A 264,939-nucleotide genomic window follows, 5' to 3' on the forward strand; every position below is an offset into this window, starting at 1 on the left:
CAAGGCAGAACCATGCACCCCTTTCCTCCAAACATCAAAAATTCCCAGGAAAAACCCACCTACTCCTGAGGTTTCCAAACAGAACTCTGACAGTGATACATTTTTGATCACAACCAACCAGTTTCCAACCAGTGTCAAAATTGAAACCCCCAGTGCACCAGCTGTCATACCTATAAAAAAGTATATCAAAAACAAGGCCTTTCTTAATGAGAACACATTTAAGAAATTGGAGTCAAGTAAAACAGCCAAAAGTTTACAATTGGCCAAAGAGCAGACAAAGAGCCCCTCTAAAACAATTGACCTCATTAATAAAATTAAGTCCCCAGACACAATTAAAGTGGAAGAAGATTCAAATGATTCCAGTAGTGACGATGGCATTGAGGAGGCCATTCAACGATACCAGTTGGAGCAAAAAGAGCAGCAGAACAGAAGGGAAACATTCAAGGAGGAGGAGTCTGACTCTACAAGTGACGATGGGATTGAAGAAGCTATTCGTAGCTACCAGCTTGAGCAGCTCAAAGAAAAGAGCGTCTTCAAACCGTTCTTACCCAAGCAAAAACCTATAAGTAAGTCAATAATACAGGCTGTTGGAAGTACAAGCATGGAAAACATGAAAAAACACAAACTGAGAAAGAAAAAGAACAGAGCAGAGAGAGAGGAGAAATCTGCTCTACCCCCATCTGTTTTCATTCCCAAGAACACAGTGGCTGAGAGCCAGAGAGGTAAAGGCAATGGATTACTTTCACTGAAAGTTGAAAGTTTTAAGGAGCAACCTACACCTACCCCTCCAAAGGCCAATACAACTGCAGAGCTTATGTGTGCTGAGGCAATACTGGACATCTCAAAAACTGTTATGCCCGTGGACTTCCATCATAGTGTCAGCCTGAGCAGCTGTGCCCGCAGTGAATCTTCCTTGCAATCTTCAGCTGCTGACAACTGCCCAGATGATGAGAGTGATGACAGTTCTATTGACAGTGAAGATGGGATTGAGCAAGAAATCAGGAAATTTCTTGAGCAGAAGGCGCAAATGCACAACAAGCCACCCAACTCTGCTGTTACTCAAGAGCCAAAAAGTATAAATGAACCAGAGAAGATGAAAACGAAACCAGTTGTAACACAAAAGAAGCCCCCAAGATTGTCCTTAACACAGAGAAGAAAACACAAAGAGGAAAACTGTAGTCTTTCCAACGTGTCAGGGATAGAAAATGTAAAAGATACAGCCCATAAACCTTTACATGAGCATAGACAAGAATCAAGTCCAGTAGCATTTTCCCAGAGAACCCAAACACAGCCAATAGCTGGATTACACAATACAGATCGAAGTGGAGACAAAAGCAGTTCTCTTGATAGTGATGAGGACCTAGACACAGCTATTAAAGACCTGCTCAAGACAAAAAAGAAGTCAAAGAAAAAGACAAGAGACTTAAAGCGGAAATCAAGCAAGTGCCTCAAGGAGGAAAAAACACTGTTAGCAAATGCTTTACAGTCCAAAAAGTTGAAACCTGATCCTATTTCCATGCACAGTGCTTTGAAAAAGGTTCAAAAGAATAAAGTTGACATGAGAGACAAGTCTACGTTGAGTAAAAAGACAATTTTGCCTCATAAACAAACTAACAAGAGTAAAGAGCATGATATGCTTGAGGATGAAACAGAGACATTCAAAGGAACTGAGGGTCAAGACACCACATTGCTGTACAATACTCAGACTGCTCTTTACATAAAGGAAGACAGCAGTTCAGTAGACAGCGATGACAGCATTGAGCAAGAGATCAGAAGGTTTCTAGCTGAAAAGGCCAAAGTTTCCACTGCAGAAAAAAATAAAGATGGAGAGGTGTCAAGTAATGGTACTGTCATGGTTGGTACCCTGATTAAAGAGGAAGACATTAAACAGGAAAATCAGCTGGCTGAAATTCCAAGACAAAGTATCATGTCCCTTTCTGGACGATCTCCTCTAAGTAATCCCGAAAGTAAACCACCTCAAGAGAGACCACAACTTCAAACGCCACTGAGTCTGCTGCCAGACAACTCTACTTTCTATTCTGTCAGTGCACAATCATGTCTGTCCTCAGTCCAGTCCTGCAGCCCCAGTGTTTTGGAGCCAGCAGATGGGGCTGGGGTTGCTAGATCTGAGCAAAGAAGACCTTCAACCGGGAAAGGTAATATCCAGGATGTCACTCCACAGATGGAGAGAGTTCGGCCAGTTTTGAGTACCAGCATTGCTCATTCTCGCTCTGAGTCAATCAAGTGGCGCCAGAGCCTTGGACTCCCCACTAGTGACACAAGAACACTTAATCGAACTCCATTCCTTATCACCTCGTCTAAAATCAGTGAGACTGCATCAGAAACTTCATCATATCAAGGTCGGGGCATAGACCCCAAATCACAGACTCCAGTCACTGTTTGGTCCTCTGCAAGGACCAGCAGAGCACCTTTCGCCTGTTCAACAGAGAAAAGTGTAAATATGTGTCGACCACCTGTTTTGAATCTTTTGTCTGCTGCCAGGCAGCTCCCAGGAATGTCATTTGCACAGAGCCTTGCGCCTGTTCACTGTTTGCAGTGCCCCATAGAAGGAGAAACAAAGAGCATGGTGCACATGTCTAAAGACAAGAGTGTGTTTGTCGAACTTGAATCTGATAGGACCAACCATGTCCAGGTCAGAAGCAGAGAAAGGAGCGAGGGAAAGGACAGAGCAGACCTGCTAAGTGAGATAAAAAGAAAGGACGAGAGCATGAAGATAGATGATAAAGAAGTACATCCAGAAAGAACAGAGGAAGAATTTATAGACGAGGCAGATAGTGAGTCAGACAACAGGAGAAATCCAGAGAAGAAGCAGGGCTTTTCCACATTGTAAGTATTTCTTTGGCAACTATGTCGCATAGCATCATAATCCAATTTCATTACTTGATTGTGACCTGCTAATAAATATAATGTAGGTTATGATCAAGTTCATTTATAGGCTTGAAGGGAATGTTTGTCAATAAGAAAAACAAAACCGGCATTTTTTAAAAATGTGTTTGTACATTTATATGGCTATGTAACATCATCATGAAACTTTTTTGTGCTCTGAAGTTAATTCATATCACTGAAACTTTGAAAAGCAATACAGTGACATTTTGGCTCAGGAGGCAGACCGGCATGAGTTGTACCATATATTTTATGTAATAAATAGGCGACCAAAAGAATTTACCTCTCAATATGATAAAATAAAGATTAAGTCAAAATGCTTGGAAATTAGGGTGTATCTTTTTTTAATATACGAGTGGGACAAAAAAAATGAACAAAGTTAATCAGAAAAGTACATGCTGTTATTACATAATCTTACGCAATTTACCTGAGGAGGGAGAGTTTTTTTATGTGCAAAAGTTAAACAGTCTTTATTGCTGATGTTACTGTAATGTTTCCAACATTTCATTCATTAGGGGTATTTTTTAATCATCAGTTAATTTTTCAAGCAAAAAAACCCACATTTGTTGGTTTCAGCTTCTCAAATATCAGTATATTCTGAATTTCTTTTTCATATAGCAAATTAAATATTTTGGGGTTTGGGACTGTTGTGTCATCCAAAGCAAGACATTAAGAGTATAAGAAATTGTGATGGGCATTTTTTCCACTTTTTTTTTTAAACATTTCAAACAATCTGTTAATGAAGAAAATTATTGGTAGATAACCAACATGAAAATAACTCTTTGATTATATTTATCAAAATAACTCAAATTATTGTGGCAAATTAGACAAATTAGAACCAGACCAAAACGCATATTAATTCTCATTTTGAATTGGTTATTTTATCACCCAGAACTTATCTCATATGGATGTGGGAAAATTCTGATCAATTTTATTAATTGGAACTCTGAACAGGCTGGGTTCCTTAAATACTTGTATGCCCTTACAACGTATGAAGCATAATACAGTAAAACTTTTACTTAAGCTATCTAATTTCTCCTATGACAACCATTCACTTTACTCCACACTGTTTAGATGTGGTTGCTTGTGGGGTCAGCTCATACTTGACTCTTTCCCCCTCAAATAGTACCTTCCATTCAGCTTGGAAATGTGTCTCCACTTGATGCCTTACATGAGAACATTTTTTCATCTCGTGCTCCTGGAGCTCTAAATCAGTCCCCTCCTTTTGGTGCTTTTAATGACGATGATGATAATCTCACCTCACCTACATATGCAAGATAACCTTTTTAACTTTTGCACATAAATAGAAAATAAGGCAGGGTACGTTTCTAAAACAGGTTATACACATATGTACCTTTTTTTTTTTTTAAGAGTAATATCAGAATGACAGTGAGTGCCGGAAAACCAAGCAGGGGTGTATTCTTGTATCCTTTCTTAACTACCACAGAGATATTAGAATAATACATTTCCCAACATTATTTCCTTTTCAGACTCCCTTTTCAGAGCCCTTAATTCACTGTGTGGTTTAAATTCATATATGCTTTCATTTGTCAATGAAAGCTGCTACAGCAGTCTTGGACTTATTACCTCTATGACTGAAGTGATGTTCCAGATTCCACAGAAGCCACACATCTACTCGACTCTGTCTCTCTGTCTTACTAGCCTCGATATTTAGTGTGTTCATTTATTTCTGTCATGTAAAAGTTTTCTTGAATTTCCTATGTGAAAAAAGGCTATTTATTTTTGTTTATCAAAAAGGAAAAAAAGTTACTGAACATGCTGTGCATTGCCAGGTTTTGTAAATATTTTGTAAGAGGTGTTTTTTTTCTTTTACTCTTTCAGATAAAAAAAAAACCTTTTGCTGTGTCTTTAAAGTGCATCTGTGTAATAAAGAGTGGAATCCAAGCAGTAATGAGTCTTGTTCATTAGTGATATTTGTTTTATTTGATATTGTAACACTCCTTGTGACTATTGAAAACCCACCATCTTTTAATTGAAGAGCCACACTCACTGGCTTAAAGACTGACCATGAAATAAATGACTGGGTAGGGGTCTGATGCATGTCCTGCTCTGCTTTGCCCAGGTCTTTGTCCAGTGCCATTGACCCTGGCATCACCTTCAGACCTTGTATAGCTCTTAACACAGAGGAGAGAAGCAGGACGTTCAGCAGGAGCTACCTCACTGAAAAATACAAGAAGGTACAATTATGTAGAAACATAGGTTTTTTTAATAGAGTTTGCTCCACTTCACAATTTATATCCCTTTAAACCATTCAGCAACATGTTACCTACACTCACTCGCCCAGCATTTGCAAAAAAAATCAATATTGTTTGTTTACGTTGACTGTCAAATCCAGAGAGTTTAAAATAATGTATGTGTTACACAATGCTTGCAGGCAACAGCTGCTCTGGGTAGTGTTCTCGTGCAGAATAGGACTGTGCAACATGTCAAAAGAAAGCTACAGTTCATTTCGGTGAGCAGGTATGTGATTGGATCGAAATAGCTTTATCTCCAAAATTGATCACAGTGAAATAAGACTGTTTTTATCTTTATGTTTTTCAGGAGAAATGAAGCACTCACCCAGCAAGGCATAACTAAATAATATGTAATTCTGCATATGAAACATTCATGGAGATGATTTGATTTTGATATTACAATATGATGGCGGTTGAATAATTATTTTGAATTTTGTAAAGGTTTTGTTTATGTGAGGTTTGATGTTGCAGGCTTATGGCAACCTTATTTAATGGCAGACAGTGTTTGTTCACATTGACAGGGGCATTTCTTCATCTTTTTAAGCCCCCAGCTTTGAACCGTAAAGTACACCCTAAATTCCAGGCCTGAGTTTTCTGCCATTTTTCTTTAATATATTGTCTTTTTTCATGTTGCTCTTGAATAATCAGAGCTCAGAGAAGTTTCAGGCTTAGTTAGTTGCAATTCTCTAAAACTCATATTTGCATACCCTGTACCAGAGAAATAGAGTTAACCTTTTTTTTTGTCATAATACAGCTGTTATTGTAAGAAGAATATTTGTTCTGTAGCAGGAGTTATTTCCTCACATTAATATTGGTAATGTCGTTAGTGTTGTATTTTTAAATAAAGTTATTGTATCAAAAAAAATCATGGGTATTGTGGCCTATTGCAGAAAAATCCCAAGACACAACTTACTACACGGCATCCCATGAACTATAAGCGGAATATGGGCTGTGGATAATGCACCAACATTTCTCTGGGCTCTATAAATAATTATTAGTTGGATAAACCTGTGAAGCATCTAAAAAGATATATCTTGACGAGGGCTCGGTATCGGCACTTGATACCTTTAAGGTATTGACCCAAATAAATCAATACCAAATAGTATTGAAACGTCTCATGGCAAATGATACCTGCAATCAGTCCTGTGCACCCAGAGTTAGGAAATATGACTTTTTGTTTGGACTTACTCACAGCCAATCAACACAAGCTTTTTTTCAATTTAATGTGACGTGATTGGCACAATGTCACAGCAGCTAAAACCCATCTGTGGTGGCATCTAATGCAATTACATACTTCTATTCAGATGATGGGTATCGAATTAATTGGTATCGGCATCATTTTAAGGGTACTTGGATTGGTACTGGTATTGTAATTTTTTAAACAATACCTAGCCCTAATCTTGACTTTGTTTTATTCATTATGCGATCACTCTATACCATGAGAAACACGTTTTCCCAACTGTTGTTTCTAACAGTATAGGGTGATTGCCATTTCAATTAAAGAAATCCTTTGGAGTAAACAGTGTTGTATAAAATCAACATAATTATAGTGTTGACTATTTAAATGACTGACTTAGCAATCAAATATGACCCTCCTCACCCTTCTCCAAGACACAACTGATGGCAAAAATATAAAAAACATCTGTAACACAACACTAGGTGGCGGTAAAACTCGGCATGGTTGCTATTAAAGCGAAGAAGAAGTAAGAACACGCATGCGCACGTTGCTGACCTTCCCTGTCGTAATAAAGCAAGCATGGCAGCACGGACACTGACGAGAGGTATCTTCTTCATATATGTATTTTTTAATTACCCAACACAGTGAATACTTTGTGTTTCATATCACAATTGTTTGAAATAATGCTGGTATTGTTTTTGCAGTCTCGCTTGTTATTCTAAACGAGAACAAGTTGCAATTTAGCTTACAGTTAGCGTTAGCCAGCTGGATAAAAGTTGATATTTGTGTCTCATTTTAAGGATTATGGGGGCTACGGCAATCCAGGGCAGCTGTTATGGGGTTTCCCTGTGGTGGACAAACTTATACCACTGCAGCGTCCATCAAAGTACCCCAAATCCAGACTGACGACGTTTCAGGTGAGCTAATAGATGTAGCAGGGTTGCATATGATACATAACCTCTGTACTGTTCTGCAGACTTTGAGCAATATTTTGTCTGTAAATATAAATACATTTGCTCAAATACTGTATATAAGTGAGTTACATTTGATGTTACTCTATACTTCCACTACACAACATTTCAGAGGGAAATATTGTACTTTCTGCCTCACTAACTTACATTTATTTGACAGCTGTAGTTACATTTCAGATGCAGATTTGGCACAATGGATAATATAACAAGCTGTTAAAATACAACACATTGTTAAAGGTGAAAGCAGTGGTTTCAAATCTTTTTGGATTCTGCCATCTTACAAAAAAGAGTAGTTGGGGACACATTTCAGATGTCTGAGTTGTTAACGGCTCCACCAAATGGTGATTTTTTTCCCTCACATAGTTGCATTTCAATAAAGGTTCAAATGGTCCAGTATTTCACAAAAATCAAAGATTACGGAAATAGTCCAAACAGATGTGTGTATCAGAACTTCTTTCTCTCCCATTAATTATCTCACAAAACCTCAGCTTCACATGGTGACCCTTTGGAGGGTCCTGACTACTATGTTGGCAACTGATGCATCAGTATTAATAGTCTAATCATGTCATATATAGTAATATATCAGTCAGATGGACCAAACCACTACTTTCACTGCAATAATGTAAGCACATTAAGCTGATAATACTTGCATACTTTTACTTAAGTAGGATTTTTTTATTTTTTTTGCATTGCTGTATTGGTACTTTTAAGTGAAGGATATTTCTTCCACCACTGTCCTTCATACAGAAAAAGTGTTGGGCCTCCCACTGCAGAAGCCAGACTTTTTCCGTGTGTCTGAGCTCTTCTCGTTGAAAGACCTATTTGACGCCAGAGTGCATCTTGGTCATAAAAAAGGCTGCAGGCACAGGTTGGTATCACTTTTATCCATAGCTTTATAAAAATGTTTTTTACTAACTAATGTTGTTGCTCAAATGGTGTGTCATAGGGATTAGCAGTCAGTAGAGACATGGGGGTGGGAATTGTTTATGTAGTCTAGAGCTGCAATGACTACTCAATTACTCAGTGAGTCTATCGCCCCCCCTCCAACCCCCCAACACCTTCCAGGACGGACAGACATGTAATAGATATTGTGTGTACAGAATAGACCAACAAAGCCAAATTACAGAAATACAGCATGGAGAAACAGGTTGACAAAATGATATTGGATTTATAATATATATGAAGAATGTGATCAGGAGAACATTAAGCAACTTCCAGGTGCCATGATAAACAGAATGGGACCTGAGCCACACAACCTCCATCATCTTGGAGATTTGGGAAGAGGACAGACTGCACATACACACAGTGGAAACTCATATCACACCATTTACATACACAGAGGAAGAGGACACAGGAAACTACACATGTAGGGGAGACAGAGGTTCAGTGTCCTATTGCGTTGTCACAATTTAGGGTCTAAATCCCATTTTAAGGTATGACTTTTTTTTTAACCAGACTGTAATTTGCTTTTTATTAGGCTTATGGAGCCGTACCTCTATGGCTGCCGTTTGGACCATGATATAATCGATCTCGACCAGACAGTGGAGCACCTTCAGCTAGCCCTTAACTTCACCGCCCATGTAGCGTACCGTGGCGGCGTCATACTGTTCATCAGCCGCCGGCGTCAATTCTGCCACTTGGTGGAGACAACCGCTAAGGACTGTGGAGAGTACGCCCACACACGGTACTGGCAGGGTGGCTTGCTTACCAACGCTCACACCCAGTATGGTCCAGGAGTTCGTTTACCAGACGCCATCATCTTCCTCTCAACTCTCAACAATGTGTTCCAGCAGCACGTGGCGATCAGAGATGCGGCCAAGATGAACATTCCCACGGTGGGGGTGGTGGACTCAAACTGCAACCCCAGCCTGGTGACGTACCCCGTGCCTGGGAATGATGACACTCCGGTCACCATGGAGCTGTACTGTCGCTTATTCAAGATGACTATTAACCGAGCCAAGGACAAAAGAAGACAGATGGAGCTACTGCACGGCCTGTCGGCACCCTCCTCACCAAGCTCATGACATTACATATTCTTAAATTAAAGACTTTAAATAACGCAGTTAAGAGTCCAGACTGTCTGCTGCTTCCCTTCATCTTGCATCTGTACTTGGAAAAGATGGGTTTTTTTCAGGGCCGCAGTGCTGGCTTGTGTCATGGATGAAGTTGTGTGTATGTCACCTATAAATGAATCTCGTTTCTGTGATATATATGCTATTGTCTTTCTCATTTAATATATTTCTTACAGTGTACCTTTTTAAAGTTGCTTTGCAGCTGTGTCCACATTGTTACTGCTGTGCAACACTGATACAAGAATGACTGTTTACATGGACCGCCATGTTCTGATATTTAACAATCTCATTTAGACAGGACTTTGTGTTACTGTTGAATTCATGTTAACACTCCTAGGATGTAGAATGTAACCTGGATAATAACTAAAATGCCTTACATGACAGCAGATCGTCATGTTTTGCACTAAATTTCAAACCCAGATCTAATATTCCTGTCAGGTTGCCATTGTGGTGTAACGCTGAGATTATGTTTGTACCATTTTTGCAAAAAAATTTACAAGCAGACAGGTTATTGTTATTCTCATAGGATTCATATTTCTACAATGCACTCTTAATTAAACAGTGTTTACACATGGAATTTATTCCCACAGGTAAGAATACGAACACCTTTCCTAAAGGTCTTAAAGATAAAAAAGCTGTGTTGATATATTTTAGAAAATCACTGACGGTTTGAATTCTGTAAAAGGTAATATTCCGGTCTCATTTTTTTCACAGGTTCGGTGGTTGTCCAATCTAACATGTTTGGTTCAGCTCTGATCTTTCTCAAAGGCAGCATAAAATATTAAATATAAAGGCAATGAATATACATGATGGAATCCTATTTACTGAAAAAGTCTGAGATTGAGCAATGTACATTATAAAATTTTATTAAGTCTTCTATAAGTCTTCTATAACTTCTCTCACCTGTTGTGTAATGAAAAATTGACACATTTTTTTTTAATGATGCCACCACTGATATATGTTTCACTCATTTATGAAAACAGAAGGTAATGACATACAGTATAACACAGGAGTGTCAAATTAATTTTAATTCAAGGACCACATAAAACCCAATTTGATTTCAATTGGGCCAGAAAAAATATTGCATAATTACCTTATACCAAATAATATAACTTTAACATAATAAACCATCTATTTACCAAACAGATGAACAGCCTGAGATGTCTTAAGAAAAAAATGAGTACAATTTCAACAATATTAGGACTCAGACTTTTATAGATTATTTTGCACAAAAGCTGCTGATTGTCAACATTTTTGCACAATTTTCTAAATATTAAACCCTTACATACTGTTCAGGGTCAAATTTGACCCATTTTTACATCCAAGAGCAGTAAAAATATTTTTTCTTTTAGCCTGAAATTTGATGGCTTCCCTTAATGTGACCCAGAATATAAAAAAGGGAAACATATTTGACCCATATTCATCCAAAATTTCAAGAATGTTCATTCTTCACATTTAATATTTAATGTTGAAATAGTTCTCATGTTTTATGTAACATTGGACCAGAATATAGTGTTTTATAGTTTTTTAAATCATAAAAACTAAATAATAAACTCTGCTTTCTGAAAGCTTCATCAAGGATAAATTATGTTTATCTGTGACTGATGAGATCTTTATGAATGATTTGTGGTTCAGAAATTTAGTATAGAGACTTATTATCTGAGGAAATACTGTTATAGATCAGAATATGAACTGTATGTGAGGGTTTAATAAAAGACGCTTATTACTCCACTATACCCTTTGCAAATTAATTAAGTTTGATCGCTCTCAGCTTCCGTACTTGTAAAGTCTCGACCTTGTCTGACCGTCACACTCGGAGAAAGCGACAAAGGTGAGATAAGTGGGAGTGTAGAAACGATAAGTGACTTTTCCACCGTTGCATTTTAGTCACACAGGGTCACATGTAACCCATTAAAACACCAGCTTTGTATATTTAAAGATTAAAACGTGCTCACACTGAAAAACTGTACTTGACCGAGCAGATTTCCGCTTTTCTGTGTAAATAATGTTTGCAAAAATTATGATTTCAGATTACCGTAATACTCCTACGAAGTGTTGTTTCTTTTTTATTAGTAGTTTCCAGTTTTTGTGCAATTTGCCTTCCACTTAGTAACTGAAGCAACTGGCTTGTTGACTGTTTTAGGCTTTTAACTCATGGATACTAAATGCTGATGGCTCAATTGACTATGATCTTTGGTCTGTAAAATTGTCATAATGGTCATGTTTTGTATTAAAATACTTGTCTCCCCTCCCTGTTTTCTAATGTATAGCTCCCTGTTTTACACAGTGAAAAGGTACACGACTGCCCCCTTCAGGCCAGTTGATGTCAGTGCCTGAACAACACTGCAGTCTAGAAAATGGTAACTGGATTATTGGGAAACCTTTTTCACTAACTGGACACATTGTGGGGAAATGAAATGTGTGTGTGTGTGTGTGTGTGTGCCCCTTGAGACTCAACTCTGACTCACGTGTCTTTGTTGCGCAATGAGTGGGCATAAAGAAACTGGCTCTCGATAACTCAATTTCCACTGTTCAGTGGGCTTTGGGCATGGAACCGAGTCAGATACTTTCACTTCATCACAGCACTGTTAATTTAAAGTCAGTGTTAATGTTGATTTTATTTTATTTTATACATTGATTCTGTTCAGCTTGTGTCATAAGGTGGCTGGCAGTAACAGGTATATATCATCATTTGCATTAAATTCCTACAACAGTGGGGATTTGGAGCAACTTTCATATTGAAATATTATTATTATTTTATTTTTACATATTTAAATGTATTTAAATATTTATATTATAAAGATCAACTGTTGAAGGGAATGTATTGTGCTTTTTTATCTTCTGTTTTTTTGTTATTTATACTGTTATGATGATGGATGTCTGTTTCAAATATGGCCAAGTTAGTTTATTTTGCACAAACCAAAAATTACATTTAAAAAAACTACTAAAAACAAATAATATACAGTGCAGGGAGAGACAGAAAACCCAAAAGGGCTTATTTGAAGCCTCCACCTAGACAATATTAAAATGTCAGTGATACAGAAAATGAAACTACAAAAAAATCAACCATCTAATACTGATTTGTCTTCACAGATGTACTATGGTGCTCAAAATGTCCAAACATCATCCCGCCTAAGTATTTGAGGACAACATTTGAAGGAGTCTACAGATATGTACAATACACCTCAGAAGCCACGGTTATAAGTGAGCATTTTTCAACATGATACAAATGCTTCAAGACACGCCTAAAATCACTCTGGTATGTATGGAGAGAGCAGTTTTGTGCAATGTTACTTATATTTTATGTTATTTTCATATTTTGTTTATTGTATTAAATAAAAGGTCAAATATAATCACTTTAAGTCAGTAAAAGAGTTTAAAAAGTGTGACTGTGCAGTTATAGGCCAAACAATACTTTCATCCAAGTCCTTCCTCTGCTGAATGGTTTAATGGGACGACTGCTCATTAAGGTCTCACCACTGTGGGCTGTTGTTGTATTAATACACCTGTATTATAATAAAGTTGCATGAAAAATTATCTCTCACGTCTCTCCCCAATGTTGAAATCACAATCCCAAATCACTGTCAAGCATCACCTAAAACATTTTAACGAATAAACATTTCTTAATGATCTTTATCATAGCAATATTCATATTACATCTGAAATACCAGATGTTGAGCTGGCATTCCTCTAAATTGTCAGCAAACATGCATCCTTTAAAAAGCTCTACGAATTATCAGATTTGTTTATTGAAAGAAATAAAGCATGGTCGCTTGTTAGACGCTCTGGGAATCATTCTCATTGGACTAACAGATGTACAGCCATGGTAAGGAAAGCCAAATCAGAATATTTTCTGGACTTATTTTCAAGCTCATATTCAAATGTAGAAATTTTCTGGAAGGCCGTAAATTCAAGAAAAAAAAAAAAAAAGTCCCATTAATACACTGAACACAGATTTATTTTGTCCTGTTGTTGAATGTCACTGATAACTTTTAACATGAAACTGGATGAGGAAACTGTGTCAGGAGAACAGTTAGGAATATGGCTCATTGATTAAGTTGTACTTCATTCTTGGTTTGAGACTTGCTGAGATTCTGCTGCTGAGCACAGTGGATGATATTATGATAAGCATGCTTACACTGAGAAGGATTTTAAAATGCATGGGTCTATATACAGAGGGTCTTAAACATTTGTATAATTGTATATTATTGTATCTATTTTTTTCTGTCTTTGTAATTGTGTCAATGTCATCGTAAATGAGGGTCACCCTCAATGATTACTTTTTCTAAATAAAGGCTTACCAAATAAAGGTTTACCAATATGCTCAGTCATGTTTTGTTAACCATGAGTTACCTCTTTATTGATGGACTTCCTTGGAATAATCTTGATCTGTTTGATAATCACGCCAGCTCATCCAAACGTATTTAATACACACACAAACATTATCGCTCAATGAAAAACAAGTTTTTCTCAAGAAATATACTTAAGTAGTTATTACTTACTGGCACAGTACCTTGGAAAACAAATGCAGTTTGCTTGGAAAGGTCAAAGCATAGCTTTACCAGTATGACCTCCTGCCAAGGAGTAGGTGGCTGCTGACAGTGTACAACATACCATTAACAGAAGTGGAGGGAATGGAGAGGAAGATAAATAAACATCTCTGCAAGTGCCTGGGAGTCTCCCAGCCTCACGTCAATCAGCTTGTAGCTTACATAAGATCGGGACAGCTACAGCTCCCCCTGTTCTTGCTGGTGAAGGAGTTTAAAGTAGCCAAGTGCAGATTCACCATGGCTTTATCTGAAATCACTCACTCATTCACTAGTCTCTGGTCACTATATAGGGATCCCAACATAGAGAAGTATAGGGAGCTCAATGGAGCAGAATGGAAAAAAACCACACCTTCGGACACTACTCATGTCATTGCTTATAGTATAATATAATATATATATGTATATATGTGTATATGCACACATATATCCTTAACCAGCTGCACTTCTGCACCATCATCTGTGTATCTTTCTAGCTTTCTTTGGGAGAAAAATTTGGTGTTCATGACGACAAATAACACCCTGGAACAATTTTTGCCCACTTGCAGTTTCACCCACCAATGCATTAGGGGAAGAAAACTCCTCATTCTGTTATTTATATCTCCATACAAAGCAGCATGTTGTTCTGGATTATCCATTGTCCTGCATGAAGTCTTCCTCATTGCCTGATGGGTAATATCGGTCACCCCCATCCCATCTCTGAGAAGAAGGTAGATGATATCACTGAGTTCTTTTGTTAACAGCAAAGAATTCCCGCTCGTCATTGTTCGTAACTTTGTAAAACAGTTTTTTGGTGTCATCTGAGAGCACAGACTCAACAGTAGACATAAGGGAGTGTATTTTGCACCTACTTTCAAATTTGGTTTTGGAGTGATATTTGGCCATAAGGTGTGCCAATATCCGATGAATTAACGTTTCGGCAAACATCCTTCAATTTGTTTTTTGCCCTTTTTTCCCCCTTGAGTCTCATTTTGTAAATTCTTTGCTTCTTCGATAAGCCGACAAGCTATGTTTTCGCCTGCAACCTCAATGTCAAGAGAGGATTCAGATTCCACGAAGCTCATCTCTGATTATGTCCTTAACAAGTTTACTTGTGTAGGTCATGAGGTCATATGAGACAGTCTCTGGATTGTCTTCTGAGTATGGGTCATCTATGTCCTCTGTAACTGCATTATCCTTCTCCATATTCAGTAGCGTTACTACACTGGGTGTCCGATTCGATCTTGGCTTATGGTTGTGGAATGCACCTACTTTAATTCTTAGTCGTGAAATCATTCAGCATTCCACGAGCATGATCAACCATGGGGTTCAGTCTGCAGGGTGGAGTGACACGCTGGCTTGCAGCAGACTCCACAGTAAGAGCACAAGTAGGGAGGACTGAGTTTACACTCTCTTTGTTCTCTTTTATCATAATTTGTGTCAAGATGTCTGTGCTTTTGGAGTCGACACCTTCTGGAACTTCCAGAGCCTGACCAAAACTCTGATGGAGAGTTTTGGCCACGTTCTGGAAAAGCTCCTCCTCAGAGACTTACAAGAGAATACAAGTCAGCTGGAAATGCTAAAGTCTTTCAGTTGCTTAAAAACAACAACACACAAACATACCAAGGCTGATAAATATGTCAGTTGGCATTCCATCACCATTAAAAAAAAAGCCTACTCTTTTATCTGCAACAAATAACTAATTTCAAAATATTTGTCTATCTATCTATCTGGATGCATCTTGGATTTCAAACGAAGGCAAAGATTGAAAGTACATGTTTCCAGAAAAATTTAAATGTCAGTAAATTTGATTAATTTGATTCAGCAGATTTTCTGTGAGAACATTTGATTGGCTTTCATTTAATCTTTCACAAGTAGTCAGATTACACTTTTAAATGAAATAATATAGCTATGATAATCTTATGAAATACATATGATTTTTTTTTTTACCAGGCCAATAACGTAATAACCAACCAATAACATAATAACTTATTACATTATTGGCAAATAGCTATTATGTCTTGTTCAGCACTTTTATTACATTATTGGCTTATTACATTAAAAAACTGGCAATTATTACGTTATCGGTCGTTATTAGGTTATTGGCTGCTACACAGCGTGAACTGTCCCAGATTATAAAATCCTCAAATTCTGACATGCTCTGGCACAAGTAGTGCTGGAGAGTAACTATGTTATGTAAAGGTAAAGGACCTTTAAGAGTTTGCTCAGGAGGATTTTTCCTCCTCATTTTTTAAATATTTAACATGTCACTGAATACATATATTGCTGTTTTAATGCTTTAAAATCAAATTTAAAAAAAAAATGTTTTAAATAAATTATAATGTGTGCTTATTTGGAGCACACATGGGTTTAAATGATGTCACAGTACCAATTAAGCCTATGCCAGGCTTTTGACTTTAGAAAATTAGAAAAGTAATCAAATGTTATAGTTACAATACTTATTACATTTTAAATAGGGTAATCTTTAACCTATTACATTTCCAAAGTAACCTTCCCAACCCTGGGCACAAGAAAGACTAATATATGTGCCATTTTCCCTTTGAGTACAATATCTAAAAAAAATATCATCTGATTTAACAAGGAAACATCTTGGGGATTTCATAATGATATTAGTTGTTGTTATAATGTATTGCAATGGTGAACAAGTTGGAATTGCAAAAAAGTGTCCCACATTCCCTCTAATCCACCTATGTAATGTAGGCAGGGTGACTGACTGTTTCCCCTCAGTGAGGACAGGAAACGCAGGCAAGATATTTTTGTCGGAGGTACAAAAACATGGCCCAGCTGAGATCGTGCATCTTTCCCTTTAAAGAAGCGCAGTGATGAGTCGCTGGGAAACAGAGGCTGTATGGTCATCAGGGGGACTCACTGGCTATTTATGTGTCACATTTATGATTTATGTCGAGAAGGACACTGCTTCTTACATTCATCGGATTTGCTTGTAATCGACGCTGGGCGATGAAGAGGAGCTCCAGTGATTTTCTGGCCTATTTGGAGCAGAAATCTGAAGAGCGCACTGATATTTTTCTCAGATGATTTTTTGATCCAAAAAAAAAATGGATTATGAAACCAATTTGTAGAAGTCATTCACGCGTTGTCAGCCCTGTGCGCTGAGGAAAGATATCATGGCATATGCTGCGCGTAATGATTAAGTTTGGGTTATTATTTACGACGCATGGCGTAGGTTGCAGTGAGGATGTGATCAGACAGGAATCCCTGCTTTCTCGATCTGCTGCCTCCCAACAGAGTCGCTCATGATGCCCAGGGCTTTGCGGAGACTGGTCCATTTGGTGCTGTTCTGCCCTCTGTCCAAAGCCTTGCAGGTAGGAAGGAGCAGCTGCAGCTGCTTTTAATGCTATAAAACACGATTTACCTGCATGGATGTCAAACTACTAGGGCAAAATCTATCGTCGATTGTTTCCTAGTTCAGTGAACATTAATCATAAGATGTCAAATCTTAAAAAAACATGATCTATCTTGGGTTTCTCTTAAGGTCAGCTGTTCATTCATTCATTCATTCAGTCATTCATTCAGTCATTCATTGTTGTATGGAAGGCCTCAGTGGTGGAAAGTAAGTGCATTTTACTCAAGTACAGTTTAACTTGCATTTTATTTGTATGTTTCCATTTAATTATATTCTACTCCACTACATTTATGTACAGCAACTTCAGTTACATTACATAAAATGTGAACACATTTTTTTTAATTTTTTGTTGCATTGTTATAGATGATTATATTAAACTAGATCCCTACAAATGTATTGGTCAGTTGATACTACCGGTTGATATTGACCTATCACAGATATAGGCTACTGGTATTGGAGTAGCCTATATGTTGTGGATATGGGCGGTATTTTTTATATATTATATGTTTAAGTCATATAGGCAGCATTTTATGTGTATTTGATCCTATTTCTTAATCCAAGTACATGGCTATATAGCTATTAAACTCCCATTGATGTTTACTGTTTCAGTGCACTGATGTCATTTTATACAATTAAGTTTAATGTCAAACTGTAAAATATCCTGCCTCCATTATTCATCTTTATCACAAGTGTTATAACCACATTTTTGGGATCACTGCAAACACGTGTGCTTATATTCTATACATATGAGATTATAAGCTGATTGTTGATATCAGAATTTATTTTACTCTCTAATATTAGTATCAACATTGTCCCCAAAAATATCTGTTGGGCCCTATATACAGTAGTTAGAACTGCAACTATGCTACTGGTATGCTGCTAGTATTTTTTTTAAAACTTTAAATACATTTTGTGGCTAATACCTCTGTACTGTTACTTACTGGGTTTTCTTCTGTCCCCCTTCCAAAGAGTCGTCTGCCAGCCATCAAGGTGAAGTACCTTCTCCTGGCATGGCTGGGCATCCTCATTGCCAGCTGGGTCATCTACATGCAGTATGCCTCCTACTCTGAGCTCTGCCGGGGGCATGTCTGCCATATGGTCATTGTAAGTATTGTCTCTCAGATTCATGAAAATCAGTGTCATAACTTGTAGCCATGTCAGGTAGAGCTGCAACGATTAGTTGAGTAAACCAAAGATCTAAGAATTGAAGAGGGGCATTTTTCTCTACTTTATGACATTTTACAGACAAATCAATCAATAGAGAAAATGATCAACAGATTAACTCAATAATAAATTTTAAAAAATAAGGATAATCCTGGAAGTTGAGGTGTCAAAAATTAAGGTTACTTCATGTCATCATGTCATCGTTCAGCTGCTCAACTAAACCTGTATTTCAGTGTGGTTATGCTTTGCCCAGCCCCATTGATTAAATATATTATGTTACTGAATTAAATGTTCACTTAGCGGTGTCTAACCGCAGTGTAAGATCCATATAACAAATGCATCACAGGGCAAATCCATTACAGAGTAAGACACAAACAGGGCAACTATAAATACACACAATCAAATCAATACAACATTGTTTACTGAACTGGAAAATACACTATGTGTTTATAATTTGGTGGTTTTATACAATCTTGAACAGTGTTCGGGGCAGATATCAAACGGGCTAAATAGGACACGAAAATAATTTTCCAGCTGCTGCAGTAAATTGCAGGTTTCAAAACAAATAGAAATGTGGCAGGACAAATGGACAGGAGGACTTTTTTGAGGAAGATGAGGGACAGTTTGGGGACTGCTTGTGTTGGCCTCCCATTTCAAACAAGGTCTTTGACGCTGGGCAAAGATACAGCCTATAGCTTAAGTAGTCTCCTGCTGTGTCCAGCTGTTTCCAGAGGTTTCAGCTGTTGAGAACAGAACAGGCATTGACATTTAGTGAAACTCAGAGGAACACAATGGTGATTAACAGGAAAACTAATTAAGACATGATGAAAGATCAATGACAGAAACTCAATATAGTTAATAATGAGATCCACACAGTGATGTGTATGATTGAATAGGCATGAGGTACAGTTAGTGAACATTTGTGTTTGCCATAGTTTTTCATCTTGTTAAAGGTATAGTTTTTTTCATTTTTGCTGAGACTTACATATAAAGGTTTATATCACTCTAATACCTGTCTGGTGAAAATGAAAGCTACATCCAGCAGCTGGTATACACAAGAAGGCAGAAACAGCTAGCTTTGCTCTGCCCCAGGCAATTTATTATAGTGCAAACTACAATGATTGACCTATATCAGCACAAACAGTGCCAGAGTGCACTTTTTGTCTCATGTGTTACTGAGTTTTCATACTCAGTCTATGTGAGTGCGAAGGCTGACACGTCACGTTATTTTTACTTAACCTGCTGTTCCATTAGTGTGCACTTATGCAAACCTGTAATGACTGTGGCACAGTAAATTAAATCACATCAGATTACAATATATAATAACAATGTGTTTATAGGCATAAATGTATGCGCTGGAACTTTTGTGTATTCTGAGATCAAAATAGCCTTACTAAGTAAAAGTCTGAGACCAGTTTCCCATTCAAGTGAATGGTAAAGACATTAGATATTTTGGGATGTTGTGTGGCATCTGGCTGTGGTAAGAGGATGTACACTTAAGTAAATGTGACCCTTTGCATGTGTGGAATTACTTGTAGTTACTTTTGATTGTAAACCATCCTGTATATGTGCCTTTTAGAGGGGGGGCAATATGAGATTTGGGGAGCAGGTTGGTCTGTCAGGTGATAGCAGGGGCATCTAGTGGATAGGCAAAGAATAAGATGAAATGTTAGAAATCAATGGCACACATGAACAGAGGAAGTGGAGGCAAAAGTAAGGTTAGAGTATAAAATGTCTCATGTCAGTAAACGATGTCTGCACAGGTGTGTACAACATCTGTAAACAATCTGTATTGTTTACAGATGTTGGAGGGTGAGGTAAAACAAAAGTCTTGAAATATTTGATGTGTGTATGTTGTCATTACCTTTGCAAGAGGATGGAACACTTGAGAGATCCCCCCCCTTTGTTTCCTGTTGTTCATTTTGTGTATTTCCTGTTTCCTTTTTGCAGTGTGATCACTACAGAAGAGGTATAATATCAGGCTCATCTTGCAAGGCATTGTGTGATCAGAGAACTCTAACCCTGCAGCGCTGCATGTCCACCTCCTCTACACATCAGGTATCATAAACAGACACAGCACACACAATTCTGGCTAAAGAAAATACAACATCAGCCCCAAGTTGCATATATTTTAATGCCTTTTTACATCTCACAAAGAGTTCACATACTAACCAGGAACACAAGCAGTTTGCACATTTAAAATGTTGTATTCAAATAACTTAATTAAGTGTGGCACAGGTTTTATTAATGCTAGTTTTTTAAATAAATGCTTTTAAAACATTAGCACATAACTCTCAAACTGTTACATATTCAATGTGGGATCATCCTCCACACACACATACTTAACTAATGTCAAATATAATGTTAATAACACAATATTTTCACTTCATAAGGGACATTTAGCATTATTTTTCCAGAGGAAAATAAAACTTGTTGATCACCAGAAATGTCTGGTCTAAATTTGGTATCGCAAAGAATACGTTTACTGCAAAAGTATTTTTATTTCATGTGAAAGGGATTGTGCTCATTGAATAACAGCTAATTGTAAACCAGTGTGTAAAATAAAGCTGTACAATTGTGGCAGCTGTAGTAAATCATAAATGCCTGTAATAACAAACCAGCCCTGAACCTGTAACCTTGTATAAAAAACCCACATACAAGCATGCAGACGTATTGCATTTCTTACTGTTCTCACACCTTGCCCCTTTCAGGTGTACAGTGGATTGTGGAAGGAGAGACCTGTTGTGATTAAGTGCAATATTGAGGATCAAATGAAGACTGATGGGACTCCGGACTCTGTGCTGCGACAGGAGATGAGCTTGTTTGACAAACCCACACGTGGAACCTCTATGGATGAATTTAAAGAGATGTTGCACAGTTTCCTAAAAGTATTGTTTTCTAAGTTAATTACAATATATCATAATAAAATATATCGTATGGAACAACTATTCGGGACCCCATTGAACTCCAGATCAACTTTTGTGTCAAAATCAATTAAATCAATCAACAATTCAGTTGATTAATTGCTTAACACGTACAGATGTGGTAATATGTATGATTATGTGTAAAAAAGTATGTGAATCAATCTGTATAATTCATCTTGGATATATTTGTTTATAACACAATTACCACACAATAACCAAATTATGTCTACCCCCTTCCTGCAGGCTAACCTTGGTGAGCAGCCATCCTTGAACACTTTGGTGGACAGGATCATTACCCTGGCTGACGTCAACCAGGATGGTAAAGTGTCTCTGGCAGAGGCCAAGTCTATATGGGCTCTTCTCCAGATCAACGAGTTCCTCCTGATGGTGGCGCTGCAGGAGAAGGAGCACACCCCTAAACTGCTAGGTTTCTGTGGAGACCTGTATGTGACAGAACGTGTGGGCCACAACTCCCTCTACAGGCTAGAGGTGCCTCATTACCTGGAGGCTCTGGTCCCAGAGGCCTTGAGCTCCAGCCTGAACCACTGGCTTGCACCAGCATGGCCCCGCAGGGCTCGTATCACCATCGGCCTGTTGGAGTTTGTGGAGGAAGTCTTCCACGGCTCCTATGGGAGTTTCCTAATATGCGATGCCAGTCCTCGCCATGTGGGCTACAATGCAAAGTACGACTGCAAGATGGCCAATCTGCGCAGTGTGGCATCTGAGGCAGTTGTGCGGGGATATTTGAGGGGGCGCCGCTGTGAGACTAACGCAGACTGTACTTATGGCCACGACTGTACGGCCACCTGTGATCGACTAGTGAAGCAGTGTAATACTGAGGTCGTACAGCCCAATCTTGCCAAGGTGTGCATGCTGCTGCAGGATTTTCTGCTTTTTGGAGCACCTTCAGATCTCCGTGTCGATCTGGAAAAGCAGCTACGCACATGTGTGACACTCAGCGGTCTGGCAAGTCAGATGGAGGTTCACCACTCACTAGTCCTTAACAACCTGAAGACACTACTGTGGAAGAAAATTTCCAACACCCAGTACTCTTGAAAGCAGGTCGTCATTATTTGACCTGTATTTCTACATAATGAGTTAATTGTTACATGAAAATATGAACAGTTATTGCTGATAAAAAGGTTGGTGGTGTAAATGTATTTTCACTCTACATTGACTGTGAATAACAGGAAACTGTGAATTAATAAGTATACAACATGAAACAACAAATGAAGAAAACTTGTTCCCTAATCATGCTTTTGTTTTCCGATGCTTTATTTTGAGAAGCATATTCACCTATTTAGACATATTATTCTCAGGACATTGACTATAACTTTGTTTGTAAAATTCTGTAAGTAAATTGTTTGTTTTTAAAATAAAAAAAACCAACGCTGGATAATTTAGAGATTGATACACCTTTTCTCTGTCCTCGGTAGAGACAGAATGTCAAATTGTGATGAGGTGTGACAGTTTTTCTACAACTGTAAATAATGGTAGACCACTGTTGTTACCTGTGTATAGGTGGATCTCCATTTGAGGCAGAGTAAAGGATAATCAGACATGATTAAACTTGACTTCTAATCTATAAATAAAGTTGGTTCAAAAAACATTTTTCTTCATAGCCTGGTTCTGGTGTTTGAAATACAAGCAGGGGTAATACTACACAGGCTCATGCTTTATATTATTTTAACTTATGTATACTTTATTTACTCAGGGAGTCATATTGAGATTGAGATCGCAAGCTCATTTGCAAGTTAGACCTGAGTACAGAGTGATAATGGTAATAACAGCAATTTAAAATAGCAGAGAGTTGAATATACGTTCATATAGACAACAACATGACACATTTTAAATGAGTGAATACTATAATTTTGTTGTGTATGTATAAAAAGTAAAAGAATATTTTGTAAAAGTCTAAAATAGAATTGGCATAGGTACAAAAGAGATAGAAAATATAAAGTATTTTATGTGCATAAGATACACTACCTTCTCAGACGGTGTAAGCTCCACAAGAGCTTTTTTTAAAATTGTTTTTCCAGGATAATACTAACTAATACTAACACCTGCATGATTAAACCGTGAGCGTTGTGTCTAGCAAAACATTTACGATACTTTTCAAATACTGTCACATATGTCTGATACCAGAATGGTGGAGGAGCAGTAAGCTATAGCCAAGTCCTGGTTTCTTCTAATAGCGATCATGACCAAAAACATTTAGGCCAAGGGTTCCAAATACCAAACTATTCCTTTAGTAAGGAGAGAAATTTCTGTAAATTTATACAATCGGACATTTTAATGAATTAACCAGCCAACCAGCTTGAAACTTGTTTGAGTGGATTCTGTTAAAAGTTAAGAAAAAAAACCCCAAAACACCAGAGGCATCTGTATGTATCTATTGTGGGAAATTATTAAATATGTTAAATGCTATAAAATATAAACTGAGCATGCTATTTTTACTGTTTTTTCCCCTAGGATTTAATCACATTTATGGACAAAATATTGAGTTATAACACATTATAAATACAGTATACATAAACCTCTCTAGTTTTTGAACATAAAATGAAGAATTTTGAACAGTTGTCCACATTTTGTTCTCGTGGATATGGAATATAACAAAAACAACAACACGCAAATTCTTGTCTCGTTTCCGGCTTCCTGATCTGGACCATGGCTCAGCATTATCCTGAAGGAGTTAAGTGGACAAACACACAGATTACGTCATCCCCAGCTATGCTTTACTAAATGTTCCCAGTTTTGACTACCAGCTCTACTTTCCAGAAACCAGTAAGTCTGTCTGCAGCATGCTGACGCGCTGACACGTGATTTTTAGATACTGAAAACATGTTCACACACAACTATCCCATGTAAGCAAGCACCTGATTCAATAAAAGACATTTACATTTAACATTTAAAATAACATGTTATCCGAGCCTGCCACTGGCCTAGCTGAGGAGTTTCTTATTATGGGATCATACTGGGTGCAGCTCTTTGCCACCTGCTGATGCTGGGAATCCAAATTAAGCTGCACAGTGATGTTACACAACCTGGCATATTGAGGTTTAAGGTCACTGCACCACACCTGCATATGGCTGTATGTCATAACATGGAAAGTACAGTATGTGCTAAATGAGTGAATGTATAGGACTTGTCAGCATGTTATTGCCTATAAATATTCAGTATTCGCAATAAAGTTTTCACTGAGCACATATATAGCAAACCTGACTACAAGAATACCACTGTAGTGATCTGTTGAGTAAAATAAACTGAAGACAATCTGCAAAATAATGGAGGCACAATGTGTGAATCCAACATGATGGTGTCAAGAATTTCATTATTTCTAAGCTTGAAAAAAACACTGTAAAATGGCACTCATCAGTGTATATAAATGTTGATCCATTATCACAATTTAGTACTCCATAAAATGTTTAATTTTCTCTTGGAAGAAGAGGATCTAGATGTTTTTAGATAACCACTTTTTGCTGAGTTAGGATTGATATAATACAACATCTGTTTCCAGCTGTTCTGCAGGATTAATGTCAGATTAAGAGATATGTGCATACTTGAATGTGTGTGCTTATGTTGAACCTCTGACTTCAGATTTTTCATTTTTGATGAGTATCAACTTGAGCAATGCAGTTTTTAGTTTTTAGTTTGTATTTGGATTATCATCAATCTATACCTGTAATTCTGCACATCAATTCAGCATTTTTTTTTTTTACTTTTGAAAATAGCCTACACTTGTTTTCTTTTGCTTTTTCACCGTTTTACAACTCTATAGTCTGTCTTTCTGGACTTTCTCTTTCAATAAACACTTTTCTAAAAACTGTATTAAAAGTATCATTCATTATTGTTATTAAGCTTTATTCATTCAGGAAATCTCATTGATATCAATATCTCGTTTACAATAGACACCTGATTACAGATTACATACACATAGGATCATAATAAGATGGTTCATTTGCATCACAATCACAAAACAATCAAAAGACACTGCTTAAAACACTCATTAACATGATGAAGAATATCAGCTAGTAAAACTTTAACCCTTAAACAGGCAATTTGCAGGAGATACAGACTCTTTAACACCCTGTTAGGAGCATGATTGGTTCATTTGATGTGTCTTGAATTAGTAGTACTAGACTGGTAGAATTGAAGCTTGTGGTAGGCCTATAATTTGATGGAAATGATAAAACTCAGACGCAAGAATGTATCACTTATCTTTATCAAATAAAGCATTCAATTGTTTATCATTATGACCAACTTTTATACCTTAATAGTGACTCATAAAAATCCAAAATATATAAAATATTTCAAAAATGTATTTATGGAAATGTTTTTCTTAGGTGCACATGAGATAACTAGGATTTTAATTTTTCACATCTCATTTTCCACTCCTGCCTCTTTAAGAGGTAAAGTCCCTAAAAGGAGCATCATTGACTTCAAGCTGTGCTGCAGTTCATTCCAGCAGTAAATAGACTTACTAATGTTCTGGTTGTTTATATATAATCCTATAGATGTAAATACAAGGAGCACTATATATATCATTTTTGTAAGGTACATTATGGTCTTTGTTTGAGGACTTTTATTGTTCCCTATAGTTGGGGGATGCAGCCACTGAAACATGGCATCCCCTTTTATTGCCTTCAGGAACTGTCGGAAATAATAATTTCTCTTAGCTGGGCACCTAATGGTAAGGTACATATTACAAGTAAGCAGCATTTCATTGGTACCAGACCTCTTAAAACGCTAGATAAATACACACAGAAAAACTGCACTCGGATTTATCTGTTATTGTGGTTATTTTTTTAGTTGTTGACCTAATTTTTGATTTTACTTCACACACAGACATACACACAAAAACATGCACACTGGCGTATGAAAATCAAACACTTGTTGCCATTTGCAAAGCGATATACATAGATATTTATTTAACAGTTATCAAACAATAAATCGAAAAAAAAGACATGTTGTGAAGTGAGGATGTTTTTAAGAGGAGCCTTGAAGGCAGCATCACAGTTCAAAGCAGACGGAGGCTGGACAGTCGGCGGTCCTGCCTTCTGCTCAGCAGCATAGAGACGACAAAAACACACACATACACACACATATACACACAGCACAGCAACTAGACGACCATGGGATAAAAACCACACCAGCTATAAAAGTAGATAACGGTACTTGTAAGGTAAAGTCTGTCATGAGTCAAAGCCAATTTCTCTTTAAGCGTAATGTTAGCTTTAAACGCTAAATGAAGTTTGACAGGCTAATGTCAGGGGTTTTGGTGGCTAATGGCGTTAGCTAGCGTTAACATTAAGTTAGATGTCAACCGGTCATAGCTAATCACGTTGAAAGACTGTGAGAGCCACCACATCTCTGCTTCCTGTACTGTTAAATAAATGGCTTGTACTATTTAATTAGCCATTTGAGCTAGCAATGCGTGCTGTATTATATCAGAATAACATTAGCTCGCCGGCGTCGGATTACTGCACCCTGTGGTATAACTGTGCCCTGCCCTGCCTCGTCAATTATAGCATTTCGCATAATGAGTGATCATTATGTCAAAGTCAAGGATCAACTCGAGCAAATGAAATCGTTGGGCGAGGATGCGGAGAAGCAGGGTGTGGATGCTGCTGAGGAGGTGCAGGAGGTGCAGGTGTCTTCTCTCCCCCCTGCTTCTGACCCTCAGAGCATCATCATAGCAGGCAGAGATGCATCCAACACCTCCATCACCTGTAAGCAAAGGGGTAAAAGTCGCAGTAAGCCTGGAAGAGATGCCAAACACACCTCAGACTTGTCATCTGCTCACATTGGGAAGAATTTGAACAGGATGGGGAATGAGAAGACACTTCATATCAGAGGTACTGGGAAGATACTGCTGGGTAAGCCTGCAGAGAGCAATGGGAACTATGTGACAATCCATCCATCCAAAAATATCCAAGAGACACGTCGTGAGGAGGGATTCAAGCATGCAAAGAAGAGGAGACCTGTGACGGTGGACACCTCCAAAGCCAAAACCTCGCTGGAGGCTCTGAAGTTGAGCATCAAGCAGCTGCAGTGGAAAGAGGTGTGCTAAGTTACATGTTTGTCTTTGGGGGAAATGCTTATGCTTTGGGTCATGGTGATGGATGTGCATGGATGTACAATTATGTTTTTTCTCCCTCTAGCTCTAAAAAAACAACCACCTTCCTTGATTTAGTTGTCCATTTTTAGGTTAAAGTTTTTTAAAAGATGACTCTAGTCATGTAGGGGTTCAGTTTGATCAAACACATGCACAAGACCTGCTGGGATTCATTGAGGCCTTAAATAATAGACATCATCCTTCTTGTAACACTGGAGAGTCTATTTCTGATTGACATGATTTTTTGGCTCTCTTTGTCCTCTTGATCTTGAGTCAGGGGTTTTTGATGAGCTGGATTTGGGTCATGCATAAGCAAGGCAGGACTACAAATAACAATTATATTCAGTAGCCTATAGATCAATCTGCACATTATTTTAGTCTTTGAGTTTGTCTATTAAATGTCTGAAAGTTGTGAAAAATGTCGGTTGTAACTTCTTGGAGATCACGGTGGTGTCTTCAAATTGTCTCGTTTTGTCAGATCAACAAACCAAAATCAAAAGATATTCAGTTTATTAACATATATAACAAAGAAAAGCATCAAATATTCACATGTGAGAGGCTGAAACCAGCAAGTTTAGGTATTTTTAATTTAAAGATATACTAAAATGATTCATTCACTTAAACATAGTTGCAGATTAATTTTTTGTCGATCAACTTATTTTTGTATCTCTAGAAACCAGATAATTTCACACAGGATTTGCTCTGGTTTCTTTTTGTTCATTTTTTCACCCAAATCCAATCCAAAGAGATTCAGTTTACTATCACATAAGACAAACCAGCATGAAATCCTTACATTCAAGAAGCATGAACCAGCAAATATTTGGTATTTTTGCATGAAAAATGATTATTCGATTATCAAAATAGTTGCCAATACATTTGGATGGAGTAATTGATTTTACAAACTGTTGCAGCTCTAAAGCAAAAGTCTGCCTGTAGTGTCTCTATACTTAGGAGTGTGTGTGGTTTTAAGTAGGTTTTTCACACTTGATCTAAAAGAATATCTTCTAATTTATGACAAATGTGCAGCCTGACTTATGACATTTATGAAATTTAAATGTTTTTAAATTAATCTTTATCTAATTTATAGAAACAACTCATACAACAACTTTTTTTTTACTTGGAAAGCTGCAGAACCATATATTCAGCTTTGTTTACATGTATATAACAATCTTCTTGTCTTAAACTGAACAGGAACGTTTTAATTAAACTCTTTGAAAGTGGACAGAAGTCTTGATCTGATGGTAAGGTATAAGGCCGGGAACTCTCCAAAAAACCTGTGAGATTGTTTCTATTTCTCATAAAGATTTTGTTGATTAATATAAATTTTTGTTAACCTTCATTGAACATGATGTCTGTCATAGTGTATGGACGTGCCATCAGTGCTGTCTTAACTGTAAAATAACCTAAATGCATTAATGGGGTTTGCTTTCTTGTCAGTACTGCTATGTAATTTAGGCGGTTTAATACATGCCAATTTTGACAGCAAGTCAAAAAGTGTCTTCATCTGTATTCACGTCAGTATGGACATAAATGTGAAAAATATAAAAATTTTAAAGGAATTTTGTTCATTCAGGTTTTAAACTTGAGCATGATCTTGTATGTTTTTCCATGACTGCAGATTTAGACTATTTATCATTTCCTGGTACTTATTTATTTCCAGTATCTCTATCAAAGTTTGCATTGAAGAAGAAGTTAATAGATACTTTAACTTGAAAATAATAATTTCTATGCCCCCTGGTCTGTAAAAGAGATGACTTCTGAGTAAAGTAGTGCTCAATGAAAGGAAATGTCTTTAAAATATTTACGAGAGGGCTAATTGATCCAGTTCTTCTTTCTCTGAGCCACAAACGCCATCTGGCCTGTCACAAAAGCCGTTTGAAAGTCAGATTCAATAATACCTGCTATCAGCCATTATTAACACGCTCTTCATTATGCATGAGAAGTAAAGAAGGGTTAATGCAATGAGACAGGTGAAGTAAAGACTCTACTTATTACCGGTGACCGCGTGGTGACACTTAAGCCCGGCCGGTCCTGCTATCGGGCAGGCCTATACCTTACCGTGCTTCTTTTGTCCTCGTGATGCCCTCCCCCCCTTCAACAAAGTGAAGGGCTCTATAGATCCTCTATCATTTTGAAAGCACCTGTCAGCATCTTGTGATGGGTTGAAACTCCAGTAGCCTCGCTGTTATTGTTTGTAAGTTATGAAATCCCTTAACCCTCACATACTGTTCATAGTCTGACCCGTCAAAGAATTTCCTCACAGAATTAGTGTCAATAACAAACGTCTGAACCCACAAATCATTCATAAACACCTCATCAGTCACAGATAAATGTGAGATTAATCCTTAATTAAGCTTTCACAGAGCAGAAAGAGTTCATTTTTTAGTTTTTATGAGAAAAAACTATATAAAATACACTTTAATGGTCCAATGCTACATAAAACAGGAGAACCTATTTCAACAGATGATATTAAATGTGAAGAATGAACATTTTAGACATTTTGAATTACTATGTGTTGAATATATTTCCTTCTTTGTAGGTTAAGTTCATCAAATTTCAGGTTAAAAGAAAAAAAAATAGTTTTTACTGATCTCAGATGTAAAAATGGCTGACACTGAACAGTACGTAAGTGTTAAACGATTCGTCACGCACACACACACAGCAGTTAAGGAGGTTTATAACAGAGAGGACACTGGATACAATTTTGGAAAGGTTATGAGGGCATCTCAGAAAATGTTATATTTTATTCTTTTTATTTAATGACAGTTTACATCCAAATGACTTTATCTTTTATATCTGCTGTCATTTCTGGCCTGAGAGAGTGTTGTCATCTGACTTTCAGCATATGGCATTCTTGTTAAACAGTGGGAAAAGATTAGCCTTAAGCTCCTTTAATCCAATAGACTCTAAGTCCTCTTTTAGGCAGAGAGAATGGCAGGCCAGAGGGTTGGAGTTACAACTTCACAAAAAATGAGACTAATAAGCGTGCATTTAATCACAAGCTTTGTATTTTTATTATGATCGTACAAATTAAGCTGACACTTCCTTAAAACATGTTGTGGAAATAATGATCTAAATGTCTGAAAGGGGAAATGCTATTCACCACAGTAGCTAAGATAGTAATAAGCTATGTGTAGTCATTCACAAAGTGGCTCGGAAAATATGACCAAGTGCACAATAAAGGTTTGAGTATGGTCCTATTTCTGCTTCTCTCCATGCATAAAGGAGATGACTATTTTTGGCCCTGATCCTTAGAAACGATTCAAATTAATTTGACCTCCTTATGCGATTAGACAGCTACACGCTGGAAAACTCTGAGTGTGTATTTATAGCAACTCTTGGCTGTCAAGCAGGGTTTCCCCGTTTCACATGCTCAGTCATTAATAAAGTGCAGTTCTGCCATCTATCTATCTCATAGACGGGCGGTGAGGTGGGTCGTATCAGAGTAAGATTTAGGAGAGGTAACGAAATCCTGCTGACCTTCTTATGTAACGTTACTTGGAGTTGACCCTCACATACTGTTCATTTTCTGACTCATAATTAGCCTCTACACCAATTCACATTCATAAATTCCCCATCAATCATTAATACATGTATGTCTTTTTTCCATAAGATTAATTATTTACAATCACTACAGGAGAACATTTTAAAGAGTATGAATAATACAGCAACATGTTTTAATGCTGATTTTTTGATTTTTCTTAGAAACACAGGTCAAATTTTACATTTGGATATAAAAAAAATTGTATTGGCTGCACAAAAAAGAAAATTTTTATTTCCATTGGTGTATAATATGGGCCTCATTAGGGAAAAGTCTGACTAAAATAAATATGTATAGGGTGTTTTTACAGCTCTCAAATGTTAAAAAAGGGGTAATTGGACTATGAGTACAGTCTTTGAGACAGTATGTAAGGGTTAAGGAGGTGTAATAGAAATTTACACGCCTCACCGGACAAGTTCAAAGTCTAAAAGAAACAAAAATAAAAAGTCTTCACATCATGTGCCACTCATTACTCGACTATATACTTAAATAAATACATTCATAATACCTATTGCTTTATTTTCCCCAAGATACGTCCAACTCAGAAGGGGAGCGTATAGGTTGTGCATGTGTGGGGTCGAGAGAAAGAGCATGTGAGTGCATGTGAGAGCATGTGAGGCTGGCGACTGCAGCAGAGTTTAAAGTTAGCAATGAACACAGCGGTGCAGTGTGTGTACAGTTCAGGCTATTTGTTAGTGAATAAATACTACAACTCCTCAATCTCGTGTCTTGCTTGCCACCTGCTGATTAAAGTGAAGGGGGTTAGCTCTGAGGTTAGTGACAATGGGTGAGCCTAACCAGACAAGGCTCACTTAAGGTGGACTGTCCTTTTTAAGATGAACCAGCTATTCTCATTTTAGTGATGATCTCAGGCTGCTCCTGAACAGAGAACGGAGAAATGTCTAGCTGCTGAGTCTCTCCTGAGTTTTGCTCAGCACCCCAACACTGCATTTATTCCACCATTCATTGTAACTGTAAGTGAGTCGAGCCCATCAAAACCTGCCAGCCAATAAATACTGTAGATGCACATGCTTTGACCAGTAAATAATAATCACCTATACATTAGACATTAGAAATCTCACACAAATATTATCATGTTTATATTTCATGTTGAACCTTGATCAATGTAAATGTGAATGACTAACAATAATATAATATAAAATAGCAAAGTCAGCTAAACTACTTTTGAATCAGACGCTGATACAACCTCCTCTACTGAAACACTGCATGATGCACGTACACTTTATATCTAAACTAACACCAGGACGCACACTTATTTCTATAACTGTGGAGAACTGATGTTGAACATCATTAAAGTCCCAGTGAAACAAAGTTTTAGTGTCTGTTCTGTGTCATTTTTAACCAGTCAAGTGACTTTTGTGCCTGAACAAGTGGCTCAAAAAGTTAATGCCGAGCCTTGGTAACTCAAACTCAAATAGAAATGTGTCTTTAAAATTCAATTTTGTAACAATAAGGACTGCAGTAAATTATTCTTTATTTCTTATTAATTAACTGATTGGTTTTTTGGTCCATAAAATGTCAGAAAATTGTGAAAAATGTTGATCACTGTTTCCCTAAACCCAAGGTGCAACCTTAAATGTCTTTTTTTTTTATCTCAACCAACAGTCAACCCAAAGATTTCAGTTTACTATCATAGAAAATAAATTATTCACATTCAAGAAGCTGGAATGAGACAATTTAGACATTTTAAGGATGTAGTGTAACCCCACAGACTATAAGATCAATATAGAGCCAAACATATATATAAACAAAATGTATAGTGAATACTGCAGTGTTGTCATGCGATTTTATTGCCTGTTTTGAATGCTTGATTACAGTACACTTCCCTAATGTCACAGTGTTAATAATGTCACAGGGTCAATCGTGCTTGTTGGCAGTTGCTGTATCACAACCACTGAGGTTACACCACATTCACACACATGTGAGCCACACACATGTGCACCCGCAAGCTGAAAACGTCTCCCGTACTGTATTTAAACAAGACCTAAATTATGACCCTGATTAATGCCAATCCGGTTTGTTAAAAAGCTGAATGGAAATTTGACTGGAACATGGCATAAATGGTACAGAGTGCTTCAATTCATGAAAATCTGAGCAGAAGTGCATAGAGGAAATATAAAAGCCGTCTTTGTAGCTCCTCGTGTATCAGTCAGATGTCCTAACGCTGCCGGGATTCATTTCTTGTTTCAAGAACTTGTTTAAGAAAGGATGTTTGTCTCTTCTTTGATATGAGATGGGAAATATGGATGAATGTTCAAACATTAAAATTGGATTTTATACCCAAACTTGTATGGAGTGCATACTTGATTATCTGTCAATCAAATGAGCTTAATATTCTGTCATTTTTAAGTGAATTTTAACTGAACATTTAAACATATTTTGTGCACAGTAAGTGTTTGTTTGTGAGTGTGAGTGAGGGCAGAAGTGAAAGTGTAGAGGACAAAGCTGTGCCTTGTGCCAGTAGGATTTGCTGGCTCTCTAAATCCTTTTATAGTATCACACGACCTCTCCTCTTCCCCATCTCATCACTATACAACAAGCACTACCGACCATCTTTACGAGAGATTATCCCTGCACTCTGGGATCAACGAAGGACAAACACCTTACTAATGCTTTGTGTCATGCAAACAGATTAAGCCTTTATTCTATTTACAGACGCAAAAAATAAGTACGAGTTTCTAAATATTGTTGTTTTAATCTAAGTGTAATTGTTTTAATCCTTCTTATCATTGTTTTTTATCACTCACACATCTGTCCCTTTTCTGCAGTTTCCTCTGGGAAGACGAGCAGCCTGCGATATCTACTGGCACGGTGTTTCCTTCCATGACAATGAAAATATTGTCTCAGGGCAAGTGAACAAGTTCCCAGGTATTTCATTACCTCCTGACTCCTTCCTCTCCTACAACCCTCTTTTGAAGTGTGGTACACTAACGCTTGTTGAACTCTTAAAGTGGAGTAACAGCTTTATTTCTACTAGCTGTGCTTCAAGTATACTCAATAGTCTATAACAACAGGAAGGATTTAATAAAGTTTGCGGTTTGTAGAATTTAGTGACATCTAGGGGATGAGACTAGGCAGAAGTCTGCAGAGTTGCTCCCAATCTTTAAGAACAGAGTTAAGTCCCAGCTCTTTCATGAACACCTCTGCACTTTATGGACTGGAAAAAAACACCAAAAAACCCTACTATGCACTCTTTGCATTGCTTCTATGCACTCCCTGTTTGCACCTACTTCCTATCCAACTCAAATGTAGCTTTATAGCACTTATTCGAGTTGTTTTTTCTCTTCTTAATTAAAAAAAAAAAAAAAAAAGATTTATTTTTTGGCATTTTTAGCTTTTATTTCTTAAGTGGGTGGCATAGAGGCCGATAGGAAACAGAGAAAGAGAGGGGAATTACCTGCAGCATAAGTCCCTTGCCTTAACCACTCAGCTACCAAGGCGCTCCGAGTTATTCCCTCTTGACTAGATCCCTGCTTGTATTATATCAACTCTCAGATGTATGTCGCTTGGGATAGAAGCGTCTGCTAAATTACAGTGTAGATTATAAATTGGAAATGGAATATAATAGTCATGAGTGTTTTTGCTGTATAATCACCTGAAAATAAGAGTTATTGGGTTTTTGTTACCTTAGAATGAGCCTTTTATATTAGGGGACATAGGGAGCAGGCCCTCTTCCATGGAGCCCAGCTTATAGGTTCTAGGCCTCATTGATCCTCATTGCTCCACTGCTAACCTTGTCGCACCATAGTATTAATCATTGCTTTCGAGATTCTAGAGATTATTGTATCAGTAAGACATGTTCACCCAAATCTACATCACTCAGCTCTCCTGACTTTCATCATCTCCTGAGACTGTGCTTTGTGCGTTGCAGGAATGATTGAAATGCTGAGGAAGATCAACCTGAGTCGTGCAATGCGGACTGTGCAGGAACTGTTCCCAGAAGAGTACGACTTCTATCCCCGTTCCTGGATCCTACCTGAGGAGCACCAGCAGTTTCTCACACAGGTATAATGTACGCACTAGACACCTGTTTGCTCTGGAGCTGTTGTAATAGTTGTATAAACATAATTATATTAAAAGAATAATAGGATTATAGTGATTATTGCACTCCTGTAGATCTGTGCAATACTAGATACTCTGTCTTTTCTAAGCAGCCATTTAACTGTATCATAAAATACTGCTGTGGATTATAAGAATAAAAAGATGAAAGTGTATACAGCAATGCATAAAGAGAGATTTTTAAAAATTCAGATTTTTATTTAAGAATTTATCTTTACTTATTACATGGTAAACTTAGGTCAGAAATGTCTTTTGAAAGGGAGACCTGGTAGTATAAAAAGTTGCAGAAAAAAATGCAAAACTCAGGCAAAAAAATATAAAAAAGACAAATAACAATACTAAGCTCAGAGCAAGAGCAGTAATTTAGCTTATTATTTATAGAAAATATCAAAGTCCTCAGTAAAATTCCTTTTGTGGAGTACTGTAGGGGAAAACGTCTTATTTCTGTCCTTATATTAAGGACACACAGCAGATATTTCTTGATATAAATGAAAAAAGAATAAGACTTTTAAAAATACCAATGACCGAGTCGACATATGGACAGAAATGGCTGGTTTCTTTTTGCCATCTTCCCTCCAGTCTAATCTCAATTTGTGTTGTGGAGTGTGACCTGCTTTGATTGTTGTTTCATGTACTTGTTTCATTGCTCACTTTCCTCAAGGGCAAAAGACATATTTATTTTTGACCTGTCATTAGGCAATTCTTAAAGGATATGGTTGGCGATTTTCTATATTTTTCTTGTGCAGAGCCAAACCAACAAAGAACTCATGCTATTTTAAAGTGGTGTGAGTGTGTATCCAAAGCCTGATTTACTCATTCTTCTCTGCCATAGACCTCCATTGGTTTCCAAAACCTATTAAAGAAAACTATTAAAAACACATCAATAAGCCACAAAGCCAACATTGGCCATGAAGAGTTTGGTCACGTTACTTAGAGAAACAGCTCCAAAGACTAATAATAGTGATCCCTTTTTCAGTCTCCGAAAAGTAGTTCCTTGCTACATATTACAACCTCTTGATTTACTATGATTACCATGATTTACTATGTACAAAGTAGTACAAATTCATAATTTTGTTGCCAGCCATATTCTAACAAATGAATGAATACAGTAGGATTATCTGTGAAAGGAAATAAAGGCTTGAATGAGTGAGGTCACATACATGACCCATAGAGTGACTATGAACACTTTCACTATTAGATTAGATCTTTATCCGGTTTCCAGACTAAAACATCAGATATTCAAATAAAAGAGATGAGTAAGCATAGAGGAAGGAAGAGGGATGAAAAGAAAAAAAGGACGAATGAGCGTCCCACAGCTGCTCTTTCTCGCTCGTTGACTGCAATAAACAAGCGTGACAGCCATTCACCAACAAAAAAAAGATCACGCTTTAATTAGTTCACACTGAAAGCATCCAGATTTATGTTCATCATGTTCATTAAATTAGAAAGAAAGTTAATGAGACAAGGAAATAACATTTTTAAAGTCAAATGCTTTGTCATCAAATCTTTTCTGTGCCATTTTGCTAGATGAAGTGACTGACTTTAACTTTAGGTCGAATATGCCACCTTCAAATTTTATAATCTTTGTAATCTTGAATCACGGACTGATTGACTTTGGCAGGTGGCAGATTAATTTCAGTTGCTGTTGACGGTAATGATATCATTGAGGGGTTTTCAGTTTTCAGTGATGCATTATCTCAATTGATGAAGTAATTGCAAGAGCAGATGGTCAATAGTTCTGATTCAAGGAGATTATGAATCGCTCTAGTTTTTGTCCACCAGGGGGCACCAGAACACCACTATTGTAATTTGGTTTACAGCAAAGTTGCTTCCCACTAGACAGAGCTATTTAAGTCCAAGGCTTTCCTTCCTTGTACAAATATTACATCTATTTGTTTAACAATCTATCTGATAAAGAAATATGAAAGATTTAACTTTGACTTTGCATGTTGGTTTAATGATTCTTTAACATGTATGGATAACTTAAGCGTGTAGGTGGAGATCAAGTCCAAATGAATGTATGCAGAATGAGATGATTATGAGAAATCCAAGGTATCTAAAGCCTTGATAACTTCTGTCTGGTTTAAATGAATGTATTAAAGTTGGAAGTTTAATTAATTAAAACAGCAAGGAACTCTTTGAGGATAAGTAAATAAAGTTGCCAAAGTTTCTTCTATATAATGCTGGCTTCAGATGTTTGTCATGTTCTCGTGTCGTGTTATAGCTGGACATTTCTTATTAGCCTTAGAAGCAGGTAACTAACATACGTAACTAACAAATTTGCAAGTTTGGAAGATAAAAAGTAGCTTAAAGGTGCCCCCTGGAGTTTTCCTGTAAATGATCAAAGTGTCTGTTGACTTTCAAGTATTACTCATCAAAACTCATTGTGTGTATCCTTGAAGCCTAACAAACTTGTTGAATAAATGTATTTATGTCCTCATAAAGCTGCATTTTGAAAGCTGCATTATTTACTTATAGGAATATTTTTCTTTTGCTGCCTTTTTCTGGTGCTTTACTTGTCACTTGTAAATTAGTGGAAAAGACGGGGGACCGACTCTGGAAAACAACACTCCATAGTGCTGTTAGTGGTCAAAAACTGTATAGGGTGCTTCTAACTTGAACATAAAATTAAATCTCTCCTGTAACCGCATTATAATATTGTCACATTTGAAATTCTGAGCATGTGCAGTTTAGTATTTTGAAAAAACATTGAAAGCTAGATTCTTATGATTTTGTGGAACGCTTCACAAACTATTATCATATTACCATTAGCTATTGTGACCGTACTGTATGTATTAAGCATCTGTAAGCTTTCATCACTCAACCTTTGGGCTCTTGGCTTTAAAGTTTGCCACACTGAATGTAAATAAATTGATTTAGATATCTTTCTTCCCCACCTCTGCTGTAGATTCGCATGGTGAAGGAGAACGACGCTACAGTGAATTTCACCTTCATTGTCAAACCAGATGGAGGCTCTCAGGGGGACGGCATCTACCTCATCCGTGACCCTACTGAACTAAAACTCATGGCGGGCTCACAGGCCAAACAGGCTGTAGTCCAGGAGTACATCCATAAGCCGCTGCTCATTGACAAGCTCAAGTTTGACATCCGCCTCTACGTGCTGATAAAGTCCATGGAGCCATTGGAGATCTACATTGCCAAGGAAGGCCTGACACGTTTTTGCACCGAACCCTACCAGGTAGCCACGAGAACAGCAGGATCACTTTGAAGTTGTTAAAGTTTTTGAAACTTTAATATTACTGAGTTTTTTTTTGTGTATATAACCAAAAGTATTTGTCTATCAACTTATGACTTTTTCTACCACCAAAAAGCAAAAAAAAGAAAAGACAAACACAGACTAAATAAAAAAAGGTCAGCCATGGTTTCAAATGTCAGCTTTTGTCTTTCAGTCCATAAACATTTTCCACTGAGTTATAAATCATCCATTTCTTCTATTTTATTTACGAAAAATATTATTTTCACTCCAAACTGATAATAATAATTCCTAACCATTGTTCTATAGTAGAAAATTCAGTCTTATACCAGTTTCTTGTTATAGGCTTCTAGCTTGTAACCATGATATCTTGGTTACATACTTACCACTATCAGCGACACTATCGTGTATATTTCAAAGGTACATAACTTTGCATTCCTTAGTTATTACATATCCCAGAAAGTCTTTAATTTTAACATGGACATTTTCCCAAAATCAGTGTGTGTGGTTTCCCTCTCTATTCCCACATATCCACGTGAACATGATTGACTACATGATGATGCTCTGAACATTTACGGCACACAGAATTCAAGTAATCTTTTAACCTTGATCATTAAAATCACTCCTGCTCTGATTGTGTAGGAGCCAAGCCAGAAGAACCTGAGCCACGTCTTCATGCACCTTACAAACTACTCCCTCAACGTCCACAGCAGCAACTTTGTCCACTCAGACAGCCAGAGCACAGGCAGCAAGCGCACTCTCTCCAGCGTGCTGTACAGGCTTGCCGCTAAAGGTGTCGACATCAAGAAAGTGTGGTCTGACATCATTGCTCTTGTCATCAAGACCGTCATCGCCGTGGTGCCTGAACTTAAAGTCTACTATCAGGCTGATATACCTCCTGGGAAACCTGGACCTACATGCTTCCAGGTGGATAGCCAGTAATTTACACTTTGTTGAAAGTAGAATGTATATGTATTTATCCTTTATATAAAATATATCTAATTAATGATGTGTTTGTGACTCAGATCTTAGGTTTTGACATCCTGCTGATGAAGAACTTGAAGCCAGTATTACTAGAGGTCAACTCTAACCCCAGTATGAGAATAGAACATGAACAGGAGGTAAGAGTAAATCTCATCTGTATGATAATAGTATTGTCTTAATTATTATTCACTTTGTTATAATTAATGTTTGTGTGTTTGTTATCCAGGTGACACCAGGAGTTTTTGAATATGTTCCCAGTCCAGTAGATGAAGAGGTCAAAGTGGGTGTGATCAGAGACACTCTGCGCCTTATGGACCCTGGTCACAAGAAGCCGTCAATGTAAATACACACTCTTGCACACAATTAGTTTTTACACCCTCCACTCTTTGTCTGCTGCTCTTAAGAGTCCACTTTTAAGGACATGATATTTTACTCTGCCTGTCCCTCCTCAGAGCCCGGCTCTGCACCACTCAACAGCTCCCTGTAAGCCTGTTAAATGGAAAAATTATACTCAGCTGAGCCGTGGTGAAAATTCACACATTACTGTACAAGTCTGGTGGCTCAATATCTCCGGCTGACTGGCCCAGTGTGCCGCCTGGCAATAAATCTCCCACCATTCGGGTTTTTTTTTTTTTCCCTTTCTCAATCTGTTTTTCTTCTATGACAAGAGGATTTACTGTTTCTATTTTACCACCATCTCCATTTCTTGCCTCCTTCTCCCTCTTTCTTCCCCCCCCCCCTTTTTTTGCCTCGCTCCCACATTATCTTCATATATCAGGTATTGGATTTGCTTTCTTCAGCAGTTGTGAGGGATACATTCTCGGGGATAATACCCACTTAACTATTATATTCACAACCAGAAATATATTGATCTAATCCCACTATAATATGTTCAATCCTTGTTCCTTCTGCATTGCTACTGTACATTTTCACCCAGCTGGAATCAGCAGATCCGTATTCTGTACTTGTCTATGGATGAATCACACTGCAGTATAACATTATACACATTTAGGGTTATGTTCGTAACCACATACTATAAGGGACCCCTAATCTAATGTCCCCTATTCTATTTATGTTGACTGAGATCTAAGTAAGGGATTACTTATAACCTTCATATCCGTATCTTCACATTTCATACAAGAGGGTGGCCAAAAATTCTCTTAACTGTTGAAAAACTGTCATAAATCTTTCAGTAGTACCTTTCAAATCCCCTTCAAAGTATTCTCATTGAAATGCAACACACTTCAGCACTTCCTTCATTCCAGGAAACGTTTCCATTAGTCATCTTTTGTCGCCATGTCCAGAAATCTTCTCCCTTTTAGTCCCAATTTTAAGTTTCAACAAGCTGTAAACGAGCTGCCAAACTGATAACAATACCCTGCTCCCATGCTATTGGTGGCTTGCAGGAATGTTTGGCTCCCCCTGGATAACCTTATAATTAAAATATTTAATCAATTACTCAGTAAGTTGATTGACAGAAAATTCAGTTCCAATGATTTTTGATGTCATCTTGGGCTTAAGGAAATTTTGATTGGCATTTTTCACAATTCTTTGGTAGAAATTCCTCTTTTACTATAAAAAGTCATATATTAATATATAATTGAAATAATTGCTGCAGCCCTGCAGAATTTACAACACAAATGGCGTTTAGATCAGATTTTACAGTATACAATAATCTTTCAACTAACTTGTGCTGTAAATTATGTTGCATTTCACTGTGTGTACCTCTTTCCATGTTGTTCACTGCTTTATTGTAGCCACAAACTGATAATTAATCTCAAAATGTTAAGCCTCCTCAAGCCGTTTAAGTAGTAGCAGAAATATCTCTATGGAAAATCTCAAGTATTTACAATCTGCAGTCATGTGGTGAAAAGAAGCTTAAGTGCAGGCTGGTGCAACATACATGATAAAGGGAACAAGTGCATTGATCTTTAATAAGATCTAAGTAATTGTCTCAGAAAAAATGTCACAGTTCATAGTGAGCTTGAAAAGAAGCAGTGACACCGACAAGGACGGGTTTATAATGTGAAAGACTGAGTGCTTCAAAAGAGTGAAAATTATAATGTTTTCCTGAGCGTTTATATTTATAGACGACAATAATACCAACAAATAGTGCTGAGTGACAATAATGACATAAAATAACAGGTACCAGTTGTCTGTCAGGTAATCGGGTACAGCTGCGTGGGATATTTGGTCAGAGATCTGGGACGCTGATTGTAAAATAGCATTTCAGGTTTGGCTGGTGACTATATGATTTCAGGATATGATGGTGATTATCATCCTGGGGACGTCTGACAGGATGCCAGTAGAAAAAATGTCCAAATTTCAGTGAATGGTAATTTTTATATATACGCACATGGTATATATATATATATAAAAAAAAAAACAGATACACTTGGGCTGGTGAAAAGGATCAGTATTTTAGGACAGATTTTAGCACAGAAAAAATGAGAACTGATTACCACACTGAGTGAGGAAAGAAACAGCAACAACTTAAGTAGGAGTGAACAGGTGCACACACTCAGGTAAACAAGTGGAAACAGAAAGCCAGGTTTCATTCTGATCAATTAATGAGGAACTGTGAAGGGCACTGCATAGGATGGAGTGAAAAAAATAGGAGTGAATGAGTCAGACAAATAGAAAATGATTTCCTCAGTACACTGATGATTGACAGTGTTGCAGTTCAACATAGTTCTAAAAATTTTCACACACCAAACTCAAAGATTTATTAGTATTGGTGTCACGTTGTGATTGCAGGGAAGTGTGTACTGTCAGCTTTGCAGATAGCAACTGAGTCATGTTGTTGAAGGGGTAGTCATGCTAATTATGTCCCAACTAGCTAGTGCTAATGTTTATTAAATTAGCCATTAGATTGGATATGCTCCGAAAAATGTAATCATCACCGCGGCCAACAACACGGGCACAAAATAAGAAGTAATTTATCATTCAGTTCCACAGTTTGGTCTTTGTGTGTACGCACGGGCGCCGAAGTCAGACACACATTGCACATACATGTTTTGTCTGCTGGAGAACACACTTGTTTAATTATTTTAAATGTAACTTTTACTGAAACTGAAGCTAAAGAAAATCATCCAATATTCACCTAACTGCATGACAAGATATGATATGATGATGACATGATGTGGCTGGCATATTCCTATATTTTTCTTACTGTGAACAAATCTCATGTGCAGGGCTAAAACCAACAATGAATTTATCTAGTTCCAAGTACTGTATGTGTATACATCTTATTCTTCTGTGTTAGACCTCTGTTGTTGTCTTATGTCCTTGTTTAATACTATTAAAAACACCTCAATGAGCCACATATGCTTGCACTGGATGACGTGTTCCTTCGCCACAAATATTTCAGTCATTTTAGTTTGTTTAGAAATGGCTTCAAAGACCAATAATAGCAATCACATTTTCAGTCTCCAGAGAGCAGTTCCTTGTAAGGCAGACACCGTTCTGTTTATAAAGCTTTGCTAGCTTGTTGTGCTACTTATCACAACCTCATGACTTTGTGTTGAAGCTCCTAGAAATGGCTCCAAAGACTAATAAAAGTGATCACATTTTCAGTCTCCAGAAAGCAGTTCCTTGTAAGGCAGACATTGTTCTGTTTACAGACCTTTGCTAGCTTGTTGTGCTACGTATGTATGTAACCTCATGACTTTGTACTGAAGCTAAAGGAATTTACAATGTAGCAAATGTACCATGACAATAATCTTTGTAGGGAATGCAACAGTGTGGCTCACTGATGTGGTTTTAAATGTTTTTTTGGACAGTAGTGGAGGTCTATGGCACATGGAATAAGATATATCAAGTTTTGGATACACACACACAGTACTTAAGTAAGTAGGATCAATTAATTGTTGGTTTGGCTCTGCACATGGGGTTTTTTGACAATAAGAAAAACAATTGGAAAATCAGCAGCCTCAAAAAATTATTGAAGCTAACATGGTTGATGCTAGCTTTATGGAAATATATGATTGCTCATTGAAACTTTATAATATGACTACATAGTCTTTTTAAATGGTATTTTAAGAGCTTTAATACCACACTGTCACAGAATAAAATCTCAAGGACCTCCAGCTTTTTAATGTGAAGAAAAGACTTAAACTGCCATTCTCATGAACACAGAATAAGATTTGATCTAGTTCACAGTTGTATTTCAACAGGTAAGGAATGATTTCTTTTCTTTTTTTTTTTGTTCTGCAAACTTGTAGAATCATTACCAAGCTGTCATTCGAAGCACAAACATTGACACAGCATCGTTACAGGGGAGGTTAGGTGATTTGTTTACTGGACAGATGGTCTACCTGTACAGTAAGTAAATATACCTGCGCTGTTGTTTGCCGACAGCTGCACTGCAGTGGGATGGATGAGATTCAGTCATTCAGAACGCGGATTTTTTAGACTTAAAATTCACCGCCTGCATGAATTTCACTTGTCAAGATGAAGTGAAAGAGAGGTGAGAACTGACCAGGCAAACAATACCAAGGTACAGCTGAGTAAAAAAAAAACAGTGAGGCCATTTAAGGGAGACAGAGTGAGAGCTTAAAGTAAGAGAGATAAGTAAATACAAAATGGCTGAACAAAGAGGGTAAAAAAAAAAAGAAATAAAAGTGGCAATTTGGTGAATACGGGGGAAGAGATAGATGGGGAATTACGTGGAGAATGGTGTGATGATATCAGTGACTCTCAGACATGTACTTCTCTCACCCAGCTCATTAATCCTGTGTATTGTGTCTCAGAGGGTGATTTATGAGATGGTATGAGAGGTGCAAACGTGGATGGGAACAAAAAGGTGATATTCATAGGCACACATACCTTAAAATAGGTGAGAGGCATGATTACAAAAGCATCATCTGTATGAAAGAGAACAGTAGTGCTGAGGTAGATTTGGTGCAACCCCAATGTAACAAAATGTCTTCAAAGTGCAATATTTTTAAAGTTCGGACCTTTTTTTAAATTTCCTTGCTGTGGAAATAGTTGAATAAATACATTTTTAGCCCAAATTTGAGTTCTCTGATGATACAGGTGTTTGGATAGAAATTAGCCCTTGATATCATAATGATTAGTAATATTAACACGTTTTAAGTCTTTAAGGCATAAAACATAAGCTTATTATTAGTTGTGGGAGACTATTTTTCTTGTGGGTGTGTTTTAGTATGACCTGTGCTTAGGCAATCAATTTCAGATGTATGTAACGGAGATAAATGCAAAGACACGATGATTTCTTTTCATTGACTTTTGACAGTGTGCAGACGCTTTGAAGATTTATTCAACGGGAGGCCATAAAGTACATTCACGCAGGTTAATGACAGCCGAATTAGGCCAAGCCCTCCCTATGCACACTCAACTAACATTTGGCACAAGGCCTCTGTTTCTCTTTTTAATAACCTGCCATCCTTCACCTTTTACCCTCTCGCCTCGCCTTCATCATTCTTCAGTTGTCCGTCGGCTGAGAGTGTTTGTAGACATTTCCTTCGCTGTCCGTCTGGCTGTCAGCCTGTGTTGGAGATGTGTCCGTTTTTAGCCGAGCCCTTCCTGTCTAAATAGATGTGGGTGGTGTCCTTCTGGCTTGCTGTGGGATGATTGATCCTATTAAACATTCAGCAGCGCTCGCTCAGTGCCATTCACACTGCTTACTAATTCATGGAGAAAGAAAGTGGCTCATAAAAGCAGCACTGTATCCCCTTGATTTGAATATAACTGTGTGTTGATTCTCTTTGTCGCATGTGTGTCTTCATGCACAGATGTGTTGACAGCTATTCTAGCTAATTAGACCTCTGCTCAGCTTGAAGATGTAAGGTGCTATAATGGGAATTATGTAAGGTCACAGGAGTCGACGTACTAGTCTTATAAAGGTGTAATTTGTACTGCTGCAACAGATACAACAAAGCTACCAGGAGAGCAGGAGAGCAACAGAGATGTACACACACACACACACACACACACACACACACACACACACACACACACACACACACACACACACACACACACACACACACACACACACACACACGCGTTTTATAGGTTTCTACCCAAAGAGGATCTGATCAGGTCTGATCAGGCAACATCATCTAAATAACATTGCATTGGTTTACCGTGGATGTATTATTAATCATACTGGATGCTCTGTTCCAGTCATTCCAGTGAAAGATGCTTACCATATACCAAAAAAGATATTTAAGCTCCCCCATCACTAGGCCCAAAAGTATAGTTTTCTTTGGCTCCCTGAGTGCACATGAATGCCATTAAAATAAATGGCCGATTTGAGACTTCCTAAAGGTACCCTGTTGAGTTTTTGGACCACTAGTAGTGCTGTGAAGCTACACGTATTCCTGCCAATAGTTTAACACTGTTTCACTGACAGAGGTAAAGCGGAAATACACCATCAAAATGCAGGGAAAAAGACTGCCAGCTAGTAAATATAGATATAAACAATGCAGGTTTCCAAATGTCAAAAAAAATGGGGCTTTGTAGATATTTTATGAGGAAAGAGACACTGCATTTTGGTGGGAAAGAAATATATATAAGTTTGTTCAAAGGCAAACCTCAGGACACCTCTATTTTTTATTGGACCAAAGGGATCAATTACACAAAGTCATCTCATAGTACTTGTGTAATGGGAAAAAATACAATATGTTAAACTTTCTCCAATACTTTCTTACATACACTTATACTTGGGTGATGTTTTAGGATGTGGTGTAACTACTTTGCAGAGATGACAGGCCATTCACACCTGTCTGTTGGAAGGACAGTGACAGACTCTGCGTGTGTGCCAAGATAGGAAAAGAGGACTCCAGCTGACCCGTCCGTTGAGAGAACAATAGTGAACTGTGAGTGTAGAGATAACTGAAGAGGAGGTCAGCTGTATCTATCAGCTGAGGGAATAATAATGGACTGCTCAGAGCGTAACTTTGAACTTTACCTGAGACAGCTCTTCTGTATCTGTTGCTGGTATTTTACCTGCTTGCAAGTGTATTAAACCAAGAAAGACATTCTCTGGTTTGTGAGTGTTTACTACAGAAACTGTCACCACAATTTGTGACACTCAGAAAGACTTGTTGTGTGTAGCCTGCCTGTGCATAGAAGTCCTACATCATTGTGCCTGTGGACCACTGTTGTGCCGCAGTAGAGTGATGGGCCGAATCCAAGGTTGATGGACTTCTTATGGCCAATTTAAACCTGCAGTGCAGAACTTTTGTCTCTTTTTGGACAGCCTGGTTGACAGTGGCAAACCGATCATTGCTGGTTGACATGAAATGCATCACTTTCGGTGCAGGGATGTCATACTAGACAGCAGTGTACTGAAAGTATCTGGTGGAGTAATCAGCATTGTGCAGTTTTGAGGGCTTCAATTCAACAGATATTCATTCATATGTAAAAGTCCTGCACTTCACCTTTAGTAACTATTATTTTTGTTTTCATATTTCTGCATCCATCTGCATTTAAAGTATCAAACATAACGCAGATATAGAGCCTCAAAAAGCAGTTGTACACGTTCAGTAGCTGCAATGGAACTGGCAACATGAGTCTTTGTGTAAGCACGGTCTTTATTTCAGTACTGTCCTTCACTGAATAAAACTGCAGAGATCCACTGTGGCTTTTCAAGAGCCATCATCTTGGTGTACAGTGTTTTATGAGTAACACTTCTTCAGCCATCCCAAGTCTTACTTCCTTTCCGGGATTTGTTTCACTGTATTATGCATCAAAAAATTGTCGAGACGTGTCAGCTTTTTCTTTATAAGAATGAAACACTGCTTTCTAAATTTTGTGTGAAGAAGTGCCGAACCCTCTTCCAACTGATGCAGGTAAATGTTGTGCATGTCAGTACACTCAGTGAAAAAAGGCTGCAGGGAGAAGGCTGTGAGATGCGGGAATGAAAAGAGAGCTGGGGCCCCGCATTCATCCTTCATACAACATTATTCTTCCCGTTTACACAGTCAAGCCAGGCTGTAAGTGCAGACTCAAGTGAAAATCTCGGTGCATTTATCTACCTCGGGTGGTTGGTTGTAACTCAGCTGACAAAAGCTCTCTGGGTTGGCCTTATGGTCCCGTGTTTCGGTCCTGCAGAGCCTAAAGGCCATTACTCAGTGCTGCAGCTGGACAGCAAGAAAAGCAGTAAATATACAGCTTTGCTTTTATAGTTGTCCCTCTGTGGAGAGACTCCAAAGCTGCTAGTTAAATGCTTGGTCAGCTTGTTAATAAAGTGAAAAGAATGGTCTGTTCTATTAAAATACAGTGCCATAGATTTATAAATCTCTTTTCTGTTCCGTTATTCTATGACAAAAGTTCCCAACCAAAGGCCGGTGGGTTTGAACACGGGGAGGAGATTCCCATGGAGGCGGAGTCCCAAGACAGGAGCCCGGATGACGGAGGAACTCTTCCCTCTCTGTGTCTAAAGCAGGTCTACCCCAAGTACACCAAGCAGTTTAACTACCTGCGGCTGGTGGAGCGAATCGCAGCTCTGTTCATACGCTTCCTTGGCGTCAAGGGCAACATGCGTCTGGGTCCAACTGCCTTCCGAACTTTCATCAGGTATGAATAGTTTCAGGTAAAAAATGAAAACCCCCAAAACCCCCAACTGAGATGTATAAGAACGTTTATACGTTTCTTTACTGTGTGTAGGACCTGCAAGCTGAGCAACAGTAATTTCACCATGGCTTCAGTGGACATCCTCTACATAGACATCACACGGCGTTGGTCAGGAGCGATGCCCGACTCTAAGGAAGCAGGTAACACACACACACACACACAGACACACACACACACACACACACACACACACACACACACACACACACACACACACACACACACACACACAGACACAGATGCCAAAACAAAATCAACCCAGAGAAACAACATGTAGAGGACGGAGAGCCTCGGTATCCTTGAGACTTGGAGCAAATAATGTGCTTGGAGATAATTGCTTGTCATTCTTTGTCAGATTTCTTCTGACACTGTGCTCCCATAATTGAAATGAGCTGAGATCACAATGTGACAGCGAAGACTCTCCCGACATGAATTATTCAGACATTGCACCTTGCAGGGAGTGTTTGCGAGGCAGAGCGGATGGATGGAGATCACATGGACCAAGATGGAAGGGCCTGCACAGAATTTAAAATGAGCTCATATGTATTCAGGGAGACCAGAGTCAGGGTCTCTATATGCGCACTGGAGGATTTGTAGGGAATCAGGAGGATTCATAACGCTCGCAAAAACTAAACAATTATGAAGTGTTTTTTCTTTTTCTTTTTTTAATCAGTTTTGTTTGGGATATGCGGGTACATTTTAAAAAGGACACATGAAGGAATTTATGTAAATTTTCTCCTTCACTCCTCCTGTGATCTGTAATATATATATATATATTTAAATTCCAAAGCAAATGACCTACCAGCTTTCACTATATTGGTCTTGTGTGAATCAGCATTTTATTAATTTGGTGCTTTTATTCCACTCCATGAATTCCTTGATCCCCCTGCTTCCTCTCATATTATAGAGAATAATAAAGGCTGCAGTAGAAAATATTAAGGAGACCTATGGGTAAATATCAGCTCAGTTCATGCTTTTGTTATCTGCCACCCACATGTGAAATTAGTATCGCAGCTTTTATTTCAAAACCTTTTCACTTTTCTTGAAGGTTTGTTATAATGAGATACGGTAATTTAGTGAAATAAAGTTATATAACATATTACAAGATAAAGTTGTATGTTATTATTACAAGAACGGTTTTTGTATTTAAAACTGAATAATTTAGTATTTAGTAATAATGAGAAAAGTCTCATTATAACAGAATCTAACTAACAAGATCTAATTAACAAGAAAACTGAACAAATGTTTTTTGTCTTGGTGGGAGAAATATAACGTTTTATATAATATTGATAAAATAAAATAATTACATCTTTAACCCTTTAATCCAGGCAGTTAAATGTTTAATGAGTCCAGGCTGACTTTCTGGAGAAAACTGTTCTTTTGGAGGTGAAAACATGCAAAGATTCATATATAGCAGCATATTCGTTCATCTAAATTAAGTGTGTATGTGTATGTTGTTGTTTTATTTCATTTAATTTTGGCACAAGGATCTCCAGTAACGTAATTTTGATCCTCTATATGTATTGTTTATATATATGTGGAATGAAAATAAACAATCTTTAACTTGAACTAATTATACAGAGCTTCAAATTTCAATCCACAGCATCCCAAATATGTTTTCAAGGGCTAATGATGTTACATTTCTATTTCAGAACAATTTGTGAAGATTTAAACCAGTATTAGGTTTCCTGTCTGTTGATCATTTTTTTAATTAGTTTAAATTAAAGAGGATAGTCACATCAGGGTGCATTTTCATGTGCACAGTAATGTCATTATTGTAAATCAAAAAGTCAATCTGCATTCTTCCATAACTGAGAATTCTGCTGACAGAAAGAAAAACAAATCTGTATACAGTCACAGTTTTTTGTTTTGTTGTTTTCCTTAATTTGGTGAAGTCTGTGCCTCATCCAGCAAGTTAAAAACACTTCTGCCAGGTGGTCTTAGAAGATGTAAAAGCGAGTAAAACAATTACAATCGAGGGTGTGTATGCCTCCATGCGAGCGACAGCCATGTTAGGAGGTATTTTTGCTTTCGAGTTGCCTGTCCATCCATCCCATTCTCGATATCCCAGGAACACCTGGAGGGAATTTCATTAAATCAGGCGCAAACGTCCATTTGGACTCAAGGTTGAACTGCTTAGAATTTGTTGATCAAAGGTTCAAGTTCACTGTGAACTCACAAAGCACATTTTTGGCCATAATTTAAGAATTTGTACGCTAATTAAGTTTCACACAATACCTTAAAGTATAAAATGAAGAAACATATTACATCCAAAGGGTCAATGGTCATCTTCACTGACATCATAATGTTTGAATAAACTCTTTTGGCCATTATTCAATGCAATAACTGAGGAACAGAAGGAGAGATTGTGACAATATTTCACATTTGGTCAGATACTCACCTTGAAACTGTGGTGATTGTAAAGATCTTCTGTGCTGCCGGGTTAAAGATGTTTGTGAAACATCCACATTCAAGAATTTTGTAGCTTCTTTACAGCAATGTCCATATCTGAAGCTGTGTCTGCTGTCATGGCTGCAACTTTGTTTTCTATCAGAATCTTTAATGGCCAAGAATGTGAACACAAAACCAGGAAAATACACTTTTTATTAAATTCCTTCCAAGTCAAAAACTGCTACTTGACTGGTTGGCGGAGGCGTTCGACAGCGAGGTGGTATTTTTTCCATCTGTCTCCCTCGGCAGCAGTGCACCTCTAGCATTTGCTAATTCTGCCACTGATTAACATAAAATCTAAAATAGATCTGTCTTTTACTTTGAAACTGTGATGGCCACCAGCAGCAGTATGAAAATCCTTGGAACAGGTAGAGGTGTCACTGACTGTTGACTCTTAGTTACACTTAGGAATAAAAAAAAAAGGTTTCAATCTGTTGAGAATAATTTATTCATTTGAAATAACACTGGCATTTGATTTCCTGTTTACCTTTCCTTCTCTGTATTTCCCTTGCTGTTTTTTCAGGTATGGGACTACAAGCATTTGTGGAGTCCTTTTTCTACCTGGCAGGTCGCAGGTTCAAATCCCTGCCGCTGAGGGGCCAGGTGGCGTCGCTGCTGGAGCTGTGCGAGGCTCAGCTCGACTCCCAGTCGGGCGCGGAAGACCGACGCTCCGTGAGCTGCAGCAGGGCGATGCCACGATGCACCAAGACTCAGACGCTCGGCCTCACCAACCCTCAGCTCTGCTCCCCGGCTCCCTTGCGAAGGGCGGCCAGCCAGGACTACCGGCTGCATCAAAGACTCAAGCCGCGCACTCTCAGGGCCAACGTGGAGAACTGACGAGAGAGGGCTACAACTAGTCGTCCAACTCCGAAAAACACTACCTTCAGTCTCTTCCTGTGGAGCAGTAAAATTATGTGTCCATCTCTCCTCCAGCTCCAACAAGGATTGTAATGGGAGCTAAGAGAAGGACTAGCTTGACCCCTGCTGGCTGAATTACAGGAGGACTATTATCACCCTGATTGCAGTGGGGGTGGTGGAGTGGTAATATAGAGAAGAATATAAGAAGGTTGGTGCATTTCTCCCTCCTCCTCTTCCTGGTGTGACCATATATGGCTCGTGTGGTCCAGTCAGGAAGAAGATTTGGCTGCTTTTTAATATACTTAATGATTCTACAGGGCAGCTATTCGCTCCCCTTCACCTTTTTGTCTGGCAACAAATACACTAAAACCAACTTTCTTTTCAGGGATAACATTAAATGCTCTGGCTTCACATTCAATGCATTTTACACACATCACACATAAATGGGTGTAAGGGAGTGTCCTTAGTATGTGTATTATATCCTCGACTTTGCACAACAACTTTGCACATTAATGGATGTGAGTGTGAGCGAGCATTTGCGTGGACATTATTGTGTATGTTTGAGTGTGTGTATGTACTCTACTGTATATATACATATATATATATATATATATATTTTGTGGTTAGCTTAATGGTGAAAGCCTATACAGTCCGTGGCTCAGCTGTGTGTCCCAGCTCAGCGAGTCCATTAGGGACGAGTTAAGTGAAAAAGTATTCAAAGGGAATATTCAAAGGAGAAAAAAAAAAAGGCCACACCGCCATTTATCCTCAGTTCTGCAGCTATTCCAGTCAGGCAGCCTCAAACCTCCTGAAGTAAGAGAAACATATTTTTTAGGATAATTACCTTGCAGCCACAAAACTGCCATGAGGGATTCATTATTTCCAAAGTAATTTCATGGCACAGAATTTCACAATTTAGACCGGTCCATTTTTTTTTTTTCTAAAATGATAATTATAAAATCTTATCCGTTGTGTGACGTGATTTGACAGTTACACATAAAATGACAGCTACTGGTGTATTCTGTTATTTCAGCTCATTTACACTACAGTCACCCACTGAGCAGAAATGTATGAATTGTACGTTTTCTCTCCATTTAGTTTTATACCGAGATTATTAAATGAACTTGTGACATGCAGACCAAGAATCAGACGTGATGTGTTACATTTATTTACTTACACTGAAACCTACTGAACACCTGCAACGTGGGCAGCTGTTTTAACACATACAGGGAAGTAAAAAAAAAAAGTAAAAGATCTCTGCTATGCATACCGTAGGAGAAATGTATTTACTGCAGTATTATCTTAAACATGGAAGTAGATTTATAAGATTGTTCACAGTGATTGATTATATGAATAAAATGTATTGATAGCACTGCAAAAAAATAAAATAAAATTCATTGTTGACGTGGCTGCTTTTTTTTGTTTGTTAACCTTTTATTTTACTGGAACTTCAATTATCCACAAATTTAAGTGAGTAATTTGCAGATATTGAATTGTTAATTTTTAGGACATTTTACAGAGTGGTACAAATGATAAGAACATAAACAAAAGTATTATGTTGGTTCAGCTGGAAAGTGCAGATTAATTTTAAATGGGTTCGTATGTAGTTAATTTCCCAAAAAAATCTTAATAAATTAGAAAATACTTCAGGGTGTAATTTTGTGTGTCAAACTACATATTATATCAGGTTAATTTTATAATGAGTACATTTCCTGTATGCTTCCAAATTACATAACCTTTAACCTAAGTTACACAGAAGCTGCTTTTAGGAAATGATTGAAAAAACCTGCGAATATATTAAACACACAAAACTACACAGTGAACACTAAGTACTTTCTGTCAGTTAATGACCTGTCAAGAGTGGGTACCTAACAACTGAACACTTTTTTTGTTCTTTTCTGATAACTTTTATAAAATTGCACTACTCTCTCTGTAAAATGCCCTCAGAATTAACTGTCATCATCACTGTCACACATCTGGAAATTACTCTATAGCCAAGAAAAATGGAATAACATTGAGGGACCTGGAAAATGTCTGTCTTCAACCAGGCTGATAGACGAGCCAGAAATGTCATTTTTTCTCTTTTCTTTTCTTTTTTTTAAAAACATGTTTTAAGACCTTCGAAATGCTTCGCAGCTCAACCATCTGCCAATGTTTTCTCGACCTTCTGTTGCAGACACTCGGTGCCAGTCTAAGCCGTTTCTCGAGTGTTTTTAGTTTTCATAGTTTTGTTTTAGTTGCCCAGTGGTGAGCCACACTGCTGCACCGGGTTTCATGCTCCTTCATCATCACAATGGACATGGGCACTGTGGTTTATTTTGATTCAACCCCAACATACCACCAGCCTGCTTCTGGAAATACTCACAAAAGCACCGAATCCACAGTTGAAAATAGTCCCTCTGCAAAGTCACTATTTACTCCTGTTTGACTACAGTTTGCTGAAACCTACAGTGCCAATCTGTTTCTGTAACTTTATATTTGTGGCCCATTTTTAAAGCTGTCCTTGTCAGTATTTTTATATAGCAGTAAGTGGAGACCAAACGGGAGCTAAAAGAAGAGAACTGGAAGAACTGGTAAGAACTCATAAAAATTTAGACAGAAAGGTAATCAGAATCTACTTCGATAACTTTTTTTTTTTTTAATCTAAGCAAAAACTAAACATTTTCTGGCTCCAGCTTCTGCTGCTTTTCTGTTTCATGTCATGTAAACTGACTCTTGTTGGTGTTTATTGTCTTCAAGAAGATGTCCACTCGGGCTCTAAATGAGTGAAAAAGATTTGTGTTTTTCACTATATTCTGACTTTGTGGACAGAACAATTGGTCTATCAATTAAGAAAATAATTAGATTGATTGACAATTTAAAATAATCACCTCACTGACACTGAAAAGGAGAAATACCTTCATCAGCTGTACAAATTGACACCTCCAAATTAATGCTAATGTTTGTAGAACCTGACAATGTAATAATATCCCGATAATGTAATAACTCCCAATGATGTAATAAAAAACCCTCATAACTCAATAAAAAATGTAATAAAACCTGATAATGTAATAAAGCGCATTTCCCAATAATGTAACAATCTCTGTACCAATGTTGTAATACATTGTTATATTAACAGGAGGTTATTACATTATTGGGTTAACCTTATTTTTGCAGAGCCTAATATTGTAATAATTTCCCAATATTGTAATAACATTATTACATTTTTGATTGAGTCATGACATTATTGGGAAATTATTACATTATCAGGTTCTACAATGCTGGAAGTGTAAAAAAAGCAAATGTAAGAACTGTATTGTCTCCAGCTTGTTGCACCGCCCCAAGTGGCCAAAAAGAGTATTAAGCGATTGACAAAAATTTGTTGACAATAAGATAAAGATGTAATTAATTCCTTAAATATAAACCTAATTCTGCTATAACCAGAAACAGATTAGTTAATATACTTACCATCTAGTCCACACGCTGCTTTCACTTACATTCCTCACCCGCTTTAGGTGTATTTTTTGCAACATCACATCCCATTAGAGCTAGTTTTCCTTGGTTTTAACAATATTTACTTTCATTTAAAATATATATTCAAAGCACTCAACCCTGATTTGGCTTTTCCATTTGGAGACATTTTTGAAGTGGAATATAAGTGTATGCTTCTTGGCTGTTGCACTGCTCTTGGCAGGAGACCGTCTTTCCATCAACAAGTGCCTTAATATGTGACTATGTTTCCTCGGCTTTGATACCTTTGAGCCGTGCGGGGGAACATTGGAGACGGGTACTGTTGGACTAGAAGCTTGTTTTATTAGTTTGATGTCCTAAATGCATTTCTGTGCCTCAGGGAGCTCGTTCTATTCGGCCAAGTAAATACGAAAGCCTCACAGGGAGCAATTAACAGCAGGAGCTTCCTTTAAAATACACATGATGAGATCTGCTGTTAATGAGGTCCACTTTCCCCTTATGATCACATAGAATAATTATTTTTTAAGAGTTTCACACTGAATCTCCTGCTTTTGAGCCATACTTGAAAGCATTGTGATGTCCGATGTTGCACCTACAACTGTTTGAGAGACATTTTGTGACAAAATCCTCTGTGTTTCTGTTGTAAAGGCTATTTCAGGCTTTCTCATACGCACTGCAGGGAATAACAGTCAGGCGGTATGTAGGTCAGGATTGCTGAGAAGTAGGCACCAGTCTTTCACATCCCTCCATCATCCCCTCCTTTGGACCCCGAGTCTGAGCATATGTTCACTCGAGCTGCTTGTAATCTATCTAGGCCTGCTTGAGTTTGTAATGAATGCAATTCAGCTCGCATGCACTCGAATTCAGCTTCATCTACATTTCATAATAACAAATCATCACAAAGAACAATACGGGAAAGGCTATGAGAGACACACACAACTGACCAAAGGTGTAAAATAGCTAAATAAAACTTTAATAGGTCTAGTTGCAAATGTACATAAATTGCACAGCCACAGTTTGTCAACACAAATTCCTCTGTACATTATTGTTTTGTCACTGTCGTCAAAGGAAGCAGAATCCAGCAAATACTTTATACTTTCAACATACTTACAAAAGTATTTTCTACAAGATAATAGAAAACATACAACATCTTTTACTTTATTTATAGCTTTATATTTTTGATTGAACTTTCTGACAGACTGACTTAAACTGTGTGTGAACAGTGAGCTCATGGTTTCCTGACTCCGTAAACTCAATAATATCAGATTAGAAATGGGAGCATGGATGAGCTACAAAAAACAAACAAACAAAAAAACCCAAACTGATAGTTGAGTAGTGAAATTTGAAACCAATTTGTGTAGATGTACTTAAGCGATATACATGACAACTTTTCATCAGTTATTATTGTACATTACAGTTTAAAGTGAGACTATGTAACTTTTGCGGCACTAGCGACTAATGCTAAATGCTAAATTATAGTCATGCAGATTAGCATTTAGCTCGACTGTTGTTTGGCATTTAGCTGAGAATTGAGCTGAAATGCTAAGCTATTATGACCATAGCAAGTGGAGAAAAGTCATAAAGTCAATGTTTTGAATCAATAGCAAACCTACAATTAGTTAACCTTGGCTACCAAAAGCTACTCTTTGTAATAGACCAAGTACGGCTATAGCAATCAAACCTTTGACTGTCTGAACTGCATCAGTATTGTGGCTTATACAGCACAATCTTTCTAAAATTTGCTAACATTAGCCACAAAACGCTAGCGGCCATAACATAATCACTGTGTGAGAATTGAGCAACAGCGTTTTATTGCTTAAGAATTAATTATTTAATCATAAGAAGCAAAACTTGTTTTTTTCTTATGTTAAAAGTTACACAGTCTTGATTTAAACTGCAGTTGAGCAATATTGTTTTGGCACTGGATGCCTGGTAAGATATGATGAGAAGAAAATATCTTCAGTTTGAGGCTATTCTTTTCTATTCAAACAAACAAAATAAAAAAAATAAAAAGCTAAATAGTTGTGTTTACGCTGATATAGGGGTTTGTGAATGAGCTAATCATACCCACATCCCTGTCTTCGGGTTTTAACTTTTTGCAACATTTTTAAACACCTGAAACAGGTGTTGTGCTAAAAAAAAAAAAAAAAAAATCTAATTATAAACACCAACCACTGAACATAAAAGTGCTTCAAGCTAGACTGATGAGAAATACAGGATTGTGCTTGCATATCTCATCTAGACTGGACTCTGCTTGGCCTGAAACCAAGGAGGCATCCTCCACTACTGCCCAAGAGTCAAACTTCTACTTACCAAGTCAGCTTTTTTTTTGGCTAGTGATATTACACTCTAAATACAATAATAATAAAAAAACAATAGCTTTACCAAGGGAGAACACTGAAAGGTTAATTTAATTGTATAGTTCTACCCAGTGAGGACAGGTGACCAACTGAGCTATTTTGTATTTACAATATCCATAATGATACAGCAGAGTTTGAGCACAAGATACATTTACAAAAAGCTCTTGTTAACATTAGGTAAAAATAGTGTGAGCATTTTATTTACACTTTCCCAGGCTGTCCAGCCTCTTGATACACTCAGTTATCATATATTTACTTGTATACGTCTGGAGCAAGCCATTCATCATCATCATCATCATCATCATTATCATTATCTTCGCCACCTTCCAATTGGCAACAAAAGAAAAAAACAAATAGTGATACCAATGCTACCATTGGCTCTAGAGCAAGGATGAAGCATGCAGAGCCTCACACTATAGTCTGTTACAGGTAAGAAAAATGAATACAAAAATATACAAAATACAGATGCTGAGATGGAGCTATGGGATCTGACAGCGATGACAGGAACGATTTGAAGGACCTCTTTAAGACCAACTGTGAGTTAGCATCTTCACATTCAGAAGAAACCGCAGGAGGGGCGGAGTAAGAAAAAAGACACAAAGAGGGGAGATGAGAAGAGAAATGATGCCACTAGGAATAACAGAGTCACAGTTTGGATGCAGCATACTTCATTACCACTGACAAACAAAGCAGTTAAAAGAGAAAATGATGCAACTAAGGAGGCCATTAGTACAATGGCTCACCAGTCCAGTGTATACTATGAGCGAGTGCGTCCAAACACATCTCTCAATAGCTCTTGTGCTACTAGAGCAAGAAGACCACCACACACACACACACACACACACACAGGTACACAACACATGAGCCAACCAAAATCTAAATCTGTGTTTAATTCATCTGCGTCGTCTGTCTTTCAGAGCAGTGATTAGCACCAGGTGAAGAACTGATCACTTGATCACGAGTTGTGCAAGCTACGCCGGAGTCATTTGAGCTACTGTACAGACATTTCTCTTACACGTACGGTATGTAAAGGGTTAAGCATCATGGAGTTTTTGACGGATGGCTGAGGCGATGGTGCTGATCACTGCTCGCTGTGGTCTCTTCATCCAGGGCTCTAAAGCAAGCTACACACTACAGTCTTTCATCGTCAGAGAAAATAAAAACTAGATCTCACTCCTAAATAAAGGGCTGCTTTTATATTTGAGATTATCAAATATAGGTATATGTGTGTATATTCTATAGAAGAAGAAAAGAAATGCATACATCTATATTAAATTTCATTAATATAGTATCACATATAATTCATTTACTTTAGTTTTCATAATACATTTAACTGTGTACAATTTATTTCTGTATCCTTTACAAATCCACAGTATAAGTTGTGCCTTTTTTTTTTGCAGAAATAGGGGAGCTCCGGGATAAAGTCGAGGTGTGTTCCTTACTTAAGGCGTTTCATGTACCAATAGCTTTTCACAAAGTGCACTACGTAGGGATGGAGGGGTAAGCAGAGGGGTTTTGGGAGGTAAGCGGGACGCTCAGGAACACACCTGAGGAGTGAAGAGGGAAATAGAGAAGATTGTTTTGGACTAAAAATATCTTTTTTTTTTTAGCTCCTATTTGGTTCTTTATAAACAATGACTTTAAAATAAAGCACTAGAAATTAATCCTCTCCAGACAACTAAAGTGATAATCCTTAATGTGTGTTATTGTTTTTAAGTGGGTCCACTTGGTTGTCAAGAGGAAGAAGAATAAAGAGAGAGAGAGAGAGAGAGAGAGAGAGAAAGAGAGAGACGAGGAGAGGAGGGTTGCTAGGGCGACCGTCATCTAGCGGTCGTCACTGTGTGTGGTTATATAGTGGTTCGTCCCAGGCATAGGCAGGGTCTTGAATTGTCCCAGCGACTGCATACATCCACTGGCAAAGTGTTTGACTGATGGACAGCTTTGAGTTTCATATGTACAAGCTCTGCACCGCCTCCTCTGGCCGTCGCCCTCGTGATGAAGGCCGTCTGGTGATCTTGTTCTCTTGGTGATCCGTCCATCAACGCCAGATCCCACCTCTTTTGGCTGGCTAACCCCCTCAGAGCGAGGTCCTGACTCCCACACTGTGTCCAAAAATGTCTTCCAAAAGAACTGTCCGCTTTTAAAAACACACGTTCACACACGCACACACACACACACACTCACACTCACACTCATCTTTGCGGTCTTTCAAACTGGCATGCATCCATGCATGCATGTAGACGTCCTCTTGTTTATTAACTATACACACGCAGGCACACAACACTCACTCGGAGCAGATGCCAGTCTGTCTAGCAGTTGCTGCTGTTTCTAAACTCTCCGTTCTCAGTAATCTGCAGTTTGGTGGGGTTGGTGGGGGAGATGCCGTTCCGGGTCTGCATGCTGTAGCGCTCCTTCAGCTGGGCCAGTGCGCTCATCAGGCGGGCATTGGCTGCATCCAACGATGCTATGCGCTTCTCCTGCACACACACACACACACACACACACACACACACACACACACACACACACACACACACACACACACACACACACACACACACACACACACACATATATAAATAAAGTTAGAGAGACAGTCTCAGCAAAAAAAGACAATGATCTCTCCTTACTTAGGTGGAGGTTATGTGGTAGCTGTGGTCTCATGTCACAGATAGCTCATTTCAACTCATTTTCATTTAAAAGATATATGCCAATGATCATTAGCTTTGACACTCTCAAATTGCTTGTTTCATTCCCCAAAATGTCACAGAAAAGTTAAAAGTAAACTTCACGCTGCTCATCTTCAAGTCCTGCTGTCAGGAATCAACAGGGGAAAAAACAGTGTCAGTAGTAACAAAAGAGGAATTGAGAAAAATGGAAAATTTTACTTCAGCTGTCAATGTTGTACTGCCAGAGAAATATAAAAGAAAAGGTTTGACAAAAAGGTTTTTTTTTCTTTTTAAACATTTTGCTAAAGTAAAGTCCATGAATAAAACAGGAGGTGACCAAAACAATGTAAAAAAAAAGAGAAAAAGAAAAAGAAAATTTTAGGTAAAACTGGTGAATTCTTTCAAATCACTTGTGTGTGCCGGTGAAGAACGGATCTGTTTGAACGAGTGATTCTTGCATAAAGCCCATTGTATCAATTGTATAATGGTTGCTGGGCTGAATCACATGAGCAAGCTTTCCTCCCCGTCTTTGTAATGAGCTTTTCATTTTCATTCTCTGTCTGTTTACTGTGGCAGACAACTTACTGCCTAACTGTGCTGTGTTTGTTTGCAGATGCAAAGTCTCATTACTTGAAGCGTGAAGGAGATTAATCACCTATGCGTATTTGTGTCTGGGTTTGTGTAAATGTCATGTTGTATTTTTCTTTCCCATTCTGTTCTAAAACCACTAACAATTAATCTCCACAGATGCACATATGTGCCTCACTGTGTGTGTCTGTGTGTGTTTGCATATATATAAGGTACACTTTTTTCATCTTATACAAGAAATGGTATCCAGAGTCTACTGTGACGAACACGCACAGCATCATTTAATCCTTTATGGAAACAGTTCCACCCACACAATCACTCTCTGGTTAGTTTAACATTATATTCCCAACAATCAATATTGAGAATTCCAGAAACACTTTCCTTGTTTTCTAAGAAGGATTTTAAAGACAGTTTTATATGAATAGGATCCACCATGGATTATAGAGGAGCTACATATTGACAAAAAAGATGAAATAAGAAATGTATAAATCTATGTTTTATAAAGGGGAGGGTGGGTTGAGATGTTCTGCTCAGCCATTCAAGCTTGTCAATGCCAGCGCTGAGACGGCTATGAATTAAACATCTCTTTGTATTTCAGTGACCCTTTGTCTCCTCAAGCAGAAAACAGAAGTGACAGCACATACAAATGTGAAAAACACAGACAGAAAGTAGCGACAAGATTATATGCAACCTGCACAGTTGGCGCGAGGATTTTCCTGTCAGTCAACATACTGTGAGAAAGCAAACTGACCTGTGCGTCGATGATCTTCTGTTTAGAGTCAACCACTGCCTGCATGTCTGAATGATCCTTCTTTAGCTCCTCTTCCACCGACATTAACCTGCAAATGTAAACCAGAGAATGCAGTGTGACAGGAGATAAAGAGAGTCTTAGTAACAGAACAGATGCACAGGGCCGCATGTCAACAAAACAGCTTCTTCCTCTACCTACCTGCTGATGATGCCCTTCATCTGGAGGTCTTTGTCATCCTGCTGTCTGCGCAGGCGCTCCTCAGACTCCTCCAGCCTGGCCTGGTACTCCATCAACACCTTCTGGGCTTGTTCGTCCTGACCCTTCAGGCGTGCCTCGTACTCCTCCAGCTTCTGCACCGACGCCCGCAGCTTCTCCTGCAGCAAGGCGATCTCCTGCTGGTACTGAACAAAAGAAGCGGAGAAGATGAGTAGATTATCACCATCGCTTCTGTCATTATCATAATGACGATCATCATCGTCATCATCATCATCAACCCTATCAGCAGGGTCCGCTTCTTCATCACATAGCGGACAAGAACAAAAAAGGAATATCTGAGTCAGACCTGAGATTATGTCCCGTTGTTCCTGAGACTGAGTACAATTTCTTTTTAGAATTGAGAGACGGCCACTCAGGAAATCACACGGTTCATTTTAAAGCCACTCTCATAATAGCACTTTTATACTGAACCTGCATTACAAAACTTTCCTCACTATTTATTTTTGTTGTCTTTTAAACACATTACATTTCTCATTTCAATCAGGCAATGCTTCTACTGATATTGATTAGCTTTCACCATTACTAAAAAATCTTTCAACCTTAAATAAGTCTAAAAAAACTGCATGAAATTCAGCTGTTTAACCCTCTTAAACAAAGGCTTTCTGACCTTTTGAGAGGTAGACAGAGATAGATACAAGGGAAGGGGAGGTTATATCGAACAAAACAAAAGAGGGTGAAAAGGGTGGATGCAACCTGTTAAGTAGGAGTGTAGCTTTTGAAATAAGCCCTGAAAATCTCTTCCTGTAGTTTCTTTCAGGGAAAGAGTGAACGATCGTAGGAATCAAATCCCTTCTGGATAGAAAAAAACACACATTCCCTATAAACAATGAGGGATACTGTGGTCAGTCAGCGTGTCACTTGGGGGGGGTCAGAGAGAGTGACACCACAGACAGGACGACCTGACGGTGATCGAGGAAAAAGTGATTAAACTTCAGGTTTAATTCGACCAATTTACCTGATTTAGTTAAACTCTTGTCTTTTTCAGACCTGGAGTCAATTGTGGATTTAAAGGAAACATGTTACATCTCATCAGGCTTCATTCTTACTTTGCACTGTTTTCTAATACTGTTTATTCACTTGATCCTGTAACAGAACAAGTTGGCAATAAGTTGAATTTGTCTTTTTGCTGAAAAAAAGAGAAAGAAACAAGACTAAACTAAAAATTGTGGCAGCACACTATGACGAAAAGTAATAATTATACATGAGAAAAATTCAGGTTTTAATGAGAGTCTTGTTATACTTGTATACCACACACACACACACACACACACACACACACACACACACACACACACACACACACACACACACACACACACACACACACACACACACACACACACACACACAAAACGAAAACCTGACAAGATCAATTTGATGCCTGAACATAAGAGATTTATTTAGCCTCATTGACTATATAATTTAATAATGATTGGCTGTATGGTTCAATTAAGTCTCATTTCATGCTTGTGATGAGATACATTGACGTTACCATTCGTCTCTCCATCCTTTGTCTATGTATAACCAATGAGTATTGGACATGACACCAGTCTATCACAGGGCTCACACCATTGACTGTATATAATTATGGACGTCATGACAGCACCCAAAAAGTGAAGCCAAAACATCTGGATCGTCCCCTGGTGGCTGGCTGCTGTATATGTCATAAGTTCCGCCCCCTCCATGTAAACAGATGGGACATGAGGAAAATTAAAAAATCAAATTACACTTTGAATAAATTTGTTTCTGTCATTTTAGGCAGGTCTTATCATGCAAGCCAGTTCTTTTAAGATTAAGATTAAGTTTGCTTCATACTGAAGCATAAAAAGGTAATTAAATTGAAAGAGGTTGAGTATGTGCTCAGGACTGCTGATAGACAGAGGATGAGATAATGGTCTTTGGTATTTATGAGAGGCCGTGAACTGAACACGCATTTAAGCACACCATCTTTTTTTAATGTCATCTGGCCTTGTGCTTATTGCTGGCACTGTCAGGAGGAGCAGCGGAAAGGTAAGAGATGTCTGTACTTGTCAGGTAACAATTGCATCACTTCACGGGCTGGTAGAGGCTCATTTTCAGTAACAGATCTAACCTGACATCACACAATAACGGCCCACACTTATAATACACAAAAAGATGTCTCGATTGATAATGTTATGTAACTGATCAAGGCCAGAGTGTCTTTTTAGGCACTGGCTCTTTTTCTCATTTTGACAACAAACAAACTTATCAGTTTACAACAAGTTAAGTTTCTCATTTTAAAGATAAGTTAGAGATTTGTTTGTTTTGTGTAATAACATGAAACATTTAAAGATAAAGTGATGTGTTGTTACAATAAATATAATACATTGTTAGGTCATTTTAATAGTAAAAACAAGAAAATGTGTCATGTAAGAGGAAAAGGATGTTTGTTTAAAGGTATTTTTAACATTTTAAAAGCAAATTTTTTTGTGCCAAGTTTACCTCCAAACTCTGGATCATTATTTGGCAGTAAATGATGGAGAACAACGTAAAAGACAAACTCTCAGAGCACCCTGAATGATCAGATTCAATTACACAGTGTGAGGATGCAGCTTAGATCATTTATCTTTCCTTGTCACCTTCACTTATTTTCCCGCATCACTCTCATGCCTTCCACTGGGACATTTTTCCCATCACCCCTCTCTTTCCCAGGAGGAAGTGACCTCAAATAGATTTATCTTATCCGCTCCTCTACCCTTTCTCCGTCTCTAATATCCCCCCGCTCTTGTCACTACATCCCCTGAGAATGAATGACATCTACTGTATCTATAACAGTCTTTGTCCTGCCCCTTAGTCCCTGCAGCGTCCTCCCTCAAACACACAACACCGCGACCCTGCTCGGTAACCCCTGATGTCATTCCTTACTTTCTTTTCTTTTACCTGCAGCCTTCTTTTCTATCTCTAACATCTGATCTCAACTCAAACTGTAGAAGCTGTGAAACCTTTCTCTCCTCATTGTTTGAGAGAAAAACTGAATAAATCAGATTTTGTTGAAAAAGCTTTTGCTGAGATATAAAATGAGGTATCTGTATACATTAGATAATAAACAGTATGCCATTTTACTGGTTGTTTAATATATGTATTTGAAATCCAAGCAAATAAATAAGGGTAAGGGTTAGTATATAATAACGAACACATCTACAGTAAATGTTGTATAATAAAGAACAGGACAGTGCAAAAGGGAATTAATTATAAAGGTCATCTGCACAGATGCAGCTCTGTCCCTACAGTATTACATTTGATCATAAAGAGGATTTTTATTTCAAACAATCCCACATTTTATCAAGAGACAGCACCATCCATCCTCTGCATCGTGGATAATTATGCACAGATATCAAATATTCACAGACAAAAAATATCATACTGCTCCAACTGCTCTGTTGGGCTCCGACAGATCTTTCCACACCAAAACTACATTTATTTTTAAATAAAGTTGACAAGTGATTTGTGATAACTTAGTTTCCTACTTAGGGAAGTTTCACACATGCTCATAAATGTTGCTATTAGAAAATAATAAGTTCATTTTTTATGTTACTTTGTTTATCTATTGACTATTTGACAAGCTTGACAGTGTTTATATTTCTTGACTGGCACCATCAATCACTGATTTAATTATCAGCTGTTTGGGCTACCAGCTGACTAGTGATGTTCAGTCACATTCATGCAGGTGAAAAGCGCAGCCATTATAACCTGAAACTTCTCACAACCTCCATCTTATGTGTTACGTTTTTGTTGGTTAAATAAAGATTTAATATTTATATATGTGCTTTTTTTGGGGGGTGTAAATTCTTCAAGAATTCTCGCTGCTGCTCTGATTGTTTGCAAGAGCCTTCTCTGCAAAATCTTACCGTATAACAATTTTCTATAAATGTTCACTTGCTTGAAGTTAGTTGCTCTGATTGAAATGTTGAGTGTCTAACTATAGTTCTTGTGTTCATCTGCGTTAACAATTTCTTGAATGTACATCTTATATCCTAAAGTTTTGCCTGAGCAATCCTAATATAAGGAATAACATGATTTCAAAATCACAAAATATATTTAGTATATGCAAATTTATTTGAAACTTTTGCATTATAGGCATTGTAAACAAACTATACACCATTAGCTGTAGCATGAGTCTACGCTGCTGTGGAAGATTTACTGTTTTCCAATCCCTTTCTTGTTGCTGCTCTGGTATTATAAGGTGGCTGTGGCTTCTTTGTTAGACTGAAGTTATTGCCTTCTTTGGTTGCTCTCCCTGCCTGGGCTGCTGGCTTCCATAAAGTCTGAGCTATGTTAGGATGACAGGTTTGTATTCATTATGGATGGAGGAAAAAAAAGAAAAAGAAAAAGGGGGAGCATATGGCAGCCAATCAAAGCATAGAAGCGAAACTGAGGGGTGAACGCTTGTAAAGGTTGCTGAGAAGAGAAGCGAGCAGGAACGTAGACAGAGAAAGCATTGAAAAAGCCTCTTTCTGTCTCTATTTCTCACAGAAATGCAAGCGCACACAAGCTCAAACATGTCTGTGTGAATGTACTGCATGTGCATACACACACATACACGTTCACACACCTGCTTTTGGATATTAAATTCATTCCAAAGATGGTATGAAAGAGGGAGTAAAGTTGTGAGTGTATGTGGCGTTCCTGAGGTGGAGGGTTTTCTGTTTTTAAAATAAAACATTATAGAAGTGCAACATTTTTGACTTGTTTTTTCCCCCCACAAAACACACAATTTTGTCCTGGCTACTGGCTCATGCTGATGCTCTCTCCTGTGATATTAAGCCTCACAATTATTTTGTAACTGCTTTCTGCCAATATTGCTTCCACTATGGCTTCCCTGAAGTTGACAGCTACACACAAAGCCCACTGTGAGTTGTGAATCATAATCGATAAACAGCTTGAATGTCACTGGAAAAAGCCAATTTCACAAAAATGGGAGATTGATGTACTCTAGGGTCACATGCAGTGTCGGACTGATGTACAATATATCCTATTTACTTAATGCTGTAAATGCTCATATTATGGCTTTAAGTGACAATTTGGGTGTGTCTAACAAACCTCAGGCTCAGAGGAAAGGCAGGGGTGAGGTGGGGATAGATACAGCAGATAATTAAGTTTAGAAGGGGTGTTTCAAGGGAGGTACATGAGGGAACTAATGAGAGGAAAAAGGAGAGGAAGGACAGTTAAGTGGGCAAAAGGGCTGAAGGTTGAGGTGGTTTGTGAAAAAGGAGGGTTGGTAGAGGTCAAAGGTTGGATGAGGAGGCAGGTTACCTTCTCCACCTGAGTCAGATCCTCTCTGTTTCTCAGTGACTCTGGCTCCATCCCCTCATGGTCTAAATACTGCACATTCATATTCAATAGCCAGGCGGCTGTGCGGTCCAGCGCACTGGGGTTCACTGGGGAGGGGGCCTAGTAAAACCAACACAACACAACCACACACACACACGCACGCACACGCACACACACACAAACACACACGTACATGAGCTGAGTGCAAGTGACGGGGAGAGGGGAGGGGGGGAGGGAGGAGGGAGGTTGTAATCACAGCACAGAAACAACAGAAATAAGCTTGAAATGCACTAACTCATCTGGATTGAAAGCAGGTGGAATGGATACGCACTGCTGTCTGCAAGCTCACGCATACGCTGCAGCACACACTTCCAAGCTCTGATTTAATCATGTGTGAGTGTGTGTAACACCTACAGGCACATGTGCAGCGTCATACATACAGGGAAGGTATATACTGTAAGCCTGGAGGCAGATGCTGGCGGGTAAGGTGTGTGTGTGTGTGTGTGTGTGTGTGTGTGTATTTATATTTGATGGACAGATAAGTAGAGAGGGTGGCTGTGGGCTGTTATATGTACTACATGAGAGGAAACGTAGGATGTGTTTTTAGTCATTTGCATTAAAGACTTTTAAAAAGGTTGAAATATTCGAATCAGAGAATCTGAAAACAGAAAAAAAACTGAATAAAAAAAGAGACTTTAATAGACTGTAGGTGTCAGTACCTTCATTAGCGTCAATTCATTGATGACCTGTTAGAAAAAAGTTCATTTTAATCCTGACAGATTGATTTAAGATATAAATTCACATTAACTCACAGTCAAGATCCTGACTTCTTTTAATAAATGATTTTTATCTTGGTCTATGTCACCTGTAACATTACATTATACTGAGAGGGAGTCTAGAATTAATAGATAATTGATTAGTCATATCAGTGATTTATTCAAGCAAAAAACACCTAACATCATTTGGTTCCAGCCTTCCAAAAAAAAGGATTTTCTGCTTTTCTCTGTTTTAAATAATAAGAAAATGAAAATCTTTGAGTTTTGGAGTTTTTGAGTTTATTGCTCGAACAAAACAAGATATAAGAAGATGTTATTTTGAGCCATTACTTTTTGACATTTTGCAGATAAATGATTAATAACTAGTTGCAACTATAGTAGAATTTTAACTTCACTGCTACTCTTACCTTCACGATCTGACCTGACATCACTAATTTTCAGATTGTCTCAAAAAACAAACAAAACAAATATTTTAAAGATACTATAATCACATGAAAAATCTCACTCATCGAATGCACATTTATTCTCAGTGGTTAAAGCAGCAAAGCTAAAGTTACCTAAATGTATAAACTAAATTAATGATCGGTGCTTTTCATGAGCCAGTTAATCTAATGGAAATCCTGTAAACTACTCTATAGGGAGAAGAGCAAGGCGTCATGGTTATTATGCAGATGCCCTCTCCTTCATCCAGTCACCAAGGGCAACCAGTGTTTTTAATTAGAGCCTATAGTTGTGACCTGCCAATAAGGGACAGACTCAACAGTGAAGGCACGGAAAATAATGCTTATTTTAAATAGAAACGTCCCCACTGTGTCCACCCACACTGACACACACGATGCATCTATACACTAAGTCAAAGATATACATGATTGTATCCACTCAGTTTGTTTTCTGTTGCCTTGTATGCATGTGTGATCACGTACTGTATATCACTAGTTAATATGATGCTAATTGTGCCTCCGCCACCCTCATTTCATTCTCAGCCCATTAAACTTGACCAGTAAAACAGTGGTGAAGTGATGAGCTGCCTGTATGCAAATTACTGTTATTACACGCACAGTAACTGTAGTTCATTAGGGCACAATGTGCAGTGTCTGCAGAGTCCACCCACACAGCCCTTCTCAACATGCTATGAGAAAAATGGGCGTTTTTTTGTAATTGCAACTTTTTCTATCACTGTAATTTCAGGTGATTACATGCACTGAGACAGCTAAAGTATAGCTGCCTGTCTTGACTAATGTTCTGATCAGTATCGTCCTCAGTTGTTGTAAGTTAAACATGTGTATGCTGCTGTCACGTACCTGTTTGTGCTGAGCCCTCTGCTTGGTCTCAGGACTGTCACCTTTGGAGGAGGAGGACTGCTGTCGTAACCGAGCCCCGCTGCCCGGCCAGTCGGGTGATGATGTCATCATGCTGCCGGAGGAGGGCCGAGGGTAGGGTCCGCTGTTGAGCAAATTTGGAGGCGTGCGGCCCCGGGTGATGCTCTGAGGAGGGGGTTGGTCTATCCTCCGCTGGGGGCCGGCGCTGTTCTGTCTGGGGACGGTGGGCTGGTGCTGCGCTTCTGTGAGGGACAGCTGTCGGCGGTTGAACTCGCCCGAGCGCCTGGTGTACTCGTCCCCGCTGCTCCCGCCACCGACGCCGACGACACCTCCTCCACCGTGGTTCAAGAAGGCGGGTCTCCCTCCTGCTGGTCCGTCCTCGTTGTTGCTATGGGAACTGACAGAACTGTGGCACTCGGAGCCCGAGTCGGTCATTCCACGAGGGGACACGGGCAGGCAAGCGGCCATCTGGTACACTGGGTTCTGGAAGGACAGGGGGGCTAGTAACTGGGCGGGTCGACCTGGGGTGCTCTCTGTACCTGGGGTGGTGGGGGTCTGGCCTGGCCTCCTCAAGGTGGGACCTCCAGGAATGTTGCCTTGTGGGATTCTGGCTGACCAGCCGCCCCCAGAGCCTGGGCCTTCACACAAAACATCTGAGGTGCTGGGACCTGCGCCACTCTCCAGACTGCGGGGGTCCTGGAGGTCCACCATGGACAGACTCTTGCTGCCATTGGCCATGCCCAGGTCAGGCTCGTTGGTCTCAGAGTAGCTTGAGCTACGTGCTGGGGAAGGCTGGATCCCTGAGCTCCTTGTCACAAAAAATATGTCCTTATTTTCTGGGGTGGGGGAGGGTAACCGGGTGAAGTCAACCAATCTAAAAGGGAAAAAAAAATAAAAAAAAATTAATAAATCTGGTGTGAATTTTAACCTCTCAGATAATCACTGAACACTATATTTTTAATTTGCATTTTGAGCATTGAATGCACAACATATTCAGATATAATTTTATTTTTCAATTATTTATACTCAACTATTTTCATTATAGATAAAAAATGTTTCTTATAACACTGAACAGATAAGCGACATGTCAGAAAACATCAGTAAAAATGAGTAAAAACATATTAAACAATACATTAATGAGACTAACAAATCCACATTCTGATATTGTAAAATACTGTATCACTGGAAATTTGTGATGTTTTGCTTCTGTGCTCGTTGGCTTTGCCCCCACGCCCCCATCCCATCACCTTCCCCTTCTTCTTCCTTCCCTTCTTCCAGCAGATGGAAGCTTTATTGCCAGAAGACGATTACCTTGACAGACGTGATTTATCTTCCAATAATCTCTATCATTCACATCACGCTCATCTCCTCCCTCTTTCTGTGTCCTTCTTCCTCTGTTCCATTACCCTTCCCTCCTAACTTCTTTCTCCCATTCATTCTGCTCAATCCCCCCCCCCCCCACCTTTTTTTTTCCTTCCACAACCTTGGCACTGTCTCCTTTTCTTTCTCCTACTTTTCATGTCACCGGTCAGTGGATGAGAAGCAATTAGGTGAGAAGGCTGAGCTCATTCGAATGCATTTTAAAGTTTCACAGCATGCTGATGAGGATACACCCCACGCACGTCAATATATAAGCAAACAGTTATGGTGATAAAGATGGTAGGCTCTGACATTAGGTCATAAAGGGACATTTTGCTTCATTACTTCTATTGATCGTGGTCCTCTCGTGAGCATAATGATATCAGCTGTCTGGCTCTCTGGCTTCCTATTTCTCCAGTTGTCTCCTCTTCCAGTTATGTACAGTATACTTTCACCTTGTCTGTTTTTTTCTGGATGGTGTATTTACTGGTGAGGCACAGTTATATCAATCTTTTAGTATCACCTTGCCATTGTACAACAAAGGAACCGGGACTGAGAGGACGGGAGATAAGCGAGATAATATGCCTTCTGAGTGTGTATTCATCCACAGGTGAGAGGTTTCCCCTGGCTGATGTAAACAAACAGGAGCGACACTCTCACTGTGTCATGGCCTCACATGACAAGCGTTCTAACACTCAAGCAGAGATGGCAGTGTGAGAGCTGACTGGTGTCTAGTGTCATTGTTAGCTTCATCATTGCCGCACAGGAGCACAAATGATGCATTCAATCCCAGCCTATATCACTCAAAACCTTTGTATTATTGCTCGTTGCCTTTGCATTTCAGACAGGTGATCTCACTGAGACTAAGGTTAGCAGAGCAGTGATGAGCAGTGACAAAGAAGATCTAATAAACACTCACTGCAGCATTAAACAACTTACACCGACTCTGAGGTGAAGAAAATTACTCTGTTTGACCTCAAAAACCCTGTGCCCGCTCAGCCTGTCTTTCTCTGGAGTTAACAGTGCAGCAGTGAGGCTCCTCTCTGCTGCTGGAGTCATGATGTTAATAATAACACAGTGGAGCACTTCACCTCCCCCTCAGTTTGTTATTTTCATACAAGCATGAGACTGTAAAATGCTTTCAAATTAATTAATTAATTAATTAAGGCAGTTAACTTTTTAAACTAAAAAAAGGTTGTGGACCATTTCAGTAGACTAAGGACATCAGTGAATGGTTTGGCGCACAGTATACTGGAGCATGAGGCTGAAAATAGGGAGTCCTTTTTCTATTCATTCAGCTGAAAATTTCTATTCAATCAACCGAATCGATTCTGAATCAAACCTGCACCCATACTATCGGGATAGTATCGAATTGGGAGATCAGCATATTGTCCCAGGCCTAAAATAATCAATATTGTCATTCGTCACAACCTTATTTTTCATCTTTTTATTTCATCTTGGAATGAAAATGTAATCCCTATGGACACTTTCACCTGTCAAATCATGATTTTCTTCACTTAAGCGCACAACACTCTAAAGGTGCATGTACAAACTGTGTACGCTGCACCACACACCAGCCTTTGCTACCTTTTGTCAAAAAAAAAATTCCAGAGAAAACCCTGAATCAGTGTACAAAATATACTTTGACAACTGGGGAGTCTTGTGTAGTTTTTTGTTACCTGAAATTGCTCATTAAATCAATTCCAGACCTGTAGTTAAACATGCCAAGAACCGGCTGCTGGCATACACAGTAAAGGCAAAAACTTGGAGCACCGGGGGGAAAAAGTAAATGATGAAAAATACTGGACATAAACACAGGTATGTCAACAGATTGTAGAGGCAAAGTTGCCGTGATTTAATGGTAAATGAGCTGTTCCAAAAGATTCAAGGTTTATCTCACTTGGAGAACAGTGGCCAAGTAGCAAGTCTTTAAACTTGATTTGTAATTTGTTTGTGTGGTGATGTAAGCACTGTTCAAGGACTTTTTATGTTATATTTTGCACATGGACTTCATATATATATATTTGATTTATTGGAGGAACACAACAGGAGGTTTAAAAAGGTATTCATTATCTTATATTTATAGTTTGCACAGCTATAACTGGCAGCTCTGATATCCATGCCAGCAGCTCTAGCACCAATATGCATTAGCTGTCTGTTTAATGTGAGGTGACATTTATTGTGCTCCTCAGTTTAACGTTCCAGCATGTGTTTCAACTGTATAACATAGATAGAAAAATGGAAAATAATTAGCTTCATCTTTGGCAATCCGAGAAAAATGTATTTTAAGTGGGTCAGAGACACCATATTTCACACACGGCTTCTAATTCTCTTTTATACTCATGACTGAAAAATAAGATACAGCATTCACTTGGTTTCTGTGTACAGTACTAGATGAGATATTTACTATTTCTTACCCTGAAAGATCATTGTCGATGACCATCTTCTGCAGGCCGCTTGAGATGCTGCAACTTGCCTCAGCAGGAGGCGAGCCCATGTGCTCTGAGGACTGTCCGGGTGTCATCTGGACACAGGACGGGTTAGACAGAGCTGTGTTCACCTCCCGCAGGATCCTGGGCAGAGGTCCCAGCTTAGAGGCGGCACTCTGTGGAGAGAGACAACGAGAACAATTAAGTGGACAAGAAGCGTGCATGTTTTGGCACTGGTTGTACCCAAATATATTAGAGAAACACCCCAAATCGGATTTTTAAAAGCTATTAACACCACAGATAAGGTACATTTATTTTCCATATCTAGGGAGTTTTTCTATCTAGGGAGTGAGGCGTCATTTTGGAGTGACATCATTTTTTAAGTAGCGGGTTAGACAGAGCTGTGTTCCCCTCCCACAGGATCTTACACCCGCCTGTAAATCACTACCTTGCCTGACTCAAAGATCTTCTCTATGTTCCTTTTAAACTCTGAAGTCATTGCCTATTGGAGGGCAGCTATCCAATGCATCAGTACTGTTTTCTCTTTCAGTGGCAGTTTATGAAAATGGACTGTCTTGTCCTTGGTTTTAATCCGGTAAAATTCATTTGAACATCCAGGAGCAATATAGTACTGGCCACCTTTTTGTCTTCTTCTGTCCTGTGGCTCCCCAGTCTCTATCTTTCACTGTCTCTAATGCTGCATCAGGCAGTCCAACCAACACTGGCCATAAAATATATAGGTTTCTGTCTCTTTTCTTTTATATGTTTGTTATATACAGTAATTGTTGTTTAGAGTGGAATTTATCTCAGTAGATTATGCTAACTTGACACTGACTGCTTCACATCCACTTTAACTTTTATCCCAAATTAAAATATAAGTTGTTTGTTTGAATGTGTTTGCATATTACAAATGATTTTCTCTATGCCATAGATTATCTCTTATTCAGACAACACAGTGAATAATGAAACAGGCCAGCCACTCTGACTGACTGGAGTATTAACCTGAATCACTGTGATTTCTGAATTATTAAAAAGACAAGGTTTCAGTAAGCTGGATGCTCTACCGTTGACAAAAAAAAAAAAGAACATGGATCTACCCTTCATCTAATTATTACCAGCTTGCCATCTGCTACCAATGCTAATGTAAATGTCCTTGTAAAATCCATTAATATGCCTCACCCAGCCTTTAAGGCTTCACAGTGGTCTCCCCTTGTGCACTGTTTATGTAATGCAATAATAAATTATTGATTGATGTACCGTAAACATCCTAATATAGTCTGAGCATGATTCAAATCCTGAAGCTTCTGATAATATACTTAAGGTCTTTGGGCTTTTGGGAACCAGCTGGATCTATAGAGTATCTATCCATCTATATCTTTATCTGTATTTGTTGATGGAAGCAAAGATATACAGCTCTCACTATAATTAGTCTCAAATATGCTGGCTTTGCTATCGTCATTCTTGCTGCAAGTCTCAGTGCAATGTTACTGTTCTTATGTGATACTACATCCTCTTGAAATATTTCATCATATTCATTACCCAACATAAAAAAAACCCATTGTTACTAACAGAAATGTCTGTACCTGGTCCATCTGAGACACCACCTCAGAGAGGAGGGAGTGCAAGGTGGAGAGTTCCCTGCCGAGGTCGATATACCCCTCAAAGCCTGCCGTGTTGGAGATTGTCTCTGGGTTTGAGATTTCGAGCAAGAAGCGCTGCATATTGGTCCACTCGTGTTCCAGGAACTGGTTCATGAAGGACATGTACTCTTCCTTGTTACCAAATCTGAAAACGAACAAGGGCAGAGAAGGGAAACAAGGACAAAGATAGACGGGGAAATTAGATTTTGGAAAGGTTTGGCTAAAACTGATTAAAATTGATTCAAACACGACTAAAAAAAGACCCAAAACACACTTACTTAGTGAAGTTGGCCAGATTTTGGGTGACTTTAGCGATGAGCGTGAGCGTACGTGCCGTGCGGTCATCGGGGTATTCCTGCATCAGATTGAAAAGTGACGGGGACATGATGGCCGGACAGAGAAACCGCAGGAACAAGGACGCACTGATCAAACGCTCGCTGATGTCCGGTCGACCCCGGTTGCTGCATTCCTGCCGCCATGACGCAAACACCTCTTTCAGTTCTCGTGGGAAAACACTAGAGAATCAAAGACAGGACAGAGATTGTTTCTTAAACACAGGACCAAAAAATGATTTATACCTCACCAGCACATGAATGGGATTTTAACTGTAAGTGTATATAAACGGGTCATGTAAGTTTATGTGTCAACTTGTTTTCCCTGTTCCTTTTTTATCAAAGTTTGTGAGTGTTTGGCATATTTCCTGTTCCCACTGATGTATTCTCATAATTTGAAGAATTTAACATTTTGGAGCTCTGTTGCTTGTCTTGAGTTGCTTTACGATACTTCAGAAGAAAAGTCTGTTTTCAGGAGACGATGCATAACATAAAACATCTTGATGCTGTATATTCTTCCTTCACATTTGTATCATACTCCATGCAATCAAGCTAAATAGACATAATTTATAGTGAAGTCTGGTACAGTATGTGCCATTGGTCACCTGCCTTTAAGAGTAAAGCTAAAATGTTTATGACTCCATACATATTGTGTGCAGGTTTCTCCAGAAAAAGCTCAAAATTGTATTCCAGTAGAGACTTACCAAATCCTTGTTAATTCAGCAACAAACTTGTACTCATGTCTAGTTTTATGTCTATTTTATTGTTGTACTTTTATTATCTTCTTTTTACCCTGTGCTTTATTGTATTTACTGTATGGCTACCTTTTCACTTTACTATTTTAATCTCTTCATATGTTCACAAAAGCCCCTCTAGCGACAGGTGTTGCAAATTAGCATCTGTTATAAACACTGTGATACTTGCATTGGACATCTGTTTCAGCCCGTCTATGTATATTATATCTGTCCCTATTAAATAAATCATCAGCTGTGAAAAAAAAAAAAAAAAAGCTATTCACCAGTATGAATTGATGATTTTGCAGAAGGCCAGCTCGCAGCACATCTTCAGGTTACTCTGGTGCTCTTGTAAGTCACCTGACGAACATCTGGACGGATCCACCTCACAGTTCTCATCTGACTCATACAAAGCCTTGATGAACTCACCTGTAAAAAGTAAGAAAGAAGTTAAGGAACACATGGGTTTTATTAAGGGATGTAGAGGACAGTTTTCTAGAGTATCTGTGAGACAGATACAGCAGGAAAAAAGAAGTAAGTTTGACCTATGACAATAAACATAACCGCCGAAAAATCCAGAGCATCCTCGTAAGTGCAAATGTCACACTCAGGAAAATGGTTGAAAAAATAACAATGTCTTTTTTTTTTTGGATTGGTTTTGTTAGATTGAGAAAAAACAGACCATTACTGCTGTCATTCCAGTGAGTGAACAGCCTGTAAAGGGTGAGCATCTTGAGTTTGGCAGCGGTCTAAGATTGTCATTCCACTCTAATCAAAATGAGAGATATGGGGGATAGGATAGTGAGTGTGTGCCTTCTGTCTCTGGTGGTCTCAAGAGAGGCTTGGCTTGTCCTTGTGTTGCCCCAGTCGCAGTTTCAATGATTTTAATAGTTTAGCAAGACACCGAACACAGAGAAACTCCACAAGTGCGGTGCTGCATAATTTACCAGCCCTCAATATATTTCTGAATCAACCCTGAGAGAGACGAGCAAGGAAACAGGCAGAAAAACATCACATGAACGTGTCTCTGTCTACAAAGACAGCCGAGACGAGAGACGCACACCGAACGGCATACACACACGTCGAGCATTAATATAAGCAGCGTACAGAGAAAGAAGTGATGGCTGCCAGGAAGGATGTGTGCCGTCTGTAGATTAAACTACCGCTGAGTACATTTCTAAATCAGGCAAGGGAGAAAAGCACACAGAGCATACAGAGCGCTTATTGTTGAAACTGCAGACAGACAAACACTTGATCTAACCTTCAACTAACATTGTAGGAGTGGGACTAGGGGGTTGAACAATCACCTCATAATAGTTTTTCAACAAAGTCGATCCTGTCAATGGTTTAGAATTCCCGAAATGTCTGTTGCAGCTCGACAGCAATTTATTTCATCTATTTATTTTCGTATTTTTCTGTAGACGTTTGTTTCTGCTTGTCTACTCCTGCATAAGACAAAATACATTTTAATTAATCTAGTTTCACTCTATCCAGCTGAGATAGGTTCAATTTCAGATGGAGCGTGGCACCAGGACTGCGACTAACGGTTATTTTCATTATCAATTAATCTGTCAATTATTTTCTCAATTAACTGTCGTCTGGTCTTTAAAATGTCATAAAATGCCCAAAACCCAAGATGTAATTTCAAGTTTTACCATGACCAACAGTCCATAACTGAAAGATATTCAGTTTATTATCATAGAAGACTAAAGACACCACAAATTATTCACATTTAACATTTTTTACATGGAAAATTACTCAAAAAGCTAACTAATTGACACATCTTTGCAGCTCTACTTGGCACAGCTTCCAAAATACAAAACTGAGATGAGGGAAAAGTTGCTGCTGTTGTCTTATTGCCAAAATATTGTTAAGATGAGAGGACTAATGCATTTTATCTCCATAAAGCCATCGGTATTGGCATTTTCTACTCTGTCCATTAACTTTAATATACTGATATTGGACTTAAGTGAACGGTTTCTATGAGAAAGTGATTAATGGGACATAAACAGAAAGCAGAGGAAAGCTCTAGGTACATGCAGTAGGAGAAATGGATAAATACAGATAAAGTACAAATGGAAATATGTTAAAATAGTAACTTCAAGTTACAGTTTTTCAGCCTTTTCTGAGATGAACAGCATGTAGGTTACAGCCCCTGCTCCACTCACCGAGGGCGTCCTGAAGGTATTTCTGTCCCACCAGTTTGAGGTATTCCTCGATAGCCTTCGTCGCTAATGTGTTCTCTCTGAAGATGAGGTGCTCGTTCTCCCCGCAGCGGTCCACCTCTGACATCATCAAGTCTGTGAGGAAGTCCTGCAGAAAAAGGAAAAACAAGACAGGAACAGGGTAAACTGCAAGTCCCGTAATTTTACAATATTACATATACGCAACAGATGAGAATTGAATATTGCATTGAATTGAATGAGCATTTGAGATTTTTGCTATTTGGAAAACAGATGTGAAGATGTAAAAAAAAAAACTCCCAACCACTGAACAGAGTTGGTGGTGGAAGTTAATACAGTAAAAAATAAATGAGGTGGTTATAATGATCTGAATAGTATAATTTAACGAATTCTCCTATTCCTCTGTTTAATCTGTTTACATCTTCTGTCATTTCAGACACTGTTATTCCCCACCTGCCCACCAGTGGTCGTCTGTTTGTTTGCCCCTTACAGTAATTATCCCTAATCTAACACAGCATATTCATTTAACAGTCGTCGGCCACTATTCATCCATTTTCCACACTTAGTTGCCAGAGATCTGCGAGCCTTTCTCTTTTCTTGAGTGCTTCTGTTTAGTTTGCTGTTTGATGACTATCAGCCAATTTGTCAGTCTAGTAAACACTTCCTTATGTGACCCTGACTCTTTGGGGGGCTACAAGTCTCTTCCTGAGGTTGGGTAAAAGGAGGGTCAATCAATTAAATAACTTAAAATCATTGCTGAATAGTGAAAAAATGCTCATATGCATAATTAATCTCTGCCCCCTAAACAAACATGTGATGAACACAACCCTGCATACAAACTAGCTTGAATGTTAATTAAAATATTTGCTCAAATCTGCATTAACTGCATCTTTTTGGCCACTTGGAGGCAGTGGAAACAGACTGTAAACTCATCACTGACTTATTATAAAGTAGCAGTAGTTGCTTATTTGTACATCCAGCAGATACAAAGCAACATTAGCATTATGTTGCAGTCATGTTCGTGAAAATGTAATATTCACTAATTAGCTCTGTTTTGGTCTCCACTAACTTCTGCAATATCCCGCTCTTCACCTTCTAACTGCTCTACTAATATCTGTCTGATGTGTGGTGCTGGGTAGGTAGCATACACTGGAGCTTTTTTTTACTAAAATAAGTCAGAAAACTACTCTGATGAGCGATGACAGTGAACAAAAAAACAAGCTGCAAGCCATATACCAAAAACAATGAGCTGAAAGTCGCTACAACGCTGTGTAGAACTGAGAGGAACTGCAGAGTTGGGTGACAATTTTTGGTCAAATGGTCCTTTAATCCATTGTTAATATACAAATATTGTTTATAAAAGCTTTAAAACATTATAAAAACTAGAAAATCATTTCATTTAGCTGTAAAAATTAGCACTTGTGGCTCAAAACCTCGCATGTGGATTGAAACACTTCACAGCTGGCCATGAAGAGTCCAGGTATCACTAATCACCTGTGATCTGATTGTGAAATAGGATAAAACTGTGCTTCAATTCCCTACACTGCCATGGTTACAAAGGTTTTAAAAATGCATTTTTATGATAGCTGAATGTTAACAAAGTGGAATTGTGACAACCTTTTCATGTCATCCTTTGAATGTGACATATCCTGGAGCTATGACTCAGTATGCAGAGAAAAGAACCACATGTTTACCATGAACAGGCTAAAAAAATGTAACAGGACTCATATTTTCATTTAAAGACAGCAAACACTTTCTCCACTTTCATTCAAATGCTCAAAGGGTGATTTTGGCAGTTCTTTTGATGTGCAGTGAGTTAATGAAAACAGAAAAATGCTCGCCTGTTTGCCAATCATGGAAAAGGAGAGTAGCAAATAATAAAGTCAACTGACGAAATATGGATGCGCATCATAACCAGGAAGCTTCGCAACCCTTTTTTTTTCATACCAAAGTCGTGATCACTCAAGCAGAACATGTCAAATTTAAAATGTGTTTCATCTTTCTTCTAAGCTGGAAGTGTGAATTATTTAGATTGAATGCTCTTATTTACTCATATTTGATAAAATATCTTTCTTAAAAATGATATCCATAAGGACTATATAGTATAAATCAGGTGAAGAGAAATAACTGGGGGAGACAGACATTAAAGCTCCTAAAATTCAAAGTCTGAAAGGGAGAGATGGAAATGGAGCCATCTGGGGATGAATCATCCCCCTGTTTAGATCCCTTCAACAAATTTCTGGGTGTACTCTTATGCAAGTCCCCTGGCATCTTGTTAAACTAGGGAAACCAGCGTAGCAGTGAGGGAGAAGAGAGGCAAGTGACAGATGTACAGAGAGAAATAGAGAAGGAGAGGAAGAAGAGACAGACTGGTGGTCTTTAAAGAACAGAGGGGGAGGCGGAAAGAACGCGACAGAGCCTCTCAGACAGTTTCTATAACTGCTGCAGAAGCCTGTTATCCGGCTAATCAAAGATACACCACGGGGAGCCAATCATCCACTGATGTGCAGCGAAAAGAGCCCTTTTCGTTAATGCATTTGCACATTCCACACACATACAATAAACTTAAGTTTAACAAATGCACATATCAATAAATATTTAAATTAAATCCAGAGTGAAGCATTATCAAGGCTTTTTAAGTATGTTTCAGTGCGTGAGTGTGTGATAATGAGACCAATCAGCTTTACAATCTAGGTGATGTTTTGTTGTTTCCTGATAGGAAGGCATTACTGCACTTGTAAAATAATATTTTCAACTCTGTCTTTGACATCTTCAAGTCAATTGTCAAGAACTAAGTGGACAATGAGGAGCTCCTGCTTATTATAAATAAGGCATGCAGCAGAGGACAGCACACATAACACACAGATGCCTGAGGAAACCTGACCTTTTGTGGTGTATGGACACCCATTCCATCATTAAACCAGGGGTCTTGTGTTTTTTTTCTTCCTTTTTTTTTGGGGGGGGGGGGTTGTATTGGAAGAAAATGTCATCCCAATTATGATCCTTCCTCAAACCTCTACCCCTCTGTGCCTCTCTGTCTCCCTCCTCTCCTCTATCCTCTCTGCTCTGCACTGCTAATGTGGCCACCGAGGCGAGGCAAATCCAGGCCTGATTAGAGAGGATGGTCAGATGAAATGGAGGAAGAGAGAGACGGAGAGAGGGAGAGGAAAACTGAGAGAGAGAGAGAGACATCAAAGACAGAATAATAATGGAATCATTTCTATTGGTAGTCTAAAACAAAAATGACATTTAACCACATAACAATAATCTCTTGCAGTGACACACTAAGGGTAGACATTTGTCGAGTCTACCAGCGTGTAGTGTCAGGTGTTTATTCATGTGAGCCACAAATAACACTATGATACAGACAAATTAGAGGGACTATAATGGTGGTTTGGTGCGTGTCAGCTCTCCTTCAAGTACAAACTACACATTATGTAGTTTTTTCAATACATATGGTTTGTTATTTACATTGATTTATTTCCTTCTGATTGACAACTGGTTTCCACTAAATTTCAATTTTTCTTGAAGTGAAAGCATGGTAATGTCATTTCAAACCAGTGTGACAGCCCTTGCATTCACGGACACACCAGCAACACTAATTTAAGAGTCTGCAGCATTGACAAGCTTTGTTGTAGGAAATCCAAACCAGAAAAATGTGGCTTTAGTTGTTTTTCTAGTAAATAAGACAACAGCCATGCTAGCATGCTGTGTGAGGCTGTACATGCTTACAAAGACAATGCTAACATGTTAATGTTAAACAGGTATGTTCACCATATTAGTTTTACATTATTTGCTGCCAAGGGACGACCATGGAAATAAGTTCGGGACTTGTCGTTATATCCCTGACAACATCTGATATGTTGTATCTTATAAATACATTAGACTGGTGTCAATGAACCAAACATGAACATGAAACACAAAAACTCTGAAGGTGATGGGAATGTTATTAGTTTTGCAAGGTCTTGGTAATAAACCACTGGACTATCAAACATTTAGAACTCATGAATGCGCAAGAGGAAAAGTCCAAAGTCATTTGGATATATTGCATAAGTACAATAAATACCTGTACAAAACTTTAACTGTAAAATATCTCTTTCAAGTAATTTAATGTTTCTGCATGTGGTATTTATACCATAGTGACATGTGTGAAGGGGGGAATCAATATAACTACACCATGTTTTGGAAAATGGCAGCAACAATAAGTAAATATGTGATTTCTCGTAACAGGTAACACCATGGAGAGCCACCATTATGATTATTGAAGTCTCTCTTTCACCGAGCAATCATGTCCTAAAAAGATATTGGAACTCCTTTATTTCCCCCCCCAGTCATCTTTCAGCCTCGTCTCTGACTCCCTCACTCTTGCTGCCTGCCCCTCCTCCTCCCTCTGCTTCAGTGCTAATAAGGAGAAGTAGAACGCTGTCTGTATCGCTGCCACATCTCATCAGCTAAACCATGCCTCAAAAAACCCAACACCCCCAACACACAGTACACAGAGAAAGGAAGTTGATATGAAGATGGGGTCGGGGAGGAGGGTAGATAGTGCAAAAGCGGCTGATCAGATCTAATAAATTGCATGGAACAGAGTCCTGCTGAAAAGATGAGGAGCTCCCTGATGATGGGCTTACTTGCCAGGAGAAAAACTCATAAAGTCTTGTCCATGCACCCCCGTTTGTGCAGTGCTTACATCTCTATTCAGCAATATTCCACTGCACATTGTGCAGAGGCCTCTTGTTTTGGAGCTGAACTATAAAAAACTCACATATAAAAACCTCAATCTCTATAGGGAAGAGATTGACAATAAAATCATTATCAGAAATCTCACAGCAAGTGTCTCACACACTGAAACCCAATCAGACAAATCCGAACACAGAAAAGGACACAATTACGTTCATTTTGACTGACATGCTGTGTCTTGAAAAGCCATAGGACACCGAGTCTGGGAATTACAAGAGAGAGACCAGCCAGATGTTTTTCTGTTTCTATGGTAATATAAAGTAGAGAAATCCAAATGTAAGAGCAATACATTGCCTTAAAAGGATAAAACTAGAGCAGAAAACAGCGAGAGAGAGAAAGAGGTGAAATAACAGAACATTTTCTTGTAAATTCAGCCTCATTACTAGAAGAGTGCATCCAGTAGAGTGCAGACCTCAGCCAGGTGGGCCTGGAGGCATGTATAGTCTTAGATGCAAAGAATAGTGTAATGGTATTATAACTAAGCATCATCCTAGGTCTGCCAATCTGTATAAAGTTAATAAGGTAAGAAAACGAAAGCATAAGTAGCCGTTTCTGTCACTATTTCAGTGTGTTTTCAGTTCATGAAAGTTAACTATAACATTTTGGTTGCCTAAAACAGTCTCGGTTAGCATCTGGATGTACTAATACTTCTCTGGTCTATTGTGTTAAGTGCATTTTGTTTTTTTCTAGCAGAAATTAACATTAGCAATAGCATTATCACAGATAACCATAGACTGTAAATGCACTGCCCTAAACAAGCTAGTAGCTAACAGTAGGGTCAGTTACATTCTCCCCTCCAAATATGTTAAATCCAAGATGGTTACTGTGAAAATGGAAACTCGAATGGGCTTTTCATTTTTTAGTCTATGCTGCAGGTTTACGCCTGGCTGAGATAAAAACTCTCCTGAAGAGTGTGTGGATGTATACAGTGAGGTCAAATATCACTCACTGATCAATAAATCTGTTTCATGGTCGGCTTTACAAAGTGTAATGTGCACTGTATATCATGAAAATTGTAGAAAAAAAAGTGATGCTGATATAATGGCTGAATCATGTTTGTCTTCTATAAAGAAAATATTAAAATGAATTCCTTCTAGTGCTGACTTTCTTTTAAGATTGTCCTCCTGTTGAACTATTATTTCAAAGTAAGAACATGTGTTATTTGTATGTATTATATTTCAAAAGAACATGAATAAACATATTCATTTTGGCATAAACTCTAACATTTTGTTCATAGATTGTTTTTTATCTTGTGAATGGATAAAAAACACCATTATTGTAAAAGTCATAGATTGTGGAACTAATGGAATTCATTAGAAAACAAACAAAATGGAAATTACCAGTTGATGCTCTGAGTGTTGATATTCAGGTAAATATATTTTCAACAAGGCAGCAAATACACATATCTAAATCATTTTAAATAACAAAGTTTGAGTTCAATAATTGGTCATTTTATAAGAGATAGGTAAGGCATCAAATTGAATGTGAAGAGGAAAAAGAAACCCCATTATATTAACAATTCGATTGATCGATGAGTCTGATTTTTGAGCCCGGGGCAAGGGCTGAGGAAAGACTCTGGGGAAGAAAACAGGAACCACTCCAGCCACTCCATCCCTTCCTCTCCTCGTCTTTCCATTTCTCTCCCTGCCTCCCCTGGTCTCTCTCCCTGGAGACTGGTGGCTAGTATTACAGCGCTATAGCCTGCAGCTCTTCCTGTGAGGGTCACATTGGGTTGACAGGGCGGACTGGAGGCTGAATGGAAATGGAAGCGGCTCCTCCCGTAGGCACAGTTGCTTGTCATTCAACAGAAAAACAGGAAAGACTGTATCATGCTGTGAATATTCCCTGTGAAACTGTGTGGGTGTCTGTTATATTAAGTGTTGATGTCATTAGTCTGCAATGTCCTGTAATGCATATTTGATTATTAAATGGACATTTTTCCTTCCTCAGAGTGAGAGTCTACAGCCATGCAAATGGCTAGTGGGGCTTTGAGCTAAGCTTAATATGTTAACATTATCACACTGACAATGATAAGGTGTTGATATTTTACATGTATAGGGTTTACCATGTTCACCATCTTAGTTTAGCATGTTAGCATACTACCATTTGTTAAGTGGCACTACAGTGAACAAAAAGTAGATGGGAATGTCTTAGGTTTTGTAGGTATTTGGTCATAAACCAAAGTATTGTGCACATTTTACTTTTGAGCTTATGACAGTTTTTTTAAAAAGTGCATCATGTTTTTATCACACATCCTGAAGGGGACATGTATGTCTTTAAAGAATTTCATGGCAATCAATCTAGTACTTGTTTAGATATTTCAGTGTGGTACAAAGTGGTGGGCTGCCAGTGTGGCAGACTTTTCAAGGATTCTGTGAGTGAGACAGCAAGAAAAATAATAAAACAACCAAACTGCAAATCTATGAAGTTATTTAAACTTGTATGATATCAGCTCTTGGCTGTTGACAAGTGCTGCACAGTGCTGGACTCCTCCAGGCTAAAGAAAACCTGGATGATCAAAAGTGACCTGGCACAAGCTACTGTAGCCAAGATGACCTTTATTTTACCTGTCTGAAGAGAGTATTGCTTTTCATTTAATTTTTGAATATTTCAGTGCTTGATTTGTATGCCTGTCTTTGGATATACATGTTATAAATGCAATTTAAGCTCATGAAAATGAACTGAAAAAGATAGACACATACAGAGAGGAGCGATGGTGAGGGAGAGACATTGTTTGTTTTCTTCGTGCCAACACAGCCGACAGGAGGCCTCCAGATCAATGTGTTGAGAATCACGTTGTACATCTGAATGTTTTCCTCTGCAGCCTGCTGCTGTTTTGGCTCCAAAGGCAGAAACTGTGATGCTGCAAGGTGAAAGTACATTTCTCTAAATGCTCCTTCTCTTTTGTCTTCCCCTCCTCATCTTTGGTGTCCTTACCTTTCTCTGTTTGGCTGTCTCAAACTCTCCTCCATCACTCCATGCTATCAGCGGATAGTCGATATAAATCATCCGTGAATTATTAAGTAGTCTAAGAATATTTTGCATTGCCTTTATAGTACAAATTTTACAGTGGGGAATATGAAGATAGCAAGTGCACTGATGTGCTTTGAACTTATTTCCTGTTCTGGTTGCAGCCTATAGATCTATGACTTTATGACTAACTGACATCTTCTGTTTCTCTACGTGCCCTCTTTCTCTCCCTCAAATACACTTCACACACAGCCATGCACTGTAAGTCTGTCTCCTCCAACATCAGTTGATCACAGGGTGCACCTCTTTTATGGTAAATGATAAGATTACAGCTATCAAAAAGTGTCTGGTGACACAGACAAAGCAGCCGTCTATAAAAAAAGACAGAACTACTGGCACATACTATACTGGAGAGGCCAATTCTTATTGTCAAAATAAAAAATAAAAAAAACAATACTGGCAACTTCCTGTTAATAGAGAGAGTATTGAGAGTGGCTATCACGGTATGAACACTCAATGGCCTCACTCTCTCAGGGGACGGCTGATTAATTCAAAGCCACGTTTTAAAAAAGCCCAAAGGAAAACAGAACTACCAGAGCCGCTGATGTCATCTTCATAAATCATTTGTCACACCATATTATGTGCGTACCGTAAACTATACAGCTTGTGTGCCACAGCTGTGGTGATGAGCATCACTGCCCACTGATGACAGCACTGAATGCATTAATACTGTAAGATGCTTTGCGCTTAACATAACTGGCAGAGAGGGACTGTGCTGCAGGCCGGCGTCAATTTACCACAGAGGATGTGGAGAGGAGAGACTCATATTTTGCCCTCTTAAGCAGGGCTGTTACTTTACCTTCAGGAGCAGTAACATAAGGAATGGCATAATAACCAGATCACCTCCCTCCTCTGGCCAGTTATCATAAGGATAAATCCTCCTTATCGTCACTTCCAACAGTCGGCGCGGCACAGAGGCGCAGCAACAAAATTAGAACATCATCTTCCCGAGGGCTGAGGCGTAGAGAAGACTAGATCAATAACGCAGAGGATTCATGCCAGGAGAGGATATTTTCAGATGAAAGAAAGGTGAACTTCTGCAGGCAATTCCAACACAGCTGAGGATTGCTGTTGTTACTGTGGGGCTTCTAAAAGTGCTGTTTGGGTGTGTGGATATAACAGAATTCCCCACGGGGCAGGAGACGGCCTGGTTTCGTGACCTTTGACCTTTCTAGGAAATCTGCAGAGATGTTACGATTAGATTTCTCTGTTTGATTTCAGCTGGATTTGTAGTTTTAAAATCAAATAAAAGATGTTGAAATTAGTAGACTCTTTATCTGTGTTTTTATTTCAACCCACACCCATGATACCATCTAATCTCACACCACATACATCTTAAGACCACCACAGGCCTACTTTCTAATGAATGAAATTAAATAAGTGACCTGCAATCACCTGCTAATGTCTTGTGATTATACATAGGTGTGTGCGTGTAAAGTTAGCATCTGTGCGGCGGCGCAGGGCGTGCCTGTCGTGCTCACGAATGCATCTCGACATCAATACAGCATCAGTAATGACATCTCTCCAGAGAGCTTTGGCCTCAAGACGCAATGAAGCATGAAAGAGAGATGAAGGAAGACAAAGACGGAAAGTGGGGAGAGAACAAGGGAAAAGGAGCGAGTGTGCAACGGAGCAGAATATGCACGGTGTAATTATTCGGTGATGGGTGATAAAAGTGACACAGAAAGAAACAGAAGTCTGGAAGTGTTGCATACTAATGACCGATACAACCTGCAATCTGCATCTCTTCACAATAGCCAGCTGCAACGAGAAGCTGTTCCCCACCTGTACACAGCTGATTAAACACGATGCACATCAGCAGAACTTACTCCATCCCTCAGCAGAGCGACGGAGAGTTGCTGCTGCATCTCCAAAATGAAACGCTCACCTCCTGTTCACCTCCGTTGGATGTAAGGACGGGTGCAATGAGCGCTTTTGCAACCATCTTACTCAAGTCCTCTGCTCTGAACTATAGAAAATAGACAGTGATGCATGGATTTGACTTGAGACTGTATAGTTGGAGGACTACAAGAGCACTAAAGAAAGGGTGTGGGGAGGTGGGGAGGTGAGGGGGGGGATTACCAAGGGCCTGCTTGCATGTTGAAGGAAAACAATGAAACCAGGCTTACGAAATTACAAAATTTTCCAAAGTTTATCTTTCCCCAAGTAGATTGCCCAATTCCTAAATATAAGTCACCGATGTTAGGAGAGACCGCACCCTGCTTGGCAGCAGATGAAAAAAGGATTTAATCGTTGGGATTGTAAGTGAACAAACTGCGACATAGACCATGATATGTGTATATGCTGCATCTACACAGCATCAAAGGACATCTAAATTAGCCCATGAGAATATTTTAGAATAAGTGGTTTGTTGGTAGCTGCTTGTGTGCTGTGTTTGGCATTACGTGACTACTCTATCCATCAAGGCTCAAGCAAAAACATGCACTCAACTGTGTGTGTGTGTGTGTGTGTATGTGTGTGTGTACTGAATAAATATATCCAGACCACTTCTTGAATGATGAAAGTCTTTTTTTTTTTCACAAAAAGGAAGCTGCAGTAGCTAACAGCACCAGCACTCAACATTTCAACACAGCTTTCATTAATTCTTCCTGTTTACGACTAAAGAAATCTGCGTTTTTTCTATGTATGAAAAGGCCCACTCAGGGAAAATTGAAAGGATTTTTTTTCATGTAGAATTTTGCCATGTCTTGTGGTGAGGACATTATTTGAGTTTCTTTCTCATGATAAGCAACCTTGAAATACCATCTCTGTGGCAGATGCAGCATGTTTTACAAGCAACGTGTCCACAGCTTCCAGAAAACCAGGCAGGAAGAGAGACCAGGGAGATGAGAAAGAAGTAAAAGTTTTAGTGCTTTGCACAGAAGGTAGGGATTAATTGAAAGTAATTAAGAATGTGCCCGTCTCTCCAGAGCTGTAAAGGTCTTCTCCCCCCATCAATCAGCAGCTATCAGTCCTGAGCCTAAACCGGCAGACTGGCAGTACAGTGTGGATAGACATGACTTCTTAAGCACTAATCATTCATCATTCCTCTGAGCCGTGATAAAGTCAAAAAAAGTTTCAAGCTCTGCTGATGAGATACCGTCACGAAAGCTAAACTGTAGCACAAATGGTCAACGGCAACTGACGAGGCAGAGAAGATGAAGATGATGCTGCAGCGATGAAAGCAGCCTGAAGTGATATCTGGTTGAAAGCAGACAGAGTTATTTAAGTAACGGGGACAACAAGATGCCTATTTCCTGTTCTAATTTTTATAGTTGGCCAAAAATACTTTGTCCATTAGAAATGCTTTGGAACTGAATAAATCCATCATTTTATTTATTTATTCATCATTACTCATATTTAACTTCTACACTAAACTTCTTCCAGGCAGCAACTAATCTGTTCATTAATTAATTTGCAAATAACTTTCTCAGTTTATCTGTAAATTGCTTCTTAGTCAACCAAATTGTGAAAACTGTCTGGTATAATTTCACAAAACACAATTTGACATCTTCAAATGTAATGTAATGTAAAACAGATGAATGCAGTCTTTAAATGTGCTGTGAATTACATTATTTTTTGCTTAAAAAATGACTAATATGTTCTTAATATTGTGTCTGATTTCCTGATGATTGATTATTTGACAAAGCTCAGCTCTCGACTTTTACATCTTTTTTTCAACATGAGCCAATAAAATGGCTTTTCTTCTCATCGCATACTATTCTGGTTGTATTTGCAGGGTCAAAATGCAAAGACAAATGTCAACGATTGTTTTACCACCCTCCAAAGACAAAAGTTGTGCAGTCAAAGTAAAAAACAGCTTTGGATGGATGGAAGATTATCTGAGTCCAGCAGCCTGCTGTCATGGGAGACTGGGCTCCTACTGTGGCAGACTAATCTCCCCATGCTTCTAATGCTACAGACAGCGGTGGATATATTGTGCTTCTGTCCTGCATCGGTATGCTGTGAAGCACTGCAGGGGATACATGTAAGGGATTAGCTTGAGTTAAAATGTAATACAGGCTGGTGCAGCAGGAGGAAATCACCTGTCTGTCTGGTCTTTGTCTGTGCGTTATTACAGCTGTGGGGTTCAAGAGTTCAGAAGATGATCAGGCAGCAGAGGGGTCGTTAACCTCTATGTACATTATAATGTCTCGTCAGTACTCATGGCAAGATAATCGTCTGGAGGGCAAGAACGTGGGAAAAATGGAGATAAATCATGTCACTGGTCCTTACCTTGGCCTTGCCAGTGCTCTGCAGAATGTGCACCAGCGCACACGCCATCTCCTCCTTGTTCTTGACGCTAATCCCAGGCTCGAGCACTGAGCACAGCAGCATGTAGTTATTGGTGGTGTACTCTGCAAACTCCTTGTACATCTCCATGGGAAGGATGTTCATACTCTGATAGCGTGCCTTGATCCTGATCATAGGTCCAGATGTCTTGCCCTTAGGGGGGTTGGGCGTGCTGACTGGATACCACTTCTCCATAAACTGTCGTCCGGTAACAGCTGCGACGGGGATATTAACAAGTCCGATGTAATTGTTCTTGTCTTTCTTTTTCTTCTTGTCTGTGTCTTTGTACAGGTGTGCCGTGATGCTCATGACAGCGGGCAGGTTATTGAACTCAAAGTGCTCTCCCCAAAACACATTGTCAGCCTTGAGCTTACAGGTGGTGCGAGCGTAGAGCGAGTCATCGAGACAAAGCTCACAGAAATATTTCTTTTTGGCTGGCAGGTCCTTGGCCTCGATGATCCACAGCCTCAACATGTTCTCCACCCGACGACTGTTGTCCTGGAAACAGAAGATCATAGGTAGCGGTTAAGTATGTTTTTCAAACACAATTTTGCCAACAAAAACACCAATGAGGAACTTGACTGACCTGAGAAAGAATCTGACAACATAATTATCGGATGTTATAACAAAATAAACCTGCTTCAAACCCTAATTTTGAAGTTTCTCCATTTCGAATAACAAACATTTCAGAAATGACTTCACAAATTGCATCATTTCACAGTAGCAATTCAACATCCTCTCCCCTCTGCTTCCAGTCATTAAAGAGCTACGAAATCTCAGTCCTAAATTATTTCATTGTTCACCCATTCTTATGTCATCAATTGATATTGCCAAGAGCAGGGCATATTTTTGGACCATTATTCAGATTGCCTTTAAAACTACCTCTGAAAATGAGGCAAGGAGAAGGAGGACTAATAATTACATTATTAGTCCTTACTTTCATAATCTGAAGGAGAGCATTGGATGTTTGAAATACTGTTCTTAAGAAAACCCAACAATATCTGAATCCTCTTCATATTAATGACAAAAATGTTTTTATGGCTCATAATTAAATCTTGTCAGGTGCTCCTGAAATCAAAAACATTTCATCTTATCTTTAATGTGTCTGTTGGTCATTCAAGGTGTAACCGTATGAGGTAAAAACTAAAAGTCAAAGCATTAAAAAAAGGCATACAGGCTACTCTGTCAACATCAGGAGATGTGTGGGTCAAGAGGATCATGTCTAACCTTCTCATAGAAAGTAGAAGAGATGTCATTTTCTGTGTGAAAAACTGTCTTGAGGAGGTATCAGAGCCTTTCAACAGAACTCTCCAAAACATTGCAGTGGGGTTTTTCACAGCCCCTAAAATAAGAAGTCAGTGCCCTTTCCATTCACCACTAAAAGAAACATTTATTCCCCTTTTCTGTCCTACAAAAGAACTCAATTTCCCTTAACTCCAAATTCCCACATGCTCCACATGTTTATTTCAAAGTGTCAGATTACTCTTCTAATCAGTGTCTGGTTCTCAAGACGTGTGGAGTTATGGCTCTTACTCCATATTTCCAGGTCCATCCCACGCAAATCCAAAGAACTCCTCCCTCAGACACTGGCAGTGATAAGCAACCACTTCCCTTCCTAACTTATCTCTACCCAAAGTTACCCAAAGATGCATGTGCTGAGTCAGCCAGTGCGCCCTATTCGGAAAGGAAAGCTGTACTAAATAGGAAATCAACAATGTTTCAACAAGCACTGTGTCTCCTATTCTGCTTGTCTCCTTTCTCCTTTATGAAACATCTACATCTTTACAAGCTCACACCTCTTACATAATGATGCATTAATGCTGATAATGAAGAGCTAGATTATTGTCACATGTAATCTTAATGTTAGATCAGTGTTCAGTTTGCCTTGTTAGAAGTATTATCAGAATTCATTACTGTTAACACAACTAAATGTCCCTTACCTTACTGTAAATAAAGGTGCTCCATTAAGTCAAACATAAATTAAACTTTGTGTGTGTCTTCATTCACACAGAAGTGCATTTGCTATCAAACACCACCCTGCATAGATTATAGCTTCTGTAAATTGCCTATTATCATAATTACCCATAATTATCCTCCCTCTTATACGGAATTGGATTGTGCATGTTCAGCATTTAGGCCACTGTGTTTCATTTACACTGATTATATCTCTGGCAGATAGAACTGTATAGGTATAGAAAATGACTGAATGTATTCTTCTTTCTTTGTCTTTACTACATGAGCATCTTCTTCCTCATACCAAACACCAGCAACAGAAAATAGACTTCAGGGTGAAGTCATGGTAATAAATATTGACCTACAAATCAAAAAGTCAACCAGGTTGAATCCTGCATGTGTCCCACTTAATGACCTGTCTGTTTTTTTTCCCCTCTGTTGATGAATATGTACTCTGTTATTGTAGATCATTATAGATCAAAAATGGAGCAAAAATATATTTTCAGTAAATAAAATGACTTGTAAGACTTTTCCTGAATCACTGTTTTGTCCTCCCTCTTCTTGATAAATGGTCTAAAATACATTCAGTTCACATTGATATCTTTGAGTAGCGGTAGCAGTAAGAGTAAGAGCAGTTTTGATTTAGTAAAAAAACAGAGAACTAAAAATAATTCCAGTATCTGTTTCCACCTTTTACATTTGCCAAAAAAACAACAACAAAACACTGCACTGCATCTAATCTCTCAAAATCAGAGAATAATTAAAAAATACAAAGCAAACATGGAGGAATAGCACATCGCTGCCAAAAGAGATGAGGAGAACAAGGTCTTAAACGCTATTGGGGAAGTGTTTTTTCCCAAATTCTAATTAGTGAGTAATTTGCTAAATAACGACAGATGAAGGAGCAAAGAGGCTGTGAGATTAGGATTACTTCTCGGCTTGATATGTTTGCCACTCTCCCTCTGACACAGCTGTGTTTGTCAGGATTGCAGATGGCGTCGATGCACAAAGGAAAAAACAGTCTTGGTGTTTTTTTCCCCCCTGCAACCGGTGTCCTCTGCTCTTGAGATGTACATTGCAGGAAGATCACAGCTGTATTTAAAATGATTAGATCGCTGCCTTTACACTAATCAATGAAGCCATGTGTGGTTTGGTACTGGAATACTTGCATATACTCAGTGTTGATTACAAACAGCCTCATCCCACTTACTGTGTATTTACATATTTACATGCTTACCTTGTTGGGCTGGACTGCCCTCCTCAGATTCTCCATCCATTTGTCTCTCTCGGCTGATGAACGGCAGGAAAAGCATTTGCTTCCTGAGGAGGTGGTGACCTACCGCAGCGACAGAAGTAGAAGGGAAATAAAGGCTTTAATAATCAAACCTCTTGCCAAACAACGCCAGGGATTAAGTGGGGTAGAAAGTGTTTTTTATAAACTTAGTTCATATATACTACAGTGACAAAGATGCCTATCAACAACACACACACGCACGCACGCACGCACGCACGCACGCACGCACGCACGCACGCACGCACGCACACACACACACACACACACACACACACACACACACACACACACACACACACACACACACACACACACACACACATACACAATAGCAGATATGAGGAGACTGAAGATGACTTGGCAGTCTTCAGGAATGACTGAGTGGTGTTAATGGACAGATGAGAGAGATGAGTGCTTGGCAGGATGGGTGATGACTGGATAATTTTAAAAAATGCAGAGAAAGAACAGAGGGCAGGAAGCAGCATAAAGACACCGAATGATGTAATGAGCAGGGTAATAGTGGAGATTTATGCTGTCTACAGGAAACAGTGTTGGATAAAAAGCATTTAGTGATTTCTCTCCCGCTGAAGCTCCCAAAGGCGACTGTGGCTGACAGCTACAGCTGCAAACATGTGTGTTTGTACACACATCATGCTTATAGTAATTAGAAGCAATGTCTTTCATAATCTGTTGGAAATTACTCTCCATTACACACTACTGATGATCACGGGGATACATCAGTTTTCACACAGCCAGCGTCTTCACAAATTACTAGTTGTACTTCCAATTATTGTCTACAACCAGGGCAACGTCGGCTGGAGCTAACCACTGTCACTTTTACTTGTAGTGGAGTGTATTGAATTATATATATATTGGCAATTTGTATATTTTTGTTACTGTCGTTGAATCTCGTGAGGAGCCAAACCAACAATGAACTGATTCTACTTAAAAGTATTGTGTGTGCATCCAAAGCCTGATATATCTTATACCTCGGTGCTCTTGACCTCTATTGTTGTCCAAAAACTATTAAAACAATATTAATTATTTATACAATACTACAATGGTCATCGTAAAGTTTTCAACAAACTTTAATGCAAAGTCAAGAGGGGGTGATGTGTAGCAAAACAAAGGCAGCAAAGTACTGCACACAGAATTAAGCAGTAGCATCTGCCTTACACAGAACTACTCTCCAGAGAGTGAAAACGTTATGCAGTTATTAGTCTTTGGAGCCGTCTCTCAACAAACTACCGTAACCATAGTAGCAGGCTTTTGACACACACACACACACACACACACACACAGTACTTTTAAGTAGGATCAATTCATTGTTGTTTGGCTCTGCACATGAGATTTGTTAACAATAAGAAACCATAAAAAAACATACCAGCCTTATCATTTAGGTAAAGGATTGAAATACTTCTTCCACTACTGCATAAGCCTCAGCTAGTGTTGCTATGGTGAAGAGGCCAGGCAGAGGAGCAAATAAGAACCATAGCAAATTCAAAATGTGTTGTTGTTCCCCTTGGGAACTAATCAGAGCATCACAGCTTCATCCAAAATTAACCCAGAATCAAAAAGCAAAGTAATGTTAACTGCTGAAAGTTTTATCAGGCTTCTACAAAGCATAATCATTAACTTCTGTTAGGCATTAGTGATACATGCAGCAGAATTCACAACAGTGACAGCAGAACAAGCTTTAAACACCACATTGACATATTATCTCCTTCTTCAGTTGTGGTCACACTCGCCGATTAATACAGCCAGCAGATATGGAGCAATATTATCATTTAGAGTGGAGTATCTATCCACCCATTTTAAGTCCAATATTCACTCTCCTTCCAGCTTTATTTTGGTCTCCACCAATTCCTGTAGGAAATATCTGGCTCATTCTCAGCTAAATGCTGCTCAAGTGGATTTTTAGTGCTTTTGCTGTTGTACTCTGCAGGTCAGAGAACCAAAACAATGAGCTGAAATGAATGCAAAGATGTAGGGTTATGATAAATCTCTGTGGGTTTGGTAATATGGAAAACCCCTTTCACATTACACTTTGTCATTTGACCCATTGTTAATACAAAAATATTGTATGTTTCTGACGCCTGAAATAACTCCTACCTGTGCTTTAATGAAGGCCAGAAATGGGAATGCTCTGTAAGACTGTGGATAATAAGTGATTGGGTCTGCGTGTGCTCTATGCGTGTTTGCAACACCTCACCTCAAAGCAGTAGTCCTGCCCGAGGATGCTGCTGTGAACAGGCTTGATGATAACCTCGTCCTCCATACTTAGGTCCAGGGCTTCCACAGCGCTGCTGGGGCTGAGCAATGACTCATGGGAGCGAGACTCCTTCAGCCTTGGCATCAGATGAGATCTAGAAGTGGAGAAGGGGATAGAGAAGAAGAGGGAGAGAAGTGAGTCACCCTGCAGAGTCTGAGTAGAGAGAGTGAGAGAGAGGAAGCATATGCACTGCGCATATTAGCGGGCGTTCATAGTGAGTGTGAAGGAAGAAAGTGTGAGGATGACGAGGAGAGGATGCTTGACTTGCCTCTAAGTCAGCGAGACCTCAGCATGACAAGCCCGCACACTATATCAGCACATGTTCATGCACTCACTTCTAAGCCCACTTGCTAATGGATGCTTTGTGACATCTCATTCACAACTTGAAACATCAATGGATGAATGACAGAGCATGAAAGGTTTGAATCAAGCTGTGCTGCAAACTGATGCAGTGGAACCACTATAAATGGGAAGCATTTCGTATCATTGATTATCAGGTCAGGCTTGGACGATTTCCATATTGTGATAATGGCCAAGTGCTTCGCAATGATAAACCACTTGCTATCTGTTTTGTGGAGCGTAATTCAACAAACACACACCACACAAACTGCACTGCTCTCATAACTCTGTCAACTCTTCTCTATTTAACTATGACAGGAGCTCAGAGTGCACCTCAGGAAGTGTTGAATATTCTGACAAAAAAACAGCCATGGAGCATGATTCTCTGCCATTTTTAGCCAGAGAAGATTAGGAGACAAAGTAAAGAGCTTTCCGCTGTTTGCTGTGTTTGATGTCGCCCTACTTTCTGTTTTTATAAGAGTTAGAGTGAGTGAGTATCACTAAGAAAGAGCAAATGTCTCCATGCAGTGTACACTTACTGAGGACATTATTAGGAACACCTGTGCAATCTAATCCAGGGTGCATTTAATTGAAAAGTGTTCCTAATAGTTTGTCCTTCCCAGTTTAGTACACGAGCAGGGCAAAATATTAGCAACACTTTTCAATATAATGCATTCCAGTCCACTACCACCCACTATGACCTCAGTAATAAAGATTAAAAAGAGTCAACACAAACTGAAAAGAATAAGCTTCATAAAAGTAGAATTCATGGCAGAGCTGTTATTTTGGATTGGATAAGATAGCATTCCTAATAAAGTGCTCGTTGAGTGTACACATCTATATCCATGAAAGTTTAATATTCAGACCAACATTTCGCAATCTTACCCATCAACAATCACCAGTTATGCTGCAAATTAAAGGATAATTCTGGCAATTGTCTATATTTTTGTAATTGTCAACAAATGTCATGTACAGAGCCAATGAATTGATCCTACTTCCAATGCTTGATATGAATTATTCCTCTGTGCTGAAGATTGTGATCACAGCAGTTTGTTTAGATAGCTCCAGAGACTAATAACAATGATCATATTTTTATTCTCAGGAGAGTAGTTCCTTGTAAAGCACTGTAAATGTGCAGGAATGCGGCTCTGTTTATAGAGCCTCCTTAGCTTGTTGTGCTACATATTATAACCTCTTGACTTTGAACTGACACTCTTTGAGAAATTTACAATATAGTATGATATCAGGAGATTGTGATATGTAGCACAACACTGTCATTTGTCTTTGGACTTTGTGACCGTAATCTTCAGAGCGCAGGAACATGTCAGCCAATGAGTCAGTGTGGCTCATTAATAGTTTCTGGACAACAACTGATGTCTACTGTATAGAGGAATAACATATATCGGGCTTACATACACAATACATATAAGTAGGATCAGTTCATTGTTGGTTTGGCTCTGCACATGAGATTTGTTGACAATAAGAACAAAATAGAAAATTGCCAGCCAACATGCCCTAAAGAGAACTATAAGTAAGTCGTCTTAAGCCACATACAGAGTCAAACACCAGACCTCCATACTCTCGCGTTACCATAAACCTTACTCGTCGTCCAGTCAGCCTCACAGTGATAAGAGGATCAAAAGCTAAATATACTAGTGGGGGATGTAAGCAGTGACATAAACATTGCCCCGTGACACTCACACACTGGTAGTATGAAGAAGACAGGCGGTCAACTGCTAGTGTAATGACTGGGAAAGTTATTTTAATAATGCCCTCTATGGAGGGCTTACACACTAATCCCATGTATGCGTGTGAGCTTGTGTGAGTGTGCACTCTACGTCTTTTCTATGGACTAAAAGAAGAGCATTCCAGGAAAAAAAAATGCAGTAGGCTTAATGAAAGATTAACAACCGCAGGCAGCCCTTTGTACAGTCAGCCAGCTTTATTGTCAAATCTTCTGTCCAATGTGAAATAGACAATGATCTCAACTCTCTCTTCCCTCACACACTCTCTCATACACACACACACACACACACACACACACACACACACACACACACACACACACACACACACACACACACACACACACACACACACACACACACACACACACAGAGACATATTCCAAAGCACAGCTGCAGAGGAAGTGTCTTTGCACCTAGATCTGCTTTGTGATTGGCTGACTGGGTACTGGGCAGAACAGAGAGCGAGTCAAGTGAGCGGAGAGGAGCGGAAACAGGGGTTTTCTGGTGGGTTGTGCTGCTGGAGACAGGAAGGGATGAGAACTTTAAATTGTGAGGCATGGTCCACAGTTCACATAGTGATGTTTTCTACATCTCACAAACAGACGTATTGAAGTAAACATTTGTATAAAATAAGCTCAGGGATGCGTTGCACCAACTGGTTTGTGTTAAAATCAGTCTTTAGAATTGACTTTGCATTGGTTGCACCAACCAACCTTAAGACTAGTCTTAGCTAAGTCCAGTTTTAGCCGCGGTGCCCATGTGAATGGCCAGGAGACTTTGACTACTGCCTAGCAGCATGCATTGCTAGGATACATTGTTAACAATCTCCTGCTGTCTTGCTAATTTGTAGCTAATCATTTCTAATTTATGGCAACGTTATGGAGGATCAAAGAAAAAGAAAAGGCAATTTCACAGACATCGAGATAAGAAAATTAATAGAGCTGTACAGCCAGCACGAGAAAAAACACCGACTGCCAAGTAGTCCAACAAAATAACAAATAAGACTTGGAGTGAAATAATGGAGGCCATAAATAATTGTTCATACTCAGGCGGCTTTCGTTCACAAAACAATGTACAGAAAGAGTGGGTAGACCTGCTGAGTAAGGCAAAGATTTTGACTTTCCGCTGCTTCTAACGAGGTCTTAGTAAGCGGTCTTAGCAAGAAGAAGGCAGATTAGATTCAAGACCAGGTACTGACAGGCTTATTCCAAGAGTTGCTTTCAATACATTAAAACATTAATAAAAGCTACAACACAATAAACGTTATCAGGCATTTTAATGAATTTCTAATATTTAGTTCCAACTAATAGGAAGCATGTAAGCATTTTCCCTGTGAAAATGAACTGGAGCATGCTGCCATTGCAGCTTGCCTATAGCAGTTCTACAGTAACATCCTGCATGTTGTACAGAGAAATTGCAACAAAAAGAGGAATGCAATCTTAAAAATGAACATATTTTATTATTCTATTATGATTCTCTTTTTCTCTCAGCATATCGTATTATAAGAACATTAGTGTCAGTGAAAATGGTCAGAGACTTTGAAAGCACGAACTGATGAATAATAATGCTGCCTTTCATCTGTATGGCAGTGTATTAAACTGTACTGTAACGTGTAATTTACAGCCTTTGGTAGGAGACTTTGTAATGATGACAATGAGAGACTGTCTGGCGTGTGAAATCTGCTCATAACTTCTATATCAGCCATTCTGACACACTGTACATGTCAGCTGCCGCAAATAACAACTGGCATTACAAGAAGGGCTTGCTGTTCTCGGCGTCTTCTCATTTCTCCGCTCTTTGGTTCCCTTCCCCCAGCATCTTCTATTCTCAGCAAAAGTCATTCTTCGTCCTTGACAATCCTTCAATACTCTCTGCCTCCATTTCTCTTCTATCCTCTCTCTCTCTCTCTCTCTCTCTCTCTCTCTCTCTCTCTCTCTCTCTGTGTTTACCTGAGGTGGGAGGTCTAGTTTATGTTAGGTGGATTTTTTCGTATACTTCTTTCCATTTCGGTCTCTACTCTTTCACTGTTCTGTTTATCTCTTGCTCTCTGTTTATCTTCCTTCTCCTCCTCTCCTCTTGGCCATCGATCAATCTATCCATCTTCATCTTTAGGACTTCATTCAAGCAACTTTAATATTTCAGATGCTATGCAGGAGATACACAGCCATCTGACCGTTCAGACTTCCAGTAGCGTCTGTACACAGGCTGAACTATATACATCCCTGTAGTGAAATACATAATTGAAAAGGTCAAGCCATGAACAACAGTCTTTGTAAAGACCTTGTCAGAATTACAGCAGATGTTGCAAAGAGCACTGTACTATATCTATAATGCCTCATGTTTGGACACATAAAGGTCTGCTTGTGTGAGAGTATATTTGCATTTGTTCCCCATTACAATTACTGAAATTTCAGTAAGATAAGTGTGAACTGGTGCGTGTTTCCATTAGGCATATTTATGTAAATACATTTGAAAAGATGTGACAAGGTTACATAATTAATGGAGCACCAGTAACATTATGGCATTTCTTCGCTGCTTCCCACCTAAACAGCATTTGTAGTTGTGGTGTTTTATCAGGGATAGTGAGAGTTAAATATGCTTCTGTCAGCCTTTATAACATATTTCTTTTTTCAGTATGCCAACTTTTAAACCTTAGTTGACTGTACACATTTTTGTTGTTGCAAGATTTCCAGGAATATTACATAATTCTACCATTTAACATCAGTTTTTTTAATACACAAGTTGAAGATGAGCATACAAAGAGGAAATGTGCCTATTGACTATATAACCTGCTTGTCCTGTAACTTAAAAATGAGTCTGAAACTAGGAGTGATGACCAGTGAAAACACCCTTTTCTTGGTGAAGACAACACGCTGCGACACAGTAAAATAAAGCAGATCTTCAACTTATCTTTTACATTTAGATCATTTAAGCACTTAATTGGCCGATGATATAGACGGAAATTCACCATTTTGGAATGTAGTCACTGCATTAGTCCAAATCCTATCAGCACAGTCTGAGAACTCGACGCACTGTGTCCTGCTAAGGTTCAATAGAAACTCAGTTAGGAGTAAGTGCCGGGAGAGCTGAGCAGAGTAATGGATTCTGAGTGTGTCTGGGCTGCACCCAGTGAGCTTTGTCTCTGCATCCCGTAAAGAGAGTTCATCTGATAGCCTGTCTGGGATCTGATATAGTCTGAGACCTCAGGCCTATATAGGCGTCAGAGCACTTAGACTTCTAACACACTGACTGGTTGGCTAGCTGGCTACACCACAGGGGACTATGTTTGTACTGATAGCCCAAGATAGGTTGAATTAATGTACTGCAAATCCAAATAACAGCGCTTTAAAACTCTACATCCTACAAGAGTACACATTGTTTCACTACAATCACATGTACTACGACAACAGCACGTTAAAGTCCATGGGAAGTGGTGCTAATCTTCACATAGCGAGTAATACCCTCTTTGCGTTGTGCTGCAACTCACGTTACTGTAATAACAAACAGAAAATTCAACCTGATGTCCAAAGCTAAAGCTTTTCACCACCCAAAAAACAAAACCAAGTGTTAGAATTAAGAGATAAGTGGTCTGATGAGGTCCTCTTGCTATCAGTGTTTACCGTGGTTATTGCCCCGCACAGTGTTTACACGGCCTTCTGCTTTGCCTTCAGACCGACATTTACACCAATCAATACACCTTCCACTTGCAGACTGGCACAGCAATCACTTGTTAACTTTTGATTATCTATAATGCTCTCAACCCAATAGAACACATGAAACACAAGAGTAAACATGAGCTGAAGGAGAAGGAGGCTGTCTGCACAATGAAATTCAACAATAATTACCCAAGAACTACCTGATACTACCTGCAAGGTCAAAATGTTACAATAAAACTGTTGCAAAAATGATTGTTTTTGCTAGTAAACATTAGGGGAACATGTGCTGTAAGGAGTGCTAGTGGGCAGGCATATCAATAAGTTAGAGGATAAATTAGTGCACAATTTTTTGACAACACATAACTTATTCCGGTGGAAATAAATTCAATTACTGTAGTGAAGAACTTAAGACAGATAGTCTGAAATGTAGATATAATGTCATTTTAAATTAAGGGGGAAAAAACCGAATAAATGAGTTAAGGAACATTATGAATGCAGATGACTACATACAAGGCTTGAGGGGTTCTTGGTTAAATTGATTAAGTATGAAAATAACGTGAATCATACACTGTGGGCTTCACAGATGACAGACTGTCACCAGATCTCAACCCAATTTAACACCTATGGGAGCAATGTGTGAGACAGCACTCTCTACCATCATCATCAAAAATGAGAGGGTATTTTTTGGAGAAAATGGTGTTCATCTCTAAAGTAGAGCTCCAGAGATGTGGAGTATGGAAGCAGTTATAGAGGCAACACTTTACTAACATGCTTTATTTCGGTTTAGTCTGTATATCATTAACATATTTTCCATGATACAAGAACAAGCATGAATATCACAACTACAGTGTTAGAGACAAATCTGGCCTTAACGAGCTTGGCAACGATGATTGATAAAGAACTGTGGCACAGTGGATAGACAAGTGGTTTGTAATATCGTGCTTGGGGCGAGGTCGCAAAGTTTTCATCAAATTTGTCCTTGCAGCGTTCTCCTAACAGCTGGCGTACCAAACCAAACCAAAAAACACTCCAGCCAGCCAACAACATTGAACACTTTGCGAGCACCTGAGCCCTAACTCAAATATCAAAGTGGAAAACATCACAGTTAACAACAAAACACATACTGTGCGCAGACAATCACACAGTAATTGTTCAAGCTTGATTATGAAACACATGCACTGCAGAGACAGGCAACCGGACAAATAAGCCATTATTCATGCATCGAGCCTCACGCAACGAAGTGTCCGTTATTCCCACTGCTTTGTCGCTGACTCAGTGGAAAGGACCACAGGCCGTGGTGAAACAACTAAGTGTCTGTCACATTGCAGAGTACTCTGTCACGGGCCTGATCGCTCATTTGATCCACGCAGATGTGGTTGGTATTTCTCGGTGCTCGGCATGAATAACGAGGCACCATCAGCTCAGAGAGTTGTTTGCTTGCATAGAGTCTCAGAATTGTTTTCTCGTGTATTTCAGCAAGACAATGGACTTTGTTTTTTAGTAATTCTGTGAAAATGTGTTTTTCTGAATCTACCTGCCATCTGTCGATTGTCATCTGCACTGAAGTGAACAGGCAGGTGATGGGTTGGGAGAGAATATAGACAACAAAACAAAACAAATGTCTGGCCCATGGCGATAGACTGAAAGAGGAGTAGTCGTGGAGAGGCAAACGGAAAGAGACGAGGGGGATCCTGTCAGTTGCTGCTGGTGCAGAACAGTGAATGTGTGAGCTGAACCACTGACATGTGGCTACAAGCCTTGGAGCCCAAACACCAATCAGGTCAGCTAGAAGATTCAGTCAACAGAATAGCAGTGCGAACCTCATTCACTGTCAAAGTCAGACACACTGCAGGAAAAGAATGATCTCTGGAGACGAAGACAGGTTGAGATGGACGGGGGAGTCAGCCTGGGATTCAGCAGCTAATGTGACAGCCCTGCTACTGGTCCCTCTGCCAATAACCCCTAAGAGGAAAATTTCCACACATCACATCTAGGCTGACACTCTCAATCAAAAGCTCCCTTTCTGCTCATCCATCCGTGACCTCTGTGAGGCCTGATTGGCTGAGCCGTATGGTTATGAAAGTGATAATGACAGCAAAAGGAGAAAAAAAGCAAAAATGTTCATTTAGACAGATGGGCAACATAGATGAGTGGGCACAGTCAAGACTAAGTTGGTCCATATCTAGTGCATTAGTGCTTTGCAGCACCTGTGCTGGTTGACGGCTTTGCCTCTTTAGAATCTTATACTGCCAGCGGTCTAATGCACACAAGACAAAAGAGAGATTACACTGGAAAGAGGGAAGAAAGAGACACTGCCCGAGGCTTTACTGCACCACACAAGAGGGGGTAAAAACTGAAGCTATGGTGTGACCACTAATGTGTAGAAATCTAAGGGACCTATAGATGGGAGCACACATTAGCTTAAAGTATAGAGGGAATCCTTCTCACAAAGACATCCTTTCATTTACAGGGCGGAAGGAAGCTTTTAAAGGCAAGAATGAGCCACATGCAAACACTCGCACACCCCTCCCCGCTAAAGAAACACACATACACAGGAAAGGAGGGGGTTTTGCATTTAGTAACTCCTAAATGATCTAGGCTCCTTCCCTTTTTTAGGAGTCTGTGGGGATGCCTGACTCAGAGCACTGGCAGACACACTACATTGTGGGAAAGCTTGGCTGGTTACTGAGATCAGGTGGTTGGAGAACAACTGTTGGAAGAGCTAACACAGCAACCGAGCCAGGCTGTCTGGTAACACACATACATATACACACGCAGGCACAGCTTGATTACAGTGAGAGCGCAGACTCCCTGCTAGGCTGGGAGGTAATTCTGTGTAACATCTGCTAGGACACTCACTGCAGGAGACCGATACATAGCGCTGAAGAGCTGCCGTGGAGCGGGGACGGCTGGGGTTTGAGCTCTGAAGTCCTGCGCTGAGAGAGAGAGAACAGGACAGCTGGCCGAGAATACAACCACTGGATGCAGGAGATCACACTAGCAGCTGCAAAACATTGCATGCCGATTACCTGCGATGATCTGTGCGGAAAGTTAAGTTTTTAACAGTTGTGATGATTTCATCTGGGTAATAATTTGTGCCAAGCTCTGCAGGATGTGACACATGTGGTAAATCCTTCTTAATCATCTTACTTCTCTTCTCAAGGGAGTTTTAAGAGCCAAGAGTCAAAGGGTCATCAGAGCACATTAGGTAGCTTCTACAGTACAACAGACTTTGTTACACCTAACGAATGCCTGCCTGTGGTTGTTTGTCCAAACACTGAAATGACAGAGAAATTATAATGAGGTCAAAGGTCACACTAATGAGTGACTCTTAAAGTAGCAACGATACAGAGGACAAGGGTCAAATCCCATACACATGACTAATGGCCTTCTGGGAACTCAACAATACAATATGAATGGTATATTGATAATTTAAACAATGCACTTTGTTACATGCAAGAAAAAGCATAACTGATTGAAAATGGCTTCATGAGAATACACACTATTTATTTTTGTCATACAGGCTGGCGGAATACTCTGTCTCACAACTTCATGTCGCTGCTTGGCACAGTTTGCCGACTTACCCACACACACACACACACACACACACACACACACACACACACACACACACACACACACACACACACACACACACACACACACACACACACACACACACACACACACACACACACACACACACACACACAACGCTGCCAGAAATGGGAGGGACAGAAGATACCACAGCGGATGAAACAGTGTGCAGGTGCATCTGTGCGCTCTTTAAAATGCTTTTTGCCTTTAGAAACTGTGTCACAGTAATGCCTCACACATGACAGATGAATAATTTATTGCACTGAAATGTCATACACTGTATTTTCAGAACAAGCAAATATGTAAGTGCTTGCATGCCAACAATGGTTTTAAAGACTTAAATTATATTCCCATACGTAAACTGAAAGATGGGTACCTTCAAAAGTTACTGTATTTTCAGTTGGCCTCATACTAGCTATATATCTATTTTCATTATTGATTAACCTGACAATTATTTTCATGTTTGCTCTTAAAAATGTCAGAAAGCGATAAGAAAAGAAAGTGTCAATTTCTGTTTCCCAAATCCCAAGGAAGCCCAAGAAACCAGAAAATATTCATATTTATTATTTTATGTTAATTTGAGAGGATGAAACCGGAGAATTTTGGCATAGATTAAAAGTGCTGGTGATTAATGTTTTGTCAATAGACTAATTGATTAATTGACTAATCATTGATTTGTCCTCTCTCTTATCATCTCACCCCATCTATTATTATGGAATTGTGTTAGGAATGTCTGGCCAGTATGGACAGGAGGAACAATTACAGTGATCAACAACTCCTTCAATGTACACACGGGCATTCAAGACTGACTTTACAACTCTAACATGCCCTTTAAACTGAATTATATGTCTAATTCTGTTTTTCTTGGACGAGTATGATAATTGAAAAAAAGATTTTTACGGGTTGCAAAATTAGCACCAGCCACCAGCCAAATGCTGGTACAATATACAGTTGGCTGGTAGATTTGCTTCACACACCAGCCAACAAAAAACAATGATAATCTATTAAGTGGTTGGTAAATTTGAACATTCATTAGCCATTGGATGGTGGACAAAAAAAGTTAATTTTGCACCCTGGAGCTTGAGTCCTCTTTTTTTAATCTCTGTCCCACATAACTTCATTACTGAAGTTAATTATTAAGGCTTTTGCCAGCTGGAAAAGATGTCTGCATGCTTTTTTCTGTATATGTGAACTGGAAAAATAACACAAAATGCAAAGTTAAAAAGAAAAATTAAACATTAACATTATAAATGATTTACTTAACTAACATTATTAATAATAAATTGGGAGTGGGGAATGATGAGGTCATAGGTCAGGGATTGATTATTTCATCAGCAAACAAAATGAACTATACCGAATCAATACACTGCATTAACTTATTGATTTAACCTTATTACTATATATTCTGTAGCTCTTATTTCTTTTTTAAAATTTGTGCCACAAAGTGCATTTTATAAATACAGTAGCAAAATGACTACTGAACAATATAGACTGTTATATAACTGATTTATCCTTAATGCAAGGTCATTAATCAGCCCTGAATGAATCGCACATCTGATTTTCTGAAATATGTGTTAGATAATGGCTGGCTCTTGAGTATGTGTTTGTGATAATTATAGGTGCTTTTAAAAAATCAGCCAACTCAATACACTTTGAAACTGCTAACAAACAACCTTGACAGTTCAGGCTCGATTCATTATTTAAAACCTAAGAAAACAGATTTTTACAACAAAAGAAACGTCTTTTTACTTTTCACTTTGTAATTCAAAGTACTTATGAGGCAGCATTATCCACTCATTAAATTCTGCACTGATATATCACAGCAGTGAGAAGAGTAGGGGCAGCAGTTGAAGATGATATAGTTATCATCACCATAGTAGGACAGAGGATAGTGAAAACGCTGGCCTAACTGGGCCAAAGTCTGTCCAATTAACTGACTTATCCTCTGGCTTCAGGCTATCCAGCAATCCTTACTGTCAAACCCTGAAGGGCGCTGAGGTGTCAGAAGGATTTGAGAGGACTGTCCTTCAATTTTATAACCTAACTTTACCAGAAGAGAGCAGGAGAAAAGACAATTTTATGGCATGAATCAGCGAAGTATCACACTATAAACCTGGTTATACTGTATATGCCATACTACTACTACTAACACCACCACCCCCAATAGCAACTCACACAATACATCCTTTCTAATTTGAGTTAAGCATTTCCCAGTTCTTGTTCCTCATTAGCCATTATTGATTTTTCATTTACTTACATTAGCTGTGGAATCATAAGTATGCTTTAAGCAGAAAGTGCCACAGACACAATAATAGTCTATTAGGAGACAAGAAGAAGTCACATATCAGCGAGTATGATTCAGCCGTGACCACGAGGCTGAGAATACTTACGGCACGCTAAGGTCATGGAAATGGTGTGTACGCATCTGCGCTAATGTGCCTGTGTGTAAGTTTACATGTTGCTGCTGTGCTCATATACGTTTGCGAGAAAAAGTGTAATTATCATTCCAATTTGTTAAGCACAATTCAAAGAAAACATAAATTAGTTATATGCAAGAAAACTTTTTTCTCTTGAATTGTTGCATAACTATTTAAGTGCTCGGGGGAACTGATGATCTATATGTGCAAAAAGAGATGAGGAAGTGTGTTTTTCACTTCTTGACCTGAATATTCAAACACCCCCGTGGCATTGGACAAAGAAACAGGCAAACACTCAAGTTCACAAGGAGAAAAAGAGGGCAGAGGCTTTCTTCCCACACACATGGCAAAACTCTGATTGCAAATACAATATATAGCCTATGGTGCTTAAAAGAAACACAACTTTTCCCATTTTGTTCTGGTTTTCACAGTTCCATTTTCATTAATATCAGATCTAGACAGGTGAGGTTTCTTTAGCACATAATTGCCTCTAAATTGTAGAGCGTGCTGTCAATACTGAGATCCTATTTGCACTCCAAAGCCCAGATTTGCCTCTGGCACTGAATAGTTTTCATGTTCGAGTCTTAACTTGTCCTCCTTTTTCTCCCAGCACCTTTTTCTCCAACTATTCAGCTGTACTGCGTTTTTCCTCTTTTTAATTAACTATCCTGACCTTTCTATACATTCATACTTCATACAGAAAGTACTTTGTGGCATTTATGAAGCTAAAAAATAGTTACTTGCAGACACATTATACAGTCCTGAGTGAACCGTGGGTGGACTCAGACACAGATGTTTCCATAAACCACAGTGTGCAGCTGTGCTCTAACTATCTACAGCAACAAGACACTCATGAATAAAGCGTTAAAACAAAAAAGACACTTACGATCTACTGAATATGTGAAACATGGTCCAGCAGAACTTGTCCAAGCTGGATCCCCAAAACGCACAACTTCACTTTTCGTCGCATTCCTCACTAGTGGCTGCTCTCAGTGTTTTCCCCGACTATTTTTGAGTCTATGGGAACGTGGCTGGAGCCTCTGCCCTCTGAGTTACACCACACCGCTCCCAAAGGATGTCTGTTGCTGCGAACACACCCCTCTCCGCATCCCATTTAAAATGACAGTGCTGTTATTTAGGACAAGCCTGCCCATACTCCAAAGTAACATTATATTGTGATGAAGTAATGTATAAACCCTATCATGCCATGGACCTATGACAGTAAGAATAGAGATGATAGAATAAGAGAAGTAAGAGAATACTTTCATGTAAATATACAGCCACAGTTTTTTTGTATTTTGTGGGTATGTTTTTTTTCTTTTATCTTGTTTTTTTTTAATCTCCTGTACTATTTCTATTAAAGGTTGGAGCTGACTCCTATTTTCTTTCTTCTTAATAGAGGAACATCAAATGAAACCACAGAAGGGGTGAGAGACTTTTGTGACAGCTTGTTATGAAGATATTTAGGTGCTGCACTCTGTGATATACAGAAAAATCTATATCTTTAAAGCTGAAGTCAGTCCCTGGGATACAGTCGCTCTGTCATCATCAGATCTGTCTCCCCTGCTTTTTCTCACACTGACATAGACCCCAAGTTGGCAGCCAGGAAGTCAGCCTGCCTCCTCCTCCCCCCTCATTTCCCTGTAGCGGGAAACAATGGCTCAGCCTTCAGCACCACGCTCTGTGGGAAAATGCTGGGTCCTTGGCGCGGGGAGAGGGACTCCAGGAAAAGGGAGGAAAAAGAAGGGAAAAAAAGGAGCAAGGCCAAGTAAAAAAAGGAATGAGGGAATGAGAAAGAAGACGAGAAAATGAGGCCAGCCAGGTTTGGGGAAGAGACACACAACCAGATGTATCTTGTAGTTGTTTTCACACAGCTGGTGACCGTGTAAGGGAAGACTGATGTCACAGCTGAGACACGCTGTCAGAACACTCTTCAATTCAGAGTGTTTGAGCTCCACACACAAAAAAAGAGTCAAAGCCCCAGAAATGCCAATCATCGCCTGAGAAAGCATTACATGGAAACAGGTCCAGTTTGACATACACCAGTTTCAGTAATGCTTCCTGGACGACAGGGGAATAATTGAGCTCAATCATTTAACAGTCTGCAGAAATTACTCTGACGTCATTATGTAAAAAGCTGGTAGCGGTGGCCAAAGCAGTCGCCTACCACAACAATGGAATTAATTGTGAACTCAGCAGCAGGAAGGTCTTTGGACCCCACAGGTGGACCAGTTCTTCAAGTCCCAAACAATTGAAGTATCATTTGGGTGGTGAAACTGGAGGAGGTTTAATGTACTCGCTGGCCTCGATGCAATGGATTAGAATTGCTTGCTCTTATCACGAGTAAACAGACATGCATGCCTTGCTGTTTTGGAGAATGGCCTGTTAAAGGTTAACTACAAAGCTGAGGCGAAGGCTGGAGACTAAATACTCTGGGGGATTTCCTCATTCCTCTGGTCTGGGTTGAGATAATATCAAACGTCATAGGGTTGTTTGGAGTGCGACTGTTCCCAAATATAATATGGGACAGGGCAATGCTATTTTGTCTGTGGTATATGTTTGTTAGTAATGACTGTAGCAGGAGAGGAATGCAGAAAGATTATCTCAAAATCTTCATTATTCATAGGAAAATGGATTTTGAACAATGGCCTTCTGTTCTTTGTGAGTCATGTGGCTGCATGAGTTTTACATTTCGCATGTGTTTATGTGCATTAGTGTGTGGAGACAAACTTTCCGTGCACACAAAGAAAAAAATGCATCTGTATTCTATGTTATTTTGTGAGAAAAATCCATGTTAAATCGTGCCAAGGAGTGTGTGGGCGAGCATGTGTGAGGTCATGAGCCGAGTGTACAGCAACAGACAGCAACAGGACGGGGTCATGAGAGAGGGTGGGAGAAGATAGGCCCCTCTCGGCTAACTCTGTCTGCAGGCAGTCCCTGAGAGGCCTCGCCTCTGAGAAGTTATTCCCCTGCTAAACACTAACCTGCTTAGTAGAGCACCACCTGTCTGCACAGAGGTAAAGAAAAGAAGGGAGGGGAGCAGAAAAAACTAGTTGGTGGATACAGTGCATTCCAGGCAAGCTTCCACAAGTCTATATCTCAGAGAAGTGGGTGGCGAATGGTGAGACATGTTGGACAAGTAGATGTTGATAGAGCGCAGGGAAGAGGAGGGCAGAGGGATGAATAAAGACAGAAAGGAGCAAATGAAGAGACTGACAAGACTGAGAGGGGCACATGGAGCTCGCATCAACACACCAGTGACTAAAGCAGAGAGAATATTAATATTACTGCAATGAGGAGGACTGCAAGACCAAGAATAATAACGATTAATATTACGGCACTACATCTAGCTTGGAAGTGATTAAATTTCATTAAACACCTCTGATGTTAAATTTCAAAATGTAATCTGTCTTATATACAGTTGGGTTGGGGGAAAATTACATTACATACAGTACCATGAGATGCTAAAACATCCGGGGTTTGCCAAACCATCAATACCGAGATAACCATCCCTTTAATATCTCTGGTTCCATTACACTGCATATTATATATTGTAATATATGGCTGTATTAGATTTTGAGAATTGTTGCATCAATGTAATAGAATATTTTCACAGATCCAGTGGTGAAGGATAGGGCCGGCATTATTATATATTTTTCAGACTGTAAACAAAACCTGTGAAATGACCAAAACCAACAATCTGTTGGTTGTCGCTCAATACTGTCTGTGGCCATGAAAAGCTAATATATTTTGGTACTTTTACAAGCAGCAAAGCCACAATGTTATATGTTATGTTATATCACAACAAATTTCTCCTGTATGTCCAACTTGGCCTTCGATGATGTATTGTCCACAATCCTGTATTAACCATTGGCTTTTTTTTGTGTTCAGGTCATCCTTTGTGATCTGCTAGCTATTAGCCAACATTGCTAGTTCACCAGTGACTTCCTTTTACTTGACCAGATGTGAACTGAGGGTTAAAGGTTGTGTTATGGGCATTCAAACTAAAAAAAAAAATCATAGTGACTAATTGGGCTTGATATTCAGCTGGTTTAGATGTTTAAAATATATATTTTTTAATTTAAATTTCTGTTTTATTTTCGTTCTTCTGTTGATTTAACCTGCTGCCCACCTACAGTTTTGTTCATTTTTGTCAATGATTTAATACAATTATTACTAATTTTACCTGTTACAGATACTTTCTGCAGGTAACCAAACCCTACGGTTTATGGCACAAACGAATATGCTATATCAGATACACAGACAATAACAGTGATATCACTGACATCACCAGTGACATCATCACTTCAGTGGGTTTGTCAGCGAGAAAGAACGATATGAATACAGAGATATAAGGACGAGAGGAGGACAGAAGAAGACAAGTAAAACTGCGGCTTGAGATCTCTCCTCTCCTGTTGATACTATTGACTGTGTGCTACAGCCTTCAGGGCAGCAGAGAGTGATTCAATTATTGACAACGCAGATCGCTGGCCCATCATGAGCATATGCTCCTCTTTCATCCTCTCCCAGGCAGGCAGGCTTGAGGAGAGCCAGAATAATGTCTTTGACGCAAACTACTTGAACCATTTTTCATTCAAAAAGGCAATGCTGACATTCTACCATCCAATTTGCTGACGCACATCACAAATTTGAAAGCATTAGGCTAATTGAATAAAACCCCTTGGAAATTAGACTTTTTTTTAAAAGCATGTTATTCTCTCTTTGTCTCATGCTCGATACATTTGAATTTGCCATTTTAAATCCTTTTCAAATGGACTATTTTGACTAAAACCAACCTAAATGTGTCTTTGTGTGTTTCAAAAGAAATGTCTGTAAACTCCTGCAAATATTTGAGCCCTTTGTACTGGAATGTAATGGTTTGGTTTCAAATGAAGCATTTAAAATGTGTAGGACAAACTCCAATTGCCAATTCTGACCTCCTCCTTTCATATTAAATTAATTTAAAACACAGGACAATCACCATCCATTGACACCTAACTATTACTGCTGCAATTATAAACACTAAACATGTAAATTGCACATTAAAGTTGCAAATAATACATTAGAAAATAAAGAATAGCTTGAATTATAGACAACACACTCACACTAGTCCTGACTACTTTCTTGAATGTTCATGATTGTGTGGTCTTGTGGTCTTGATTAAATGTTGTTGATTGAGCGTTAAACTGTGGCTGTTTCACCCTCCCCCCCTTCACTAAACCGCCAATGGTGAAGACCTCTTGACCCCTAGTCGAATAGCCCCAGGGTGCAGCCCTGGCTCGCTCCTCCCTTCCCTCTACATGTGTCTGATCAAATGCTCTGCCCCACTTCATCAGCTCTCAGTAAATCAATGGACATCACAGAGATGATCTATGACAGAGTAATTACACAGAGACAAAACACTCAAAATGACTCAAAGAGATGGGAAGGAGTAGCAGAAATATACGGTACAATAGTGAGGTTTTGCCCCTTGGTGCATACATACATATCAAGGACTGGAATATGAATATATTTATATACATTTACCATTATGTTCAATTTCATAAATGGAAGTTGTAGCTTACATAAGGTCAGTCCTAGAGCAGAAGTTGAGAGCAACATCCTGGAAGGTGAATGAATATTGCATAATAGATTTAGTCACCCCGAATGAACCAGTACACAACATATTGAAGCATAAAGTGCAGGCTGTCAGCCCTTTCAGTCATCTTATTGGCTTCCTCTTTCGCAGTTTCGCCACCTCACGTTTGTTCGAATTGTCTCTCCCTCTTGCTCCATCTACATACAGTATCTACTGTAAACTCTATTTCTCGCTCTGCCATCCCTTCTCTTGGTTACTGGTTAGCAAGCTCTGTCCAGAAAAAAACAGGATTGTTGGAATACACTTAACCCACACGCTTAAAAACATATGCATATCTGCATACAGTACGTGCACGTATATCAATGCGCGCAAAAAATGTTTGCTCATGCATGCAAGCAGATGCAGCACCCCAGGGCAGGGAAAAAAACAGGAATCACACTGTTACTGCATACAAACACAGGCTGACACAAATACTCGTAGCATAATATGTAGAAGTCAAGCTCCGTTTTTTTTTTCTGGAGGGCTCAACAGCACACTACAAACAAGAGGACCACCAGCTGAGCTCTCACACTGAAATATATCTACATACTGCAGTAAACACGGGGAGAAGGGAAGGGAAAACCATCAAACTATCATTTGTGTGTTTACTAAACCAAAGATGGCTTTTTCCCGTGAAGCCACCTCCGAGGAAAATAATTGTTTGGTTGGATGCTGCTCTGCAACGGAAACTATTTAACTCTTCCCACATAATTTGGCAGGGAAGTTTGAACAAGCACTGACAGCCTCAGTGTTTATATTGCTTCATCTCCTTAATAAGTAATGTCTAAAATAAATAACCATGAATTAATTCTTGATGTGTGGCTGCTGTATAATGTCATGCATGGAAGTAGCGAGTACAGTGTGATTTATGTGATTACTGCTGCAACTGTATATGCTGCATTAACTGGACCATGAATATTTGTGGAAACCTCAAATCATGATCTAGAAATGCATTTAAATAAAATGTAAATAAAACTGGGCAGCTGACATCTTAATTTGTACTGGTAGACTTAATCCAATTTCTTAAAATGACATAACTAAGAATATTAGAGCATAGCAGATTACAAATACTTACTCACTGAAGCCTTGACAAAATGATGACTAACCACCAAGAGTAGCCTTTCCAATCATCTCTTCCTACCTTATGCAGACAAGATAATGTTTCTACAATGAAAAGAGCTGTTGCACTCTGAGGCTTTCAAACTCCCTCTCCTTGGGCCACACAATTTCCTCTTCAATCTGTTAATTGCCTCCAACATACGACTCGGACTGTGCATGCCAGCCTAAATCAGCAGCTGACCTCACAGCATGGCCCAGTCATCTGATTTGTGTTAGCTGGCTGCCCTCCGTCACACAGGCCAGCTTTGTGTGATGTTGCTACATTTAGAATATGGTCAGCACTCACAATCAAAATCCCATCTCTGGATCCCCATATCTGGTGTTTAATATCAAACATACTATGAATGAAAGCCATTTGGGAGTTGAAGCAATTATATAATAATGACTGAGTGTCCTGAATTTACGCTGGATGTAGTAATATGCGTGTGTCTGTGTGTGTGTGTGTGTGTGTGTGTGTGTGCTCAGGAGAGCAGCCTCCCTTGCATTGTCACTGATAGAGAGAAGCAAAGAAAGAACAGGACAGCACAGCTGGAGTATAAACAGCACACAGAGGCAGAGGAGTGTAAACAGTCTCAATGAAGCATCCTCTACACGCAGAGTCCACATTTCTATTCGTGGCCACACATTCACAAAAAAAAAAAAATCATCCACTGCATGAACCCAAGCAAACCAACACACAAAGGACAGCGATTGACATGTAAAAAGCAGGATAACACTCACCAGGCATTGTCAGAATTCCACAGAACAATCGAAGGCAGGCGGAGAGAGAAACCAATGCTGAGCCAGAACAAGAGGAGAGAGAGAAAAAAAAAAAAAAAGGCAGGGATGGATGAGGGCAGAGGCGCTTTCAAAGCTCCATTTTTTTTTCTCCTCCTGCTGCCGATGCAGACTGCTGCTCGCCTCTCTTCTTCTTTACTTGTGGTTCTCTTCCTCCTTCTCTCCCTGACTCCTTCCCTCTTTCCTCCTGCTGCTGCTTTAAGGCAAGGGGTGGAGAATAAGCGCTACAGTGCTCTCTCTCTCTCTCTTGCTGCCCCTTCTCCTCCTTTCTCTTTCTCCCACCCTCTCTTGCTCACCCTGTACAGAGCATGCCCTACTTCCTGTGCTGTCTCTGAAATGGGACACACTCAATTCTCTCCTCTTTTTGTTTTCCTTCACTCTGCATGAATGAACATAAGGGTACCCTGACACTTGACTCTGATTTGGGAATGGTAGCGATTTTCCCCCTCTTCTCCTCTGCTGTCTCTCCCCCTCTTACTAACTCCAGCTCTAAACCTCTCCCTTCCTCTGTCAGTGATTGACTGCACCTCCCATCTCTGTCTCCTTGCGCAGGGAGGAGCCTGCATATGGTGTGCAGGGGATCACATGTATGTGTGTGTGGTGCAGCCTAGCTTGGCCCTGCCCCCCCCCTGTATTGCTCCAGTGGGAGTGTGTTTGTGCTCTTTGTCCTGTCAACTCTGGTGCGAGGTGTGCGGCTTTCCCTGTCAGCCACTACTGCTGCTCCTGCCACCGCTGTTGTTGGGACTGGGGTGGGGTGTGAGTGGGTGTGTGTTTGCATGTGATGTCAACCAAGCTCAGAGTGTGGGCTCGGTTCAGCATGAAGACTACGACTCATGCAGGGGCTCACACAGGAAAAAAAAATACTGTACATATGAAGCTAGAGCTCAGTTTTGGCAAAGTGACTTGGCCGATGGGGCCAGCCAAAGGGTTGGTAGTAGTGAGACTGGAATGCGGGTGGGAGGGTTTTACCATGCTCAATTGGAGCTGGGATTGGTAGACTGGCATAGGAGATAGGGGTTAGACTGAAGCTATTTCTAGAGTGTACACACTGGCAGAGCTGGCACAGGGGGATAAAGGGCCGAGCAGGACACACAGATAAGGCAGGGCAGCTGTGGAGAGCTAGTTCAAAAGAGCCACGGCCACTAATCTGCACTCCCTGCACGTCTGCAATGATGTCATCAAATATGACATCACCCTCACCACTTATATTCTCCTGGACACATGACACACACACACACACACACACAAATTAGGGTGTGTGAGGATATAAGGACTGAGCTCTGGGTACACTCCCATTCTTAACAAAAGCACTTATCACAGGCACATTGTATGTTTAAAAATGACAAAATCATGAAAAGTATCAGTAGCATGAAGCTTGCCACCTGTTTCCTCCTGAAGATTATAAATAACAGTTCTGCTTTTAACATTTCTAGTGACAAGTGATAATAATTGCACACAAAGTCTGGTGAGGTTTATATTGTCATTTTAATCCCTGAGGTGTTGTCTTTACAGTGAGTATTAATACAACTAAGATGCAAAGTGTGGAAAACTGTAGATAAATGATTACAGGCTCATTAAAGCCTGTCTCAGAGGATCACTGAGAATAAAACTATTTATCTGTAACAGCTTTTGTACTGACTAAAATATTGCAACATTATTTTCTTAAAATAAACATTATTTTAGTATTTTACTTTATTCAATAGTGATAGTGGAGTCATAGGCAGAAAAAGCAGGGAGGAAGAATGGGATGCAACAAAGGTTCCTGAACGGAATAAAACCGGGAACCTTGCGGTAATACGGTATGCGTATTACTTGACTAGTGGATGCCCCACAAACATTGATTTTTATTTAATCTCAGCACAGACTGTTGTTGGATTATAGATTCATTATTTATCCTACAGTGACAGCGGTGTTAGATGCAATCAAGTGCAAAAGCCCTGCAGCAAAGTGTCAAAAAGTTTGGGGGTTTTCTCTATTGCATTATATTAAGATTGTTTTGAATAGTTCACTCCAGAGTCACACATTTGTGAGCAATATTTTTTTAAACTGTATAGGAGGATTTTAAACCTGTCATTCAAAAAGTCCACTGTGCTAGCTAGCGTACATCTGTTGCAAATACATTTACCAACTAAAGTTATGTAAGCAAAGATTGTAGCAGAACTATTTCACATCTGCAGTTAGGGTTGGGTCATATATTGAATTAATTTGCAAGGAAACAAATAAAATGAATCAACTCCAAGCCAGAGAACATTTTGATTTAATTTCATATCACCCAGCCTTATTTGCAATTGTTTTAGTACAACACATTTCTTTTATTTGTGCAGTGTGCAGTGGATAACTATTTTGATATATGCACATAGAATTGACACACAGTATGCACTCCCACTTCTTTGGGATTTCAGGTGAAAGGTGATAATTGAATTGATGTGATTAAAATGTGTCAAAAAAACAACCCTCGGAAATAATTCCCTTCCTGCTGATTTGGACTGTGGAGGTTTTTTATAGTACAGGAAAGGAAATGCTTATTATTTTGATGCCAAAAGTTCTACTCACTGTTCTCACTGTTAATAGACGCTTGGCTGTAACTGTAATGATTGTAATGTTATGTCAGGCTGCTTTTAGGGTCTTCTTTTAAATCGAGCTTAATGATGGTTTTATCAGGAGGACTTTTTCCATTTATAACTTCTCTCAGTAATGCCTCTTGGCTCCTGTCCATTCATATATACACTGTTTCCCTCCGTCATTCTATCAGTTTTAAAATCTAGGAAGGAACTCCTTTCTGGTTCACTTAATCCAATTAAGTAAGCCTAAAGCTACCACTCCTCTCACTTCCCACACACGAGCCAATCGCTAATCACAATCCCTTTTATCAGTCCAATTAGCTGCACTTGTAGCACGCTGCTCCCAGCTCCTGCAGCTGATGCCAACATTCAATCACCACCTTCCCAACCACCACCAGCATCAAGACTCCATCTAAAATCAGAGCCATGATGATTTGGCGAGTTTTGCACATTGCTGGCCAGTCTTGGAGTTCATCAGGAAAAAGCTGGGCATAAACCCCAGCTTTTCTGCGCCAAATAATTAATTTTTACCAACAATGTTTTGTATCTATGAACAAGTCTCTCCTGATTTATTATCATAACATACATGAAAATGTAATGCAAGGACACTATGGTTTCTCTATGACATTATATTTGACGATCAAACCATGATCAATTTCAAGTTATAGGGCATCATTGAAATTAGGTGGGTGTTTAACAGTGTATCCAAACTGCTGCCCTCAAATAAGATTTAAGCGTTGTCCCCTAATTATGTTAAAATTTAATTTGTAAAAAGCACAATTTTCCAAGTATCTTTGAAGGTTATATTAGTCTACAAATGTACTCTATATCTGCACAGGTGAATTTGAGTGGCATTGAATGTAAATACATCTGTGTATGTGTCACTCTTAGTCAATTAGTAGTCAACTGCAAGTCCCTTAAGCTCTATATTGGAGCATTTTAGCATCTTTAAACTAATTGGTTTGGTTTTAAGGCCAGCCATTATACTGTTCTGGTTCAGTCTCAACACTCTTTGAGCCAAAAAGGTCTGATAAACCCACTTTATCCTGTCTGCCCAGCACCAAGCGACAGAGTTAGGAAACTAATTGGTGAACACAGGAGAGCATTTAGCTGCTGAAGGAAGCTGCAGAGCTACAAGGAGAGTGAATGTTAGAATTAGATCTGTTGGGTGGCCAGAAACACGACTTTAAATCGATGCTAATGTCGTTCTGTATTTGATGGATGTCTATTTAGGCAATTGTTAGGCAACTTCATAAGGTGGCAACATTTAAATATTGTGTCTACAGCTTGTTGCACTTGTCCAAAGTAGTCAATAAGGTGTGCAGTACTGTAAAGTGGAACATATTGTTGAAAAGTGACATGCTCAAAACTCTGTAACACTGTATTGTTAATTGTAATTAAATGTAATTAAATTGAAAAACATGCTCAGTAGAAAGGGCACAAATGCATTCTGAGAGCAGGGAGCTATTTGAAAGGGTTTTGTAAAAGCACAATGAAAAGCCAAACGTCTGACCCAGAAGCAATCCGGCTCACAATGACAGCACTCAGATAGCATTGCCTTTTAAAAGGCATACTGAGATCGGTCTGGTGCCATGTCATCTCTCCTTTACTGCAGTGTTTGTGCCTGTATTTATAATTCACCATGTACAGAGCATTCATTTTAGTATTATTTATTTAATTATGGTTATTTTGTAAATGTTAATGTGAGCGACATGAGATAATACTGTAAAACTGCCTGTTTGTAATTGTAAAATTGTGACTTTCGAGGCAAGCCATGCAGTCACATGCTGACAGGACGAGCTATGAGCAGGCAGAGAGGTAAACAGGCAGCTCGGCACCTTGGTGCTTAAATGTTTGTTTCTAACTAGGTCAGACTGCACCAGTGGAGCTGTGCTGCTGTTACGCCACATACACTGCCAGCCTCTCTTTTAATTGAGTTTAATTCCGTTGAGTCATATGAGGTAAATATTACAGCAATAGTTTTGACCGAGCAACAAAAAGTCACGTATAACGCCAACGGTGCCCATTATTAATTGTTAGTTGAATGCGAAAATATCTACTATACTAAACTATATGTTCATATTAATGCTTTGAGCCATTTAAAACTTAAAATACAATAAATAAAATAAGGCTGAAAGATTTAAGTGATAAAATATATAGAATAATAATAGAGTACATACATGTTACAGAACCAATAGACCAGACATTCCCTGAATATCCCTGCCTGTACTTTCCTAATAATGATAGGGGTCACACTGTCCGTCCTTTAATACAGACACACCCACACACACCCACACGCACCCACACACACCACGACAGTCTGACCTTGATGAGGCGCCGTCTGGAGGCACGGTGAGCGGTGGATAATGAAAGACACCAGAAGACCATCGAGCTTCATCACTGCTGAATCAAAGTTTCAAGTGCTCTATCACACCAAGGTTTCATCTTTATTACAATTTATATAAAATGTCTACATAAAATAAAACTAACATAAGTAAAAAAAAAAGAGTAAAAAACAAAACGATCTAATCACAACACAGTGGCGAGACAAGAGTTTTATGGCTTGAAGGTTTCCATTGATGCAGCACTGCAAACACAGACAGAAAGGCCATTCCAAAAGAATGACCAATTGTTTTTTGTGCATTGTGGTGATAGATAAGTAACTGCAGTCTTGTGAACAAAGATTGTGCACTGACTTGCATGAGGTGATGGAGTCTGACATGTAGTCAAGTGATTCCTTTATCTCCTTTAGCCGGTTTGAGCACACGTTTACTCAGAACAGTCAGAGTGTTTAGAAAGACTAGCCTCTCTGTAATAAGCATCACGCTGTTTTTTGTTGCTGCAAAGTGAGCTAGCTGTGACTTGGATCAGTCCGTGCAAACTCAGACGGACCGGTCCAAATTTAGATGGAAAACGCTAGTTTGCCTGTGATGTGCAATTGAGTAATCCAAGTCGCTGCTGGCTTGCATCCGCAGAAACAGAAGTGAGGGTGACTCATCAGTCTGCTGAAATTTGAAAAGAGGTTTTGCAAATCATCTGAACTGACAAGATAGGCAGATGGTAACTGATAAAAATCTTCCTTCCCTTAAGTGCTGTAACTCCAGTAAATGATGATGTGCACATCTCAACTTACTATTACTCTTAATATAACCTGTTACCATATCAGTATTATTCTAGGTGATATTCTCTTCCCTCAGAAAGGAAGACAAACAAAACATATCTTAAAGCCTCACATGTCCATCTTCACACTGAATCATTATTTTGTGCTCAATAAAAAACAAAATACCAAAAAAAAAAAACACAAAATAAAACAAACTACTATTCTCTAAATCCTTCCATCAACTATTTATAATGATGGTGATTTGAATGATGGAACTGATTATTCGGCATTTTTACTTCTTGTCAGTCAGTTGGTATCAAATGCAGAGAAATGCACACTATGTCTGATGCAAATATGGTAGAGGGGCCTGAATTTTGCAATATATGGGCATTTATTAGTCTAAGGCAGGATAAAAACATAGACATCACACACACATGCGCCACAAAAATGAATGAGGGACGCTGAGTAATAAAGTGGCAGAGAGGCCTGTTAGTGAAGTGAAAGTGGTGAAAAAGCATCTTGAGTCATTGCTATGGTAATTTAGTGGGTCTGTAAGAGTCACTGAGTACTATCTGGACTGTCAGAGCCACTGAACTCTTTTATGTGTGTGTGTTGTTCTTTTCAAGATATATAATTCATTTGGATCACCCACCAAAATTGATTTGCCAATAAATAAATTATTTTTTCTTTTATTTGTGCAAACATTATTTCTATCTTTCAAAGCTAGCTGGAAATGCAGGTTAAACTGGGCGGCTGGCCATTTACCATTTAAACTGCCAGCCTGCAAAAAATTACTTATAGATACGTTTCTGCCATCTAGCGTAGTAAGTATGACCTGAGGAAGTAACGTAGATGACGTCAATATAAGGCGACCTGATGAGACAATGTTTGCCTTGTTGGGAGGATGTGGGTCTATTGGGATGCAGACCACTGTTCGCTTCCAGTTTCCAACCGTGAGTTGGGACATTAAATAATGTTACCATGGTGACAGAGGTATAAATCATCTTTCAAGTGATAATTCTAACTAAAACCATGATCATAACCAAGTCATGTTTGTGCCTAAACTTAACCAGACCTTAACCACAGCGTTGTCACACCATAAACCACAATTTAATTTGAGCATTTTTAACAGTGAATTGGAAAGGATTTGGAAAGTCAGCGTGCATTAGTACGGCCACTAGATGGCGTAAATATAACTATAGGTTGTTTTTGCCGGGCTGAATTTTACACCTGCATTGTCATTTCTTTTAAAGAGGATGTGTTAGAAACTACAAACTAATTGAAAAGTCTGATGTGCCATCACACTGTACAGACTAGAAAAATGACTCCCCTAATTGGATCTTAGCCTTTGAATGCAATTGGGTTCTGCCGCCAAATCTCAAGCGATTAATAAATCAGTGCTTTCCATCAGCACATGACCCACCCCAATAAATCATCAACCTGTTGAAAACATTGGTGTTTCTGACTCTTTAATTCTTTCACCATACACTTCATCTCTACTCCTTCAGTTTTCAGAATGAAATTATATATTCTTTAAATTCAGACAGAGATAATGATGCTTCAAGAAGGCTACATACTTTCTATCTGTGCATGATAAATAACTAAAAAGCTTGCGACTGGAGTAAATTAAAGAGAGGCATGAATGAGTAAATGAGTGTTTGCATGCGTACTGAGCAGTCCTCTAAAGGGATGCGCAGCGGGCTGCTTTGATGGGGTCCTCAGTATTCTTGTCACGCCCAAGGCCCTATCCATTACAGCTCATTACCCGGGGAGAGAATGAAAGAGAGGAGACCCTTGGCCATACTCGCCCCGGCTCACAGAAAGCCCAGCAGGGTTAAACATCAACTGAGTCACCAAAAACCACCAGCTGGGCAGGTGTCAACAACACTAGGATATCTGCAGGTATGATTCTGCTGCAAATCATGCAGACAGTAAAATGATCAGAGTAGCAATATACAGCAAAGCTTCCTAGATTACATTTGAAAGCAACATCTAACATCAGACTCAGGTGTTACAATGTAAATCTTACATATTCTGTTTATTTACTATAGGGATGAAGGATGCACATTTTTCCTTTAAATAACAAGCAAAATGTTTACTAACTGTGCTGAGCTGAGAAGTGGAATCAAGGCCATGTGCAATATAATTGCACATTAGCATAATATCATGGAACCTTCCATTGGAAAGCTTTCTTCTAGCCATTGGAAGGACTGTGCAGCTGTTGAATCTGAAAGGATCAGTGGATATTTGGCAGGTTCATCACTTAATTTGTTCAGTGTACAAACAATACTTTAATTCAGTATATAATCAACTTAATGAGCTTCTCGTGTGCTACCGGCCCCCCCTCAGCTGCAGTAGATGTTCACTTACAGACGCTAAATTCAAATTTTGAGATAGAGTCAGCTCATTCAGTAAATTCTCTGAAGTCTTAATTTGAAACCTATTCATTTGAAGACATTTTAATCTTAAAATATTTAAGAGAAAAACAGATTTACTCAAATGCTTTAACACTATCCACTTTTATTAAACTTGTATTGATGCTTTTTGTTTGTGAGAGTGTTTGAATAACCAACATATGCAGTGAATAAAACAAGTCTCATTCAAAAGACTGACTTTATCTTAGTTAATGTACTTTAGCTACTTTGGGGACTCTGTGTACCGGAAGGTCTAACCTTGGATATCAGTTTAGAAAATGTTTTTCTGTTTGACAGAAACCCACAGAGGTGCTACAACGTCAAAACTGAATAGCCACCTTCATCCTTGAAGCAAGGGAAGAGCACTCTGTTTATAAAGGCAGCAGAAATCAACCTTTTCACAACATGCACCCCTGCTTAAGCACATAAACAACACCACATTGCTCTTGAATTAATAAAATCCTCATTATAATCTCAAGTAGAAATAGATAATGCAGTGAAGCTTTGCTTTCGTAATCACCACCAAATTAGAGGCATTAAGTTCTGAGATGCTATTGATGGGTTCATTCAATCCATTCTAGTCTGTGTGCGATACACCTTAATAATACACAGTGGTAGAAGATGTCTGCTCAAACAGCTCATTATTATGGAGTCAAAGGAGTGACATACACATGTGGAAATAGAAATAAATCAAAGAATAGATAAATGTGGGAATATAGACAGATACTTTTTGAGGATGGAGGAAGATGTCATGGAGAGACTTGGTCAAATATCTGTGCTGATACAGACATTGATCAGGTTTTGTGGTACAGTCTTGAAGAATGCACACTGCACGGTGCAAGTCTGCATGTGCATGTCCGCATTGCGTATACTTCCTGTTGTTCTTACTAAAAAGTTCCCACCAAAGCACCAAATAAATGACATTATGTAAAAATAAATAACTAAAATATATATACAGATAAAAATAGATAAAAAAGTAATGTATATGCAAAAATAAGCATGCATTTAAAAAAAAAAAGTAATATATACAGAAATAAATTAACAAATAAGTGTGAAAATGTATGAAAGTACTTATAATTATTTCATATTTTGTTATTTGTCATTATATTTCCCCATCTATTTATCATTTTATTTAGTTTAATTTTGTGTTTTTCTGTCATCTTCAACTTATATAACTCAGATAGATAATACTTTATAAAGAAACAATGAAGAAACAATCTTCTGAAGCAGTGACATTTATTTCTCTTTATATTCCACATTTATTTTCTTATTCTTTTACATTTATTTTTAATGGCACTACATACATTATTACCCTAAAAGCTCTGCTCCATCTACACCAAATCATGCTGATGCATTGCAAATGATGTGGCAAGAAGGGGAATGATGCCAAAGAGAGAGAGAGAGAGAAACATGCGCTCTCCCTCTGCTTAATTATAATGCTGCAATGAACATAATGAAAGCACTGCTGTTGTTTTTCTTCAGATTGGCGAAAAATCTGTAACTGGGCATTCGATTATTGTCCCTAGTTAATCACTTCTCTAGACAGAGTGCAGGCCCATATAACGTGAAAGGACATTTGAGAAGTTCATGCAGTGTGGAAATGAATGAATGAATGAGTGGATGAATAACTTAACCACAATGATAATTTCACATCATTTATTGATGTATTAGGGAAATTATCGAAAAATCTGCAGATTATTTTCAGGAATAATCGATTATTCATTTTGTCTATGAAATGTGAAAAAAATACATTCAGAATTTTTAATAGGCCACTAACCCTAACCCAATTTAATGTCAGATATGATAAAAATAAAGAGCAAATTGTCACATATGAGAAGCTGAAATGATAAATATTTGGCATTTCTGCTTGAAAAATGACTGAAAAGATGACTCCATTTTCTTATACAATTGATTTTCTGTCAATTAATTAACTAATCGTTGCAGGCAGCTCTAAAAGAGAAGGTGTGTCTGTGTGTGACTGTGATGTTGTAGGGGCTTGAGTGCACACGTGATCAACAAGCATGTAATCTTTAGCAACAGGGTAGTGGGATTGAATTGATGGAATGACTCGGGGGGGAAAAAAGGAAAATTAAATGGTGGCAAAGAAGATATTTTGGCCCCCCAAATGAGAATAAGAAGATAACAAGGTTTAGAGTAAGCAAATGATGACAAATGTGGTCTAGAGCCGAGGTGAGGAGAATACTGTTGGTGCAGTGGCATGAAATGAAGTAAAAGAGGGCAGAGAGAGGTGAGAAGAGGATCTAGGGATAAATGTGTGAGTGCTGGATTGGGTTTAATGTAGCAGAAATCCACCAGTGAACTGCAGCTCCAAACAACAGCTCCAAACCTACAGTAACTATGACTATCAGAGAAGCAGAAAAAGAGAAATTTGAGGAGGGAATCGACGATGTGGAGAAGGATCTAAGAGACAAATACGAGCAAAGCTAAAATGGGCAGGAGATAGAAAGCGAGAGGAAAGAGTACGAATGGCTTATAATATAAAGGGCTAATCGACGCTGGGGGCTGGGAGAGCGAAGAAATGAATGTAGGCAAGTAAGTGAGTGAGATGGTGGAGGCTGATAGGGAGAAGAAAAAGGGAAGAAGGGAGGGAGGGAGCGATATAAAAGGTTGGATATTACAGCTGGACCACCTGGGGAATGTTTACAGGATTTAATAACTCTAAATGTCATCACTTTATTGGATTTATGGATGGATGTCTCACACTCTCTCACTATTTTCTTTCCATCTCTGTCACACGCACATGAACAAATACACTTCAACACCCCCATCTGCAACAATTACCACAGTACCCAATGGTCGTTCTTTATGTAAAGATGACGGGGGTGGGGGGTGGGGGGGTGTCTGTATCAACGGCTCTGAAATCCTGTTGCAGGCAGCCATTCAGAGTTACAAGGTAGAGCGTCTTACAACATGCTGATACCACCTCTTCACTACTTTACTGGATATAGTCGGTTAAATTGTCAATCCACAGCAATATAAACTGAGTATTTGTAATAGATGTACAACTCTTAAATCCACAGTATTAAACAAAATGGCAAGACCCTTATTAGCATCTGTGTAAATATGCAATACACCTTCAAATACACCCGCTACTACTACTATCGTGACTCAAGGGGATTTGTTTGAACTGCTAGCCTTTGCTATTGTCATCATAACTAAAAGAGGAATGGTTCCAGGGTCATTGCTACCACTGAGGACACAGAAAGCATGTCTTCTATTGTGTTTGTGGAAATGTGGGTGTTTAATTACACACAAATTGCACATGGTGTGTCTATCTTTAAATGTGACAGCAGTGTGTAAACTATAATATGTATTTCGGGGAAGCTGACATTGTTCTGCAGAGTGATGTACTATAAATGAAATGAATAATGTTGATTCGGTGCGATGACTGAGTGACCAAAAAAGTTTGTTTTTTTACTGATCTTAAACTGGGTGAAGTTTATGATACTACACCGCCACACTTCGATGGTGATGGCATGAATAGCATGCATGACAGTATTTTCATTAAAGTGAATTAGTGATGAATAGCCTTCTTGCATGCATCCATAATGGTCTAATTTTTTGCATAAATCATGATAATGGAAATGCAGAAAAATAGAAATGCACAGCAAAAATAGCATATTGTCAGTATTTTAGAGACAACCCCAACATTTCACCATTTGTGTTTTTAGGTGAGCTCATGTCTTATTTAGGGGAGTCAATCCCCCTGGCTCCCCTGTAGTTCGCACCCTGCGTGACAGTAATCAAGAGTAGTTTTATTCTGAAAGTGTAGGTCATGTAGGAGAGATAAGATTTACAAAAATAAAACTATACAGTTGAATGACTAAATACAATGTGAAAATAATGTAGAATACTACTGCCCTGAACGTTTTTAATTTATGTCTTTGTCTTGTCTTAATTGTAGATTGATATGTTTTATTGTGTCCACTCATTTTCTACATGGCTTTTCTTGTTTAGGAGCCTCTCCCAACATGCTCTTGGCTCTCCTAAACAGGACATTAAGCATTGACAAATAGCATTGATACACACTGACAGAATAAAAAACTGACAAAAACATGAGTGCCCTTGGAGAGCAGGATGTGTATAACATCAGGGTTATATGTGATGCTAACATATTTCATTAAAGCATATGGTTCAACAAACTGTCTGAGACAAGCAAGGCAGAGAAAAGAAATGAGGAGAGAAGTGATAGATCAGTTCAGCCATTTTATCCATCTGCTAACATTTAGAGCTGAAGTCTGTAAGTGATGGCAAAAAAAATAAAAAAGGCTTTCCTGCTGTGTTACAGCAGCAGTTTTTCCATAAAATTAGTCTATGAGTCATTGGTGCCCACAGTGCTGACAACTTTAGTTACCTAAATACACATGCACACACACACACACACCCACTGCCACACACACACCCACTGCCACACACACACCCACTGCCACACACACACCCACTGCCACACACACACACACACACACACACACACACACACACACACACACACACACACACACACACACACACACAGATATGCATACAATTACAGAAACAGAATCAAAAACACAATCAGTCAGTTCTATCCAACTGCTGCTGAGGCCACTAAAGTCTCACAACACAAGCATTCCCATTATATAACAAGAGGCTGGATAGACAGGAAGATGCTATCGGCAGCAATGATGTCAAAAATGATTTGGGTGCACTCAGGGAAGCTGCATGTATTTATTTTCATAGAGGGCGAGATTTTGGAGGTGTGGCAGGATGTTATGAGGCTGGCAGGAGCACAACATCGTCAATGTCAGTCAAGAGCCAGTGAGCACACACACACACACACACACACACACACTAAAGTACAACTATCTTGTGCACTGAATAAGACAAACAATACAGAAATGACCCTGAATTACAATGGCCGGTGACATCTGGCATGATGCAGCTGGAGGTGCAGACAGAGGAGAGAGTGGGAGACAGGGATGAAGGGAAACACAGAACTGGATTTTTTTTTTCTTTTTTCTTTTAAAAATAAGTTGTATTAGATCTGCCTGGGTGATGATTTTCCTGGTGAGTTGAGCTTTCTTATAAGCAAATACAATTTTACTTTGCATTCAGTGTTTCTCCACAAAACACATCATGTATATCCTTCAGGTCTAACAGAGGTAGTCAGTGCATTAATCCTGTTGTTTACATCAGTGTTGACTAGCTAGCATTCTTCCTCACTGCATTTATTGGCACATTGCACCTTTTTGCATGCTACAGCCACCAACAGTCGAACAGTGGGGTAGGAGGTAACCATCAACAGGAAATGTTCATCCAAAAGTAGTACCTTTCTGTCAGTAAAAGTATTCATTTTCATCTGTCAAATTCTGGAAAAATATGACATGATCAACCCCACCGTATACCATCCTGTCTTTCCAAAGCTCTCTGCTCCACACTTTCAAACCACTATGATATTCATCAGTGTATCTAGGCAAGGTTGCTGTAGATCAGATGAGGGAGCAGCAGCTAGAAAGGGTCGGGTCATCTCTGATAAAAGCATAAGCTGTAGAGAAGATTAGAGCAGCAGAGAGCAACAAGAGTACAGTGCATCATGAGGTCATAACAGTCCACCGCCCGGAGAAACTGAGTATGAATCATACTTTAACATACATACAATATTTTAAGGTCACAAGCACATAATAGTATAAATAAAGGCCTAGTGACCAAGTTACAGGTGCAGATTAGGTCAGGAGTTTGTTATTTATGAGGTAACTATTGATGGGTGGGGATTGATAGGAGGACTGTGAGTATGAACGACATGAGGAGGATAATACCCAGGCTCAAACATGTACAATCATTACATTTTCTCTCAGTGTTTGTTTGGCAAGTTTAGACTTCTTGAAACTCACTTCAATGTCTGTTATTAGCCGAGCAACTGATAGTTTATAATGACTGTAACTTAACATTATGAATTGTCACTTATAGTACTTTTTCTTTTGTTAAAGTGCATCAAGTCAATGTATGGTCATACTCAACAACTGGAGAAAGTATATCCTTTTTGCAGATAACACAATTATTAATGATTTATTGTAATCTATACCTATAATTAGAGGCTGTTACGCCACAAACTACAAATAACAAAACATTGACTCACACTTACTTCCATGTAACTGCTGCCTCATTTCTGCAGAATTGTCTGTTTATCAGTAGCTCCTAAACACTGAGGCTTCTAGGCCCTGATAATTACCTTGATTGCCACAATGAAAGTCGAAGTGGAAATTGTACACCCTGTCATGATGCCTATCTCCAGGTAGTACATCTGAAAACCCCAGGAAACAGCAATTTGATTATATTTTAAAGACGCATTCAATACATAAATAGATAGTGTACTTGCGCAAAATAACCCCATAATTAGCTTGTGTGTGTTGGTTTGTGCACCCACAGATTGCTGTGTTTCTGCCTTTCTAAAGATAGAAGTGTTCAGTGAGTGTCCAACCTATGATTAACACAGATGAATATTTCATATTAGGAGTCCAGCTGCTCCTCATCTGCAGGTCTCTCTCCTGAGACTGCCTCAGGCTACAAGGCCTAACAATGTCATCACAGCTAGCCAACACACTGACAGTGCGTGTGTGTGTGTTCACGTGATGCTGTGCCTCTGCTCTCTGTCTCCAGATTATTATGATACAAACACAGGCAAATGGAATAGGAGAATAAGAATGATGTAAGTGTGGCAATCAACCTAATATGCAGTAAATAACATGAAATATATACATGACTCTCTTATCATGTAACGTACAATAGTGGTCAGCGTTTGTGATGTACACTGAATACTAAATCTTCTCTGCATGCACATTTCTCTCCCTCTACTCTGCATCGCTCGTTTGTCTGATCATCTCTCTTCTCTCTTCTGCCAGTTCCCATGCCTGTCTTCTTCTGCAGTGTTTTCTGCCCTGTGGGGAGGCTGCTCCCAGGCTGACAGGGAGTGTCACCAACTCCTCTCACAGCGCATTACTCTCTCATTCTGCATCTTTTTCATGCTTTCACACTCTTTTTCACACATACACAAAAGCACACACACACACACGTGCTATAATACACATCCCCTTACCCACATAACATCCTAAAAGAGTGAAGGCACTGGAGGGGCATTTCTCTCTTCTTCTACAATCTGGGGATATATGTATGCAGACCTACAATTATATAGGAGTCAATGTGTGCATTTCCAAGTGAGGTGTGTGTGGTTTGTGTGTTCCTGTGTTATACCAGGTGAGATAAGACACCTCCTGGACATTCCAATTTCCTGTCCGATATTTGCCTTCTTCACCGAGCGCTTTATCAGCGGGAAACACATAAATGCTGATAGGTTAGGAAACGTTACTACTGTTTGAAAAATAGAGAAAAGGAGGGGGGCCGACGACGATGAAATTGGAGAGTGATGAGTTTGAAATGGATAGAAGGAACCGGGGCTGGAAAGATAGACGTTATAAAAAAATAAAATAAAAACGTGTAGAAGTGGGAAAGAGAATGAGAAAAGACATTGGGACAAAGAGGAGGAGGTATGAGCTCATTTTGTCCGACTGCACCAGGGGAACAGTTCACCGTGTTCCACACTGAACAATTGGTAGCATTCCCTTGTGATAGTCTGACAGTGATGTTAATGCCTCATTAAAAGTACGGAGAGAGAGGGCAACTCAGCTCCGACTTTTGAAACCAAAAGCCGTGGAACATCTCTTCAAACGCAGCCCCTCCATTAATTAAACCTCACAGATGGACACCTTGGCTTTTTTCCAGGGACAAAGATATGCTGGGAATGATAGCTATTACTTGCGCTTGCATGGAAAGACAAGACTATCAAAACTCCAGAGTGAACAGGCAGTGCGATTACAGGTCAACATAGCCTGGTCTTGAATCCTAATTGACATCGTTGGGTTGGGGCAGCTATTTGCCAAGAGGCTGAACTCCAGAGGAAATTAGACGAAGTTAGCAAAAAACTGGCAATTATCACAGCCTGAGGCAAGACACCACCTCCTGGGTAGGGTTATACAACATACTGTATATACTGTATAGTTTAGACTCTGATGCAAGAGATGGCAAAGATTGATAGAAGGGTATGTGCCCTAACAATAACATTAAAATCAATATGCAGTACATCACAATATATTCTAGGTCACGATTTCTGTTAAGCTTCAAGTTTTTCTAAGCTTGAGATTCAGCACCTGAGAATTAGATGTGTACTACATACAGCAAGTCTATTTAAAAAAAATAAAATTAATATTAATCCCACTGTGTGAAATGTTTACTGCCAGGGTGCTTACATCTTCGGGTATTGTGTTTGTCATATGTGACTGTGCCTGCTGTCACCATGTGTTAGGCATTTAAAAAAAAAAAAAAAAGCATTAGCATGTGTGATGTGTCTATTAATAAAGGAAAAGCAGATAGTAAAGTAATGTTTTGTTGTGGAGGTGTTTATTTGACAGCCTTACTACTCGTTCCTAGGGATGGGTCTAACTGCTGATGTTTGAGACTGCGTGCTTGCACTCTACATTATGATTTATTAGGCGGTGATACCTCAGATGATAAATGTTTCTGTTTCCAGTCTTTGTTGGCACAGATTTTCAGCGTAGTTAATATTATACATCCCCTACCTGTTTTGTGTCAGACTTTAGCCTGGACCTGTTTGACTGTCTTATCCATGAGTCAAACAAGGCTTCGAGTAGCCAAGGTATCACCACACTGGACTTCTTTATGTTTTAGGGTGTTCTGACTGTTTACGTGTCCCTGTGCTAAAAGTGGGTTGTTTCTTCTGACAGCTTCTGATGCTAAAACAATAGCATGTGATGTGTTTTAGTTAACTAAACGGACCTCGCTGTGTCTATTTCGAGATGTCCGTTTATGAATGATGTGATTGGTTGTGAGTACATGGTCACGCAATATAACTTAGAAAGATTTGGGACAAAACTGTTCATATATTGCCAAGTCCTAATGGTAACACAAAGCAAAATAAATCATATTTTACCACTTGAGTTGAACACCATGACTCGGCTAAGAAGCCCGCTGTGCCATGACACCACAGAGGACGGGGCATTCAGCATGTATTACAACGGGAAAAAGAGAAAGAGCTGCACATATTAAAAGTGACAGATTGGAGAGTCAGGATTCGGTGGTTTTCAAAATACACTGACAACACAACACAAAAATGTCAACATTGACCTGAATAACCAGCCATCAGGCAAAAAAAGGCACCAGGACAAACCCAGCACATTCAAACATACACCAGCAACACCGCGACGAACAAACACCTTACCTGTCATTGTCGACGCTCCTGAAGCCAGGCAGGATGTGTCTGAAGCTGGAGTTGCGGTCGAGTTTGGGTTGACTCTTGGTGCGTTTTATGGAGCCCTTCAGCCGTCGACTTAGAAAGCCCTGAGGGAAAGAAACACAGTCAATAAAACAGTGTCCCTGCTAGTTTGTGAGGGAAGTCCCCGAGATGTCAATCATTATTCTCAATTTGGCAGCAGGAAAAGAACATATCAATACCGACATTTACACTCAACGTCCTAAATTCAGCGAGGCCGGGTGTCGTGAATAGTTTAAGGGTAATAAATGAATATAGATCTACATATCAGAGTCAGAGTGATGTTCACAGTCAGAAAAGTCGGGACAAGGTCAAACACATTACCTGAATTCAAAGTAGCATAAAATACCAACACATTCACTGGCAAAACCTTGACAAAAAGAACACTCTCAAAAGAAGACAGATGTAATAAGCTGGTAGGTAATACTTCTAGCAAAATTACAGTTTCCCCAAATATGCTAATATACATATGCTAATTCAACAGATACACCCCTTTATTAGTTCTTCATTCTTCTCTTTGTCTGAGTCTGTGTGTTTACTTCTTCTAACATCTGCAATCACACTCCCCAAGCACCTCACCGTCTCCATAGCAACTGTTGGCAGGCATTAAGAGCGAGAGAATATGAAAAAAAATGAGATGCCGTGCAGAAATGGCAGGATGTTGCAAGTTTTTGGACACAAAAACCCAATCTTTTTTTTTCCAGCTTCTTTTTTTTATACATTTCACTGCAGGGAAGAAGATCAAGAAGGAGAATAAGAAGAAAACGAGATGGGGTAAAAAAAAAAAAAAGGACTGTGAATAAGAAGGCATATAGGTGAGTTGATGGAGCAACTTAGGAGGGCAGCACGAAGAAGACAGAACTTAACAAGTAGAAAGTTCTACATCAGGTAGTGTTCAGGCTCAGGTGTAGCTTTTTATTACAAACAAACAACACAGTGGTGAATTCATAGGCTGAATAATAGACTGAGCACACATGTAACCTTAGAGACATACCTACAGTGCTTTAACCTCACATCATTCTTACATATGCACATTTTTGACAAGACGGCGAGAAGTAACACAGTGAAAAGACTTTCCTCCCTCCTCCCCTGTCTGCCCATTAACACACCTGTATAATTACCACCTACAGTGTGAATAGGTCGCCCCAGGCAACAATGGAATACAGATAATTAGTGAGGGACTTTCAAAACAGCCTGCTAGCTGATCACAGAGGAGTCGCTGTAATCTGATGAACACCACCTGTCATTAGGGAAGCACTCTGGACTAGGAACTATGGTCTGTGTCCGAAATTACCCGCTATTTACTATAGAGTGCGCTATATATTTATATGAGTGCCCTAAATCTGATGTATCCAGTGTACAGAGGGTAATTATAAAGGGAGTAGTGAATGAGTAAACGATTTCAGACACAGTCAAAAACTAATGTCGGTCTACTTAAGCTCACACCATTCGTGGGAGTGTCTCATGTTCCATTATTGCGTGCTTATGTGACCAAAAACAATCACTATGTGCCAATTCAAAGTTTTTAGTCTGTAATGTGCTCAAACTGCAAAAATGACTAAATTAAAACTCTTAACAGTCAGTACTGACAATACAAATTGCTTAAATTATAAGTGTACTGTGTGTGTGTGTGTGTGTGTGTGTGTGTGTGTGTGTGTGTGTGTGTATATAATATTATACCACAATGCAATGCTCAAAGGAACAAAAAAAAAAAGACTGAAAGATGCTAAAAATAAAAACAAATTACAGATTGGTGGTGAGACAGCTTGGGGAAGATCTTGGAAGTTCAGTTTACTTGTCATGAGGAGAACTACTCAGCCTGTGAAAACAGTTATGTAATTATGCTGCTCCGGAGAGAGAGCTGTCTAAAGTCAAAGTAAAGTCAAAATACCGCATACTCAGTTTGAACTGGGAGACAATACATTTATAATAGAGTCTGTATTACAAACTGGGGTATGGGCACTTACCATGCAGGGGAAATTTAATGAAAGATGCCATTGTGCTTCATTATGGGAAATGAAGGATATGGCATATTTGCAGGTTGACCTATACTCGGAGCAGAAAGTCAGGATGTCATGGCCTTTGCTGCTTTGATTTTGACTTTTTTTTGTTTTTTTAATATATATTTCTCCTGGTAACCTCCAAACTTTGTTGAGGTCCAACTTTAAATTGCTTTAGTCCCCCTTTAAATCTTTGCCTACTCTTGTGAAGTTGGCAGAGGCATTCCAACATCACAGTTTGATTGATGTCTGCTGGCATCAGTACTGTATAATTTCCTGTTAGTACACTGAGGTCTTGCAAAAAAAAAATGTGTATGCTCTCTAAAATTTGGACACGGATAATATCTGTGGATGAGCTGCAACTGCAGATTTTTGATGGTTGTGGTTAAAATCTAAATTTCTATTGTCAATTAGAGACTTAAACATAACATAACAAATGAACCATATAATTTTTCATCATGATCATGCAATGAGATCAACAATAGCTATTTTCTGCATATTCAATAATGACCAGGGTTTTTTGTCAGTAACTCTTAATTTAGCAAAATCTGACATGTTATATGCAAGCCTGCAGATAAGCGGGTAGCATATGGCTTACTATTGCTAACTGCCACCACTGACCTCTGTTAAGGTGTTATTAGCTAAATGAACATGGCTGAGTCACCGCTGACGGTATGAGCGAGACACCTGCGGTTCTAGCCAAGGTTGCTTCCAGGAATCTAATTCTAACTCTGTTTCTTAAGCATTAGACTGTATAAATACATCATTCACTCCATACGTGTGTGTAAGTGTGTGGGCATGTGGTTAGATTAGCATGGGCATCATTCTAAAATAATGACAAAAAATGAGTCAGACTCTGTGCAGCAGGAATATCGTTTCCGTTGGCTGTATTTAGCATCATCCTCAAATCAGCTCTGTCAACAACACAACAAAAGGATCTAAGGAGAGGCAAAAGATTCAGACCTTTTGATGGCAAAGATGTCAGTGCAGTAGAAAATCAATAACATCCACACATGCACGCACTGACACACACCTTTTCTCATTTCCGCATATCATGATTCACAATCCTCTCCATAGTAATTCCATGCCTCTTCCCTGTAGCCCCTTGGAGAGTGTGTGTGTGTGTGTGTGTGTGTGTGTGTGTGTGTGTGTGTGTGTGTGTGTGTGTGTGTGTGTGTGTGCCTGCTGCTGTTGGCATATTCACAACTAACAAATTAAAATGCTTCTCTTTTTCCATCCACAGGAATAAGTCAGTGAATAGAAACCCGTCCCTGTAGGCGAGGTGGATTGATTAGTGGCTGCATGTTCTGTTTTTACTTCTCTCCTTCCACTGATGGATGGACTCTGAAGAATGGAGGAAGAATGAGAGGAGCAGGGGTAGTAAAAGTAGAACCTATTATTTCTTCAATTATATTGTATTCCTTGCTCTCCTTTTCACTGTGGACTACCATGTGACATTAAAAAACACTGCTCTCTAATTCAATCAGCCAGTCAAAGCTTCTGCAGAGCTATTGGACAGGGTAAAGGTCAGCAGATATGAATGGCCTATTTTCCCACTTACAATCAGTCAGTAAGGATGACTGATGCTTATATTAACACCAAACCCCATGGGAAGCAAGATGAGCTTGAGGCGCTGCAAAATGTTAGCATTTAATTCGCCTTCAGCACCTGCTCTTACGAAATGACTGAAGAGAGCAGGATGAAGAAGGAAAAAAATGGAGGCAGAGAAAAAAAGAAGGAGACATATAAGAGAGGACAGAAATGGAGGTGAGACCAGTCAAACAATTGAGAAAATTATAGTGAGTGTCTGCCAGAGAAGAATGAGCTTTAGGAGCACAATAATTGGGAGGGGAAAAAAGGGGGGGAGTACAATGTGGAGGTGGTAGAGCATGAGTTGATAGAAAAAGCAATAAAATGAAACTAAATGAGGGGGAAAGTGAGGAGAAAAGTACAGCAAATGAGTGACAAGGTCGCCGACGGATCACGGCTCAGCAGGGCACAGCACCGGCTGCAGAAGGAATCAGAGAGAAGCGAGGACAAAATATGGTGAAATACAGTAGAATGAGATTTGTCTGTGCTTCCTATATCCTTGTCTTAGCAAATATGTCCATATAATAATCATTTATTTCAAAACCCACGTTACAGAGTGCTTCAAAGAGGGCAACAAATTAAAACAGGCGGATCATAAAATCATCGGATTTAAAAAGAAACAGATAAAACCAAATCGAGTGTGAGATTAAACAAGAGAAAAGATGTGGAAAAGGAAATAAAAGACAGTTCAAAGAAAATAAAAAATAAAATAAAATCAGGACGTGTTGTAAGAAAATATTCAAAAGACTCAGACACCCATATGACACCAATCATAACATACAAAAGGAAGCAATGGCTGACATTGTTTGCATAAACTAAACACACTCATGTACAAAGCTTGACCTCCTCCCATTGTGTCTAGCTGTATGTGATTGTTAAGAAATGTGTAAATTGACCTATGAGAATACAATACAATTTCCCAGCATGCTCGGATGAATAATCCCTATAAATCTCAGTGTAGTGAGTTTGAATGAATGAAAAAAAAAAGAATAAATACAGGATGTAAACAATGTTGAGATCCCCTCCATTAATTAATTTCGGACATCACAATACTGTCTTCACTATTGCTCTAATGTCTGGCCCTTAATAGTACATTTAATTTGGTGAGCACCTACTCATACACAGAAACATGATAAGGCTATAACAGTCAGTGCAGCATAACAGGGGGCATTACAGTGTCACGTGTAAGCGTGAATTTCAATGAGCTCTTTAATTATTCCACATTTCTACAGCTGACAGCTAATTAGTGGAAGAGGGGGACGGAATAATCTGATTCAACATGCATCCTCGAAGGAGAGGAGAGGCTGGTATTCACCAAACCTCCAGTCCTACATCATTGTGCTTGCTCCGAAGGGAATTTGACGGGTTGTGGAAAGAATGTGTTTGCCCTATTTACTATGTTACCGTGTTTACATTGCAAATGTGTGTTCGCTTACTCTGCGCATGCCTGTGTATGTGTGTGTATGAGAGACAGGCAGCATAACAGGCATGCATACTTGATTATAATCTCAGCCTGCCCAAGCCCATTAAGTCAGCACTAAGAGGACAGCTCAATTTTATCAGTGTGCTTTTTTTATAGTGTACTTTTTTTCATGAAATTAAAGCAAATGCTTGCAACAAGTTAATTCTATTCCCTTGGCTTGGCAATTCCAGGCTTCCCTAATGGGGGCTGATAGAATCAGTGCCTGGACAATCAGCAGGGTGTTCCCTGTTTTAACATCAACCTCTTTTGTCCTCCTCTAGTACAACCAGATGAAAACAAGAGACATACCTGTCCAATTAGACCCCCTGCTATTATCTGGGAGGAGAGGAGAGGAAGGGAGAAAGGAGTCGTGGAGATATTGGATAAGATGCTAAATCACATTTGAGAATCAATCCTGCCAGCTAGCGCAATCAGCAGGATGTGGAACGTGACAGACTTAGATAAGGTTTGTTTGTCTGCTCTTTAAACAAGCACAGAATGAGACAAACTACCAACGTGTAACTTTTACATTTAATGTATGCAATCCTCTAGTATTTCTGAACTGTGCTGTGGAAGATTAGCTTTGGACATATTTTAGTTTCCCTGCATGACTACTGATGAAAAATTGATTTTGAAAAATAATGGAGGATGTACTTCTGCATGTGCTTCTGCATTAGCATCTGGATGTGTGTGTGTGTGTATGTGTGTGTGTGTGTGTGTGTGTGTGTGTGTGTGTGTGTGTGTGTGTGTGTGTGTGTGTGTTTGTGTGCGTGTGTGAATGTGGCATTTGAGTGTGAAGTGTGAGGATTTTTTTGTGTGCCTTTTAATTTCTTTAAACACCTAAGCCTCAGGCATTTTGTTAATCAGACAAGACACCTGGTAGTAAAACTGACCGTTTCTGATCTAGTAGGGGGACAGCAAAGATATTAGACGAGACACGAAATTGGGTTCACGAGATCAAGACAAGATTTTAACACTATTTTTTAGAAAACTTCAATGAGGAAATATATGAGTGTTCTTTTATTTGAAATTCACAAAATGCAAATTAATGCAGGTGCATTTTGAAATGTTTCAACTAATCATCTTGTAATGAATGTCACTTCAGTTCTATTTTCTAAGTATGAATTATCATACGCAGTATGCAATATGCAAGCACTGTTAAAGGTTTCCCCATATAGATTGATATTTTATAGATAGATAATTTTGGTATTTGTGGAAATAACAACCATGAATACCAAAATTATATACAATCACAAAGACCAAAAAGTTCATTATAAAGAATATAAACAATTCTGGTATATAAATATAAATGAAATAAAGAATCAAATTATCATAACAACATAACAACAATAACATATTGCTAATAAGAAACACATGAATAAAAATGAATTGCACACATCCTATAGCACACACATACACAAGTAGAATAACGTATACATTTTGTTATAATTTGGTAGTGTGACTCATTTTACTTGCATCATTAGGCTTCCATAGCTGCTCATCCTACTTCAGGCTTTCATTGTAGAGACCTAAGGTCAACCTACCGCTGTTCCTCTCTCCCCATCTCCTACTTCTAACTTCTCAGGAGGTAGAAGCTGCTAGTTCACAAACTAGAATGAGGGAGCCCACTGCAACAAGGTTAATGATCCACACGTGACATTATAAAAAGAAGACACAATGTGCAAATGAGCGATAGAAAACCAATCGCCTTTTTTTTTCCCCCTGAGACAACATTCACCTCAACGAGAAATATCGCCGGCACGAGATCTCGTCACACCCTTAGTTATCAGTATTTCTATGTTGGTTTCTGTACTTTATTATTTTATGACTTTGTTACTTTGTTACTTTATTACTTTCTTGCCCTCTCTTATTCAAATGTCCACTGGGAGTTACAGTATAAAAGCTGAAACTGTGTGTTGCTTGGGACAACGACTGTGTGTCCTTCTCCATGCTGGCATGTACCGAATAAAGAGAAAGATTCATCACTCCGTCATCTGTGATTCTTCAGAGAAACTTGTAGTAAAAGATTTCTACTAGGAGACATTGAACTTAGTCTCTGCAAAGAACATGAGAGAAAAAACATTTTGACAGATTTAGCTCAAGGCCTAGGAGGGGTACTTTAGATGTCACTGCAATTCTTTTCACTGGAAGGAGAAAAGTGAGGAGTGGTTTGTCATTGCTGAGAGTGGGAGATGCAAGAGAGAAGGAGGAGAAGACTACAGCCTGCCTGCATGTCTTCCTGTTTGCATAGTTGTGTGTGCCACTATGCCTGTATCCTATATCGTTCCATCAATCTTCTTACTGTATTTCTTACGATTTTCCAATAGTATATGATTAAAATTAATTAATTAAAGCAGAAACTCAACATTTTACTTAATGATTTCAACAAAAAAATGATAAAAAAGTTAGTTGGTAGACCTAATTGGCTGCGTTATCATAAGAAACCAGAAGGGGGCAGTATAAGGAAAAGTGTAGGAAAGGGTCCAAAGTTGTCTGGGGAAGTTTTCTTTGTGCAAGAAGTCACTGCTGCCTAGCAATAAGCTGACAGAAGTAAATTGAAGTGGTCATGTGATGGAGGCGTGATGACTTTGCTGCAGTGCTCCTCCTCTCTTTCCCTCCCCTGGAGAGTATAAGGAGCTGCTTAAGAGACACTTAATCAATATTTAGCCCCTCCATCTGACCCTTTCTGTCTCCAAGAAGCTTTCTTTTTTTTGTTTTGTTAGATACATCAAGCCTTATCAATATAAAAATTAATATAACAAAGAAATGACTCAATTCAGTCTCTGTCAAAAGAAACAACACCTCTAAAACATGATAAATCTGTCAGGGAGACAATAAAAGACCAAACACATTTATGCACACACACTCAGACACACACACACACAGCATGTAACAATTCATAATCCCTGGAAACACAATTTCCGCTGTTTTATATGAACAGATGAGACTTCAACCATCTCTAATCAAATCCCATCCACCAAGTTGTGGGAATTTTATGTGTCGACTTTTAAATGCGCCACTCTTAAAATCAGCTTCAACCGTTTCAAGTCATGAAGCACGTTATTCTCACTCAGCAGGTGGTCCTGCACCAGTGGATCCAGCCTATTTGTTTTTTTATTTTCTGTGGGCTTTGACTAAGCTCAAGAGACTTCCCAATTTGTTCTTCTTCTGTAGTCAGTGAATACTATTTTTTGCTACAATGTGGCTGATGATGATGATTAAAAGGGAATTAAAAAGGAGGAAATGAAAAAAAATGGAGGAAGTGTATAAACTGAATAAAGTGCTTCATGACTTCTATTTTCAGAATGAAAATAATGTCTTTTAGCTCTTAACTTGACCCATTACTTCACCTGCAAAGCCATTAAAAATGCACAAAGTTTGCAAAAAGTTGGAGGATTGTTTATGAGAGATTGAACGTTCACCTCCGGGTCGTCATCTCCCCACTCATTATTTATTAATGGGAATATGCACAGCTAATTACTAATTAGCTTTAAATTGATGACTCATAGCGGAATTTTTTGCTTCATTAACTGACTGTTTATCTACTGAATTAAACATGGCAGAAAGCATACCGGATTTGAATTAGAGCAAGATGACAGACAAAAGACTGCTCCGTGTGTGTGTGTGTGTGTGTGTGTGTGTGTGTGTGTGTGTGTGTGTGTGTGTGTGTGTGTGTGTGTGTGTGTGTGTGTGTGTGTTTGACAGAGAGGAGGAGAGACTGTGTGCTTAGCAGTGAGTGAGTGACTGTGTTGTGCGTGCACAGGTGTGGGAGTGGGAGTGTGTTGGCTTACTTGAAGCATGTTAACATTATTCAGTGTGAAATGGAATGGAAATACAAATTCACACAGGATGTAGAAAGACGGTGCAGCATAGAGTAGTGAACCTAAACCCATGATGTGTAGATGTGTAGACGACGCCCAACATCAAAAGGACCCCTTCCAACGTCTGAAGTAAATGAGTTTCAGATTGGCTTGGGTCCATCTTGACACCAGACCAGGATCCTGTAGACACTGATCTATAACTAACAGCCTGTTACGGCAAACCAAAGCGAAGGCGGAGACAAAGTCATAGAGTTTAAAACAAATAGAAAAGACGGAGACAGGACATAAAAAACAAACTCACAGTACTCACGGTGACTCTGAAAGGTGTGGTAGCGGTGGATGTAGTCTCCATGGTGGGTGTAGTTTTGTCTGAGGAACTGCCTGGCATGCTGCGTCGGCGTCCTGTCCTCTCTGGAGGAGACTCTGCAAACAGAGAGAGATCTTAGAAATTGCAAAATTGGTACTTGAACTGTGAAAAATATACTTTTTTCCTGCTTATTTTTTGCAGAGGATATTGATACCACTCCTGCGCCTCTCCATTAACTACATAGCTAGGAGCTTAGCTTAGCATACAGATTAGAAGCAGTCATCTCTAAAGCTCACTAATTAACAAGTTGCATGATTCAAACAAACAGGATATAATGCGTTAATTAGTGATATTTGAGCTTGGACAGAGTCAGGTTAGCTGCCTCCAGTTTTAATGCTAATGTAAGCTAATCACCTGCTAGCTCTCTGCTCACATTTAGCATACAGATATGAGAGTGGTATCAAGCCTCCCATCCAACTCAAATTGTTCCACATAATTTCAAACTTCAAACATTTGAGCATTTTCAATTCTACAAAGCACACTGTGTGATCGGCTGTCAGTGTGTTATCACTCTCAGAAGCTCCAGTCCACTTGATCTACCTGTCTGCACGCTGTCTGGGGAATACAGAGCACCCTGAGGAAACTCACACAAAGACAAGGAAGAACATGCGAGCTCCAAACAGAACTTTAAAATGAGCTACAACATTGGAACACAGGCAGAGCTTTGATACTGTAGAAGTACAGTTTAGGGTGCCACATACACTTGGACTCAGAATGGAGAGACCTGGGTTTAATTTCAAACTCAAGACGTTTTTGTGATGCAATTAAAGATTGTAAATGGGTGAAAGTTGCTTAAAAATGACAAACCCAAAGACTACGATGTTTAAAGCATTCAACAACTTCACCTTTTGACTTTTTATTTGATTTGATACAACGGACATACTTCCTCTATTCCTCTATGAATATATCTATAGCCTGTATAAGGAGTAAAATATGCTTGCCTTTGCTTTCGATTCTTGATTATCCGATCCTTGCCCTGTCTACCGAACTTGTCTGCATGTTATCGTTTTATCTCGTGTGTGTGTGTATGTGTGTATCAAATTCTTCTCTCTTCTTCTCTGTCTGAACCAGATAAACAGTGCAGCAAAGTATCACATCAAGATAAAAGTGATATGAAAAAGCTCTGGAGTCAGAGAGCGTGGATAAGTATGTCAAGGAACAAATCTGGACATGTCCGAGAGGAATGCGAGTGATGTTGTGCATGCAAGTCTCCGCAGATTTCAGATAGCCATCAATGCCAGCTCTCAGCTGGTACACAGAGCAAACTAACAACATGTTAGGAAACGGTTGAACTTGCATAACCCAAAATGACGAATGGAAAGTGAATGAGACTCCATTCTGTACATAAATTACAACTTTAGAACAAGTCACTCAAACAAGTCGCAGCTGTTTATAGAACCACATTTCACATAATTAAAGTCCTTTCTAGGTCTTCAGATTTTTTATTTGAGTTACTCAAAAGTGACTCATGCTCATAAAATCTTGGAAGCATCTTCGTGAAATAAATGGGGTCATGGCATGTGAGGAAATATTAGATTATTTAAATAAGACCAATGACTGTCGGCAATAGTGTAAAGTCATGAAATTAGAGTCAAGTATGTGTTGCAGTGTGACTATAAGAAAGATAAAACTATCAGGAAACAAATCCTCCACACACATACACTTCACTCTAGTATATTATGTATATTGGAAGTGTCCACCATTTTATTGGGAACTCCATTTACACTGCTGATTCAATCATCTCCAGATTTATAAGCAACATCCCTGGAAATTAAATACAATTATTGATTAGCCACCACAAGCTAAGCAAGTTTCAAGACAGAACACATCATGGACAGAAATAATGAAATGTGATTAGCAAATACAATCTTCATCCAACCTCAGCATACCAACGATGAGGACATTTTTGATTGTGGCAGTACTCATTACTACAATTGTTTTCATAATTCAACACTTTAAACTAATGTGTAACAAATGGCGCTTTTCCACTACACAGTTCCAGCACGACTCGAGTCGACTTTTTTTTGCGTTTCCACTAGGGAAAGTCGCTGGAATAGTCATGAGCCGTCCCACACAAGAATCAAACCCGGCATTTTTAAATACCGGCAACAGCGTTACAGCCATGCGGCTCAATTTTTTTGCTTTGTGTATGACAAAAAGCCACATACAGCAGCAAGTACACCACTGCCTCAATGTCCTCCATTGTTTATGTGTTTTGTGTCGCGTGTAAAACGAAGTCACAGCAGTTTCGTGGAGCCCACGACCCCGCCCACGTTGAGTAGGTACTTTTTTGTAATGGAAAAGGTCTGTCCTGGAACCGTACGAGTCGAGTCGAGTCGTGCTGGAACTGTGTAGTGGAAAAGCGCCAAAAGTGTGGCCAATATGGCACTACAGCATTGAGGTTGACATTGCTTGGACACCAAATGTTGATTAAAGTATCACTGCATTTTAAATTGATGAATCAATTTTAACGCTAGAAAACAAAGACAAGAGGCAATGAATTGCATATTCTTGTGTAAGTGTTAAATGAGAGATGATATATTCATTTGGACTGTAGTGATCCAATACTGAAATTGGATGGACCAAATATAGCACCACATGTATTTGTGTCTTACATAATATTTGCATTTAGAGCATCTCTAACAGATGAGCACACAACTGGAAGATGTTGTGTTTGTCAGAGCTATGCTGTCTATTGGCTTATCAAGCTGAGCTGTGCTAAATTAGCTGTCTGCTTTCTAACAGGCCTGTTGACTGAATTAGCGCAGACTGTTATTGAAGAACGGATGGAGGAATTGCACTGGCTTCCATCCCAACCCACACAACTCTCAACCTAACATAAACATGGTCGGCAACAACAAACGGCAGACAAACACAACATGTTCTGACACCGAGCAGACGTCTTCTCCTGCAAAATCAAATCTCCGTAATTGAAAACTGGAACCATCTGGATGCTCTGAGCAGTGATCCATTTCTCTGTGGAGGTAAGGAGGATTTGATTTTTAAACTAGCTTAAGTCCCTGTGTCACAGAGACGTACTAAGCCTCTCTTGGTTGAAATATACCAGTTGAGATATTCGGAGAGAAGACATCTGTGTTAGCCTCTTTAAACATATTGGTACATAGAAGGACAAGATACTCTCAGGAGGTGACAGATAGGAGGTGGTCCATGTCAAAGCTGTGTTAAACCATTTCAATGCAGATGTCTGTTCGTTTCAACCTGAGCGAAAAATGTGTGCATAACCTGGAGTTTTATCTGTCTGCTTCAAAAACATAAAGATACAAGAGGAAAAAGAAGAGCGACTGTAGGGAAATAACCCAAAGAACCAGAGTTCATGGTGAGTTCTGAGTTCAGTCAGATATCCATGGCTAAAGGAAATGCACAGTTGGTATTTTGGCTGTTTGGGGTAAGTAACTCATGCGAGTGGCGTGAGGCAAAGCTCTGTCTGAACACATCACGCCAATTAAATATTTACAAGACGTACCTGTTGCAGTGGTATCTGCAGTATTTCTACCAGTCAAAACTCATGTCAGGTAGCTTAAATCTCACAGCAGTCAAATCAAAGTCAAGGAAGTCCAAATCTCAAGTCTACAGCTCAACAGACTCAGCCAAGAGGTCAATCGTAACATCAGCAACATATAACTACATAATTTATACATTTGTAGAAGGGTGACCAAGCTGTTCATGCCTCATCCTGGAGGTTCTGTTTTATAAATGAAAATTATTGGGATTATCAATATATTGGCCTGGAAATGACAACACTTAGGCGGAGTTACTCCAAGCTCTGAATCTTCATTGGTGTAGCTTCAGTCGTCTCATTTAATGACAGCTCTGGATAAACTGATACATGTCATATGAGCTGCTTTTAAAAACTAAACATGCAGTAAACTTTCTAATGGATGACAGGAAATGACAGCTGTGGGAAAGTGGCTCCATGAAAACCTGTTCAATCCATTATAAGAGCACACCATTTAATAAAAAACTGGTATATCAATAGAACATTTAAAATACACAAAAATACTTCATTATAACAAATAAATATGGAGGCATTGAAATATCTGCTGCCACGATTTAATCCTTTTAAATCTGAAAATCATTCATGAGCAAACAGGGCTGACAAGGCAATCATGAAAAATTACTGAATTAAGTCTGTGTGAACTTCTGTGTCTCTAGTCACTGGATTTACCCCTCAAGTCTGCTTTACTTCTTAATGGAAAACTCCCCACTTGTACACAGCTGGCTGCTGGGAGTGCTCAGAGGAAAGCGTGCACACTCACACACACATGCATAATTTTGTTGTGAACTAATTGTTGTGTGAAATTGCAGTGCATGCTTCCGCATGATTTTGCCATCTGTGTGTAATGTATCTATAAATGCATGGAAGATTTCCCTTGCTATAACTGACTCCTGTGTCTGACTCTAACCCCCTAACTAACAGCAAATAGTAAACAGGCATTTGCACATGGTGCTACATCAGATTGAGGCCTTCCATAAAATTTCAATTAAAAGCACAAATTGCCCAAACTAAACCCTGAAGTAAATCATCAAAGAGCAGTTTTGTACTGCATGTGGTGGTGGGTTTCTGATTGTAAACACCTGCCTTGATTAGGCTTTTTCATTATTTGAAGTTCTGTACTGTAAGTGTATGTTGGGAGACATCCAGGATGCAAGGCTGCATTTGTATGGTCAATTAAAGGGTTAGACAGCCCACAAACAACGGCTGTTGTGTTGGAAGATTCAGCTACTAAGTCTGCCTTCAGACCATCAACAGAAGAGGTCAGTAATTAGGTTCCACCTCTGCCACGGGGCAGGATTTTCTGGTGGGCCATTATAGTTTTGTTTATTTGTTTTAATTCATGCACGGATAAGACTGATCTATGATGCTGTGTTTGTGTTTTATAAGAACAAATCTTTTGTGGTGACAAGGCTACAGATGTGAAGTTAAAGCTGTGTAAGAATTCACACATTAAAATGTAATTTCCGGTAGGTTAACTGGATGTAACGTCTGCATCATGCACTGTTCAACCAGCATGGTGCATCCATGGTCTCAATACCTCTCCTTATGTGGGGGTAAGAAAAGGCTTATTTATTTATTTAGTTATCTACAGTAGATTTGTAAATTTTATTGCAAGATTCTCCCTTAGGGCAACCATTTGCCTATCACTGATCTACAGTTTTGTTTTACTGACCTCCTTTCCAATTTATTCCCTTTCCATATATCATGCTCTCTATCCTCTATTATCTTCTACTTCCCCTGACCCTCCAAATTTGCCTCCTTATCACGATCATATCCTTTTCCTTCACAAATTCCCTTTCTTCCCTCCTGATTTATATTCTCTTTAAACCTCCATCTCTGACTTTTCTTATCTTCACAGAATAGTAACATTGGTGCTTTTACTCATCATCTCCTGAATCAAATCAAATTCTCATCTGTCTTTGTACCTCCCTTCCTTTTTATTACGTATCCATTTAAAGAGTCGCCCGCTTCATTTAAGGTTGATTGAAAGTGCTATTGTTATTGCCATAGAAAAAAAAAGATTGCTGCTGTTAACTGCTTCCCATTTTTGTTAGCTTCCCCACAAAGGCATACAACCACCTATTATTCCTCTATCTACCATTTATCCATAAATAGAGTCTGTCTGTCTTCCACCTTCCTCCAGGCCTCCTCGCAGTTGGTTAATGGGACCCTGAAAGTGCCAGTGAGAGCCCTGCGGGGCCTAAAGATCTATCTATCCATCTTTGTATCAATCTAAAGCTTTCTTTCCTTCCTTCGCTCTTCCATCTTTCCATTAACATTCAGTAATATAGGTCAAACTGCATATTTCCTTAGTGTTTCCCAACCAGGCGTGCTCCATCCAAAGACCTGTGCCAGCTAACATTTCCTTCCTCTCTGACCTAACCAGCACAGGATATTCAAGCTTATGAAATGACTGTAGACGAAGGAGGGAGATGAAATATTCTAATCTCTCATATATATCTGGAAAAATAACATATTCAAACATGTACATACATAATGCTGGGCAGCCAGGTGGTACTGTGTCACAAACACTGCTATTAGACAGACAGGCAACTGATCCAAGGGGGAAAAACAAGAATGGTGACGAACATTTGGCATAAAAATGTATTTTTGGTGCGGTTGTGCCAAAGTGCTGCACTGGTAGAATAATAATGATGATTGACTCTCTAAACAAACATTGTTCTTTTGCCTGGAGTGATGTGCTTTATGATCATTTTCATCTTTTAGTGTTCGGGGAGCTGGCTGCGCTAAGTGGCTCTGTGTTACATTAGTAATCATTCTGCTGACGTAGAGTGGGCGATTTCTGTCTTCTTTTTATTTATTCTTTTTTTTTTCTTCTTCCAAACAAAGAATTCCTCTGATCCACTGAAAAGACATATCCATTTATCATAGCACACGTACATTACTACTTCTGTGGAGTGAATGATGTGTACAGTTTAAGCACCTTTTGCAACTTTTCTGTGTTAACTATTTGCATCTGTTGGCTAAATGTGAGTTACGATCATAAATAAAGTTGTTTTTATTGATTACTTGATGCCGAACAAACATTCTGAGTGGATTTTCTTCTTCAAACAATGACTCAGAAATAGTTCCAATATGGAAGTTGTGCCACCAGTTGGACGTCTTTTCTGGGCGTTCTAGCAATGTTGAAATATGTCGTCACCACAAACAGGCCTATACAGGTATTCTGCTAAAGTTTATGTACAGAGTTTGCATTCTGCAGCTTTATACATCCTATATGTCCAGATTAATAACTGAATACGCTACATGTTCTGAAATGGTCTAACCAGCATACTATCTGAACTGCACATCTGTTATACATCTGTACTTGTCCCACTCAAGACAATCTTGATAATAAATTATACATGAACAAACACACAACAAACACATGAGTGTAGCCCACATGTTCAAACACTCAGCAAAACATTGCTTCCTAGTGCTACTAGTAGTCCAAAACTTTGGGTAGGATAAACTACAATTATTCATCATAGTTAATCTCTACTGGAAGTCCTTAAACCTTGGGGCAGAGGGAACAAGCTGCAAACACAACACTGACATATTATCACTTTTTATGTTGATAGGGAGAACAAGTTAGCAAACAATCACTTATCTAACTCCTGAGGGAAATATGTGGCTCTTTAGTGTCTAATTGCACCACTATGTTCACCAGCTAGTCTCTAACTTTGTCTGTCTGCTCCTTGGTGGTACTTACTGTTGCGTGCAGTTTGTTTTTAGAGACTTTTATTCATTATATTATTTGCCTGTTGTGGCTGAAAGAGAGCAGTGACAGTAAATCAAAACAGCAAAGTTGTTGGCAGTAAAACCAAACAAGCTATAAAGCTCTGTAGAGCTGAGGGTAACTACAGGGTGGAGAGAAAATTGTAGGTGAGTTCGTCAGTACGAGCAACAGCTTTCACATACAAATAGTCGTTTGATCCATTGTTAAGATAGACTATTGATTGTAGCTGCTTTAAAGTATGTATTTAAAGAAGGTAGAAATATAATCCATCTTGTGCTCAAGCTTATGAATAGAGTCTGACTACAGGGCCCTGTTATCAATAGCAGCACGTGTCGGCATGTTAAGAAGCCTGTATATACCCTTAGGGCTGAAAAATAGCCTCCATAGAGAATGCAGAGTTCTTGTGTTATGACAGGACGGAAAAAGCGGTGGAGAATTCAAACACACACACACACACACATTCCTCTACGGGCCGATGAAATGCGCAGCAAAAAAATCACAGGCTGTCAGACTGTGTTTACTGTGTTCTCTCTACCTGGAGGACTATCTTCTCTCGGTCCACCCGGCCTCTCATCTTCCCTCTTTCACATATACATCACCTTTCTGTTTTTCCTCTCAAGTACAAGACAACTAGAACTTGTCTTGACTGGCTGATAGTGCCGCAATAAAAAAATAAAAAAAAGCAGCTGCATCTGTCTGGAATATAAAATGTGAATTAACGTCAATCAAAGAACAATCTTCAAGAAAAGATTTATTTATTTATATAGTCAGAAGGCCTAGTCTGATTAGTTGTATATCTGGCTCCCAGCTGGATAGTGAACCATGTAATGGAGGTCACAGTGGAGCCCACACAGGCACATACAGTAGAACAGGCTGTAAAGTTCAATCTAAAAAACATGCTGATGTGTGAGAGACAGGGGAAAAGATAAAGGGGCGAGAGAGAGTATTTCCTTATGTGTGTACACAGAAACTATGATGAGTTAACGTTGAACTGTGAGGACAGCACTGGACTTTTGACCCCTTATATGCAGTATTTACTCAGTGCAGAGATGATGGGGTGATAAAGTAGTGCTGCTCCGTATCCTTTGTAGACATGAGGGTGTAAAAGAGAATCATTTCGGCCTCCAACCGCCACTCCTGCAGATACTGTCAACAGTTGCTTAAATTTCTGCTAAGATTGAGACTTTACCAAAAAACTGACTGAGGGCTGATAAAACAAAGATCACAGCAAGCCTCAAAATGGAATAACAAATGATCTTTTAAATCTGTGAAACATAGTCACCCAGTAAATAATGTAAAGTACATATATTGGCAACATCAAGCAACCCTACACCTCACAGCTCACTCAAGCCATATAGTTTCCACAAAGTAAAAATGTCTGTATTTGACCATGTTCAAGCGATATCCAGAGAAAGAGAGAGAGAGGGGGGCTCTGGCTTGGTGTTTAGCTTGGCACATGCACGCCTTTGTCTGAAGTGTGTTATGGGAAGGACTGGAGGAAGAGGACTGTGAAAAGGAGAGTGGGGTGCAGAAGAAGGAAGTTTGTGTTTGTGCAGAGGGCGACACAGCAGCCACATTCCTGCTACTGCTGACTGAGATCCTCCTCACTTCAATAACAAGCCATGAGTAGACATACAGATACGATATGAAGCAAACGTCGTGTGCGGGCTCGGTGTCAGTTGATAACGTTACCAAATTACATGTGACAGCTTTTTAAGATGTTTTCCCCAAAAGAGCGCAGTGCTTAGAGATGACAGACTCACTTTATTGGCAAAGATGTAGTTAAGATTATCATTTCTGCATGATTTTTTTATATTTGGTCTTCTGGATTTCATAAAACAAAAAAAAAATGTTTTTATTGCTCATCCCTTTTCATAGAATATTTCATTCTGTCCCTAGAACCACAATATAAGCTGGACTCCTTTCAAATATTTTTGACAAAGGTCTGAAAGTAATGTTTTTTTCCCCCCAATCCTTTTCATTACAACATAATTCATTTTCTAACCTTGTAGCATAATCAACTGTGTGTGTTTTTGTACATATACAGTAAGTGCATGTAACAATAACCATGCTTACTTGCACGTACTGTCTGCTATTTTTAGGGTGAGCGATGGCAATGATCTTCTACAGTTCTGCAGCTATTTCTCCAAAACCGTTCCCTGGCTCTGGTTTGTAATCTGAGTGGATATCTATGGATTAAGGGGGGGATTAGCCTGCACCTGTCCCCCTGTTATTGGACTCTTTTGGGTGCTCAGAAGCGCTGCGTCATCTGGCCTATCTCCATGACTCACCGGGGCTGAGGGAAAAGAGGGTAGGCAAGGACACAGAGACTCCCAGAAAAAAGGGACTAAGATCAGACAGTAATCCCAGGTTAAACATTGAGATGACGTGGAGAGTTCTGGCAGTTTCATTTCAATGCTTGATTGCTATATTCACTGTCTCTGCCCTCTGCCTCACGTCTCTGCTTCCTCTTATAATCTCAAATGCATATTGATGACATTTTTCACTTCTCATCCTAAAATACAGAGCTGTCACTTTCTCCTTCCTCTAAATCAAAAATAACCAGAGAATTAGGTTGTCTATTTTGGTTAGTGAAGCCTTTGTTTTAGGAAAACATGACCCAATGTGAAAAAGGATGTTCAGACACAAACTGAAAAAAACAGATCAAAAGGCTTATGGTGTTTTAGAGAAAACAGGAAAAGTGATTCAATTGCTTGTAAAGTTGAGGTCTGTACTTGGCAACGCATCCCTCTAAATCCCATCATATTAATATTTAACGTAGATTAATACTTTGCAAATTATTAATACAGACTTTTTTCCCCATCCTTCCTGTGTTTAGGTGTAAGTGTGACTTAGGCATCGGAAACTGAGTCATTCTTTGTTATTCTGGCCGTGTTTCCCATCTATCAGGCAGACATCTCTCGTCACTTCCCATCAGACACAAACAAACACACACACACACACACACACACACACACACACACACACACTTGGACGAAAATCTGGCAACATCATAAACAGCTTGACAAAAACTAAGCATGATGCAGTGGCATAGATCAGAAGTGTTTCTTGGTAATGACCCACTGAGAACATGATTTTGTGCTATAACTGTCAGTGCTAATGCATTATTGAGTTGTTATTGAGTAGCTCAAACACTTTCTTGCAAGCTGCTGGCAGTAATTCTCTTTAGTGTTATGTGATATTTCAAGTCAGTCATTACTTAGCGTGCTGTGTTGCGTACGGTTGATGCTCTCTCTGGAACCGTCAGTGAGCAGCGAAGACCAATATCTGTTAGCACAGGTGTGTTTACAGGTTAGGAAAACAGACTCACTTCCTGGTGTTTAATCTCTTCAGGCTTATTCTCCTGGACCTGTTATACTGGTCCTGTTATGTCTAAATTGGACCTGCTATAATCCAATGTTAGACTTTTTATTATTCGGTACAATTTTCGTTCTGTGATTGTCTTCCTCCATAATTATGACTACTACTGCCTCTAAACTTCCTCTGCAGACATTTCTTCTGTTTTTTCCTTTTGTTCCTGTAATTTCTTTTCTTTTTTATGTAGTTGTTCCGTGTTTTTTTTTTTTAGAGAAGTCAACCATTGTTGATTCGGGCCTGGAAAGCCCTTTGCGAGACTGTAGGTGCTGTTGAGCTATACTTAAACTTGACTTGACTTGTTTTCCTTTCTCTGACTGCTAGCCTTTTAGCTTAATGTTTTATTAATGATGCATTATAAACTTGGAAGCATTGCAGCTTTCAGATTATATTTCTTTCTGGTTTGATTAAAAGTTAAAATTACTTCAAAGTTTATGTAAAAAAGGGTTTAAGACTGAGTTATGTTAGAAGAAAGGGACTGAATGTAGTCTGTGAACGTTTCCAAAAGTACAGTAAGGCGGGTGTGTGTCTTTATGCATTTTTAACACTGTTTCCAGTTGGTGTTTAGATGATGCGTTGCCAGCTTTTAAGTAAAAATACAGGTCTGCAAGAATAAGTGTGATCAAAGGAGAGGAAGGAACGGCAAGTTATTTGTCCCAGGGAATAACCTGTGGCTTTCTGTGATGCACCTGGAGGAGAGAAAACACAAACTTTGCATAAACACTCCTAAGGGTAGATTCTCTGATAGTGTATAAAACAATATTATGGCAATATGACGTCTCATCGCAGCCAAGTAAGGAATCCGTCAACATGAGGGAGAAAATAAGAGATGAAAACTTAAAAACCATTGAGTTTTTCAGAGACCTAATGTTTCCTCCATGAAGTTTTACTAGAGCTAAGACTGTATGTTTTCTGTAGGAATTTGATTTCAGTCAGCTGAACAGTCATGTAAACTATAAACCTGGTTTATGTGCGTGACAGACTTATAGATTGTTGGACACTCTGGGGCATTGGAAACAAGTGATACATAAATACATAAATGTAGTCATATGATTCATTGTCAAAATAAAACAGCTGATTTAAGAAAGGAAGTATGGCTTCATTCTTAGCTCATCTATTATTTTACTATCTATAAAATTCAGATATACTGGCGACAGGATACTACAGTTCATGTAAATGTGCTGTCTGATTTCCTGCTTTGACCCTGCAACTTGGTTTCCTGTGTATATGAAAATGTACTCACAGCCTTCGTTCCATAGTGAGAATATAGAAATAGCTGATGGTTAACTCATTTCTTTCATCTCACAATGTGTATGTATATCGTCATCTTGCCCAAACCTACAAACATACCAGCAACACTATAAGTGGATCTTAAGTAATACGACTCATGATGTGATTTTCAAAGACAACTGCTCTAAGAGTGTTATGTTCAGCAGCAACTTCAATAACCACTTATCTACTGACTCAATAGTAATTCCTCTGGAGTCACTGCATTAGGACAAGTAAACATCAATAAATTTGGTCCATGGAGTCGCATTATGGTCTCTAGCAAGCATTCATACAGTGGCACGCAGTTACCAGTTTCTGCTACTACAACAAACAAAGAGTGTATTGCTCTTGAAGCGACCTCTCCTTCCCTGTGCCACTGCATTGCTGTGTAGCATGTAAAAGTAGTGTGGAGATCTTGCACTTAACCGCAAAGATCAAGGCAGAGGCAGATTGTGTTTGCATGTTTCTCTTTGTACATACACTCAAATGCATATGTGCTTGTGTATTCTTTTGCGAACTGACTGATACTGAGGGGAGACTTCAAAGCGTCTCTTTCATCAGCTGGAGAAGCAAAGGGAAGACGGACAGACCGAGCACCTACTCTTTGTCTGTCTTTCTCGCATGACTGTGTCTGGCCTTGTCGATAGCTTACTTTTGTCAAACTACACTTACCTACAGAGCAAAATATAATACAGGCAAGGTTCAGTTTCAAAGAGAGTATGTCCGTCTGATGTTTTCTTCCTGACTGAGCTATTTGTCTCCAGAAAGTTTGCATCAGATTTGCAGCAAAACAGCAACAGACACGCAGCAAACTTCTACTTAATATCTTGGTTGGCAAGTTTTAGCGGCTCACTTGGAAGAAAAAAAAATCAATAGCGAGTAGATTTCAGAGATACTTCTTTTCTCTCAATTCGAGTAACTTGAGCAAAGCCTTGGGGGCAGACTTATCACTATAACCTTGCGGTTCAAACACTCCCTGCAGCAGTAAGCACAGCGGTACTGAGATGCAGCAGAAAAGCAACAAAGTGAAGGAACAGAGTGCTCGAGGACATGGACTAACAGAAAAAGAAGTAGTTAAGCAGAGAAAAAAACTGATTAAAAGCTTTTCAGGGTTGCTAAGAAGCAAAATATTCACAGTAAAACGGCCCAAACAGGGAGGAACTCAACAAGTTTACACTGAGCTGTGAGCTGTTCGCTGCTGGTGGTGTGATTCTAAAGTAGCATCACCTTGTGAACAGTGACGCCAAACTGTCATCTCACTCTGTTTCTCACGAATACACACACACACACACACAAGAAAAAAACACATCCCCAACAGTGGATTGTCACCACGAGCTTTAAAAGTAATGTTACCATAAAGAAAAAGTTCTCATATGAGCAATAAAACAGAAGAACTTGAGAACTCTTCTCAGTTACTTTCACTGAGTGTAGCCTACATTTGCAAAGAGAAAACACTTCCACAAATGTGCACTTATTAATAAGAATACAAATGATTCTGTCTCCAAACAGCTACAGTCACAGTATGCTTCTAGACTGTGCTTGTGTCTTGTGGTGTTTACTGGACTAAAACTGCTGCATGGTGAACATTTATAACAGTAGTAGTATTTATTACCCCTGTTGGCAGCCATCCTGGTGCGACTGCGGGACCGGCTGCGCTGACGCTGCAGTCGGGACTTGCCCAAGAATCTGTAGTAGTACGAGGGTCTCCCAGAACCCTTTCTAGTGACCCCTGCCATGGTGCTAATTCCTACTCTGGAGCCCACACAACACAGTGTCTCAGCAGAACTGAAACTCCTCTTGAATCTGGTGTCAGCGCAGATAAGCTCCAGGCAAAGTTCTCATGGACTGCAACTCTGTTTATCACAAACTTCACTTCAGAGTCCTCTCGCAGGCACTCAGCTACTTAAGTCCTCTTGTGTGTCAGCGTCAAATCCAGTCCATTGTCAAAGCGTCTCCCATTGGAGTGAGGGAAGATCAAACCATCAAACATCCACTTCTGTTCAATGCTTGAGTCCTGTCCCACAAGCTCAGTGTTCTGCTCCACCTTTAAACACTCCCCCTCAAAGTTTCCCACAGCGAGATCCCAGAGGCATTATCCGGAATACTGTGTGAGTGTGTATCCTGACTGACAGGAAAGCTGTTCCTGTTCACAGTGCCAGAGTGCACTAAAGGAATTTTATAGAAAGACAGAAAGACAGTCCCTCTGTTTTATAAAGCATTAAATGGGTTCCTTGTAACACAATTATATACATCCACAAACACTATCTTCCACTCCTGTGAGTCTGTGTGAGTGTGTGTAACAAAGAGAGAGTATACTATGGAGTTGAGAACAAGAGGAGAAAAGTTTGAGCTGCATAGAAAACATGTGTAGATACAAGGCTTCAAGTGGAATGGAGTTTACAAGGCAGGTGTCAGATTACAACTTGTTTTACTTCCACCAGTCAGTCAAACAAATCTGTTAAAGATGCAAAGATAAAACGGCAACTCTTACAGTAAAGAAGTCTTGACTTCTTTGAAAAAATGTTACCATCCCCCCCACACTGCTATTGACTCCAGATCCAATCACATTCCAGGTTTTACAACATGACCACTTTAAATTGCCTCCCTGGGCCAGAAAGGGATGGCAGGGAGTGACAGCCTATCAGAAGCACATGTAAATAGGCTGTTAAGAGTGTCAAACAGCCAATCAGAGGGTGCTCTAAACACAGGGTCAGGCAGCTGGACCATAGTCCACAACAAAGACACATTGACGCTTGTGCACATTTGCATGGATGCACATACGAGTGAGCAGTAGGGCCGAGCAAAGTCAGCATTTTTACACCGTGAATCTAACTTCACAAAAAACTGATGTAAGATGTAACTGAATACTTAAAGAGAAAATTCACCACTGTGAATATTGATGATTTATTAAAACTAGGTCACCAACATAGTAGAAATATGCAATTAGTTTTTAAATTGGTGTTGCATGACTTAAGAAAACTGAGAAGAAGGCTGTAGATTCGCCCATACTGCTTTTAAGTAGTAATCCTACAACAACCAGAATGCATTGTGTGCATCCCGTCCAATCAGAGTGAATGAATCTGCTGACAGTGTGTTAACAGCCAGGAGAGCGGCAGCATTATATCTCTTTACTGCAGATCAATGCTGTTGTTTTACATCAGGCATGTCCAAACTCTTCCATAAAGGGCCATGTGCCTGCAGGTTTTTTGTTCTAACCAATCAAGAGCACACGATTCGACCAATCAACTGTCTGAAGACTGAGATCGGTTGATTAAATGAGTCAAGCCTGGTGTGCTCCTCCTTGGCTGGAAGGAAAACCTGCAGCCACATGAACCTTTAAAGAATAGTTTTGACATCGATGATCTACATTCAGAGTTGGCAATGTCTAATAAAATATTCTGTCAGAAAACAAAGTCAGGTTTACCAAATCACTGCAAAGGATGATGGTACAGATTCCTGTCCAGCTGCAGGCACATCTTTCTACCACTGTTATAGCTTCCATGGTCACTTTATCCCAATACTCTGTTATATCTGATTCCACAGCACTACATTCAGCCTCATAGGTTGTAACAGTGGCGCCACATCTCTGCTCCGACATTATACTGTAAAGCTACTTGTTTGTGTTTGTTAGCATTTGTTAAGAATTATTCCAGACTCAGATGTTGACTGATCTTCAATCACACAATATTTGGCATGACATAGCAAGTTTTGGATAACCACATTTGACCATTTCCTGTCGTGGTTCGTTCAACCACGACAGGAAATGTGGTTTGACAGCATGCATTTGTACAAAAAAAAAAAAAAAAAAAAAAACTGAATCAAATAAATGGTCATCATTTATAAAATTACCAAATTAGAGACTGAATTCCCACTAGTAGCCACAATGTTTTATTTGGGAGACACAGAAGAAGAAGAGGAGTAGTTTGCATCTGATAGCCACAATCGTCGAACAGAGGAAGAATAGCACCACAAACAGAAACTTTGAATATATCAACAGAACATAAAATGAAAGGCCAAAGTCACAGTATGACTAAGACCACAATATGATTGGCAAATGACATGACAGAATACAGATTAAAATGGCAACAAATATGCATGTTGAGAACAGCTTGAAGGAATAAAGTGTAAAAATTAACGTCTCTGTATTCAACGTCTTCCGAGGTCCTAAAATGAATGAATTTATACGTTTATTGCATCAAAGTATTCCTCTACTTCTTTCACAAGCTCTCCATTAACTTCAATGGCTGTTCAATTGTTCACTGCTTGTTGCTAGTGAGAGCAGGGGGGACTATAACACTACACGCTATGTGGAGTTTTTGTCATTACCTCAGCTCATAAACTCCCAACGACAGAAAGCTGCAGTGTGCATAGTGCGTACGTGTCTATAGGTCTCCAACACAGGCTTGTCTGTTTCCTCCATCCCACAGAGAGTATTTAGGAGGAATATTAGCAGGTATACATCACTCCAGAGCAAGCCAGAGCCTCGTGCCCAATAGCTGAGGGACTGTAAAGGCCTTCAGGCTGTACACTGATGCCACTGGGCTCATGAAACACCCTGAAGACACTCTTAAAATGTTCTCTCACACTCATGAAGAAACCAGTGATATACACACAGTGTGTCTAAGTTTTAAGACCTAGTCTAGTAATTGCACATAAATACAGTGGAACTCATTTGGCAAAGAGTGATTCCTGTTCACACACAAAGAGACACGTGTGAGGCCAGACTGATTTTTTTAATTACAAAGGAGGTGGATTTGTCTTGCCTGCATAATAGTCACTGTGGGAATAGCTACCTACAATGACTTCTTGTTAGACAGGCCAGGGCCCCATAGACAGGCAGACCGGAGAATCGGGGTCATGCAGAGTTCGAGCGCTGCTACTGGTTTCCTCTGGCTCAACGACAAAGACACAAGTGAGATGTTAAAGGGCCAATAAAAGGTCAAGAAAAAAGGTAAAGAAAAAAAGGCTTTTGTTTTAATGTGAATACCAGTGGATTGGACATAGAAGTGCATCATCAATGATTGCCAAAATCGGTTTGTAATAGTGGACACAGACTATACTCAAAATACAACTGTCCCTGAAAAACTCTACTGTAAAAGAAAAAAAAAATGCAGCAAGGCTTTGTTAATCAACCCACCTCCTTTCTTTCTTCTATTCAGTGTGGACAAAACAGCATCTTATCACTGTGATTCAAATCCAGTGCAACAATGTTAAAATATAAAAAACAGATATGAGACAAAGTACAGACTTTCAGCGAGCCAGCCTCCCTGCTAAATATGTTCAAGTTAATCAGATTTTGGAGACGTAGCTGTCTTACAGTACTATTATCACTGAAACCTCCCTCAAATTCTTTAGTGTATGGGTCTGTTACCCAGCGAAAGACTTCCACCAAATCAGGAAAAATATTAGATAACGAAGGAACAGCTCAAACATTTTGATGTAGATAGACATAAAAACTCTGAATATGAATTCCCTCTGAAATGCTGTATATCTATTGTAAAATTAAAAACCGATAAGCAGTGTAGTCTACCCCACAAATAACATAATACTAATAGCTTGCACAGCCAGTCAGTAGCTAATAACCTACAGCAAACATGCTAGCACATTAACTTGCTAATGGTAGAGCTAGCATGACTAGCCTTGTCAAAAGACACAGTGTTAACCTTGTTGCTAACATCTCTGGATTACATGACTGTTGTTAGCATACAACAACAATACAACTGGTTAAGGCTAACAAGGCTAACACTGTTTGTGTGTGTGTGTTTTACTTGAAGGAACCCTCTACTTAAATGCTTAAATGTGGTCTAATAGTGATAGCGACACATTGCAAGTTTTTTTTTTTTTTTTTACATATTGATGGCGTTTCTCCAAAACCCAGCATTCCATTAGACATTTAACAGCTCATTTTCCAGTCGGTCAGCACACTGAATGATAATTCACAAGAGCAGTGTGGAAAAGGTTTGGAAACAACAACGTCTCGCAGAAGGGCACAAACACACTAATGACTTAGCATACATCAAGATGAATGCATTTAGCTGACTGAAGTGATGAACACAAGCCATTAAGTGTGCTGAGCAGAGAATCACCAAGCAGGAGCCAAACATGGAGGGATGTGGAATCTGCAGGTGAACGTCTTGCTCATCTATATGATCAAAACACCCAGGATTCAACAACAGCAAGGGCCTGACATGATAGTGTACTGCAGCAGGTAAGGTTTAATGAATGTATGTGACTCAAACACTATGCAAATATTTTAGATATTGGAGGGCAGAATATGTCTGGCTACCTTTTGAGAGAAAAAAGACACCCTGAAGACAGGAAGTGTTTTAAAAAAGTTTTTTTTTAAAACACCCACCAGATCTGGAATCACACAGAGTCAGACAGATCAGACAGAAGAATAAATGTCTTACCTGTTAAGGAGACAAATGGAGAGAAGGGTCAGATCCACACAGCAGCAAACAGGAAAAAGAAAAAAAAGATAAATGCAAGTTAGACAAGTTGGCATTTAAAAGTTTTATTTTTTGTGACCAGGCAAATTACATTACCAGCTGATACTAGAAAAAGTACAATGTGTGCAACTATCAGTATGACTTAGGTATCCAATGTATTTATAAGATCTGAGATGGTGGTTTTCGAACAATAAACATTTTAAACTATTGCGTGCATATAAGTATATTCAAATGAAATCATTGGTTTTGTTCTAGTTTTACCAACAGCATCGGTAACTCTCAACAACATATAAATATATTTATATGAAGTCAGATCTGAGAAAATGTAGAGAGAGACATCACAGTAAAAAAGCCTTCTGAGAGTTGCAGATACAAATTACTGAGAAAGAAAATGTCCCAAAACCAAGAAAGTCACTGAATCTGTTAAGCTCTAAAGCATTGCTCAGAAATGCAAGTGAGGTTTCCAGCTGAGGAGAAAATGGAACTAATTCTACTTTCAGAGGAAACAAAAAAAAAAAGACAAAGAGAGATTTATCGATTCTTAACACAGCTCACTCTATTGTCTCTATGTGAACAGCCTCACACACACACACACACACACACACACACACACACACACACACACACAAACATACAGTACAGGCTATTGCACCTGAAATACATCCAGCCATTAGAGCCTCAGAAGGAGTCACAGGGACTGCTCTAAAATAACAGACCAGACCTGCATGTGATAATAAACAATAGAGATTGAAAGACTGAACGTCTGGGCAAAAAAAATGTAGTGTCTGGAAATGATAAAACATATTAGTATGGATTAGGAGCAGTGGCTAAGCCGAATTGATAGCTACTGCTGCTTGAATCTCCTGGGGCGGATATAAGTTTACCCTCTAAAAGACAACTTAACTTTATTACATATAATAAAGTCACCGCTGCTTTGGTGTAAACAGTAACAAACTCTTTAGTTAGATGTCACACAGAGAACAGTGTGAACAGTCTTCCTCTGTCTCTCTTTCTGATAAAGGTAAATTATGTGGCACATGGTGATGCAGAACAGATAATGTAAGAATGTGCCTGAGTCATTATCTTAGCATTTATAAGGCGCTAACACAAACACATGCAATTTTCCACAGTACAGGCAATGGGTGTGTTTGTACTAGTGACATTTGCATTATGTCATCAGTTAAGGAAAATAGATAATTCAAGAGATATAATTGTCTTACATGGTGATTTGTCTTTGTTTACTTAATGTTTTATAACACAAGAACAAACTTTGATTATATGAAACATACATTTACATTTGTATCATTTATATCTTGCGTATACTGGATGGTCTCCCAGTGAGGTACTATAAGGTAGTCAAAACTGTATCAATACTGACCCCTTCTGGAAAACGTGGAAATGTACAACTCATGGCAGCATGCTGTTATGTAACCTCCAATCGGCCTTAACAGATGGAGACACATAAAATGCACAGTGGGAACGGCTGGGTCATTATACCACAGAACCAGTATTTACTGAAACACATTTTTACAGAATAATAAAACCTAAAATAACTTATGAAATGACTACAACTGCAATGAAGTTGGGTATTTAATCTGATTCAGTTGTGTTGTTGTGGTTGGACTGTGGTTACTTAGCGCTACAGGGAGTTAATAAACAGATATTGGTAATCATATGGTTGTATAGCATCGATATTTCATGCTGGCTGCACAATATCTTAATAGTACTGTTTACCCAACTCCTTATCTGCATGAATCCACAAAAATTTGGCAGAAAAAAAGGAGAAAGAGGTGAACAGAGAAAGCAACGACCCATCTCTAATGATAGATAAAAGAGTGTGTCTGTTCTTCAGCAAAAGTTTTAATCACAAGGAAAGTGGATCATTTGAGTGGATTAAGGGGATGCCCGAAGAAGATCAAAGCTTGTGTAAAATATTTGGTTATCAGAACTGACATCCAATGAATGCACAGATATTCGGGAATACAAACAAACTCATATTACTCTAAAATAAAAGGGCCAGTTTTACAAAACTTCTGTGAACAAGCATACTGACACAAGGGAATTACAGAAAGACTGAGATGCTGCACGTCCTCATGCACTCTTATTCTTGTCCCTTGAGAATCATCCAGCAGCTGCATTATGCAACATTGATCAAAGTCATTTCTGAGATGCAATTTTTATCATGATTTGTAAAACTTTAATCTATTTTATGAAACAGTGAAAACACAGTCATTGACAGATGACAGATCATTAAATTTTGCAGACACAAACTAAATTCCTCAAAGTCTATCTACACTAACTAGTACTCCTGCTTCTATAGTGATAGACTAGTGTCATCTATCCACGCTGTCTTTTTCTTCCTCCTCTTATTTACGCCTCCCACTCCCTCCTGGCCCTGGAGTAAAGGCCAAATTGCAGAATCTCCCATTCCAAGCAGACATCATTTTACAAGACTAGAGACAGACAGAGAACAGAGGAGTCTGTGTGGCCAGAGACAAACAGATAGGCAAGATGGAGGAGGAGGAGGAGGATGAGAGAGGATAAACTCTTTTTCATCAAGATTAAAGGAATAAAGGGCACAAATAAGGAGTAAGGAAGGGAGAAAGAGATGAAAGAGATCTCGCTAATGAAGCAGCCACTTGAGATGAGCACAGAAAGTCATACACATTCATGCATCATCATGCTCAGTCACAAGCTACTTCATTACATGTACTGATTCTGGACATGCACACTCACTCCACATGTGAACTGCTTGTGACCAGCTACTGTAAGTGCAACAGTAAACAGCTTCATGTCACAGTACAAAGACAAGTCATTTTGGGGAATTACTGTTTAGAGTGAGACAGGAACAACCACAAAGCTGTACGTGATCATGATGACATCTACATCTGACACCCTTCCCTGTATTTAGACTAAAACTGATACTGTACATCATATTGCTTAAAAAAACTGTCAGTGTAGATAAGTTAATGTTCTGTAAATGTAATATAGAAAGAGGCAGAACTCTACCTACCTACCAACCACGATTAATATAAGCATCAGCTTTGAGATGCTCATGTTAAAAATGTCCACAATCTTAAAACCTGCATCAGTTAATGATGTTTCAATAAAAAACAAAGAAAGTGAATGTCATTAACAGAAAGCTAACCCATTCCTGCAGCTTACCCACAAATACACAATATACAAAAATACATAAAATACATAATTCATTTCTCACTTTTATCAATCTTTCTTTCTCAGTCATTTTTCTCCATTAAAATAAAGCTTTTTAAAGATACTCTCCAGACATGTACCAAGACATATAAAGATACTTTGCTTGAAACAATAATGTGTGTCTGATGTGGGTTTTTCACAAAAAAAGTATAATTACCACTTTAAAATCCTAAAAATGACATCTACTCCTTCTCCCTCATTAAAAATACCAGAAACTATGAATATGCAAATATATTCTTGGCAGCACACAGCAGTGCAGCAGTTTCTCAGGCTCCTGGTGATGGTGTACAAAGTGTTAGGGACTGTTCTCTTAATGTGAGTAAGTGTGCAGACATGACCAGGGCAACTTAGGCCAAAAAAGCACAGCCCGACTGAATGTGTCAACATTATCAACAACTCGCCCGCCTCACTTCCCCTGAAGCTTAGAGCGGCGCTCAATAGGCTGCAGCTTCTGAGGACATTATGCCCTACGGCTGCAGACAGCAACATGCTGGACTCAGCTTTTCAGACTGGACAGGTAGCTAAATCTTCTGTGCAGATCAGAATCAGCTGTCGGGGAAAACCTGAGGGGGTAGACTCTGAATATAATTATCTTTAATTATAAATGATTGATTCCTTAAATTTATGACATTGGAAATCCTGCCTGGCTCTGTGGTTTTGACACTGTCCCTCGTACACTGCAGTTTCGAAGCGGAAATTCTCAGCCATGGCGTCGACTGCGTATTTTGCCTTTGATATGTCTTGTTGGAAATGAAAACCTCCACATGGACATGTTAATAAGGTTGACTTGATCTTCATTGGAGGGTTTTTTCCCCAAATATCACTACTTGGGATGAGAGATTCACATTGTAATGAACAGCAAAAAGATGATCACTAAGTCCTCTACACAGTTCACTGCACACTCCACACTGCATGGGAAGTAGCAAATGAAAGAAAACAATAATCAAACCAAGTAGCCTAAGCACCACAACTATTAAAACTGATTTGTTATGAATGCAGAGAAGAAATTAGTTGCATGAGAATATTGACTAATAATGAGAAAGTTAAACATGACACTAAATTTCTCACACCTCTAAGTGGCTGCCCCAGAGCTGCTTATTGGCAGCCTGGCCAGAGGTCTCTCCCGTGGCCGTGCACCTATTTTCTTATCTCTCTCCTCCACTGGTGGGCTTTATATCTTATAGGCCCACAGAGCCACAAAACACAATTGTGAAGAGACAATCCTACGAGCTGGAGGTCTGATAACACCATTTCTGTTTATCTTACCAGCTCATATTGTACAGCATAGCACGGAACAATACCAACAACAGCTACCTTGAATATTTGGACAAATGCGTGTAGTCAAAAGTGTGTGAATGTGCAAAAGCGAGTAATTGAATTGTGTTGATGCAATAAGCGAGAGATAGCCTGTTTATGACTCAGGATCTCAAAATGTATCTCACCATTCAATGTAATTGCAGTTTCAATCCCATTAGGCTTAATTTGCAAGATACATTTAACAAGCAGTATTGTAGTAAAGGGCAGAGATAGATTATTTTGGTGTAAAACTCACATTCAATTTGCAATGATATAAAACAGAGGAAAGCACTGAATCCTCTCATTTGAGTAGCTGAACCCTGCAAATGTTTATTATTTCCGCTTGATAAATAACTTCATTATCAAATTGCTTATTCTAACTTATCATTTAAGCAGCAGTTTTTACCTAGTACTTTTACTCTGTCCCTCTCACACCCTCGTTAGCACGGTGTGCACACAATGAGGCCATATGATACGCACACATCAAAGAGACAATGTCAGGATTACAGTGTGAATAGCTCACATTCTGTTGTTGACCTTTAAGCGAATGCTTACACAGAGAAATCTGTTCGAATCAATCCTCTGTGGATCAAACAAATAACCACACGGCTTGCAGGCACACAGGGACAAAACAAATCAACACACGCGACTGCTGGACACATACGCTTTGTAAAAAAACACACACAAACTCACATCTGCATACTCATATCCACCCTAAAACAGATAGATTGAGACTACATTGATCCATCTGGAGGGTATGAGCCTATGCACAGACACACACACACTACAATGTAAGCTCCACAGTCTCCTCTTAGTAATTCTTAGCTTAGTTTATTCTTATTTAATCTACATGGCAGCTCCCCTTTAAATCCCAGGTCAGTAACATGCTATGGAAGAGGGATGCAACAATGAAGGCAGAAATAAGTGTTGTGCTGTTAGGAGATTATGAATTTTCTAATATGCTAAAAGCTTGTGAACACTGCTGCTATAAGACTAGAAACAATACTCACAGCTGCTATCTTGCACTAATATAATCTGTACTGTAGTTTGGAACATGCTGTACTGATAAACCTGCCGTCACTGCGAACCCTGCTTACCTAAAATCTATATAACTAGGATTGAAGCAGGAAAATATTTGTGAGCCTGAAAAGTTGTCCAGGTAGAAATGTGTAAAATATATTGAATTGAGTATTATATGAACTGCTGTAAACCTGAAATCAGGTGTGGCGCCTGAGAACATGAAACCCCTGATATAAGGGATTCTGTCAGTATTCAGTTTTGCTCGTTTTCTGGACACTAAATTGACCGTGAGTAAATGATGAGTTTAATCAAGGTGTTTAAATATTGTACCCATAATAAACACAAAGTCTTTCATGTGAGACATCTGTAATAGTCTTTGCTCTGACGGGACAGGCTGTAAAGATACACTGAGAAAAATTAGAGGACAGCGAGAGCCAGGAAGCTGGTTTTATAGGTAACGAAACATGTCATTACAGAAGTGGGACTGTAGTGCTTCAATTATCCTCCTCTTAGTTCATTCCTCAGCTTTTTATTGCTGCTCTTTATAACATTCCCCCTTTCTTTTGTACATGTAAGGAAGAATCACCATTTCTCGTTGTTTTTCTTCGCTTTCTTTTCTTTCCTCTCTCTTCCATCCTTGCCTTCACATTTATAGACTGCATAGAACTGTACCCAAAAAAAAACACGTCTCATTGCTGATATGTTGACGTGGCATTAAGTGGATTAGTGGCTTTAGAGTGGATTATCTTAAATAGCTACACATCTCATTTAAGTAAAGATAACATCTGATCTTCTTGGCTGTTTTACTCGGTAATACTCCATGTTTTTTATGTTGGAATTTATGGAATTCAGTCACAGCCCACATAAGGGTCACTACGTCCCATTCAGCCACAGAGGCTCCATTGTCAATATGAACAATAGGCATAATTTGTTAAATGGCCATGTGAAATTTAAGTGGCCCGCAGAGTGAGACTAAGGAGGGGTGTCTGCGGTTTTTGGCAGCGATACAGACAATAGTGGACCTGGCAATTAATGTTCCTGTAAAACTTCTATCCATCAACCGGTGACCTTTTATATGTACAAAGGGCTGACTGTTAATTGAGCTCTCACCTGGATGTACAGTCTGGCATTCGAGCACCCTCTTCCATCTCTCTAATTGTAGTGGCTGAAGTAAGTCAGTGCACTGCAAGGATTACTATGCATGAACGCACAAATGAACAAAAACAGGCTCTTATAGAGGTGCTCCTCTAACAAAGTCATACAGACATACATGTTGAGCCATACAATGAAGATGACTTAAATTAATGAGTGGATTAGACGTACTGTATACAGCTCAGTCATACATATTCATATGCTCTACATATCATATATGTAGGCTAGTTAAATTCTGCTTTTCAGCAAACTAGCACTAGTTTAGTTTTGCAAAACATTTCTCCTTTAAAATTGGAATAATTCTGCTTTGACTCGACAAGAACCACAGGATAATTATTTCTATAAAAAAAGTGTTTTCTAAGTCTGTTATCTGGAATATTACCGGTCCAAAACTGCATCGGGTCTTCCTTCAGCTGCTTCAAATCACATGGCTCCAAACCAATTTCTCCTCCTGCAAGGTTTGTGAACCCCCAGAAATGAATGCATAACTTCTCTCTTCACCGTTTCACTGCTTTCAATATATATTTCTTTGCGTTTGTTTACAACAACTCTACACCCCTGCAGCACAGACCAGTATAGGGAAACCATACGAATTATCCAGTCGGGTGAAAATATTGTAGCCCACAGCCGCACATCTATCCTTTTGATCTCTGCTCAATACAAATTCACAACAAGTCAATTTGGGGGCTGACCTGCAGGGTCAGCGTGTTCCAGGGAGTTGACACAATGAGACACTAATTAAAAGGCTAGCAGCATGTTCAGCTTTTACTTGTTTTGCAGTTCCTACAGAATAAAAGTTCACCATGCTTTTCCATGAAAAGTTACCAATGTTTTCTTTTCAATAGTTTGTAATACTATTCCAGTTTTTACTGCTCAAAGAGATTTTAAAAAGGAAAAAACTGAATCAAATTTGGCATGCTTCATTTTGATGTGACTTCCCTCCTTGGAAAGTTAAGCGAATCTTAAATGCAAGCAAAATTAAACACTTCTAAAAAGATGTTTTTGCTCACATTTCAATTAAAATACATCCCATCTGACTCAGTGTGCAGTGGTGATCTAAATCAGTCGTATGCCACATACCAATAAAGCAAACAAAATAGTTTTGGCAGGAACACTTACGATATCCCCTGAACTACAGGAAGGATTTACTGCTAATGAGAAAGCAGGAAGTGAATACTCAGTGGTCACTCTTGGCTGTCGAGAAATAATTAATTCCTTGCGCCATAAAAGTTGGTCTCACTCTATTTTTAGGTGTGTGCTTCACATCAGTCTGAAAGTCTAGCTCAGAAAAGAGCACGGCTACCTTATATCTGTGAGATATGTTTAAATAGCAGGCTGCTAAGAGGCGCAAGATCTGGAAAGACAAACAGGTGCTTGTTGCAGTTTGAGAAAACCTTGAAGCCTTAACAACTATTCAAGCCGAATGAAACCTTTCTAATTTGCTTTTATGCGGAGACAGAGTTGGCAATAAACATTCATATCAGTTACAGTTACAGGCAGGCTGTATGTAGCTTACTTAGCCCCGTGGAAATCTGCTAACATGTCTGCACACACAGACAAATGGACGAAGATACACACAGGCACCATGAATCAAAGATAAACATCCAAGCAGCCACTTAAAATAAATTCTATATGTAACTAAGCGTCCACATCCGAGGTATAAACATTAATCACCCAAAGTCTCCTCCAACACAAGCTCAGAGCCACTGTGGGTGTGTTTGTGTGAATGTCTATGTCCCTTCCACAGATTCAATGGTAGTTGTCAGTGAAGCCAGAGGGAGGAAACATGGACATTCTGTATTTAACCACCTTCATTCACTTCCACTCAGGGACTGCACCTTTTTCTCAAAGTGGTACAGCCTCAATGACAAAAAGTTAGAACTTTGGTGTGTGTGTGTGTGTGTGTGTGTGTGTGTGTGTGTGTGTGTGTGTGTGTGTGTGTGTGTAGCTAGTCAGAGAGATCGAGGGCAGGACACAGGAGGAGTACATCTATCTGGGACATTGCTGTTTCCACCAGTCGCTTATACAAAGAAACTGAAGAGCAATTAAACAGCAGCTAAGTGTTAAAATTAGCTTATTATAAGTTCAGCTAATCTCCTCTTAAACTTTATGTTACAACTGCATATTTGCCAACAAACTTGAACACTAATTGCTTTATGATCAGTCACTAAAACCATTGTGGGCAGTTTGTGAGAGCATGTACGTGTCAGCGGTCGAAGGGGGAGGTGGGGGTGGTATGTGACAGGAAGTGAGGTACATTGGAGGGAAAGGGGAACCTCTGGGAGTGGAGTTCTTTTTCCCCTCTTTCCTGTTTTCTGTTTTGTCTCAGCGCGTCGGGCCACCTACTTACATAACCGACATGATTTCTCTCACTCCCACTCTGCGTGTGTGTGTGTGTGTACGATAAACTGAGAGAAGCCTGTGAGATAAACTGAGAAAAAGAACAGATAAACAGAGAGTACTTTCCCTTTGGATGCTATAAGTGCAGTAATCCGTCATGAAAGGTGTGTTCAAAAAGTGTCAGGAACATATCTTGAACATTACAGCTTTTATCAGGAAAGAAAATCCTCCTTGTCACAGAATATACAAGAAAAAAAGATAATTTACTAATATTTCCTGTAAATAAACTTATGACAATGAATCTCTTATGTTTTATTCGGTATATTCGGTATATTAATCTCTCTCAGGAGGTAGCATGTTTCTTTTGCTTGATTTTAATAGTGACTCTGTGAAGCATCTACTAATCCTTTTGCTGGTTACCATAGAAACAATGACATCTTTGTAATTCAAGCCTATGAAAAAACGATTTGTGTGTGAATTAAATGTAGTTAAAAGTATTATATGCCAATGAGCAGGTGGCCATTTTGCTTTTTGCCTGTGTGCATGTGAGTTTCTGAGAAAAAAAAAGCAGGAGATCATGTGGGAGTTTGTCTCCAACTGTCTCTCAAATCTGTGAGTAAAACACACTTGAGTGCAGTGCTTTACTGATTCATTGCTTCATTGCTCTCTAAAACCACAGCGGGTTTCAGATCCTTTCAACTGAACCCTCACTGCACAAGTCTGATAGCTGTTTCGTGGCAACTTTGAAAGATCCGTGACATGAGACAAGTTAGCACGACTTTAATCTCAAGTTCAAGGAGCTTTTCATCCATAGTGCCTCATGAGTTAGAGAGAAGTTAAAGGTACACTTAGGCAGCAGCAGACCTGTAATGCTGTAGTTGAAAAACATTATCCATGTAAGGGTTTTCATGGTTCAGCGCCTTACACCACCATCTGACCATCTGTAAACTATGTCTTGGAAACTCTGTATATTCTCAGGGAGTGCAGTAGGAAGACTTGTGTATGGAGAGTGTGAGTGCTCTTTTCTGCACTCCAGTTTCATTTTGTTTTGACAGCCAGGGGCCTGGTTCAGTGATGGGCTTTTGTCTCCACAGATTGTATTATTTACCAGTCTGTCTGGGCCTCTGTGATGAAAGCCTGTTTGTCTGCACATCAGTGTACAGACACAAATAAATATAATATAAAACAGCAACAAACCTAATTAAGTAAAGATTGAAGAGTATTTGAGGTTTATTATAACTTTACTTTTCTTAGTTTTGGTCATTATTCCTATTGGTCTTAATCAAATATTGTTAACACATCACTCATTGTAAAATTAATTATATTGCTTTACTCATTACTCAGCAGCAAGTAGTAACACGTTACATCACCCTCATTACTCCGATGTCGGCTCTGTCGAAGTTGCCTTTATACAACTAAAAATCAAAAACCTCCCAGACCTGCATCTTTAATATTTAACACGTGCAGAAATAGAAAATGAGGCATTTGTGTTTCATTAAGCAGGCAAGATACATTTTGGATGGATTTACTCAAACATCCAGCTAACATTAGTGAGATTACACACAGCACTCGAGAAGTCCCGACCTCAGCTGCACAATTCGCACACCCTTCAATTCTGAACAAAAATGGCCTCAGGTGACTCCTGAATGTAAGTGTACCCATGTTATGTAATGTTATGTTTAACAACATGTGAATAAGACAACTTTGGAATTACAGATTTCTCCTCCCCCAGAAATTATATTGATATCATATCTCCATTAATCCCAGTAAGACAGTGAGTACGCACCTCCAAATGTTGTAAGTAACAGAGTATTACTTTGATTATAAGTGTAATATGCTTATTAAATTTCAAATTGTAATCCCTTAAAAAGTGCCTTACTACCCAACACGGTCACTACTTGTTTTACCTACTGCACAACAAATAATGTGTTTTATATTCATTTTGGCAAAAGTGGAGACTTCTTTATTTCTAATTCTGTGATGTTTTACAGTGTGCCCAGATTTCAGCTAATTAATTTGGTGAGTTCAAAGTTATTATACTTAAAAGAATTAATGGTCCAAACTACAAAATCGATGCCTTTGAGTGCGTTCCTAGATGTGCACACAGTGTTTTACACCATGCTGTGAGTGATGTCATTCAGACACAGGTCGTATAAACATACATACTAGCTGCCCTTGTGTCACTCTGCATTGACATGTTCATAACTTCACGGGAAAAGAAACAGGATGTGGTCTGAAGGATAACACACATTCACACACTAACACCTCATATAAGTCTTACCATATAAATTCATTCCTAGTGGTAAAAAAAAAAGACATATAATTATTGTAAGTCACATAAAATAGTGTGCACTACAAAACAAGTAAATAAGACAATGAACCACTTGTGAAATCCCACAGACGAGAGACCTGAAATATTGCTTTGTTTTTTCTCGGCTCATTGAAAACTTGGTGGGTGGTCCGGCTTCATGTGAAACGACACAGCGAGGCTTTATCAGACAAGACTGCACACATAGCAAATGTCACACCTTTACGTACACACGACACCACTACACGAAGACCAAATATGGAAAGAAATGCACATAATCTCACAGGACATCAACTTCTTATGAGACATTTACATCTCAGAATTGTCTTTTCAACAATGCCGGCACAGCAATACGTGCTGTAGTAGCCTCAGTCTGACTGTAAAGTGGTTATGAGTCATTGCCTTAGTAGATTGTTTACACATTGTTTTATTTAAATTCCCCTCATTACCATAAAATCATTTGTTTGGTGGCATTTTTTTACATTTTAAATGCACCTTCTTGCCCCATCTCTTCATTATGTCAACTTTCTATGTCTAACCTCTCTCTCTCTCTCTACAAACCTTGACAAACAGACCACCACCACAACAGAACTTGTATAATGTCTGTAATGTTGTGCAGGACAGATTTAATTTGTGAAATTGAATGAGACTCTGTTTAAAAGCTAACCAGCAGAGAGCCAGACCGTAGTGGTGACGTCATTGTCAGAGCTGCTGCATAGACTGTGAATAATGGAACAACTCCTGGGACATTAATGAAAGTGGCTGTGGTGATTGTACTGGGATATGAGAAGGGTTACTGGTTCGCAGCTGGAAGTGCTACACTCAAACAAAATGAAATTGGGGCGGAGTATGTCGAACAAAGATGTGAGGAAGATGTGAAGCAGAACCAGATTGTTAAATGTCAAGAGACAAACTCCAAAAAAGTCTCATTTTTCACAGTTGTAGACAGGCAGAGAATTTGCTTCGTTTGCAGATATTGATTTTACTGACTTCCCCGTTAAGTCTTAATTAATACCACCCTGAATGTACTGAGAGAGGCATCTACACTGTACCGTAACTCCATCTGCATCACGGTGGCACACAGCATACTGTATGCTGACACTGCAGTGTGCCTTGTCAAATTGTAAGCCTACATGAATGCAACCAGACACAGAGTGAGCCCATACATCCGTTTAACTGGCAGCTTCAATGGAGGGCGTGCACGTCAAAAAGCTCAGTCAGGTTTAAAGTCATTGTTGACGGGTCACATCTGCTAACAGGGGCCACATCATTTCATTTATCAACAACTGCATATGGACTCCAGCTGGATTCATAACAAGAGACAAATCATCAACATGTTTTTATGTTATTACCTCATTATGAGAAGTGTGTAAGGTCAAGAGATGAGTAAAAAACAAGTGTTTGGAAAATTGATGCAAATCATTGGTTTTCAGGATGTTTTCATGAATGAAGTGTGTCTTCATTAGTCATTACTTTTTAACTTGCTAACTTTTTAAAGGGGAAATTTCATGTTTCTTTGATTTTCTGTTATGTTTATACTGCTATGATATCAGATGTCTATGATAAACTTAGTCAAAGGTCCACAATTTGAGTATTGTATAAATGCTCAAAAGCCGGGGCTTCAGCCTGCTCTGAATGCTTTGTTTGGTGTGTTACCCATACGTCTTCCTCGTGATTACATCAGATTGTTCACACATGTCCACAAATGGCGTTTTTTCTTAGTTGCTCACATTGTCAGCTCGCATATTTTATTTTATCAGATTCAGACTTAAACATGTACAGACCTATTTGAGAAGTTTATATTTCAATTAAAGATTGAAAAAAAGATTTATAAGTAAGACCTTAATCTTAATTGTACATCTCTGTATGTGACTGTATATTCCCTCAGTAGTGAGCAATGGAGATGATTTATTGTTTAAAATGGGGCAAAAACTAAAAAGATCTAAACAAAGCCTAGATTTGTAGGCCTAAATTGAGATTCCCAACACAATTGCTATAACAAAGACATAATGAATAATAATGAGTCATTTTTTAAGAACAAATGTCAAAATCCTGATTCCAATTTGTACTACTTTTGTCTTCTAAGCACAGTAAACTCAATATCTTTGAGTTTGTAACAGAACAAGACATTTGAAATGTCACCTTGGGCAACAGTGATCAACATTTTTCGCCATTTTCTCACATTTTATGGACCAAATTATAATCAGGGAATGAAAATAATAGTTAGTTGCAGCCCTGATCTTAATGAACAATGAGTGCCAGTGTTGACTCAGATGTTACAGCTGCAGCCACATGCCCACACATGCACTTTAAGAGAAACAGACACACTTAATATTACTTCACACATGTTCCCACATTGATGCACAGAATGTACCCCTCTAAACACATGCACATCATTTCATCATAGGCCATCAAATGCTCTCTACGCCCTTCTACTCCCCCAACTCAAAATATGCATACACACACAGACACACACACAAACATACACATACACCGAAACCACCCACTGTATATTGCTGTCAAACATATATCAAAATCCCTTCAGTTGTCTGTGATTTATAGCTCGAACTAATTACATAGCCGTTCTTCAGAGAGAAGGGGAAGGAGGGTTAAAGTAAATGGGGGAAGGTCCTGTTAAAAAAGCTCTGTAAGCCACAGAAAGATGTTTGTACGTGAGCAGTGACGTTTTGATATTACAATACAGACAACTCTATCACCACCCGACACACACATACACAGGATTAAATAGCACTACAAAGTGGACTTGTCAGTTTCCCACACGTTTTTTCTATTGACCGCCTCAAAAGGGTCAACTTCCGATCAACAACAGTCTCTATCAACGCTTCACGGATTTCACAATCGTTGCAAAACATCTAAACAAGTACATTCAAGACAAGAGATGTTAATCGTTCCTCAATAGCGCTGCTCTGTTTTTTTTTTTCTTTTTTTAAGGAGACAGTTTCACAATGGCTCTGTTGGCTGTCTTTCACTGAAAAGGTCACTCTTCATTAAACACATCACAGCCTGTATTTAATACTGTGCTACATAACTGCAGGGATGGAGGCAGTGACAGACAACTTTAAATAGTTACAGTGCAAATCAAGGTGAAAAATAAAGCCCTTGTTAGTATACTTATCTAATTGCATTGAGCAGGCAGAGACGGACAGGCAGAGATAACACAGATATGTGAGTAATACTGGGATGCTATTATCTCTTTAGCCAGCGTGGCAACAGTTTATCACAGCAGTCACTCACCAACAAATTACTATCTATAAGGAACTGCTTCCACTTTCACTGATTGAGGACACTTAAGTCAGCTTCACTGTCTGGGCCACCAAAGAGTGAATGAGCAGACTGAATGACAGATTATATATTAGGTTATATATATTTTTCATCACCCTTTATTCAAATTGCCATTGCCATTCAGTGCACTCACACTTTGGCATTTTGTAAAATATTGCAAGTTCTAATGAGGTGATTAGTTGATACAACGACTCTTTCCAAAAAGATTATGTTTTCAGCCTCTAAAATAAGAAAATGTGCTGTTTTTCAATAGTAAAGTGGACATCTTTACGTTTGGGATTACTATTTCCTTGCATATTACAGTTGAATTGTATATACATTTTTTTTTTTTTTTTAAATATCATAATTCACTGATGATGAAAAACTCATGAGTCACAGCCTTAATCAAATCCCTGTCAATACATCATTGATTGTGCTATCTATCTCTACAGCAGCTGTTATCTGCAATTACAGCAGAGTGTATTAGTCCAGATCACTGCTGACCTCCAGCCTCTACATCTTTCTCCTTTAACGATCCACACTGATCCTTGTCTGGTGTTCTGGCGCACTCATCTTCCCCTCCACTGACTCGGCCACCTTAGGAATTCCATTCCAGCCGTCAGTCCATAATTCCCGCTCAGTGTTCCCAGTAATCCCTCTTCTCCGGCTGTTCTGAGCCTACTTCCTTCCCCACACAGCTGCTGGTCAACCCGGCTTGCTCTAATAATAGGACAACAATGCCAGCCCCACGCCCAGACACACAGCACTGCACTACTGCTGCTCAAAAGCTCAACATCTTTAAAAAAAAAAAAAAGACATAACTCACTTTAAACCAAAAGGTCATAAAATGTTTAAGTGAAATAAATATTTAATGTCACTAGTTAATGACGTCCAACTCCAAGAGAGCAACTTTCTAAATTGTTGACATTGAGTACTTCTGTGTGGGTAACACACTGCAGCATGTAAACACATGTTGGTGGAGGAATGATGATGAGGCTGCGCACACAAGTGAGCGACTATCCGTGGTAAAGAAGTTAGAGAAGACACTGTAATCATGCAGGAGCTGATAAATGAAGACTACATACTGCTTAAGTACTTAAACACTACCTTGTGCCTTTGCTACAGTAGGTTGAAATGGGATTACTCCTTCAGCACACACACACACACAGGTTATGAAAAAGTGTCACATTTCTGTTGCAAGGTCCTGTCAACACATAAACACCAAAGAAAGGGAGCCATTAATCAGAAAGAGTGTGAGAGACTGAGAGTGCTAGAGCGAGTTTCTTCTGCTTTCCCACTTGTAGAAGCAGAACTTTGAATCACATGTTGCAGCTCTTTGTGTCTTTGAGCCTGACGTTTCTTCTACGACCATACAAAAAGATTTGTTTGCTTCTTCCTACCTCTACTTTGTGTCTTCCTCTGACAGATCAACAAATGTGGAAATGTTGCTTCCCTGGCACGTGAAAATCTCCTCTCCACACCTCCTACTCTCCTTCAACCCCCCTCCGCCATTCCACCAAGAGAGCATTCCCATTCCCCACAGAAAAACCTCACAATGTGTAACTCAGACCATAGCCTGGGTCTTTTTACCCCCCTTTTCCTCTCACTGAAGTACTAACTGGTGAAAGGAGAAGAAAAAAAGAAGGAAGAGTGGAATGCTAGCGCTCACCTCAGACAAGGTCCCACTGCAGCAGGGAAAGTAGAAAGAATATCATCCTCAATCCGCACAGTAAAACCAAAAGCAACAAGTAGTAACTCCAGAGATTTCTCCTCCCCTCTCTCGCACTCCTGCTTCCTTGCTCTGTTTCCCCCTCGCTCATTCAGGCTGCAGTAGCTGCAGAGGACTGAGCAAGTATGTGTGTTTGTGTGTGTGTGGTGTGTGAGGGTGTGAGTGTATGGTCCTGTGGACTCCTGCAGGGGTATTGACTCAGGGTTCACCCCCCCCCCCCCCCCCCTTCTTCTCAGACTCACAAAAAAAAGAGCACACACACAGACACAAACAGAGGGCAGGAGAGTACTCTCTTTGTCTTTTGTTGCTTTCTCTCACTTCCTTGCGCTGTGCCTTCAAATGTTTGTAACTCCCTGTTCTACACCCCCCCCTCCTTTCATATGAGAAAGCAAAAGGAGTGTGTGTGTGTGTGTGTGTGTGTGTGTGTGTGTGTGTGTGTGTGTGTGTGTGTGTGCACGCACGCTCTCGTGCACAGGGAATGCCGTCGTTCCTCAGCGCTCTGGGCTGAGTGGAGAAGGAGGTGGAGTTTAGACCTCAGAGAGCTGAATTCCTACCTCGCCTCTAACCAATCAGAGGCTTTGTCGCGGCTGACCAAAAACCGCGGGGCCAGGCCGGGCCTCACTACCACACTCCAGCTTTAAAGCATTAGTTGAAGTTTGCTGTGCACTTAGGCTATATTCTACAGCAGTGTTGTGGATGGTCATTACCTTTTTTAGCTCTGACAATCACTTGTTTTTGTCAACAATTACATTTTTGCTCTGCCTTACTAATATTTCAATATTAAACATCCAACAAAAAATATTAAAAGAAGTATTTATTACATTGGCAAACTGAGGAAATTCTTTCTATATGCAAATGTCATGCACAAACTTCATAAGATATGCAAACAAATTCATATAAAATTGAAATACAAAATTGATACCTAAACGTCACAGGTAAGAGGTATGTCAGGGTAGGAAGAAGCTGTGTAGAGATGTTTGCTCGTCTCTTCCCACGTCCCTCCCTCCTTCCTGTCAGAGAACAGTACTCTCATGTTTCTGCTGCTGTCCTTGGCCAGACATTTGTCAAGCGAGGCATTTGTCCACAGAAGTGACAACAGACCCCCTCCTCCTCCTCCTCCTCCTCCTCCTCCTCTTCACACCAGTTAACTTATTGCTCCTTCAACTTCAACTTTTCCCTTTCTTCCTGTCCTCTTGTCAGCACATCTAGTCACACTAACCATAAGCCTTAAGGCAGTGTGATGAGAAAATATCAATACAGCCTATTGTTATTCATCACAACCATTTCTTGACTATTGAAAAACATGTGATTTAATTAGGACAGCAAAAAATAAGCTTTTCAATTCATTATTCTCTTAATTAACCAATTACTTGTTCAGTATATTAAATATTAAGGTAAACTCTGAAAAAGCAGTGTAAATATGTGTACATTCAATATGTATGATAATATCATGTCCTGTAGGTTAAAATGTCACGTTTACCATGCCAAAATACTCACATACAACACAAGGGGGAATTTGTATGTGAATGAATTTAGCCTTTAATAGACCATTTAGTTCTTTAATGAGCAAATGCGTGTTGAAGGTGACTGATGTAACAAATATTGTGGTGACAAGTTTCCTTTACTGAACTACTTCATCTATAATTAGGGTAATTATAATTATAGCAACACAGCAACAGGTTAGTGTAAACTGATGACAGACAGCTCCATGTTGCCTCGACTGTGCACATTGAGTCCCGGCTTCCAAAACCAGAATGGAAACAGCCGTGTTTTCCACATATATCCAGTAAATGTGAAATGATACAAATTGTTCTGGTGCAGAGACGGTCTTTGTCATTATTGGGGATGGGATAAATATGTTGATCTATTACTTTCATGTGTTTCTTGCTTCTGAGGCATCTGGCGTAACTATAAAACTCTCCTGTTAAACATCTTCTTATGAGTTCCTCACCAGCAAAGCTTTGTGATGTGAAACTGATGAGTTATTTGACAGTTTGGCACGTAGTTATTTCTTTTTTTTTTTGTTGAAGACCGACTAGATCACAAAAAGTGCTGTGCCCTTTCACTTTACAAGCTAGCTGAGTGCAGAAATAAGTAAGACAAATGTCCACGGGTAAGTTTATAGGGGTCTACTGTATGTTGGTTGATCTGACATTAAATAATGTCAGTAAATGACTACAACTTGGCAGACTTACTGCACTTTGAGCAACACCTCCAAACTGCATGATATTTTTCATTTCCTTGTCTATCTACACTGCTGTCAGCAGAAATGTCTACTTTATTGGGTGAAATTTAATCATTACAATACCCCAATGAAAAACGGAACCATTTTTTAAAATGTTGCGGCCAAAAAACGCATAAAGAGTTTTGTATGTGGTGGCTTGACAAAACTATTCAAGAGCTAACTGAGGTTAGATAACTAAGACGAGAATGCTCGTTTAGGCCAAAATTGGTGTCGAGTCTCATTCAACCTTCAACAAACAACTACAAGAAAAATGCTGGAAAAGAGTAAGTAACAATGGGTGAGACAGAGAGCCGAAGGCTGAGGTGACATAGTGAGTGAGTACTTTGGTATGTAGGCTATAGTGTTACAGAGGGACAAAAAGTGAAGCTGTGGAGTCCACTCCTATAGACCAGCCTGACACGCCTCTCCTTTTATCTTGCTCTCTGTTTGCCTCCCTTTCTGTTTAAGTAATCCTTTACCCCCTGTCACTTTTGTTTATTTTGCTAAGTCTATTTGTGTGTGTTTATGTCTAAGAATGTGTGAAAAGTTAATAACATGAATACTGTGTATGATTACTATGTTTAAACCAATGTGTGTGTGTGTGTTTTGTATACGTGTTGACTTTTTTGTTTGAGCTCGTAAAAATCAAGTTCTTGAGGGTAAAAGCGGCAGGAAAAATGGTGTTCTTTAAATGGATCTTTCTCCACAAACAGCAAATGTGTATAGAGAATGACAGCAACAATAGAAAAAATAGACAGGATATACAGGGGAGATGGGGAAAAAAAGACAGCAGTGTACCAGCAGCAAGCAGAAAGCAAAAGGAAGGAAAGAACCAGTGACACAAGAGAGCTGGATCATCCGTGACAAACAAGAAACAAACACCCTGCCTAATGTGCATCCACAGTATCCTAATGATCTGCTCTGAGATGTTATTCTGTCACTCCATCCTCACTTGAGTGCTCGGGTACTAAAAAAAAATCTAAATGTTTGTGCTGAGGCACAACTTAATGCATAAAGAAAATGACACTGCGCTCCTCAGAAAGCTGAGTCAGAGAAAAATTAACACATAAAACAGTCAAACTACATCAATTCAAATCAGAGTGTCTCGCTCATGATTTGTCTCTGCAGTTGTTTCCTGCCAGTAAAAGCAGAGCAAAAAAAACAAACAAGCAATGCGTATTTCAGTTGTAGGAAGAGTGAGACATAGGACAGTTAGGAATGCCAACATCTGCCATTTTGAAGACAAAAGGCACTTTTGTGTGGCACGTGGGGTCAGGCTGCTACTGTGCCAGCAAGTGCTTTATGTGGAGGGATTCCAATGGGAATTCAACTTATAAAAGGGCCAGAGCCGGGTCTCTCTGGTGGGCCGGCAGCCTAACATGCCTGTCACCCAACTGACTGCTTTGTCACAGGTGGAGCTGCAAAGGTTAGACAGTTATTCGATTAGTTACTGACTATTAAATTAATTGCCAACTATTTTGATAATTGGTTAATCATTTTGAGATGTTATTAAGAAGGACATTTCCAAATTTTCTCCAAATATGCCATAGATTTATAGAAACAATCTTAACCTAACTAAACCACTACTACTTCACTCAGGTTGCTATTCTACATTAAAACTATAAGCAAATAGATAAAAAGTAGTAAGTAGGCTGAAGTTTTGACATTTTTTCTCCATGTTTTCACTGATTTGGCAAATTAAGTTACAATAATTTGCCACTGATTCTGGTCAAAACCTCTACATTTGAAAAAAAATCTTTCTTTATCATGTTTATATAGAGTACAAAGCTCTCATTACAGGCTCAAATAACTGCATTTTCCCACCAGTGTTGGTACTGGACTACATACCCTGGTGGATCACCATAGATCTGTAACTGGGTAAACCACATAAACACTGTGGAAAGATAAACAAAAACGCTGATTAAGATCAGTTTATCTGGCGTTTCGAGCATCCCAATTTGATTAGAATCTCCAGGGAAAAGGCTTAAGTCTGCGAGTATTCCTGCTCTCTCTGACTTAGCCGGTTTCCTTTCACATCCTAGTAATTATTTTCCACCTCCTTTTTTTCCCCTCACCTCATTCTCTCCCCTCTCTCGCCCTCCCTGGCACTCTTTGCTCAGCGTGGGACCAACGCATTTACGTAAGATTTACAGAGACATGAAAAGCACATTCCCTACATAGATTTGTTGTGAGTGTGTAACGAGCTCATGGCTGTGTTTGGCTCAGTTTCTGCCCCTCGCAGTCACTTCTACTTAGACACACACATCGCACACTTCCAACAGCGATACATACCACGGACACACACTGAAACATGAACACGCCCGCACACCAGCACCCACGCACTGGAGCCCACTAACAAGCTTAACATCTACATAACATACAGCAAAGCCACAGTTTACATTTGAGCACACATTTCAATTTTCTATAACTCTCTATAGTTTCATATACTTTGCACTGCTTTTTCTCTGTTTCTTGTTCTTTCCCTTCATCTGTCTTCCCCACCCTTCTCCTCCTCCTCCTCCCCTCCTTGGCAGTGCTCTGTTGACTGACAGTCTCCCATCAGGGAGGCTTTCTGACAAATGGGGCCAAATGGAGTCGTGCCACTGTTGCTGCTGGCCGCAAGTCAGCTCTCTGAGGTTATTGCTTAGCTCTGCTCTTACAGTGTTATTTATATCCGCCATCACCAGACCAGTTTTAAGTGTTTGATGAACTTTTCATGTGTCATCTCCTGTCTGAACCTTACAGCTGTGGATCTTTTTGGAGAGCAATCCAATTCAGTTCTATACAGCGTACTCAGGTGTGTTTTCAGTGTCATAAATAGGCAATTTAAAAAATGTTGATTCTTTTATATGACTTCAAAACGCTCAAAGTTCATCAGATTGAGAGAAAAAAAGTGAGGACACGTTCTTGGACTTTCAGTGTATATCACTTTTTCTACATATTGTATTACTTATTCCAATGTAAAGTCAAAAATGTGTTTGTCAGTATCTATGTATGTAGTGTCACTTTTTAGGATAAAGGACAAAACATATTTGTTTGATGTTACAAACATTTAAATGATAACCATGTATAAAAAAAACTCAAAAGTCTGAAAAGAGACAAATAAAGAGAGACCGGGAAGATAGGAAGGTAGAGAACAAGCAAGAAGAACTATACTGAAAATCTCATCTATTTGCAAATTGCTTCATTGTGGTTATGTACTATAAAAGACGAAGAAACAGAACATCACTCTCAGCAGATTGCTACTCTGGAGACAAACATCTTTGTGGTGATTCGCCCACTTCACAACATCCGTCACAATCACACAACAGTAAATTACGAAGAAAAACATGATGACTTCGGGCTCATCTATATTTACTTTCTGTGCTTGTTTCACCAAATACAGTATATGCCTCAAACCAAGTCACTTGTAATTTGTGATCAGTTTGATTTGATTCTTCTTTAGAAAGTCGAACTCAATTGCACTAAAGACAATTTTGGTTCTCAAGTTTCAGTCTTGAGGTTCATTGGTCCAAGGGACAATTTAGTCAAAAAGCAAACTGTATTGGACTCAATTGGATTCTGAAATGTTCCAATATTCATTCTTCTGAAATGATCACTGGTAGCGGACTATTAAAGTCACAGAACAAGCTGATCATAAAGAGACAGCTCTAAAAATCAGTGTGAAAGTACCCCATAATGCACTGAGGACACATCATGAGCTGACTGTTCAAACCACATTTGCACAAAGTCAGGTATGCATTTACCCAAATATATAGAGTAGAAAGAATGTGTCCTTGACCCCCTTCTAGGACCACCTAGTCAGGTTTGTAGTAAATATATTGCATCTAGCTCAACAAAGCTACCAAACATAGCCCATTCCTGAGGTGAGGTATCTCTGTCGTTCTCTCTGTCACTCTGCATTTTCACAGCTCTTTTGTTCCCGGCTTTTTCTTTCTCATTTTGAGGTTTTTGGTAAAGTACTATCCATTATGCAAATAGCCACAGCCCCAGCCAATATGTGTGATGTGAGGGGTTTTTTTTCTCTCTCTCTTCAGAAACATCCACGGTTTTCCCTACAGATAAAGTCAAATATGAGCATGAAAGCAGAGTCCCATCTCAGGCAGCCACTCGAGATACATTTGAGAAGAATTTTTGAGCCTGCATTGAAAATGCAATCAGTCTTAACTGGATGTTAAACGATCTGAATGTTTTACCGGGTCCTGAGAGTGACAGAGGTTTCTCTAATGAGGTTATAATTCAGTCCTGATGAGAGGTGGAAAACCAATGAGTAAAACAAGTATAAATAAAGGTAATGAGTGACACAACACACAGCCTGTTATTTAAAACTAGTCCTGACATTCTTCTCCAGCCTAACTAATCCACTGACATGTGCCTTGACCTCTAGAGGGGTATGGCGAATGGCATGCCCTTTTTATTTTTACATGATCACTTACTGTAAATGCTGAATGTATGTAGAGCTGTATGTTAGAAACCTTCAGAAAAAGAGTGACTATGTGGAGCATTAGCTTAAACTTGTGCACAGATTGACAGCATGAGAGAGATACAAGAACTATCCATTGACGCCAGAGTGTGATTTCAATTGATGGGTGTATTTTTACATTTAAACATCTTCACAGCAGTGATTTAAATGTACTATCAATGGTTCCAAATGGCAGAGGGCCAAAAAGGTTTGGCATTTAAAAGAATAGTTTGAAATTTTGGGAAATATGCACATTTACTTTCTTCCTGACAGTTAGTTAAATGAGAAGATCAATGCCATTATTATGCATATTCAATATATATGAAAACAGAGTTAGAAATCAATAAGACCAACTTAGCATGAAGACTGGAAGCAGGGGGAAACAGATAGCCTGAGTCTAAACAGTGGTTAAAAAATCTGACTACCAGCACGTATAAAGATCACTACATCTTTGTTTGTTTAATTCTTACATAAACAGAAATATAAAAGCAAGAAGTTGTGGCTTCATAGAGTTTCCTGTTTCCTGTTGTAACTAAGCACAATGAGGTAAGCTACTCAACCAGAAGCTCCATAGTTTAAGCACAGATATGAGATTGGTATCAATCTTGCCATCTAATTCTTGGCATGAAAGTGAATAAACAGATTCCCCAAAATGTCAAACTATATCTTTAAGTGTGTCACCTGCTACGTTTTTCTCCTTCCTAATGAAGACAACTGACTGACTGGTTGACATACATTTCACCCCTAGCCCTTCCCTAACTATAATCACAACCCCTAACCCTAAATCCAAGTCCCTGAAACACTGAAAAAAGCATTTTAGAGATGTTTGAACGAGCCAGAATGACCTCAATTTAACAAAATGTCCTTTTCACTTTAAAACCAAGATTTATTCTCCAAAGACTGTACTGTAAGTAAACAAACACAAATATGTTTACAACTGGACATCAGACAGTCTAAACATGTCTTCACCTGTGTCTAAATCCTCCAGACAACACTCATGAGCCAAGGCTGTTTCCTCATAAGGCAAATAAAGCTGTACACTAGATTGAACTTGACTTAATGAGGCCTGGCACAAGATAGTCTTCCCTCTGTTAAAACTAGATTAAAACTTAGAAGTTGACAACCCTATTCTTAAATGTACTCACCCTGTGCCACCCAGCATCAAAGTCTGACTCGATTTTAGCACATGACAACACAAGCAAGAATAAATCTTTTATTAAAAGCCGAACATTCTTCAAGACAAAAGCCCTGCAGCGCTTTCACCCACAAGACCACAGTTTCATCTGGATAAAATCTGGGAATTTCGAAAGTGTAGTCAGAAACCCTAATTCATTTCAAAATGGAAAAATGAAAGAAAAGCCACTTGTTTTTCACAAAAGATGCTTTATAGCAAAAAGAGAAGAAATCCTCAAAAGGTTTAATCCCCCTGCCTAATGAAAGTTCTGTCTGACACAAGTACAAACACACACACACACACTTGAAAAAAAAAAAAATGTCCCTGTGTTTTCTCCTCCAGTACATGAGCAGGCATTCAACCTTTTCTCAGCTAGGACAAAAACATGCAGACCTATTTACATGTCAATGAAGGCCATGGATGAGGACTTTTTGTTTTTTGCCTGTCCCTTTTTACTTCCTCCCTTAAACTTCCTCTCATCTGTATGCTCCTATAAGCTAGAAAATGTGCTAATTTTAACACATGATAAAAGAATGGCCGCCTGTAAAAAAAGATTTGTTTGTTGTTGTTGGATTCTCTGGATTCTCAGTGCACAGATGTACTATCATTCCAGACTTGTGTAACAAAACAGAATATTATAAGTATTAATATGCTTATTGAATGCTATTATTTGAGTGTCCGGCATCGGTGATCCTCTGCTTTCTGTCGATAGAAACAGGAAATGGCAATCTGCACTTACAGTGTCTGTGCTATGATAGTCAGCTAGATGCAGATAGCAGATCAGCACCTAATTTATATGCAAAATACACAGCGCATTGTGTAATATATGAGGAAAAACATACATATAGAAATGTATCTCCATTACCAGCTACTCTGTTCTTATTTGTTACAAATAACAGCAATGATGTCTGTGTGCATGAATGTGTTTGGGTGTTTGTGAGAGTGAAAATTGATGCCTGCAAGCCTCAGGAAGCATGAACTCTTCCTGAGGCTTGCAAGCCTGAGGTGAGAGTGTAATCGAAAGATATCAGATTAGAGTCCTTTCTGCCTTTACTTTTCTATTTATATTGAACCTCAGAAGGGATCTTCCGATGCTCCATGCACTCAGAAAGACTGTCTAACTGGATTGAGTATCAAGTTTAAATGAAGTGGTCAGTCTATGGTGGGAAACTTCACTGCGGAGGTGAGAAAAAGCTCAGTGTTCTTACTTATTTTGGTTAGATTGTTAACAGAGGTTTTCACGTCTCAGGAGATGGATAAAAACTGTGACGTTTCGTCTTTAGCAGTTGTCTTTCCCTTTTCTTTGTCTCTCCTTCTCTGCCATGGCAGCAAGCCCAGTGCATAAAGCAATGTGGCTTAGACACTGGCGAGGAGAAACTACGGTCTCTTGGAAATATGTTCTCCGTTGAGTCATTCTGTTAACCACATTCTTCAGCAGCGCAGCATAGTCCTTCCCGTCGGCCATGAAGACAAAACATCGTCTTTTCTGGCCCAGTTAATAATACACCATTTTTTTCTGCCTTTTAACTATCTAGTTTAGGCCATAACATTTGGAGCAGAGGAGGAAAAAAAAGGCAGCGGAAAATGAAGGGGAAGAGAAAGAGTGAGCACTCTCACTGGCCTACAGTGCAGTCTAGATCCCCCTGGATTTATTTGTGTACATAACTCTTTCTCTTTCTGTCTCTCCCCTTCTCTTCCCCTCTGTCTCCCACTTTCATTCTTTCATGCCGCTATGTGTCTCTCACACAAACACCCACATGCAGCAACCACAACACAGCATACAAATACAAGGATACACATAACCATCAAATTATCTTCTTTTTTTTTTTTTTACAGAAATGGTACACCCACGGCCTTCGCATATGCCACAGTTAATTATTCCATTCAAAGAGCAAGAAGAGAGCGTCCTGCTCTGTGAAGCTTGCATCAACACAGCCTGAAAGTGAAGACGAGGCAAGACAAGAGAGATAAAACAGCATCAACATCATTCGATATACAATTTTGAACTTACTCAACTACATAAAAACCAATCACTTTATAACCCGACTATAGTAATGATGAAACGAGCCAAATTTAGCACTCTGGCTAATGATTTCATCACTTTGACATGTAACACCCATCACTCCTTGACCCCCCTAACCCAACAGAACAGACTGAAGTCCTATTCATCTGACCACACAGGCCCCAGTCAACAGCTTAAGAGCCAAATGGAGAGTCTAGTTGTAGTAGCGAGCTAACAGGAAACCCACGTGACCTAACTCCCTTGTTCGCCAACGTTCTCTCCAACTTTTTCCACAGTATTTCTTTCATTTCTCATCTTTTCCTCACTCACCATGCTGCGCCTCTGAATGGGTGCTGGTGTCCGGGTCCATGTTAAATTCACAGTGTGATGAGCGCCTGGATCAACACACCCATATCCTGAGGCAAAGTTGGCTCTGGAACCGAACTGCAATATTTAAACTACTACTTCTACAACTACTGTTTTATCTCCTCTGCCGCTTTCGTCGCCAGTGCTGTCTCTCTCCTCTCCGCTGTTCTCTTTCCAGTCAGAGCTGCTGGCTCTGGTCTGGCCTCTGCAGCCTGCCAGCTCAGCTCAGGCTTCTACCGCTGTGTTACATCTGTCTGACTGAGCCCCTCTCTGGAGAGTGGGGAAAGAGAGCGAGCGAGAGAGAGAGAGAGAGAGAGAGAGAGAGAGAGAGAGAGAGAGAGAGAGGATAGCAGAGCACTGAATGGGAGGGAGGAGAGAAAGAGAGAGAGAGCGAGGGAAGCAGTTTCCATGTTGTGGCGGTGGAGAGGGATAGAGATATGGGTGGAGGAGGTTGTGGCAGTGCTATGGCTGAATGTTTCCACTTTGATCAATTTTACACTCTCAGCATATTTTTTTCTCGTCATAAAGAGATGAGATTAATCTGGAAAGTTGATGTTTTCAGTTTTGAAAATTGCCGGAGGAATTTAGGAATTTATAGAGCACTGCTGCCCGGATGAAAACGAGTGTTAACGATGAGTGTGCTCCAAAAACTGTCAGTCGACAAAGACTGTCACAGTGCTGGTTTAAAGGGCACATGCCGCTTATTTTGACCTAAATTGACAGCTTGTCTGGAAAAATACCACTTGTACCAACAACATGGCAAAACAAGAAAGACTAGCATGTATTTACAGTAACACAGCTCATTGTGGCTGGATCCAAAAAAAAAAGGTATCATATTATAACATTTTAAAGCTGTCAAAAGTTTGGCTGCAATAATAGTTTCTAGTCCAGTAACTCTACAACTCCATCCTCCACACAAACTACTCTCCCTGCCACTGCTAATGGGGATACCATACCTCAAATGCCACCTGCAGTCCATTAAAGTCCTCCTCCCCTTCCCCCCTTTACCAACTTAACACAGCCAAATGAATCCCAGCCAACATTTACCTTGAAATAGTACATTTTATCACAACTATCTGAGGTCTTTCATGAGTTGTGGCGCCACATATTTGAAATGTCTTGATCTTTATCAAACTGGAAGAAATCTGTTATTTAGTGGTTTACTAGCAGGATAAACTGGAGTGATTTGCCTAAGCTCAACAATTACCATCCAGGCTAATGATAGCTAATTGTAATTATAAACTCAGTGGAGGAGAGCAAGACTTCATTAAATTAAACATCACAGGGAAGGCTATGATACCTAAAATACATATGAGACATGTTTGGGCTACAAGGTATGTAAAACTCATTCAATAGCCTTTGGTCAGTCATCCAGTTCCATTTTAATCCTCTCTTAAGTGTTACAGCTTCAGTGAAAATATTTAGGGAGAAGTAAAAACCAGAAAATAGGGCAGCATATGCCCCAACATCTTTAAAGAGTTCAGAACTTTTCCCGAAACTGCAACCAGAAAAAAAAAAAAAAACTTTTACCTCAGTAAAATTAAGCTTAGTTGTTCTGGTGGGAGCATAACAGCACTCTCCTTCTCAAGCATGTTTGTGCCAAAACCTCAACGAGTTCAAAAGAACAGACGAGGCAGCCGCTCACTATTCAGTCGGAAGATGAGACGAGATGAGAGTGCTCTCTGATTTGCTGTGGATTCCTATTCATCTTGGTGTAGTTTTTATTCATCACGCTGCTTATTTAGAGTCTGTGCCGCACAAGGACAAGAGCAGGTGGAGCCTACGCTGATGAATAATTTAGCAATACATAGACTAGAATGTTTGTAGTGGTGTGATTATTTGAAAACCATACAGGTGCAAACACGTACACAGTCGAACCATAGACTGTAACCACACACTCACACACACAAACACACACACACACATACACAAATGCAACTTTCAAAGGTTAGACACTCAAGAGGGGACTGGAGCAAATATTCCTGTTTGGTTTTCAGGGATGAAATTATCGATAGTCTTTCTGTCAATATTCAAAATGGCAGAAACCTGTTTTTGTTTCTGAAAAATATTAAATTTGACACTGACCATGTTAAGTGTGTTTTAATGAAGCTCTAGCAGTATCTCACCCTGGCATTCATTCAATGATAGTGCATGACTGGTATGTATTAGATTTGAAGAATTCATAATTGGAGATTTAATTGGTTAACTCTATATTAATTAAGCACTAGATAAAATATTGTTGTTTTTTTTTGCCCCTGGTATTTCTGTGTTGAGTCAATGCTGCTGCTTCTATTTGTAAATGCTCTTATGTGTTATTTATTGTTGTTGGTGACTGAATACAAATCTAGATGCAGCTGCAGTCAGGTGATCACAATAAAGTTTTTATCATGCCTTGTAAATATGAAGTTGCTGTGAAATATACATTTGGCAAAATACCTCAAAAGGCAACAAAATAGCGTGAAATTATGTTTAAATCGCTGACATGATAATAACCACAACAGTAATATATTAATATATTGTAATATATTCTAGCTTGACGATGGAAATCTGAATCAGCAGCTCAGAAATTATCTTACATAATCATCATGGAAAAGTTTCAGAATGTCACTGGCAGAGTAGCAAAGGTACCCTGTAATTAGCCATCGAGCTGGCAGACTGTGTTTACTCTTTTAGCCTTTGTCTCCTCTCGGATAAACAAAAATCAACCTAATCATACAGATCCAGTGTAATGTCTTCTCATCATCATCATCTCATCAGTTGTATCAGTGAATACAGATTGCAAGGGGTAGCACATATTTTAAAGCTCTCTCTCCTGCTTTTTTGATGTTGTATGTGTGATTTACTTCTGAGCAACTGCAGCAAAAAAAATTGCCCCTGTATTTTTCTCAAGGCGAATATGTGCTACGCAGAAAATGCCAGATAACAACCTCAGCTTTGAAGAGACAGAAGGACATCTCAGCTTGTCTCATTATACCCTCACCATACAATCAGCTAGAATGAGACCTCACTTGGGAGATAAAGAGAGTAAGAGAAAGAGAACATTGCCCAAAAGAAGAAATGTAGAGGCATGTCAGGCATTTGAGCTTCACATACAGAGGAAAAAGGTTGTGATGATTAACATCTAATGAAAAATGCTTTAACTAAAAGATCAAATGCTTACCTGATGAATACATGCATCTCTACGTCTCTTTAAGTTAACTAAGAATCAAATAAATACATTTGTAAAAGTTTTAAAGAGCCATTAAAGTTATATGTCCATTGTTAACCCAGAAATAAAAGGCTCCCTCTAATGGTCAAGGGATGGAAGGCCTGCAGATGTCATTGTGTATCACTAACTCACTCATCATTTATTCAGACGGATGTGGAAAAACTTTGTGACAATTCTTGAGCACAGAGTGTCAGCAAAAATCACAATTCTGTTCCCGGCACAAACCGTCACAACAACCACTGTGGTAACATACAAGAATCTTGGTTTAAAAATGCTTACGCAACACTGCCAAGCCAGATATTTTACAACCCTTGTGCTTACCAGAAACACAGTCACAGGGATAGAGGACAACATCACCTTACTAAACTTAATAAACCCTAAACTTAATGTACTGTACTGCATACAGGGTGTAGATAAAATAGTGTAATGACATCATGAAAAAGCACTTAAACTAATTAACCATTGAACTCACTGATGTAAAGGTGGGTCACATTAGGCTGCATGCCAGCTAACAACCCAGCAACAGCAACTACAAAAGTTTTAATACCAAACCTCAGCGCCACCTAGTGTCACACTTTCGCTACTCCTGTGTGTTCATCCTCACAAACACATCCACAGGCTAAACCAGTTTGAGGAGCTCAAGTCCTCGTAGCGGCACATTCACAACGTGATGTCATTACAATGTCAGCAAAAGTGTCACATTACACCTGCCCATTTTTTTCAAGGTGACAAATTATGTGCAGGTCACACATTATGCAGTTTGAATGCACAAAGCTTTTTTCAGTGTCTGTCTGAGTAGTACTTTGCAGGACTATGAAGCAGCAAGCTCTCCATCTAGTGGATGTGAGGAAGAAAAAAAAGTCTTAGTAATTTGTAAATACTCAGCCAGGCATGTGAGCAATGCAAGGCAGACATAAGTGCTTCTCCTAAATTAAGTTGCCCATTTACCTTTGTATAGCACACCAAACTGCAAATGAGAGTTTAAGTTTGACTTTAAACCACTATTTAGCAGCACTGAATAGAGCATTATAGAAAAAGAAAAAATGTCCCAAATCAGAGCTAAGCCATACAGGACTTCCCCTCAGTCTCCACAGTCACTAATTATATTTTTATATTAAAACCATGTTGAACAAGTGTTTAATATTTGATTTCTAGGTTATTAATCATTCTAATTTAATTAAATGGCTTCAAGAAAGCAGTTTAAGTATTTCCAGTGTGTGTGTGTGTGTGTCTGTGTGTGTCTGTGTCTGTGTGTGTGCGTCTTGATTACTGCAGAGGTATGTCCTCGGGCTACTCACCGCTCTCAGTGGACAGCTGGCTGTGGAATTCTGGAAACTGGGTTTCCACTGGAACGCTGATGGTCCGTCGCAGAAGGTGGACCTTGCATGACGCAGAACGCCTCTCCTGCAAAAACAAGGAACGCATCTTCTGAATAAAGAAAGAGAAAAGTGGGGACAAAGGCACAGAAGCAAGAAATTCAAGACAGATAAAAGCCTGAATAAATTGAACAAATGGCACAGATACAGAGCAGGCACACAGTGTAGATAGTGTGCAAAAGAAGAATGAAGGAAGAAAAACGGTGCCTGCAAGGAATGTATGAAATGCACATACAATAGTCACTGAGGCTCCTTATCTGTGCTGTTGTGGTTATTCTGGTCACCATGTTTAATGCTGTGTTGGGCCAAGATGCACAATAGTTGTTGAGCTCCTGATAAACGAGGAGTCCTTGGGTAAAACAGAGCAGGCATTAGCAGGACATCAGTCTATGTCAGCCCATATCTTCCTATAGCCTGCATACTAAATGTTTGGCTCTGAGAGATTAAATAGACAAAGAAAAAGAGGTGACCATGGTGAGAAAGTGGTGAGTCAAAGAGAAAGGGGACAGGGCCTGCTGTCCTCCAAGAAGAGTGATAATGGCTTATCGAACATCCTCACACCTCTCAACTCAATGTAGCACTCGTTTTCTCTGTCCCTCTGTTTCCATGTCCGTCTGTTTATCTCCCTGCCTCGCTCCAATCCTCTCTGCAGGTCACCTCTTTACTTGTCTCATGAGACTTGGGTTTAAGAACAGCTCTTACTGACACCATCTCTGACGTAAAGACAATGTCTTGGGGTCTGAGCAACAATGACTAAGCGTTATGAGCTGTAATTTGAGTTCCACTATTCACTGCAACAAATTGTCGTGTCTGGGATTTGTACAGTACAGTATTGTAAGGGCCAGGGTCTTAATCAGGGATTGGAGTATAATCTGTGGCTTTATTATAGTAATTATTCATTTAATAACCCATTAATTCACACACTTATTAAATTATTCATTTGTCATACTTAGTGAATTAGTGGTAATTTATTTGACAAGTGGGTATGTAGTGGGTAGTAGGAATGGAATCACTAATTAAAAGTAATAATTTTAGATAATGTGTACTTATGTTGCTCATCAATTGTTTTAATCTAAAATAAACAACTACGGCCTGCCAGTTTAAAGTTAAAGTAGCCTGTATTTTAGCATATTTCAGTGTAGTTTGTCAACTGATGTTAGTATGAAGTAGGGAAGTTTGATGAGCTCATGATGTGTGTTTTCATCAGTAGTTGAAACTGAGTTGGCTTAACTGAGTCATCTATGAGGTGGCAGGTCAGTGGTCGGTTGAATTGGCTTGTGGCAGTAAGGCTGACTGTAATCCAGACAATGGAAAGTACACTGACTAAATATTGACTGGAATTACAGAAATGCAGTGCAACGAACGACACTCCCACTGCTAAATAAACGTATTTGCAGGTGTTTTTCAACAAGGTACAAGCTGCACAGTCACTGGGTGGCCATGTGGTGCCACTGTATGAATAAGCAGTGTTTTTGTAAGAGACACTCCCTGGATAATGGGTAAATATGTTTAAGATCCGAAACTCTTATTGTCTGTGAAAGGGTTAACTGAGGAGAAACGCCACAAATGGGAAACAGAGATGTATCTTTTCTGTCTCTTTTAATTCAGTTAAGATAATTGCTCTTTCCATGAATGTAAAAGCTGACTCTAATTACAACAGAGAGCAAACTGCAAAGCCTGCTTGAATGAAGACTTAAACACTGGTGTATCCCTTTTAAATATCCTCATATTCAGTGGAAACTTTTGCTTGTTGACTCTAGCATAAACAAAACAAGTTCAACACCTAATATGACGGATACAGGAAGGGGCAACACGTGGCAACCAAACCATGGATGATTAAAGAGAACTGGATACAGGAAGAGCGCCAGGCTTTGACTGAAGCCAATTCGAACAGCCTTTCTCAATACCAAATACGCCAAGTTCGGACTTGCATACTTGCTAGTTCGTACTTGGCAAGTTATACTCAGGAGTGCACACTTCCAAGGATGGGGGGACATTTTTTGCAACTGGAGCAGCAGCATTCTGGCTGACAGCCTCAGCTAAGCTTCAACACAACTACCTGACTGTACTGTGACAAAATAATCTCAACTCAAACATTTTTTTCTCCCAAAAAATTAACCTCAATGACAGAAAGATGCAGTAAATGATGTTATTCAGTCTGTAATGCTCCTATAATAAAAACCCAAACTGTTATGTAGCTTAATTAAATAAAATGAAATTTAGTATAGGTTAGACTGATCTGTTCAAAAAACATTTATATTTATTGATATGCGGTGATATCGGTTTATATTGACCCCTAGAGGCAGTGCTGTTGTTCCGTGCAGTAAAAAAATGAAGCTTCTCTTTACATTCACACAAATTAATCAGGCAATTATTAGCTTCCATCTTTGAGACCAACATTTATCTTCCAAAAGGAATTAAACCATAGTTCAAAATGCTACAGAGACATTAGCGGTAGGTTTAAATTCCCAAAAGCTGCATAGATCAGTTCATCAGATCACGTTCTCCCTGGAGTGACAATGGCCAGCCATTAATATCAAGAGTTAGGCTGCTAGCGCCCAAGATGACCCCCTGGTCTCATCCAACCAGCGGCTCCTCACATCTGCGAAAACGTCCTAGCAAATTTCTAAATAGGTGTTATTTGAATAAACTGACCACATATTGGGAATCTAAATGATGACTTTCTCACCTGAAAAAACATTAAAACTTAATAAGGTGACATATCAACAGTCCTACAGCAAAAATTATAACAGCTTTCAGCCAGGTTCAAAATCGCAGCCCTTGCTACTCGTTGGTACAAAATGCATTATGGGATTCGTGGCTATTCCAATCCTCGGCCGACTTCGGGGGACCAGTGGTTTGACCTCATTACTCAGTCAGTCAGTCAGTCAGTCAGTCAGGGATATTTGTATTCTTGGAACAGACCCCACCATTCTGGTCCAGCCAAAAAGAAACACCCTCATGAGCACCCTCTGCTGGAGGGCCAAATACTTGTATTTGTCGTGTGTGTTTTGAAGTACACCTACGGTTTTAAATGGCCGAACATGCACCAAAAGCAAAATTGCAAAACTGCTTTTAAACCCCTTCTTGGACCTTGTTTTGATTTTGGAGCATCAAACGAGGACTCAGCAACCAAAGCTGTTTTTTCTATAACCGAAAAAGAGAGATATAGCACGAGCAAGCAAGAGAGACAGAGAGACAGCTCGATGGTGGTTGAGACCAGACGGTAACGAGAACAAAGCTGGTAAATGACAGCTAAAACATTATTTTCTAATTATTACACAGCGGTTATGTTCTAAAACACAAATAAATAACCATTAAACACTCAACAGATTACTGTAGGAACAGATGCTCTTAGTTTCATTTTCCTCCTCTGCATTTCTCCTTTTTATTATTCATTCATTACATCCAACTCATGCAGCAGTTAAATTCAAAGAACAACACGACAAATCTGTGTTGGTTCTGTGGTGTTGGCATTTAAAATCTGATGCCTGCAGTGCGCCATGGGAGCATCAATTGAAGAGCGTCAAATGAGGTCAATTATCGCTTTCAGTGCGTTTGGGCCTTGGCACCCATGTGCAGCTTTAAAAATGTAGATGAGAGTAGGAAATGAATTAACCTTGATCATTACTTTTACACTGAGTGCGCTTTGTGGGCCCGAGGAACGATTGAAGGATTCAAAACAAGCTGAAGGTGAAAATGAGAAAAGTCTAAACCCCTCCGGAATCACACCTTTCTTTAAGTGTTATTATCTTTAATATTGAACCCCTCAAGAAATGTGACTCACTTGCTAAATGTTGAGATTTGTATCTCCGTTCACACAGTTGTGTATTCACTCCCTCCATTCCTCCTTTTTGGCTCTCTTTGTGTTTGTGGAAGCATCATTTGTCTTACCAACAGGGAAGTGTCATGTTCGCTGTGCAAATGACCAAAGGCCGAAACGCCTTTGGCAAACAAAGCCACAATCGTTTATTAATTAAACATACTATTGACAAATGACAGTGTCAGCATCAGCTCTTTTTAGTGATACTGAGCTCCAATTCTGTTTTCCCAGTGACTCAGAATACAAGAAAAGCATGAGAATAAGGAGGAAAATTAGGAACAAGCATAGATTAATAAAAGAATGGATGAAGGTGAGAGTAAAATAATCCAGCACAAATGTCTGTTTCCTAAAATCCCTATGGCAAAAACTCGGTCACAGCCATAATTAATCTGTTAAAAAATAAATTAAAAAATGAATTTCTAGAAGGATTGTGAAAATCTTCTCTTTCTCTTACTTTCGGACTTTATAGTCTTGTTGACTCTGGCATTTATGGTGTCAGTGAATGAAGAAACACAAAGAAAGATGTCAAATTTGAGCAAAAAGTAATTTATGATAAATATGTATTGTTAAATAACTGATTTATAAGGATTCAAAGAGAAAAGTTTAACATCTTGCGAAATATTCCTAATCAGTTTTTTGCTAGGAGTTAGAGGAGAAGAAGTGTTTTCTCTACTTTATTTTGTATGCTAATTATAAAGCTAGCAGTAGGCTAACTTCGTTCAAATGTCTCTGTCCAAATGTAAGAAAATCTGCACAAAGGAGCACATCTAGAGGAATGGACTATGGTAAATGGACTGTACTTATATAGCGCCTTTCTAGTCTTTTCGACCACTCAAAGCGCTTTACACTACAACTCATTCACCTCATTCACACACATTCATACACTGATGGCAGGCAGCAACCACGCAGGGTGCCAACCTGCACATCAGGAGGAAACTACCCATTCACTCGCATTCATACACACACGTTGGCACAGCAAGGGGAGGGGGTTAAGGCGTTAAGTGTCTTGCCCAAGGACACATCGACATGTAGACAGGAGGAGCCGGGAATCGAACCACCAATCTTCCAATTGGAGGACGACCGCTCTACCTCCTGAGCCACAGCTGCCCCACAGGACACTATTTAACACGCTACATCTTGTTTGTTCAAGAGTAAAATTACTAATTGCCATTTAATAGGGGTTTATGCCGGTCTATTTCTTAGTCGGGACCAGGAACTACTTGAAATCTCCACTGGTTGCTGGGCAATTGGTTCTAACTGGGAAATAGGGATTACACAAACCAGCTTCATTTATTAAAGCTAATGGGTGAGTTCCAACTACTCTAATTTTTTTGGTGGCTGAATCTGAATTATTTAAGTGCATTTCAAAATGGAACAATTGTTCTTAGACATGTTGCATTATGTATTGAATGCTTGGAGATACATTGCATCAGATGGATAAAAGGAACAAATAGGTTTTCCTCAGAGGAAGATAAAGGCTTCTGATGAATCATCTTCTGTTACTGTACCTCTGAGTGCAGATGATGACACAATTGCAAACATGGAGGATATAGTAAGTAACTAAGACTGTGTGAGTCTGAGGGGTTTCTACTGAGCAACATTTCTGATATCACCTTTGAATGAATCAGTCACTTTGCTGAAATTACTGAAAACCCAATAATGCCACGACATGACTCATCTCTCAGAAGTACCAGAACAAGTTTGACCTTGACTGTGTGATTGCCTTTTCACAGCAGTTCTTCATCCATTCTACTAAACCTTGTTTAGCTGTCTAAGCCATGTCACCACACCTTCATCTAGCAAGTCATTATAAGACAGCATTGTTGTTTTGACCTATACAGTTTGCTGACATCCCAGAAATCCAGCACTTGTTAGAGATGACCTTTAAGAGTGTGGGTCTCTAGATGAACGCCTTTAAAAGCTATTGTTCTTTGTTGCTGTGAAACAAAAGACACTGTAGTGGAAAGGCTGAAACTTGGTCAATTCAAATAATTCCCTGTTGCAATTATTCCTATATTTCAACAAGGTATTACTCGGTCATTACAGATAAGGAAAAACTCAAACCACACTTTTCTCCACTGTTCCAGCAGTGAAACATAATTCATCAAATTGTCAATATCAGTATATCAATATCAGAAAATATTATGTTGATTTCAAATATATTGCCCAGTTCTTGCAGTCACAGTCTTAAGAAGACAGCTAACCAGACAAGGTGAAAACACCCGTGTGCTATGTGAGTTATTTTGGGGGCCTTTAAATATAAGCTCACACAATGCTGTTAAACAAGAAAAGGATACTGCTGACTCCTGATTTGTTTCTAACAGGACCTCTAATCTCACAGAAACTTGCATAATCCAGCGTGACACTAATCAAAACAATGGAGGCAAAGAGCCAGACTCAGCTTGCTCTGCATTACCTGGCTACTGGTGGTCTCCGCTGTGGCATGAATTATTAACAAAGTGAAGCAGTGAGAGGCTACAACACAGCAACAGTAGAAAGGAGAAAGAAGGACAATATGAGGTGTAAACAGGGCTGCTCGATTAAGACAGAAACCATGATCACAATTATCTTTGGTCAATATTGAGATTATGATTATTTAACATGATTACTCACTGACTCACGGAGCAGAAAGGTTGCCACGTTATTAAATCTATCGATCCATGCTGAGTCCGAGCCTCTCACAGAGATTGCCATGGTTTTTTTAAGCTCTGAGTCTGTTTCTCTTGCTTTTAGTCAAGCGTAATCTGCATGCAGCTGTTTAAATTACACAAATATCCTCCAGCATATATGTGTTTTGGACTTAATAACTTGATATTACTGACTTGTTTGATCGAGTCTCCCACTGTGTCTGTGAGCTCGCCTGTTTCAAAACAGCCAGGCAGATTCGCCTCACTCAATACAGTGGGCAGGGAATCAATAATTACACTCACTGTAGATTTCTTCCCATGGAGCCAACATGAAAACTATTTTTGTTTTCTAAGTTTCTGCCGAACGTCAGCTTTTTGAACGCAGCCAGTCCTGTGGACAGAGATGCTGACCACAGGTTCGGCTTTTAAGGTGGCAAAAGTGCACCACTGTAAAGGAAATGTGTGTGTGTGAATGTCATTGAGAAATAAAATGCAACACAATAATTGTTTTATCTTGAATATCTTGTTTTCATAATCGATGGAAGCCAAAATCATAATTGAAAATAAAATGTGATTAATTGCCCAGCCCTTGGTGTGAGAGTTAATCAATGGTAAATCAAAAACTGTTCAAGTATCAGACTTGCTCACATGGTGTACCTGCCTAGGCTGTGTAAATGAGCCATATTTCAAATTGTGATTAAAACCATAGCCTTGACACTTATTCTTAATGGACTGCTTTCCACTGGGTATAAGTTAGAAGTTTCATTGACAAAGTGACACATCGCAGTCATCAACAACAGACTTCTTCTTTCAGCTGTTCTCATTATGTGTCACCACAGCAGATCATCTGTTTCTGTCTCTTCGTGTCCTCTGCATCTTTCTCTGTCACACCAACCACCTGCATGTCTTCCCTCACCATCTCCATAAACCTTCTCTTTGCCCTTCCTCTTGTCCTCTTGTCTGGCAGCTTCATCTTCAGCATCCTTCTCCCAATATAATCACCATTTCTCCTCCACACGTGTCCAAACTATCTCAGTCTTGCCTCTCACTTTATCTCCAAACTGTCCAACCTGAGCTGTCCTTCTAATATACTCCTAATCCTGTCCATCCTTGTCACTTCCAATGAAAATCTTAGGGTCTTCATCTCTGCCACCTCCAGCTCCGCTTCCTGTCTTTTTGTCAGTGCCACCGCCTCCAAACACCTCTTGTACACTTCCCCTTTCACTCTTGCTGGTACTGTTCTGTCACAGATCACTCCTGACACAATTCTCCACCCACTCCACCCTGCCTGTACTCTCTTCTTCATCTCTCTCTCTTCCATTACTTTGAACAGTCGACCTCAAGTATTTAAGTGTTAAGTCATCAACAACAAACTATCCAAGTAAATGCTACGTGGAAAAATGGGCAGACAAGAAAGACAATGGTGACACAGAGGGACATGACAGACATGAAGATTGTATGGTCTGCTCTCACCACCTCCTGTTCATTCAGCAGCAGCATCTGACAGTCAGCAACCACACAGTACTGCGGGTTCCTCACGGTTCGCTCTTCATAAGAGTGTCCACGTGACACCCAGTGACGCGTCGGACACCGCACATCTAGAGAGGACAAGGAGAAAAAACACAGTGACAAATAAAATATCCGTTTTTGAAGGTTTGTACACTTGACAATGGAGTGGAATACAGGGACATAGTTTTAATGGTGATCTAAAAAATCCTTGAAATGAGGGATTAGTAGTCAAAATAACAATGTACAATTAGGATTCCTGTTTAATGCATCCTTCATCCATATGAAAAGAGCATTACTTTTCAACTTGTGCAAGTAACTGTTTTGCTCAGTGAATGCAAAAACTCTTTTCTTAATTAGAAATGACACTCAAGAGGCAATGACTACCACACGCTCTCCACTTCTCTCTTCCTCTCTCTCTCTCTTTCTCTCTATTTTCACTCAATCATTCTGTGGATGTCAGGTGAAGAAAGGATAAATATGAAACACCTGAGACGGGCATAAATTGGATTCTCCTGCATCCCCAAATGATGAGATGACATAAATCTCAGAAAAGCAATACATATGCTTTTTTCACATTGCAATCCATCAATTCTCACACCTCGGATACACTGTGACTACATCAATCAAAGTTGAACTTAATCTAAGAATTTCAATAAACAAACCCTTAATAGCGTCTCAGGTTTACTCTGACACTGCATAGAGTAAGAAAACATGTAGCTGATGGCTAAACTCAAACAGCCAGGAGTCACAGAGACATGAAGGGAGTAAAAAAAAGAAAAGAAAATGGCTTCTGGTAGGAATCAAACATCCACTACAAACATTTCTACAAAGATCTAGATCACTTGTTGGTGCATCTCTTGTGAGTTGTGTGTTTGTGTGTAGTTCAGCTGGAGGCTTACCAATGGAGTATGTGGGTCAGAGTGTGCTGTTGTGAGGGTAGTTTGCTGCTCTTGCTGCCATGAGCGGAGCTCCACGCAGAGGAGAGGAGAGGAAGAAGAGCATCCCTGCATGGTGTTGTAATGTGTTTCATCATATGATATACAACATACTAAATGTGTATATATCCATACGTGAACTGCAACTGAGAAAGCACTTATATGCAGTTGTTTTTACAAAGTGTTTGTGCGTCTGGTAGCCATTTTGAAACTGGAGGTTTTCATTTCCTTTCTCAGAAATGTGATATTAGAACGGATCAAATATCAGTGTGGTCCCAGAGACTCTTCAGTCATGCAGTGAGTTACACAGTGAATATTCAATTCACTGAGACATATTTTATTTATATATTGAGGCTGAGTTTTTATTTTGTCTTCCATTTCTTAATAATCACACTGAAAATATTGTGGCATTACATTAGACATGAGTGTGCCTAATTCACATAGAGAACACATGAAGTTTAGCCTTGCCGTAAGCCTGTCAGTTGTGTCTCTTTGATCATTTTCTCTTAGCGACTGCTTCATGTCTCAGGTACGCTGTGCCATTAAAGACTAAGTCGCAGTCACATTAATGCACATACACACATGCAGGGCAGAGGGACAGAGTACACTCTACTGCATACGACATCTGTCTGATAAGCTTACAGTCACGCTGTGGATGGCAGCAGGTCAAGTACACACAGTTTTCCATTTAGCACAGCCTCTTTAGAGGCAGGTTTTTAATCCTGGTGTTGATTAAATTATGCAACTCAGAATCAGTTCCACAAGCTTTAGACTTATGGGAGAGATTGTCAAGAGAGACAAGAGACAGAAATGAAAGAACTCTTTGCTTGGTGTGTCTAGCTTCATTTCTTTCAACAAGGCAAAAGGGGCGACTCTCACAGCTCATTTCTCTGAGTCTTTTACCTTTGTGTAAGTGTCATAACAAATATAGCTGTTCAGCATAGAATACAAAAGTAAGTTAGGACAAAAATACTCAGGTTGCACTAAATGTATCTGTATAAATGACCTTCTCAGCAGGTCTTTGACAGAACTCATTGACTCTGCTTGACAGACAGACCCAAGGATGACTTGCTGATGTGATATAAATTATATGGATTTTTTTTCATGGCCTTGCTGCTGATTTATCGATCGGGCTTATGACAGGTACACATTCTGTTGCCGATCAATATTTTGCAGCCACTAATGTCTGAGGTAAAGGCTAGGTGAATAAATACAAACTGTGTTTTTCCCCACAGAGCAACATATTGTACTGTAGTCATGTGAGATTTAATGAGAGAAGACTAACTGCATGATCAGAGCTACAGTTATTTGATTAAAAAAATGAGCAATAAGTTCAGCTTCTGTTTGGATACATAACATAATGAGGATTATGCTTATTTTGTAAAAACATTGTTTGATGCCTTTGGTAATTATGAAAACAACTTAATAATTGGGTGTCCATCCACACTGTTGTCGATATATGAAATAATATGTTTACTGCACAATAAACAGCATTAGAACAAGCCAGTTCCTTCCTAAGAAGTCTGTTTTAGATCTAATTTTAATTTTAATTTTTAGATCCCCTACATACATGTATTAAGACATAAAATGCTTTGAAAAATAATTTGTGTCTGATCGTTTTTTTCCACAAAAAGATTAATTATTACCTCATTAAAATTCTTGAAAATGGCATCCCCTCCTTTTTCCTCCTTAAATTCAGATTTAAGGTGAGCACTGAGAAACTTTCCTCCTTCAGCAGATTAATGTGAGAACACACTCTGCACAGAGTAGCTCAAACAAACACATTTTTAAGTTAACTTTCAAACCAATTAAATATTTTCTGGAGCTGTATGCAGTATCAGTGACATTTGTGATAGATGGCAAATTAAAATGCAAATATCACAGATGCTCTAGAAAGCATTTCATTGGTTTCAATTTTTCAGTGTTTCACTATGCTATTTACAGTGATCAAATGGGAGCAGGATGTTAAACACAGCAACTACAATTGACAAAAAATGATCAAAAGTTATCAATCTAGGGCAATTTACAATTATTTTCACTGTTGATTAATCTGCCGATTATTTCCTGATTGATCAATAATGTGTCTGTGGAATTTTTTAAAGATAGTTTACTAAATGCAATTCACCACTGCCAGGAGCCCATTCACTGACAGAAATGATTTGTCTACTCCATAATTTAAAAAAACAGTTGCCAATTAACATTCAGTCATCAACCAATAGATTTATCAACTAATCATAGCAGCTCTCAATCAACCAACATTTGTAACCCTCTCATAAGCTATAGTACAGGCAACTCATCCAAGTTCTGTGCCACTTAATATTTTTATGGACACTAACCTTATCACCTCATCAACATAAGATTTTCACCACTGGCTGTGCACTAACAACACCTTCCATTTGAACATCTCTGTGCCAGACATGTTAGATAATGATGGGTAACACATGATCTAATAACTAAAGACATGGATGGTCTAATATTAATACAGGCATATTGCACATTTCCAGTTTCCTGAGTAAAGTTGTGCTAAATTCCGATTAGTGTGGCTAATCTTAATAAACACTAATACATTGCCATGTGCACTCTGTGCCACTGTACTCGCATCACAGAAAACAAAAGCAAAATAACACTTAGCATATGGAACTAAAAATGTCACAATTTAAAATAAGTCCTAACAGAAAAGAATAATAACCCCGTTGTTCAACAAAAGCTAGCAAGAACTTTACAAAAAAGCTATGGTGACAGGATACCTTAGGTTAGCAAGCTAGTTTAGCTGACTTTTCCCAAACCCTACTGCACATTAAAAAAATGGAACCACAGATTAACATGACAGGTATTTTAAGTTTTTACCCACTTTCTTACATGCGAACAGAGAAGGATAGCTAAATAATGTAGCAGCTCTCCAGGTCAGTCTTGTTTTAATGTGTCCTTTGCAGCGCCAGTTAGTGATTTGGCTGCTGCCATCTACTGGTGATAAGTGGGATTGCACTAGAGTGGACAAGTGACTTGTCCGTGATGTAATGTAATCTAACCTCTTTCTAACAGTTATATTATAGTGAAAATGTTTACTTATATTAGTTACAGTATAAATATAACAAGAATCTTCAATAATACTGCAATTGATAGCTATTAAACAGATCTAGCCTCACCCATGTTACGTACCCACACGTCACCAATTACTGCGGGGTGTTGTGGTTCACACTTCTATCAGTCTGTTATGGTTTTTAAAGTGAAATAAGTTTCATGTAATCTGCATTTTCAGGTACATCTGACTTGGCATAGCACAAGTACAGAGGAGTATATGTTATTAAGTACACCTGCACCTGTACTTTTCATCTGTGAGAAGTGAAAATGTCTGCTGTTATCGGGAATATGACTCATCCAGCTATCTTCAACCTGAAAAGGGGTCTAATCAAAGGACTAACTAACTGGAAAGAGCTGGGTCGGTTTGTATGGCCTTTAAATATTGACACACTGTCTTTGTTATAATTTCCAGAAAATAAAGATAGATAAGACACTGGTGGACATGATAGTGAAGGATGTTGAGCCATTTTCTGTAATGGAAGATAGGTCTTCAGAACTCTGATGCAGGCAAAATACCTTAAAGTGGCCTGTGTGAGCCAGCTACATCTAATGCAAAGTGTCTGCTTTGCACATGCTTTTAATTGGATGTTAAAAATGTCAAAAGGGCAAACTGCAGACAACATCTGTACACAGGCTCTTTTGAGAGCATCAGTATGCAGTACAGTAGGCATGCAAAACTGTGGGAAACAGCCACTGAGAAACTGTCTGCTAAGCAGGCACATATAGGCTTGCCACTGTTAAAACTAATACAGGAAGTAGATACAAGATGGTAAAATCCTTTCATGTAGCTCAGACTACTTAAAGGTTGATGAAAGGGGAATTGTGGATCAGCAGAAACGGATGCACCAGAGCCAGCATCAATACCGAGGAGCTCAGCTCAGACATCATGGTACAACCTCTTGGCCATGCTGGACAGCCACTGTTAAGATCTAGAAGTACAATCATTTTTAGCACTCAAATATAATGGATTTAATTAAATGACAGTGCCCCCTCAGGAATGAAATATGTCCATCCAGGTATTTAAAAGAACCACACTTGGGAATCAAGGCTATATACGTGTACCTTTTCAAAGTTACAGCTTATACATGTATCCCTTGTGTTAAGCATGACTGAGGAATATATAAATCCAGAGTATTGTTTATGGTTTATTTTAAATTCATAAAACAAATATCACTATATATTTCCGGATACATGATTGGTTTTGGTGAGTGGTTTTCTCCCATAAGAGAGGGCATAATGAAATTACACAAGTCTGCTTACTTTGTATTGTGTTACCTTTGATTGTGGGCCAGTTATGTAATCTAGCACATTTTACTGAAGCTAAAATGAATAACAGAGGGGAAGAGACAATAGTTCATGTTTTTCATTGGCCTTTTGTGTGTGTGCACTGTGTGTCCATGATGCCACAGTGTCAGGGATGAGTGTGTTTCACTCTGTGTATAAAAGATAAGGAGTGCTCCAATCAGATAGCAGCTAGATGCTCTAATCTAACTTAGCTGACAAGCATGGTCACACTATTTGCATATATTTATAGCCATGCTGTGCTGTTACCTCCTGTATTTTACATATTAGTGGCTGACTGAGAAGATCAATAACTGTACAATATTTGCATTTCTTTCCTTGCATCGATAACTGTGCTCTGCAGACCGACAGTAAATCCCACTTTTCAGCAGCTGCTACACAAAGTTCTTCCGTCAGGTATTGAACAAATATAAAAGGCCCTAATGGTACTAGATCAATACTTTTAAGTTTGGAGGAGATGCTTCACACATATTTTGTTTTCTTCTGTTTCCTTTTCCAGTAACAGAAGAGTGAGTCACAGAAAAAATATGGGAGAAGATGTGGTCCAATGTAAGTTCCAAACACACAAGATGTGAGGATACGTGTAGGCTGACTTGTCGATTTACCAATGCAGCTATGGTTGGAAAACTGAAGTTTGGTGAGATCTTAAATTTAACTTCTTCTTTGTTGATATTTTGAGTTTTTGTTCATGAGTATTACATATGCTATGAAAACACAGAGGTTAATATTGACTTGCCATCAAATAACAGTTTCTGCACCTACAGTACAACCAATATGGATTCCAGCCTCCCAGCTCACCTAAATCAGAACTTTGCAAGGGTGGTTTGGGATATTGGGTGGTGATTCAATTCTAGGGACACTTTTTTTTTCAGAATCAATTTACATATTTTAATTTCAAAGTCTTGCTTTTATGGAGAAAATATTTAAATAACTTGTGCATTCTATATGACGTCATGTAAAAAATGTATAAATTGCACAGTAGCAGGAAGCTCTAAAATTGAAGATGTAAATGTTCTGGTGATACTATCACCTCTTATCATTACTTCTGCCAAGCACAAGCTAAATAAGTTAAAAAGGACGTTTCTCTTCACAGACTTGCCAAACACAGGTGTAACTAATCATTAATTTTGGCTGCATTATATTTATACTGTAGGCGTGTTAGTTCTAGGAGCTGGCTTCTGCACATTTGTTGGCTGATTGGAATGGCTTCTGACTGCAAAAATGGGAGCACAGCCATGATTTATTTTATTAGTTACCCCTGTGCGTTTCCTTCAACACACAAAAAGAGAATAACACAAAAAGTGTATGACAAGTAGCTTGGGGGGATAATGTGGATTGATCTGATGTTAGACTTGTTCAGATTTTCTACATATTACTTGCTGCTATATTTACACTCTAAATCCTGAATCTTTATTCTCACTCGTCCATGCCAGACTCGACAAGTTGTATGCCAATTGATACAGTAAAATAAATATTGCATACACGTTTTTATGGTTTCAAAAAATCCAGTATTGCCCCTCTGTTTTGCATAACACAAGCAATAGTGCAACAAAATATTTAAACTTTGAGGAATGGAAATTAAAGTGGGAACGGGGACAAAACCAGGTGGTATACGCTCCACATAACCCATTGAAGAAGCACTTAGGAAGAGATGCATCCATTTTAACAGTAAGCTATAAATCCTGCCTGTCTATATGCTGCTGGCTACACCATCATGCTCTGATGCAGCTTTGAGGGATTGAGAGGCCTTGGATTCTCTGTACTGCTGAAGGGAGGCTTCATCTTGTTTTCCGCTCATACAAAGCAACACTGCAAAGGCAACAAGGTAAGCCCACATGCAGATACTGTGATTAAACCTCCTCTCATAGCTCTCTGGAATTGCCATGCAAGCAAATAAATGCCATGAGCTTGCCTGGCACCTGTAGTTGTCCATTGCCACAAATCACAACTTGGGGCGCAGTTGAAACAGAGACGGACAACAAGAGTTTGGCCATGTCAATTTGATATAAACTGAGATTAGATTCCACTCACAGCAGTTATAGCTGTAGAGGATGTCAGACTGCCACTGACTGCCATTCACTCATGTAGATTCAAAGGTCTCACTGAACCATAGTTGTCAAGTAACAGGCTGAAAGAGACAGTATAAAATGTGTTCTAAGAGCATGACGATACCACTGGCTTGAGGCCAGAAGAGCTGTGTCAACCAGTCAATGGCAAAATGGAGCAGGCTGGAAAAAGAAGAAAATGTCCTTGCAGTTCTCCCTGCTTTTGAAACACAGGGCATAAATATGAAGTTTGAGCATTTCTGTAACTCCTGGTCATCAATTAAAATTTAATCAACAGTTGCAGTCCTCAGTCACGCGAGGAATCGATCAAAGATCAGTGTTCCAAATATGAATGTGTTCAAGCTCTAATGTATCACTGTCACTGTTAACATGTTAAAGATGCAGGGACTTTGTCTAGGAGACACTGGTGCAGATAAAACCCAAACAACTGACAACTTGAAGGGTTCCAAATTAAACTCGGTACAATGATAGCAGAACGTCATACAATGTAATATGCAAGACATTCCTTCTAGTGAATCACCTCATATCCTTCTACATTTGTTAGTGCTTTGCTGTTCTTTGTTCAGGGAAATGTAGTGACCCTCCAGTATACTGAGCATTTCACTGGGTGAAAATAACCATTACAAGTTTTGATACACATTGATCAAGACTGTGCAAACATCACTTTAGTAACAAATAAATAACAGTCTTGCAAAGAGCTCATAATTTATTTCTCTTTGTAATTCTTCACCATTAGTAGCTCAGTTTTCCTATCTGACAATATATTGCTTTATGTCTTACTGCTTTTACTCTGGATATTAAAATACAGGGAGTGTAGGAGGATTATTGGGTAAATGCTTTAAGAAAAGCTAAGTGAATTTCACTGTCATCTACAACTGTGATTTGCACAATCTGTGGCACTGGAGGGAAATAAATACTTGCTGACCAAGAGCAGGATAATGAAGGATGTTCATAGATACACTTTTGAGTTAGTAAGTTGTTGCATACAGTTTTATATAATGAAAAATGTTGTGTATAATGAATGTTCTACTTGGAAACAGAGAATCTGGGGATATAGGGGAAAACCTCTTAAATCAAATCATCAAGTGTGATTTGACTGCAGCATCATGATATGGCAGGGAGACAGAGAGTGACAGCTGGTTGCGCCTTGGGACAAATGCAGCCGTTCTTTCCATTTTTCCAAATTTCTCTTCACAGACTGCTATGGATGCAATGTTTGAGAGAAAAATGCGGGACAACATATCAACAAACAGCATTTTAAGTTGTCTGAAGAACAGCTGGACTGTGAAAACAAAATGTGAAAGAAAGGACTTTCCGCAAGTAACATTGTGTCCCTGTTTTACTGTGACTACAATGTCTGTTCAATTGCGCTTGGTGAAAAAAAATCCCAAAAAACAGAGCAAACAGTTTTAACTATAGGCAGAGAGAAAAAAGAAGCATGATACCTGAATACTATTATAAGACCATTTCATTATAATAAAAACACACATGGACTGAAGAAAGTCAATAAGAGAGCATTTACATTTAAATTTTGCCTTGTGGCTGTGAACTCTACTCATTTACTGTCAAGCCTTTACCATTTAAAAAAAAAAGTATTTAGATTTGTGAGATATTTCTCCTAGCTGGTGAGTGGGAGTCGTGTAGGCGGTTTTGGATGTGGAGGATGTTTTTGATGCACACAGTGACCCAGACTTTGAACTCTCTCTGTAGCTGACAGTTTAATATCTATTGTCTGACATTTTGAATTACTGACAAGTAACAAAACTACAGTTACATTTTTTTCCACCTTAAATTTAATGTCCTGCCTTTAATTAGTGTCATGTGTAGGTTTTACATGTTGGTTGCTGTCTCAGATTTTAGGATGAATTAAATCTTTGCTGACAGAATCTCTACATTGAATCAAATTGTTGCTGGTGAAAAGCGAATGGCTGTGATGCTTTACAACCATTTTTTGGTCTCTGAACACAAATTACCCAGAGTTTAGATGATGATTTCCTGAAAACAGGAGGAAATGGAATTTAAAACCTTTTGCAAAGGATGGCTTTTGGATTCATTATTGGAAAGTTAAATAGGATTAGAGGAGTTACTCTTTCTGCAAAATGCTTGTGCAAATAGCATAGCTGTACAGTATTGTCAGTCAAAATACATTATTGCATAGGAGGAAGGTAAGCTGGAGATAAGGCAGAGCTACACTTGAGCTGCTTCACTCATAATTTTAACCATCACCACAACTCATCCTTGATGAATAATTTAATGTATTTTATGGTTCCAAGCATAGAGGGTGTCATATGAGTGTAAAGCCATGGCAAGCTATTTTTGATTTTGGGAAACATAAATATAATTGACTGTCTGCAGTGACAAGCACTGGTGTTTGCAAAGTGTTATTTACTTTAAAAAAAAGTATTGTACATCTACAGAAGAACAGAAATACACCCCGGAGCAGTATAATTAATTTTGTGCTGGTGAAATGCAAGCATGATGTGAGAATCAATGAGAAAACGTTTTGCCATACACACAAATGCAATACTAGACTCACTTTGATTCTGTTTTTTTTCATTTTAATTTTATATATTATTATTAATAATATATGTATATATTTTTAGTTGCAGGTACCAATGGAGCAAATGCTTCTCTTGTGTGCTTCATCAGACCTGCTCATAGTTTTATAAAGCAAAGTGAGTTTCTTTTTATCTGCTGTTTATAAATGGAAAATGTTGCATATTTCAGGAAAAGTCAGTTGCCAGTTCTTTTCAGTGCAGTTTGGCTTTTTTGACTAAGAGTTTTTCATTCAAACTGTTGTGGAAATAGTGCCAAGGCAATCAGAAATAATGTATTGTTATCAAAACCAGAGTAGCATGAAACAGAAATGCATAACTACAAGAGGCTGTGAGTACATGTTATTTACTTCTGCTATACTAAAAGAGTCCATTCCAACTCTCTGTAAGCCTCTCACTCTCACACACATTATGTAATCCTGCTTGCCGCCTGCTATTGTCACTGCTGTAGGCCAACACAGGGTACTTGAGGGTAAATTATGCCTTTCTTGTTCTTGCTGAGAGCGCAGTACTAATAACACCCATCTGTCTACGCAAGAAAAGGCATACTGTGCATCTGTACCACAGTCACCTTAGAGCTTCACTGCCATGTTGTTCCGCTGTTGTTTTGTTCACAGATTCAGTGCAACAGAGGAGACGTGATTCAACCAAAACTGAGGGATATACTGATAATGATTGCACCTGGGAGCTCCGATAAAACTGGTGATGGGTGACAAGCATGGTGTCAGAGCAGGAGTGATGTTTGATGTGTCAGTAAATCATGAACAACATTCTGGCAGCCACAACAACATTATGTTGTACTTCCCCTAAATGTCACTGTGCAAGTTGGTGTCAGCTTTGAAAACTTCGTATTTTTGTAAGTCAATTAAACAAACTCCAACGATGGCATTTAAGCACAAGGTTTTTCCTAAAACATACCAAGTTACCAAATCATACCTGAAGCGAGACAGAAAAAGAGTGTAGAGATTTGGGTCTCTGTATTAAAGCAAATGTTTTTTTTATTTGATTCTTGAAAACTCATCTTTTACTTAGTCTGTTTACAGCTCATACACAGAACCAAGAAAAAAACTGAAAACACAATCTCCTGTCATCACAAAAAAGTATGCATTTTAGTCAGAAATGAAAAACTTTCATTTTGGTGAACTTTGCTGTGCTTACTAGGCTTTTTTGACCAGCAAAAAGATCCCAATGAAATGTGTCTCACAACAAATAAAATGCAGTGTAGTCAACTTGGGTGAGGACTTCTAGATCATCCAATAACCAAAGGAGAACTACTCCTCACATGATTCAATCAGGAAAATCCCCAGGTCTAGATGGCTTGTTACTCAGCATTGATTTAAAGTTGACTGCAAAAGTTATTGACCTTAGATCAGGGAAATATCTCCGCTCACTAATATGTGAATACCAGACCAGGTTTGTTAGAAAAATGTCAACGAACAATTAAAAGGTTCTTTTTCACATTATATCTAAAGCACCGCAGTCAGAGGAGGCTATGGGTTTAATCAGTACCAATGGCATGGTATCAGAACCCTTTCCTATTGATCCATCTACAGAAAAGCTTTGCTCCTTGAGTCCCTTATTGTTTGCAGGGCTTTTGGTGGGAGACACAGAGCACACAATTTTGATATATGCTGATGATATTTTACTATATCTGTCAAAACCTGCTCTCTCATTGAAGGCCCTGATGAGTATGATAGATACCTTCAGTCAGTTTAGCAGTTATAACATCAGCTGGTCGAAGAGTGAGGTCCTTCCAGTATCTAACTCAAGCCCCCCTCCCTCTGGATCATACCTTCCTTTTAAGATCAAATCAAAAATTAAATATTTAGGAGTTGTTACTGATGGGGAATTGGGCAATCTTGTAAAAACCTCAATTGATAGACAAATTAACAAATACCTGACTTAATCTGTCATCACCTTCTTCCCCAAATCCTTTTTAAGAAAATACAACTCCTTGGTTTCTATGTGAAATCCAGAGAATACAAAGAAGCAGCTTGGAATTGCCCTTTGAAAGGGGTGGGCTAGGTGCTTATTATTTCACATCAAGATATTCACAGCTAATCCCATTCAGTAAAGAATTGGGAGGATGTTCATAAATATATGAGACAACCAATTTCCCTCTTCCCTCAATAGCACTCTTCCACTACCCTTAAGAGACCATTCATTTGGGGTGTGGTTTGAGAAGGGCATAAAAAAAGATAGATCTATACCAACATTGATGTCTTTTAGGGACTTGAGAGATGGTCATAAAATTCCAGCCACACACTTCTTCAGAAATTTCTAGATATGACGTTTCATACAATCCAAGCAGGGAGTGTCCATGGATAGGCCCAAGTACTCCCTATTGTAGTCATTATTGCTAAAAGACAGTCTGAACAGACATATATCACAAATACACAATCTTCTAGCTGAATATTCCAGGATTAATACAACAGCACTAAAAGAGAAATGGGAAAGGGATTTCAAGATCCAGATCACAGATAATCACTACAGCAAGATAAATGAGCAACCACAGAGAATTTGCATTAATTGCAAATATATACATAGAGCATATCTTAAGCCTGACAGAGTGAACTGTTTTAAAAGTGATTCATCTCCTCTTGACCAATCTGAATCTTCCCTCCCAAAAGATAAAAAGTTTTGTTAGCCAAGCTATTACAGCTGCCAAAAGATGCATCACATCTAATCACCCATTTCAGCTGGTTAGCAGTTGGTTCAACTGGTGAACCTTTTTCAGCATCAGCTTGCTTTTCCAAGGGCTAGTGAGCCAAGTCATTACATAATTGTACACACCTCCAGTTTCATAGCAACACTAATGCCAACTTCAGGCATTTCACAATCAAACACAGTAGGTGGCACTAATGCACTTTAACACTATTTGCCACCCGCCATAAAGAAGAACAAAGAAGAAAAAGAACTTAAAGCACAACAACAATTGTGAACTACATCACAGCTTTACAGTTTGGTTTGGTCGAAATTGCATACTAACATACCGCCTACTACATACTCAAACAGTATGTATTGCATGCTTTCTACTTAATCAATGAGTAAGCTTGCCATTACAGCAGGCTGTTCACACTATACTCAAGCAAGATGACTGCACTGCACCACATGACTGACAACCGGCATCACCTTGCCAACAGTCCCTCACATCTCCAAAAACATTGTAGCAAATTTCCAAACAGGCATACTTTGATAAACTGACCACAAACTGGGAATCTAAATTGTTACTTTCTTGGCTGAAAATTTTTTAAAACTTAATAAAGTGATACATTAACAGCTTTTAGCCTGGCTTAAAATCTCGTTATGTATAGATGCACAGTATAAAGAGATGCAATGCATTTTGGTTTTGGTTGGTCATGATAATCCTGCCCCCAGCTTCTGACGTAAATGGTTCTTTGTTCTAGACCAGCAAAATGTTAGTGCCACTCTGGAATCAGTCTTCCTGGCTGAGATCTGGTCCTTTGGCTGTTGAAGTGTGAAGACATGGTTCAAGATTGGGCACCAGATGTGTATGATGGATTTACAGATTACAGTATGTGTTAAATGTAATATCTAATATCTCTTATTGTGCCACTGGTTTTATCCTATGATACATTTTGTTATACTGTGAGTATGGAAAATGAATTAACAGAAAAAAATTGGGTGAAAACAGGAAGCCCTTCTACAATGAACCAAAATAAAAGACGCAAAGGTTCTAATCTGACAAAATAATTAAACAGGCACTGTGGGAAAAGGATAACAATTACTGGTTTCAAGTTGAGCTGGCAGAGAAAATGGCACAGAAATAAAAATAAAAGGTAGCTGATTGGCAGTTTCTTTTGTAATATATCAGTTGTGTGCTTTTAATGCTTTTCAGAGTTTCCACTCACAATCCAAACCCATGCAAGAATGTAAACTGTGTATCTTTCTGCTCAAGTTGTGATGAACTGCCGACCTGTCCAAATTTATTTCGCCATGCATTTCTGTCCAAAGCATGCTGGGATGGGATCTCCTTGACACCAACAAGAAAATAAATTAATATAAATGCATTGTTACTTCAGCAGCAAATCAGCTGCTGTTCATTCATTTAAAAATATAGCTGATAATAAAAGTGTCAGTGAAAGAGAAGGCTCAAACTCAAGACATAATTAGCTTTTAATCTTAAGAGTCACTCAGTCTCATTATTCACTGCACTCCAGTTTATAGTTCTGAGAAAGTCTCACACTGAGAACCCTTTCTGAGTTTGATGCTGTTGTGCAACAAGAGAACAAAACAAGTTCTTATTATAAATCTCCTGATTCTAAATGCAATAATTTACCCTTCACATTTGGTTACTGTAAATCAAATTAAACCTCACCAGCAATAGATTTTTACCTCTGGGCTACCATTTAAATGGCTCCAATCAAATGAATTATGTAACTAATGAAAGATGAGTGCACAGTCTAGTCCCAGCCCAATGCCCAGCAGGGTCGTCCTCATCACCAAGGACAAGTATTAACCTCCACAGGCCAAGCACAGCCAATTTCACAAACCAAGCCACACGCTTTGATCTCTCACTTTCTAATTTCATGTATGAACTTAATTTCCATAGCAGTCAGCATTTAAACTATACTGTCTCTATAGGAGGACCCTCAAAACAACACATAAGCTTTTACTCTAACTGTCAGTTATGACAATTTATTTTAGCATACGACACACACCATAAGTTGAAGCAACGGGAAAACAAGAAGATCTCAGCAAAAGTAGCACAGGCCTTGTCATTTTATCTAGGTCAGAAGAATTCAATGTTATCTAGTCCATATGTACTTTCACAGCTGTGCTTTGGATTTGAGGCAGCTGTAGTAGCAGCTTAATGTACTCCTTCCAGCACTGACATATGGAAAAAGGTGTACTTTTTTTCCCCTTTTCTTTTACAAAAGCAACCATTATTGTTATCACCTTGCATATCACAACACATGTACTCATGGCCATACGTAAGGGAAAACAAACAGGAAAACAGACAGATGGATACAGAGAGAGAGAATGGGAGAGAGAAGCCAAGGAAGAAAATAAGAGTGTGGCATTTGGCAGTGAAAAAAAGAGGGAAACAAGATGGATAATGATATAGAAAGAAAAGGAAAGAATGACAGAGATGCACATCAAATTTTGCATTACCTGATAGGGAATCACAAGACATGCCCTCTTGCTGCTGCATCTTGAACGCTGGTTCCAGTGTGAGTCTGTGTGGAAGTGTGTGTCCACAAGCTACAGAGAGTGAGCAAGCCAGCACGCCTCACTGTGTGTTTTGATGACGGCGTCCGCGTAGCAGCTCAGGGAGTGAGCGAGCGAGCGAGCAACAGAGACAGGAGGAAGGTAGGCCTATGGAAGAAGAAGAAGAAGTAGAAGAAGAAAATGAGCTTCTTTATTAGCCTGCCAATTGTCTCCAATCTCATTCTCATTTTCTCTCATTCTCCTTCTCATTTTCTCTGAGTGAGTGTGTGTATGCCTTACACATAGCACATGTACTGCAGATGGAGATTTATGAGGTACACGGAGGCAGGGAGAGATGGGAGGAGCATGAGGACGGCGAGATTTGTAGAGGTGCTGAACAGAGGAAGAAAGCAATCACCTTCAGTGTAGGCTCACTCACTCAGGCACTGAGCCATTACTCTTTCCCTCCCCTCAACATAACCTTGCGACGAGAACGCTGAGCCAATTCACTGCTTACATGTACCACAGCATCACTCTGGCTGCGAGATCTTATCTTTCAATTGAATTGAATTTGCAGTCAGTGGATGTCTTAGATGGCAAAATGCCCGTATGTGTACAAAAGAACAAACAAGAAAGCTACACACTCATTATTAAGGTTTAAAGTTTGCACAGCTCTCTCCAATGTGCAACAAGTGCACAAACATTTTCCTTGACTTGGCGGAGGCGTATGTGTGGGCAGGTCTATCCATTTTCCTAAACTATACTTAAATTTTCATTGTGTAATTGTGTTCATTTACATGGTTAAATAAAAATCTGTTTTCAATGACAAGCAAAGTCTGTATTTGGTTAGATTAATTAGATTCTCAGCAGTAATGTCATCCTTGACTGCTCTTAAGATGAATGAGAGCCTTCTCTTTCACTTGATTAAAACCCTGTAGCCATTAAATGACACCAGGTCTGGTACGTGCACTCGATCTGCAGTTTATAAATATACTGTGTTTCCAAAACACTGCCTGATTATGCCTGCCTGCTAACACATGTCATTATGTAAGGCTGGGTACTTTAAAGGGAGCACTGAGCAATGAGTTTTTCCATGGATTTCACAGAAGGTTTATACTTGCAACTAATGTGACACTTCTTGGACTTGTTATGATTGGTAATGCATATTCATATGATTAGCTGGCATTACTCAAAGTTCTATATCCATGAAGTTTCCATCTTGAAAAGGTCACACCAAGTTTTTTTCAAGTCACTCTTTCTCACACTCATGTTTTCTCCCTTCATTAGGCTTCATGATCATCTTTCACTTATTGCAGCACTGAGAATGGTCATATTTCTCCCCAGATCTAAGCATCAAGTAAACAGCAGATTTGGCCAAGTTTCTCTATTCTCTGCAGCAGGTAGGAAGGTCTAAAGATAGCAGTAAACATGGCTACCTTCTGAGTCAAATGGGTCTATATTTTAAATACAAAAACCTATTTAAGAATTTATTCTTGGTCTACTGTTAAGGCACATTATTTAGGTTTAAACATGCATTTATTTCTCTTAAGGCAAAACTTTTAAAAAGCAGAAAATGTGATTTTATTCTAAAATATTCACAGAAAATTGAATTAAAAAGGTAGATCTGCCCTGTATCTGCCCTTGAATGCATATCTCTACACCTCCACAGGTAAGAGCAGCTTTTTGTCTGAAATGGCTGGTCAGGGTCCTCCCGGTCCATTAGTAAACTTTCTGCTGCTAATATATTCCTCCTACTCACAATGTATTCACACTGCTACACTTTTCCAGCTTGTACCACTTTGCACCAGGACTTCACCTGCACTTATGGTCACAAAAATTGCAAAAAGTCAAGCCACAATCCTGTGTGTGTGTTTTTTATCACCTTGTGTGCTTGTTTGTGCAGCAGTTTCATTTTGTTCATCAGCTTCCTCTTAATATTCTGGTGGGGAAACAATAGCATAATTACTTTTCAGTTGCAAGTGCATGCAAAATACACAGTCAAACACACTACAAAATAAAAGCAACAGCATATCTACAGACGAGTGACAAATTTAAAGGAAAAACCAACAAGGCGTTGGGCCACCAGAACAGCTTCAATGCACCTTGGCACTGATTCTACAAGTCTCTAAACTCTACTCGAGGGATGCACAAAATGTTTCCAAAAGTTAGGCCCTCATTTGGTGTTTTTATGATGATGGTGGAGAGTGCTGTCTAACATGTTAGTCCAAAATCTCCTATAGGTGTTAACTGATGTCTTTCCCATTCCTCTAAATGTAGATGTCACTTCAGTCACAGTTCCTATCCAAACAGCAGCCAGTTGAGCAGTCTTTGTGACTGAAACTCCTGCCATCCATGCTCCAACACTGAACCCTCTTTCAAAGTCACTTCAATCATTTCCTCTTGCCACCTAGATACAAAATCAACTGCTTCTGCAAACCTTAAAAAAAAAAAACTTTTCAGACAGCATGATTGGATGTTAATTGCTAAATTATACCATGCAGTGCACCTGGGTGAAACACCAGCATTCCTTATGATTCTCCACTCATTTTTTCAGGTTTTTCCTTTCATTTGTTTCCAGTCTGTATGTGCAGTAGATTCAGTTGGTCCTGTTAATCAGCCTCAAATTAAGTTCTCTAAAGTATTATTATGGCACAGCATTCCACATTCACTTAGTCTGCTTCATGGTCATGAGTAGGTTCCATTTATTTTTACATACTTTTAATTTAATCTGCTTGTCTAATTGTCCTGTGAAAGGTGAATCTTCACTAAGCAGATACAGTTCCTTGCGATAATCAAGGTAATATTTCATAAGAATGAATGTGGGATCCATCAACACTAAGCAACTTCCTGTCTTTACCAACTTTACTGTAGCAACTGGATTCATACAGCAGCTTTATGTTTGGTAGGTAGATCACTGTTAAAGAGTGTAAATCTGTTGATTGACCTCAAGCACATGGATGGTACTCTCAGCTGGGAATTGTAGCAACTTATAGTGTGGGATAAATAATCAGGTTGATTGATTTATTCTGAAATGAAACAGACACTTGAGTCACATTAAAAGCCCTTGAAACCTCTCACAATCAGGTAACAGCCCTTCTGTTTGCAAATTATTTGTATTCCCATCAAAATATAAATATGCTCCACATTGCTACGGCCCTGAACCCCTATGCTGCCTTTTTTATTTCATTATTTACTTTGCAATTAATAATTTTGATGTACCCCTTTTTAATGTATTATTTAAGTGTTCACTCTGTCTCTGCAGTTGCCTATTGCTTAAGGTTATGTCTGCTTAAAAACCAAATGTTGATCATAAAAAAAGAATGACTCTGTGAATATAAGCAGAAATTAAAAATTAAAGGACGTCATTAGATATGTGTATATTTGAACAGCCCTACTTCTGTTGTAGAACTGTGAGTTTCTACCTTTTTGCTCATAGCACTGTTGGACAACACTAAAGGACTGCTACTGTAAAAGGAATGCAATGTTAACTGAAAACCCAAAAGCAACGTGGTGTGCTGTGAACAGATGTGATGCCTAACAAGTAAATGTTCAGTTTACTTTTTAGGGATCTATAATACTTGTGAAACATGGAACAGCAGTTTGTAAAACAACACATCTTTTTAATGGTTTGGATGCTGGTTTTAAGCTGGTATAATGTTTGTCATGTTCCCCATATTATTTTATTGTGTTAGCATTATAACATTTTCTAATTAGCACTAAGCCTAAATTACAACTGAGAGTGATGTCAGGTTTTTTTGTCAGTACTTAGTCACAAACCACATTTTTTGACACATTTTAAATTTTGACCTGATGATGATGCTACAAATGATCACCAGTCAGCATAGTTTATCCTGTGAGCACCACGCAGTAGATCTGCACCAAAATTTCATGCTAATCCATCGGGTTTGTAAATAAGAAAATGTTGGCTCACCATGTTTTTATTGCTAAATCTGATAGCTATGTGTGTGTGTGTGTTCATCTTGACTTTATTGAACTGCTCAGTGGGAGCACGATATCAGCGTCTGTTTCTTACAGCTTATTCTTAATTATCCTGTTCCTAACTCTGCGTCCCATGGAGAATTTAATGACAAACAGGAAGAAACAGATCCAGCCATATGTCTCTGTGTTTACACAACTTGGATAATATTCATGTGGAAATACAATACGTGATATTTCTTTACTCGCCTCTACCAATTAGGCTTTGACTGAATATACTTTATATAAGGTTTGAGGTAATGAATATGACTATTTATACACAAAGTGTGAGATGATAATTGAGATATCTGATGTACAGTAATCCAAGATTCATTGGGATTGGTGATACTTGGCAGCAATAATCTCGATAATTAAACCAACATACCAGGGAGACTCATATTTTACCCTTTGTATTATTTGTTCTCAAAGGAGCCCGCTGCACATGGCTGAGACCTTATATCTGACATTTAGGCCACATAGTAAACATTGTGTACATTGTGTGAAGAACTGGGTGCATACCAGATCTCAGAAATTCACACCTGCCCTCCTCTGTGATCCACAAATTGTTGGATGTTGCTTGTTGTGGTGGAGGAGAGAAGAAAGGCTGTCCCAACATTCCTTTCAAATTACTGCCTGGTAGGAGAGGACTGGTCTGTAGGGATGTAAGAAGAAGCAGAAAAACATACTCCTCCATCAGGAGGGTGGACATGCTGGCTGATTCTGCTTTTGTAACAGTGAGTTACAAAAAGCAAACACGCCAGGACAGCTGCATTAAGTCAACATGATTCATATGTGAATGTTTGATTACGGTAGCATGTATTTTATGTGTATTGAAACACCACCATCTAGTGAACATTCAGTCAAATTGCAGGATACTTTTTCATAATTTGCAGTGTTTATTAAATTGTGTCATCTGTCACTAGAGTGTTCGTAAGTATGGCCTCTTCAAACATAATTGATACACAGACTTTACATACACATCTATGTAAGTGCATGCATGGAAACATGCATTACAAAAGATTGCCATGCCAACAGACACCCACCCACACACCCACCCACACACACGCTTGCACAAACACACGCACCGCCACTAAATGGCCTGGATCTCCGGACTTGATTGTTTTGGCTCCACAGTCACAACACCCAACTTACCCAAGTGTGCAGTTCTTTTGTTGAGGCCTCATGCCGAAAAAACTCTCTGCAGCCTGGGCTTAGTGCATATTTTTGTGCATGCGGCAGGCACGTTCGGTACAACCATCAATATGGCATGGTATTCATAACAAATTTGTTTTATATAGCAATATTAAAGCATTTTTAGAAAAATAATATTTAGACACAACATCATCATGCTAAACAGCTTGTGCTTTTCCTTTTGTCATGTACCATAAGTCCAACTCATATTTGTAAAAGTTAAATTTAAGAGTAACAAGATGCTCTCAAGATGTGAAAGTGTAATCGAGAGCTGATTAACAAATTGTGTTTTTGTTGTATATTATAAAAAGGCTGAGCTCCCTCCTGCACTCCTTGCAACAAGGGGGGGAAGAGAGACCTTATAATCAAAGTTTGCCTTCACCCCCACCACCAATCTAGTTTCTTACCTCCTAAAGAGGAACAAGAATGTGGTCCCTCTGAGCACACTGCACAAAACAGCTGAGATGAGCGACTGGAGGACAGGAAGCCAGTCATCATCCTGGACTACAACTTCAACAAAGGTTAATCCACCTGAGGCTGCAGCCACGGCAGGCAAGAGGACGAGATGCCAGTTCTGCCCCTCAAAGGACTGTAAAAAATATATGCTTCAAATGTGAGAAATATATCTGCAAAGTCCATGCAGTAAAAAAGTTAAAAACCTTCCCTTCAATGAAATGTATTCAAAATTACTTTCTGCACATTTCTACTTCCTGCTTTCTTATCTTTTGCTAAAATGTTTTCTTCCTAAGCAGTATCTTTACCAATAATGTTAATGATAATATTACTACTCATAATAATAATGATAATCCTCTACTTAAATAAAGAAAACAATTATGTGTGTTGTAATAAAAATGAATGGTATCCAATGATAAAATGCAATCTTTCTGCACAGTGAAGAGAGAAAACAAATATAAACACAATTTGTGATGAATGACAAGTTGTCTCTTAAATGTCAAAATACATTTTGAAGTGTGAGACTACATAAGCCTAGATAAAGCGTAAACTCATCCATTATACACATCTTTCTGCACTGTGAAGAGAGACAACCCAAATATTCACAAAGTTGGTTCTTCATGCAAAATAGATTAGATTTGGGGTTTAAAGTTCAATGAACCTGCTTTATTTTTGGGGTTTGATGAAGGTGGTTCATTTTTGACCCTCAGGACATGGGGAGTATACAGAATGTTAACTCTACACAAGGGTTAAACAATTTTAACTGATGCCTTCCAGCCAACCAATCTAAAACCAGTTTTTTTTTCTATGGCTGTGATATAAAGCTCTAAATCTCCACAGTACATTGTGGAATTTACAGTGAAAAGGTCAGAGCAACAAAATAGTGTAAATGTCATGTATTGAACTATTTTTCAACAGAGTACTTTCTGAACTCTTCGATCCAAGGCCTTCAAACAGCAGCCTGTACACATGGCTCGGTTTCCTCGTTCGGCTGCGATCCCTGCTGAGATTGGCTTTGATTTAATGATGTATCAGTCATCTGGAATAGCTTCATCCATCCACTTCATGTAAGCCAGGCTGCCGTCCTCCACTGGGAAGCTGAGGACTTCTGGATTTGCATAGGGGTGGACAGACCTTGAAGGGACAAACACACACACACGCACACACAGACACAGGCACACAGACACAGACACACACACACACACACACACACACACACACACACACACACACACACACACACACACACACACACACACACACAGAAGCAGAAGCATTTGAAGAAATGTTGATGATTAACTCCTAACGGTTATTTCAAGTAGAATATGTCCATCATGCACCTGACATTCCACTTATGTATGTGTAAATACATTACATAACATTACAGTCAAATCAATTCAATTTATGATCAAACACCCATAACAAAAATGGGAAATACCTGTTTTAGAATGTAAATGTTTCAACAAGTCTAACATCTAAAAATATTTTTTAAGCTAAAATAAGATAAGATAAGATAAGCAGTAACCTAGGATGTGTGTGTGTGAGTGTGTGTGTGTGTGTGTGTGTGTGTGTGTGTGTGTGCGTGTGTGTGTGTGTGTGTGTGTGTGTGTGTGTGTGTGTGTGTGTGTGTGTGTGTGTGTGTGTGTGTGTGTGTGTGTGTGTGTGTGTGTGTGTGAGCAGCTAAAAAAATGTACTTTTATGAATAAAATGATGTATCTTTTAATCACAGTGCAGGGCTTTTGGAGAACAGCCCTGGAGGTCGTATTGGTTAAACTCTACAGCAACATATAGTAAACTTAAGTACACAATTTGGACCTATTAAAAAAAAGGCATATTTTCAACCTTTAATGCATGTTTGCAGCATTCAGCACTTGAAGCTTACATTTGAAGTAATTTGAAATTAGCATTAAATTAAGTATAATCTCACCTCACATAGTCTATTACTTGCCGAATCCTGGAGGTCTTTGTTTTCACCAACTGCAATGACAATGACATCTCATCCTACAGTTATACTTACTGTACATGCATGTTGAGAGCATGTTGATCACAAAGGACTTTTTCAGTGAGTTTACCATCAGAATTTCACTTGCTTCCTGGATTTCGCCTCTCCAATAGTACCTAAAGAACATTCACAAAAGACATTAAAACTGTAGCATGTACCACACATGTGCATGAGTTACATTGGGGCTGTACATTTCCAGTGGATGAAAAGTACCAGTATGTGTTGCAGAGCCTTCTGTCAGAAACCCTTCCTTGAAAAACTGCATTTTCCAAAGGAACACAGCAATCAAACCTTGCCCAAACACTGTTTAGAGCGAAGAGGCAGTTTCGCACCATAAAAGACTGCCGGGAATAGTTTGACAATATTGCTGTAGATCACAGAGGCTATAAACATGGTGCCCTCTTTTCTTTTTTTTGTGGATTATGAAAGACAGCACAACACAAACTGAGAACCCATATTCAAGGATGTTAAAAGTCTAAATAATTTTTGGTGTGAGACTAAATAAGCCTGGATGTAGCGTAAACTCCCCCATTATACACTTGCACTAAAATGCACACCCCCCTGCCACCTCCACCACCACCCTCACCCCTCAACTAATCCAACCACATTCTTTATTTTTAGCCTGAAACACTGTTTGGTAACAGGTTTAACATTTTGTTTTTTATTCAGTTTCGCTGTAAAGCCTCAGTTCTTCCATCCTTGTTCCTTTTGTAGTTATGCATTAACAGGAACACTAATCCATGCATAAACATATGACCACTTTAAAGTCTCATTGCCACTCAGTTTCTATTGATGACAGCATTCATATTCAGCCCATTCACCCCAGGCGTGTTTCCTTGGTAACCAGTATGCGCTAGAAAGAAAAATTAGATATTTGTTTATGTATTTATGTGTATGTGCCTGCACATGTGAAGGATATTATTACTTAACTAGTCTTTCTGATTGTGCATGAGCCGCATAGAAAGTTATGTCAAGTGGGAGTCAAATATGATTTACATCGTGGAGGTCCTGGAGAGAATATTAATACTGGCAGCCAGCCGTCTTTCCATGATTGCCCTGGAAAACAAGTCAGAGTGGCAGGGTGTAGATGGAAATGGAGGGAGCGGAGATGGAAAGAGAGGAAAGAAAAGTTAAACACTTACAAGCCACCAGCTGTTTATCAATTACAGCATGAAACTGAGCCCTTCACTACGATGCTCTTCAAGGCTTTTATGCAGTAAATTTGTTTTACAAAAGGCAGTAAAGTTTGCTGCAGTTTAGCTGATATTATAGTTTATTACCAGCTTGGCTGTGCCCTCTACTCTAACCAGTGACTCTGAAAGGGGGGATTTACATATCTGGCAACTGCACTGTGGCTACTTTCTGTCTTGACACGTGGTAAATAGATGGAACTCATTTCCGTGCAACTAAAATGCCAACAAAGGAGATGAGAGTGCAAACACAGCACTCTACCAGTTTTGGATTTGACAAGATTGTATCTCATCTCTCGACAGAACAGTCAAACTTATGTCTGGCTGACTGACGTTGAATTGTTTGAATCATTTAAAGTAATTTGCAAACCACAAGCTACAAAGCCAAATAACTTAATTAGCATACAGATTAAAGGAAGTCTGATATTCTTGCAGAGCCAGATGAGAAGATCAATAACACTCTCACTCTTCAAAGCTACCTCAAGCAGTTGGTTTGCTTAGTGTAGCACGGAGACTTGAAACAGGGGGAAACAGCCAGCTTAGCTAGCTTGCCGTCTGAAGGAAAATTTGCCAACCACCACCTCTGAAACCCACTAATTAACATGTTATATCTTGGTTGTTTAATTTGTACAAATACCAAAGACTTAAACTGACACATAGGCTGCACTATTTCTTATTGATGCAGTAAGGTTGCCAGGCAACCAGCGGAGTCTCCAGGCAGTTGTTGTGCCTTGTCAAGAGAAAAATCACCTCTACAAATACTTTAGTTTTTGTACAAAAAAAAGAACTAATGAGATATAACAAGTTACTGAGTGAGCTTTGGAAATGCTATGTGGATTTTGTTCCAATTGGACAGACTTGGACCAATCTTTAGGCTATGCTAACTTAAGCTAGCCTTAACCATAAAGACAGCAGAGTGGTGTCATCAAGCTCCAGATGAGAAATAGGCAAATATCCCAAAATATCGAACTACTATTACAACTATTGCTATATTGAACTATTTCCTCTGAGGTATTTGACCTCATTAATTTAACATAAAAATGTCAACCTGTTCTTGCAGTTTTTTTGTTTTGTTGTTGTTGTTGTTTTTTTACTGCTACAGTAATGAGATGCTGAAAAAACTGTAAAATGTCACCTGATATCAGTTGGAAGAAGTGTAACAGTGGTATGACTGTGGTGACCACTCTCTACTGTACATTACCTGCCAATGTCCTTAGCTGCCTGTTCATTGGGATTGTTGATGAGGAGGACAGAATGGTGGCCTGGTAAATAGCTCCCTGTTACAGCCGAATGAAGCTGGACCCCGATGGACCACAACCCAGGATACATGGACACGGACAGGACCAAAAGCTAGAGAAGGGTGGATTAAGTGCAATAAAGGACATGAACATCTCAGATGTTGGCATGTCAAAATTATAAAACACATCTGTGGCATCCCTGTGTGATGCCTGTAATAAATTATTTGAACATTTGGCTGTTTCATGTTATTTTATGTTTGGATGTGGGGAAGGTATCACTCAATTTAATTATCTGCTACCCTCTGAAAGGATTGCCATGTTTGGATTGGATTGGATTCAGTATTTATCCTCTTATTATTTGCTGCTGTCTGTCACAGATAGATGAGTATAGACCTTGGCTTGGTTGCAGTGACCAATTTATAATCTGTCCTACTTCTGCACAGCACAGCACAGCATCACAGCCAGTCATACAGCAGAGATGCCCATAAATCCAACACAAATAATGTTGGGAAAAAACAATTAATAATTATTTTTTTTGCATTTCCCACATGCAAGAATTCTTGTCGTGGATTACTTATGTTTTTACTTTAGTTATGTTTTTTAACTCTCATTTTTCATGTAAGAAATTATCCTCAAAGTCCATAAAAAAAAATCACAGTAACTCTCCTCTTACCAAACATGACATGAGCAGAACCGACCGAAAGACAGAGTGGAAAACAGCCTCTTTTTGGCAACGCTGGAACAGCCACTCCATCCTGTTAGTTGCAACAAATGTCATTCCCAGAGTCCGGCTGGTGCAGATAATAAGAGGGACAAACTGTGCTGAACTGCATTCATAAAACCACTGAGACTCTCTCCAGGGATAATTAGTGTTCCATCATTTTTATAACCACTTCAACAGCTGCTTTGTGAAGGGGGAAAAATACAAAGAAAACGTATTACCTTTGGAGAAGAAGTGCATTGTGTTGACAGCTACCATAGGTTGGATGGTCAAAGGCAGTGATAAATCTCTGTGCCGTTCAGTTGGTTGCTTAACACTTCCTGACATGCAGGCGGCCAATAAAATTGCTGGTTCGGCCCTGCTGGCCTGCCTCCTGGCCTAGGTCATAATCGGCTTTGGTGTATTTACTATATAAACTCAGCATCCTTCAGCTTAAGAGAACATTTGTAATGGCATTAAAAAAAGAGCTTTGAATCCACAAAAGCAGACGAGAAGATAACTGTTTTATAAAGTTGTTATTCAGTTGTGGAAATAGACAGACAAACTTGTGAAAAATCATATTACTATTATAAGCCTTGAGTAACAGATTTTTAAAATCTCATATCATCTCCTATATTGGACTGATGCCATGTTACTGTAATCAGTGGTGGGATGTAAGTACATTTAATCAAGTAGCCTATTGCACTTTAGTATTTCCATTTTAAGCTATATCCCACCTCTTTTGCACTACATGACTGAAGGGAATATTGTACCTTTGCTTCACTACACTTCTTTTATTTGCTGTACTAGTTACAGTCATTTCATTTCAATTAGTTTTTCCTGGTTAAATAAGGGTTAACACAGCTCTGATGCATTGAGATATATTAAACGTACCCAACAGTAGGAAACTACACTACAAACACACAAACTAAAACACCATACCGTAAATCTATTTTTTTTTTAAAAAGATCTGCATTGAGCTGCTGCAACATCAAAAGGCCGGTTACTAGTTTTTCAGTACATCAGTATATCAAATATTAAGGGGCTATTTTACTGCATAATGAATTATTTTACTTTTGGTAATTTAAATGCATTTACTCTGATACTTTTCTCTTTTTTTGGACATTGGGGTAATGATACTTTTATTTACTGTTGAAACTTTTACTGGTTTACTGTGACAAACATGTTTTGTAAGATTAATAACAGGCTGCTGTTTTGGAACAAATCAATAAGACAAAACAAAACCGTCATTTATTATTTATCATTTGGAAAAAACAACAACAACAATTCAATTCAGCAGTCATCACAAAGCCTCACAACAACGACAAAATCATTATGAGCACTTTAGTCACTGCTGTCAGTTGTAAACCTTATGCCAATGCCCAGCTGGTGAAATTACAGACATCATTCATATATAAGCAAGTTTGTAATAAAATGTTTATACCTGGACACATCAATATATAATATGGTATCCTGTCATCTGCTCCTGTTAAAACTCTTCATTTAGAATTCATAGTCACAGTTTTTGAACTAAGCACCTGGACACTAATACTATGAAAACCTGCACAGATAAACAGCACAGAAATGCACTCATGCAAAAATACAGAGCCAAAGCAAAAAAAAGAAAAACCTTGAACTTGCCCCTGGCACTACGTTTCGCTCAATTGGGAACCCTATCTGTAGGCAAAAAGCCAATCACATGCAAGCACACAGATACAAAGGTGTGGGTAAACTCACAACACACATCACCACCACCACTACCACCACCAAACGCAGTGAGTCAAACAACTCGTCCTTTCAGATAAGCTAAACAGAAAACCCAAGGATTCTGCAAGGCTGCATGTGAAAAAGAAATAACAGACAAATCTTAAAGAAATATGAATAATTCACAGGTGCAATGTTGATGCAAGAACAAGCATGAAGCTAATGCAGCCTGCTTCGCTTTTACTAGCATCTGTGAAACTGGATATGGTGGAAAACTAGACATAATAAAACAATTTCAGTATTGCAGCTGTTTTTGCTGATCGTGGACATAAGCTATAATGAGAGGTGTACATATAGAAATCAGTTTCTTGTAGCTTTGGCTTGTCAAAAAGTGTTTGTATGCAAGATGTCCACATGGGGGAGTTGTGGGTCTATGCATTTCTCCCTTGTTCACTCCCTCCTTCCACTGTGAATAAATAAAATGTAGACTGTTCATTTAGAATGTAGAAAACTCTCATAGACTAAAATGAAATGTAAATGCTCCAACATAGCAAGTTGTATGACTCATCCCATTCCCTTTTTTTTGTTTTGACCTCTTCTCTTCTAGCCTTGTGTACTTTACTTTGCCTGTCCCCACCTCTTCCTTCATCTGAAATGGCACATATCAGAGAAAACAGCAGGGGGCGCCATGGGAGTCACAGCGTCAGAACAAACCAATTTATTTCTCAAGCTCACACAGGCTTCATTTGAGAGCCCATCAGAGAGCTCCAATAGAGCCACTTAAGCCACTGTTCCCCAACATGAAAGAAGGCAACCGAAATAGAGAGATGGGAAGAAAGGCGAGGAGCCCGAAGAGAGGCGTTTCATCTGCATGTTCTGGGGCATCACACAGAGGGGCTTCGTTTCCCCAAAGGGGCGCTAAGGCCTGTTTGTCCCTTAGAAGTCTAATGTGAAAAATAGGATTTAAAAAAAAAAATTGTATTTCTGTCTGTGTTTCTTGTCTGTTTATATATAATGAGGCCACAAGGTCTTCAGTAAGAGCAGAGATGAGAAGAGGAAAGGCATAAAGGATTCTGGCAAGAGGTGCTCTGCCTGATTCACCATTAAACTGTGATTGTCTCTCGGTGGGATCAATGAAGATACCTCGCTGTGAAATAATGCAAATTCTAGCAGGGAGTATTAGAGGGATAGAGCGCAGGAAACAAAGACTTGAATGAGGAACTAGTTGTGAACATGAAAACAGGGAAGTTACAGACAGTGGGAACTCTGAAGGTCTTGGTACATGTATTTTTACAGGTTCTCACTGCTGTTGCTTTTGCCATTACTGTACAGAATAGGAGGTAGAAGAGGTAGGGAAAGAAAATGGACACTACTGGACACACAGAGGTCAGATAAGTCCTAATGAAGGGACTTTCCAGGTTGTGTTTACCTCTAAAGGAAGAGACTGGTCCTCCCAAGGAGGTTAATTAAAAAAGTCATGGGGGCCGAGCAGCGAAGTGTCTCCATCACCGCTCTGAACTCTGGTGACCCCTCCATCCTCTTGGACAGACATAGCCATCCATCACAGCTGATTCTTGGGCTAGGTGACTCTGGCGGGTACCACTGAAATCCCTGAGTGACTAAAAGCACAGAAGTGTATGTAGCAGCGCCACAAATCTGGCATTCAGCTGGAAAGAAAAAAAAAAAAACACCACTGCCAAGACATCCCCCGCTGTCCCTCAAGTAATGAAACCTCTCCCCTCTCAAAGATCAGACAAACACCATATCTTGTCATCTTCCCTCCATTCTGTTCCTCGATCTTCTTCCTTTTTTTTTGCCCTCTGTGTCACAACTGCTGAAGCACACAAGGCCATTTATCAGAAAACAGAACTGTCATCGTGTTTATTTCATCTGGGCTTTCCACAACAGATTGCAAAAATAGTATTTATGTTGGTTTAGCAACATAGGCAGTGTTCATATCCAAAGCCATGGGTAAGCATTTAATCTAAATGCTTACCAGGAAGAGAAAGCAAAGTACATGAACATTGCCTTCCCGACAACAGCATGAAAGGAAAAAAAAATCCTCCAGAAGAAAGGTTCATCAACCCTATTTCCCTTGTTCTTGGTGGCGGGGACATACGTGGTTACAGCAAATGCTGCATAACTGCAACGTCCCTGGTATGATTCCACCTACGGACCTCTGGTGCATGTCATACCCATTTTTCTCTCTCTTGTCTGCCTCCTCACTACCACTGTCCAATAAAAGGTAAAAATGCACAAAAATAATGTATGTGAAAATTGGAGGACACATAGGAACGAACTACCAAGAGAGAAAAAGAGAGGGAAGAAGAATAAAGGGATGAGGGGAGAGACAAAGAGAGAGAAATGGAGCGTTCTGGTTGATTGGGTTTGAGAGAAGAAAGAGAGCCTGGAGCAGTCTTACAGGAAAAAGTTAAACATTTTCATAAATCTGTTCACCAGCAGTGGCGGTACACTTAAATCATGTCATGCTTGATTGGCTGAGAGGGAGAAGCCAGTCCAGGGCACGACGGCCACCTCCACCTCCACCACCGCTGCAGAAAAAAAAAAAAAGGCCTGTGCTTCCTCATTACACTCGTCTGCAGCATAACCATTCCCGATGCTGACGCAGGTAGAATGAGCTCATTCCCTCTCCATTCACAAGCTGAGTGCACCAAAATTCAGAGAAGGGCGAAGCATAATAAGTTCAGACTCCAAGTTAGAGTGCCTGCAGGCAATAAAGTGGAGGATGAGCAGTGGAAACTTGATGGAAACGAGTGAAGAAGAGTGTGTGTGCGTGTGTTGGGAATTTCAACTGGGAAAAATAAAGCAACCATTTTTTTTGTGTCCCAAATCCTCTTACTGTATAAGTATTTATTCTAAACATTTTCCAGAGGGATGCATATGATTGACAAGTCTTACATTCAAAATAAATAATTGAAATACACACACGCACACACACAATTCAGGTGAGGATTCCCAATGATTACAACTCAGCCATACAGGTGGATTCATGGTTGGTGTAATGCTCATCTGCATGCATTAAAAATACACGTATGAATAATTTTCATATATTACATACTGCATATAAATGGACAGAAGCAAAACAAAATTCTACAGGTTCAGGTCTGCACAAATTCTGTCTGCAAATGTAAGGTCATTGGGAAAAAATGTGGCACAGGAAAAAAATAAATAAAAAATCAATACATGCATTGACGTGCTGTCCAGTGCAGATGAAACTTTGAGCTGGGTGTATAGTTACGATGTGTCTGGGAGTGTGTGTGTGTGTGTGTGTGTGTGTGTGTGTGTGTGTGTGTGTGTGTGTGTGTGTGTGTGTTTGTCAACCTCAGACACCATTAGAAAGTGGCATTATGGAAATCCAGGAATCACCATGAAAAGGGAAGCCACAGGCACGCTCAAGGCAACCTTTTATATACAGCAAATAATCAGCCAACAAACTGCCTGCGCCTATTTACCGTATTTATCAGTCGCCCCCCTAAAACCTGCAACCACTTCATCTAATCTCCTCTCCTCCCACGTCATCCTCTCTGTTAAAGGAAAGCAGCAGCTTCTTTCCTGTATTAATTGTTTTCCACCTGGGCCTTGTTCAGCTCAGCTTATTATTCAGACCTTCACTGCAAGCCAGCTGATAACCTCCAACTGCTGTGAGCAATTAACAACAGTTCACCTACTATAGCGTCCAGAAGGAGGGATCCCTTTAGAGCCGGAGGAGAGACAGGGCAGAGAAGGTTAGGACAGAACAAGGAGGAAAAAGGGAAGAAAAGAATAAAAGATAAAGGGGAGGAATGGGCATAAGACCTTTTTGTGGTCAAAAATCAATGCTAATGAATGGGTTGGTTCATGCATGGTGGTGATAAGGAAATGATCAGCTTAAGAGGATGCTGCATGTCCATGTTTGTGTGTGTGTGTGACTAGAAATTGATAAGAATTGTTTGGTATCAAGCAGGTACAACCCACTCTGCAAGGTACAGCAAACACAGATGTCCAGACCCATTAAGAATCGGTCTCAACTAAAGACCTGGTCAATATCTGGGGTGCCGTATTGATTACGTGACCGTGACTTGTTTGCTGTGGTTCAGATGATGCAGCCGATAAAGATGAAGTGTTAGACAGTCCCTAATCAAAGCTGTCTTTGTTAAAACATAAATTCCTGTAGTTGATTAATGGCCTTCAGAGTGTCTTTTAAAAAATTGGAGTATAATAGAAGAAGAAAATATAATGCAACCTGGGCAGTGAAGAAAATGAAAAACGGCTCAAATAATAGCAATTATAATAATTTCGCTTGAGGAAACCTTTCACATTTCGGAGTCAGTCTCAGCATAGTACTGCCAACAAAGATTTATTGTGTGGTTAAAAAAAGGATGAAAAAATCTTCAGTCTGCTTCACTTCTCAGAAACAGTTTTGTCATGTGTAACAAAATGTAGATATTCCTCCAGCTGCAGCTCATTCCTAACCAGCATTCAAACTGCACCACACACACACATCTGTTAGCTGCCATTGGCCCCCGTAATGAAACCGCAACACATTTATTCAACTAATGTTACATTTGCTCAGCTAAACAAGGTTCCCGTCAAGGAGAATGAAGTGTGCTATTGGTAGTGATTACACAAGCTCTGAGAAGCCAGGCAGTCAGGTGTGTGACTAGGTGGTACAGTTTTGTTTTTACCACAAATGCTAATTGAAGTGGGAAGGTGTATAAAAATGCTACAAATTAACAGTGGCGTCCCTGGTGGTATCAAGTATTTTGCAGGTTGCATGAGTAAACATATTTGCTCTGCCTATTTATCTGTACATATTTGTTGGCCTCCACAGTTTTACAGTTTGCTACAATGAGTATAGTTGGGAGGGTGGTGGTTTACAGCAGATAACAATGGAAGAAGGAGCAGCTGAGATCAAACGATTTTATTTCTGTTGTAACTGGGAGAAGGGGGCTCCTTTGGTGTCTCTTCTGGGAGTACTGCTCTAGATTCGGATATCCATTTTCCCTTTGTTTTCTCTCTTGGCCCTTTGAAATATTTAGCGAGAATCCCTGACTAACACATACACATACACACACACACACATATTAAGTGTGTGTGTGTGTGTGTGTGTGTCTGTGTGTTGTGCATTTACAATCACTAGCCCCCCTCCAGGCATCAATCATCCACTGTGCACTCAACATCTGGATGTGGACAGTCTTTCCCTCAGGACAAGAACACTTCAGATCTCTCCATTTTAGCATAGAGGTCTTCCTGAGGGACTGCTTCTCCTAGACCAGCCATGGCCCCTCATTTTATTTCCCTACTGGAGGCTCCACTGTGGAATGTCCCTCAGCCTCTCCATCTCTTTATTCCTCCATCCATCCTTCCCTCTGCTGGACTAGCACTACTATAACCTCCTCCCTCGGGTTGGACTTTTTTTTCTTCTTTCCTGACGTCTCCTCTTTTCTGTACTTTCACCTGCAGAGCTTGACAGTAAGACAAAGTATGCAGCTTTACATTTTTAAAAGGTTAATTCAAAGCCCCGGCTCAAAAATGTGCTTTGCTTATTGTTACTTTAGTTGGATGTTTGAGCCTCATTGTGCAAAATGATTTATGTGCAGAGTTTGACACTGGGAGGCTTTTTTCACATTCACCTGCTGTAAAGGGTACGTTTCTCTGTGCTCATGGAACATTTTGGGTTGCAGGATTTTATCAACTAGTTTGGGAGCTATAATCGTAATCCAGTTTGTAATTTACACAAGTGTGATGAGGACATTTGAAACCTCCAATGCATATACAGTGAAAATTCAGTTTTCAATGAAGTAGGAGACTTGTGTTCAGCAGTCAAACTTTTTGAAATGAACATATCTGCATATTCATAGATTCAGGATTTTTCATTGAGGAGAGAGAGAGGAAGGAGATGTCATTTCATGTCTGGAGGGGGATGTTTAATCAGAATCTGAATCAGCTTACTTGGCGAAATATGTTTTTACGCATTACAAAGAGCCTGACTCCGGTTTCTACATCAACATCAGTATAATGTACAAACAAGTAGGTAAAAAATAGATATATTAACACAGAAATAACAAATGGGTGACTACATAGAAAATATGTAAAATTGTAAATTGCATGTGATGCGAAGTTACTTTATATACATACAATAGGTTGTTATGGAAAGCATATACAGACTGCTGAAATATACATTTAACAATAATGGATGATATGTATATATTATTGTAGATTTTAAAATAAAATATTTATAACTTGTGTGTACAATGGATGCTTTGTGTTACAGGGTTATTGCACAGCGATTGTTTAATGTCTGATTTAAGTGTTCATAAGTGTGACAGCGCGTGGGTAAAAGCTGTTCATGTGAATACTAGTTTAATATAATGAATGTACGTACTGGTCAAAGTTAAAGCTGTGTATGACCTACTGCAAGACTACACAAAGTATAATTAATGTTAATTTTGAGATATCATATAATGCAGCTGAACTACAGTCCCCAGCATGGCCTTTACCCTCAATAGAGCCGAACCACTAAGAATCTCCCTGCAATCTGTACCACCTTGTTAGTGCACATACACCATATGAGGCCTGTTGTATTAGTTATTCTAATGCATGTCTTGTTATCCATATAGATGAGAGAGGGAATAGACCAACAGATGGCCAGGGAAAGAGGGAGTCACAAACAGAAAATTATCCATCAGGAATGCGAGGATCACATTCATAGCCTGTGCACACCTAGAGACTCTCAGAAAACACTCTGTGCCACAAAATATTTTCACCGTTCTCCAAGTCTGCTCAATTCTCTGTGACGTCTTGGCATCGAGCCAGTCGGCCGATCGTGTGTAAAAAGTTGCACAGGGATTTCTGGTGGAGATTTAATCTCTGCTCCCTTTTTTCAGGAGTTTCCTGCTGGATCTCCGTTATCTCCAAGTCTGAGAGATATTCAAGTGTATCAATAATATGGTTATTTCACGGTGATATGAATCTTCAGAAATTCTGAGATGTACAGGAGTACGCCCTGTTGGATTTCAAAACACAGCGCATTTCATGAACTGTTTGCAAACACAGCAAGGCTCTTCAATCTCTGGAGGAAGTCCACATCCAACTTCAGAGCATTTATCTTCTAATAGAAAACATTTGCCAAGCTAATTAGTGATGTATTTGTAAATGGGACACCACCTGCCGATATACTTCAGGTTAACAAGATATATACGTACACAAATGAGACTCTTGTTGGGATTATCAAACAGAACTTGAAGAATATTGCAAACATGATTAGGTACAGTATGTAAGTGCCTAATATTCATTGATGATTTTTAATTGTTTCATTTAAGGACAAAAAAAAACAAGATTTCAATTCTCATGTCATGTTCAAAAATCTGCCTATCAGTCTATTTGAAGACTGATAGTCATGAATTGTTTATTAATCCTGTATAGGACATTAGGTAAGATATGCTCTTAGCTGGAAAATAGATCCATTAGCGCATAACTGCATGGAAGGCGGAGAGGGGGGGGAAAAAACCCTTAAAAGGTTTTCCTATTGCATCAGTTAGCTTATATTTGTGAGAGAACCCCAGCAAAAGAGAGAGAGACTGGACAAAAGCAATGGCCGACGAGATTGCAGAAAGCTGTAGATAGAACTCACGCCAGGTAAATGGTATTCTTTCGATTTTTTCATTGTTGTTCTCATCAGCCCTAGTCTGTGTTTCTGCTGTGGCCCGGTGGCCTGCTTCTCCCATCTGACACAATGAAGACAGACGAGCTGCTCTGAGATGAGCTCTATTCTCTGTTTTGTCCGATTTTTTTCCCCTTCTGTGGGTTTCTTCTGACTGTCACATACAAGCGTGGACTACATAAAAAACATTTTTCTGAACACTCTTACGCAACCATGCCAACCATGAAAACAGATACATGGCACTACAGGCATGGTCAACAGAGATGATTACAGTTGCACATTCATCAGGATATGTCTATCTGCCAATCATGAAGAAATGTCTTTCTAAAAAAACCTGCTTTCTGCTTGCATGATCAATCATATTTAACATGGATCAAGCTCCACGTGTTATTAATGCCTCAGATAATCAACCTGTAATGTAGGCTGCATAATGAATGAATGTAAGTCATAGGCCTTGAGTAATGAAGTGAGGATGTACTTCACACTCCAAAGAAGTAGCTGGGCACCAAGTATAGCATTTGATTCATGTGTTTGGCCTACTCCAAACCCATTGGGATTTACTACAGAGGACCATTAGTTTTGTTGTCATTGCTAACTGCATCACACCGGAGACTTTGCTACATAGAGGGAATATTGCTTTTCCAATTTCATTCTCTTTTTAGATATATGGACTTGCGATATACAATGAGCTCATTGATTTTCATTCAACCTTAAAATAATCTGGAAAACCTTGATAGTGAGGACAAATTGCAATTGAACAGAATGTATCAACGCTGTTTCGTTTTTTGTTTTTTTTCTTCCTCTCAGCTCTTTCGTGTCTGTCCATCAGTGGCTCATTCCACCCACTCAATCTCATCACTTGTCAAAACATTTTGCTGACTGCAGTCGTCCAGGTAATAACCACGGCCGGGGTGATGCAGTTAATAATATCAAGTGAACTTGAGAATTCCTGCCACCCACTCCTCATCGGCATCCTACGTATTGAAAATCAATGTCTATAATAATGGAAACCCTATTGCCACTCCCCGCGCATTCTGTATAGAGAACAAATCAACTGACCCTGTGTCAAATATGTCAGTGATTCTTTATGACACCCGAACAGATTTCACCACTCGCTACTGTTTACTGAAGCTCTCACTGAAAAGGGCAATAAGACAAAGTTGACAACAAGGCTTTATTGTCCAAAGTTCTATTTTCTCTGCTTTCTTTTCCATTTGGAAACTCAAAAATGTTGCTCTTTTTTGTTAGGTCTCAACTTAAAAGGAAAAAAAATAAACAGAAAAGTACATGAAACCTACACAAAAAAACATTCTTAACAAGAGCGTTGACGATTTCAACTTCCTCCTCACCTAAAGCAGCAAGTTTCACAGGCTCTTGAACAGAAAAATCTTTGTAGCAAATATCATGACATAAAACTGGATAAATCACGATCCAAGTGAAAATTAGAGATGGCAGTACTCCCTGACTGGCCTATATAATAGGGTTTTTATGTGCAGCGGTATAAAAAAGAAACGTAGTGATCTGTGAAAAAGGGAAAAAGGGAAGAAAAATTACAAAGCGCCTCCAAGGGCCTGTCTCGTTATTATTAGTTTTAGATGAAAAACACAAACGCTACCCAAGAGGCAGCGCCATGCAGCAGGCAGGCGTTCTCTGACATTTGAAGGGGTGGCGGATTGGGAGTGGGAGAGCTGGAAGTAAAAAAAAAAAAAAAAAATCTACTCCATGAATAAAAGAAGTTTGGTGAATCATGGCTGGGACATTTCATTTTCTCCACACATCACTTAATGACGTATGCGACTGACCCGTTGACCAAATGCTTCCTGACATCACTGCTAACATTTTATGAATCATGCTGCAAGTATTTCATTCGAGAATTTTTTTTTTTGGAATAACATATAGATACAAACAAATCCCAGTTCTGACTGAGGCATATACAAAAACAAACACACACAAACACAGTGCACACCCTCACTCATACGTGTACCCTTGATTTTCTTGAGTTCCCCAAAGTCCACAAAAGGCATTCAAAGTTTACAGCTGAAAAGTCTGCAGCCCTGAAAAGTGTATAGCATAAAGAGATGATAGAGGCTCGTGATATCCTGCATGAAGAAATACTTTGCCTCTGTCTGCAGTGAAGGCAATTGCATCATTCTCGGCTATATCTGGAATGGTGAAGACAGGAATACAAGTGAGTGAGAACAGTCAGTGGGGCATAAAAGAGGCAAAAAAGCACAAAACAAACAAACAACAACAAAAAAATCAACCAGTAGTCAACAGTCTGAGCTTCACAAACAAACTTAGACATTTCAAATCAGGAAAAAAAAAAACCTCATTAACTTCAAGTCAATAATTGATGAAGATTTAAACTGGGTCTAATGGTTGAGTGGGTGACGGCTCATCATGGTACCATTTTATGACAAATGCAGGTTACTCAAGCGAATGAGCATTACAGAATCATTACTAGTGACAAACACACATCAGCTCATGTAGTCGGTTATTCAGCAAATATGCACAGTGTGTTCAGTAAAACAGCACACAGATCCACTGAGCTCTCCTTCTGCCTGCATACTGAGTGGTCAGCAGACGTTTCGTGTGCATGTATTGATTCATCGGAATATCACACAAAAAACATGCAAAGAGAAGACATGCAGACTCAATTAACTTCACCTCAGCGAGACAGGCAGTGTGAGACTCAGCAATCCTCAGTTCATCAATAGATGTCAATCACATCATTACACATTTAAACACAAGTGTGGGAGGCCGCAAGTGTAAGTGCTGACTGTCAGTCAATTTAACCAAGACAAAATAGCTAAGGCAAGCAGACATTTACTTTTAGTAATGTGTAAACAAAACAAAAAAAGTGTGATGAAAAAAAAAATAAAGTAATTGCATTTTGAAACCTGCCTCCATGCTACTGCTTGACATTGAAACTGTAAAGCTGAGTGGAAGGAGGAAACAACATGGCAGTAAAAGAAACACATTTTATGTTTAAGGTAAATATTCCGGTGCTTTTTGCAAGGAAAAGAAGTTCAAAGTTGAAGAACGCATCTCACTTTGACAATGTGTTTATGAAAAAAAAAAAAAACGACAGCACACAATTAGAGGAAAGCGAGTAAAGCGACAAGTGACTAAGCCACTATAGGCACAGCTGATGCTTAGATTGCAGGTCCAGGAACTATTTTGACAGCTATTGTCAAGTCCTTACATAAACAATCATTTACATACATAAGTACTACTGTATAAATATAGACAAAGCAACAGGGTTTATGCTTCAACACGAAGCTAATCTCCTAATTACTGAGGGCTTCCTGAGCAACTAACCTATCTTGGCTCACCTTTAGTCTTCAGTGGAGGAGTAGGCAACGCTAAGTAATGCTCCCACTTAAATGGTGTCAAGTGAAACCGGTAGAACTATTAGGTGCACAGATGCATGTTTATTTAAAAATGTACTACAAAATAAGTCTAAAACCAGTCATTTAAATTAATCTCTCACACACACACACACACACGCACGCACGCACACACGCACACACGCACACACACACACACACACACACACACACACACACACACACACACACACACACTGTACACGCGCACACAGAAACACACACACACACACACAAACACACACACACACACACACACAATTTGCCACTTCCAAAATATGAGGTAAATTACCACTATAAGACAACAACACTTTTTTTAGACACTTTTATAATATGATTTTTACCAAATAAGATCAGGCTATAAATATGAAATTGTATTATTTGCTTTTCTTGTGGCACCGTTTTGTTGTTTAATTTCATCTATTTCTTCTTTTAATTAAGCTCTGTTGCATTTGAAGTCTGCAAAATACAATACATAGGCTATAACATTATTAGTACCGTTGTTAGTTATTATTTTACTACTATAAGATCAAGAAATTCACAAAAATAAATGGATGCTCACTCACCAATCAGTGAGAGCAGTAAGAGCAGCAGGATGAGGTGATCCTTCTTCATGTAGTGCATGTATTACTGTATGTTATAGCAATCCTGAGGCTAGTTGGCATTAAAACTGGGAGCATGCATAGTGTTCAAGTGCTGCTTCAGATAATCTGCTTTGCAGACAGTGACAGTCTGCATGCATATCAAGCATGTCAGTTTAGCATTGGTAATATACACCCCCGCTGTGAAATGCACCCCCCTCGCAGGATACATGGAGGTAATATGACTCGACATGGTAGACCACATTACATTTTCAGGACAGCTGATATTCTGGATTAGAAGGCTATTGTTTTTGGCCAAAAATGAATAGCCAATATACAGGCTAACCCCATTAAAAGAACAAATTGGTAAGAAAGCTAGGATTATTTAACCGCGTGAAATACTTTCAACTTGCTTAAAAGAGAAAAAAAAAACCATTTAATTGTGTAATTATAGCTGGAGTATATTTCCACAGAATGTGGTGTCATGGTGTTTTACGGTTTTGTGTTGAGAGGAACATCAGTTACTCACTCTTTAAAACTCATCTAAAGAGTGTAAATAACCCATGTTCTTCTCTTCTCTTCCCTTCACAAAGAATTACAATGTGAGATAGTTTTTCCACCTTTGGTTGGTTGCGATAAGGTGAATATGAAGCGGTGCATTTCACGGCAGGGGCGCACAACGCTGGTAAAATAAAACAAAACAGTCAAGTCAGATTTGAACAGTCTTCCTGGTGCTGTTTCACACAGGCCATGATGTTCTTAGTTCTTGGCAGTTATTGACGGTCTGAGACTTAGAAGTAATAATTCGGTTAGATGGCGGTTTAGCTGGTGAGGGATGCAGTCTAGTCGAGGATCATACAGAGCACCCAGTAGGTCGTAGATCTAATGTATGGTGTGGGAATTAGGTCAAAATGAAGTGGAGCAGCATGAACTTTATTTCACATGTAATGACAGTGCGTTCATGTAATTGCAGGGGTCTGCGTGACATTTGGCTCTTGCAGGCCAGAACCAGCGCACAGGCAACCTTCTGGGGTTGTGTGTCTTAGAGCTTTCTTTGTATAACCTACAGCTTTGAGTGAAGTTAAAACATTGATGTCTCTGTGTTAGATCATAAATCCACAGTTTGAAAGACCCCTCTTCCTCTTTCTACAACTAAATCTAGTCTATCTCTGAGATCCTGTACTTTCAACTCTGACTCTGCCAGCAGATTTTTTTTGCAGCCCAGTTTCCTTCAGTGTTCTACTGATGGCATCTATCTTTAATATGTTTCACTTTTTATGGTTTATCCCAGTTAAAATGGATAAGAACATAAGCTTGTTCTCACAGGGAACATCAAAATGCAGTCCAGGAAATATGAAAAGTTACTCCACCCTGTGGCCTGTGAATTTTCCTCCATTGCCTTGCCATATTATTTTATTAATAATGGATCAACTGTGTATTATGAAAGGGGGTTTCCTGTAATGATGAATCCAAAGAGAATTAAAACCCACCCCTGCAATTCCCATTTAACATCTTTCAGGTCTGTTTTGGTTTATTAACTTTGACTTTAAACTAATCACTCTCATCATCCTTCCAAGCAACAGCAGGCATCTGTTTTTTTTCTTAATGAAAAAGCTTTGATAAACACACTGAATGCTACCTGCTCAGCACCAAAGAGCAGGTAGACAAAGCCAGCAACTATATGCTATCTGGTGAATGTAATGTAGTGAAGCAATTAGGAGCTAATGAGCCACATATTTCTCTCAAGAGTCCAAAACAGAGCTAAGTAAAGCGAATATTGGAATAACACTTGCAAGACATCCAGAAACACAACTTCAAATAAATGATAATGTTGCTCTGTTTCGTACAAAAACATTTGCCTTAACAACTTATTGTCATAAGGTGATAATATGTCAGTGTTGAGTCACAGTTATGCAGGCAAGTGGACCCAAATGCAGAAATAACAGACAGGCAACAGGAACTGAAGAAATTATTTATCTACTAGACTTTAGCTACTGGCAGGCAAAGTCAAAAACAGAAACGGCTGACTTGAAAGACAAGAAGCAAAAAAAATAAAATAACAGCTGCAAACACAAGGATACACTGACCACAAACTGGCAAAGAATTCAGAGAACAGACATGTATAAATAAATAAGGAGCTAATCACAGAACAAGACACAGTTGGGGTGGGGCAGACACTAGAAAAAGGAGGGAAACACAAGGATTGGTTAACAATGAAGACAACGAGGGCGTGGCAGCCTACAAACAAGGTAAGGCTATGAAGACTAAAGACTGAACAGGTGCGCCAGGGAAAACAAGCCTGAGCGGAACTACAGCGGCACATGAGAAACACAAGGTTACAAACAGTCACGGATAAAACAAATCAAGGCAGAGATAAAACTAAAGAAAAGCCGGGACTCAGAGGACAAAACAATACCAAGCTCAGACACTTCACAAGAAACACAAATGCACTTATCTCAAACAATTTGCAACCCAGAGCACATTCAAAAACACAAATGCAATCCTCTTCATTACTGAGACAGAGTAAATGTTGTGCAAGTTCAAACCAGAGTGAAAATAAGAACCGACTGACCAAAATAAGCAATCCAAATAATCATCATGCAAGATTGCCCCTTTTAAAGATGAGTCAAACCAGCTTTCTCCCACTCAGTCCAGTCCAAGCAAAAAAGGGAGGAAAGTCTGAGGGCCTCTGGAGGACCAGTGGAGACTTCTGCCTGCCCATTAAATGCTATTTACTTCTCCTTTCTTCAGAGAGCACTTGGTCCAGCTATTATAAATTACTTTCAAGCCACAAGATCATTCTCTTATTACTTAAAACATGCTTTAGTCTACTTTCAATTAAAGTTTCAGTCCTTAACTGCTCCACTCAAAAATAACTACATTCCAATAATTTTGATGGCTTCACTTACTGATTCATTTCTGAAATGTCCTCCACAATGTTGATACTTGCATACTTATGACATACCTTTTGAAAATGAGACCATGACTGTTCATTTAAGCTCACACACACACACATACTATCTTACTGCATATATGTCAAAAATGGGACTCTTGAACTATTATAGTCTTACCTTTCAAATAGACAGTAGAGATGCTTTGTGTTAAGCACCGTCATCCGCTTTTGATATTACTACTTGGGGTTGCCAAAGTCATAAATTCTTCAAATTCTACACATAAAAGCTTTAAATAACAATCAAATTCATAATGGAGATGTTTCTTTGTCAAAGCTAAATAGGATCCAACCTAAGTTCAGCCCAGAACATCACACCACTTTCTGCATTGGCACTGAATGTTGTTACTGGACCGAAACCAAGCTGCGGAATTTTACATTTTGAGTATCAACTCCTAGCGACACCAGGCCCAGTCCTTCTATAGCTGTTGACTTTCTCAGATGTAGCGATGGGGCAGCCAAACGCAACTGCCAAAACTCCCAACTCTGTTGTGACACTGTGGGGAATCGAGCGGTGCCAAAATGAGCACAGCTAAAATTAACACTGTTTCTCATTTAATAGAGAAGCATCATAAAAGATATGCAAAAATGATGCTCATCTCTTTTAGTGCCGTGGCAGTTAGTTTGGCTTGAGCTCCCACCCAAAAGCCAGGGAGGGACGCAGATGGGGAGAGGAGTGCGTGTGTGTGGAGGAAGGGTGGGTTGAAGAAAGAGGGGAGACATACAGTACGGGACTTTCAGGAGCCATTTCTGATTCAGCAGTGACATTAAATGTGCCACAAAGCAATCAGAGGCCATAAAAAGCACACATGTTCCGAAGATACCTGCTGAGTCAGACGAGTTCTGTACAAATCCAGCCAATGGAAAAGACTTTCATGTTTCTGCAGTTCAATGACTGGAACTGAATAGGTCTTCAAATGAGAAGCAGAAAGACAATAAAGAATGAAATTAATGTTAAAACATGTTGTGATATCCTGTTGTTTCCACATTAACTGTCAATGTTGAACATGCAGAAATGATTAGTCATAATGTGTGTGTACTCTGATGTGTACCAATGCACATTTGGCTTCTCACACTCTAAACAGTTCATTGGAAACACACACACACCTACACACACACACGGTAGGTTCCTTCGCAGTGACTTTGATGGGATGACACCTCTTCATGAAAATGAATCACCAGCATCAAAGCATCATCCCAAGCTCATGGCTCATCATTTACATGGCTGTCTACCATGAGCATGACACACACACACACAGTCCTCCCATTCACACAGACACACAGACAGACACACACACACAGTCCTCCCATTCACACACACACACACACACACACACAGATGGAATGAGACCACTTAAGCGTTACCTTTGAACATTTTGAATCTCTGAGAGCAGACGTGTAACGCTTCAAGAAAAGATGGATGTCACAGAGCAGCCAAAGACATAAATGAGAGAAGAGGAGAAGGAGAAAATAGTAAGAGAAAGGCGTCACAGCAACGCATACTATGGATGCATGACGAGCAGTCACACACATCAAACCACTTTAATTGATGCTCAAACGTAAAATATCCCCAGGACATGAACATATTTCAATTCTGTTTGCATTATTTTATGTTTCTAATGTCAAAAAATATGAATACACTAGCTCAAGTGCTGCTTAGATTATACAGTGCAGTGTGGTGCCAAAAGGCACAAATACTCTGTACAGGGTCTTGACATCAATATCATGCCATGGGTGCCAATTTATGTTTTCCTCATTTTTATTCCTCTCTGCTCTTAACTGTGATATCCAGAATATTATTATAAATAAAAAGGGGGCAGAGATACATTTGTTGAAACAGATTCAAAGTTTAAAACATTGTATTATCCACCTCACATTTCCTGTCTATCACCAACCATGATATCTGAATTAAAGGGGCACTCCAGTGATATAGTACTTCCATAAAGTTTGGGGATTTGCAAGACAGATTAAAAAGATATCAACGCTTTGTCATGTCCCTCTGCATCTCATGCAGACACACAAGGTGTCCTTTGGCAACAACACACCGGGCTCTCAATTAATTCCAATGTAGACTCATCCATGGTAATACTAGACGCACAGAGGAACAGCTCCAGCCTTCTTTTGATTCACATGTTAATCTGACTGAGGAGAGCCACAGTAAGACGCTGTGAGCATCAGCGTCTCCTCACTGTCCTCATTGTCAATTCCTGTGTCCTGTTTTTCTTTTAATATCTTCAACATTTTTCAACACAAAAACATAAAAGTCTACTTGATAACTCAACAATATGACAGGTTAATGTTTTGGCCAACAGTTTTAATTACATGAGAAATCAAGTTGTTTTATTGTTTTGTTTTGTTGTTAATCAGTTTTGGATAGCAGAAGGCTACATTATGCTCAGCCACTGTAATTACATCATTTTGTAATTACACAATTTATTTTCAAACTGTTTGAGATTTTTGCGTGCACCTGGTTCATGGAGTGCTTCCATTCACACACACACACACACACACACACACACACACACACACACACACACACACACACACACACACACACACACACACACACACACACACACACACACACACACACACACACACACACCAACACACACACACACACACACACACACACACACACACACAATACTGATCCATTTATTTCTCTTTTTTCTGAAGTGCACTGTAGTAGTCCTCAGGGATAGCAAAGCAGTTCTATATAAAAAAACTAAGGCCTTGCAACACTAAGAGAGTTTAACATTTCTGCATAATGAAAGGTTAGGATTAGGAAAAGGCATCGGGATATTGGTGGACTTGGCGCTTCTTATTCCTGTTTTGGGTTGTTTGCTGTGGGTGGACTTTGGTCCATTTAAAATTGCCGCCGGTCAGCTGCAATCCAGCCCAACCCTTACATCATCAGGGTTACTATATCATTTGGGAAAACTCCTCCAGGACCACAGGGGACATTGAGAACCATAGAAACCCTCCTGCCCAGTCAAGTGATATTCCCTTTAAAACTATCTTTTATATAAATACAAAGAATGTGGGTGAATTCTGTAACTGCTTGAAACAAATCCAAACTTTGTTGAGATACACATTGATCCAACAACCCCGTGGATCTTGTTTGCCCTCAGCCCTGCTATTTGGATTAGTACCATGGAACAATTTAGTTGTGTAAACTGGACAGATGAGACTGTGTTCACAATCTTTTTCAGCGTGGGTGGGCAAAACACTATTGATTTCTCCTCTGCAGGTGGATTAAGAAACAAGTTTGCCTTTTTCAACAGAGCGGTTGTGGGTTGGGGAACACTTCAGTGTAAATATGAAATGTGTGTGTGTGTGACAGAGAGAGAGATTTTATACCTGGAAGTCTGGCAGTGACATTTGGCTTTTTTCTGTCTGACATTTCTGCTGTCAAACAAACAAGGTCCTATCTGTCAAGAGCAACAGAGCAGCGTGTAGAGATACCTGACGAGATAAAACTAAGAAAAAAGAATCTATTCAAATCCATCTGAAGACTGATTATATTCAGAGAAGTTTAAATTACTGTCAGAAGGCCGATGGCGTTAGAAGATGGCTGTCTGACCTCTTGTGAAACGCTCTACATAACTACATATTTGATGGAACAAATGCATATCTTTTATTTTTATCCTGACTTCAATCTCTTTCTTGCAGTCTTTCATTATCTGATCTCTTCTACCTTTTCATTTCCTGTGCATAAATAAATATGTTTTTGACTTGTAAATGCAATCCAACATTAGCATATTAGCTATGTGGGTCTATAATTCTTTGACAAAATCTAAGAATATGGTGTAATAGGTGCAAAAATGGCTGTATATAAAGGAGGTTGGATAGGAGGTTATAATCTGTAAAGATACTGCAAGAGAATGACAGTTCTCTTACAAAACATCTCTTCCTTCTTTTATGTCATATAGTCGAGGCCTACATAGCGAGCTGGTGACAGTGCAGATAAGTTCTAGTTGTCGGCCTGTATTTTCCTGCTCTCTAATGCTGTCTTATTACCAGCTTCCCATCCCAGAGGAAAATACCCTTTTCTACCTGTGATCTCCCAGCGCTGACACTATCTGCTCAGCGTCTCTGCTGATGCCATGCAAAATGACAGCCCCAGGTCCTCTGTTCCACTGCTAGATAACAGTACAGGGGGCCCATAAAGCAGAAAATACCAAATCACATTCCACTAATACCCTTAGTGTTGACAGCCTCCGTCTTAGTTCACTTGAAAAATGTCTTCGTTTGCTAGAAAAAGTCTTTATTGAGTTTGCATTGGAGTGAACAATGAAAATGCCAAAGAAAGCATCAAAGCTGAAACGAAACACAAGAGGGCTGTATATGAGGCGAAAGTCACATCAAAGCAGCTACTTTTGAATGATTTTTTATTAGCTGAAGCAGTTTTGTTGTAAACCTCTATCTAAGACTGAACGTTTAACATAGCACCGTGAGTAGCTCAATAGAGATAGTTTGCGCATCTGATCAGGATGTCTACTGAATGCCTCCCTGTGGAAGGACTCTGGGCATGTTCAGCGGGGTGGAAACTCTCGCCGACCCAGAATACGCTTGAATGATTATGTGTCCTTTCTAGCCTGGGAATGTCTTGGGATTTCCCGGGAAGAAGTGGAGAATGTGGGTGGGGAGATGGATGTTGGGAATCCTTTTGTGATCCAGAAAGAGTAAGCAGTGCCTCTACAGGCTTAGCGACCTTCATGGACCTTCACGTCTTTAAAGCTGATCATTTTCCATTTGCCTGCTGAGCCAATCAGAATAATTGTGCTCTATCATCAAGATTGACCTACACTGGCAGGGTTTACCTCACACATCAACTTATAATTTTTTAATATGGGGAACATGAGAACAAATTTAATGTAATTTCAAACTAATTTCCTGCATTTCCACACAACCTCACCTCATGGGTTAAGCCAAGATGCAGCCAACTGCACTAGTCTAGATTAGTTATATTGAGGGTGCTATGAAACCAAGAATGCATAAAGAACAGTATTTAATTGGGTCAATTAGGACAGGATTATTAGAAGAATGTTTTTTTTTCATATTTACAACATGAGAGGACAGGTAAAGACACTGTGCAGCTGCCAGAGGAGCAGCATGCATTTGAAGAAGTTACAATACAACTAATGAATTTAGCTGCTGCACAGTGCTGCTGTTACGCTGTGCTGCTCTGTCTTGTCTGTCTGTGCGCTGTCAGAGTCCTCTATTCATATCACAGTGTTATCAGTTATGATTTTGTTTTTTACTGCGTGACAAAATTAATGTGTGGTGTGAGAGCTTGTGAAAATTGGGTCAATTGGGTAAGTCTCACAGTCAATACGTGACAGTTGGAAGCCCATATTATACTTAAAAGACCCAACCGTCCCCTCTCCATAGCTGAATTGTGTCCGATCAGCAAGCTAACATGAGGTGGGTGGGCTGGCAAAGTTAGCTAACACTGACACAAATTGGTTTGTAATTTCTGCAACAGTACAATCCTACATTTAGCTGATTTATAGTTTGACTTGAGTAAGAGGGCCAAGCAGGTTCATGTATTTTCCTATGATCCTATCTTTTTCTGTTGTGTATTTTCAGTCAGTGATTGCAGTGAAGCTTAATTGCATGTTTCTCATCACTGTAAACAATCTCCTCCTGTGTGGATTGACAGACTGATTGACAGCCAAAGCATGCTGTGCCAGACCATCAGGAACAGGTTTGAATGAACCAACTCAGTGGGTGGTCCAAAAAGTGTGATTTTTTTATTACTCGCTTAAAATAGTTAAGTGATCATTGATTTATGCTACTTAAAAATCACCTGATTGCGGGGACTGTGTGATAATAAGTTTATTTTTAAAAAGACAAAAAGTGGGATAGCAAAACCATAACTTTGCTCCCTCTAACTGAATAATGGGGATGCATTTTCTCCACTTGCTCCACTGCTCAGGCGCCTATGTCATCAGCAACACCAGCCGTCTGGCAGTGGCAAGACGCCAGTAGTGATGAGATGACTTCCAGCAATTTCATGTGGTGTGCTGTGCTGAAAGTGAGGCAGTGTGGTAGCAGCTCCACCAAGCGTGCACTGCTCCTCTGTCCTTGTTAGAGTCCCACTGGACCTACGCCAACAGTCACTCTGCTTCTCACAATGTTTCTCAACTGACCCTACCTATTCTCCTCCCCATGCAAAAGGATGTTAACAATGGTCACTGTATTGGATACAAAGTCATACTTGTTGTTCTTGAGGGCTATTCTTAAAATAAAGATAAAACGCTGTCAAAAGAAATAATTGTGCTGGCTTGGCTATCCTCAAATGAACACCCCCATTGCTGAGTTTCTGAAAAACAGACTAGAGGGGAAGACCACAATGTACAGACACATGCTAAGCCCTCAGTCTAAACACAGGCTTGCCCGCTGTCTTTGCAATGGCATATCAAGCTTAGATTTTGGCAAGCAAGGGTCATCCCTATTGGCATCAACAGGCTAGATCAGTGGAACGTGAGGAGGATATATGTGCAGCATTGACTAGACCTGCCTTTGTTGGCTAACTATCCTCCATTCAGCTTTGCAGGAAGGTTTGCTGTTGTGTGGAAATTTATTTATGACAGTCTTGTGTTATGCTCATGTTCATGTTTAGGACCCAGAGGAGACCAGTGGGCGTGAGAGATTTATTGTGCAGGAGGCATGCAGACCCAATGCTGTCAGGATATGCATGTGTTAGCTGTGCTGTCTCTCACCTTCTGCTTAAGTAGGTGGATTGGGCGGATGTGCCAGATCTATCCCAGGTGAGCTGTTGTATGATGCATACAGTCCGACTATCACAGCATTGGCTCCACATACATTCATTTTAAACAGGATAGGGAGGGAGTATGTCTTATATTATATTATGTCTTTAGGGATAAGACCACAATTTTCAGGTCTTGTGTCTATCTTGTGTCGTCTCCTGACAATAAACCTACATGCAGCTGCCTGCTGAAGCCTAACATTAGCTTTGGTTGAACTCCAGAACACATTCTGTATTGATATAAGGCCATTATGAACAGGAGGAATGACAACTGCATCTACTAGCTCTGTACATGGCATGTGAGTGTTGTGTTGATAGATTCAGATTTTTGCAATTCTTTCATTTTCCCCTATATCACTATCACAGTGTTGACACTTTATTGAGATTTTGAGATGTTGGAGGGTGATTCCTGTATGAAACCGAACAGTGGTTATGTATTTTATCTGTAATTTGGTGATCACAAGCTCATACTTATATAATGCTAGTTCTATTACAGGCTATTACATGTTGACATTGTTGATGTCAACAGGATTTGAAGGTTTTTTAGTGAAATGTTTTGACAACTACTGGATGGACTGCCATGAAATGTGGTATACACATTCATGTTATACTTTTAATTTAAATACCTGAAAATGTAATGACATTTTCATCACCCTCAATTTCATTTGGTGCTAATTAGCAAATCACAGCATGCTAAAATGCTAAACTAAGATGGTGAATATGGAGAATATTTCTCCTGCTAAACATCAGAATGTTAGCTTAACATGAGATTTATTTTTGTGAAGATTTGTTGCAGAGATTCTTATTTTGGCATTGATTGGATGTTTTACATGATTTGATTGATGGTTCACAATTTCATAATCATATACAGTGTATATATTTTACATTTTTGTGCACTGTAAACTAAGTTGAGTCAAGTCATATTTTATTTATATAGCACCAAATCACAACAGAAGTTATCTCAGGGCACTTTCCACAGAGCTCGTCTAGACTTTACTCCTTAATTTAGAGAGACAGAACAACCCCCCATGAGAAAGCATTTGGCGAAGTCGGCAAGGAAAAACTCCCATTTTACGGGAAGAAATCTCGAGCACAACCAGGCTCTAGGTGGGCGGCCATCTGCCTTGTCCAGTTGGGTTGAGAGAGAAAGAGGGAGGGGGAGAAGAGAGAGAGGCACAGAGACACAATGCAGGAACTATATCACACTATGCATCTTGTCTGTAGTGTTAAGGATTGTTTAGATTGGGTGAAGAGATGTATTATGTTTGTTGTCAGTGGTCTGTAGTCGCACTGTTTCGGACGGACATTAAAGTCCCTGTGCTGTTGTATACCTACGACCAGTTAACACCACCATACAGCAGTGTTACATTAGCATTATCATTATTATTGATTGATTATTCATAAATAAGCTGATTTTATTTCATCGTAACCTAACTGAAAATGGTAAGCACAGCAATTATCTGAATCTTTACTGCTGAGTTAACCCATATGGTTTAGTCAGTAGACTGTGTATTACATTAATGCTTTCTTTATCTGTCTGCTAGGATATCAAATTCTGTGACACTGCCATACTTTTCATGTACTTTCTTTTAATCACTATTTCATTGATGACAAACCTCTGAATATGTATGAATAGCTGCACTGAAAAGAATGACTTACCAACAATAGACTGTAGATTACAGTCACCCTCTCAACTGACTGTGTGCAATGTGAATGTCAAAACACACACAGGGAAGGGAATAAAAAAATAAAAAAATGCATGGCAAAACCAAACACACAAACAAACAAACACGCACACAGTCACAAGCACCGCGAGTGCTGTCATCTTCATACAAAGACAGATTCTGCAGGCTGTTTGGTATTTCTGGCGCAAACCTCTCAAGACATTAATGAGTAAAATGTTAGCTCATGTTGGGTGGATGGATTTTCACACTAAGCAAATTCTGCCAGAGAGGTTTCATGCAGAGACATTCTTTTATCATTCCCACATATCACATATCAAAGGAATACACACACACACACACACACACACACACACACACACACCATGCACAGAGAAATAAACACACATTTAGGGAACACATCACATCGTTGGAAGTCGCGTACTGCAGGCATGGGGCTCTGTGTGCCTGCTATTCAGTATTCAGCTGCTGCCTATGGTTTGGATATAACTCATTTCTGAAAGCAAAAGCCTGACACCCCACTGTGGCTCCTATTGGCTTACTTTTGTTTTTGTTTTTCTGCTGCTGTTATATTGCTTTCCCTGGCTCACTCACTTGAGAACAATCTGCCTGAATTTACTCTAGCAGTAATGCTATTTTCCCCTGGAAAGGTGACCTCCGCCCTAGGTGTGGTGAATCTGTCACTGCTTCCTTGCCACCTTCGTTCCAGCCGCTAATGACACCAGTGCTTTGCTGTTTATCCTCAAGTTTGTTCATGGCGTTTTTGCAACAAAAGGAATATTTCAAGTTGAAGTGAGTTAATGAGGAATATAAATGGCTTGAAATTTGATGCAGGCTTTTTGTGCACACATGACATATTTGTTCACTTAGCTGATACAAAACTAAGGGAAAACCACTTCATTCTTCCTTTCTTCCAATTAGCCTGTTCGTACGAAGAGGATGATAATGTGATGATTGAGGTGAAAATATACCTCTTATTTCCTGTCTTCCAATTAGCTTATTCATAACAAGATGATACAATAATATGGTAATGGAGGTGAAATTGATTTTTCATACAGTATTTCTTGTGATTATCGTAAAAAATTATGATGGCACTGGCTGAAAAAACATTTATTTTTAAGAAAATACTCAAAATATACAGTATATTGCAATATTGATGAAATATGATGGAGTTGTGGCAAATTGAGTGATAAAAGCTCCTGAAAGTTTGCAGAGAAAATAGTAAAAGAAAAAAGAAATTATATACAGTATGTATTTTTTTCTTTTTCTCCCAAAAGCAAGCCAAATTATATTGAGTGCATACTGTATATTCTGAACAGCAATCTCCTCAGCTAAGACCTACTTATTGTGATTATAGTAGTATTGACATTCTGCTCTGTCTGTTGCTAAATTAAACAAAGCAAGATAGAGATTGTGGATGCACGTTTTCAAAAGATGGAGACTGATTCTCAGTAGGTGCGACTTGAGTGACCTCCTTCTTATGCTCTAGGACAAAGAGGTTTTTCGGATCATGAAAAAAAAAAAAAAGAATGTGACAACTGGGTGAGGAAGACCCGTGGAGGAAAGACCATCCGTAGTAAGATGACACCCTAGTTCACTGTATTTATGAGAAAACGTGGACTCTGGTGCTGTTTAGCACAGCTCGCAATTTCTTCCTACTGGTGAACTATAGTCTCATTAGTAGCTGTCAGTAGCTGCAAAGTACTTGAGCTCCAAGAAACATAGATAGTTTTTTTTCTCCACAAATTATAGAGATATAGAGATTTGTTAGGCGCACTACTATTGGATATAATTTACGTCTTGAGGCACTAGGTCAGCATTAACATTGTGAACTCAGGATGAGAATACTAAATAGAAACTTCAACACCCTTGCAGACAACCAGTAATGTGCTGACTAAGGCATAGAGCACCAATGGAAATACTCATAACATGGAGCCCAGAGATCTATAATGACCCTTGGTCACCATACATCTGATGTGAAAAGGGCTGCAGGGCTGTGCAATGTAAAACGGTCCACTCCATTAATATCACAGGAGCTGTAAAGCTGTCACTGCCACTCCATGCTCTTCCCACATAAAGCTGATTTGTGATGGCTCCAATCCGCCAGCCCTCAGTCTCCCTAATGATGGCGAGATCCATCACACTCATTTAATCAGAGCTGAAAGGAAAGCAAAGAAGATGGATGAGGCCATTCTGCGCCTCAATAAGTACTTTATAAAGTCACTCTCACACCCCGCCCCACACTGCCCAAAACCTAGATGATAATATAATCAGTAATTTAGTGCAGGTGAAGTTGTTGTTTTCTTTTTCTAATCACCTGCTTCAATTGATGAAGCTAATCAGTGCGTCGCACAAACAACTTTAAGTCTTTAATTTATTATTCCATTGGATATGATGCCCATTCTTCCAAGACCATCTGAGGACATGGAAAAGACAAAAACAGAGAGATACAGCATGTGACAGCCAGCTAACCAGCTAACGTTACCCTTGAATTTAAAGTCTTTTTTGCTTCCATCTTCTGTTCAATATTGCTATTAAATGCAATATAGTGTTTATATGTGTCATTCAATTATAGTTGTAGATAGTTACTGACAGCTGGGTGGTTCGATCATAAACATAGAAGCCAAAGCAAATAATGAATTACTCATCACAACTTTGGTTTGGTGTGAACATTAACACATGCATTGTGAAACTGTGCCCCATCAAAAAAGGTGACTGCATGACCCTGTTAGCGCCCTTGTTAGCAAGGTAATAAGGTTGTTTTTCAGTCCCTTCCAAAACCCATTCAAACCTGTATAATTGTTAGTAAAATGATTAATTGGGTTGGGGAAAATCATGAAAAAGAAAATAGTGGAATAAACTCTGCTGTTTCTTGTTAGGTACAAATATCCACCTGACCTTCTCCCCTAAGAGGATTTACAGAGCTAACAAAATCATACCACTTCTATCTTTGCCTTCTCTCTCAGAGACAAATCACAAGAGGTTGCTTGCCAAGAAAGCTTTAAAATAACTGGCAATTTTAAGTGTTTGAACAAAAGACCAATTGGAGGAACACAGTTTTGATGGACAGACAGAAATATACACAGACAAACAGAGAGACAGAGAGAAAGGAGGAAGAAATCGAACAAAAGAAATCCCCCATAACTGGCAGTCAATCACTAACAACTGATGTATAATGCATGTGTTGTGAGTACTGGACATTTGTGTGGACATCGCTAAGAAAATCTATGTAATCAATGTCTGTGTTCTTTCCTAACATCAAGTTTGAAAGCAGCATACAGAAAGTGCACAGGTGTGCAGATGTGTGACAGAGTGGATGGACTGAGGTGATGGACTTGTGCCCCCTGGAGGAGACCTGAGAGTTCACTGTGCAGTCAGCTGTGCAGGGTGAGGGAGAGTTAGTGGAGGAAAAACAACCGATAAAAGAAAGGTGGATACAATCAAATCTGAAATTAGAGTGAGCATAGCACAAGGTTATTTGGCTCTTTCAGTATATTTACTTTCAAAGAATGATAAATGAAAGTTGTTTTGTTGTTGTTTCTTTCCTCTCTCTTTTGTGATCAGACATGGCTGTTTCAGATTGTTTGCTGCAATTGGCCTTTACCTGTTCAGCCAGTTCCATGCCATCAATGGAGACGGCTGTGCTGTGTATGGACATTACGTCTGCAATTCAGCAGAAAGTTGACAATGTTATTCTTTTGCCTAAAGCTATTGAACCATATCCGTCTGCGCGCAGCAAGCCACTAAACCATTTGAAGTGTGTGTGTGTATGTGTATCTGGAGCAGAGTGGTGGGTTGATATATTGGGAAAACAAACGGGTGGACAGGGGTGGGGGTGGACAGCAGGGAAAGGCAGAGGAGTATTAAGGGCGTTGGAAGTGTGCAAGCAGCCAAACAAATAGCTGACTCTGTATTCCTCCTGGCAAAATGAGGTTACGTCTTCAGTGAAGCTGCCCAATAAACTCTGCAATCAGGTTAGGGTCATAGCCAGACAGGACTCACAACTTATCACTTTTTGTATGCATGTGCGTGTGTGTGTGTGTGTGTGTGTGTGTGTACATGAGCAGGCATGTATAAGCCTGATGTTAAGAAAATAAGGGTAAAAACCAGAGAGGAAGGAGGGAGAAGAGCGAGGCGGCAAAATATGAAAGAGAGAAAAAAAAGAGGAAATGTGCACAAATGGAGACGCCTACCTTGGCTGTTTGTGAAAGCTTAGTCCACTGGGACAACCCGTGCCACCATATTAGATTTCCTGCCTTATTGCCGCGGCCAAACTCTCTCGCCTCGGGTCAATCCCCTGTAAAACGGGACTCGCATTACTCCAATCTCCTGATATGTTGATTGTTGCAACTTCACAGATACGTCGATCCAGGGCCAAGGCTTTAATATCAGATCCAACTCCAGATTAATTCAATTCAAACGATGTTAACAGCGAGCATGTCAATATTGAAAATATGAACTTCAGTAATACATGTGGGTATATCCTATTTCAACAGGCGGGGTCCTGAGAGACCAGGACGATTCATCTTAATAGGGGAGCTGCATCAGCAGCTGCATCACTCATTTAGTTAATAAATGATGAGGGGTGTGTAGCTTCCTCATCCCCTTTTTTTTTCTTTAACTTGGTCATAAGGTAGACGAAGGCTATGCAAATGATGAGGGAGGGAAGCTGTAATCTGCAGACTGATGTGATCTCAGTGGTTTAAAAAAAAAGCAAGTAGTCAAAAATGAATACATAGAATGAGCCTTTTTTCCCCAAAAAATCACTCCATTTCTGCCTAACCGTTAATGATTAATGAAATGTAATTACTGGTAATCTGCAGACATAAACATGCATACATATTTAAACCTGCCTTGCCCTAAACAGTGCAATACAAACACTGATCCCTCTCATGCCCTCACCGTAGATCACTATTATAGATAACAATGACAAATTAACCTCTGAATGTGAAAAATGTATCTAATACTGTCGTGTTGCATCTAAATCTTTCAAGAAAAACATTCCTTCACAGAAACGCAATAATTATGAATAAATACAGTACGATAAAGCACGCTCATAATATACACAAACTTCTCATGCAGATAACCTTCAACACCACAGCTACAGTCATTCAGAGCAGCATGGCTCAGAGCAGATAATACAGATGAACTCCTGACATTCAACTGCGTGCTATAGATGGAAAGAGAGCTCTGCAGGTGATTGCTGAAGCTTGGAAACAAATGATGAAATTATGAACATATAGCCTACCATATGAGTCATCCATCATTCTGTATGTACAGCATCTGTGACATGGCTCGGCATGTGCTGCTGTGCAAGTAGTAATCTCCCTCATACAAATTCATATACTGAGCAGTATTAACTCTCTTTTTTTCCACAAAGCAAGCTGCCAAGTCACTGGGACTAACGTAACTTGTCAGATTTGCTGCTCTACTCTCGAAATAAGAATAATCTGCACTGTGTTCTTTTTTAAGTTCATATGTAGAATATGTACCTGATTGAACTTGGAAGACTGGGAAGGGGGTGCACATAAGAATCCACTATTGTTCCTTAAATCACAAAAATCTACTTTTACAGCAGCACAGAACTGGATGAACTCTGCATGGCATGAAACGCAGAGAAACTGAGGGGACAAAGGAGGAGATGCCAAATATAAAGAGAAAAAGACGTTTAGAGAAAAGAAGTATTTGCCAGAAACTGTGAAGTCAATGCTGGGTCATGCACGAAGAAGAAAAAACAAGATGAGATTGCTGTTGAAGCCGTAGCAGCTCTATTATTATCATCTCAGAGACCAATAACAAGATTTTCCCTCAGAAATGGATGGACAGTGATTTCACCAGAGTCTAACTTCATGGACAGCATTTCCAGAAGAATGGCAGCTTTAATGAGTTGAGATTCTTATTTTAATGGGGAAAGACTAAATTATGTAATTTAATTCTCTCTGCTACATTTAAAGCCTGCTGGCCTTAATCTCGCCGCAGTACAGAGAGCTGTCCAAGCTCTGTGACACCAGTCAAATCTCATCAGTCTCATGGTAGTTATGATGTAAGAAAGTGCAATGAAATGACTATGCATCATCAGTTAAAGGCATTAAATATATTTTCTCATTCAGTGATTGTTTAACTGACCCTTTTTTTCACATACTGCAATGTTGGCTATCGTTTTATTCAGTTGAGTGTTATAAAAGGGAAAAAAGGATATGAAATGAATGGCGGGACATAATATTTATTACCACATTTTCAAAATAAAAATTCCCTTCAACTTTTTTTCAAAATGAACTTTTTATTGAATGAAAAGGTTTATATATTAGACAACTCCATGTCAAAGTCACAGTAACCTCCCATTACACACAGCAACCTTCAGAAAATACACCTGGCTGCGTTTTAAGTTAACCTATACACTTTTAATGTTTTCTTGTTAATGTTTACTTGTGTTGTTAATTATTCATTGATCAAACAATAATTGACATATTATTACTCACTAAAGTCACTGTCATGAGAGATTTAATAACTTAATTAATGAATTAAAAAGAAAAACATGCACATTTATCATCAGTTTATGAATTCATTGCTGGGTAAACATTTCTCATGAATTATGTATGAAGGTTCTCATGGAAACTGGAGATGCACTGATCTCACTTTGTCAGTCCCATTAATGACACCTGGGCTACTGATCCAATACCATTGTTTAAAAAAATTATAAATTAAAAATAATACAAAATAAATAATAAATACAATTATATAAGGATAATAACATTTTTTTAAACTGTGTAGTTAATCTTAGTTAATGTTTGATGAATCATTATTGAATTAATAAGGTGTCACTTTGTAGAAGAGGCTGGCTTCATTCTTGTTTGTGTAAGGCAACATCAGGCTTGAATTAAAAAGCTATCCTAACTTTGTAAATTAAAATTTAAAAATTAAATGCATAAATATACATTTTACAACTGAACTGTTATTTATTAAAATAATGGTACCCGATACAAGGTTGGCCCATTTTTACCGATACCTGATCCAGCTGGTTAAGTCAGTATTGGACCAATATCAAATATCAGTACTGGTATCTGTGCATCTCTACTGGAAACCATTGTCATTTTTAACAGTTATATGGGTTAAGCCATTTTACTAGCAAACTAGTACTAGTAAAATATTTGTTTTGTAACTATTTGAAACTGCATATAATTTTTTTTTTTTTAAACATGTTTTGGCATCATCACAGCTGCACTTCTCTGGCCTACATTCTCATCATTCAGACCTACCACAACATTTTACTGATATAATGAATCAACAACCAAACGGCAGACTATTGAACAGGATCATGCCTGATTGCAAACTGCTACTTGGCCCGTCCTCACTTGCTGCTTGACAAAACAGCAGCGCTGTGGTCACGTACTTTCCACGGCAACTCGCCTTATCAGGCTCATCAGATCAGCTAAGAGGTAACTGAACAGATTTTCAATGAAAGGACCGCCACATTGGGAGCTCATGTGTACAGTCATTTTGCTCTAAGCTCTTCTGGAAGTCTCCTCGCTTCTATGAGCAACATTATGAGAATTGATCTGTCATCTTAATGATTACAGACCTTGATCAAACTCTTACAGTCGTGCATGGAGGCAAGATGTGGAAGATACAAAATGTGATAAATATGTTCCAACGAACACATCCTTCATGTGCAGATGTTCATGTAGTGTGAGAGCTGCCATTATGAATATTGGTTAATCCACATTCCCAGTTAACTGGTTGAAAATGGAAAGAAATTCAGTAACACATTATGCATTACTTCAACTCATAGAAGGCCAGTAATGCTATCTAGTATATTTTACCCCCAAGCTAAAGAGGAAAATAACCATAGTGTACATTATCATCATAAAGCTCACATACTGTAGAGTAAGACAACAAGAAGCTATCAGTAATAGTTACATTTTCTTTTAGCTCTGCAGGGTTGACATCTACAACAGCATGGCTCTAAATTCCAAAGACACTAAATACTGTGTCAGGCAGGGAAAGTAATTTCCATAGTAAAATGTTTAAAAAATGGTAAAGATAACACTCCACGCTCTAATCGAAAAATGCAAGTTTAATTTAAAAAAGCGGTTTGCCTTTTGGTTCTTGTAATTTATGATACTAAAAGTGTGTTGTACTGCACAAAAAGATACATTTGTTGCTGACTCTAGATTTATGCAATACAACAAGGTGTAAAAATAGTAAGCCAATAAAGGCCTCTATGCTCAAGAAAACTGACCAGTAAAAGGCAGTTTCAATCTCAGCATTAATTAGTGAGTACCCAACTAAAGTTTAAATAATTGTTTTTTTCAGAAATAAAGTAAATCCCTACAGACAATATTAAAAAATGATTTTCTTATATCTTTTCAGCTTTGTTGTACAGTATGAAGGGGGATCACTTGAACTGATGGCACCCCATTAGAGGTTTATACACAATTTAAAAAAAAAATTATCTCTTGCATAATGGAGCAATAATTAATTTAAGAGCCTGACAGTAGAAAAAGCAGAAATGAGATATATAAACAGTATGCTGGTTTGCAGCAGGTTTATTATGCTTTTCATGTTTTCTGTAATTTGGTGTATGTTATGTGTTTGTCAAACATATGGAAATGGTGCACAAATGTGGGTCCGATGAAGCGGTTTTACAGTTTGATGCATTTTTACAGTATGCACATTGCCACACCATTACCTTTGCAGAACCCTTACTCATGTTTTTGCACTACAACTTGCACTTATTATACATATTTTTGGTGGTGGTGCTTGCGTTTATAATGTAAGTGATCTGTAACTTCCCGTGAAGCTTTATTTTACAGGTTAAATCTTCAATTTTACACAATATAAAATATACTTAATGGACATTTTTTATTTAATGTAATGGTTAATTTATAAGACGTTCTTTAGAAATGGTGATGCAATTTGATACAAACTTGTACTTATATTTCAGTTTGTATGAGGTTCTTCATTTGCAAAGGTTCTCAATAATTTAAATTCTTACACAGACAGAAAAAAAAAATCAGTGGGTAGTTTTGCATTAGCATATTAAATTATTTCTTAAAAATCTTACAATGACTCAGCATTTATAAATAATTTCACTTTATATAATGGATGCTTTGCATTTCCAAGCTATTCTTTCAATAATTTCCTAAAAGTAAAAGCTGCTGTATAACTTTTAATACTTAAGACATTTCTGTGAAAGGGTTAAATCATTTGGTAGTATATGGGAGTTGTAGTTTTTAAGAGAGAATCAGTGGAAAATGAAAAATAAGGCCATGTAAACTGCTGTATCCACAAGGGACGATCACCATGCTCTACTTTTGATAAGATATGACAGAACCTGGATGGCACTCGTGTACATCTCTGCCTTGAAAACACAAGATGGACAGATTAGACTTTATAGAGCTCAGAACACAGCAGGTCACCTTTTTGTCTTTTTTGAACATCTCACAAATCTTGCAGCGTGGTATAGTTAAAAAAGAAAAAGAAAGAAAAAAAAAAGAATCAGGAAATAGACAACATCCTGTGCACTCATACATCTGCTGTTAAGGAGAGAAATGTCATAAAACTGACAGTCCTCTGACGGATGCAAATGCTGCGGATGCCTGGAAAGACTTTGATCAAGGAGTCAACCAGCAAGAGGCTGCAGAGGAAATGGCCCCTGGTTTGTTGCCACCAAAAACACAGAGCCAGTGTCATTTGAATGAGAGATTTGCATATGTGAGGAATGTGCACTTACTTGGATCATGGGTCATTAAAATAGTCTGAATTTATTTACCGCTGTTTTGAATGTTTGTTATTTTCAGTTACCAGCTGACTATCCAACTAGGATTAAAGCAACAATATGACAAGGCCACAGAGCATTTTGCTGCATATTTGAGGGGAGGAAAAAATGGGCTTCCTATTCACAAAGGCTATGATAGATTTTTATTCTTACGCAACTGTCTCCTTTTTTCAGACATACTGACATACTGTACACACACCGCACTGACAGCACAAACACGGTGCAGAGGCATAGCTCTGAGTGGAGTAAATGCTCTGTAATTACCTCCAGCAAGCAGGTTGTTTTTGGTTGCATTTGTTCGTTTGTTTACCAGTAGGACATTTTAGAAAATACCAAACAGATGTGAACAGAATTTTAGTGAAATAATGTATTAAAAGAAAAACAACAACAAAAACCTGCGTAACACTGAAGACAAAACAGAAAACTTTGAAAAGAGAGGTGAAAAGAAAAAAAGTTATTTTGTGTTAAACACAAATTGCATGAGAGTGGATGTAATACGATAATAGTCTAAAGACAAAATGTCTAAGAAGTTGCAGTCAGGTGTCCCTCTAACTATCACCTTTTACTGGCAACACCAGTTGTTTCAGAAAATGCAACAAATCAACATGTGGAAGTAAAAAAACTATGTAGCGAATAGGATGGGAGCAAAAAAGGATATCGTGTGATGTTATTAGTCCACATGGGAGGAGGTCGGGAAACAATATGTCTGCAAAACATAACATGGGAAGATGCTGTTGGTTTACTAACCTAACCAAGACATGTTTGTGCCTAAACGTAACCGAACCAATCATATAACTATTTGTAATTTGTAACAGTTGTTAAAAAGGCACTGAAATGTCATCCTGGTGATAAAAGTGTTGAAAACATTTGGTGTCATTATGGAGCTAATGGACCACTGATGTATTCTGTTGCTTAATTTGTGTTAGGTTTGGTTGAAACAGGCAGTCGTGCAAATTTTGATGGGATTTACATGTAAATGTTGCTACAGCAGCAACCACATGGTTACAGATTTGTACAATTTGACTTGCAAAGCTGATATTTCCAGGATTTGTTAAAAAGGAAAAGGAAAAAACAACATAAAGTGTCTTAGCAAGGTGTTGGGCCACCATGTGCTGCCAGAACAGCTTCAGTGTGCTTTGGCATTGATTCTACAAGTCTGTGAACTCTACAGGAGGGATGAACACCATTCTTCCAAAAGATATTCCCTCATTTGGTGCTAAATGCTGGAGGTGGAAGGCACTGTCTAACATGTCAATCCAAATTCTCCCACAGGTGTTCAAATGGTTTGAGACTTGGTGACTGTGAAGGCCTTAGCATATGATTCACATCATTTTCATACCCATCAAAATGTTCAGTGACCCCCTGTGCCCTATGGATGGGGCACTGACATAATGACGGAGAGCACTCCCATCAGGATAGAATTGTTTCATCATTGGATAAAGGCAATCATCACTCACAACAACTTTGTATTGATTAACAGTGACCCTTCCCTCTAAGGGGACAAGTGGACCCAAACGTGCCATCAAAATGCCGCCCACAGCACAACAGAGCCACCAGATCCCCTCACTGTAGGGGTCAAACATTCAGGCATGTACCATTCTCTTGGTGAACGCCACACATGCAGTCAGTCGCCCACTTATCAAGATAAAAGTGAAGGATGACTCATCTGACCATATCCCTTTTTTCCACATCTCTGTAGATAAATGTCTATTGTTTTCGCACCACTGATCTCTCAAATGTGCATTCAGCATTGTAATGATGGGCTTATGCACAGCAACACTACTACAATAGCCCTCTCTATGAAATTGTCGACGTTTTTGCTGACAGTCTGATCACGTCCTGCATTGACATTCTCAGTCACCTGAGGACAAGTTGCTCTTGTGTTTTTCCTCACGTACGGCACTAATGCAGAAGCATCACAGTCATGAAATATGCATTGTCGACCACAATTTCTGACCCTATTCACTGATGTCTTTCCGATAGAGCTAAATGCACATGTCACTTGAGTCAGTGTTCCTTTTGAAACAGCAGCCAGTTGAGCAGTCTTTGTGACTGGAGCTCCTGCCATCCGTGCCTCAACAATCAACCCTCTTTCAAAGTCACTTAGATCTTTTCCTCTTGCCATTTTGATGCAAAATCAGAATCAACTGGGCCTGCTCAGCATTTTTATACTTGCCACAGAGCATGAATGGAGGTTTATTGCTTGATTGTACCACACAGTGCACCCTTGTGGAAGCATCTGTTATGTTTTTTCCCTTTCATTTATCCCCCATATAGCCATTAAAAAAAGTATGTCCATCCCCTCATATCAAGGTCCTGGCTCCAGTGGCAGCAGGCTAATAAGAGCAGCTCAGGCATCTTTTTTCCCAAGCTATGTCCTCCTCACCCCTTCTAGGTATCCTGAGGCATTCCCAGACCAGTTGGAATATACTGTATAGTCCCCTACGGAGCCTTCTGGGCTTCCTCTCAGTCAGACGTGCCCAGATTACCGCCACAGGGAGGCTTCAGGGAGACATCCTAATCAGATGCCCTCACCTCCTCAGCAGGCTCCATTCAACATGAAGTAGCAACTGTTGCAAGAAAAGGTGAAGAGTTTAGATAGGGTATCAGAGTATCTCAGCTCTTCAGTCTATCCCTGCAAAGAAAACTAATTTCATCTGCTTGTATCTGCAGTTTCATCCTTTTGGTCACAAACCCAAAGCTGGTGACTAAAGGTGAGAATTAGAGCGCAGATGGGCTAGTCAATCCCGAGCTTAACATTCAGGCTCCAAGCAAGACCTGAAGGCAAAGCCAGTAAAGCAAACTGAACTGCAGACAGAGAAAAAGAAACAGATAATTACTGTGGCAGACAAAAATGCGTACCGTACAAACAGAAATACAGAGGAAGAGAGTGTGAACATTTGTAGGGAAGAATAAGAAAGGGAGAGAGAGAGAGCAAAGATAAAGGAGATGACAATAATGTCCCATTTGCTAAGAGCTGTAACACAGTTAAATGTTACTTGTAATCAATTAAGCATGAGGCTAATTTGCAGTGCTAAATCTCTAATTCATTGTTTTATAAAGGACTGAACCTATAATCATTGTAAGCATGAATTAAACTAGTCATGCTGAGCAGAGAGACATTTTACTTACCAAACTGTGATTTAATTGAATTGTTCGGAGGGTTGCCAAAGTCACACATTGGGAAAAACTTGAAGTCGTACTTTCAGCAAGAGACTCAACGGGAATAAAAATGAACTTCTTAATCTGTCATTAGCTGTGGCACAGTGGTGTAAACAACAAAAAAAGGAACATTACACACTCATATCCCTCAGCTGTATTTGATTGTAGCTGCAAAAATTGCTGAAAAGCTCACATCTTATTTTGTCGTGCTTCTGTGAGGTAAAAACTGAAAATAACACCTCAAAATAAAAACTATTGCTGCTATGTGATTTTTGGTTGCATTAAAAAACCCAGTTTGGAGTGTCCTGGCAGCCGAATGGTTACAGAGCATGCCAAGTAACTGCAACAACCCTGATTTGACTCCAAATGCCCCACTCTTTCCCTTTGTTTCCTGTCTGCTTCTCCACTGTCAGCTGTCTTGTGAAAAGGCAAAAAATCCCCAAAAACATATCTTAGGGCTCACAGCCATTGTGCCAAGTGTTGCCTTGTTGGCTGGTGTATTTATGAATGTGCAAAAGCAAGAAGGGCTGTGAACAAAGCAAAGGAAAAGTAGATACAGGGGCATTATTGTGCACAGGAAACAATGAATTTTGGAGGGCACAGATGGTGGATCCAGTGAAATTGTGTGCACATAAGTTTCCTCCTTAAACAACAGCGTTCATGCCAAATATTCCATATATAGTACATGCATGGAGTGAGGAAAAATTGTGGATAAAAACAGCTTGAGAATGAGATGAGGGTTACAGTGTGTTTGTGAGGCTTGTAAAGCTGTCAGGAGATACCGAGATCCCAGAACAGTTTTTCTCTTTGTTTAATTCTTTCCAAACTAGAAGAATGTCAGTCTCCCACCATCAAGCTCTACTGTATACCATGCAGCTCTATTTCTGAAATATGAATTTAGCTGTATTTTGTTGAAAATATGACTGTTTGGAACATACTGAGCGTACAGATGGAGGGTAGGGGATTATGCTGCACGAGGCATTTGAAAAGTTCCTCAGGGCATTCTGCTACTTTTTCCCCCCTGTCGCTATATAAAATGGTCATTATTGAAATAAATTGAAGCCTACATGAATTTTAATTTACAATACTTGTTGAGCTCCACAAAAAAGGAAGATATGCTGTCTGATATGCCCTTACAGTAGATAATATAAGCCAATGAGTCAACTGGGTCAATGATACTGCAGAGCGGAGTCCAAAACCTGCATAAAAAACACCAGTGTTTCTTGCCCAGGCCTGTAATGCATATGCAACAAAAAAAACAAGGAGGAATATGAGGCTCCAGATTTATGCATCAGCTTCCCATTTGTGTACTGTAATGACCACCAGTAAATGAGAGTGTACACAGACACAGTAGGACTCAATCACACCCACAAAAATGTCTGTTTCATTGCAACAATTGTGTTGTAGTTAATGAGATCATTAGCTCGCAGGATTTGTCACATTTAGTTAGTTCTGTAGAGTTGCTGACTGCCAGTTTGTGATCATAATATGACACATTTTTTTAATTCACTCAATGGCGCTGTGTCTTAATTGTAAAATTAAAAACTCTGTTTTTGCTCTGTTGCAACCCATTTAAATCTTTTCATCAACGTCTGTCCATCTAATTTGTTTTCAAGCTAAATTTATAGATACTTATAGGTGGTGTACTTTTTATGGAAAATGTGATAAAATCTCAACTCCCATAACTCCCTTTTACCTGCGTGCAAACTTTGTTATTTGTTTTCCAAAGTCAACTCCACATACCCCCTAACCTTTTTCTGTTAGTCTGACTCAGCATCAATCTTCTTTTTTTTCTCTTTTTTTTCTAATGGTGAAATACTGAAAGGTGCAAACTATTCCTCTTTTCTTCGCAGAAACTGATTTTTTTACTAGACTGTTAAATTGCTCGAAAGTAAGATTTTTTGCCCTGCAAGTCATATGTTTGTACCTCTGTCTTTTCTCACAATTTATGAGTTCACTGTTTTTGTTTTATATTTGTATGTGTATCTTATAATTTGTACTGTATTTTTAACTGATTGTTCCATCACAAACATAAGAATGAATTCCCTCTCTATGCCATTATTTAGAAAATATGTATTCTGCTCTGTTCTAAGTCAGTTTTGCTTTCATCTAAAATCTTGGATTGGCCAGTTTTAACTAGGACTAGTGTTGGCCCCACTCCAAGAAATGCTATTACTAAAGCACTAGTTGTAAAGACTATTACTATTCATCATTTGCACTGTCAGCTGCTGTTCTTTCCCTGTTTATGATCCTATATACACTGTCAACTAAGACATGAGTATTTTAATCAGACAAAGGCTCTCACACCTCAGATTTTTCTTTAACCAGGTGATCTTGATGAAGCTTTGAAATCCTTATTTTAATAAATACGATCCTGTCTTCTTTATGACTGTTAAGAAAACCATACACCACCTGATGCCCAGTACCTGTCTACTTTGACGTGCTGCCTGCCCATCTCACGACTGAGGTTACTGGCTCTGTGGCTCTATCAATCATGTCCATTATTAACAGCTCATTAGCCACTGCTACTGTGCCCTCTTCTCTTAAATGTGGTCGAATCTGGACAGACTGAGACTATAATTTATACTGGGATAATGAGCCAAAGGCGGCCTAATGTGACATCATATTTATGTTCACACCAGTGGTGGCTGGTGATTTGAAGAACTGGGGAGGACAGGAGGAAAAGCAACTCATTGCACCATGCTATTTTACACTAGTTGGCCACTTATATCTTCATTCTTATGTTCAAATGCAGAGCCCTACAGAGACAGGTAAGTGCTCAAAGTTAAAGACCCAATGAAATCAGATTGGGGACAATTTAACATGCCATTCACTAAACAGTATAATGCAATTTGCTTTCAAAAACAAGCAGTGAAAAGGCTGCTTTTAAAAAGACATTTAGCACATGACAATGGAGAGCTCATTTTAGATCTGGAGTGGTTTAGACACGTTATTTCACCAAAGTTAAACAAATTTAACTTCAATAATATAATTATATTATTGTTCTATTGTGACAACAGATGTATATGCCCATCAAAAAAA

The 264,939-nt window shown here is 39.1% G+C and overlaps 6 protein-coding genes across 9 annotated transcripts in view; 4 read left to right on the forward strand and 2 right to left on the reverse strand.

Annotated features, from left to right (window-relative positions):
* ppp1r26 (protein phosphatase 1, regulatory subunit 26) overlaps positions 1–3,546 on the forward strand; it is an 8,677-nt gene extending 5,131 nt beyond the window's left edge. The window contains exon 2 of the mRNA XM_062434610.1: positions 1–3,546. This exon is cut by the window's left edge and continues 508 nt beyond it. Coding sequence (XP_062290594.1) covers positions 1–2,851 — 2,851 coding nt within the window. The 3' untranslated portion in view covers positions 2,852–3,546.
* A 3,336-nt stretch (positions 3,547–6,882) lies between these two features.
* mrps2 (mitochondrial ribosomal protein S2) lies at positions 6,883–10,298 on the forward strand. The gene is made up of 4 exons (XM_062434472.1): positions 6,883–6,940; positions 7,137–7,253; positions 8,055–8,175; positions 8,785–10,298. Exons 1-4 carry the CDS (start codon positions 6,916–6,918, stop codon positions 9,329–9,331), a joined length of 810 nt encoding a protein of 269 aa, XP_062290456.1. The 5' UTR covers positions 6,883–6,915; the 3' UTR covers positions 9,332–10,298.
* Positions 10,299–17,139: 6,841 nt separating this feature from the next.
* dipk1b (divergent protein kinase domain 1B) lies at positions 17,140–22,828 on the forward strand. Its single transcript, XM_062434841.1, has 5 exons — positions 17,140–17,249; positions 18,260–18,394; positions 20,405–20,512; positions 21,166–21,342; positions 21,622–22,828. Exons 1-5 carry the CDS (start codon positions 17,181–17,183, stop codon positions 22,432–22,434), a joined length of 1,302 nt encoding a protein of 433 aa, XP_062290825.1. The 5' UTR covers positions 17,140–17,180; the 3' UTR covers positions 22,435–22,828.
* Positions 22,829–26,917: 4,089 nt separating this feature from the next.
* Positions 26,918–51,598, forward strand: ttll11 (tubulin tyrosine ligase-like family, member 11). Its single transcript, XM_062434755.1, has 10 exons — positions 26,918–27,439; positions 33,824–33,923; positions 34,927–35,060; positions 38,023–38,313; positions 38,971–39,255; positions 39,354–39,449; positions 39,539–39,651; positions 47,614–47,859; positions 47,950–48,056; positions 50,891–51,598. Exons 1-10 carry the CDS (start codon positions 26,918–26,920, stop codon positions 51,202–51,204), a joined length of 2,208 nt encoding a protein of 735 aa, XP_062290739.1. The 3' UTR covers positions 51,205–51,598.
* Positions 51,599–55,640: 4,042 nt separating this feature from the next.
* Positions 55,641–155,051, reverse strand: dab2ipb (DAB2 interacting protein b). Of its 4 annotated transcripts, none has more exons than XM_062434444.1 (16): positions 154,403–155,051; positions 140,834–140,946; positions 131,600–131,718; positions 94,906–95,059; positions 92,637–92,735; positions 89,390–89,944; positions 77,369–77,513; positions 75,485–75,629; positions 74,413–74,649; positions 74,078–74,279; positions 72,483–72,670; positions 68,689–69,580; positions 66,594–66,731; positions 61,242–61,444; positions 61,044–61,131; positions 55,641–59,512 (listed from the first exon to the last, which is right to left on the reverse strand). In XM_062434444.1, the coding sequence occupies exons 1-16, from the start codon at positions 154,524–154,526 to the stop codon at positions 59,345–59,347; spliced, it is 3,570 nt and encodes a 1,189-aa protein (XP_062290428.1). In that variant the 5' UTR covers positions 154,527–155,051; the 3' UTR covers positions 55,641–59,344. The 4 variants fall into 4 exon arrangements, with proteins under 4 accessions (XP_062290428.1, XP_062290427.1, XP_062290429.1 ...); XM_062434443.1 differs by having other exon boundaries at positions 140,825–140,946; XM_062434445.1 differs by lacking the exon at positions 66,594–66,731 and having other exon boundaries at positions 140,825–140,946.
* A 65,060-nt stretch (positions 155,052–220,111) lies between these two features.
* Positions 220,112–224,288, reverse strand: zgc:63972 (protein CutA homolog). Its single transcript, XM_062435277.1, has 6 exons — positions 224,184–224,288; positions 223,474–223,622; positions 222,079–222,138; positions 221,153–221,198; positions 221,008–221,057; positions 220,112–220,214 (listed from the first exon to the last, which is right to left on the reverse strand). The coding sequence occupies exons 1-6, from the start codon at positions 224,286–224,288 to the stop codon at positions 220,112–220,114; spliced, it is 513 nt and encodes a 170-aa protein (XP_062291261.1).
* Between the last annotated feature and the right edge of the window lie 40,651 nt (positions 224,289–264,939).

Source organism: Scomber scombrus, chromosome 15 (genome assembly GCF_963691925.1).
Source record: "Scomber scombrus chromosome 15, fScoSco1.1, whole genome shotgun sequence".
Classification (NCBI taxonomy): domain Eukaryota; kingdom Metazoa; phylum Chordata; class Actinopteri; order Scombriformes; family Scombridae; genus Scomber; species Scomber scombrus.

What these genes read in the sequence shown, in the direction of transcription:
- dab2ipb (XM_062434443.1), bottom strand. Translation starts at nt 154,526, where the DNA reads ATGGCAGGGGTCACTAGAAAGGGTTCTGGGAGACCCTCGTACTACTAC. An exon ending in AGGAGCGTCGACAATGACAG is followed by an intron (nt 95,060 to 131,599) that starts GTAAGGTGTTTG and finishes CTCCACTTCTAG; the next exon opens with ATCTCATCTGATGCCAAGGC. An exon ending in ATGAAGGGCATCATCAGCAG is followed by an intron (nt 61,132 to 61,241) that starts GTAGGTAGAGGA and finishes TTACATTTGCAG; the next exon opens with GTTAATGTCGGTGGAAGAGG.
- dipk1b (XM_062434841.1), top strand. Translation starts at nt 17,181, where the DNA reads ATGATGCCCAGGGCTTTGCGGAGACTGGTCCATTTGGTGCTGTTCTGC. An exon ending in CTCTGTCCAAAGCCTTGCAG is followed by an intron (nt 17,250 to 18,259) that starts GTAGGAAGGAGC and finishes CCCCTTCCAAAG; the next exon opens with AGTCGTCTGCCAGCCATCAA. An exon ending in TGTTGCACAGTTTCCTAAAA is followed by an intron (nt 21,343 to 21,621) that starts GTATTGTTTTCT and finishes CCCTTCCTGCAG; the next exon opens with GCTAACCTTGGTGAGCAGCC.
- zgc:63972 (XM_062435277.1), bottom strand. Translation starts at nt 224,288, where the DNA reads ATGACATTTGTTGCAACTAACAGGATGGAGTGGCTGTTCCAGCGTTGC. An exon ending in TTCTGCTCATGTCATGTTTG is followed by an intron (nt 223,623 to 224,183) that starts GTAAGAGGAGAG and finishes ACCCTTCTCTAG; the next exon opens with CTTTTGGTCCTGTCCGTGTC. An exon ending in CTCTCCAGGACCTCCACGAT is followed by an intron (nt 221,199 to 222,078) that starts GTAAATCATATT and finishes AATGTTCTTTAG; the next exon opens with GTACTATTGGAGAGGCGAAA.
- ttll11 (XM_062434755.1), top strand. Translation starts at nt 26,918, where the DNA reads ATGAGTGATCATTATGTCAAAGTCAAGGATCAACTCGAGCAAATGAAA. An exon ending in ACCAGCAGTTTCTCACACAG is followed by an intron (nt 35,061 to 38,022) that starts GTATAATGTACG and finishes CCTCTGCTGTAG; the next exon opens with ATTCGCATGGTGAAGGAGAA. An exon ending in GCCCGACTCTAAGGAAGCAG is followed by an intron (nt 48,057 to 50,890) that starts GTAACACACACA and finishes CTGTTTTTTCAG; the next exon opens with GTATGGGACTACAAGCATTT.
- mrps2 (XM_062434472.1), top strand. Translation starts at nt 6,916, where the DNA reads ATGGCAGCACGGACACTGACGAGAG. An exon ending in AGCACGGACACTGACGAGAG is followed by an intron (nt 6,941 to 7,136) that starts GTATCTTCTTCA and finishes TCTCATTTTAAG; the next exon opens with GATTATGGGGGCTACGGCAA. An exon ending in CCAGACTGACGACGTTTCAG is followed by an intron (nt 7,254 to 8,054) that starts GTGAGCTAATAG and finishes TCCTTCATACAG; the next exon opens with AAAAAGTGTTGGGCCTCCCA.